Source organism: Anabrus simplex, chromosome 1, assembly GCF_040414725.1.
Source record: "Anabrus simplex isolate iqAnaSimp1 chromosome 1, ASM4041472v1, whole genome shotgun sequence".
Taxonomy (NCBI): Eukaryota; Metazoa; Arthropoda; class Insecta; order Orthoptera; family Tettigoniidae; genus Anabrus; species Anabrus simplex.
In genome coordinates, this window is record NC_090265.1 from 1,361,949,295 (window position 1) to 1,362,236,703 (window position 287,409).

At 39.3% G+C, this 287,409-nt stretch overlaps 1 protein-coding gene across 2 annotated transcripts; it reads left to right on the plus strand.

The window, feature by feature from the left end:
- The first annotated feature begins 61,443 nt into the window (after positions 1-61,443).
- LOC136858345 (histone H4 transcription factor) lies at positions 61,444-243,421 on the plus strand. 2 transcript variants are annotated; one of them, XM_067137818.2, is made up of 8 exons: positions 61,444-62,424; positions 83,466-83,605; positions 111,121-111,319; positions 159,083-159,235; positions 162,154-162,352; positions 196,996-197,125; positions 224,526-224,659; positions 242,856-243,421. In XM_067137818.2, exons 1-8 carry the CDS (start codon positions 61,971-61,973, stop codon positions 243,214-243,216), a joined length of 1,770 nt encoding a protein of 589 aa, XP_066993919.2. In that variant the 5' UTR covers positions 61,444-61,970; the 3' UTR covers positions 243,217-243,421. The 2 variants fall into 2 exon arrangements, with proteins under 2 accessions (XP_066993919.2, XP_066993920.2); XM_067137819.2 differs by having other exon boundaries at positions 111,136-111,319; positions 242,856-243,420.
- The last annotated feature ends 43,988 nt before the right edge of the window (positions 243,422-287,409 follow it).

Sequence of the window (287,409 nt, forward strand, 5' to 3'; positions counted from 1 at the left end):
TCATTCTATTCGGTCGGTTTCCTTCATTATTTTTTAACTGAAAGGTATTCATGCACAGATTTGTCATCAGGCACTATAAATCACTTAACTACCGCCTTCCTTAAATTATTTGATTTTTTCAATTTTTTGTATCATTGGAGGAATAATGACCTTGGTTTTAATTGAGGTACGGAGTTCGTTTTGGTCTAACAACAATCAGTGGATCAAGCTCTTTCATTTCTTCTCTTAACTAATCAAATTGGTTGATTCTGAGGAAAGTTATGAGTGCACATTCAATTTGACGTCTCATTTCATCAACATTTTTTCTCATTAAAGCAATCATATCTTTCGTTCTAATTGAAGTATGCAGTTCGTTTTGATCTAAAACACTCAGTGGGTCAAGTTCTTCGGAGCGTAGTGTTGTTCCGAGGAACGTTTAATTCAATTACTTCGTGTGATGTATTTTCGTTGACGTAATGTTACATCCTATCACCACAGCAGATCATTTGCTTTATTTCATTAACTCGAAACTTTGCAAATACATCTGTGAGGATAGTAACGATCAACACCGTACTTTGTACATTGAGGGCGGAACCAGTGCGAAATTGCTAGTTATATGTAAAAGATCCTTCAGTGGAATAGTAGAAGTATCCTCCCCTAAACATGAATTACACTTACTAATACAAGAATTTATTCCACATATCATCATCGTACAAGAACATGGTTTCACCATACATCTTATTTTCATCTCAATGACTATAATATTGAACGACTCGATGGCAATGACTATGATGGAGTATCCACTTTGATAGCCTCCAATTTGTCATATCAGCTCGTTTCAGTCCAGCATAATATCCCCAATGTTTATGTCCTCGCTGTCACCATTTTCAATATGCGCTTAGTCAATATATACTGTCCACCTGACCTTTACCACACCAGGCTGCAGTGAAATACACGTCTTAATCAATTTGGAGATTATCCATCCTTAATCATCGCAGAGATCTAAATTCGCACCATACCTCCTGGGGTTGTGACGTTGACTCCTCTAAATGTAACAACTTCCTTAATGCTGCCTACAACCACCAACTATCAATATTGAATGATGGGTCACCCACAAGGTTAACTGCTCCTGGAGCTCCTACAAGTACAGTAGACTTATCTTTGTGTCGTATATCATTAGCTCATAACATAACCTGGAAAACCATCAAGGATAGCCACCTGAGTGATCATTGTCCCCATCCTACTCACAGTTGGAGTCAGTAAATCAAACCGTATTCAGGTGTGTCAAACCATATAAATCCTATCATCGTTCTCTCAAAAATTTTAGTCCCAATACTTTTCATAAATATATTTTGACCCACATGCAACATCATGGGACTGTCCCCACTAACATATCTCCAATTCATGGCCCTCATCAAACAATACTTAGATCTGTATCATCCTGTATTAGTGTCTATACCAAAATTTGTGCATACCGCAACAAAATACATTGGTGGGATAATCAATGCCATCAATTACTTACGATAAGAAAGCATCTTTATAAAGTCTATCGTCGTGCCTTAACAGCGCAAAATTATTTCACTCTTAAGATGCATACTGCCTCCATGCGACAATTATTATTAAAAAATAAGGCTTGGAAATCCTTCATTTCCAATTTAACATTGGCTACATATTCCAAGATTATATGGCAGGCCATAAGATCCTTGTCTCATGTTCATCATAACAATGGAACAGCAATTCTGGATCAAGAAACCCTTCAGGAGTTCTATCATCAGTTAACGCCAGATACAGTTCTTCCTATCTCCTCAGTAATTCCTCAGAAGTTTAGTTCACAATTTAGCCCATTACTGATGCCCATTTCCTTACTGGAATTGGAATTTTGTATTAATAAGAAATATCTACATCCCCTCGTCCCGATTACATCACTTACTCTATGATACACTCCTTGCCTCCACAAGCTAAACAAATTCTTGTCAACTATTTCAATCATATTCTGGTTACAACTCGGACCCCTCCAGAATGGAATAATTTTTCTTATTCCCCATACAAAAAACAAATATACATCCCATGAATCCACGCAATTATAGGGGAATTGTTTAGGGTTCTTGTCTTCGAAAGGTGTTTTTGAAAATACTATTAAATCGTCTATTATGGTGCCTGGATTATTACAATCTGTTACCTAAATATCAATTTGCCTTCATACCAGGACGAAGTACACAGGATGCCCATAATATTTTTATTACGGATATTCTGCTTGCAAAGGTTAGAAAAAATACTTTGATCGCAACGTTTTTAGACATAAAAGGAGCATATGATAATGTTCTGATTGATCTTCTCTTACGAAAACTCCATTCTCAACACGTATCCCATAACTTCCTCACTCTAGTGCGCAATTTATTGGTTGGTCGCCGATTATTCTCAAAGCATCCAGCCATCCAATGCAAACTGGGTCTACTTCGCAGGCCCTGCCTCAGGGGGATACATAAAGTGGTCTACTTTTTGCATTGTACTTACCGGACTTGGAACATTTGGTTATCAAGTCAGCTAGAATCATCACCTTCGCAGATGATATACTAATTTCCGCCAGCCACACTGTACTGGTTACGACCTGTACATGCATATTTTTTGAGAGTTGATCGTATTTTATCACCACGCGTAATACTCCGTGCAAGCCTTTTTTACATTCAGCAAGACGAGCGAGCAAGCTGAGAACAGCTGTATGCGTGACGTAGCCGCAGGGGCCAGTTAGATCACCCGCCTATCATGCCACGTGCAGCTAGCCTGAACTCGTATGTTCCAGATTCAAGCGTCACACCTTCCGGAACATTCGATGGAAAAAAAAAAATTAAAACTCCTATAATAATTGGGGTAGCGACTTGATCAACATGTCATCTCAAAGGGAATTACATAAACGCCGCAGTGCTTGAATTTCAAGAAAATCCGTCGAGGGATTCAGGAGATAACCAGCTTCACGGCATATGTGACGTAATGTCCCCAAACCAAATATAAGGAGGGCTCAATATAGCCCGATATCTCAGCCAGTCAGTGACAGTCGAGTAGTCAACGGGCCCTACTCGCTGCCATTATCGTCGGAAGCTATCTTCGTGTGGTTATAGTATCACTGAGGAACTCTGAATTCTTCTAAGTCTTTATAAATGGGACTTGCAATATTTACGAGTGTTGAGGACTCTAATTTTTCTCCAGTAAGCCTTGTAATATTTACGAGTGTTGAATTCATAAATCTTCGCCAATAAGACTTGTAATATTTACCAGTGTTGGACTCTAACTTTTCGCCAAGTGATTACCCAAAGACTTGTAATATTTACCAGTGTTGGACTTTAACTTTTCGCCAGTGATTATTCAAAGACTTGTCATATTTACCAGTGTTGGACTTTAACTTTTCGCCAGTGATTATTTAAAGACTTGTGATATTTACCAGTGTTGGACTCTAAATTTTTGCCAGTGATTATTTAAAGACTTGTCATATTTAACAGTGATGGACTTTAACTTTTCGCCAGTGATTATTCAAAGACTTGTCATATTTAGCAGTGATGGACTCTAACTCTTCGCCAGTGATTATTCAAAGACTTGTAATATTCACGAGTGATGAACTCTAAATTTATTCGAAGTTTCCGTGAGCCTAGACTTGTGATCTTTGCCAGTGATTACTTAAAGACTTGTAATTTTTTTCATTGATGAACTACAACATCATTGGAAGTCTTCATGACCACGGACTTGTCACTTCCATGAGTGTTAAAGAGTGGATTCTTGAAAGTCTTTATGAACATTGTGTCATGATTTTTATTAGTGGTTAGAAAACTCATTACTCAAGGTTTTCATGAAATTTGATTTATTCTGCGAGTGACGAAGAGCACATTTTCGGAGTTTGCATGGATTCTACCAACCTCATTGTACTTGGGTAATGTGACTACCCTCAACATCATCTGGAACCAGCGGAGGTCATCACGAGCATCGGGAACTTGAGGCGTATTCCGTGCAAGCAACCTGGATGGTCCGTCCGCATCTTGACGGAGTACTTGGGCATCTTCTGGAACGTGTTCCAGCCGGTGCGGCCTGGTGAGCTGGAGACCCGGACCATTTAAAGGACAATGTGGAAGACAACCCCTATCTACCATGAGGTGATGTGCAATTTAACATGCATTACATGAATAAACTCTTATCAAATCAGGTTCAAATTTTTCTTGTAGTTAGGACCCTGCCTACTGTACAAGCCCTAGCTATTATTCATCCAGTTTAGTCCTAAGAACTATTCCATGCTTGCATTGAAAATAAATCTTAAAGTCGGGCTCTTTTACTGGTACAATTCAAACATAGACACATGTAGGCACAATTTAATGGGTACCCTCCGAGACGTTAATGTCTGGCTTTTGGATAATGGTTTTCAGCGTTCCCCTACTAAATGTTCCGCCTTGGTCTTTACACATCATAGACAGTATGAAATCTCTCCTATCATGAAGGATAACATAGACATTAGTATTCGCACCTTTCATCGTTATTTAGGCATACTTATTGATCATAATTTATCTTGGAAATCTCTATTTCAGGAACTAAAACACCAAACAAATAATTATGTCAATATTCTTAAATCAGTCCTTAGGCGGCAATGGGGAATAGACGCAGTAGTTGCTCTTTCCTTCTATAAAGCTACAATCCGATCGCGATTGGATTATGGTGCTTATCTTTTTGACACTTCTCCTGCGACGAAACTACAAACCTTAGATCGCATCAAATATAGTGTCCTCCACCTTTGCGTAGGAGCCTTAAAACCACTCCAACTAATGCGTTACTAGTAGAAGCTGGAGAGCAATCTTTGCGTATACAAAGATTATTACTAGCCGAAAAGTATCTACGAGTACTAAAGAAAATGTCCATGACACGCAATATTATCCTCCCCAAAATCCAACGCTGATATGAACTTCTCCAACGTCATATCCAGCGAACTATGTCCCAGCCCGCCTTAGTGACGTCATACACACAAAATTTGCCACGTAGAAATTCGCTTTTTCAGTGTTCCACCCTGCCCCATTGAGCTTTTCAACTTGATATATATTACAAACCACAAAACATTCTCCCCTCTATAAATTCTCTCCTTTTTACGCTTCAGCCTGCCTTGGTAACTATCAAGCGCCTTAGATCATCCAATGTGGATATATGGCTTGATACTGATACGGACGGATCTAAAAAATAAGACAGGAGTAGGAGCTGCCATTTACATACCCCAACTTGCAATCTCTCAAAAAGTGTCCTTGCCATCGACGCTATTTTCACAGCAGAAATGTTTGCTATCCGGCAGGGTCTCTTATTTCTTAAGAATTCCCCTCACTAAAAGAGTACCATTTATACAGACTCAAGAGCACCCTCCAGTCGATAACCTCTTTCAAAACATCTCCCAATTGGTATGATTACAATGTTAAAAAAGTAATTTATGACATTAGTTTGGATACCGGGACATAAAGGTGTTATTGGTAATACCATGGTTGACTAATTGGCAAAAAGGCGGCCTCCAATATAGGTATAATAATGGACATAGCCCAACCTTACAGTGATTTACTAACCTCCATTAAACTTGACAGCAATAAGCAGTGCAATGAGATTTGGCGCGAAATTTCCAAATATAAGTGAACTTAAATCCTCTGTCTGCACTCAACCTTGGTATTGCATAGAGCATTATTCCCGTCGCCATATAACAAATATTATCCGTCTACGATTTAATCACGCACTTATACCACAATATAAACAAAGACTCCATCTCCAACCATCTGCTATGTGTTTATGCGGTGAGGTAGCGATTGATACAAATGATAATTTTTAATTGCAAATGTCTTGATATCCCTCGAATTCTTTTGCAGAAGGTTTTACAATTACGCATTCCGTTTCCAACTACTATATCATGTTTGTTACATCAACCTTCTACGTCCATCATTAATGTAATTAAACACTTTCTTGACCAAGTTCAGCTCATCGTTTAGTTAGGTATTACCAATATGAAGACAACAAATAAATAAATAAATAAATAAATAAATAAATAAATAGGGTGCTTTTCGTCATAGCGTTTTTATAAAGATCCTTTGTAGGCGGTGTCTTTGCCGTTTTGTTTTATATTTCCAGATTAGGTCCTCGAACATCTCTCACTGGTTTTGGTAGAAACCGGTCATATATTGCACGTTAGTTAAATCTTTCGTCGTCACTCCGCCATTCTCATTGTATTGGTAAATCTTCAGCATCTACCACCCTTCATTCCCCTTTTTTATATCCTTTATATTTCGATCCGGTCCTGTTTGTTAAGTAGGAAGACGCCGAGACGGATCATTCTGGAGTGAAGATTTGTACCTTTGTTTTTCTGTGTTACCTTCGTGTATCCCCCTTTATATTTTGTCTTATTCTCATCCTGAATTGTGCAAACGACAATACAAATATGGTCTACCCCTGTGAATATTGATTGTAAATAGTCCGTGTTTATTGAGTATTTATCCTTATAGTCTTGTCCATCAAGCAGAGCATCAGAGTACCAAGACTACCATTATTATATTACAACTATACTGGAAGGTGATCTACTCTAATTTGTGTGCATGGCCTAGAGGAAGAAGAAGAAAAAGTGCTTACATTTTTAGTGAACTCATAATGTGATACTACCCTCCTGAGCACTTGACTTACAGTCGTTATAGGTCATATACTACAGTTTATCCCGTTATCCAAGCTAACTTAATGGACAAAATATATTAAGCCCAATCAACATCATCAAGAGAGAAGATGAAGTTATAGGGAGCTGCACACGGCAGTTAACCTAGTCACCACACTATAGGCCCCATTCACAATGCAAACGTAACCGTAAACTTAACGACGTAACCTAACCATAAAATTAACGTAAAATTTGTGCTATTCACATTGGGGGAACGTAACATGAACGTAAAGAGTAGGCCTACATGGCATCCAATCAAACCCTGCCAGGTTATTTAGCAGAGAAGTAGGGTTTTAGGCTATCTCGCAGTTTTATATTTTAATACCTCGATGGAATAAAAAAATGTGGTAGCGGAATTTGTATTACTTCAAACATCTCTTGATTTGCTCCTGGGAGCTGTGTACATGAAAAGACGAACTAAACAACGATGCAGAAAAAGGGGTCACCCCTTTATTCAAAGAAGGTTATCTCAGGGCTATTTCGCTAATCTGCCTGGTAACAAATGACCCTTATCAATACGTTTTGTGTATGTGGATGAAACCTAAACTGTTTGACATTATCTTAAGATTGATTCCCCTTTCCTAATAAAAAGAATTGTAAGGTCTCCTTTTACCGACATCTATGCACCTAGTTATCACGCTCCGATGAGATGTTTGGATGATATCGTTTTCGTAAACTAGTAGTCTGTCATAATGTTAAGAAATATACAGGGTCACTGTTTTATCTATGACAGGGATTGTATCTAGCCCGGTCGCAAGCGCTGCGAGCTTGTCTCCCACCATTTACCGTCAAATATCATTGCTACAGCATATTTCTGTCCACGTATTCTCTATCGTCACAACGATTATTTTTAAAGATAATTACAAGTGTTTCGTAGAAAGAAGTCATTATATCACGCAAAAAAATACGTCTGCTCTGATCTGACTGCTTCTTAAACCTAACGCAAAATTAACCGCAAGAGCTTGGAGTTTGCAATCCCTTGATTTTACGGACACGCAGTTAAGTTTACGTCGGCGCATTGTGAATGGTTCCATCAGATTATATTGTCGCATACTTCTAAGTTAACGTTAATTTTAAATTTGCGTTACGTTACGTTTCTTTTCCATTGCGAGTGGGGCTTAAGGCTTTAAGACTGACAGCTGACTAGTTTAATTAATTATAAGACACATCGATAAGACATAAAAGTTAGCAGAGTCTGCGAAAATAATCATATTTTCTAGGCTTGTACTACAACATATTTAATTGTATTTCAGTTGCTCATTGCCAGTCGCGAATGAAATGCCTGAGAGAGTGATACTGTAAAGATAAATAATTACTAGATATGAAGACAAGGAGTGGGGCAGCCAAATCCTTCAAAGAACCGTGGCCTCTAATGGAGGCGATATCTTTTTCGGACGACCACGTAAAGCCCCGAATAATCTACAGTGACCTTCCAGACTTGGAAAATAACAATAAAAGTAGTGAACATTCCCAGTCAGATCCCAGCTGCTCTGCGATTGAACATTGCGTTGTTGAGTACGATGGGTACGTATTCTGACAGTATGCTTCTCATCAAATGACGAAGTATTGATTTATTCTGATGTACAACACATGGGGCCTGTTTCACAAACGAACTTTGCAACTTTTCAAATTTGCACTTTTCAACTTTTCAAATTTGCACTTTTCACTATTCAATTCTTACGAAGTACAAATTCTTCCTATTCCACCATGATCTAGGTTGCACAGTTCAATTTCTTCGCAAGGTGAAAAGTCTTTTGCAAATGAGTGATCCGATAACAGTTTGTTCCATTGGAAAACTGTATTGGCCTAATACTCTATGATTTTAATGCTTTATTTTTCGCGGCAAACTTGACAGTATAATTGTGATACGGTTAATTTTAGTTTCCATCATGGGAAAAAAGGTTATTACAAGAAGCTGTCTGTGCTGGAAGTTGTCAAGGAGAAACGGGACATCCTTTTTTGGCAACTCTAAAAATAACCTCTCAGATAATGACACGCATCAATTTTAACGAGAGTACCGTCAACACATCCGCACATAGAAGGAAATTCACCCTGCATTAGAAATCTCGTCGTTATATTACGTGGATTATCAGGCCAACGTACTGTGTTAGGAAAATAATACAAATACAAATCACTCGCGAAATACGTCGAAGTGAAGTTATGAAAATTAATCCTGTCTTTGTACGTTCTCTTGTTGGGTTCTTCATCACTGTCCTAATCTGAAACTAACAAAAGCTCTCGTCGTAACGTTTTTATATCACTAAACCAAATTCTACGCCGAGAAATTAGTGTACATAATTGTTAATTAACATATGAAAACATTTGCAAGATTTCTGAAACTTTTCACTTCATTTCTTTGCACTTTGCATTTCTGTTACCAATGAAGGAACATAACATAACATTTCACTTCGCAAGCTAAATCTGAAAAGCGAAGATGGAATAAATTCTGAACTGAAAAGTGCGAAGTGAGACATATGCAGGTGCAGCCAGAAGCCCACAAAAATCTAGAGAACCCCAGAAAACAGTTGGAATACAGGAACCAATAGAAGGAGAACTTAGACAGGCCCTCGATATGCATGGCTGTACATTAGGAAACTACACCGTAAAGCCACAAAAGAAAAAAAATTGAAAGGCATTAACAAAAACAAGGCGTTACCGAAATGAAAGAGTGGGTGGAGCTGTCAACAGTTGGCCATCTAATGGCCTTTCGCGTAGTAATACCAATAGAAGATCTAGAAAATGCGACCGACGCAAACTTACGGCCAAGAGTATTTACGGTCAGATGTTTTCGTTTTCGTCGTTCCACAGGAGCGAGACTTGACTAGAAAGACCCCAACCCAAACGAACCCACGAAACAACACTCTAAAACTACTTCTATGGAACCTAGAAGGCCTAAAGTATATGATAGCAGCATCATCTACCTATTTTGGAACAATTTCGACGCAGTAATAGCCACTGAATTTTCCTCTCAAAGCCCAACGACGAACCCCTCTTCTACAGTACACATGCACTGGCAAAAACAAAAGAACGCGGTAGACCAGGAGGAGGCGTAACCTTCATGTATAAGATGACCATAGGAAACTCAAAGCAAAACACACAGAAGAAAACACAGTCATCATAAAAGCTGACAGACTAACTATCATAGGACTCTACACAAGTCCAGAGCAAACAGTCGACGATACAGTAGAATAGATCATTAATGCAATCTCAGTGACAAGGTAAGAAGAAAATGTGCTTCTGGGACTAGACCTAAACTGCAGACTGGACAAGCCTGACCAAAAAAACAGCTCTGGTTTTGTAATTACTACAGGAAAAAAGGTTCACACTGGTCAATAAAAAGGAAGAAAAGACATACCTTGCGCCTAACGGATCCAGTACAATAGACCTGGTCTTCTACAGAGGAAAACACATTAAAATAATATCACAAGAAATGCTGGGACGATCAAAAGTCGCCCCACTAAAATAACACCTACCAGTCTGCACCACATTTGCCATATCAGGAGCGTCCGCATGCCGAAATCCTCACATACACAGAAGATCTCAAGGAAACTGAACAATGACGCATTCGAAAAGAGAAAGGAACTCCAAGGAAATGTTCCAAGCCTAAAGAAGGACTACTCCAATCTGCACTGGACTCCATTCTGTTATATATACATCTTGCACAATTGCTTATGAAAACAAGATTAGCGGCCTGGTTTGACGCAGAATGCTACCGCACCTGAGAAAATCCCTACACCTCCTCCACAGAGAGAAACACACAAATACACCAGACAACCTGAAAGCATATGCACAAAATAGAAAAGAATGTAAGAAGCTAAACCTGCTCAAAATAGCAAATCACACGGAAGCAGATGCACAAAGACAAGCAGAAGAAGACCTAAAGGACCATTTATCGCAATCAAGAAAAGCAGAGCAGGAGTGGCAGGAATCACGATGAATATTTGGGAACAGTACTTCATTCAGCTTTACAACAAGAACTTAGAAAAAGCATACGAAACTGAAGAGACATACACCGTAGAATCTGAGCCAATAACCGAAGACGAAGTAAGACAAGCCATCCTAGCACATAAAAAAGTAAAAGCAGCAGGACCAGACGAGGTGTTCGACGAAAACCTCATAGAAACTCTTGAACAACTCGCCCAGCTGTGGACGATGTTGTTCAACAAATGCCTCACATCAGGAAAAAGGAAAGGATTGGAGGAAGTAGAACATCATCTTGTTATACAAGGGCAAATGCGACATAGAATACCTCAACGTATACAGAGGAATTGCACTTGAGAACAACATCTTAAAGCTATTCTCCAAAATCTTGACGAACAGACTCTACTCACTAACAGACGACTTAATGCCGGAAACACAGTTGGGATCCAGGAAGGGAAGAGGAAACCTTCACGCAGTTGCTAACCTCCTAGAAGATATACATGACACATTAAGGGGACACTATCGTGAAATTTCATGGATTTTGAGGAAAATAACAAAATTGGGTTTAGGACTCTAAAAAATACCCTGTTGCGTGTTCTTTCGAAACATGGTATTATTTTATAAATGCCGCCATTTTTAAAGCCCACAGAGCCTCCTTTAAATGGCGCTGCGCTAGCATTTAACTGTCCCATGCTTTACTGGACACGCCCCTCCAGTTGCTGCTTTGTCTTTCTTACGTCTCTCATTTGAATTTCAAATGTAATCTAAGTATTGAGTAGCAAATGTGGTATTCTGTATGATGTATTTTTAGAAATAATGCCAAAATATCACAGACTTGCATCAGATGCACTTATACAAAGGTGCACAAAAGGGAAGACACAAAATCCAAATGAGAGCCTTCACAGTGTTGTTTGGAATAAATGTCCAAAAGAAGTATTTGTTACTAGGAATAAACTTCAGGTCGGTATTGTGATTGATGTAAGTGAGTTCAATATTGGGTGTGTTAGAACACTTGAAGTCCTTCCGTCCATCAGAAGGAAGCCAGTACCAACTTCTGCTGTGAACATCAGTCACCAGCGAGACCAAAGGCGCATACATCAAAGCAGGAAAAGGAGCTCAGGTGAAAGCAAAGAGCTAAGGAAAAACAATAAGGTGATGAAAATATCACCGGAGGAAAGAAGAAAGATGTATGAAGAGCATACTTATTGTGCAGGACAGTTCTAAAGTGAGTGAATTTACATAAATTTTTATTTTGCATTTTATGGCTTAACAAAATCTTCATGATTTCTTTCAGAAAAAATCCCTTATCATGCAATTTTTGTCTGATGTAGGTGAAATTTTACACAGTAGTAGTTAGATAGTTGGTGCATAACTATCAGTGTGCATTTTGATGTTTAAGGTGATTCACTTCTTCTTTCCTGACCTACCATATGTTGTGTGTACACATATTTAAAAAATTTAAACATTACAATAAAAAATTCTACAGGCCAATATATTTATCAAACAACAAAGTTTGATACTGAAGTTTGTTGTCATAACTATACAGCATATTTGTGCAAAGTTTAGTGCCAAATAGAGAAATATTGTGAAGCAAGGGACTTTTTTTACAATGTTGGTAAAAGGAAAGTAAAACAATTCCTACTCAAAAAGTTGTATAGGTACAATATTGAAAGTTGGTTGCATTACTATATCTGAGGAGTTACACCCCAGAAACAAATTTCGTAAAAATTCATTGACAAATATAGAAGTAAGAAATTTCACTATAGTCACCCCTTAAGACACTCGTCGAGGAAATTCTACACAGTCTTCGTAGATTTCACAAAAGCCTTTGACCTGATGAACAGACAATTACTCATGAAAAAACTCGAAAGTATGACAGGAAAGGATAACCCAACAACAGCTGCTATCAAAACCCTGCTCACGTACAACAAAACCATAATAGAAGGTGGCGTGACGACCTCAGAAAACATGGTACAGACCAACGGCGTTTTACAAGGAAACATGATTAGCCCAACATTATTCAACATCGTCATGTCAGACGTCAGAGTCATCCTACAAAAGGACTCGGTAAAAATGTACCTCTACGCAGATGACATCGCATTATGCTCGCACGACAGGGAGGCCCTGCAAGACACTGTAGACCGGCTCCAGGAATGGGTCGAAAACAATCAACTCCAGCTGAATACCAACCAGACAGTGCAAATAATCTTCAGGAGGGGAGGAAGAACCCCTGCACAGGACAAGATATACTACGGGGCGGAAGAGTTAAAGATCGTAAACTCCTTCAAGTACCTAGGCATCACCCTACAACCATCGGGATCATCCGACAAAATTCACATACGGGAGAGGGCAACCGCCGCCGTAAAAGCCATTTACGACGTTAAAAATCTGAGAAGACTAACACTAGACACCACATTAACACTTTTCTATGCAAAGATAATGCCTATTCTGACTTATGGCATTGAGCTCATATGGAACAACCTGACAACTAGAGACCTATCGACCCTTGAGTGTGTGAAAGCAAGATACCTAAAGAGAACTTCGGGACTATCAAAATACGTCCCTTCGAGACAGGCCTACGAACTTGCAAAAACGTGCTTCCTCATAGAAAATTTGAGGTTCAGACAACAGCTGCCAGCGACGGAACAAGAGTCGGATCTACTTCGGGACAGACAAAACAAGTGATCGGACATCTGGTCCGAATTCTACGCAACAGATGCGAAGCTAGATCGGAACTGGACGGGACCAAACAAGAATTTACGAAGCGCCGTAATTAGGCTCACGGCGCACGGTTTCCAACACAAGCTATATACAAGATACAGCTTCCACGAACCCTCACCAGAGTGGTATGCAGCCTCTGCGGGAAGGCCTGTAAGCGCTACCACTTCGGCGAGTGCCACAAACGCACTAAATCACTAATGGAATAGAGCAAAAAACAATGAACTTTAACTCTCTGCACGCTTGTGCGCTTTTCTTATTAATAATAATGTGCAAAGGGAAAAGTTGCAAAGATCGTTCGTGGAACAGGCTCCTTTCCTCTCTTTTATCGACGTGACACGTGTGCGGTGACTATGACGAGCGAGGTCTTATTTGTTCTTTTGGGGCGCCGAAATGTTGTTGATTGAGAGGAGACAGACCAACCTGGTACGAAAAATAAATAAATAAACCATGCACCCTAACAGCTGACTCCCACCTAATAAATGGAAGGGTAATGTAAAATATCACCAGGGAGAGCTTACAGCGCGATCTACCGTAAATGCAAAAGCATGTGTCAATGTGAAACTGTGTCATACAGTGATAATGAAGTCGTATCTAAATTACAACATTAAAAATTATACCTACTTTTACGACGACTTACGTGTGAAGTTAGCGCTAATTAAATCAGATGACTATACAAGAATTCAGTATCTGAATTGGACCTGCATATCCGATGACTAGTGGGGGAAGGTGCTCTGCTTAAACGGAGCAGTACATGCACTCATTCTCATTCTGATTTAGAACGTTGCTGCGAACTCTCACTTCGATTTCCCCCTGTGGGTGGGGGCGGTAGAATAACACGCACGGTATCCCCTACCTGTCGTAAGAGGCGACTAAAAGGGGCCCCAGGGGCTCTGAAGTTTGGAGCGTGGCATTGCTTCCACTTACTTGTGCCAGGCTCCAAACTTTCATCTATCCTATCCGACCTCCCTTGGTCAACTCTTGTTCTTTTCCAAACCCGACGCTATTAGGTTTGCAAGGGCTAGGGAGTCTTTCATTTTCACGCACTTCGTGGCCCTTGTTTTTCTTTGGCCGATACCTTCATTTTTCGAAGTGTCGGATCTTTTCCATTTTCCCTCTGATTAGTGTTATATAGAGGATGGTTGCCTAGTTGTACTTCCTCTTAAAACAATAATCACCACCACCACTCTCACTTCGATTCAGAACGTCATTACGAGTTCTCATTCCGACCCTTACCGCCACAGTGGACAGTAAGGCGTCCTATTCGATGCCAGACGGAAGCGTATAGAAGTGTTCTTGCTTCTACGATTTAAAAATAGAGCTACTTAACTAACAGACTTCGAATGTTAATAATCAATTGTCAGAAAGTACGTATCATTTAATAATATTGAATGGAACTGTGCCCAGGATTATTTCTAATAGTTTTACACAAGTTTCAGTGAATTACTACAGAACCTTGGACTTGAAGGAAACCTCTACAATCAGCAAAACACATGAACGGATTTCATAGCCGTGTTCAACGTGTATTCAACTATGAGCTGCTAAATCATCAGACCGTCGCCAACGGAGAAGAATGCAGGGACATTCACCTTAAACCTGTCAATTAAGGACGACTTCTCATCACTCAACATGAAGTCTACAGTCTAAGTTAAGTCGATTACATCTTATACTAGATATCTGTTCGATGTAGTTGTCTATCTCTTAGTTACCTACTCTTGTGGTGTGGTCTTGTAGCGTATCATTTTCTCTATTTCCTAGATTTCATCTCTTAATTATTCTCCAGATGAAATGTGTTGAAATGAGGATTTCAGTTTGGATATTTAAGTCATATGGAATTGCAGGTTTTTCTAACCACATGTTACGCATTCATAACAGTGGTGAATCATTGATAGCTTTTCCGTGCGTCATCGTGACCATCATTAAACATTTAAAGAATATTATGATATTTATTAACTGGCAAGTATGACACGAATCTAATGTGGTAATATTTTCCATTTCGATCAATATTTCGGTTATATTTGGAGCTTACATTCATACCTCGTGGTGATTGAACTTAGCGTAATTGGCATATTCATTCAGAGATCAGGTAATCATTTAATTTTGGAGTACTTGAGTAAAAGTACGAGCCCCATCCGGAAAGTAGTACCCGTTAGCGCCGCATGAAGCGCTGACGACTCGGGTAGCCACTGGGCAAGGTCGGACCGCGTCAGTGGCTTGTCTGCCTGCTCTGTGCGAGGTTGTGTGACGCTAGCATTGCCTGTGTTGTGTCTGTGATCGTTTAAAATGTTTAAACAAATTGAGAACCCCGCCAGTTGTGAAGTGAGGGCCGTGATTAAATTTCTTAATGCACGAAACATTTGACCTTGTGATATTCATCGCCAATTAGCGGAGGTGTATGGAGACAATGTGATGGCGAGTCGTCTGTTCGGCGCTGGTGTCGCAACTTCGACCTGGGGAGGGGGTATACACACGACGAGGAGGGTTCAGGGAGACCATCTGCCATTACAGACAAACTGCTGAGCGCAGTAGACGAATGCGTGAGGAACGATCGGCGCGTCACAATTGATGAACTCTGTGAACATTTTCCTAATGTGTTTTGAACAATTGTTCATGAAATTGTCAAAGACCATCTGCATTATTCAAAAATCTGTGCAAGGTGCGTCCCTCGCATGCTTACAAATGAGCACAAAACCAAGCGTATGGCTACAGCACTGATGTGTCCGGGACGTTATTCCGTTATTTCCTGACTGGCATCATTAATGGGGACGAAACATGTGTTTGTTATGCATCATCTGAGAGTAAACGACAGTCAATGGAGTGGCATCATGCTCATTCACCAACCAAACCAAAAAAATCAAGACAGTTCTGTACACCAGGAAACTCATGGAAACCGTTTTCTGGGATCGACGAGGTGTAGTGCTCTTTGATTTTATGGCCTGTGGAGCCACAATTGATGCTAATGAGTATTGTGAAATATTAAAGAAATTACGGCGGGCAATACAAAATCGCCGGCGAAGTATATTGTCTACAGGTGTCAGTCTCCTACATGACAATGCCAGGCCTCATGCAGCTGTGATAACACAACACCTTTTGCAGCAATTCGACCATCCCCCGTATAGCCCGGACTTGGTCCTTTCGTATTTTCATCTTTTTACGAAGCTTAAAGACTTTCTGGCGGGAAAACGATTTGACAGCGATGAAAATTTTAAACGAGCCGTGACTACGTATCTCAATATGCTGGCGGCGGAGGACTATGACGCTGGAATACAAAAATTCGTCCCACGTTAAGACAAATGCCTAAATTTGCTTGGAGATTATGTGGAGTAGTGTAAAGTATGCTGTTTCTAATAAAATGTGTATATTTGTTAATATTTACTCCTGTGTCTTTATTTCGCAAACGGGTACCACTTTCCGGATTTCCTTCGTATATGGTTACGAGTGGTAGATTTGCTCTTCGAGATCGATTTCAACAAATTTAATCTTATTTCTTGTGTGATACTTTGTTATTTTACGTGAAATACTGTAATGGATTACCGTGGTCAATATTGTGAGTCTTTTGAGTGGACTTATGAATGAATGGATTATAACTGGATGTGATAATAGTTCTCAGATAATTGAATTCTGACGTGTGTTTAGCGACGTTGTGATATTATTTGATTATTCGACATTTGAATGTCAGAGGTGATAAATAGTAGTGTCTTCGTGTACCTATACGTGATCGTGGTCGCATTAGCAAAGCCTTTTAATAGTAATAAGTCTTGCAGTTGTACGGTACTCATAAATCCAGAATTCGTTACTGTGAAAATGAATTTATCCTGAAGTGAATGTGTTAAGAGGTGTCAAAATTTACCAGTGTATATGTTTCCACTAGCTGATGTACCCGTGCTTCGCTAGGGAATTGTAAATTTTGTACAGAATTCAAGGTTAGGTAGTGTAAACGTTGTGAGCAAGAGTGTATTATGTTGCATAGCTCTTAACGTTGCCCTAGAAACACGACGGGAAAGTCACCGACGTCTTTTCTCATGTGAAGACTGGGTTGTAATGGTGGGCCAGCTAGCCTATAGTCAGTCACATTCAGGTTGGGGAGTTTTCATTATAATGGCAGACACTCACTCTCCGCCTGCCTTTATAGATTCTCAGGAAGACTCTCTTAGTGGTTTTTCCAACTGAAATGAACATGGGTCATTACAATGACGTCAGTAGGAATGGCGTGATTAAAAGCAATGCTTTCATATGAAATACTCGATCAAATGAAAAACCACACATTTTCTCACTTTTAAAGAAAAGTACTACGCTGCTGAGCGAACAGTCCAAAGTTAGAGAGCTGGAATAACCAAGACACAGATATCCGTGATCCGTGGACTGCCTTCGTCCTATTTTTCGCCGGGGAAGGGTGTCCATTAGTGGATAGTACCAGGGCAAAAACTAAAGCCCGTTTACTTATCTGTTTTCTGGGAGTACCCGATGAGTCGGAAAATCTCAAAACACTGCACTTGCGGGGGAAGAACTATCTGACGTGGAGGCAATTTTACCTCCAAGCCAGAGAAGAAACAATATCTTCGCTGCTAATTTGGAATAAAATTAATGTAGATTTAATAAAAGTGAAGAGGAAGAAGCTTTTCTTAAGTAACGGCTCTTTTCAGGGTCGAATTTTGAGTTATGTAGTAAATTGTGGTACTATAATTTGGAATAGGCCTAAATTGTAATTCTAGACCAGTTCATACAACTACTACTAACTGAGTCTCTGACTTAAGTGCGCACACTGCACCCATATTCTCCGGAATCTTCATCAGCCAATCACAATCCTTTACCTGGCCATTCATTTCCTTATAAGCATATCCCGATGGCAATATAATTTATCCGGAGAATTAACTTCAGATGGTGTTAAGAAATTGTGAAGTCACACAGTTGCTTTTACTATATTGTCCACGCTTTCCGGCTTTGCGTTGATATTCTGATGGAAAATATGCCAGCGAGGAACCAAAATACCGAAAGTATTTTCATTAACGCGTCGAGTGCTAGAGAGGCGTTAGTTACATACTTTCGTCTTTAAGCTAGTTAAAGAAGCCTTTGAAAATGGTCTCATTAAATTTGTTTTAAGATGGAATGTCTTATCGCCAAAAAAGTAATATGGCATCGGGTTTGTCGAATTCGGAGAGGTATCAGAGTTAGGGATTGGGAGCAAACCATCGTAATGTCTACGTCCAAAATGCGATTGACTAATCCATCAGACTGTCAGACATAAGCTCCAATGTCAGCATAATTAAAACAGTAATTGGCATCGCACACTGCCACTAAAACTGTACTGAATGTATTTTTATAATATTGAAACATTGTTAGCCTATGTTACGTGGAGTTTGAATTACAAGGTGTTTGCCATCTATATCTCCAATGCAATTTGGCACTGTGTGTAGAAGTCTTCCGCAATATTCCGGAAAGCTGTAGGCAACGGTAGACACGTCTCATGAAGTACGTCCCAGATAGCACGAATGGTTTCATTTATCGCCTGGCATGCCGCGGATTTTCCAATCCTGTAGCTCTCTTCTATATGGAGTCTGGTTACTATGGAGTGACAGTTGCCATTATGCTTTGTTACTGTTCTGAAGACGATCCTGGTCGCAGGTTTGGAACGCGTCAGCTGGTATTCAACTTTACACGATCTAATATACACAAATAATTATCTTTATTATTATTCTTTATTATTATTATTATTTCTCTCTAGATCACAGTAAACAAATACCCAATCGATCAGTTGAATGAGAAAAATTACAGTGTTCATCCAAAGCCACACACACAAACTACTAGGACTTTAAAACAAACAGACATAGTTAATATACATAAAAAGAAAGAAAAGAACACCACAGTTTATAAACAAAAACAAAAGGAAAAGAACACCACATAATAACCTACCGTCCGGCCGAGTCATCACCCCTGGTGAGAAGAAGGCCACCCTCCCAATGATGACACCGGCCGGCCCTTCCCGTGGAGACATCCCGAAGACCCCAAGATCTAACCAGATGACAATGTTTTCCTTCTCACCATTCCAGACCTAATCGTACTCCTTGGACATGCCATGAAGTCCGTCGGATACTCCGGATATGTGACCCCCTCAGATAGGGCCACCCAGTAGCCATCCTCAGTGTCTTCATGTCATGTCCAGCATAAGTATATTACTCTTGGGCCCTTCCCACCCCGACTTCTTACGGGTGAGTCCATCTCAACCTTTCCCGGCTTTCCTTGCCATCTACACCATCATTTCTCCATACTTCTCCCTCACCACCTTTCAACATACATAATAAACGACATATATACTTAAAAATAAACATAGAATACCACCTATGCAATCCCGGAGCAAGACTAAACCTTGCACCCAACTGTCCTTGTCGACACAGCACATTCCATCACCGCCATTGTTTTTCTGCTTGACCTACTCCGGATTGCTGAGTCCAGACAACCTTACCTCACCAGCCGTGTCTGTGTTTACATTATTCCTCTCCTGTTGCAATTTCATCCTTGCTTCATCCTTGCTTAACCATGCTTGATCTAATTGAATACCAAGCCATTACTCTACATTAAATTTGCCATCTCGTCCACAAAACCACAATTTGCCAACTCTCACAAACACATATAGACCCCTATGTTCTACTTCTCTAAAATACAATATAGTTAAAAGATATACCTCTACCATCATTTCTCCAACTCCACATTATAGCAATGAATACAACACACACCCCTCCATCTCCACAATTCCGCCACAAATAGATTTACATATTACAACAATACATACACCATCACTTCACCCTACTTCTCTAACACCCCATTTCATCATACCACACACACTTCATAATTTTTACCTCTACCATCACCTCTCAGCCAATACTTTAACTTCATTCTTTAATCATATACAAATAATTATCATAATGTAATTTAGTGGTCGTGAAAGTCTACGTATTAAAATAACACGTTATTATTTAAAGACTGAAATTACAAGTTGTGTGAGAAAAGCAATGAGACTGATTTTATACTAACTAAGGATTTTATTTTTCGGACAACAATGTTATCACCTTCATTGTCCTTGGGCAGCTATACACCGGCGGATTCGTTGTTCCCACTATTGGTAGCAGCGCTGGAAGTCTTCCACTGGTATGCCTTTTGATGAGTCGGTCACAGTCTTTTGAATGCTCTCCAGAGTTCCAAAATGATGTCCTTTTAGGCAATGTTTCAATTTCGGGAAAAAGAAAAGTCACAAGGACTCAAATCAGGTGAATAGGGGGTGGACGAAGAACAGTGATGCCTTTGGAGGTCAGAAATTCACTGATAGAAATGGCCGTGTGACACAGGGCATTGTCGTGGTGAAGCATCCACTTGTCAGCAATGTTCAAATCGTCTGTCAACATTTGATATACGGTGAAAGTGTTAGTATTTAATCGTTCAGCATAAGTACATGCTGTATCATAGTACTGTTGACAACAGATAAAAATCAACCAAATAAACAACAAACAAATAACTTAGTACGTAATAATACAAGGCAAAATAATTACTTACTAATGACTTGATTTGAAGTCGACCTCCTGTAGGCCCTTCTGTAACTATGCAGGATAGCAACGTTTTGTAATAAAAAGTACTGGAAAGGATACACACACGCATTTAAAAGTAAGCAATTGTTCACAAACACAAAGTGATTTTCCAGCTTATCGTTTCTAGTTAGTTAGTACTTTATGTAACACACGTTATACTGAATACTTCATTAAGGAGTAAATTGGCAGTTGATTTAAAGAAGCACTGAGCAATAGCACACGGGTAACAATTTGTACACTCTTACTTTTGTTATAACCGAACACTCACTGATCATCTTCATATACTTCTCTTGGCGAAAGTAAAGTATATTCAGCAAGCATACTTTTAATCCAGCGTGGGAATGTTGATCCTTTTCCAAGGGCGAAGAACACAGCACCAGGCACGTTTTGTAGTTTCTTGAAGAACGTCTTGGCTTGCGTTGTAATCACGTGTTCCAAAGTGTCTAACTGAAGTTCACGATGTAATTGTTTGTTCATAACGTACCAAGGAGCGTTGGTGATGACACGGAGAACTTTGTTTTGGAATGATTGCAATCGTCCGATAGTGGTTCGAGCCACCCCTCCCCAGACTGTGCAGGCGTAGGTGAATAAAAATCTTAGGCAATCTTAGTGCATTATTGTCTACTCCTTCAAGTTTTTAAGGTCACATTCTTCACTCTTCTGCCAATATACAGCCCAAGTTGCTGAATATATCCACAATGACATGTGCATGAGGCCAGATTGATTTCACAGTAGCGTGAAAATCATTGTATACACTGGTAAAGTTTAACTATAGTGTACATTGCTGCTATGACATGGTATTGACAGACTATGTAATTCAAACATTTATTTATTTATTTATTTATTTATTTATTTATATATTTATTTAATTATTTATTTATTTATTTATTTATTTATTTATTTATTTATTATCCATGAAAAAGCCCTACTTTGTCTAGGATATTAGGGCTGTAGGTTATAACTAGTTACCTTAAATATTACAAACATATAATACAACATTTTTGAAGGGAGTGATTACACACACAATTTATTAAACTGGGAGAAAAGTAAAACTATCCTTAACTTTTTCTAAAATAAACTGCATAAACTTAAAAAAATTCTTTCAATCAACAGATCTTGTGAAATATCCTAAAAATAGGTTTGACTAACATTACTGTACAACAATTTAACAATTTTTCAGGAAACATACTCCACTTAATCTATAGTCTCTGTAAGATCGCAGAATTCAAGTTAGGACATTTGGATTTTTTACAGAAATCAGCAATTGATAATAGAACTCTCCATTGTTTACTCATCAGTACCTAAGTTTTCCTCTTCATAATAAATAGCATTTTCTCCAAAATTCGCCTTGGTGGAATAGCTTGCATTTTTGCCGATGATTCAAATGTATTAAGTGTAGGAAGAAATAAATTGACTACTCAATCGTTACTTCAAAGATCATTTGAATTTTCAATAATTGGCTGAAGTTAGAAACCAAATGCAATGCAAGACCCTGAGTTGTACATGGACAATCATAAAATTTGAAAAGTATCACCTATACATTCTTAGGAGTTTTGCTCGATAATACGTTACGTAGGATACTGAAAACTTTAAATATGATTGCTTATTGAGACTAAACACTGATCTGAGGGTCAGACCACCAAGTGATTATGAACACGTACAGAGATATTATTAAGCCTAGATTAGACTACGGCAGCATTGAATAAGTTAGCGCAATAGTTCCTTCACTCAAAATCCTTTATTACATCCAGTCTGGAGCCCTTGGAATTGCTCTAGGCGCCTTCCACAAGTCCAATATCCAGTACTCAAATAGAAGCAAATGAACTACCATTCAAAATTAGACTAGACAACTAAGTTTGACTTATGGTAACAGCGTAGCAGCTATGGCTGAATCACACATTGAGTTGTATGTGTTTCTTATTAAACACCAAGGTATAAACATTCGATCAGGATCAAATCCACCGATTTTCAATGTCAAAATATCTATTCCCTCCAAGAATTAAATATAAATATCCCTCCAGTACTCCTCTCAGACCATTTTCCTAATGTCCCACCATGGACAATTACCCTTCCAACAAATAACTTTGAACTGAATAACAGTTGAACACGTGAATATTTGCCCAATCTGTCCTCTTGAATCCCAACTTGATCTTCATTGACAGATCTCAATTCCAACAAATATTTCTTAACATTTCTAATAGATACACAAGGTACAGTGCAATCTGCATTGATGGATCAAATGAGAGGAAACATGGTTTTCGGATTACATATCCTGAACATTCCAAACTATACCGATTGCGTAAAGAAATAGTCTCCAATCGGCTCAACATGCAAGAGCGTGCTGACTGTGAAACACATCATTACATAATATTTACATTACAGCCAATGGCACCAGTCCTACGGTATATTTAAGAAGATTAAAGAGGCTCACTCGTTTCATTCACTGTGCAATCACATAATTAAGTTTTCAAAGACACTGGAATGTATAAAACATTACCTGTTCAATTTAAAATACCAAAATATATTATATTACTCTTCTTCTCATTCTTCACTCACAACCCCTATTGTTGCAGTAATTTAATGTAAAATATAGAATTGGAAGCCGTGTTAAGTACTTAGGGTTAAAGGGAATATAAGCCGACTTAATAAAAACGTCAAAATTTCAACAAAGACTGTGGTATGAAATCTGGAGAGATAGGATAGGAATGGTGGGAGGGGGAGTGTTCATTCTGGTGAAAAAAGAATTTGGAAGTCACAAAAAAGGTAAAGATGAGGAACATGAAATTCTAGGTGTAAGGCTCATTTCTAAATATAATAGGCAATTTGGTGTCTTTGGAGTGTACAGACCGGGAAAGGGTAGCGCTGACGCGGAATCAGAATTATTTAATAAGATAATCAGCTATGTGAGAAACGACATGGAAAGGAATATGATAGAAGTGGGAGATCAGAATTTACCAGGTGTCAATTGGGAAGGAAATGCGAACGACAGGAAGCATTACCAACAAATGGCAAATAAGCTAATATGGGAAGGACAGCAGATTCAGAAAGTAATGGAACCAACTAGAGGGAAAAATATCCTGGATGTGGTGCTGGTAAAACCAGATGAGCTCTATAGAGAAACAGAAGTAATATATGGTAATAGTGATCATGAAGCTGTTATTGTCGCAGTTAGAAATAAATGTGTTAGAAGGGAAGGTCTTAAAAGTAGGACTATTAGGCAGTACCATATTGCTGATGAAGCAGTCATGAGGCATTTAAAAAAATAACTATTAGCGGTGGGAAACGGTAAATAAAAAATGTAAACAGAATCTGGGATGGCTTTAAAGCAATTGTTGAGGAATGTGAAAACAGGTTTGTACCTTCAAAGGTGGTAAGAAATGGTAATGACCCTCCTTATCATAACAGAGAAATAAAGAGACTAGGAAGGAGGTGCATATTGGAAAGAAATAAGAATTAGAACTGGCTGTGGAAGTAAGGAGAATGTGAAGGAACTTAATAGGAAATTGAATATAGCAAAGAAGGCAACTAAGAATAACATGATGGCAAGCATAATTGGCAGTCATACAAATTTTATTAGTAAATGGAAGGGTATGTATAGGTATTCTAAGGCAGAAACAGGTTCCAAGAAGGACATTCCAGAAATCATTAACGAACAAGGGGAGTGTGTACGTGAGGATCTTCAAAAGGCAGAAGTATTCAGTCAGCAGTATGCATTGTTGGTTACAAGTATAATGTCCAAATAGAGGCGGAGACTAATGGTAAAGAAGGATTAAAATTTACATATGATAACAATGACATTTACATTAAGATACAATAGTTTAAAACGAGAAAAGCGGTTGGAATTGATAAGATTTCTGCGGATATATTAAAGACAATGGGTTGGGATATATTACCATAACTGAAGTACTTCTTTGATTATTGTTTGGTCGAAGGAGCTATACCAAATGAATGGCGAGTTGCTATAGTAGCACCTGTGTATAAAGGAAAGGGTGATAGACATAAAGCTGAAAATTACATGCCAGTATGTTTGACATGCGTTGCATATAAGCTTTGGGGAGGAATTCTTTCTGATTATATTAGACATGCTTGTGAAATTAATCACTGGCTCGATAGAAGGCAGTTCGGTTTTACGAAAGGTTATTCCACCGAAGCTCAACTTGTAGGATTCCAGCAAGATATCTTGGATTCAGATGGCCAAATGGACTGTTTTGCGATTGACCTGTCAAAGCATCTGATAGGGTGGATCATGGGACACTAATTGCAAAAAAAGTGCAACTGGACTAGACAAAATAGTGACTGAAGGGATTGCTAAATTTCTAGAACATAGATCTCGGGGAATTAGAGTAGACGAAGCTTTATCTGACCCTGTAATAATTAAGAGAGGAATTCCTCAGGGCAGTATTATTGGACCTTTATGTTTTCTAATATATATAAGTGATATGAGTAAAGAAGTGGAATCGGAGGTAAGGATTTTTGGAGATGATATTATTCTGTATAGAATAATAAATCAATTACAAAATTGTGAGCAACTGCAACGTGACCTCGATAATATCGTGAGATAGACAGCAGGCAATGTTAGGTTGATAAACGGGGTTAAAAGTCAGGTTATGAGTTTCACAAATAGGAAAAGTTTAATTACTGTGTTGATGGGGTGAGCATTCCTTTTGGGGATTATTGTAAGTATCTAGGCGTTAATATAAGGAAAGATCTTCATTTGGTTAATCACATAAATGGGATTGTAAATAAAGGGTTCAGATCTCTGCACATGGTTATGACGGCGTTTAGGGGTTGTAGTAAGGATGTAAAGGAGAGAGCATATAAGTCTCAGGTAAGACCCCAAATAGAGTATGGTTACAGTGTATGGGATATTCACCAGGATTACCTGTTTCAAGAACTGGAAACATCCAAATAAAAGCAGCTCGATTTGTTCTGGGTGATTTGCGACAAAAGAGTAGCGTTACAAAAATGTTGCAAAGTTTGGGCTGGAAAGAATTCGGAGAAAGGAGGCGAGCTGCTCGACTATCTGTTATGTTCCGAGCTGTCAGCGAAGAGTTGTCGTGGAATGAAATTATTAGGCGAATAAGTTTGAGAGGCGTCTTTAAAAAGTGGGAAAGATCACAATATGAAAATAAAGTTGGAATTTATCGAGTACTTTCGAAGAGGTATAACACAATAGTATTTGCACAACCAGGGGCAAAAAGGAAAAGGATATAAATAAATGTAATACACGTACCAAGGTATTCCCAAGAGATGGTCGTAGCAATGCGTGGAATTTACTTGAGCCCACCAAGGTCAGGTGGATTAAAGAATAAATAAATTACTACTAAGTAAAAATAAGTTTCAACTGAATAAAAGTAAGTTACTACTGTCTAAAATTAAAACAACGGTTTGAAGGAAATTAGGAATTTCATACGAAATGAAAATTTTAAAATACTTCACTAGCGTAATTATTCTGGATTGATAAATTAAGGAAACAACAATTGCAGGAACTAGCAATGTGCGAGATTTCATTAAAATAAAAGAAAACCCTTTTTCATACCTTGGGATCCCAGAACTTAACTAAGGAAATTACAGTAAGTTAGTGAATCAGGAAATAAAACTTGACTGTAACACAAGTGGAGAAAACGGTTTCTTAAAGACTATCTCTGGTTACTTAAAGAGATAACTCCACACAATATTTCACCAGAACAAGTTCCATAAATGATAATGCCGAGAAATTAAATAAATTCACAAATTAAGAACCAGCAACGAGCTAAAATAACATAGAGAGGCGGAAGCGCTGCCTGGGTGAACCTAATAGAACGAACGTCCGCCATGTTTCCTGTTGTCACACAAGCAAGGGGGCATGGCCTTTAAATGACGAAAAGTGTAGAAAATGCGCATTTTAGAATCGCTGGGGGAGAATTAAAGTCCGTTGCCGAAAGCTTGAAGCATGAAAGCGAATACCGCCACTTCATCATATTGCGGCACGAGGCCAACATCACGATCAGTTGATTGTAGGGTAGTTCGAAATCATCGCACACTTACATACGGATACCGGTAGGCTTCGAAATCGGAACAAGAGCGTTACCCTGTTTGGCTGTTGTGGTTAAGCGTAAATTAGAATAAAAACGACGGGCATAAATATTTATGACAGGAAACCTTAAAATCATAGGGACCTATAATAGGTTACAACCTCATTCTGTTAATATTTTTAAAATTATTGCATCCTCATGAGTACTGTGTTTCTTTCTTAATCTGTTTACCCTCCCGGGTTGGTTTTTCCCACGGACTCAGCGACGGATCCCACCTCTACCACCTCAAGAACAGTGTTCTGGAGCGTGAGACATTGGATCGGGGGATACAATTGTGAGGGAGGGCTGCACCTGATATGTTGAACAGGGGCCTTGTGGGGGGAGAAGGAAGCGGCCGTGGCCTTAAGTTAGGTACCATCCCGGCATTTGCCTGGAGGAGAAGTGGGAAACCACGGAAAATCACTTCGAGGATGGCTGAGGTGGGAGTCGAACCCACTTCTACTCAGTTGACCTCCCCAGGCTGCTAGAATACCGTTACAGCCCTCGTGCCCCTTTTCAAATTTCGTAGCGGAGCTGGGAATCGAAGCCGGGCTTCCAGGGGTGGCAGCTGCTCACGCTAACCAGTGCACCACAGAGGCGGCACATGAATACTTTACCACAATAATCGTTTAGTGTAATTATTTATTATAATATATGGGGGATATCATGTTTCTCCCATTACCATATCATACTGGGATTACTAGCTTGAAAGTTGTCCATTATGAAGTGTGGCGTAGTTTTAAAAACCAAGGCAACAGACATCTACAATAAAGGCTGTATATGTTTCAAAAATAGCAGTAAAATGCTGTATTTATCATACTTGGTGTTGGTTTGAACGAAATATGTGATTTTTCGTGGTTACGTTTTCTTGGTGGTGGGCGTTCCATTTCCTTTATTTGTAAATGTGAATGAAAATAAGATTGGGCTGGAAATGTACAGAGCATAAGCAGCTGAATTGAGTGGGATACCATTTATCTCTTTTCGCCCTCACAGCGCATTGTTCAGTTAATTCCTTTTTCTTTAAACGAAATCTGAAACAAAATTCGACAAAAAATTACCGTGGCTATCCGTACTTTCGCTAAGTAAACAAAAAGATGGATTTAATTACAAACAGAAATTACAAAAAGGAATCTCGGCTATAATTCAGTAATACTTACTTAAAGTACGATATATCCTTGGTTTTATTACTCCGATTATTATAACAATACGCTGAGCTTACGGCTGGCATTCTTGAAAGCGAGAATCTATCTTTTCACTTCTTAAAACTTAGGGAATTAAATTGGCATGCACGATCTCCCTGTCACCTCAACATATGCTCTCGCGCCAATTCGTTTTGTTTTGACAACCGTTAACATGGCTGCCCCTTATCAACTTGCTTCAAGCAGGGAGCGCTGATGTCAGGTATACAGCCCCTCTATGTTATTCTAGCTCGTTGAGAACCAGCAACAACGAAACTTCCAAGGAAATAAACTTAAAATCCTCAACACAAAACTCTCGGTTGACCCAACACTTCATCCCATCCACATAACAAATCAACATCATATCCTTGACAACCACATTTACCACTCAGAACACAGAGAACGCCCCTCAGCTGTCAGCTGATAACAGAGAGCTCGCATCACAGAAATGTTTACAAGTTGCAGTCATGGCAACGGGATCACATTACCCGAGAAAGAAAATGGCTGCGCATAAACAACCGAGTTATTCAAGAAACCGCATTCAACTCACTAACTAACAATTGGCTTGGATGAACCTTAGCCACACTTAAAAATCATAAAGACATTAAGAATTAAACCCATCCAAAATATAATGAATGAAAATGCCTTTTAGATGCCACAGTGAATGAATAACTTCGGTTTTTAAAATTATATCGAAACTGAATTTTAACATGGAAAGCACAACATTACGTGTTTGGAATTAATTAATAGGCGTAAACATTGCCAAAACTTTACAAGAAGGAAACCCAATAACTTAAATCATGATGTTATTACGAAGTGATAATCTGTAAAATGATGTCGAAACATATTCAAACGTAAATCGTTTAATTCGAGAAAGATCAAATATCATGCACAATTAATTTAGAATAATGTTTCCGCTTCGAACAATCAAAGAAGAGTTCCACTTTCAGTTAGCATGCATTTCTTCAAGTTAATCCAGTACCGAGATCAAAATTTAGGGTTACCGGTATTAACAGTCTCGCTGAGCATAGATTAAGAGGAGAAAAGAGAAAGCCAAAGTATTTTGGCTCTCGCCGGTTGGCGAGTAATTAATCCGGTGTCGAAGACCATGGCCCTTACACCTTCTTCACTCAATTTTCAATAAAATATTCAACATGAGCGACGAGGACGAATCTTTTCATGCTCACAACCTTCGACAAGCACAATAATCAAAACAAAAACCGGTCGGCGTATATTTATATGCACGGAGATCACAAGAACAAGTTGAGTGCTGTGAATGGCGCTAGATGATAGTCCAATGCAGATAGCGAAACTACTAGGAGCTTGTGGGTAAATGCAATACCTTAAGTGTCGTTCCCATATAATCAACGGAGTATGACATTGTTGGATAGTTGACCTTGATTAGATGTGTCAATCGCCAGGCACTCAGATACCTTTAAACTCTTCAAATACTAACACGGGGATGGGCGTAAAAACTGCTGAGTAACGCAAAAAATCTTCTTTCCAACTTTTAATAAAATGAAATATTCTTACCTTGACTTGCAGGAAGGGTTAAGTATCAGGTCATAATAAGACCCTTGAGATTTCACGGTAGACAAGTAGCACCAACTGTTTACCAGTGAATTAATATACATCTGGGTCCAGAACCAACATTTGTAGAACACTAACAAACAAATTCGAAAGTCTTCTTTCCATAAAATAATACCGAATTCCACATTAAATATCGTTCTATTCGAAGAAAAATAGGTCACATTTCATTCTAACATTTCTAAGAAAATAATACTGATAAATGCATACGTTAATTAAAATTTCGGGTTTTCTACTATAGAGAAAGGCATGATTCTCTTATAATTTCTAACTAATTTTTCCAAATATATTTATTCAGTAATGAATAGGAACAACGAATTAATTATTCACTGCACGGAAATGTTAAATACCAAAACCTCAGAAACATAAACAGTGATTAAGGAAAATAGAGTATCTGGTTCATTTCAAGATAAACTCTAAACATAAAAAGAATTACGCCAGAAATTCATACATAGAACAGAGACAGGTCTCAAACAAATTCAATTAAATCGAAGACTAAAGAAAATTAAAATATCCCTTGAACAATGTAGCATCAGCACTACTAATCAGTGAGATAAACAATCAATATTTCAAAATCTGTGTTGTACAACCAAAACTACAGAACCGTTTCAAAAACTTAGATCAACATCTCAGGAGTGCAATACATCACCGACAGGAAGAGGAAAGAGAATAGGACTCACCTCTACCAACAGAAGGAAAACATAGATAGCACAGAATTACAATCAATGCCAAATCCATAACTATAAGATAAACAACTTTCAAAGCAAGAGAATTGTTGACTGGACCGGTTGGAAACCTTTTCGAATTAAGGATGGTAGGTTTGCGCGTAGTCCGTCGTCGACAACAGATCAGCCAAGCAACGCCAAACAGGAATATTTTACAGATCAACACCTAACGTTCGTCAGAGCATAATAAATAACATGGAATTAACAGGACAGAATTCGTGCCTTAAAAAAATTAGGAGGGAATACATTCCGGAATCAAATAACCAACCTATTACACGGCATCACTAAATAATTCATTCCACTATGGCACATTCAATCAAATCAAAAGACAAGGAGAAAGACATCAGATTAGATAACAAAGAAGGAAGATAAAGAGCGATGACCTACACAACGTACACTACCGGTTGTCCGTTACAGAACTTCGGCAATTATCCGGTCTAGTAATAAGTGATATTCAAATTACACTGTCACGCCACATCTAAACAGGCACCTTTTTCTGGTCAGCAGGAAAACAGGCAAATAAACTATAAGTGTCAGGAAATGAGGCAAGTCCAGAGAAAATTTCAAAGAAGCATGAATGAGGTGGTAACATTGCTAATCCATTCCATAATATATCAGAAGAAAGACTCTAGCACCGACTATGGAGTACCAATTAGCCCCACACCTAACAAGCAAACCTGCAGAACGGTAAGGTAATTAATCCACAATGTCAACAGACACTAAGAGAACCACTGAGGAAAAGAAACCGCCACAGAGTGGCAGATAACATTAACTAACCTTATAGCTAAATAAAGTAAATACAATATTACTTCGGATTACTTGGTAACGCAGAGAATCATTACACGAAGCAACCAAGACACAGGAAACCAAGAAGACATTAGTAACAAGACAAGATAATTCACTATGAATTGCAGATACACCCCATAATTCCTTCCAAAATCTATTGAGACACGGAGATACAATTAAAAGTAACACACGCCCATACCAAGGTGCCATAGCTACTCAATGCTTGACACGATAACCCACAGGAACACGTACTGACAAGACACACGGGTTAACTCATTAGAAATTAAAATAGAAACATATTCCACACCATGATCTTCAGCCATTATTCCATCACGATAAACACTAAATTGTAATTACTCCACCAAACCTGACCATAAATCTATGTTCCCAACCATACCGATTACGTGCAAGAAGGTACATGCTTCGGGAAAATGATCCCATTAGTAAAAGCAAAACAACACTAATAACAAGTAGATTAGGTAAATTACATTACACCAGCGATCTTCAACTCAATAATGAAACCCAAATCCTAGATACTACTAAGGTTGAGAGTTAAAGACATTCAAGAACAATGTTCAAGTAGTGCACAACCCATTTCCATTACACCAAGAAAAGATAATAAGATTCCCATATAGTTTCCACTCACGTAAGCAATGCTAATACATTTACCAGATAAATGATTTTAGGGATAGTATCACACGTAGAACAAAACACCTGAAGCAGCTGCCAAGGGTAACCAAGCAGAGAACACACGGTCATTGAGCAATCGATAAGTACAGTGTTACAGTAGTCAGGAAATGAAGGTTGATTAAGACACAGAGTACATTCACTAGGCGAACGAACTACTATCTCCACCACTAACTAACCATACAACATCATAAGCAATAACCACTCCAAAAATAAACAACACAGAACGTAACTCGAATCATTACCAAGCCTACACACACTCACACAAATGAAAAGATGACTGATGGAAATCTTTCTCGCAGCAAACGCACTCCATTCATATCAGCACAATTAGTCTTTAGGGTAGCAATGATCAAGTCACTTCGTGATAAATTAATCCGGTGTTCAACATTCTACCCAGAAACAACCAGGACATGATTTGTTAGGTTAAATTACGCACTTAGTAGGTAGAAACTATCCGCAAAGTACAATTAGCAAGATAAACAAGATGAAGTACTAAAATGGTCATTCAGTTGTACATCACACACGCATCAGTTTTCGAATAAACAATGATGATAATATGGGAAATAACACAAGAACATTAAAACAGATAAGATTGCAGGAAATTCATAGGTTACAAGTTATCAATCAGAAAATCATCCAAGAGGTTCCCAAATTAACCATCCACAAATACTTAGCACAAGGGAAACAATAGATACCCTTACCAATCAGTAGTATGCGTACCAATTTCATTTAAAGGTATTAATTCTCCACCACGTTACACTTAACGAAAATGTTTCAAGAAAACAAATCACCAATTAACCAGCTTTAATTTGGGAAAGGTGAACACGCCTAATACGTTTAACAATCGTATCACTGACTAATATAGATACCGGAGTTAGAAACTGTAATAAGGTACAGCGACCTTGATACCTGGGGGCAATTTTTGGAGAAAACTTACGGACAGCTTTGCTGATGGGATAACACTTTACATAGACCTGATCGCCAAATTTCAATTCTGATGAATTTCTGCCATTATCATATTTATTTTTAAACTTTTCATGGGACTCAGAAAAATGTTTCTTCGCTTCATCCCCAATTTTTGAACATCTTTAGGTTTAGACAATTCACGTAACAGATCTTCAATAGAAAACAGATTAGACATAGGAGAATATGGAGTATAACGGAACATAAGGTCCATAGGTCTCTTTCCATGAGATTCATGAGTAGCACAGTCAAAACCGTGGGCTAGCCAATGCAAACATATATCCCATTTTCATTTTTTTGTCGTGATGATATACAATCAGAGCAGACCTTAGATTTCTATTCAACCTTTCAGCATCAGAATGATTCGGATAATACGGGGTGGTAGTAAGGTGGGAGACGCACAATTCAAATAGATATTTCCTGAATGAATTACTAGAGAAGGAACTATCGTTGTCAGAAACCAGGAACTTGGGAGGACCGAAGGATGAGAAGATGGATTTTAGGCAGTTAATGGAAGTACGGTAGTTGGTGGACCTGGTGGGAAATATCAATCAAAATCTAGAAAAGGCAACAATACATACAAAGATATGGGTGTTTCCTAGAGAAGAGCGGGGAAAAGGTCCCACGTAGTCTATAAATCACCTCTCCATGGGGCGAGAGGCTTGGGACGATGACAAATATCCAATTCTGTTGTTCAAGTTAGGCTTACTAATGCTGCTAGATTGGCAAGATTTTATCATTCTAATGCCATGATCCATTTTCTTTCACGTGAAAAACAGTCGAATCTTTTATCTGGTTTTGTAAGTACCTAGGTAGTCACAAATGGGCGAAGTGTGGCAATATTTAAATATGATTGGTTCAAGAACTTTTGGAACAACGATTTTGAGGTTACAGTCCTTCCGACCCTTACAACAAAGGGCACCTTTAGACAGGGAATAGGGTTTTACTTCAGTACCATCATTAATTGTGTCTATGATCTTCTTCAATTCAGGATCCGACTTCTGATGATCTCCAAACTCATTATACAATAGAAGAAAGTCTGAAAGGATTGCACCAACACCAACAGCATTGACCTCAAGTTCTCCCACATTAGGATTCAGTTCAGACTCGTCATTCCCTTCGAACATCCTACTTAAACTATACAACTGCATTCTCAGAACCTCTAATATGTCGAACATTGAACTTCAAAGAAGAAATACGGAGTACCCACCTTCCTTCCGGTTCTTTTGGGCCTATTTAGTACCCAAGAAAGAGCCTGATTGTCTGTTTTCAACTCGAAGTTCACATGTTCAATGAATGTTCTAAAAGTTCACGAGCGAACAAGACTGCAAGACATTCCAGTTCGTAGACTAAGTACTTGCTTTCCAAACTGTTAAGAGTTCTAGATACGTAGGCAATTGGTCTATGCCCATCATCATTCTCCTGTAAGAGTACCCCAGCAATTGCTTTACTGGAAGCATCTGGTTGCACAACGAATCGCTTGTTAAAATCAGACACTGCAAATACCGGAGCATTGGTCAACGGAGCTTTCAGTGAATCGAAGGCTACTTGTTGGGGCGTTACCCCCACGTGAACTTCAGATCCCTGCGTCTAAGGCAATTCAAGGGAGCAGCAATTTCGGCGAAATTTGGAATGAACTTCCGGAACACGTTTACCATACCGATGACCCGGGCAACACCTTCAACGTCCCTAGAAGGTTTGAAGTACCTGATACCCTGAATTATAGATTGATCGATGGAAACACAATCTGAGGAAACCACGTGCCCCAGGAAAGACATGCTAGGCTTTGCGAATGACACCATTGATAGCTTGACAGTAAAGCCAGCCTTCTTCAGGCGTAAGGAAACTTCCCTGATGTGTTCCAGGTGTTCGTCGAAGGTGTTTGAAAAAGTTACAGATCGTCCATGTAGTTAAACACAAACTTGAACTTTACGTCCAACGGAATGGAATTTAACAGTCTCGCTAACACTGCAGCGCCACGGGATAAACCAAACGGGGGACTCAGAAACTCATACAGGTTCCTATCTGTTATGAAAGCAGTAAGGGGAATGTATTTCATAGATAAAAGCACTTTGTAGTATATTTGGTTCAAATCAAGTACGGTGAAAAACTTCACCACAGAAAACCATCGGAAACAAGTGTGGAGATCCGACCAAGAGATAGACTGTAGTACTATCTTACTGCTCAAAGTCTCGGTAGCCTATAACAGCACCAAAACCACCGGAGGTCTTAGGTACTAAGAATACCGGAGAAGCATTTGGAGAGATGGAAGGCCTGATAACACCATCTTTTCCATCTGCTACACGATCTTCTTCAATTCCAACATACGTGGTGTAGACAGACGATACAGAGGAGATCTAACCGGTTGATGGTCTAGCAACTGAATGTAATATTCTGGAACATCAGTCAATCCTAATTTACCTGTTAAGACTTCTGGAAATGTTTTACAGAGGTTATGCTATTGATTAGCTTCAATTTCCCCTAAATGACCAAGAACAAGGCAATTCAGATCACTATCCTCATCAGGAGGAGGGTATTCTACGCACGAAACAATAGGCATCTTCAATGGAGCATCAAGCAAAGCAAACTTAATGTCGGGTGAAAATTAAAAAAAAGAAATTCCTTATCTGTAAGTCTAACACTAGACCTACACTAGACAGAAAATTTGTGCCAAGAATTACATTACAAGACAAGTTAAGTGTTACCAAACATTTGATCTTCCAGGTAAATCCACCAAACCAAGATTTTCGAAAACAGGGAATTAGCAGTGACGCATTTAACATTAAGTAGATTCCAGTTCCGACAATTTACATGAAGATTTCATTATATAGTACCATGTCGAATTAATTAGGCACACCACACTTCCGGTATCAAGTAAGGCATTTACCGGTTCAACATTGATTTCCACGGGACTACAAGTACTTTGGGAGGGGACATGAACAGAAATCTTGTTACATGGGTCTGGACAAATAATTTTTTCAGAAGTCCAAAAATGTTCAACTCTAGGACTGTTACATTCCAACTTGTTGCCCTCTAGTCACTGACTACTTTTCTGAACTGACAATGGGCAGCTTTTCTTGACATGTTGTTTGGGACTTCAAGGATAGCAACCACCAGAATAACTTTTAAATACTGGAACGTGCTTCTCAAATGACCCCTAGACCAACAGTTGAAACATTTGCGAACATTTCCATCTTTAGAGATTGAAGAAAAAGTAGGATTCCCCGGTCGAACAGGAGGACGAATGTTGACAGGTCTGGTAGAGCCACCATGATTAACATCCTCATCGAATGAGCATGCCACTTCCCGTTCATGAAATCGGTGGGACATCGGGTCACCGAGAGGTAGGAAAGGTACGAGGGTGGTATTTTTTTAAAATCCTAGCTCTTATCTCACCTTGCTGAACAGACATCATGAATACCTTGCAGTAAAATCTTAAGTCCAAAACATAAGTTAACAAATTCTCATGTAGAGTTCTGAAACAGTGCTGAGAAATTAAGCTCTGGAGAGCAAGAGATGGAATGAACTTCCCTAGTACCAGCTCATGTAAAGCATTGATGGATAGTTTACGTGATATAGCTTCCGAGATCTCTCGTTTTAAAATCCCTTCACAATGAGAAAAAAGAATACGAAAAGTACCCAAATGTCCACTGAATAAACATTAGCAGACTCCGTCTACTCCACAAGGAATATTAGTATTCTGATGCTTTCTTAAATAGAGCTAACTGAATTTTTTTACTCCTTTAAAAATCTCCTATAAACAATTAGGAGATGAAGCAGAATTAACCCGGGTTAACAAGTTTTCTAGAACAGAAGTTGTGATACCACAGTTACATTTGTTATGAAGAGAGGATACCATAGAAGTTGGAGAAGGTTCAGACGTAGTCGTGATGGAACTAACTTTCTCGGAAGTTCCCATATTACTAAAACCTTTCTTGATCAACAAAAGGTCATGTTCGGCTGAAATGCCCGAAACAACAGTTATTAACTTAATACATTCTGATACAATTTCGTCATCAGGTTTAATTGCAAGTATGTCCTGAATGCGCCCAAGATAGTGATGAGCTCTGGCCTTTAACCTCCCTTGAGCTCTTGAGGGAGGTAATTCAGAAAATTCTTCCCTAATAACTTATTTCTTGCAACGAGTCCTATATCACACTTAAAAATTCCCATATTTACTTCGATCAATAATAGACAGATCAATAGGAACATGAACATTTAGTGTCAGTAAGGCAGCACACTCCCCTATGGTACGAGGTACATCTAAATTAAGGATCAATAGTTCATATATCAACTCAGCTTTTCGAAGCTAATAGAGAAAGGTCACCATACGAGACATAGTTGTGGGTATTGAACGATCAAACTACGATTACACCCAATACACACTTCCTTCGCTAAACTTATTTCCAACTAGAGAACAGGAGGATCAACACCAAAAGGAAAGGTTACGAGTAACCCATAAGAGCCTTTAGACACCCAGAAGTCCACTAGAGATCCAGTTATTCTTACTTCGCAGTTAATTTGGGTAGACCAAACCCGTAGAATCATCAAACACCAGGCAGAAATACACAGATACACACAAATACAAATGACAGTGTGAGATGTTTTCACTTTTCTTCATGTGAATAAAATTCTTAGTTACAGGACTGAGAAGTCATTAAAAGAATAGCAAATAAAATAATTCACCGGTTGGTAGGCTTACTATTAGCTCAAATCAAATTTCCAGCAGCAAGCAACAAGTTAGCATACAAAGCTGACAAGCCAAAGAGTTAGGAATTTATAACCCTCAGATACCTCACACTGCAGCAATGGGGTCCCGCGAGATGATGAAATGAACATGGAACACAAATATAAGTTACAATATTATAGATTCAAGCCGAAATTTGCCTTCCCCTTGACAACTGAGTACTCTTACAATGCACTTCGTTATTATTTATCTTAGTCTGTAGTAGCAACACAAATGTAAAACAACGACAATAATAATAATAATAATAATAATAATAATAATAATAATAATAATAATAATAATAATAATAATAAAACAACGCGAACTAATATCAAACACACCATCTCGTACTTTTGAAGAGGTATAACACAATAGTATTTGCACGACCAGTAAGGACAAGGATATAAATGTAATACACATACCAAGAAATTCCCAATAGATGGTCGTAGCAATGCGTGGAAGTTACTTGAGCCCACCAAGGTCAGGTGGATTAAAGAATAAATAAATTACTACTAAGTAAAAATAAGTTACTACTAAGTAAAGGTAAGTTACTACTGACTAAAATTAAAACAACGATTCTGAAGGAAACTAGGAATTTAATAGGAAATGAAAATTTTAAAACACCTTCACTAGCGTAATTATTTTCGATTAATAAATTAAGGAAACAATAATTGAAGGAACTTAAAATGTGCGAGATTTCATTCAGAAAAAAGAAAACCCTTTTTCATACCTTGGGATCCCAGAACTTAACTAAGGAAATTACAGTAAGTTAGTGAATCAGGAAATAAAACTTGACTGTAGCACAAGTGGAGAAAACGGTTTCTTAAAGACTATCACTGGTTACTTAAAGAGATAACTCCACACAATATTTCACCAGAACAAGTTCCATAAATGATAATACCCAGAAATTAAATAAATTCAGAAATTAAGAACCAGCAACAACGAAACTTTCAAGGAAATGAACTTTAAATCCTCAACACAAAGCTCTCGGTTGACCCAACAGTTCATCTCATCAACATAACAAATCAACATCATATCCTTGACAACCACACTTAACACTCACAACACAGAGAACGCCCGTCATCTGTCAGCTCATAATAGAGAGCTCGCATCACAGAAAAGTTACAAGTTGCAGTCATGGCAACGGGATCACATTACCCGAGAAAGAAAATGGCTGCGCATAAACAACCGAGTTATTCAAGAAACCGCGTTCAACTCACTAACTAACAATTGGCTTGGATGAACCTTTGACACATTTAAAAAATCATAAAGACATTAAGAATTAAACCCACCCAAAATACAATGATTGAGAATGCCTTTTAGATGCCACAGTGAATGAATAACTTCGGTTTTAACAATTATATCGAATCTGAATTTTAACATGTAATGCACAACATTACGTGTTTGGAATGAATAGGCGCAAACATTGCCGAAATTTTACACGGAAAAACCCAATAACTTAAATCATGATGTTATTACGAAGTGATAATCTGTAAAACGATGTCGAAACATATTGAAATGTAAATCGTTTGATTCGAGAAAGATCAAATAGCATTCACAATATAATTTAGTATAATGTTTTCGCTTCGAACGATCAAAGAACAGTTCCACTTTCAGTTAGCATACATTTTTCTTTCGTCAGACTGCACAAGTCAAAGGTAACTTCTATTATCACTTACAACCAACACTTTTAGTTAAACCTTGGTTTATACGAGGATCTTATACTAGACGACATATTATTAACATCATTCGGTTACGGTTTAATCATGCCCTTACACCACAATATCGATCACGTTTCCATTTAACGCAGGATACAAACTGTTTGTGTGGTACAGATATCCGTAATGGCGACTCTAACCACATTTTCTTTGAATGTTCTGTATATGCTAACCCCCGTAAAAAACTTCTAAATAACCTCAAGCGACTCAAGCAGGTTTTTCCTACCAGTGTTTCTTGTTTGCTCTGTACTCCTACAGTCGAGATTATTCGAGTGTTAAATTTGTTTCTAGATGAAGCCAATATCGTGTTATAATTCTGTCTGTAATGTAGGGTGAGAACGACTCTTGCTTTTCAAGGTTCCATTTGAGTGATTCCTCACATCCTTAGTGTATTACTTGTGAGTGCTATTTTGGATTTTTCGTGTGGGTGAAGCTTTAGACGCAGTGTGTTTGCAAGATTGGAAGTGTCCCGTATGACAACAGGCTACTATAGCAAAATGGGGTTGTTATGTGATATAGTGAAGTTCAGTGTTTTGTGTTTTTCTACTTGCCAGCGCATGCATCAATTATTGAACTGACAGTTTTCTTTTATACTAGTGTGTTTGCATGAGTAAGTGAGTATTGACTGGGTGAAATGTCGTAGACACAGCCCATAAGCATCAGCAAGCAAGCAAGCAAGCATACATTTCTTCAAGTTAATCCAGGACCCAGATCAAAATTTAGGGTTACCGGTATTTACAGTCTCGCTGAGCATAGATTAAGAGGAGAAAAGAGAAAACCAAAGTATTTTGGCTCTCGCCGGTTGGCGAGTAATTAATCCGGTTTCGAAGACCATGTCTCTTACTCCTTCTTCACTCAATTTTCAATAAAATTTTCAACAGCAGCGATGAGGACGTATCTTTTCATGCTGACGACCTTCGACAATCACAATAATCAAAATAAAATCGGTCGGCGTATGCACGGAGATCACAAGAACAAGTTGAGTGCTGTGAATGCCGCTAGATGGCAGTCCAATGTTGTTAGCGTGTTTCGCACAAGACTAGGAGCTCGCGTGAATCCTGCAAACTTCTAGGAGCTTGTAGGTCAATGCAATACCTTAAGTGACGTTCCCATACAATCAGTGGAGTATAACGTTGTTGGATAGTTGACCTTGATTAGATGCAAATAGAGTACAGTCAATACGCGACATTTCCGGATTTAGCCTTGTTAAAATAGGAGTCGGTCGAAGCCTACTAACAGAAAGAAAATCTATAAATTTAGCCTAAAACACTTTCAAACGTTCCCTATAAGCAATACTTGCTATAATGCCATTACATTAGGGTAAAGCAAATTTGCATTAATCATATTGTTTCAAAAAAATACGTACATTTCTTAAATCACCCATATTATCTTCAGTGCTTGACAATGCATTACGGCATTCCAAATGGCATAACTTGGAACACAACCAGTCACACTCACATGCATATGTATTTTCCTGAATTAAATCGAACCCACAGATCACACCTACAACAACACATCGCTATTGAACGTTAATTGCTGCACTATACAATAAAATATGCGTATTATATCTTAAGCCAGTTAAAATAGGGGTCGAGGAGGTCAGAAGATTATGAAGTACTATAAAATTCTCTTTGTCACTGGAAGAATATATATGAAACACATTATTACTTACATTTTCTTGTCACGAGGGCAATGGAAGAAAGACCGCGCATTCTTCTCTACTTCATAGTTACTGCTGCCAAATATAGCACATACCTTTCCCCTCATGTTGAGAGGAGATATCAAGGAATGGCTCAGGCTACTATTTAATTATGTCAACTCACTGAACACGCATAAATAAGATCAAAAACTTCGTACACGAATACACGTGCTCTTATAACACAATCAGTAGTTTTCAGGTATACTCGCTAGATATAGCTCTAATAGCTGTCCCTCGATATCTCGCTGAGTGTCGCGTATTGTCTCTACTGTATTTGTTAGATGTGTCAGTCGCCAGGTACTCAGATACTTTTAAACTCTTCAAATGCTGTCAGAAATTGGACAAATTGGGGCAAATATTCATTTATAGGTAGGGGAGTTGGGGATTGGAATAACCTACCAAGGGAGATGTTCAATAAATTTCCAGTTTCTTTGAAATCATTTAAGAAAAGGCTAGGAAAACAACAGATATGGAATCTGCCTCGTGGGCGACTGCCCTAAATGCAGATAAGTATTGACTGATTGATTGATTGATTGATTGATTGATTGATTGATTGATTGATTGATTGATTGATTGATTGATTGATTGATTGATTGATTGATTGATTGATTGATTGATTGATTGATTGATTGATTGATTGCGCCGATCATCACACAGGAAAAGTAATCACCTATTCAATATTTTGAACATCGCTAACAAACCGTGATTTGCATTTCTAAAGTACACACGTCGTCATATTTCTACGAGTATACATATCCATTTAAACCAAGCATGCACACAAGAACATCATTTTCACCTAAATATGTTATAAATTAGGTATTCAATCAAATCAGATCAATCATCAATGAACTGCATTGACGGCGGTCGCCCGGGTGGCAGATTCCCTATCAATTATTTACCTCACAGTTTATGTGTCTATAACTGTTTACTTAACTTTTCTTAAATATTTTCAACGATCTTGGAAATTTATCAACATTTCCCTTGATAATTTATTCCAATCCTTTACTACTTATCCTCTAAATGAATATTTGCCTCAATCTGTTATCTTGAATTCCAACTTTATCATCATATGGTGAACTTTCCTACTTTTAAAAGCTCCATTCAATGTTATTCTTGTACTTATGTCATTCCACGCCAACTCACGACTAACAGCTAGAAACATACCACATAGTCGAGCATCTCGTTTCCATATTCCTAAGTCTTCACAGCCCAAAGTTTGCACCATTTTACTAACACTAATCTTTTGTCGAAAATCACCCAAAAAATCGTGCTGCTCTCCTTTGGATTTTTCCAGTTCTCGGATCAAGTATTTCTGGTGTGGGTCCCATGCGCTGGAGCCATGCTCTAACTGCGGTCTTACCAGGGACTTAAACGCCCTCTCCTTTACGTCCTTATAAAGATGCCTGCATACTCTCGTACCCATGAGAAGAGTTCGGTACCCTTCCTTAAAATCTGGTAAATATGATTATCCCAATTAAGGCCATTCCTTATATTAACACCTAGGTAGTTAAAAGGTTCCCTATTAGGTACTAACACCCCATCATTATAATAATTAAAACTCAGAAGTCTTTTTCTCTTGATGAAGCATACAACATAACTTTTCATCCCAATTACATGGATACCGTTGTATGCTGTCCATCTCATAACATTATTTTAGTCCCCCTTCAGTCGCTCACATTCCTGCACCTATTTTGCTCCTCAGAAATCCTTATCTGTGATTTCAGTGTTTTACTAATGTCATTTATATATACATAAGAGATCATAAAGGTCCAATAATACTGTCCTCGTTTCCCACTTCTTAATTATTACAGGGTCAGATAACGCTTCACCTACTCTAATTCTCTGAGTTTTGTTTTCTAGAAATGTGGCTACCCATTCTACCAATATTTTGTCTTTTCCAATTGCCCTAATTTTCGTCACTATTTCCGCTTTATCTACCCTATCAAAAGCCTTAGATAAGTCACTAGCGATACAACCCATTTGATCTCCTAAACCTACAATGTCTGCTATATCTTGCTGGAATTTTGCAAGCTGAGCTTCATCGGAATAACATTTCCTAAACCTGAACTGCCTTCAATCAAACCAGTTAGTAATTTCGCAGACGTGTCTAGAATAATCAAAAAGTATTCTTTCCCAGGGCCTACAAACTACACATGTCAAGCTGACTATCCTGTAATATTCCGCTTTATGTTTGTCACTCTTTCCCTTATAATATGCGGCTACTATTGAAAATCTCCATTTATCTGGTATAACTCCTTCATGCAAACAGTAATCAAATATTTCAGATATGGCACTATATCCCAACCCATTGCCTTCGGTATCACAATGAATCTTACCAATCCCAACTGCCTGTCTAGCTTTCAACTTTTGTATATTTTTATAATTATCTTTATGATCATAGGCAAATTTCAGTATTTTTGCCAGTATTAGTCGACCTCTCTATCAGGATTTCACCACAGTGTCTGCGGACTAAAAATTTTAAGCCACTCATTTCTCATTAATGAAATATAAGTCCCCTATAAATAGCAATCAACCTATATATAATTCTGACTGAATACTTCTGCCTTCTTTAAGTCCTCGCATATACACTCTCCTTGTTAATTAATGACCCCGGAATGCGCTTCCTGGAACCAGATTCTGCCATAAAGTACCTATACATGTCCTTCAATTTCTCCACAAAATCCCTGTGGCTCTCAATGATGTTTGCCAACATGTTATCCTTAGCTGAAGCTTTTTTTGAATGCAATTTCCTAATTAGCTCCTTACTCCCGCAACCATTCCTAACTCTATTTCTTTCTAATCAGCACCTCCTTCTTTATCTCTTTATTTCCTTGTTATAATACAGGGACATTATTTATGCTTGGCAGGGACTTTCTCGCTCGATCTTGGCCGCCAGTGACTGTTCAATCGCCGGCTACCGCGCGTGCGTATGTAAGGCAGAATACGGTGCTCAAAATCATTATCATGCATTTTACTCACCATGTTTACAGTTTATGCTCAAAATCAATATCATGCATTGTCGTGCATTTATCATGCATTTTACTCACCATTTTTATCGTTTATGCTGAAAATGTTCCCCATGCGCTGCCAAACATAATCGGCATCTCCTAATGTTTTCGGTTACTCTACCAAGTTCTTAAGCACTGATGGATACAATTGCAGCTCTTATATTGTCTTTAAGTTCATCTAGTGTGTGAGGCTTTTTCCCATAAACTACGTTTTTTAACATTCCCCACAAATAAAAATCACATGCCGTTAAATCTTGGCTACGAGGGGCCCACAGATTTAATAAGTTATTGCGATTCTCGTACGATTTTTATGATACGTGTAGGCTAAGTAATAATACCCCCTAAATAATTACGTAAAGACGGCTAGGATTTCACCACAGTGTCTGCGAACTAAAAATTTTAAGCTACTTATTTCTCATTAATGAAATATAAGTCCCCCATGATTAAATCGAAAGTGTAGTCTGGTTATACTCGAGTTATTCGATTCTGAACTTATAAGCGTTTCTACGTTAGATTAGGCCTGTTGATGGACTCATGATTATCTGTTGCTATAATGTACATTTATTTCTGTGTGTTTGTGTTTGGTCCTTTTCAATGAGTTCGATCATTTTGTGGTTTCATGTCTGTGTGTTTGAATAAAGTTAGTAACCTATTTAACCGATTGTCGTCCATTATTTAAGTAGATAGCTTCACCCAATATTAATGCCGGTCTGTCGAATTATATGTTCCCCAAAATCTGTACCAGCGGGAAAATGTTAGATTTGCTTAGAGAGTTACGACCAGACACGCCTGAGTGACTGGCTTGTTGGAGCACCACCAGATTTTGTTGGGAATATGGGGACAATATCTGTTTTTACACTCCTCAACAGTTGCTTTAATTCCATCCCATAAGCTGTTTACATTTTTATTTGCCATTTTTCATTGATCATAATTGCTGTTAAAAATTACGCTATTCCCCTCTTATCAGCCATAATACCCACTTCTAGCCCATTCATTTTTAACTCTGACAAAGACAGGTTCGTGATCGATATCATTTATCACTGCAGTTTCCCTATAGAGCTCATCTGGGTTTATCAGTACCACATCTAGAATACTTCCCCCCCCCCCCTGTTTTGTTCCATCACTTTCTGATTCAGCTGTCCTTCCCGTAATAACTAATTCACCATTTGTTGGTCATAATTTCTGTCATTCGCATTCCCTTCTCAGTTAATATTTGGCAAGTTTGGATTACCTGTCTCAACAAGGTTCCTCTCTGTAATGTACACACACATATAGTAGAAAATTGGTAATGTAACCATATCCTATTCCAACGCATGTAATATGAACAACAGCTCGTTGGTTTATAACCAAACTACTAGACTCAGGCTACTAACTTCCGTTAGATGTTTCGTTACCATACACGAACTTTTTCACTGAATGTAAAATCAAAATATAAGATCATTGAAACAAGTTAGGTAATGTAAAATTATATCTTTTTTATGTATTATCCTGTATAATTGCGGATCATCTGACCATGATATTCCGTTCTAATTCGTTAGTATACCGTATAGGAAGTCACTGTGACGGATTACACAGGCGTGAAGACTTATAATAATGAGTCCCTGTGTTATGTAGACAAAAGGAAACTAATGGAAACATATCGAATGAGTAAATTACTAATGTAGTGTATTCCAACGTGAATTATTCCCAATAACAAGTTTGCCTGTACTTTAAATCATTCACATCTTATTCATGTTGGTGTATACAATAGAATATTAATTAACCCGCAAGCCACTGATTGAATGCATTTTTTACAACGAGGTACAAAAACTAAGAAGCGGAATATGAAGACTTGACGTTGCGTTAAGAAACAAAAATTCGTAGCGTAGTCAGGATGTCATGGCGTAGTCTAAGCTAGAGCGCACACTTCTTGGACATGCGACATGGGACAGGGGACACGGCTGAAGTAACTTGTCCTTTCCCGTGTCCAATGGGCCACGTACATGCACATCTGTGGGTCATTAGTTAAGATGTCCGCTAGTGATGTGGAAAGCTTGTTGTTGCGTCGGATATTACGAAGAAAACGGGTGACTAGAAGAAAAACGAGATATCGAGTCAACCCATATAATGTAGACTGCCAAGAGAATGGTGCTTTCGTGTTGGCTAAGAAACTTACCGGTAATGAAGATCCTTCATAATTTCATATATTTTATAGAATGAACGTTTCAAGAGTTACTGCATATGGTAAAACCACTAATTGAGAAAAATATACCAAATTCACGGTTCTTATTCTACCAGCTTAAAGATTATTGATAACGCGGATTGATTTTGAATGGCATGAATACATTAAGAAGATCTATACACGTTTGTTCAGCATAAGTAGGTGTAGTATGTTGCTGCTTGCGGTAAAGTCGAAATGAATAGGACACTGGTAAATATTACATTTTAGGCAAACCACATTTTCGATCACTTATTCATATTATTCCACATAATGCACGATGGTTCAGGCCGAGAAGTCCCGTCACCTTCATTCGGTGATACTATTATCACATTTTGAGATGTCTGAGACTGAGGCGTCTGTAAATTCCATATTTCACTCACGAGGGCACACATACATATGTTTCACTCGGATTCGGTTGAAATTTGTTAGGAATATTCGTGGGAGGCAGTAAAATGCTAAGGTGAAAACTGCATGTCCCCAGCGCAAGTTTAAACGCCAAAATAGAACAAATAAATAATCGTAAAATTAGAAGTGCCGCGGGAGTATCTGGGAGTGGCGGAGAGGAAGGGAGGAGCGAAGCAGCGGACGTGAGCAGCATATAGTCGGGCTGCTCGCTCGAGTCGAATGAATGACAACCCACCTCCACCCTCCCGGCCACTCTTCTTTACTACACCGCACTTCGTACATACCTCGTATCTTCCCGATTAGAAACATCAAAGCAGATCAAGAGATGCACATTGATTAGTCGTCCGATGAGACAACGTTCTTACAATGACAGGTAAAATCTGACGTCCTTATAGTCATTTTTATGAATGGTGACTGTATATTTACTTTAACCATGTATGGTAATAATTGATTTTTACACCTAAATACAAAAAACGTCCACTACAGAAGTCATTCAATCCGTGGAATGTAGTAGTGTGCCTTCAGAATTGTTTTGCAGAGTGAGACAAAAATGACACCCCATTTTCTGAAGATGAAAGGAATTTGGAATTGGAATTATATCGTAAGTAGATCAATGTATTTATATATATTTACTTTTACAAGAAAAGCGTTCACAGGAATTGCGTTCTTGTCTCCGTTTTACAGGTCTAATTGCCGACAGGGTTTTGGATACCGATATGACAGTGGAACTGGATGGCACATTGGATATGCCAGATGATGACTTTGATTTCGAGGAAGACAATGTTGAAACACCGTTATTTGACCTCGCCTCCAAAAATGTTGCTCCTAATCCTGCGTCCACAGCAACGGCTGAACGATGCCTAATCCCGATAACTTATAAGAAGAAAGTCGTCGAATATTGGCGAAACAAGGGTGGGAAACAGAGGAGCTTCGCATCAGTGAAACACAGGTTTTGTAAATTAAAGTTCCGGCAAGAGCTTTACAGGTGGGAGCAACAATTGGAAAACGGCGGCACAATGGGAGAAAAAATAAATTTGTTACGAGGAAGACTTATCAAAGTTCAAAGAAAGTAGACAACGAAACAAAATTGTTCACGATATAAATATTAAAAAATGGACCTTAAAGTACTCTCGTCTAGTTAACTACGACACGTTTCGAGCGTCTCATTCCTAGGTAATGAGTTTTAAAATGAAATTCAAAATTGGATCAAGAAAAATTTGCAAATTCGTATCTAAAATGTACCAATTTGTACAAGAAGATACTAATTGTAACGCGACACTGTTTGTTGAAGAAGTGTCGCAATTAATAGAAAGTCACGGCCCAGAGTGCGTGTTTAATACTGATCAGTCTGGTTTTCATGAAGAGTTCCATTCTGGCAGGACCCATAATGAGCGAGGAGAAAAAGTCGTATTAGAGGAAGCACAATCTATGAATTCACTAACTCATAGCTACACAATACAGCCAATAATTTCGGCACATGGACAACTCCTGCCGAAGATGCTAGTGGTGTTGAAGGAAAAAATGGCAATATAGAAAAAACTATTTACCGCTCCAAATGTGTACACTTTGCCTTCAAAGTCTGGAAAACTGACCAAAGAACTTGTACAGAAATGGTTACGGGATGTTTTATGAGCTAGCAGCAGAGTACAGTGTTTTAGTTCTCAATTCCTGGAACGGACAGAAAGAAGAAAATAGTTTAAATGCTAAAATTGGGAGTAAGAAAATCATTAATGTTCAAACAATTCCGAAAGGAGCCACTGGACTTGTCCAGCCGTTAGATGTTTTAGGCTTCCGCATTTGGAAGCAATTTATACGTATTTTTTTACGATTTAATTTTGTTAAACTCGTTAGACATCAGGGTACATTTAAGGAAGAACATTTTAAAAGTGCAATCTTTGGCGCTCAACCAGTTCTCCTCTCCACGTTTTCGAAGCATATGGCAGTACATTTGGTACAAATGTGGCTATGTTGACAAGAAACCTTCACAATTTGTAAATCCAGTCGATTATTGTTTCAAAGAAGAGCCCCTCTATAATCAATGTAATACTTGTGAAAGCGACAGCGCTGTAAGATGTGCATGGTGCACACAGTATCTTTGCCTTGTACACTTTTTTTGTAAACGATCACTATTGCACTAATTACAACGAGTAAGAAAAACTCGGGCGTGAATTCTTCAAACTTTATTGGCTTCGTTGTTCGAACATCGTCCTTTGTACACTTGTTTCATGAGCTGTTTTCATATTTACGTTTTGCGCATCTGATCGGGAAGTTAAAGGGAATACGCTAACTATACGCTGCCTGGCTGCTGGCGCAGCTCGACACAGCCCGATTGGCTCACGTCCGCTGCTTCGCTTCTTCCTACCTCTCAGCCAAACCCCGATACTCCCGAGGCACTTCTAATTTTACGCCTATTTATTTGTTCTATTTTGGCGTTTAAACTTGCGCTGGGGACATGCAGTTTTCACCTTAGCATTCTACTGCCTCCCACCAATATTCCTGCCAAATTTCAACCGAATCCGAGTGAAACACATGTATGTGTTCCCTCGTCAGAGAATTTAAAACTGAACTTTTGAACAACAATTATTTTGCCGTATTAAGGTTTTTTACCATTGGTAAAAGTGATTTAAAAAACAGCGAGTCGGGATACAAATCGTCTGCCTGGAGTTTAGGCCTCTTTTCTTTAACATTACATAGATTTATTAAACACACTGTGTACGTTTAACAAAGAACGGTTATAAGGTCCCTTGAAAGTTATCATCGTTTTGCATAGAAATTCAGGGAATTTGTCCTCTCCTCACAATCAATCAAGTGGTACTGTGGGCAATACAACACGCAGAGCGTACAGGAACACTGGGTTTAAGCTTGATGGTAGCCTCGTTGGTGACAAATTCTGCGGTGAAAACCATGCGCTGCAGTCCGCGTGAAGACATGTCGGAGTTTAAATTTGGACTCTTTCCATACATCCCTGTGTTCATTGCAGGAGTTTCATAGAAGTCTGGATCTATTGCTGTAAGCTTTTACTGCCTTTCTTCGATTTGGGCTTCACATGCTGGGGTGGATTCTAGATTTATTGCTTATCATTATCTCCCTTATGAAAAAGTCCGTGTCTACCGTGTCCGAACTGTTCTATGTAGCCGTGATGCTCTTTTCAAGTAGGTGGCTTTCACAGCTTCCAGTCTCCCCAGGTTGGCCATAGTGAGGTGCGTCCATATTTTGCTGATGGCATAGCATGTTATTGGAGCTATCTTAATGTTAAAGAGAATGAGGGCGATTATCTAGAGATAAATACCAGCAAAACGAAAGTCATGAAATTTAGGCGAGGAGGAAATATCTCTACAGAAGATCATTAGGTCATCTAGATCATTTCTCAGAGACCATTCGTTTAGCTTATTGAGTTCTTGCTGCAGGGATTTTCTGTTTTTGATAGCAATATTATGTCATCAGCGTGCAGGAACATTGCAATATCTTCCGAGTCCAGAACGCAGATGTGACGACAATGATGATGCATTGTTTTTCCGAAGCCCTTTTCTTTATGTAAGCCAAATGCCGCAACATTTGAAACTGCGGTTCAGAAATAGGGTTCAGCAATTAGTTGACGAGTTCGTTTACCCGAGTACTCAGCATATTTCACACATTCCCAGCCCTAATTCCAGTCATGGTGGTACTTCATACTCAAATGTACAGACCTTTCAGACCGCACTTCATGGTGATGCATTTGAGACATTACGCACTGCGTCAAACGAAACTGTTGGGTGAATTTGTGTTTCATTTTAGTTTACGTTCAAAAGTGTAATGCTAAACATTTTCATTAATATTTACTTTGTATTCTTTCTCTAATAAAATTAGTTTTGAAAAAGTGTACTTTTAACGCTTCCGCCATCAATTTATCGTTGAAGTTAAATGTTTTATATCTATTGTTATAAAATCTTGTTCAAAATTAGGGATAAAATTAGTTTGTGATAATATGAAGGAGGTGGGAATTATAGGAACATACAGGCCTGGAAGAGAGGAAAGACATGGAAATCTTTGAGAAAATAATAGATCATACTCATAAAAACAATAATAATGATATCCCACCTTTTGGTTTTCTTTATTCCCCTGTTAACCGAAAAACCAAAATGAACCAATAAAACAATCTGACAGTCATTTCACCTTCACAGTTTAACAAGACAAGAACTTATCACAAAGCTTAAGTCCTATATCGTGCAGGGAGTTTCACCAAACGTCCACTTTTCGTTTTCACTTCATCTTTTACAGCAGAAATAACACTTTCTTGCTCATTATCTCCATCATCTTCCACGTGTAAGGCATCCTGCGATGAAGTAATCTCCAGTGGGTACAAACGTTGAATGGGTCTGATGATGTCCCGTCCAGCAGTCTGCACTCGAACCACTCTTGTGTTACCATCTTTACCAGGAAACATCTCAATCACTTTACCCAAAGGCCAATCGAGTCTTTTCCTTTGATCAGAGCCTACTAACCCAATGTCACCAATCTTTAGCATTCTTCGACACTTTCCTTTAACTTGCGGATGTACTAAAAGGCTCAGGTAATCATCACGGAACCTTTTCCTCAATTCCTCCCGTAAACGCTGCAGGTACTTGGCCCGTCTTCTGAGATCAGTCTTGTCAAGGCAATCCAGATCAGGGACTCCAATCGACCGGTTGTCCTGCAGGAACATTGCAGGAGTCAGTGGCACTAAGTCGCTTGGATCCTCAGACAGGTACGTCAAAGGCCTAGAATTTACCACAGACTCCACATCGCATAAGACAGTCAAAGCCTCTTCGTAGGTGAGAGAGTCTCTTCCCAATGTCCTCTTCAACAACTTCTTGACCATTTGAATGATCCTCTCCCACCATCCACCCCACCAAGCAGCCGTGGGTGGAATGAATTTCCACTGGATCCTCCTTGAAGATGTTTCCTCTTCTATCTTATGCCAGTCCAAAGAGTCAAAGGAATTCACAGCTCCTGTGAAGTTGGTCCCATTGTCACTGTATATAACTCTGGGTCGTCCCCGCCTTGCAATAAATCGTCTAAGTCCTTGAAGAAATGCTTCTGTGGAAAGGTTTAACACCAGATCAATATGTACAGCTCGATACACAGCACAAGTAAACAACAAAATCCAAGCTTTCTCTCCACCCCTTAAAATCAGCGGCCCAGCAAGATCAACCCCACTGACCTCGAAGACGGACGAATCTTTCACTCTATCTTCTGGCAATGGAGCAGGTTCTACATCAATTTTCTTTGACTCAAATCGTCGACATTTCACACATTTTGTGATCACCCTTCGTACAGTCTTCCGACCTCTTAAGATCCAGTATTCTTCCCTTAATATTCTAAGTAACACCCCAACACCCGCATGAAGCCAATCCTGAAACACAACATTGTATTCCTGATACTTGTTGCTACTCAACAGTTTGTTAGTTGTCGTCCTTGCACCTCTTCTCAGCAATTTCCAAATTGTCGCGGAGCTCCTCAGATACCTCATTCCATGGTAGATGGACTTCGTAACGGCCTTCCTCGTCGATTGAGGCAGTCTTCTTAAAATGATCCAAGGTAGCCATTTCTATTTCTTTCTTCGATGTCTTCTCAGCAGGATCCCTAATTCCCAGGGTGTCCAACTTCCATAAATCAGTGATTGCAGTGTTCAAAGTCAACATCGACGATACCACCATACTGGATGAGTCTGAGAGACTGTTCAGAGATAGCCTCCCCATAACAACCCACCCAAGTCGAGTCTCAACAGCCACTGGTCCACATTCCATGTTTTTTATTCTTCCAGTGAGAAGTGTTCCATAGGTGTCCGCTCCTAAAAGAAGTTCAATTTCAGGCGTCCCTTCTCCAGAATCAGAGAGAAAGATTCTATTTTTTTCGAGTTCTTTCATCCAAGGACCACTTTGGATTCTAGCGACAGTACCACAAATAATCGGTTGATCCAATACAGGGATCTTACATGTGTACCCGCCATCTAAACTGCTCAACTGTATTTGATAATTAAAATGTAGTTACTCTTTTGATTCAGTTCCTCCAAACAGAGCATGAATCATGTTTTCAGATCCCGACGGTTCCAGTCCGATGGTATCTACCAGTTTCTTTAATATGTATGATCGTTGTGATCCACTATCTATGAGTGCTCTTACTACCCGATCCCCTTTTCTTCCTGTGACCTTCACCAACAAGGTCTGCAGAAGAACATCCTGACTACAGTTTTGGTTACCCAAGGTAGCACTGGCACCTTCCTTTTCGTCTTGTGTTTCTTCCACATTTTCCTTGGAAATATTTGAAGGTAATGTTGGGCACATTAGAATAACATGTTTCTTTCCACAGAAGTGACACAGTACATTACCCTTACAGATCTTGGCAACATGACCAGGTTTCAAGCACTGAAAACAATACCCTGCTTTCATCAAAATATTCTTTCTTTCCACTAGAGTCATCTTCTGTGCCCTGAAGCACTCTTTGCTCTCATGAGATTTTCTGCAGAATACACATACATTTCCAAGATCTCTAATGTCTCCTGTGAACAGACTACTAGCAGTGGCCATGTTATAGGTTTCTGCTTTGTAGGCTTCTGATTTGCTGTATTAAATCCTCCTTGGGCAAGTGCTACCCTCTGTTCACCTTCCACTTCATTCTTGAGGAATACAATCAGTTGCGAGAGTTTGTCACAGTATAAATCATCGGTAGAGTCACTAACAGGGTGATGGACAGAATTTCTAAGCCATATCCTCAGCAGGTCTTCTGGTAGAGATGACTCAACTAACGGAAACAAGAATGCTGCGTACTTGTCAGCAGTCATGCCCAGAGATTCATGGGATCGAAGTTGGGATTCTAAGCGATCATAGAGCTTTAGGAGAGTTAGTCTTTGTGTTGAAGAAACATTTTGAATCACAAGTCCAAGTAGTTCACGAACATAAAATTCTACGAGTAATTCTTCTTTTCCAAATCTACTTTTAAGGCACTGAACTGCACTATCATAATTTTTAGCTGTTGGAGGGAAACTAGTTACCACCTCCCTAGCTCTACTTCCTTCAACAGTACATTGGATCAAATATTGAAATTTATCTTCCTTTTCTATGTCTGAGTCGTCATGAATTCGACGAAACTGACTCAAAAACCCTAACCAGTCCCTAACCTCTCCGGAAAATTTTCGAAGTTCGATTTTCGGCAGTTTGAGCTTTTTCTGTGAGAAACCTACGAAACCATCACTCGATATTTGATTTCCTTCATTTGTACGTTGTGTTAATACAACACACTCCATTCTCTGACGAGCTTCATCTACTTTATCACGATATTCATTCACTTTGTTGTATTCATTTGTGTATCGTTCTTCGTCACTGTCGTCGAGAAGCACTTCTAATATTTTCTCATCGGCATCGTTGAGTTCATTTTCTAGTCGTTCTAGTTTAGTAAAATGCAATCTTACCTTGTTGGGGTCTGTTTCCGCCATCACCGCATCGTATGTTTTCGTGAACATCGCACGTATTGGTTTTCACGATTTAGTCAACTTATCCATTTCAAATTACTGCTTTGTTCACGTCCAGTCACGGTCGCCACTAATGTTACGTCGAACCCGAAAATCTACCCGATATAACGGAATTTGTCAGATAGTTACACAGGTGATGACTTTTATTATTTTCCACAAACTTACAACTTTATTTTCATCGTTATTTCTCGTACAAAACAAAAAACTGTTCTCAAAACCAAAGAGTACAAAATCCGGTGGGTGCATTCCATTTAGTCTCTGGATGTAACAACTATGTCATAAATAATAGTGTAATACCAAAGGAATGGAAGGAATCTATAATAATACCAATTTATAAAGGAAAGGGTGCTAAAAGGAAACCAGAGAACTACAGGCCAATCAGCGTGACCAGTATAGTTTGTAAAATACTGGAGAGTTTGATATCGAAGTTCATCAGAGGGATATGTGATGATAAAAATTGGTTCATGAGGATCCAGTATGGATTTAGAAAGAAATGTTCTTGTGAGGCACAACTGGTGGGATTTCAGCAGGACATATCAGATCAATTGGATTCAGGAGGTCAGTTAGATTGCATAGCCATAGTTCTTTCCAAAGCCTTTGATAGAGTGGAACATGGAATATTATTAAAGAAATCGGAGGGAATAGGATTGGACGTAAGGGTTACACGTTGGTTAAAAACATTTCTAAATTCAATGGTTCAGAAAGTCAAAGTAGGAAATAATGTATCTCAGGAAGAGAAAGTTTGGAAGGGAATTGCACAGGGTAGTATAATCGGTCCGTTACTTTTCTTAATATACGCAAATGATTTAGGGAACAATATAACATCAAAAATAAGATTGTATGCAGAAGACATAATTGTTCATAGGGAAATAAACAACATTGATGATTGTTCAGAATTACAAAGGGACCTTGAAAGTATCCAACAATGGGTTGAAGAAAATAATATGAAGGTTAATGGAGGCAAATCAACTGTTACAACTTTTACAAACAGGAGCTTTAAAACTGAATTTGAATATACTTTGGATGAGGTAGTTATCCCAAAAGATGGCAAGTGCAAATACTTAGGTGTGAGATTTGAAAGTAATTTGCACTGGAAGGGTCATGTTGATGACATTGTTGGGAAAGCATACATATCGTTACATGTCATAATGAGGCTACTTAAAGGATGCAACAAAGAATTAAAAGAAAAAAGTTACTTGAGTATGGTTCGTCCATTATTGGTATATGCAAACAGTGTTTGGGATCCTCACCAAGAATACCTAATAAAAGAACTAGATGGTGTGCAGAGGAAAGCAGCAAGGTTTGTAACAGGGGATTTCAGGAGAAAGAGTAGTGTATCAGAAATGCTAAAGGAACTTGGTTGGGAACCTTTAAGTAAGAGAAGGGAGAAAACTAGACTTATAGGATTATATAGAGCCTATACAGGTGAAGAAGCATGGAGAGATATCCGTGAGAGGCTTCAGTTGGAAAATAATTATATTGGTAGAACTGACCACAAGTACAAAATTAGAAGGAATTTTAGCAGAAGCGATTGGGGTAAATTTTCATTCATTGGGAAGGGCGTGAAGGAGTGGAACAGTTTACCAGGGGTAGTGTTTGATCCTTTTCCAAAATCTGTACAGATATTCAAGAGGAGAATAAACAACAACAGAGAAAATAAATTAAATGTTAGAGGGCATTCGACCAGTGCAGGATATTGTAAATAAAAAATTGTGTGTGATTAAAATAATTCCATCCCCTGGTCTATGGAGTTTGGACAGCCCAAGTAGGGGACTGCCTGTAGGGGTGAAGTACAGTGGGGACTTCGAGGGCCCTGGGACCGCTACGGTAGCTGTGAAGGCCCTTCAGGAACTCTGAAAAGTGGTGGCAAAAGGGGCTCTGGTTAAGACGCAGCAGATCGTTATACTACTTAGTTTCCAGAACGGGTAAAAAAAGTAAATAAGTAAATAAATGCAATGTAAATATTAATCTTATACCAGTTGTATAGTATCATTTTAAGTAATTCCACGTACTGTATGTCAGTTGACTATATTTGTAAGTAGTACAGGAGATATTATAAGTAGAATTTTGTAAACAATATAAATTTGTTAAGGATGAGCTGTGTGTTTAATAGAAAACATTGTTAGCGTAAATTGTATAATATTGTATTATAGGAAATTTTTCTTCTCTTGTTAATTTAATATTTAGTGCTTGACAATAATGTATTTTAGTGTACCATTTGCCACCGAGGTAGACAGCTCATTTGCAAATAAAGAGATTTTGATAAAGTACTTTGATTTACTTAACAGTTATATAGGAATGCACTGTGTTACATAAAACAAATTTCTTTTGTAGAAATTTAAATGGTCACATAGTATGTTCCGCAACCAGATTCTTATTTTTATGTACTTGTTATGTCTCTACTTTTCATTCTATTCATACATAACTCTAACGATATTTTTCGAAATATTGTGCAAATGTAGCCCTGATGTTTTCGTCTTGAATAGCAGGTCTCCCTCTTCTCTCCCAGCTGACCTCGTGGCCTGTGGTATGAACGTCTGAGAGGTTTCTTTGCATTCCTTCTCTGTCCTTTACTAGTTGTGCAAAACACAAATGCATTTCACAATTTTGTCAGTGAGATACACTGAAGTTTCTATTGACTTTGAAAGTATACGCCTCTTGGTGTAGGTTATCCAGTATGCACATTCTACGGTCTTTCTGGCACGTGATCAGCGTTCATTAAACATTCGCTTCGTTTCAGTCAGACCTTCCCGTTTGTATGGTTTCATGAGGTGTGGAAGCAAAGGGCATGCCTCATCTGCAAGCATAACTAATGGATCTTCTATTTGGCTGTGTGACAGCATGTTGGGTGCAGGAAACATTATGAGCTCCTGTTCAATGAAGTTGAATAGATCAGAAGCTAAATACGTTCCTCCGTCGCTCTGTTTCCCATATCCTCCCACATCAACAAACATTGTACTTGTAGTTAGCATCGACAAGGTCCTGAATAACCAGGGAAAAATGCTGTTTATAAAACATGGAACCAGAATTTGCAGGACGAATCAAACGAACGTGCTTCCCGTCAAGACAGCCAACCACATGTGGAAAATTCCAAATATTGTAAAAGTCAGTCGCATTTTTCTTTAGCGATTCAGTAGATGGAATTGGCATGTGCAACGGATATAGTTCATTCCATATAACTTCCACTGTTTCCTTGACGATGTTAGCTACAGTTGACTTCCCCATCCGGAAAGTGAAGGCCAATGCTCTGAACGATAATCCAGTCGATAGGTACCTGAAATGAAAGGAGATTGAATTTAATATATTATTAAAAGGGAATGTCCTGACTGATTGTCAATCAATGCCCAAACAAAACTACTGGACGTAAATAAATTAAATGTTGAGGGTGCATTTCTATTACGGTGTATGTGTTCACTAAACAAAGGTTTCAAAAAATTCCACTCCTAAGGGGATGAAGCGGAGATAAATCTGTGAAAACTAAAACATTCATTCCTCCGAAACCGTTCATCTGCCAAGGTTCCACTTTTACACAATGATTGTTTAGTTTAGTTTAGGTTTTAAAATTTTATACCAGATTTATTCATTGCGATCTCTATACCAAGTTTATTCCTAAGTGGTACAACTCTATGGAAATAAGGGACATTCGATTCTTAACTCGGCCATTACAAATCTTTGAAAGTATTTCACAGCAACGAAGACTGCAGGGGAAAATGGAAAGGACAGCTGATTTTCTGTATGACCTATGCTTGAATTAGTCACTCCCGGTTACTGAGGAATGAGTTGTGAAAGACTTGATTCCAATTTCATACTCTATATGAATGGGTCAGTGAAAGGTAAATGATGTCATAATTGATTAGGCGAATGCTTGCGCTTGCAACGTTGACATTCTAGCGATATTACATTGGGACGTTTGGCACTTTTAGCGTTAAAACAAATACACGTCTAAAGGATTTTGACAGGAAAGTGAGACCTGATGGCATAAAAACGGTTTAACTTGTAGTTGTTGTTTGTGTCATCAGTCCACCGACTGGTTTGAGGCTGCTCTACATGCCACCCTATCCTGTGCTAAATTCGTTATTTCTATGTAACTACTGCATCTACTCTAATGGCATATTCATACCTCTTGTCTACCCACGCCGTTGTTACCGCCTACACTTCCCTCAAAAACCAATTGAGCAAGTCCTGAATATCTTAAGGTGTGTCCTATCATTCTATCTCTGCTTCTGGTCATATCTCTCTAAATCGTTCTCCTCTCACCAATTCGATTCAGCACCTCTTTATTCGTAATTCGATCTATCCACCTTCAGCATTCATCTGTAACACCACATTTCAAAAGCTTCTAGTCTCCTTTCTCAACTAGTCATTGTGCATGTTTCACTTCCATATAATGCCGCGCTCCAGACTTTCTAGCACAAGCAGGGAAGAAATTTACTCACTTCGAGCACTTGTTTAGGAATTAGAAAGATGTTTTAGAAGACCGTTTGATTTACGAAGCTTAAATTTCAATTTATATCATAGGATTTAAATGACAGAAGGTGTTTAGGTTGGGGTTGACTAGGAATATCACAATATACATTCTTTCGAAAACGTTTCATGTACAAAGTAGAAATTTCACAGGCTTGTCCTACATCGTAGATATGGTTTTAAAACATTCCATTTCTGTGGGGGTAAATAATGTTTTGATCCGAAAATAAATAAGCCATTCCTCCAAACCTGCTTGATGTTCGAACTACGCATGTATTTTATATTCAGCAGACAATGGGCGCTCCAACATTTAAAACTGTGCAGGATAATTTTCATTTTGAACAGTACCAAAGCACGGGTATCTTGCTAGTGTATATATAAGTAAAACTAAATACATGGAATTAGAATAGAATGAATGGAAAAACAAAATGCGCATGACGCGCTTGAAAATATTTCGATAAACTAATAATTCTGTTTGTTTTCTCAGATGGGGTTCTGCGGAAAAAGTGGAAGTATCTGAGAGACCAATTCGCCATAGAAATGGGAAAGTTCCCTCCCTGTCGTTCAGGTGATGCTGGCGGTCATCGAGAATCCAAGTGGCCATATTATCACTGACGTTTTTAGAGGGCATCGTCAAGCCAAAAACTACATCGAGCAACTTGAAAAACAGTAAAACTCCAGCTCATCAGGACAATGAGCATTCTGAAATGGTTGCTCATACTGCTGCTGGGTGTGGAATTGAACTTATGGAGGGTGTTCAGGAAGTGGAAACACAACACACAGCTCAGGAAACACAGCAGGATGAAACCGTAGGCTTGCCAAGAAAAAGGAAGCGAGACGAACTGAATATAAAGTATAACCACAAAATGATACTGATTGAGGAAAAAAAGGCTTCTTTGTTGGAACGCGTCCTACAAGAACGCAGATGTGACGACAATGATGATGCATTGTTTTTTCGAAGCCCTTTGCTTTATGTAAGCCAAATGCCGCAACATTTGAAACTGCGGTTCAGAAATAGGGTTCAGCAATTAGTTGACGAGTTCGTTTACCCGAGTACTCAGCATATTTCACACATTCCCAGCCCTAATTCCAGTCATGGTGGTACTTCATACTCAAATGTACAGACCTTTCAGACCGCACTTCATGGTGATGCATTTGAGACATTACGCACTGCGTCAGACGAAACTGTTGGGTGAATTTGTGTTTCATTTTAGTTTACGTTCAAAAGTGTAATGCTAAACATTTTCATTAATATTTACTTTGTATTCTTTCTCTAATAAAATTAGTTTTGAAAAAGTGTACTTTTAACGCTTCCGTCATCAATTTATCGTTGAAGTTAAATGTTTTATATCTATTGTTATAAAATCCTGTTCAAAATTGTCACACCATCTCATTTTCTCTTTTGTATAAATAAAACAATCAAAGCTAATAATTCAAAACTACTTACCTCAAAGTCACCATAAGACGTTCTTCAGGAAGAATTTTCTGTTGATGAAAGTTACACCGTCCTTTTCTTATCCGGTATTAGGTTTTGTTCAAGATGTAGTCGAATGTCTGTTCATTAATTCGGAAATATTCGTAAAATTTCTCGGGGTGAGCTTTCAGTTGAGGTAACAAAGTATGATATTCCCCTACTTTAAGGCGAGTTCTGTTCATCTCGTGGACGTTTGTAATTCTTTCTTGTTTAATTTTATGATAAATACTATCTGTTCTCAACAACATACACATTAGATCTTCGCGTGACAGCTCCATGTTGCCTACTGACAGATGCTTCCGCCTTCCGCGAGCGGTGCACCATAACCACCACCAGCTAGAATCGTGCGAGTTCACCTCGCTGCTTGCACCTGGCGCGCGTACAGCGACAAAGCGAGAAGCGGGAAGCGGTGCACTATGGACGTACCCTTATACTGCAGTTCGCTTCTAACGCGTCCGCCATTAACTTTTTGCATCAAGGTAGTCGGCAAAGGCTTTTTCACTTGTTTTTTCTTCTGATGATGAATATTTACCTTTCATTTTTTTATTTTCGGTATTACCTAAAATCACCGACTCATTTCTGCTACTAGATGATCCGTCTTCATCGATAGTATTGTAACTACATTCTCCCGAAAGACCACTTGGAGCCGGATGCTCCTGTGTTACACCCTGATTGCCTAGGGTCACATATTTATTGATTTACTTAAAAATTCCGTAGTCTATTCAAAATGTACAGTCAATCAACACTTGAATTATTTACAGAATGTGGGCTCCTTATACTTGACAACACGTACCCCCTGGATCTTCTGTATGGCTCCTGAAATTGCAAATACTCGGCAAGATAGTAGGCTTTTTTTTTTTTTTTTCATCTTCAGAACCACTTGTCGGTAGTTGCCTTAAATGTCGTAAGAATGCATGCCGAATGTTCTTCCATTTATCCTTAGCTTCACGCGCTATAAGAAAAATAGTCTCCATCAGAATTATTATTAATATTATTATTACCGGTAAGTGTGCGCTCCGCTTAATAAATATCTTGTAGATATATTTGTAGTATAATATCTTCTGTAAAGAAGCTTTCTCTCAATAGAATGTATGTTAACCTGGATGGTACTATCTTCATGAAACGGGTCTTGACTTTTTCTAAAGTTGATAAATCTCCAACTGTAATAGTATCCCAAGTCACAGTTTATTAATACAAATACTACACGACATTTGGGATGTCATCTTCATTACGGATGCTGTCATAAAAGAAGAATGGAAAGAAGCCAACTACCAACTGCGACACACGCTTGCAGTACACGGCTTTCACACAAGACGTGTGCCACCAAAAGATTTAAACATCCAAGTCAGTTTTGCAATGATCAATGTAGTCGATATCATGGTAGTGAATGCAGGGAAAGACAAATATCACTAACTAAACTTTATACTGAATAACTTAGAGTCTATTCTAACATAACTAATTTTTATTGCTGTTTGCTGCAATAAATATTCATTCAATAAAGATATTGTTAGTTCTGTATGTTGGCTGAATTGCTGAAACAGAAGATAGTAAGGATATGAGTCGCCGGCAGTTTTCATTAGCGATGGATGTACATTTATGAGAGGAAATGGTTTTTGACGAATATTTTGCTCATTTACCGCAGTATGACGGCAAACTGCGATAAAGTTTGGCAACCTTAATATTTATATTTTTAGTTCCTGCCTACAGCTTTTGTATTTAACACCTGTAGTAAGCATAATGTGTGAATTATTATGGAGTTCTCTGTTGTGCTCCCTCTGTATTTACACATGCCTTGAGTTTATGATGGAGATGTGGATTCGTGACTTGGTTATTTAAGATTAATTTCTGGATATTTCAATTAGTAGTGAAGTATTCTGTTGGTATATAGTGGGTGGAATTCATTGATTGAAACCATGTCCCAATTATCAGAACAAGAGATATACAGTGGTGATGACCCGCACTCTTCCACCAGTACAGTTACCCGGAATTATTCCAGTTTGAATCCTCTTGAAAATGTTGGTAATTGGGTGAAACAGTCTCAGGAGATACATCAGAAACAACATGATGCCAATGTTTTGGTTGTGAAGGGAGGAAAAAAACGCAAGAGAGAAAATTCCACTAACGTCATGGAGAGCATTGATTGTAATTCCTTTGATGAAGACGATCCAGATGGTGAATTGGATAGTGTAACGTCATCGTGTGGAAGTAGAAGTAAGCCGAAATTGGTGAAGGCTAAAGATGAAAAATTACACCTGCAATGTGAATGGTTGGATTGCCAGTTCAAAACTAGTCACCTCCTTGACTTTGTTAAGCATGTCAGCTACCATATTCCTGAGTTGGAAGTAAGAGTTAATGAAAAAGGAAAAGGTAAGTTTTGCTTAATATATACATAGTATTATGTTTAAATTTAAAAGGGATATTAGTATAGGCTAAATTTGTAAATGTATCAGTCAGTGGGTGTCAGTTTGAAGGGCTACTGATTTTTTTTTTTTTTTTTGTACAATCTGCTTCACATCACACTGACACATATAGGTCCTATGACGACGATGGGATAGGAAAGGGCTAGGTGTTGGAAGGAAGCGGCCATGGCCTTAATTAAGGTACAGCCCCAGCTACTACTAATTAAGGGAAAATACATAGTAGAGTATGGTACTTAAAGTTATAAGTATTGATCTGTTTTACTGTAATTATCTAACCTATTCTGAACAAAGCAACGCATAGTGGGTTACAGTTTGTTTAGGTGTGTGTGAGTAAGGGACTATTGGTCTGCTTTCAGGCGTTTGTAAAACTTCGCTATCCGGTTTGCTAAGTATAGGTTATAGGCTAGATCCAACATGATGGTGGCTCCAAAGAGTTCACAAGTGCTCACAGGCTTGCCAGTGTTGGTATTAGAAAATATTGGTCTGGATAGGTTAAGTCCAGCTAATGACAACACCATTGGGCTGGATTGGTTAGGATCAATACTTGCTCCCTCGTCACAAGACTTTCGCCATAGGCACGTACGCGCGGAATGACTGTCCTTTGCTTACTTCTCGTGGCTTTTCCCTCAGAGGACATTGTCGGGCGGTGCACAAGGCTGCCAACCTGTCTACTTAGGAACTAAGTTGTGGTGGTGGTGATTATTCTTTTAATAGGAACTAGGGTCGGGCCTGGACAAGTCTCTTGCCATGCAGACGGTTAGGATAGGGCGTGGACAAGACCAGTGATATGAGGACACTCCCCCAGTTTAGAGCCGCGAAGCGGCCTTAGGCCTCTAGTTTCCTGTGGAAACACCATTGGTCTGGACTAGTTAGATTAGGGCCTGGATAAGACCATTGGTCATCCTTTGCATGTTCCATTCACTTGTGCGTTTACTAGCTGATGTACCTGTGCTTCACTATGGAATTCTACATTGTATACATAATTCTAGGTTAGGTAGTGTACACGTTGTGAGCAAGATTGTATTAAATTTCATAGCTTTTAACGTTACCCTAGAAATGCGACGTGAAGTCACCAAATGTCTTTTCTCATATGAAGACTGGGTTAGGGAATTTTCATTGTATTAGGACCAACAGTCACAATCAGGTCGGGGAGTTTTCATTATAATGGCAGACACTCACTCTCCACCTGCCTTTTTACATCCTCAGAAAGACTGTCTTATTGGTTTTCCTAAGTGAAATGAACATAGGTCATTACAATGATATCAGTAGGAATGCTGCGATTAAAAGCAATGCTTTCGTATGAAATAATCAAATGAAAAACCACACATTTTCACTCTTTAACGAACAGTATTACACTGCCGATCTAACAGTCGAAAGTTCCAGAACTGGAATGACCAAGCCAGCCTTGATCCGTGAACACTGTCTTTTTTTCGGTGGGGGGGAGGAGGTCTAATAGTGGGGAGTCCTAGAGCAAAAATGATGCCTTTTTTTAAAAATTTTTTTTTTACTAATCTGTTTCATAGGAGTACTCAATGAGTTGGAAAATCTAAATTCACTACACTGGCAGAGAAAAAATCCTCAGACTTGGAAGCAAATTCTTCCTCCAAGCCGGAGGAGAAACCCCCTCTTCACTGCTAATTTGAAATAAATTGATTGTAGAATTTAATAAAAGTGAAGAGGAAGAAGCTTTTCTTAAGAAACTTCTCTTTTCAGGATTGATTTTTGAGTTATTTAGTGAATTGTGGGTCTGTAATTTGGAATAGGCTAGCTTCCTCTGTGGATCAGTGATAGTGTCGGCCTTCGGATCCCAAGATAGCGGGTTCAAACCCGGCAGAGGTAGTCGGATTTTTGAAGGGCAGAAAAAAGTCCATTCGACACATGTCGTATGATATCGGCATGTATAAGATCTCTGGTGACACATTTGGTGTTTACCCGACAAAATTAATTAAATCTCAGCCATAGATGCCCAAGAGAGTTTCGGTTTACTCAGTCTGCCATCTAGTGGGCCTAGAGTGAAACAGAACGTCGAAATTGACTAGCAGACAGCCAGATGGCATCAAATTGAAATGTCTGCACACGGTAGCTGAGGCCATACGATTATTAATTCATTTATTTGGAATAGGCTTAAATGGAAATTCTAGACCAGGTCATACTACTACTACTACTACTACTACTACTACTACTACTACTACTACTACTACTGAGTTTCTGCCTTAAGTATGCACACTGCTCATTCAAAACAGCACGTCAGAGTAGGGATCGAATAGCTGGAATGAATACTATGATGAACCAGTGTGTTACATACCAGCAGTATCAGAAAATGTATGGAGCAGAGAAATGGCATGCGAAAGAAAGTTTTCTTACTCCCCAGCTATTTCCCGCCAATATTCAGTCAGGCTGTTCTACTTGGTATGCAGCAGTATGGTAACCCCATCTATCAGAGTTGAGTGGTAACATAAGAGACAAAGAACATTACAACAAACAATGGTCAGTGTAATGTTATTGTTGATGAATGTTATGCGCTTTCGATATTGTAGGCCTTCGCATTTAGTTTTCTTCCAACTCTGAAATACCATTATCATAGTCGGTAGGCTACAGCAAAACTGAATAAACCATAAATGATCGGAAAGTGTTTTCTCTATAACTTTTGTTATGTGTACCTACTTTTCGTTAGGGCCAATATCATAGGTATTTAAAAATTAAATTTTAGGTGCCTTCCCCTAAACTACAATTTCATCCAGGGTGAATATAATGATTTATAGCTTAGACTGTAGTTCTTTATTCCCCGATTCTATATACCGATTTTCATTCAATTCTGTTAACGCATTTTCTTGTGGCTCAGTGTTGATATGGACTTAGCAACAAAAATACAAATTCATGAATATCTGTGATATCATAGCCGATACAGTAAAAATGTATAAGACATAAATGATTGGAAATTTAATTCTGTGTAACTTTATTTATGTAATGTTTATTGATAGGACCTCTAATAATATAAATATTTGAAAATTAAATTTTAGGGCTTCCACTAAACTACCATTTCACTCAGCGTGAATGAAATGATTTATATCCTAGATTGTAGTGGCTCATGCCCAGACCTTACACACCAATTTTCATTAAATTATCTTCAGCCATTTTCTTGTGACGTGTACATACATACATACATACAGACAGATGGAAATTACGGAAAAGTAAAAAGTGCATTTCCTTGTTACTGTGGACATGACTGACACAGAAATACCATTATTTTCAAGGTCTGAGCAATGTACAGACAAAACTCTTATTTTATATATACAGATTGTGCCGGATTTGGTAACGGAATATCAAAATTGACGGGAATGACGTCACATGCTACTTTACGTTGGCTAGTAGGAATGCAAATAGCTACTGCAGCAACGGAAAGTGGCGTGTAATGCTCTTCATTAGGTTATAAAAGTAAATGTACTTCTGGGGGTGGGATAGTGGGTTCCTGGATATCACAATGAACACATCTCTCCTCTGACACTCATTCCTTGTAAAATTTTATTAATTTCTACTTACTTATTTATAATGTTACATCTTGTGACGAGGTGTCAGTTTTTACTACGCACGCTTTAATGATCAGTGACTTACCTTTATTAGCGCGGGGGATACAAGGTAGCGGCTGTGGTTGGAAAATGGTGCATCCGTTCTTCCCAAGGGTGGCAGTATGTGATTAAATGTTCTTTCAAGTAGCTGATGAAGTGGTCCTTCTTCCACCCTGATATGGGTGAAGATTCCGAAATGTTCTGCCTCTCCCTCTCAGTTGTGTTGATGTGCACTGCAAGATCCTCTCCCATAAGTTTCTAGAGGAAATTATAAGATTTCCAACAGTCCGATATTATTGTTGTCCCAGCCAGAATATATTTCTTAATAATATTCAGCAAGGTTATAATGTTGTGAGATTTAACTAGCACGAGAAAGACCTTGTTGTCTTGTTCAACACTGCCAAAAACCCATGATCTTCCACTCTTTGGCCGTGGTTATTCTTTCTTTTCCCAAATTTTGTCTTGTCTATTTCGACTGTAATATCCACTCCTCCAATAGGTGTCGAATTATGTTCGGCCAAATTCTCGCAAACTTCTTTGTGGACCAGTTGGGCACTGTTTCAGAACCAATTTTCAGTAGGTTACAAAACATTATTTTCACAGGCAAGAGGTGAGTCTCCAAAAACTGTTCCTGTCTCTGCTGACTGAAATTGCATGCACCTTTTGGGCATATGAACAATAGTTTCGTTCCAGATACTTTGAGTTTTATATGTTCACCATACACTCCACAAGGAATAAATCTATTACTGAGTAGGGAGTCGCTGAATTTCTCTTTCTCAATAGTCAAAACACTCGTATTGAATATTGTGCAATTGCACCCACTACATGCCATGTTTATTTCAAATGCTGCTCTTTTCTGATTTTTACCGAATGTGGTAACCTTGTGGCCCCACATCATGCAAGCTCTTCGGGGACAACATGAACATTGTCTTCATCAAGCTGATCTTAGCTGATTGATAGGATGAAAGAAAATGGTGGCAATGTGTTGTTGAGGTTGTCACAGTTTTAATTCTTAATATATAAGAATATTTTTAGGACGGGCGAGTAGCAGGAATAGCAAGTGGTGGTGGTGATTAAGTGTTTTAAGAGGAAGTACAGCTATGCAACCATCCTCTTGTGAAATCAACAGGTGTACTTATTTGGTAAATACTGTGGATATATCAGGAAGTCCACACACATTAGAATACCTGGCAGAGTAATGTGCAAGCAAATGCTATCTTAACGAATCATATGATTCTAGGTCAGAAAATAGAGTGATATTATTTTTGTGAAATAAAGCAAGAAGGTCAGTTTAAAACAAAATTTACTTGTTTTAAGTGTGAAACCCCTGCAAATTTCAGAGAAATATCCATTCTTTGTGGCAAATTGGTTAGCAGAAATGGAAAATACCAGCTTTTTTAGCAAGATAAAATCCCAAGCAGCATTTGTTTTTTTAAAACTGTTGTGTTTATTGCAGACATTATCTTGGAATCATTATTACCATCTGGCTCTATGGCCAGATGAGGGCTAGATGGTTAGCATTGCTGGCCTTTGGTCCAGAGGGTCCCAGGTTCGATTCGTGGTCGGGTCGGGGATTTAACCTTCATTGGTTAATTCTGTTGGCTCGGGGGCCATGCCATCTTCATCATTAGAATTCATCATAGGTTGGGCTCCATCCTCATAGACGTGCAGGTTGCCTATATCCCATCAGCTCACAATAGAGTACGATTAAGTAGTATTGTAGTGTAGTAGTATATTAATTACGTTATTGTTGTGTGATCTTTGTGTACTATCCTCGACAGTATTTCTTTCCTTTCATTTTTTTGCACATAAGTTATTTTATTTTTACTTTTCTTTTCATTTTTTCCATAAAGAATGGCTAAGGAATGCAAGTGTAGGAACTGTGGGTGTGGCGAGGCATTGAGGGGTATGAGGGAGGATTTGGAGAGTTTGAGGGAAATAATTAGGATTCTCATAGAAGACAGGAAGGAAAATAGGCCTCCCTCAAAAAATGTTGAGGTTACGGTAGGTGTTCAAGAGGGAAGGGAAGGAAAGGGAGGGGGGTTGTAGAAGACAGGTGGTCTAATGTTCTAAAGGGAAAGAGATTGCAGTCTAAGGGCTCTATTCAGGATCAGAATTCAGGACAGGTGTCTGAGAAATCGGTACGACTCATTCCAGGTAGAACAACAGAGTGAAGATGAGGAACAGGGAACTGGTGCTGAGATGTGTGGAAGTAGGAGGAAGGGAAAAGGTAGGAAAGGGAAATGTAGAGTAGAGGATAGGAAAAGACAGGTGGAACAGGCTCATGGGAAGGAGAAAAAGGAGGAGGAGCTTTTGCAGCTATCAGGAAAGCTAGGGCTGACCAGGAGGGGAGGAGATCAAATGAGGTTGGTAGGGTTGAGGCTCTGGTCATGGGGGATTCCATCGTTAGACGTGTGGGGAAAGTGTGTGGAGGAAAGGGAACCAGGGTGAGTGTTATTCAGGAATTAGGTTGAGCCAGATGTTGAGGAAAAAAGAAGAGGAGGAGGAGGGGAAGGAGAAGGTGGTAGTGTTTCACGTTGGTACCAACAACGTAAGGCAAGCTGATATAAGTACCAACATAGTTGGTGATGTTTGGGATCTGGTAAATGCAGCACGGATGAAGTTTACGAAAACGGAGATTGTTATCAGCGGAATACTGTGTAGGAGGGATACTGACTGGACGGTGATTGGGGATTTAAATGCGACTATGGAGTGGGTATGTAGGAAACAGGGAGTGAGATTTCTATATCGTAATGGGTGGGTAGGAGAAAGGGATCTGTGCTCAGATGACCTTCATTTAAAAAGCATTGGTACGTATAAGTTACAAAATTTGCTTAAGAGGGTTATAGGGAGGTACATTCTGGTAAACAGAGTGGTCAAGGGAGCAGCGATAAGGATACAGGGATCTGAAAGTCAAGTAGGGATGACATAAAAATGTTAGTGTTGAACTGTAGTTAGTACTGTAAAGAAAGGAATATAATTGAGTACTTTATTACATATATATACTTACCAGATATTGTAACAGGAGTTGAATCATCGCTGAGAAATGATATAATTGATGCTGAAATTTTCTGATGGAACTGGAGTGTGTATCGTAGAGATAGGATAGGAATGGTAGGAGAGGAAGTATTCATTCTGCTGAAAGAAGAATTTGTAAGCTACGAAAAAGTGTAAGTTGACAGACATGAAATTCTAGGTGTAAGGCTCATCTCTAAAGATAATAGGCAACTTGATATATTTGGAATGTACAGACCGGGAAAGGATAGCATTGACGCTTACTTGGAATTATTTGATAAGATAATCAGCCATGTGGGAAACCATATGGAAAGGAACGTGATTGTAGCGAGTGATCTCAATTTACCAGATGTCAATTTGTAGGGTAATGCGAACGACAGGAAGCACGACTAACAAATGGCAAATAAACTAATATGGGAAGGACAGCTGATTTAGAAAGTGATGGAACCAACTAGAGGGAAGAATACCCTGGATGTGGTGCTGGTAAAACCAGATGAACTCTATAGAGAAACCGAAGTAATAGATTGTATTGGTGATCATGAAGCTGTTTTTGTGGTAGTTAAAAATAAATGTGATAGAAAGGAAGGTCTTAAAGGTAGGACTATTAGGCAATACCATATGGCTGATAAATCAGGCATGGGGATCGGTGGAAAACTGTAAATAAAAATGTAAACAGGCTCTGGGATGGGTTTACAGCAATTGTTGAGGAATGTGAAAACAGGTTTGTACCTTCAAAGGTGGTAAGAAATGGTAAAGACCCTCCTTATTATAATAGAGAAATAAAGAGACTAAGAAGGAGGTGCAGATTGGAAAGAAATAGTTAGAAATGGCTGTGGAAGTAAGGAAAATTGAAGGAACTTACTAGAAAATTGAATATAGCAAAGAAGTCAGCTAAGGATAACATATCCCCACGAACCTGCTACGCTGGCGTAGCAGGGGGAGAGGTGATACTCCCTCGTGGTGCGTCCCAGGTGGCGGATAGGGGGGTCCTAACCGGCTTGCCGGTGGACTTGAGGGAAATAAAATACCTCTCGCGGACCAAACACACAACCCCCTGTGGGTGGGGGAGGCCGACGAAGAATACACCCACGGTATCCCCTGCCTGTCATAAGGGGCGACCAAGGGATGATTGTCTTGGAACCATGAAACTACTTGTGATTAGTAGCACCACACGGAGAGCATTATGGGTCGCTTTTACTTGCGCGTAGTACCACTATATTAGGTACCAAATAGGTTTGTGATTAGTAGCACACAGGAGCACCGTGCGGTCGGCTTTTGCAGTACTTGTGATTAGTACCACCATATGAGCAGGACCGTGGGATGATAGCTACCATGGTTCTGCCTTGCCTGTGATTAGTACCCACTATATGAGGAACACCACGGGATAGGGGAAGGTCCCTGTAGTTAGTACTCTTATGTGATGAACACCATAGGTTTGCGTTGCCTGTAAATAGCACCGCAAAGTGAGAAAAACATAGGTCTGTATTATATCGAATTTCATAACCTCCGGGTAGTACAATAATGTGTGGAATACCGTAAGTCTCTGCTACTTTTGATTAGTACCGCAACAGGACAAATACCACGGTTCTACTTTCCTAGTGATCAGTACCGTTATGAGGGGCCGATAACTTAGATTTTGGACCCCCTTTACACTGCAAGCATCATCGTTTCAGTGTTATGTTATAGCGGCAGTCCCTTGGTCAGTAATACTATTCTTTTACGTCAGTTTGTGTGAATGTAAGGCATTGCGGGTTGCATCCACTGATTGTTTTAAATTCATGTCCATCCATTCATTCTTCATCAGTGTTGCCAACTTATATTTTCAAGATCCGCTAAATACTACTTAAAATCCGCTAAAATTCCGCCAAGAAATCCGATATCAAATAATGAGCAATACAATGAGCAGTAATAATAATAATAATAATAATAATAATAATAATAATAATAATAATAATAATAAAACTAAATGTCTGCACTCACCTGATCTGTGAGTTTCACTGGGATTAACCCCCTGTCTGCGAGCCGGCGAGCTAAAACTTGTAGGCGTTTTAGTGCCGGGTGCAAACTTTTTTTTTTGCTAGTTGCTTTACGTCGCACCGACACAGATAGGTCTTAGGCGACGATGGGACAGGGAAGGGCTAGGAGTGGGAAGGAAGTGGCTGTGGCCTTAATTAAGGTACAGCCCCAGCATTTGCCTGGTGTGAAAATGGGAAACCACGGAAAACCATTTTCAGGGCTGCCGACAGTGGGGTTCGAGCCTACTATCTCCTGAATACTGGATACTGGCCGCACTTCAGCAACTGCAGCTATCGAGCTCGGTAAGGGGTGCAAACTAGGTGAATCCCCTACCTCAAGGGCCACACACAAAACAGGCCAGTTTATTAAACGGTCTTCCTTCATAGCATGAATATAAATGCTACTCTCTCACAGTTTCATTATCTGTCATTCGTCAAGTAAGAGATAAGTACCCTTTCCCCACGCATTAGAAGTTTGACACCATGATCTCATAACATCAAATCCAAATAACATGTTTTCCTCATGTGACTGCTAGCTCCTGACAAGAAATACAGAATAGCTCGGAGACAGACTGGAGTACAAATTAAAAAGAACATAAAACACTAAATTCCACTATAATAAATCTAGAATTCCGCCAAATATTCCACTGTCTGCTAAATGATATATTTCTCTGCCGACAGTCTTCTAATTCCGCCAAATTTAGTGGAAAATCTGCTAAGTTGGCAACACTTCTTCGTTCTCACACTTTGAATTCTGGTCAGTGGAGAATTTTAGACTTTTAATTTGTCATTTCATTTCGTCTCATTTCGTACCATTAGAGGCCGATGACCTCTATGTTAGGCCCCTTTAAACAACAATCATCATCATCATCATCATCATCATCAAGGATAACATGATAGCAAGCATAATTGGCAGTCGTACAAATTTTAGTGAAAAATGGAAGGGTATGTATGGGTACTTTAAGGCATAAATGGTTCCAAGAAGGACATTCCTGGAATCATTCATGAACAAGGGGAGTGTGTACGTGAGGATCTTCAGAAAGCAGAAGTATTCAGTCAGCAGTATGTATTGTTGGTTACAATGATAAAGTCCAGATAGAGGAGATGACTAATGCTATACCTCTAATAACTAAAGTTGGCGTCTTGACACCTAGGGTTGGAGGGAGGAGCATTGCACGTGCCATTTCACGATGTTGCCACATTCCAGCATTCCTTTCTCTTACCCCTTGCTTCCGGCTCACTTGTTCCCTTGTTCATTCTGACCGCTGTGATCTGTTGTAGACTACCTGGCCAGGTGGTGTAATCCCATTTGCGATCACTCTTATCAGTGACATACAAAGAGTCAGGTTGCTGTGAGGGAATTCCTTACTGAAGGACTGGTACAGGAACACATCCCGCAAGTAACTGGCGAAACTGGAATTCTTACGAATCGTATGTTGAAACTCATTAAATTACTTATATTTACCATTTGAGACTGATGCGTTTATATCAGGACTGTGAGAATAAACAGGACTCAAATAAACCTTTTATTTAGAGTTACCAGATGGTTGTGGGTGTAAAGGCAGTTAAATGAGTTTTAAGAAGTGGGACAAAAGATGGGCGTATTGAAACCGTTGAATTTTACACTTTCCAATTTCAAAACGAAGGATTTTGCTGTAACACTTAACTTCTTCGACAGTGCTACCCTTTTTGAAGCAATTGTAGCTCATCTCATACTTAACAGTTATTATTATACAATAGGAGACAATGTTAAATTAATGCTTACATAATGCTCAAACTGTTCAAATATTCATACTGAGACGTTAAGTAAGCAGCTGCTCAAAATATAATTAGCCTGCTTTCCTCTGTCTGTATGTATGTCTACCCCTCAGTCTCATTTCTTGGTACCGGGTTGGGATGAGATGAGATTAATTTATAGAGCATGTTTCTACGGCTGGATGCCCTTCCTGGCACCAACCTCAGTTGAGGAGCTAATGAAGACGAAATGTGTTATGGTGAATGAAATTGGGTAAGGGGTGCAAGGACTCAGCTCTGGCCTATGGATAGGAACTGTACCGGCATTTGCCTGGAACTGAAAATATTAAACCACAGAAAACTATTCTGAATACAGCCGACAGTGGGATTCGAACCCATGCAGAGTTTGGCTCCATAGCTGTAGCGCTATAAAATGCGCGGCCACTCAGCCTATTTTCACCTATAAAATTATAATTTTTGTCTGTATGCTCGGATTAGATGTACTAGATTCCAGAACATAATGTTAAGAAAATGTTTAGATTAAAATAAGTTGAAAAAATGTTAATTCTATAATGATAGCGCAAAAAGATTATATTGCATTAGGAAAATAGTGGGTGAGCTTGCATCCGGGAGGTAGTGGGTTCGAATCCCATTGTCGGTAGCCCTGAAGGTGGTTTTCCTTGGTTTCCTATTTTCACAACAAGCAAATGCTGGGGCTGTACCTTAATTAAGGCCACGGCCGTTTCCTTCCCACTCCACGCCCTTTCCTATCCCATTGTAGCCATAAGACCTATCTGTGTCGCTGCAACGTAATTCCAGCGGTAAAACAAACCCATGTCACCAAACAACCCTGACTTTTCCATAAATTTCTGTAAGAGTATCCATTATATAAAGCACAATGCTTGCCTTTCTTCATCTCATTGACCTGCATGTCGTAAGTGAGCACGCAGGTAGCATAACAACGAAAGCTACGTCAGTGATGGATGTCTACAGCTTGAATAATTACAGTATGTTAAAAAGTATAGATTAATATTACCTCAAAAAACATCTGTGAGAGAGGGTACGAGTTGGAAGAATCCTTATCACACAGTTGTGTGGAGTATGCCCTAATTAGCAGTCCCCTTGCTGCATTGACGTTGGAAACCCTGACAGGCTGCTGATAATTTTACAGTGATCGCAAATAGAATGCCACTCACACTGAACTGCTTGCGACAAGATCTAACTCAGAAGTGAAGTGACAGGTTTGGCAACTCCCAACAAGACGAGCTGGCCAGAAGAATTATCTCCATGGCAACTGCAGTCGCCCCACCCTCGTTTCCATGACAACCATACCCCCACTCCGTTTATCCCGCCGCAGCAGGCAGTAAATGGACCTCCCTCTAAGAAATGTCAGACTCCAACTTTCGTTCTTAGAGGTATAAAGAAGTATTAGGGCCGATTGCAGAAATGGTGTTTAGATGTTGTCTACGGTTAAACAATGCCTTAGTATGGTTGCCGCATTCCAGACATGTTATTTATCACTTAGGCACTGTCTAAAACCGATGTTCAACCGGCCATGTTTAAACACTGCCGACAACACTGTTTAACCTCAAATAAGAGGTGTTAATCACAATCGGAGGTTATTTACCATGAAACATGTAATTTGTATTATCATGTTGAGACGATTCCGGGAAGAAAGATTAGTGGGTCACCCGCTGCGAAATTGCAGCAATTCATTTGAAATGTACGGGGAGGTAGAGCTTAAAATAAAATTTCGTTTTTCAAGAGAGTTTCTTGAGACTGAAAAAGGAACAGTATGCTAACTATCAACTTGAATACAATTCTTGGCAAACAATATATTTTATTATACATGGGGTAATTTCCATGGATTTTTAGGTCACTTTGACTACATACATGTCAGAATTACTTGTCTCGATCGTCAGAGGGCTGTCACATACTTCAACCGGGAGGGATTCACTTATATTTACTGCCAAGTAAGCACACACAATAGTGAAAACTAAAAAGGTTGTATGCGGTTTTTATATGTATAATCATTGTGCCAATTCAGATAAGTTTTCGGCAAGTATGAGATAGGAAAATGCAAGTGGTGATGGTGTTGATTATTGTTTAAATAGGAGGACTGGGGAAGAACAGCCATAGTATTTGCCTGATGTAAAAATAGGGAAACTACGGAAATCAATCTTCAGGCTGCTGATGATGTGTTTTGAACCTAGGATCTCCAGAATGCAAGCTACATCTATATGGTCCGTACAACATATTCGGTTACACATTACTATTTTTCACCTTCTCTTTGTCAAAGCTATTTACAAGTAGATTAGTCACCACAACAACGCTATAATCAAAGCTACACTTCCCCGTATGGTGGCGTGTCGCTTTAGTGTCAATAATATTGAAAATCCACAGCCTATTTCCAGTCATTTGACTGGGTCGCTTTAGTGTCGATAATATTGAAAATCCACAGCCTATGAATGAAGCCTTCACTAGCGGCGAGGATAGGAATTGTGCGACTGCCGAAGCCTGTCGCACTCCTCTGGGGCAATGATTAATGAATGACAGATGAAATGATATGATATTGGAGACTGTTGCTGGAATGAAATATGACAGGGATAACCGGAGTACCCAGAGATAAACCTGTCCTGCCTCCGCTTTGTTCAGCACAAATCTCACATGGAGTGACCGGGATTTAAACCACGGAACCCAGTGATGAGAGGCGGCCTGAGTCACGGAGGCTCTTCTGTCGATAATATTAAGAGTAGATACGAGAATTACAGGCACTAGAGCAGGTAAAATAGGCAGGCATATAGGCTCTTAAACTAGCCAAAATAGGCATTTAAATAGGCACTAACGTGTAAAATAGGCTACAAAATAGGCATGAAAAAAATACTTATAATTTCATAACGCACTCAATTACTATAAAAGGACTTAACAAGCAATGTTTTCCAGTAACAATCTTTTTCTCCTCTCATGCATAATGTTTTTGTACTGAGAGAAAGATCTCTCAACATCACATGAAGTGATTGGACAAAACTTCAATGAAGTCACTTCATCCGGTTTTATTTCGCTGACAACGGCTGCCATCCGAGAGGTTCGGTCAAAACTTCCCCTGACTTCTTCCAAAACCCTAAATGACTTCACCAAGGGCATGCCACACTTCTCCAACTTGGTGATTGCTCCCTGCAGCTTGTTGAAATTTGAAGATGCTCCAGTTTATGCAGGGGCATATTAGCTCCCAGCATAGGTCTGAAGATGGTTGTTGATCGCTGTCCAAAGTGGATTGGTAGAAAGGCTGCGTTGATACAGATTTCTGTACTCGTATCAGATGCATCGCAATATTTCTAAGTTGATCTATGTGTTATTTTTCTCACATTTGACCTGAAAAATAATAAAATTGACATAAATTACATTTTCCCTATATCTTCAATTTCTACAGTTGTGCTAATTGGCAGCATTTGTCTCACAAAAAAAGAATATTAGAGATGTTTCTAAAAGTACAAAACTTTAAAGTAGGAACAAAGGAATTAGTAATTTACATGAAAATATGTCCTCAAGGATTTTCAGTTATAATTTGGCAGTATTGTGTCAAGTTCACTGGGTGAAAATATAATTAAAAGACGTGAAACGATTCCGTAGTACGTAAAGGAGAGATCCGTCCTTTTTGCTTGCCAAGGACCCACCAAGCTGGCCCTAGCAGTATTCTTACTTATAGAGAAGAATGAAAGCGAAACTTACACACTACAGCACAGTGGTAAAGCCAGAGGGTCGCTACGCTTCAGAGAGCCTGACAATGAATAAAAAGGGTGAGCTTCAAGATCTTGAGAAAAGGAGAGGAGAATCTTAAAGAAAATTTTAGGACCACGAAAAAGTCTGATGGGGAGCAGAGGAATAGAAAAAATGATGATCTCTACAAATACACCGAAAAAATCACCATGCGAAAGTGAAGGCTAAAATTCTATGAGCATCTAGAAAGAATGGATGAGAAACAGCTAACTAAGAAAATATTCAAGTACATCACGGACCGAAAGCTTCAACGAAGTGGGTAGAAGATGTAAAAAGAGATGCAGTAGAAAGTGGACTTACAGTGAATATGATTCACAACAGAAAAGAATTTAGAAGCCAAGTGGACCGCATCAAAACATTCCAGGAGAAACCACCAAAATGTAGACCCAAATTAGTCAGATCTGAGAAAGAAAGGAAGATTAGAAGTGAAAGGATGAAGAGGCTCTGGAAGAAGAAGAAGCAAAATGCGGTCCATAGATTGCCAAATTTGGAAAGAAGAAGAAGAATGAAAACGGAGGCACTATAAATCTCAGATTTGTGAACATTTTGTTTCTATTCACCGGCTTTGGTCAGTCGGGTCAGCTGTCATGAAGACTATTTTCTGTTGCCTGCAATAGATCCTGCATCATGTGTGTCCACAAGGCCGAAACCCTCGATGAAAATTAAAAACCGCGTAACATGAAATTGTCATGAAATGCGCCCATAACTTTATTTTTGACACAATTTAGCAAGACTCTTAAGAGGGGATGCTAGAGGCTTGTTAACCTAGGAGCTTACGCCCCTCAGACTCTCTTCCGCAACCCCCCCCAACCAAGCCCAACCGTTACTTACTGGACCTCACCAATCCAGACCAATGGTCTTTTCGCTGGCCTGGTGTTGTAAAGGTAGCTTTGGCAACCTCATAAAACACGCTGTGGCATCATCCTAGCCAGGCTACATTGGATCTGCAACCTGTGTTTCGCGAAGGCTTAGCGGAAGTATAATAGAATTCACAATTTTTTAAAGGGAGTTTTAAAAATTGCATTTCAGTTGTAAATCTCTATTTTCACAAGAAATGAATCACAGTTCAAAATACGAATTTAACTTTCATCCATTCTGTGACAATAGACCACCGGCGTTCCAACTCCTCGTTCAGTAATTTAATGATTATTTACATTTTAGCAATATAAATTATTGAAAGTTCACGATTAATGCAGCATTGCAACAAAACAACTTGCCACAATACACAAATTAATAGGCCTATATATGCTACAATGAAATGCGATCATAGTTCTCAATCACCAAAAAAAGATAAAAGGAACAAACGAACTTACCTCCTTACAGCAAGCTTGACAGATCCATAGTGAAATTGGGATCCCCTGTGATCCAATGCTTCAGCCTGTAGGAATTAGACGATTTTTCTTTGGACATTGCTGCAAACACTCTTCTTCTTCACAATAAATCACAATACGTTCTGAGCATAAAGTGTACACGTACAACAGTTCGCATCAAAAGGGAGGTACAGGGCATATGGGTTGTGCAACATAGTTTTCCTAGAATTATTTCTGGTGACTTCTGAGAATTCTAATTTTTGTTCATGAGGTAAACAGATATTGAGAAAAGAGAAGATAATTCTGTCAAGCACACTAGCTACAATATAATGCACCGGAAGAAAATTGTCTGTTTTGAAGTACAGTCAAAAGGCATCAAATAGGCACAAACCCCTGAAATAGGCATTTATAGGAACAATAAAACCAATAAAATATAGCTAAAAAGACCCTAAAATGGATTTATATCTCGAAGGCCTACGTTTCTGAAATGAAATAAGAAAATAGGGATTTGCTTTTATGATGAAAACGTGTGTCTTTACAAGGTAACGTAGTGCAGGCTATAAATATGCCAAGTTCACGTTCAACAACCCTAACTTATATACAGTAACGAATTTGTTCAGAAAATATAACTATAAGATTGCATATTCAACCAGTAATAATACAGAGCAAAAGTTCTTTAATTATAATAATGTTAATTCCCTAGGGAAAAACAAACATTCAGAATCAGGAGTTTACAAATTGAAATGTCATCAATGTGAAAAAAACTTATGTTGGGCAAACAGGGTGCAGTTTTACAGTAAAATACTTAGAACATGTCAATGCTGAAAGGCACTAAAAAATTTCCGCGATGGCCCAACACATGAGTACAACCGGACATAAGTTCACAACTATAGAGCAGGATTTAACTATATTGCGTAAAATAAACAAAGGAGCACTTCTGAATACATTAGAAAATTTATATATTTATTTAGAACAAAAATGTAATCAGGACAATAACCTGAATGATATAATTGACAATAGGAACCCTTTATTCAAAGGGATATTATCAAATCTTGAAACTTTAGGCAAAACAAAACGACATAGACAATAAAAGGATGAACAAGAACGAGCCTCCGCCATTTTGCACATCCACTCCCCGCACCCCATCTAAAGACGAAGCCGTGGCAGTAAGCGACACGCCTCCTCCCTTCTCCACAGCCTTGCCCTCCCAGAAGGTGGAGCAAACATCAGAACACATACATCATTATTATACAAGACACAAAGCAGCTTCAAACGTAGCTCCTCCAAGGCCGCGGTAAGATTGGATTTTAACAACAGTAAGGTATGGAACCATTTTATACACTAAGTTACCTTGTAAAGACACACGTTTTCATCATAAAAGCAAATCCCTATTTTCTTATTTCATTTCAGAAATTGTGACGAAGCTCCCTTTATAATTAACGAACGGCAATCAGTTTCAAGGTTCTGCATTATACTCAATTTAAGAAATATTAAGTAAGCTCAAAACAAACACAGCCAACTTGGAAGGAGAGAAAGAAGTGAACATTCAACAATATTTAGAACAGTGACAAAGAGTGATACATTTTAACAAAACCTTTTTAACAGGAAGACAAGTGGAATAATTTAAGTGTACCAGAGTTTGAAACTTTTTAACAACAACTATCCAAATGAATAGATATAGTTTTTAAGCAGGCTAACTATTTATCCATCCCATCTCATTTCACCCATTTAACCACCACATAGATTTAATTTCAATTCAATTTATATTCAAATAGTTTTTAAGAGGAACAAAGTACCTGAAAATATTGTACTTAAAAACTCAGTAATTCACCTAAGCTAAACAACAGCTGAAGATGTTCTCAAATAAGAACGAAACATGTACTGTTTATAATTAATTAATTTGTTAAAAAGCAAATAAAAAGTATCAAAAAGGTGGATAATTTTCAATTATTGTAAGCCTCTGTGATTAGAATTTGATACGGAAAATGAAGCTGATTTCTTGAGACCTATCTGTGTCGGTGCGACGTAAAGCTACTAGCAAAAAAAGGAAAAAAAAGATATCTGTATTGAATTAAACATAATCTGCACTATAGCTGTAAGTAATGGTTTCAATCTCCACTAAACAGCCTCGTTAAAAAAAAAAAAAAAAAAAAAACATAAACATAAATCTAAATCCAGTCTCATCAGAGAATGAAACCCGCAACCAAAGTTTGCTACTTTCACTTTCAATAACAGTATTCATCACATTACTAATCCTTGTAAGAAATATAACATTCATGTAGCATTTAGAAGCATTAACAATTTCCTTTTTTTTCCACATTTTCAATTCCATAAATACATCCAATAATTTGGAAATTCAGGCATATATAGACTAAAATATTCTGACTGCAAAACCACCTATGTAGGTCAGACTGGGAGGAATTTTAATGTACGTTATCTCAAACACGTCAGTGCAATACAACATAATAAATTTTCTGCTATGGGTCAACATGTCAAAGATTTTAAAAATCATTTCACCAACATTCAACAGGATTTAGATAAAATTAGCTTCAATCAGAAAGGCCCCCTCCTTAACATTGCTAAAGAGTGCTTCATATCTCTCATTGACCTCTTTATGAATCCTACCTTTAATATTAATGAAATCTGAATCTGTCTTATCCTTGGCTTTGACCGTATGAAAGTGACTGAGGTATGAGTGTTGCTAGTAATGCCATTCCTTCTGCAGCCAGTCCCTGCTATGAATGGTGTGAAAATGTTGCTCATAGGGTCGGTTTGTGCATGGATTTCAGTGGGCTTGGCAGACTGATATGTAATAGCAACTTCTGGCTCATTGAGCAAAGCAATGGGAAACTACCTCACTCCTCATTTCCCTAGTACACCTCTTCAGTGATGCCTAGGTCATCTATGACAGCTGATGGCAGAGCTGTTGAGGGTCCAACCAGCCTTAGGGCTGAAGACTGAACATACATACATCTGAAAATAACAATACTCTTTTTGAGTCTATAATTCCCATAATTGCCAACTATTATGATAAGAAATTCAAGAAGCATCACATTAATAATCGTCCACACTCGTCTTGCAAATTCCCAATAATGCATTGCATGCACTCCCCCGGGAGCCAGGCTGAGTGGCTCAGACTGTTGAGGCTCTGGTCTTCTAGCCCCAACTTGGCAGGTATGATCCTGGCTCAGTCCAGTGGTATTTGAAGGTGCTCAAATATGTCAGCCTCCTGTCGGTAGATTTACTGGCACATAAAAGAACTCTGCGTGATTAAATTCCGGCACCTCGGCATCTCCGAAAACCGTAAAAGTAGTTAGTGGGACATAAAGCAAATAACATTATTATTTCTCCCACGGGAACATCAAGAGTTAAGCCAATTACACTAATTTTTTTCTATATTTCAATCTTTCTCTCTTCTTTTCTAAGTCCCATTTATTTTGTCTCTTTCTAGATATTATACCTCATTCAGCTTGCTGATCAGTATGACTATCTTTCCACATAACAACTGGGATATACCTTTAAGACTTAATTTTTCTCACTCAGCATTAAATTGGTCGTCACCACAACCTTGGATAAAAATAGCAGTACACAGCTATACACAGAACCTCCATAATCAAACTGGTGTCAATCAGACACACAAATGTTACATGCCTAAGCACATTTTATACTTTGATACGTTCATTCAGAAATAACAATCTAGATGTTCAGTGTGGTATTTTAAGCTGAAATGGCAGTCACTTTATTTTAATTTTAGACATCAAGATTTTAAGCCAATATATTGCTAATAATATTATGAACTATATACTTAACTTTTAGAATCAATAACTCCATTGATTGTACATATTGTCTTGCTCATTGTGTTCTTTTCTTATAGGATTTTCACAGTCCCTTTCGACTTGTTTACATGAACAATTCACTTTCATGTATTAGATATCTATGTACTCATTTCTTGGTTGTGTTTTTTATCTTGTTAATTGATTCGTTAGTGGAAGATGATCATTGCACTGATCAAAATTAGTACTAGGACGAAAACCTTTGAATGAGTTAAGTATAATTAATGAATATAGAATTTTCACGACCGCATTGTAATCGAAACCAACTTTCAACCCATTAGGTTGTGTTATGTACATTCAGTATGTGTTGAAGAGATGTTAAGTACAGAACAAAAATGGCCAACCAGACACCAGTGGGACCCGAACCCACAACCCACACCAGACACCAGTGGGTCTGGTTGGCCATTTTTGTTCTTTACTTAACATCTCTTCAACACGTACTGAATGTACGTAACATGACCTAATAGGTTGAAAATTGGTTTCGATTACAATGCGGTCGTGAAAATTCAGTATTCATTGACTTGGGCCTCAACGGGCGACTTAAACGCACTCTACGGTGTGATGGCAGTTGTGCCAGACCTGTAGCTTAGATCCTTTCCAACAGAACAAAGATGGCCTAGGTCACCATAGATCAATTGATAGAGCAACCGACGCGAAATCGGGAGGTTGTGGGTTCGGGTCCCACTGGTGTCTGATTGGCCATTTTTGTTCTGTACTTAACATCTCTTCAACACGTACTGAATGTACGTAACACGACCTAATAGGTTGGAAATTGGTTTCGATTAAGTATAATTATCTCAAATCTAATGTATTGATTAGGTAGATCTAAATTTCTATTGTTTGTAAATAAAGTCATATCCATCAATACTAGCTTTAACATGAAAATGATTGCTTATCCTAACGTGTACTGCAATACCTTGGCTTTATGCCATAATGAAAATCGCCTTTCCACAGTCGAGACACCATCAAGCGGTATTCATAAACGGGAGAAATTCAGTAACCAGAAGTTTTCGCATCACCTGCTCATCCAAGAAACTGTGTTCAATGCACCAGCCCTTTGCCTCAAGTCAAGGAAACCATTCTGGACCATTAGCCAGCACTAGGGATTTAAGATCGATGATGTGTGGTGGGAGGCAACGTGGAAGAGCAACTCAAACTTCAACCACCATTAGCTTGATGACCCCACATGTATACCAGGACATGAGATACCGTACTTATAAGAACTTGGTGCTGATTGAACCTTTTTAGGACTAGTCCTGCTTGAACTAAGGCAGTAGTGCACAATTGGGGAATCACCAACTCCCCAATGTGTGACTGGATTTTCACAACTGACTGTGACCAACATTGTTGATGAATACTGCAGGAGACATTTTGAAGGTAACTGGGATGAACTGATGGATGTTTTATTAGGAACAATAGTGTGGATCAAGTTACTTTAGGCTGCTCGGAGATAAATGTAAATAATACCTGTACTTTTTGTAAATAACTGTAATTTATTTGTTCAGTGCATTGTAAATAGCTCTCTTTGTTCCATACGATTAATAATAATAGATTAAAGTTAATATGGTTTCTTTAATAATTATTTGTTAACTGTTGTGTGTTTCTTACGGTATATTTTGCATGTATATATTCCTAAATGTCATATTGTTATTCTAATGTAAATCTTATCAGGTCTAGTATTCTTTTGTTGAGAACTGCAAACATACATGACTAAAATAATGTTTCTCTCTTTTTGCAGATGTATATGCATGTTTGTGGAGTGCTTGTGAATTTCAGACTCCGGAAACTAAAGAAATAATTAGACATGTTAATTTTCACTCCTTTCACACAAAAGTGAAATGCATTGGGTCAAACATGATGAAGCGCTCAAATATTCCTGTAAGTTGCTTCTTTAATGCATTTTTTGTTTCATCTGAAACAGTAGGAATTGCTGATCAAAGTATACTATTTAAGTCTCTCCTATTTCTCTTGCATTTGCTCACTCAGTGGAGGAGACTATAAAATGAAGTATATTTATGTGATTGTAGTGTCAGTCTGCTGATTCTTATTTTTTGCCTTTCTTCCCGGATTGCTTGAGCAGGTAAAATTGTTTGATCTGTTAAGCTTTCTTCAGTTCAACACATTTCTCATATTCAACTACTTTACAAATACTAATTAGTTGAACTTACTGTTGGCAAAACGATGCAATGGTAGGCTTGGTCTTTACATTGCTGTTGAAGGCAAATCTCCATATAAATAGATTCCCAGGATGGTGTCCGTGATCATTAAGGTGTAAAGTCTTTAATGGGTGAAACCATAGTTAGCTAGTTCGAGTCTCATTAGCAGAAAGCATTTTCACCATCAGAGTGTTGGCCAGCAGGGTAGGAGAGATGGTGGTACACAGTTTCTAATCAGTAGATTGCATGCCAAAAAAGCTGGGATTCGATTTCAAACCTCTCCTCAGTATTCACATGGAGCGAGGGCATATGACGCAGTTGATGGGGATTTTTCTGCCAGGTGGAGACGTTAAGCATTGAGCAGGCCCCTTGGTGGTATTTGACAGGAGTAGGCTATGTGCCGACACCAGGTTTCACCCTCTCATCGTCATCATTTCACACCCAGATGTGCAGGTCATCCACGGGTGTCAAGCTGAACATGTCCTCGGACACCTTCGGCTCTAAAAGCCATACACTAAATAAATATATAAACTACTTTAACACTTGAGCACACCCACCAAATTTTAGAATGTCAAAGACGTGTACAGTGTGCATTACACCCCAGATATGTGCTTATAAAATCAAATATATTATTTAGGTGTTTTAGGTTGCTTGAAATAATAATAATAAATCTTTGTGTCAGCCTGTAATTGAGTCATATGCTCTGAAATGTTTCTACAATCATATTTATAGATTTTATTTATTAAGTTTTTTTTTATATATTAGAGAAAATGTTTTGCTTCTCATGTATTATCATAAATGTTTTTTTTAAAGCTTATTTATTATATCGCCATATGTCCGGCTCCATGGCTAAATGGTTAGCAACCAGGCGAGTTGGCCGTGCAGTTAGGGGCGCTTAGCTGTGAGCTTGCATCCGGGAGATAGTGGGTTCGAGTCCCACTGTCGGCAGCCCTGAAGATGGTTTTCCGTGGTTTCCCATTTTCATACCAGGCAAGGCTGTACCTTAATTAAGGCCATGGCCGCTTCCTTCCCATTCCTAGGCCTTTCCTGTCCCATCGTCGCCATAAGACCTATCTGTGTCGGTGCGATGTAAAGCAAATAGCAAAAAAAAAAAAAAGTTAGCGTGCTGGCCTTTGGTCCAGAGGGTCCTGGGTTTGATTCCCGACCATTCAGAGATTTTAACCTTAAATGGTTAATTCCCTTGGCTCGGGGACTGGGTGTTTGTGCTGTCCCTAACATCCCTGCAACTCTCACAGCACACACAACACTATCCTCCACCACAATAACAAACAGTTACCTACACATAACGGGTGCCACCCACCCTAATCGGAGGGTCTGCCTTACAAAGGCTGCACCTGGCTAGAAATAGCCACACAAAATTTTTATTATTGTTATTATTATACTGCAGTATTGATAAGCAGGTATAGCAATGGTCAGATCAAGTTCAACAAAAGTTCTCTGAAAAGAGAGAAGGCATTCAAAATCTGGGTTGCACACACGATGACTGAGAACAGGGGAAGATACTGTACCGGGAAATGATTATGGGGCCAGAGCATGGGAAGGATCTCAGGTTGTATGCGGTTACTATTGGAGAAGGTACAGAGAAGGATAATTTCGCAGGGTGAATACTAGATGTAATTAAAATTTTTGACAATATTTATTGATATTCTCAAGTAAATCACCCTGCTGTTGATTTATCAAAATTAAATTTTCAATCAGTCTTTTCAGAATGCAAAAATGAAATATATGTGCTGTTATATTCTGAGACATCCACTTGATGTTAAAAATGTCCATAATGAATACCAATTTTCTGAGATCTCAAACACCCTGTAGTTCATCTAGGATCTCTTATATAGACTCAAATTCAAAATAACACTTTGTACATAGAACTTCATTTAACCACTTGTTGATTTACCAAATTTCTAGATTGCATAGAAAATAAGTCCATCACTTGTGATGCGAACCTAAAGTTTTTCTAAGATTATTTAACATAACATTAACTCACACTTCCTTTAACAATCTGATAGTTCAAATAAATATTTTCAATCACTTGCTGAAAACTCCTACAGTTCAGCTAAACCAATTATATAAGACGGTAAAATAGTGCACTTGTTTTATGGCAAGCCCTATAGTTCATCTACGTGAAATGACTTCAATTTACACAAACTTTGAAGAGAAACCTGCAGTTCAAAATAAGACCTGAAGTCTTCTTGAATAACCTCCTACAATTATTATAAACAGTAGGATTAGAATCCACACAAAGCACTTTTCCTTTGACGAATGTAGCACTGTGAATGATTAAGTGCTTTATTAAAAAGTCAATTAGTGTCTAAGTGTAATTACTCACTTAAAAATATATGAAATACACTTATATCACCTGTAATCTGCTCATAAGGATAGATGAAGTACTGTCCTGCAGCTTGGTGACTGGAACTTTCTGCAACGTGCAGCCCGAACTTGAACTCGGCACCAGCAGCGTAACACGTTCCATCCCATGGAGACACCACGTTATCATCCCTTGAAGAAACCACGATTAATCCCTCGCTGGATATCACGAATATCTCACGAAGAAACCACAATTAATCTCACGCTGGAGATGACATTCTACGTAGTGTAATATCACGACACTTCGCCAAGATTTCCGATGTTCTTTTACAGAGAAATGTTGAAACACGGAAGGTTCAATTAGCACAATATAACGGGCTGTAGGACTCTTAATTATCATTAATGAGTTGTATTTTACACTGACATAAGTCTTAATGCACAGTTTGTACTCACACTTTTGTTCTACGATATTAAATATGTGACTCAGAATATCACAGTCTATGCTACAGTTTGAACCATAAGTCAAGTTAATGCAGTAATGACCTGAGGTCGTTTTCATAATCGAAAGCAGTGTTTCACTCACAGTTTATAAAGCATGAATTGAACACTATCACAGTTCATAATAATCACTGATTATATCTTAAATTCAATGTAGAATAACTATCACGGTCCATGAAACACTCGAGAAAATGCAATTAATATCACTCCTATAACAGTCTCTTGAATACCAATGTTCACAGCTTAAGAGGTGTTTATGAATGAGTTTGCATGACACGAGTTCGTATGACCTAATATTGCCATAAAATGTCCTTAACATTCAGTTTGTATCTTATGGTAATAATCGAAAGTTTGAGAAAATACGTGAAAAATAGTCGCATTTAATCTTATTAATTATTGAATATTCGAGTGGAATGGTATTTCAAACAGTTCACAATCGTAATTGTATACGAGAAATGCGTCTCAAAGTTAATGAAGTTGTCATAAATTGAAAGGTCAGTTTATCATGCACAATTTCCTAGTAGGCTGTCACTATCAATGATCACGACAAAGTTCAAAAATATGAGAGATAAACGAAGTCCAAAATACCATTGAATGGTAAATTAAACACTGGTATTCTCAATTATACTTCAATGCAGAGTATCGTAAAATCACTTAGTTAAGTATACGACAAAAAGTCAGTTTGAGAAAACTTTACATCATCTCACACGTCACAACGCGGTTGAAACTTCACTTACTACGACCTCGCACAAATTCAAAGTTCTAGAATGTAACTTTTATATCTCTCATGAAGCACGACTGAGCATAACAACATCTAGTCATGATTGAGTCGTAGAGTTCAAGACGCACACACAAACACACACACACACACACACACACTGACTATACCCTCGGGTCGTCGACCTATTTATATCTGGCTGAAAGCAAGCTCTCTTGAGTTAGGCGACAGAGGGGTGGTTATACATTCCAAAATTCAATTCGTCATATCTTTTAAACCACTAGGCGGATTAATCTCAAATTTGCAACATCGTACATTTAAAATGTGAGCTACAAGTTGGTGTTGGTCTCATATTTATCGGTCAAATCGTTGAGAAGTATAAGAATTATTTTGAGACGTTTCTATGGGGAGGTGAGATACATGTGGTGCTGACGTTACTCGACCTTGCCCCCTCTCATGCTGTCTTCCTCACACAGAGCAGTAGAGATGAGAACGTTCTCTTGTACAGCTGTTCGGACATCATAACTCAGCCGTTCTTTCATGACTAAAGATTTTATAACACATATGTGTCAGGGCCTATGCCTTCCTGGTACAATACGTAACAACTAAACCAGAGGCCAAGAAAGTTGTTACAGAAGCAAGATCTGATCACTACAATGACCTCTACGTGGCACCAGACACCAAAAAAGGCGAGGAAAAAATCTATCGACTTGCTAAAACTCTAACTAGATCAGCACGGGATATCGAACACTGGCAACAACATTTTGATGAGATATCTAACAGTGAGTTCCCGTCTTCCTGAAGACATGCCCGCAGCAGGCCCAATCCCAAAAATCACATCCAAGGAAGTCACCAATGCTATTAATTGTGTGAAGAACCAAACGGCGCTAGGATTGGATGAACTGCCCGCTGACTTCTGAAAATTTAGGGAAATAAAAGACACTGCGATTAATTGGTTGGCCAGTTTTTCAGTGCAGTAGTAACCTTTGGCTGTATTCCTGTCGAATGGGCCACGAGCATCACAGTGCCAGTCTTCAAGAACAAACAAGACCCGGCAGACTGCTCTAACGACCGCCTAATCTGTCTCCTGTTGCATGCCATGAAAATATTTGAGAGAATCCTCGACCATTGCCTGTGCAGAATCACCAAAATTAGAATAAACCAGTGCAGCTTCATTTCGGGAGCTGGGACAACCGGCGCTATTGTTGCACCTCGAATTCTCATAGAGCGACATCAAGATAAAAGACTGCCACTTCATATTGCCTTTCTTTTTTGACCATGTTCTGCATCAGTTGATCTAGTTGCACGAAATGCGCTAAGAAGCTGAATATTTTGAAGTTTCCTTGCGGCACTACGTGGGGGGGGGGGCAGACCGCACAGTGCTCCTACGATTTCATAGGCACATATTTTATCCATATTAAACTATGGCAGTGCCGCATATGGATTAGCACGGCAAAGCGTCCACCACGGCGGAGTTAGGTTGGCAACAGGTGCTTTTCATACAAGCCCCATTGCTAGCCTTCTCGCTGACTCTGGTGTGCCATCTTTACACCTGCGGTGCCAGCAAGTGCTTCTTTCCTATGCTGCAAATTTGTGACAGATGTCTCTTCACTCTAGCTATCCCTGAGTATTCTACAATGGAAATCATTGGCTGTGCGCTGCTTATCCTCGAGCAGCACGGCCGGTTGGAATGCACGTGGATAGCAGTCACAGATTGTTTGATGTACTTTCGGTTCCTTGTCTTGTCAGACGACAAAGTAGGGTACCTCCATGGATAATACGACAAGCTGAAGTAATCCTGGATCTGCACACCGGCCCAAAGGAGAACAGGGACCCCTCCATTATTGGAGGTTCTTCCTATCTGTTGTTGGCCGGTAGTTGTTTACATGGATGGATCGAGGGCAGAAGCGAAAGTACGCCGTGCGTTCGTTGTCAACAATAAGAGATTTCTTTTTCCTCTACCGGAAGCCTGTTGTGTGTACACAGCGGAGCTCTATGCTGTTTTCGAAGCTCTGGCGTACATGGTGTCCAATGATCGCCGGCACTTTCTGCTGTGTACGGACTCCTTGAGCTCGCTACAATCTATTGATAACATGTTTCCCTCAGCACCCTCTGGTGCAGTGGATCCAGGACCTGGTTGCCTAGTTGTACTTCCTCTTAAAACAATAATCACCACCACCACCAACCACCTGCTGGCCGGGTGTTGGGATGCTGGCACCAGAATCATGTTTTTGTGGCTCCCAAGTCACATGGTTGTAGAGGTAAATGAGTTAGCTGACAAGGCTGCCAAGGAGACTGTTACATTCCCCCCGTTGCCTTATAAGGTTCCAATCAGTGATATTTGTTCTCAGTTGAGACATTTGGTTATGTCCCAAATAAGCTGAGAGTGAAAAAAGAAACTACAAATGTAGGGAGTACTTCCTTTCGGCTTCTCAAAGGGAAACTGTGGTATTATGTCTTCTTCAGATCGGTCACGGCATAGCAACGCACTCCTACCTACTGAAGGGTGAATGCCCCCCTCCCTCCAGTGTGTACTTGCAGCAGTCATCTAACCGTGGTACACATCCTTATGGAGTATGTGGACCTAGCCGATCTGCACTGTAGTCTAAAACTCCTGAGTGCCATTTCCCTCATCTTACGAGATGACGAGCAGTCAGCAGACCGCATCATCTGTTTTATAACGGATAGTGGCCTTTTTTTATCATGTATAAAAGTGCATTTTCTATTAGTGTATTTTTGTTAACTATGCTTTTATACCATTGACTCTATTTTAGTTCGTGTTTGTGTATTTTAATGTGTTATTTCAATTTCTAACTTGAAAGAAATATATTACTGTACTTCAAGGCAATGCCTTATTTCATTGTAATCTATATTTTCTATAATTTTATCAGAAAATAAGGCATTACAAATTAGATCCACTGATTATTTTAATTTCATAATAATTTTTCATCATTTGTTTTAAATTCTAGTCAGTGGATATATTTTAAAATTTTAATTATGTCTTTTCGTTCCATCTTGGTCCAATAGGGGCTGATGACCGAGATGTTAGGCCCCTTTAAACAAGCATCATCATGATGGTATGCACTTCGCAGCCATGACATTCCGGAGCAGCTCATCAGCTGAGTTGGAATTTTATATATGAACACCAGCAGTCGGGTACGCTGTACTGTCGGCACCTCAGACAGCTTTCCCTTTATAGTTGGTGTCCACCAGGACTCGGCTCCGTAACCACAGCTCTTCATTATCGTCAGGGACACCATCACTCAGGACTTGCAACGGAGTGTTCCTTGGGCTCTACTATACGCCGACGATAACACGCTCACAAGCACCTCCCAAGCACAATACAATCTCAAGTTGAAGAATGTTGCAACTGTATGATTTCCGTCTGAACATTTGAAGACTGGTTTCATGGAAAGTGATCCAAGTGATGGCACCGTCGATGTCAGGGGTGAGAGCTTAGCTAAATCAGATAACTTCAAATACCTTGGAATTCACTTGCAGAGTGACTGTGGAATTAATAACGAAGTGCAAGCTCGGATAAATGTAACTTGGATGCGGTTGAGGGATGTAACTGGTATACTTGGTGACAAAAGAATTCTTTTTCGTCTAAAGTCAAAGATGTGCCGAACCGTGATATGTCCAGTTGCGCTGTATTCGATAGTATGCCAGCCTTCCAGCCAAAGCTCTGAATGCCTATTTCATGCCATGGAGATGAGAATGCTCCACTAGGAGATGGGCATCTCCTTAATCTACCTCATCAGGAATAACACAATTAGTCATATAATGGGCATCATGCCAGTTATGGAGAAAATTCAGGAATGGTGCCTCTGATGATATAGTCATGTTCTAATGTGCAACACCTGGCACAGTTGGCAACCTCGCCTTCCACTTTGACGTCAATGGTGTACGCTCACCTGGACGACCAAAAATGTGCTGGCAAGATACTATCCAAGTGGATATGAGGGTCGTTGGGTTGAGGCCAAAACGACATCCATGACTGTGCAAAATGGCGTTTAAGGACTCTAAGAGTGGACGCTGTATTTACGGGACAACTGTAGGTGGTAGAAGAAGAAGAAGAAGATTGAAGGAATCTTCTTTTTCAAGTGCCATATCTAGTGCCACTACATTGGCAATCACCCTGGAGAGAGCACGCCCCTTTTTTTATTTTTAGCTATCCTGAAGAGTTGTTCGGTGTTGCTGATACCAGTCCAATCTTTGATGTTTTAGAGCCATGGCATCTGTGTTCTACCAGCTCCTTGCTTGCCTTCTATCTTTACCTTGTAATCTCAGGTGTAGTAGCCTATACTTTATACCTCACACAACATGGCCTAAATAAGCTGTTTTCCTGGCTTTGATGTTTTCCAGCTCTCACTCCTCTAACTCTCCTTAATGCTTCATTCTTTTTTACAAAATCTGTCCAGGTATTCTGAGCATCCTCCTATGCAACCAATTTCAAAGGTCTCTATTCTGTTCATGGAGGAAGCTTTGACAGTCCAGGTCCGTACTCACATAATGCAGTGTTGACCAGATGTAACATGAATAAAGCAAATTACAGCATTTCAGATACTGGTATATTTGTTAATTATAGAAAATCGTAAGATTAAGTACTTTAACATTTAAGAATTATATGGTAATAACATTTTAAAACATGAAAAATTGTATCACTAAATTATAAATTCAAAAAATCTATGCTACATACTGATCATGCATGCTTTACTCCAGCACATGTGGGAAGAGGATGGCACGGTTATGCAATCACATGTTTTGTTGCCTGACCCTGACCTTTGTTTTGGGTGCGCGCGCATCCCTGGTAGGTGATCTTGTACACATGTCTGATGTTGCAGTCATATTTGAGCTGTTCCCAAGTGTGTATGTGTGGTTTGTTCTTATCTTAATTGTGCAGTTAGTCATAAAGGGTATAAAGGTACCTATAGATGACACCGTTAAGAGAAGAAAATGGCAAAATGAGAACTGTGCTCACACATAATGCTATTTTATGGAACAAGAAACTACCTTAAAGTGCCCTGTACTATCCCCTGCTGGAATATGGGTTTAGTTTTCCATTTTCTTCATTCGACTATTGATAATTAAATTTATCCTCACGTTCAGCATTAGTCTCTATAGGTGACACCCCTCAAGTCATGAGTCCCAATAGATGACATACGTCTTGGCCTAATAGATGACATCTTTTAAAACACACAAAAACATTTAATCTAGATCAATGTTACGAGGAAGAACATTTCTAATAGTGCTAATCAAGAAAAACAGTTGCTAGTACACAAGAACCTTGTTTATCTGGATTAAGTGGATTATCAAAAACCCGGATAATCCGAAAAACTAAAAAACAAATACAGTACATATTATATAATCTAATAACATAACTGTAAAGTAATACCTTTTATCAGTTGTACAAACAAATATAAGAACACTTTTCTTATATTTACGACTCTGTTTTGAGCACTAAAATAATGTGAGAGTTTTTCTGTTTTACATTTGTATAGTGTTTGTGCGCAGCACAGTCACAAAAACGTTTTACTAACAACAGTTCTGCTGTTGTGGTTTCAGTCAAGGCTTCTAAATAGGCCATCAGTTTGTCCAGCTGTGTTGTTGCTTCTCCATGAGTCATTGTTTCTTCTGATGGTGCTCCGGTTTCATTTTCAAATTCACCATCAGTAAATTAATAGTGCATAGTGCATTGCATTCAGAAGAGTGTGGGTTCAAATCCCACCTCGGCTGTTTTGGGAATGGTTTTCCACGATTTTCCATTCTCAATTCCAGGCGAACGTTGGGACGGTACCTTTCATAGACCGTGGCCGAATTACTTTCAATTTCTGTCCTTAAATATCTTTGGCGGAAAAGACATTCCAGAAGAGTCGACACTGTAAAAGAAATACTGTATAAGTAAAAATAAATTATTATTTTCGATCCGGATAAACCGGAGATCTGGATTAATGAGGGCCGGATAAACAAGGTTCTTGTGTACTTAAAAAATATAAAAAGTCAGTCCCAAAAGTAAAACTAAATGAATGAAATCGGACTTTAAAGTAAAAAATGGCGATGGAATCAGTCTTCAAAGTTTTAAAAATTCAAGCCACACAAACAATGAAATCAATTGACTTTATACATTGTTGTCATCTTAGGAACTCCCTTGGCCACTACCATCATAAAACTCTCATTTCTCACTTCTATTGCATCAATATTGATTTTTTATTTTTATTTTTACAATCTGAATCTAGGAATAAAAAAAGAGAAAAGAAATTGTAAAACGAATCAATGAGTCAATGCCTGACACCTTGGACACCAGTGGCTGACATCCCCTGTCAACTACTGGTTCTGGGAGTCAATTTATAATGAAATTAACATTGTTCACCATGTATGTTAAAAAATAACTCTCTTAACATAGCCAAACTCCCTTGCAGAACGAAATCCAAATGCCTGATGGCCCTGTCAACCATTGAGCAAATGGGGTTCAGTAAGACCAATAGATGACACCCATAATAACGTGTGCAATAAAGATTAATCTTTTCAACTAAAGCAAATAAATAGATCCTAGAACCCTGCAACCCATTATACAATAAGAAACTTCACGTTCCTACATAAAACAAGCTGTGTAAGACAAACTTCCAACTTACCTCTTAAGGAATGTGTTTGGAAGAAGGGAAAAATTGAGTCATACATATACAAGTCTTTCAAAGATCCGTTTCACATGAAGACAAACACACGACTGATCCTGGGGATAGGTTCAGTTAGTCAAGTAAGGGTCACCAGTGTTGCCAGTACTTGCACTACTCCCTGGGAATGTGGAAATTCCTTATTGTTTATGACATTTAGATGGAGAATATATAGGAAAATATTTAAAATTTATTTCCACCTATTCAATACAATATAAGATGTTGACATTTAAGTCAAAACATTTTTCAAATGTGAGACATGTTTCGCCTCTTACTGAGAGGCATCTTCAGTCACTAATCAAAACCTTATTACTTTTGTCAGACAACATTTCAAACATTCTACAGCTATTATAAAAATGTTCATAAAACAACTAAGAATCTAATATAATGATTGATTAATAATGATTAATAATTGATGAATAGGACGACATTAGATGGTACAGTAGTACAGATGATGGCTTGAAGCCTTGGTCAATATTAAGTTTTAAATACATACTGGAAAGCATATAAAATCATTTCAATGAAGATATACAGTACATTTAAATGATATTAAAATAGCAGGTTCTTAGATGGTACACTTAAAAATGGAGGTATCATAAGTGACAGTTGATGGCTTAAAGCCGTAGTCAGAGTTTGAAGTATAGGTAAAATAACATGTTAATATACACATTTGAAAAAGATTACATTAATGAACATAAAATGTAAAGGAAAAACATTCCAAATGTTGGGCAATTGTTATTGACGCCAGCGTATATTTGCCCGTAATGTTTAATGGTCAACAGTTCATAAGTTATTTATAGATGGGTTCAGCGAGATTGTGCTGACAAGTAGTTTATAGTTGGCTTAAATTTATTTTGATTCATCTGAGAAAGTTTGTAGAGATGATGATGAGCTGTTATTCTCTATGTTGGTAAGATTTTAACACGAAGGTTGAATGGCTGTTGTTTTCTTAACAGATTGACAATATATTTTCAAAATGTTGATATTGGAAATTTTTATATTATTGACGAATGTTGTGGGAGTTTAATGGGGCTGTTGAAATAATGTTGTTGATTGGTTGGTTCTGTGGCGTTGCTGGCCCGTGATACTAATCTAGTATCTTGACAACGATTCACGTAACAAGTCAAACGGGCCAGCAACGCCATAGAACCAACCATTCAACAACATTATTTCAACAGCCCCATTAAACTCCCACAACATTAGTCAATAATATAAAAATTTCCAATATCGACATTTTGAAAATACAGTACAAGTCCGTTATAGCGATAATTCGTAACAGAGCGAAAAATCCACTCGCTATAACGGATTGTCGTTATATCCGATTTTGTATAAAAGTCGGGAAACCCTTCATGCACATTAAAATGTATGAAACGGTAATCAGTTTGTTCAAAACTTGCGTTTACGCAGATGATATCCACACTACGGCTTACTTGTTTGTTATTTTTTGTAATCCGATACTACGTGAAAGTGTGTGTTTAATTTCATTCTGAAAAAAAATATAGTACCGTATTTCTCCGAATCCTTCAAAAATTTATATCAGGCTCAAAAAGAAGTTTGTAAAATCATATGAATGCCTTGTACAGTAGGCCTACGCATTTTTAGACGCCAAACATTGTCTTTCGTCACGCCGTATTTCTTTTTTTGCGGCTGCACAATTATTCTTTATTTCCGCGGGTTTGAGGACCATTAACTTAACATTGGCATCATAATACCGAAAAGAACTCGTTGAAAATGTTCCGGTAATACCTATGCCATGCGTCTCCACAATACAACGATCCATCAGGAAATTATTCCTGCTGTCTATAAAAGTGTTACTTCTATTACGCAGCGTCAGATATAACCGGCTACCGCTACACGCACGTCTCGCTTATCGGGTTCGGCCAAATTCAGCGGCTACCGATGTATAGGCCTAATCGCGAACGTTGAAAGTCAACGAACGAGTTTATTGCGCCACGGTATGGCAATTCCGCCCTTGCGTTTTTCGTGCACATACCTCACAATTTCATCTTCTTTAAAGCACCCTTGTTGCTGACCACTGAATGCAGTTTTTGTACAGTACGCATTTTTTTTTAGCTCTTTGTCTTCACGCTAACGCCAAATATTGGCTTTAGTTAGGCCTATGCCGTATTTTCTTGCGGCTGCACAATTATTCTACATTTCCGAGTGTTTAATAAACATTAACTTAAAATTGCCATCATAATATCGACTAGAACCCGTTGAAAAATTGCCGGCAATAACTTTTCCACGTATCTTTACAATACGACTATCTATCACGAAAATATTCCTGCTGTCTATAAACCTTAATTTTACTAAGCGTCATGTACAATAAACGCGTTGTGACACTGTCACTGAGTAGCCATGGCTTTTCTAAGAATTCGTAGGGTTGCATGTTTTGATGCCATTCTGCAGATTTGAGAAACACACAGGCACTGTACAAGCGGTTGTCGCGGCTAGCGATGTGTAGTAAAGAGGCGGTAGTTTATTGTCAACGAGCTCTGTGCGCGTGTGAAAAGAGCAGCGTGGTTACCGCGGTAGTTGCCAGTGGTATTCATTAACTGACTGTTAGGCCGCGATTGCAACAACCCTTGAGTTTTCGCATGAGATTCTGAGAAAAGAAAAAAAAAGTCTTGGATTCGGAGAAATCACTCCAGAGATTTCTGTGGCAAACACCGTATATGTAGCCTATCATGAAAACACATTTGAAACGAGTGTAGAGAAATAACCTCCTCGCGAAAAATTTACATGTAAATAGCCGTAACTAGACGCCAGAAGATATGAAATATCCTCTGAAATCAGTGATGTACTCTGCCATATCTTGAGGTGTATCACATTCTTACTTAATTCCCGTATATAACATTAAAATTAAGATATCGTTTATTTCAGTCTTTAATTTTAGCGAGTTAACAACTGCTATCGGCCACGTTATTTACGCACTTATTATGAAAACGTGTTATCCTGTTTCATTTCGAATTTTCTTTAGAGAACAGCAGTCGATGGGTATTACTAATCAACTCCAACATCGCCTTTGAATGTCAACGAGAGAGCTCGCAAATGCGCAAAGTGAGAAAACTGTACTGTACCCAAATACAGTAGAGACTGTATTTGCTGTACCGAAGATGATCGATCGCATTTTGTTGCAAACGTTTCAGTTTTCTTATTCAAACAGCGTCACGTATCCTAACTTAACCGTACTATACGTATGATGAAAATTAAGTGCCAATAGAGAAAGTATAACTTTTTCGCTAAACATTTTCTTAATAGCCTTTCCGTAATTTAACCAGACGCGACAAAATAAACTAACCTCTGAAATCAATTAAGCACTCTGCCATATCTCGAGGTGTATCCCATTCTTAATTGCAGTATTTAGCCCCAAAATTAAGCGGTAGTTCAGTCGGCCTTAATTTTTAACGAGTTAACAGCCGTTATCGGACACGTTATTTACGCATTTATTACGAAAATATGTTCTTCATTTCGAATTTTCTTTACGGAACAGCTGTCGACGGGAATTCCTAATCGACTCCGACATCGCCTTCGAATGTCGACGAGAGAAATCGCTAGTGCACATAGCGAGAAAACGATGCAGAAGGTAATCGATCACATGCAGTATCATCGCTGGGTGCATAAATATCGGTAACGGAAAAAAGCGCGCGCGCTTAATCGCTCGTAATAACGGATGCGCTAGTGATAGGGTTCTCGCTGTGACCCAAGGACAATACACAGTTTAATATATGAATTTTGAAGGGACAGAAAAAAGTCGTCGATAAAACGGAGTTCTCGTTATAAGCCGTACTCACTATATCGGACTTCTACTGTATATTGTTAATCTGTTAAGAAAACAACAGCCATTCAACCTTCGTGTTAAAATCTTACCAACGTAGAGAATAACAGCTCATCATCCCTACAAACTTTCTCAGATGAATCAAAATAAATTTAAGCCAACTATAAACTACTTGTCAGCACAATCTCGCTGAACCCATCTATAAATAACTTATGAACTGTTGACCATTAAACATTACGGGCAAATATACGCTGGCGTCAATAACAATTGCCCAACATTTTATGTTCATTAATGTAATCTTTTTCATATGTGTATATTAACATGTTATTTTACCTATACTTCAAACTCTGACTACGGCTTTAAGCCATCAACTGTCACTTATGTTACCTCCATTTTTAAGTGTACCATCTAAGAACCTACTATTTTAATATCATTTAAATGTACTGTATATCTTCATTGAAATTATTTTATATGCTTTCCACTATGTATTTAAAACTTAATGTTGACTAAGGCTTCAAGTCATCATCTGTACCACTGTACCATCTAATGTCGTCCTATTCATCAAATGTACTACACATTGTTCATCATTATATTAGATTCTTAGTTGTTTTATGAACATTTTTATAATAGCTGTAGAATGTTTGAAATGTTGTCTGACAAAAGTAATAAGGTTTTGATTAGTGACTGAAGATGCCTCTCAGTAAGAGGCGAAACATGCCTCACATTTGAAAAATGTTTTGACTTAAATGTCAACATCTTATATTGTATTGAATAGGTGGAAATAAATTTTAAATATTTTCCTATATATTTTACGAAACTTTCAATACGGACAAAGAATGATTTTCATCACTTTTTTAGATGGAGTGTCACCTGTTGGTATTGTCAGGCAAGGGTGTCATCTATTGGTACATTTTACCTTATGGCTTGTGCGTGTCTTTATGTACGATATATATGTCGCACCTTCACAAGAATAATGGCACAACTAAAAAAAAAAAAAAAAAAAAAGAGGACGTTTTTGAGAAAAAAAGTTTAAAACACCCTATCAAATCAAGGATATTATTTTATCACAGTATTTTTACATAATAAAATTTAGCATATATTACATCACATTTTCAGAGTTTCAATGTAATAACTCACAACTAAGAAGTGTCAATATTCTTGACTGACAACGTTCAGTATGCTGAAGTGGTTATTAGTGAATTTTTGGAAGAAAGAAAGGAGTTACACTTATGACAGTTTTGTAGATCAAAAGAGTGATTATTTTTGCATATGGTGCATGTCTTAACTAAAAGGTGACAATTTTTGAGCTGGGCCACTATTCCTGTGGGTGCGTGACATGTTAACTCATCAGCTTGTGAAATTCAAAGAAGGTTTCAAGAAAGATTCCCGGGTGTAGACATTCCAAGTCGTAAAACAGTCCATACCTTTAAAATAAATTTCCGGAAACTGGAAGTATCCAGCCTAAGAAACAAAAAAAGCAGCGTAAGGTTCTTACCAAAGAAAAGTTACGTTACATTGGTCATCGTTTGGAAAATTTCCTTAAAAAGTCATGTCTTCGTCTTGTACAATAAATGGGAATTTCATATGGATCTGTGCAAAAGGCTGCTAAGTTATTGCAGTTGAAGTTGTATAAAATAACTCTGGCACATCCTCTTCAACCACATGACCCTGTATGATTATTTTGTGAGTGAAGTCTGGAAAATGTGTGCAATGGCAGCTGGACCTACATTTAATGTTCTTCTTGGACGAGGCCTGGTTCCAACTCCGTGGTTGTGTGTTTTCACAAAAGAAATGTTTACTGGAGTGCTGTTAAACCTGACTTTGTACATTAAGTGCCCCTGTATGATGCAAAAATCAGTAGTGTGCCATCAGTTGTGAAAGAATCATACGACCAATTTTGTTTGTTTGTTTGTTTCTTGAGAATATGGTTGATTTTGCGACTTGTGTGAATACTATTCTAATCCCCGTTTTCAGAGAATTAACCAACAGGAAGCGTGATTTTGCATTTTTTCAACAGCACTGCCACTGCTCACTCTGTGAATAGTTCCATGAGAGAAATTTGCTGTTTCCACAGAAGAGAGTTATTAGTAGAGATTATCTGGGGGGTAAATGAAAAACTGTCATGTGCAAGATGATCTGGCACACCATACAAGAACCGAAGCATAATTATCATAAAGAAATTGCCAGGATTTCTCAATGTGAAGTGATGAATAAATCCCTAACAAGGTGCCAAAAATAATTTAGCAAGTAATGAACTCCTTAAAATTGCTTGTATTACAGTACTGTTGTAGGGCCTACTACTGACCTCAACTTGCATGCAACAAATGATAGCACGCTCGCCCATGCTTAAAACGCTGTGCACCGGGCGAGTTGGTCGTGCGTGTAGAGGCGCGCGGCTGTGAGCTTGCATCCGGGAGATAGTAGGTTCGAATCCCACTATCGGCAGCCCTGAAAATGGTTTTCCGTGGTTTCCCATTTTCACACAAGGCAAAAGCTGGGGCTGTACCTTAATTAAGGCTACGGCCACTTCCAACTCCTAGGCCTTTCCTATCCCATCGTCGCCATAAGACCTATCTGTGTCGGTGCGACGTAAAGCCCCTAGCGAAAAAAAAAAAAACCGTTGTGCAATAGAGTAAAGCATATCTGCTCATCCTGTAATAGACCATAAGTTACTCATTAAAGTCTTATTTTTTTATGTATGTATGTAATCCATTTGTTGGCTGGGATGTTGGGAAAATTCTCACTCAAGAACACATTCTTTGCATTACACATGACTGTCCTTTTTGCCTGCAGCATATTGATGTTTTTCTGTCTTTCTTCCTGGGGAACACATCACAGCAACCAGAGAGACATTTGTTTTGCAGTCAAATGTTCTTCAACACTACTGATGCGCTTCACAGCATTTAGATTCGGCATCCATATGGAGCTTTTGGTCCAGCATCTTTTTGGAAAATCTGCAGACCATCCTCCCTGAATAGATAGGAAACTCAGGATGTCTTGGGGAGCTGCAAACCTAGCTCTTTGAGAAATATTCTAATATCGTGATTAGCTGGTTCGAGTCTTGTTGATGGAGGGGGGAATCAACAGAAATGCAGGCCAGCAGGGTAGAAGAGGTGGTGGTATACAATTCCTAATCACTAGATTGTGTGCCAAAAGCCTGGGTTCATTTACAGACCTTTCTGCACTGTTCATATGGAGCGAGGGCATATGATGCTATTGATGGTGATTCTTCTGTCTGATGGAGACGTTAAGCCTTGATGTCATTTGACAGGGGTAGGCTATGTGCCAAAACCAGGTTTTATCCTCCCCCAGCATCACCTATGCACACGCACGCACACACACACACAATGCAGGCTGCCCATGGGCATCAATAGAACCACACGACATCATGAGTACAAATAGCAATTACATCAATCATCATCATCAGTGATGGATGATTAGGCATCCGATGGAGTTTTGGCCTCTTTGGCTGCCATTTTCTGTTAGATGGGTTGTAATAATATTTTCTGTCCTAATTATGACATTTTTTGGTGGAGGATCTTTATACATACTATCTTTACCTGTATGCATTTGGGCCCACTTTATCTTCTCATTTTCTAATCTATCTGTATCATGTTCAGTTTCATTCAAAATGTCATCTTCTAAGTCACTGGAATTGTTCATAATACATTCCTCATCATTCGATGGAATCAAACAAGTTCCTTATATAAGTAATGAATGTAAGTTTTCGTGGCTCATAGTATTAACGTAAATAAATAAATGATTACTGGATTAAATCCAGTAATCATTTATTTATTTACGTTAAGTTCCTTATATCTTCTTTCACTTGTAAAGTTGTCTATGTTATACAGTATAAGTTTTGATTTCAAGCGTGGAAGTGTAGTTCATTAGTAAAGAAGACATACAGGTGTGGCAGAAATATCTGACAAATTCAAACATAAATAACTTGGCAACACAATAAGCTATTCACAAATTTATTGCGCAGTTTAAAAGAGTAGTGTTTGCCATTTATGTCACATACACACTAGGTTTTGAAAATAATGTCATCAAAATGCCGACCGTCCTTTCCGATGCGCCCCTGAAGCCTCTCTCTGAAGTTCCGCATGACGCGCTTGAGCGTGTCTTGTGGTATTGCCTCGATTTCTTGACGGATGGCAGCTTTCAGGTTGTGTAGTGTTCGCGCTTATGTTGGAAGACTCAATCTTTCAGGTGTCCCTGGAGAAAGGAATCGCAACGGGCGAGATCAGGGGAACAGACTGGCCACGGAACATTTCTCTGAGGAGACCCATCGATGCCCTGGCTGTGTCCGCAGTGGCTCCATCTTGTTGTAACCACACAGCAGGATTCCCTAAGTCATTGAGTGTCAGCTGCAGGAAGTTGTGTATCAGCTGTACATAACAATCAGATGTTACTGTCACAGTTCTGTCCTCCTCTTCAAAAAAGTAAGTGTTTACAATTCCAAAATCAGCAACAGCGCACCAAACAGTAACACATTCGCTGTGGATAAGTCGCTCATGGATCTGTCGAGGATTTGTTGCGGACCAGTACCAAAAATTTTGTTTATTAACGTAGCCTGACAAATGAAAGTGTGCTTTATCTCTTGCCAGGACACTTGTGTCAGCTGCCACAGCTTCCAGGATAGTCTCACAACACGCTCTACGGTTGGTCTAATCACATTGACTTTCTGAACACCCATTATTTTTTACGGATGGAACTTATCTCTGCGTGTAAAATCTTCCTTACGGTGTGATCCGGGAGTCCCATAGCTCTTGCATGCCAATGGACCGAACATTGAGGAGATTGCATAACGACATGTCTTACTGCACGGACAGTCTCTGGTGTTCGGATGCTATGAGGCCTACCAGGTGGCTTCGTTTTAACACTCAAACCACTTCTCAAACTATTCACCCATAACAGAAGGGTATTCCTGCTCGGAACTTTCACATGCCAACCTAACCCAAAGTCTATGAAATAAACTCTGTGTTGTGGTAACAGTCAGCATTTTTGAAATAAGTCTCAATCACAAAATCTTAATGCTCACCACTGCACGCCATGCTAGCTACTGACTGACTGACTGACTGACTGACTGACTGACTGACTGACTGACTGACTGACTAACATGGACGAAACGATGCATGTGCCTGTGTTCTCCAAGGCCAAGGCTGCTTGTGTGCATGCAGCGACAATAACCTCTGCTTAAGAGCTGTGGCCAATATGGGTGTTAGTTCGCTTCAGTCTACTGCATGTGACATAAATGGCAAATTCTACTGTTTTAAACTGCACAATACATTTGTGAATGGCTTGTTGTGTTCCAGAGCTATTTTGGTTTGAAAGCTGTCAGCTATTTCTGCCGCACCCTGTGTATACTTCCATTTATTAAGGAACAACATCATTTATTTACAGGCTGCCATTAAATAAAGGCAATACATATAAAATTTTATCCATAACTAGCCAAAACCCGTCAAAACATGACGGTTAATGGGCTAAATATTTTTTGAAGGATTTTCATGAGACATTTTTTGTACAATTACTTTTTAGTAGTATTGCAACTTAGGACATCAAAAGTTTGCACTCTTAAAATTTCAATGTGTGCCATGGCTGAAAACTGACTGATGTAAATTGAAAACTGCACATTCCAGTGTTGCCACTTGAGCTTTATTAACTGTGATACAAAATGCCAAGTGAATTGGAAATTGGTGCCACTTAAAATAAAATAGAAGCATCTGATGGAGTTAAATCATCATCATTCCGTGTCCGGTCATCATTTCCAAAATGTAGCAACTACGATGGCCTTGTTGTTCGCCTCGATCAGGTCCTGTGTAGTGCAGGGATGTTCTAGTAGATGACAGATGAGCTGGTGGTTCGGATCGTGTGTTACACCACACTCGCAGGATGCATCTCCATCACCTGGAAGTATGGCCCATTTTTGCATGTTGGTCTTGCACAGAGGTACGCCCACCCTAAGATGATTAAGTGATCTCCAAATAGGGTAGGGCAAGTCATTTCCTGGAGCTAGCTCTTCCTTTGCAGCAGTATCAGACGGCAGCATGCTCTTCCACCTGGTGATGCGGTTAGACTCTGATGTTCCTACCAGTGGTTGAGTCCTGGTGATGAAGCTCTTTCTCGACTTCAGTCGACAGACTACAGCCTGGTGATCATGCAGTGGGTGGCGAGAATCATTAGTCTACTTCGTCCCTTCTGCATCAGCAGCAACAGCCCTTCTAATAGTGGGGGGAGCTATTCCAACAATCGGGTAGAGTTTCTCAACTGGAGTTGGCTTCAGACATCCCGACAAGATTTGTATGGTCTCGTTGATTGCAATGTCAACCTGCTTGGTGTGAGTGGATGCACTCCACACAGGTGAAGCATACTCTGCAACGGACACACACAAAGCAAAAGCAGAGGTTCTCAGGACGCGAGGGCTTGCTCCCCAGGTGGTGGCTGTGAGCTTTCTCAAAATATTGTTCCTTGAACTAACTTTCAGCTTGGTGTTGTGGCAATGTTTCTTGAAGGACAGTGTTTGGTCAAGAGTAACACCTAGATACATAAGTGTTGGACATGAATGAATGAATGAATACTGATCTGCATTTAGGGCAGTCGCCCAGGTGGCAGATTCCCAATGTTCTAGTCGTTTGCCTTGTCATGTAATGTCCAGTTCCCGGCGAGCTTCTCTATTCCTTAAGTGAAATGTGCACACCTGAGTCTTGTTGGGATTTGGCTATAGATGATTGCCTTCATAGTAAGAGCCAAGAGTATCTAGTGCAGAAGTCAACTTTCCCTCCACCTCTTCAAATGTCTTTCCTTGGGCAGCCACTGCAGTATCGTCGGCATAGATGAAAAGCCTGGTATGTTCCGTTATGGGCTGATCATTAGTGTAAAAGTTAAAGAGCACAGGGGCTAGCACACTGCCTTGAGGTAAACCGTTCTTTTGTACACGCCATCTACTGTTCTTACCATGGAGAGAGACTTGGAATCTTCTATTCTGCAGGAGAATGCCAATAAGAGATGTTAGTTGATAATCATTAGTGAGCTGGTAAATTTTCCTCAGCAACTTCCTGTGGTTGATGGTGTCGTAGGCAGCTTTTAAGTCAACAAAGGCAAGTCCTGTTACCTTATGCTGTTCAAAACCATCGTCGATGTGTTGAGTAAGGTTCAATATTTGACTGCAGCATGACTTTCCAGGTTGAAAACCAGCTTGTTGAGGAATGAACTTTTCTTCGAGGATACCACTAATTCGGTTAAGGATAAGGTGCTTGAAAATCATGAAACAATAACATAACAATGATACTGGGCGAAAGTTTTTAGGATCGTTTGGCTCCTTACCAGGCTTAAGTAGTGCAACCACTCGAGCTTTCCTCCAGAGCTTGGGAATATAAAGCTTAGATACACACTCATTAATCATTGTACGCAGCCATTGCAGAGTGGTCCGGCCGAACTTCTTGATCTGTTCTACTCTGATATCATCGATGCCAGCAGCCTTATTTAATTTCAAGGTGGAGATGGCAGACTCTAGTTCATTCAAGGTGAAGGGTTCTCAGAAATTATGGTTCTCACTTCCTGGGGTTCGTTTCAGTTGCTCACATGTACTCCGACCTTTAATCTCCCCGTTCATGAGTAATTGGGTTGCAATCTAGTCTGCTGTAATTGTGGTGAAGTTTCTAGATTTTGTTGGGTCACTGCTGAGGTTTTTCAGGAGATTCCAGGCTTGCCCACTGTTTAACTTCATGTCTAGATTCTCTACCACTGAGGTCCACTTAACTTTGCGATTTGCTGAGATAGTTTGCAGCAATTCCTCACCAACCTGGATAGTTTCATCAGCAAATGGGTCAGCCTTAAAAAGATCTTTGTAATGGTTCATCAGCTTTGCTGTCATCAGTCATTCCTGGTATGTAACTTGTTCTACAACCTCTTGGAATGGTCCTTCTAGAGGCTGTCTGGACGCATTTGACAAATGCCTCGTACATCTCAGGTTGCGGTGGGATCTTGGCAACTTCTGTATCAAGCTCGTTGGTGAATCTTTCCCATTTGGCCTTCTGAAAATTAAACCTTCGCTTGAAAGGTACCTCCTCTGGCACTACCATGGCATTCACTTTGCAGATTACAGGTCTATGTTTGGTAGATGGGATGGGCTTACCCATCATCTTCACACAACTCCCAGCAACTTTTGATGACACGAAAATATTGTCAGGGTTGTAGCCTGTCTTCCACCAACCACTACTGAAGGATGCTGGTAGCTTTGGATCATGAATTAGATGAAGATCATGATTCTCTGCCCAGGTTTCCAGTTTATCTCCATTGGTATCTGAATCTGAGTATCCCCAAGATGTGCTTCGGTAGTTGTAATCTCCAAGGATGAAATTTACGCCCTGGTACTTAAAGTTAGTAGATTCTTCAAATGTGAAGTCAGCATTAGGAGGCTTGTATACAGAAGTAACGCTGAAGTGTGGCGTACATACAGAAAGAATCTCGATGTTATCCCTTTCATTTAGTGAGGTTGATGTGATATTTAGGTTTGGTCTGGTCTGGTAAAATGGCACTACCGTATTTCTTTCCAGAACAAGCTCCATGCCTGCGATTTTGGGTCGATGGCTGTTGTAGCCCCAGTGAGTCTCTTGCACTAGAAGGATGTCACATTTACATTCCTTACACAAATCAGCTAATAGGGAGTTAAATAATCTTGAGGGATTATAGCTCTCTGCCTGCTTTGAATGTACAATGCACTGATCGACCGTTGAGAAGCGAAACTGTGGCTATTCCTGTCCATGCTACTAATTTTACTCGAAGCCCTAAATTGAAGCACTTTTGTATTAAGGATATGTACATATACAGTATGTTTTTCAGTGCGCACGGGACCATCAATGATAAATGTATTCTTGACAGTTGTGTTGTTTTGTTGAGGCATGTCAAGAATTTCATTAATATACACTCGTTTTCATAAAAACTAGAACACTTTGAAAGACTAGAGATAGGAATTTCATATTCACAGAAATGTGCATTAGAGTATTCAGAAAAAATGATTAGCTTTTGAACCATGTCAGCCCTCAGGTTCAAGGTCCACGTCAATATCTCAGCGCACCACCACCGACTGGTAAAATGTGCCTGTGGCTCTCGTCACTATAAACCGAAGGTAATGGATCGGTGTGATTTGACCAGACATGCAGGATGCCTCGCAGACGTATGCGAGAACCGTACCTTCAGACGAGTAAGTTTGAAAGAGGGCGCATTATTGGTACGAGAGAACATGATGCATCCATCCGGGAAATAGTTGCTCGTGTGGGACGAAGTGTGTCGGCAGTGCAGCGGGTGTGTACAGAATGGTTCACAGAAGGCCGTAGAACGTGACGATATGGGTCTGGTCACAAATGGCATTGCAGGACAGATCTGCGTCGTCCTCGGCTCTGGCGCAACACTGTAACACATCATACACTATTAGGGGTGACAGTCCGTCGCCTTTTATTATGGTCTGGGTTACCGGGGCATAGTCCACTTCTCCACCTACCTTTGACTAATGTGCATAAACATGCTAGACTGCAATGGTGTATGGAATGACGTCGCTGGGGACATTAATGGCACCATATAGAGTTTTCGGATGAATTCAGGTTCTGTTTGTTTGAAAATGATAGCCGCATTTTGGTTCGCCACAGACAGGGAGGGAGGTATCACATTGACTGCATTTACACAGACATACAGCGCCAACTCAAGGCCTTATGGTGTGGGGTGCTATTGGGTACAACCACAAATCACAGTTGCTGCGTGTCCAGGGCACTCTGACCGGTTTGACCTACGTGAATGACGTCCCCTGTGACCCGTGGCCATACCCTTTCTGCACACACCCCAGGTACCATATTTCAGCAGGACAATGCGCGACCACATGTTGCTGCACGAACGCGTACCTTCTTGTTGTCACAGGATGTCAGACTGTTGCCCTGGTGTGCCTGATCACCGGATTTGTCGCCAATCGAAAATGTGTGGGATAGGGTGAAACGATGGGTGTGGCGCTGTGACTCAATGCCAACCACCGAAGATGAACTGTGGAACCAGGTGAATGCAGCATGGATGGCTATACCCCAGGACGCCATTCATGCCTTATACACGTCAATGCCATCACACATGGAACAAGTTATCAGTGCTCATGGAGGACCCATCTAGGCAACAGGACACATGCTGGACTGAAATGCTAATTGTTTCTGCAGAACATACTAATGAACATGTCCTGTGAATATTAACTCACTATCTGTAGTCTTTCAAGGTGTTCTGTTTTTTGTGAACAGGAGGGTAACTGAAAGTTGCTCCTGGTTTGCTATGAACACAATGTCGGCCAAATCATAATTGAAAATTGGCACATTAGCAGTTTGCTCATAGTAAAGGTACAATCTTTCGGGTTTCCATGACAGTAAATTATGACACGAAAGATCGACTCACTTTCCTAACTACCGGAGTGGAAGAGTGGAAAAAGTTCACAGCCTTAGTGTTAAAATTATGACATGGAGAAAAGGACTTTTACATATCTCCGACATCACTTCAAGTTCATCATAAGTTATAAATATCATTATGGTCCGTATTGACAATCTATCACTATCACTACCATTGAATAGGTGGACCCTTCTCTACCCTTTGATAATGAACACTTCAAGCTAGCAGGTATAGGGAGAGCTACAAAGAGACAGCAACATTGTGCTGAATAGCTTGTTCTGAACTAAGCGACTCTCTGCCACCCAACACAGACTGGAACAGCTGACCAGGAAGTTGTCCAACTGTGCATGCGTGCTTGTCCTCTTCCACCGCCCCTCTTACATTGCATCTCATCTAAGCGCTCCTACAATCCAGGTGTCCTTTAAGTGCTGACGAGAACTTTAGCCATTCAGAATGCTACATTTATCTTTAGTAATTTAAACATAAAAATATACAGCATGAAATGTTTATGCCTGTAAAGACACACTGCAAATCTACAGGTCAAGAGCTTTCATCAAAATGCTTTACGATGTAAATCGGTTCAGCCGCTCTCTCAAACTTGCTGTAACAAAAATCACCCTAGTGTTTTAAATATATGGAAATCTCTAAAATATAATGAAGGTATGGTAAAACGGTATAATTAGCGTGGCATGTCTGTGTTGTAGAAGTGGTGTATCAGGATCTTGATTGAGCCGTGGAGGATGAGAGTCATGATTTCGGGGGCGAGTTTCATTGGAAGCACTTTCATATGGCGGCAGAGTGACAATGTATGGTTCCACAAGCTCTGATCATTATCCCTATTACTTCGATTTCCTGAAGGTTGTACTTAGATTTGTAGTAAGGTACAGTGGGTTCATATTTTTTCATCTTTTTTAAATTGATCTCCTCTGGTTGACCGCTATGGTTTCAAACCTGACAGTCTGATCTAAAATGTATCACTGAGAACAATTTCCTTTAAAGGTTATGATTTCACTTTCACTAAGAGTGTAAACAGGTGTTTTTAATATTGGACGATGTAAAGAGATGGTAATCCATAAAAAACAAACCAATGGATTCTGTTTTCTTGGGTCACCCATAACCGGTTTCTGTCTGGGCTGTTAATGGGAACAGCAGAAGAAAATACCATTGGAGGACATCGTTTATGGTGAATCTCTGCTTGCCAGAAAGTAATTCTTACACTGTGATTTTGGTGCTGTTCACCATGACACATTTGGAATGAGACAAGCAGTATCAAACAACAGATTGCTGTGAACTTCAGAGAATTTGAATTGTACCTTGATAGCCTGTCTCTCTGCCTATCTTCTGTTTATTCATGTATTGGGAGCTGGAACAGGCTAGTGTCAGTGTCATACTTTCATAACGTGTGTACACCTGTTATGTGACCCCCCTCCTAAACAGATTCTGATGGTCCCGCCAGCTTCCACTTCGAATGCTAGCGCATACCATGTACGGTGAGCTATCTGGTGATGAATGAACGTACCACTTACACTTCTATTACTAACGTCTAAATTCAAATTTTAATTCTTGGAGAAGTCTTCCTCGTGAGCAGTCGAGATTTTCTTCTGAAGACGCGGAGCAAAGTTCTCTGCGAAATGTAAAGAATTTCACCTTAACCCTTCAAGCCGGTATTAAAAGTTGGCCAAGCTTTACCCTACAGTGGTAATAGTCAATTTTACATGCTTTCACAAACATTGCTATAACTTCTGAACGACCTGTCTGATTTTGTTCAAAATAAGTGGATATGCAGTTCAAATCATGCAGAAGTTGTATCTACATACGGAAAGGTTGTATGCAAAGTATTAAAATGCCGAATGACCTTCTTGTTGGAACATAATTCGAATCAACAGGTATCCATGACCACTCGGGTGAGCATTCACTTATATTACTATCATTATGTACATCACACGTAATTTCATTCTGTGAATAATCATCACTAACACTTTCATTATCACTCAGATTATTTTCATCACTACTTTCACCTAATATGCGCTCAAGAACTGCATTAGATAAATACAGACCATGCGAGGACGCCGCCATGTTTTTTACAATGATCGACGTTGATGAAAAAATTCTTTTTGCGCCAACACGATGCCACATTATGGTAGAAGATACTCCTCTGCATAGAATGATACCCTGTGCTGTGAGCCGTGCTAAAAGTTCACGTTGACAACCAGCAGATGGCATGCAGGTGTTCATCTAAATCATCGCTGTCCTAATCCGTACAGGTATATGTCGAACCGCTCCTGGCTTATGTTTTGTAGGTCCATACACGTACACGTTGAACCGGCTTGAGCGGTTAATTTCTTGATATGGCATAAGCCCAAAAAGCCGATATCATATCAATAAGTACGGGCCGCGAAAGCTACAATGGTAACAAGAATATCCAATTTTAAAAATATATATAAATACAGTGGGTGTATACTGCAGACACAGACATTGTATACTCGTATATGAAAAAACTTTAATACAACAGCGTTTCCTTAATTCAAAGTTGTGAATAGTTGAACTTACTCGAACATCCCATTACAATTCAAAATATTGAGGTTTGATTAAGTCTCTGTTTGCTACTCATTCACTATACTAGTTTGTTGGTCACTTCATTAATGATCTGGTAAATTTTTTAATTTTTCATAATGGTGTACTCTGAAATAAAAGAGAGTTTATTACATTCTTGCTTTTGTAACTTGTTTTGCTTTTACTTTTCAGGTTGAAAGTGTTTTATGTATTCTGTTACTTTTGTTTTATATCATCTTATTTAAAATCCCCATTGAGGAGTTAAATTTAATGTGATACAGATTCTTGCTTTTCAGAAATGTACATACAATCCAGATGGAAGGAATATTTTCCCAGATTTTCCAGAAGAATTTGCCTGTTGTTGGGATGATTGTGATCTGAAATTCAATAATTCTCAGCTTTTTTTCTACCATGTGCATTCTCATGTAATGTGCAATCCACGAGGAAAAGCTGTAGGAGGCATTTCCTGTTGTTGGCGAGGTGAGAATTATCTTGCAGAATTCTCTATTTATAGAAGTAATGGAGAGAGAACAAACAAGTATTGGAATATTAGTCATTTAAATTATGAAACTAGAAAGGAGTGTTGGAACATACACAAAGTTAAACAGTGAGAGTCTAGTGGGCACAGAAGGAAAAATAAGGACAAATATGAAAACACAACAGGACAAGAACAAACTCCAAATCTTCACACACTAACGTCTTCATAAGTGGGCTCCTTCATCATCCCCGTGTGGGTGAGGGCAGTAGAATAACATCCATGGTATCCCCTGCCTTTTGTAAGAGGCAACTAAGAGGCTTCAGGGGCTCTCAACTTGGGAGCGTGAGTTGGTGACCATGGACCCCTTAGATGAGTCTTTGCATTGCTTCCCCGTACTTGTGCTAAGCTCCTCACTATCATCTATCTTATCTCCAACCTGTGTTGGTCAACTCTTGTTCTTTTCTGACCCTGATGGTATTACATTTGCAAATCATAGGTAGTCTTTCATTTTCATGCCCTCTGTGGTCCTTGTCTGTTTTTGGCTGTTTTGACCCCTTCCATTTTTCCCCCCTGTTAAGTGTTAATAGAAGATGGTGTGTACAGTTGCACTTCCTCTTAACCTTCAGATAGGCACATGTATGCAGCAGATACGGTAAATATTTTTTCATAACCTGTCCCCCCTCCCTGAGACCTAAAGCAGTGGAAGTTTCCATGCTTCGCTATTCAACTCTTGCCCCTGGACGAGTACACTTTCAAACTTTCAAGTCTCTAGTGAACACATTGTTGGCGCTATAACCTCTACTGTATGTGGTAGATACGCGCAACCGTTCTAGTAAGTTTTTCAAACTTTTGATTTCGTTTCGATGTAACATAAAATACATTCCTCGTACATCAAAAGTTTTTTGGTGTGTTTGGTTTATCAATGGTTTCTATAAAACAGCTTTGAAAACAGGTATCGAATGAATACATCATATGTACGAGATATACCAAGAAACTTACAAATATTCGTGGAATATGGACTTTTCTTTTCTCTATGTGTATGATCCAACAGATCATAGACCACACAAGCAAATATGTGTGCTCCATTCGCAGCAATTACGTTCAGTTGCTAGACACACGGGAAACGGATGGCATTGAGATGAAGGCACTTTTCAGTTTGCTTTATTTAGCTGGAGTTATCTGCTTCTTATAGTAATAATGATTTTCCCCTTTGAAAATATTATGTAGCACTTTTAAAACATTAAATGCATTGTTGTGTATAAACATGTAGTTTGACATCTTAGCCCTCCCATTTTTATGGCTGGCAGTGAGATAAATCTAGGAGAGTGTATCTCTTATATACATGCGACCATTCGTGAACTTTTAGAGGGCGTGCTTATCGGAAGGTTAAAACAATAATCACCACCACATCCCTTCTTGTCAATCCCTCTTTTTCCAGATCTGTTTCATCTGTCTTGACTCATTTCTCCCACCCATTTCCATCGAGGGGATATCAGCACTGATTGAAGGGGGCACTCTTGCGTTTCATTCTTGACATTGGAAATGTAGAGTGAGGAGTATGTCACATAAAGACAAGGGCGAGAGAGAAAAGGAGAACACATTTGTACAGATGATTCATTCTGATGTTAAGATTGAAGATCTCAAGAATGTCCTACTCATTCAGTGTGGATACCCACCCCTGAAATAGAAATGACCATGCCTGGGATTGAGATGAAATAGATCAGAAAAAATAAACTAAGACTGACAAAAACACAGCCCATTTATTAAGATAACAGTGTGCAGAGAGATGAAGTTACTCCTTATCCTTTTGTGTTTTAATATTTATCTTTGTCCCTCCTTTTTAATACTCCTGGCCACATAACCTGTTAGAATGTTTATCCTTTACTTTTATTACAGTCATCCATTCTAGCTTCTATATATGTGAAAGGCAATGAATGTTATTACTGCTGCCACTTCATGTAAGGGACTTGGGATATCATGGTCATCTGGTCCATTATATGACAATATAATGTTATTGACTTTACATCCTACTAACTATTTTAATGGTTTTTGGAGTGTTATATGACACCTGTGAAGTTTCTTTTATAACATGTTTAATTATTGTGTCTATTCTGGTGTATGATTTGTAATTGACTAGAGTTAGGATTGGAAAGGACGTGATTCTGGTCTCTTATGTTAAGTCCTTTCATCACTATCATCAAATAATAGGATAAACACAATATCAGGTCAGTATCAGAAGAGGTAGCAACAGAGAGAGAATACAAGGACAAACATGAAAACACAAAAGGCAAAAAAGTTAAAATCTCCACATCTTGAATAGGCTCTCTCGTCATCAATCCGGGCTCTTTTTTTACACACACACTCTCTCTGTCTCTGTCTCTCACAGTCACACACTCACTCTCTCTCCAGACCTGCATTCATCTCCACAGCCCTCATCCACCCCTTCCCTTTCGTCCCTACCACCTTCAACGGGACTTGTGTTGCAAGAGCAGCTCAGCTCAGTAGCCACCCGCAGTCATTACTGTTGCCATCTAAATGGCCGGTCATTATTAGCTCATCAGGAAGAGGTGCAGGCTATTTTTGAAGCGAACAATGTAGATATTATTGGAATCTGTGAAAGCTGGACGTGTAAAGACATGCAGTCATTGGCAGCCGTATTGACAAAGGATTTACTCCTTGCTCTGCTGTTCTCCCATGTGCGCATACGACTCTCCCTCTGTTGTGTGCGTAGAACAACTGGTATATTTAGCGCTTTTCAATTCTAATTATCCTAGTCGTTGATTCGAAAAGAAGTGATGGTTTTGTAAAATGAAGTGGAACAATTGTCAAATTACGTCGTCTTCTAAGAAAACAGCAGTGTTACAGAAATATCGAGACGGTTACACAAAGGAATGGCCATGCCTATTGCTTCATGTGTTAGTGAAAACCACATGTTCTGCAGTGTGTGTTCGTGTGATTTCTCTGTGGCTCACAGTGGACGAGATGATTGCAGAAGACACATAGAATCAAAGAAACGTCACACATACAGTGAATTAAAATTACAAAACCAGTCTGTTTCATCGTTCTTCGTAAAAAGTAATGAAATTGCGGTGACAGATGCTGAATTGCTGTTCATATAATTTCTTTTGGAGTCTAATATTCCATTATCAGTTTCAGACCATGCTGGAAATGTATTTGGATCAATGTTCCCCGACTCTAAAATATCTCAGAAATATGGTTGTGCAAGAACTAAAACCTGTGCTTCAGTTCAGTCTGAGGCAAAAAAGGAAATAAGAACTTTTGCAAATAATGCCTTTTTCTTTGGCTAGTGATGGTAGTACAGATTCAAATGCAGTTAAACTTTATCCAATTGTTGTCTCTTTCTTTAATGCTCAGAGAGGCCAAATATCAACTCTTCTATTGTTATTGTTAGAGAGTACCGACAATACAGGTGAGGGAATTTTCTCTGTTATTAATAGTGAATTGTCTTCTTTAGCCATTCCATGGGAAAATTGTATTTCTTTTTCATCTGACAATGCATACACAATGATAGGGGCAAATAAAGGTGTTGCCAAATTTGTGAAGGACAGGCATTCTTCTGTTTATGTCCCGGGTTGTTCATGTCATCTCATACACATCTGTGCACAAAATGCAGCAGCCCAATTACCAATCAATGTACAGAATTTTTCGATTCAGTTTTATTACTATCTTGATAAGAGTTCTAGAAGGCAAAACACACGGGAAGTGTATCAGGCTGTTTGTGGCACAGAGGGTCACAAGATTTTGAAATACCGTCAAACGGGGTGATTTCGGACGGTTTTGAGGTTATTTTCGTCTTAACTCACGAATGGAATCTTAAATTGTATTGTTTATCATCCTAATAATGAGGGATATATCCAATTAATGCAATACCCTACAAATGAAAAATATACGCCAACGCAGGTTTTCCTGAGAAAACAAAAAGTAGTGTCCGAATTCACCCCGTACTTCGGGGTGATTTCGGACGCACATGCATTTTAAACCGTTGTCCGAAGTTTCAAAGCGTATTAGGTGATTTCGGACATAAATAGTCCTTTATTTCAATTCTTCGTTCTTTTTGCTTTAGTTTTGTGATATTTAAAGTGTTCTGAGGGTGTCCAAAATATGACTAGCTGGTTAAAATCATTGTAATGATAAACGTAATGTGTTACTGATCGATCTTTTTTTCTGACTAGGTAAATGTAAAGTTTTCCGGTCTAAATTGAAATATTAATAGTTATAAACTGTACAGAGATCCTACTGAGAAATCTTAATAAATTTTCTTACAAACGATACAAATCTCAGAGCAAAAAACGGTCGATACAGTGAACATGTAGTTGTCACGGCCTATAAATCTAAAATACGTTTCTTTGAAAATGAACATTCCTCTCTTCTCAACTTGGACTGAAAGTATTTTCGAAATTTGTTCTTTAGCTATTGTATCCTCAGCAGGGATGTTAGGGAACCCAAATACTTTTTCTGCTGTTTTGATACGGGCGGAAGTATTTGACATCCACATCCCTTGAACGAATATTTCAGGCCAGGCCAAAATACTGCCTGTGTGCTCTTTGTTCCTCAACTTGTATTTATAATCTGCAACAAGGAAAGCCTCTTCTTGTAACACCAGAACGTAATTACATTCATTGTGTACTTCATCGCATTCATTTTCAATGCTACTGCCATCGCCATCTCTTGTTTCTGCACTGCTTTCATCTCGACGGAAGTCACGGCCAAAAATCGACTTCCCAGGAAGAACATTTTATTTGCGGTGACGGCGAGAAGTAGCAGGTTGTTGGGTTGGAGCATGGCCGGTGGGTGACGAGCTTCCTTGAGCATTTTCTTCATTTAGCCTTGGTCGTCTTCTCATTTTTTTGGATGTACATTCCGCACGTTATTTTGTAGGGTGGACCAAGGCATACCATAGAAATCAAATGCTTTCCTATAAGACAACTTGCCACTTTTAATATCACGTACGGCTTTTTCTGATAATTCTGTTTCGTAGTTACCCCTCGAAGCAGCTTCTTTCTGCCTCTCATAATTTCTAGGCATTGTCCGAAATCACCCAGAATGCTTTCAATTTTCAGTAAAATGTGCATAAAACACTATTTTTCACTAAATCACACCAAAATTCCACAGCAATCGTTTATAAACACTTCAGTCAGTTGATCTCACTAAGAACCATAGTTATAATGCATTCCTTCCGACCGCGACAATCGAAAGTATCCGCTTACCGTGGAGTGGGGTGACATTGATCCTAAGGGGTGAGATTGATCAAAACATTTCACTTTAAATTTCATTCTGTGCAGCCTAAGTGATTTTAGGGAGTTTTCTTATTTTTATGTTAGCAAAGAGTTCAGATTTTGAAGTTGGTGAACTATAAAAACAGGGTGTGTACAACATAGTGGAATGTGTTTGGAAGCATGTGAAAATATTTCCTGATAATCACCTATTTCTGTACTATAAATAATAAGAAAGTTCAGTCTTAAAGTTATAGAAACACAGCATTACCATCATAGTTATCTGTTACTGCTATTCATGGGCTATTAGTTAATGAAATTTTTTTCTTAAATATTCATTCCTGAGGGTGATATTAACCTTCAAACTTGATGGGGTGACATTGATCACTTTTAACCTTAACTGTTTTCTACCCGTTTTAAAAATAGTTTGTTTAATTCCTTAATAATTAAGATTTTTTTAAAATACTAGGCATCACAATGGGAAGGGTATATAAAAAGAAGCCTGGCAGTAGAACATATGGCAATTTCTCTGAAGGACAGATCAGTGCTGCCCTACAAGATGTAATAGACAATGTGTCTCTGAGAAAAGCTGCTGAGAAGCATAAACTCAGTTATGGCACTCTCAATAATAAGAAACATGGCAGACAAACTGTGTTTAGGTTAGAGGAAGAAAAACTAACAAAAGCCGTCATAAGCTGTGCAGATTGGGGTTTTCCACTTGATTCATTCAATATGAGAATGTTTTTCCAATATTATTCAAATAAGAATGATAGACAGGCCTCAAAATTTAAAAACAATCTTCAAGGACCAGACTGGGGCGGGGGTTTGCTCAGCAGACACAAGGACAAAGCAGGCAAAAGACTTGCAACAAACATCTAGGCAAATCGTGCATAAGGCTTTACAGTACTTGGGTGGGAAATTGACCAAGAGGCCAACCGTGTTGTGATGCACCATGCTGTTTTAGAGGAGCAAGATACAACAGGACATTCTGTGACTGGTCTGATACAATTTTTCTGCCTCATGCAAAGTGTTTGCCAGGGAAGAAACTGCTTCTGGGAGATAACCCATCTTCCCACTTTTCTCCAGAAGTTCTGCAGTCATGCAATGACACCATCTTCTTTGTTTGCTTACCACCTAATTCCAAAAATATATGCCAGCTTTTAGATGTGGCTTTCTTTTGGCTCATGAAACTAGCGTGGCATAAGACACCAACAGTATGAAAGCCTAGGAACAGAGATTAGACCGGGCTTCCTAAGCCACAGTTTCCACAGCTTCTAAGGGAAACTCTTGAGAAAATGGATAGTGTCCATCAAAAGAATGATGATGAATGCCAGTCAGCAATAAAGAAGAACCTACAGGCTCGTTTTAGGGCAACAGGTGTGTACCCATTAGATGCTGAGAAGGTAGCAAACTCCCTTACAGTACTGACCCTAACATGGAAGAGAATATCAATAATTCATTGACAGAGTTTTTGAAAGAACAGCGATATAAGGAAAATAATACCCTGCGCAGAAACAGGCAGCTGAAAATGATTCCTGGAAGGAGTATCACCTGCTTAGGACAATCAGATGAGTCTGAGGATGAAGAAGAAATCCCATCCAATCGGGCTAGTAGTTTAAATGGCGATAATAATAAAGATGATTAAGAGAATCTAATTTGATCAATCTCAACCCATCGATCAATCTCACCCCCTTAAATTCAACAAACCATTGCTAGAAAACTACTTGGTAGAATTGGCTAGGGGTGAAATTGGTCATATATGAAAGCCTCTTCTCCACATCAATGCTATTCATGGAAGCTGATCAATCTGACACCACACTATGGGTGAAATTGATCACTGACAATTTTTTATTTTTTACAGTCGTAAAAATATCATGAAAAATTATGCACTACATATGATGTTCTACTATCTGAGCTTAGTACGAGAGTATTTTATTGACTGTATTATCTCCATTAATATAGAAGTAACGGGTAATAACAGATTGAGAATGATCAATTTCACCCCACTCCACGGTAATGATAATGCATGAACTTTCAACAGTGCCATTGCACACCGGAAATTTTCCAAAATATGAAGTCGATTCGTAATAAAAAGCGCAGAACGCGGGAAACATAACCTTAAGGTCAAACTAAAACGCGCGCAGAAGTGCAAAGCACCGGCGGCTCGTCGCTATGCGACTAAATACGGCAAATCTACCATACTGTCCGAAACCACCTCCGTGTCCGAAATCGTCCCGTTTGACGGTATGTCATTACCCGTTGGCTCTCGCTTCTTCAGTCTATTAATAGAGTTCTTGAGCAGTGGGAAGCTTTGACATTCATGTTTTGTAGTGTGCCCCACCATAAAAATGAGAGCACCAAGCAGTTTTAAACTGTAAAATCTTTCATACAAGATCCACACACAAAACTGTTTTGCTACTTTTTTCAGAGTACACTACCTGCCTTTAACTCGGTGAATATATTTCTGCAACATATGCTCCAGCCATACATCTTCTTAGGAAGAAACTTACTGGTCTTTTAACTGACCTATTGGTCAGATTTGTTCAGCCATGTTCTATTCAGTTAGAATCTACCTCCCTTTTGAGTGTTGAATTCAAGAGGAGGAGATACCAGAAAGCCAATGAGGACTTGGTAATTGGAGCAAAAGCCAGGGCATACTTGAAAGATAATGATTGTGATGAGGTCATGTTTTATAATTCTGTAAGAGAGTTTTATATGGCAGCTTGCAGTTACATTATCAGGAAATTTCCCCTTGATGATGATTTTCTTCATCATGCCGAAGTTGTAGACATCTCTCTCTGAATGAAGGTTTCATATTCATCTCTTGAATATTTTGTTCGAAGATTCCCAAGTTTGGTCAAGGAAAGTGAACATGACAAACTTGAAGAGGAATTTGCAGTTTACCAGTGTGATACTTTCCCTGAATATATTGTACCTAACATTGATGTGAACTGGGACAACATTGCAGAGCTTAAAAATCAAAACTTGGACAAATTAAGTATAAAATCTTAAGTATTGTTGTATTTACTGTACTAAGTGTACCTCACAGTAACTCTCCCACAGAAAGAGTTTTCATTGTTGTTAGGAAAGTCAGACGGAATTCAGACCTACATTAAGTACATCTACACTGGAATCGCTTATGGTTCTGAAGACAAAAATGTCATCTCAGGGGGAAGTATGTTTCAAGAAAACTTACACTGAAAAGCAGCTGCAGGGTGCGAAACAAGCTACAAAGAATATCTTATCCCAGAACTAACAGGTAATGAGTACATTTTATTGTGTAATATGATACACTTTAGAATAGATTGCTGTAGGAAAGGGCAAACGGGATGCTGTGGATTTGACTCCTAAACGTTTTGAGAGGTGGGGGGGAGTTAAAAATGCGATTACTGATAACTTACTTCAAAGGTTGGCACCTCTGCCTAAAATGTAAGATAATTTCCACTTCTGACCTAAGACTTATACTGTGACTGGAATTTATGTTTGTAGAATTAGACTGCAATAAAAAGATATTAATAGGGATTGTATGCTAGCCACCTAAAATAAGACATACTGATGATTTTGAAGAGGCATTAGTAAATCTTATCGTGGCATATGACGACATAATCATGGGTGACTTTAACACTGACCTTTTAAAACAGACTAGTGAAGCGAACAACCTACTGGATTTATTTCTCGCCACAAATATGACGATTGTATCCCTCAGCGCTACTAATCATGTTCATTAGTCTGACTGCACAATTCATACTTTTGTCATGGTGATTGGGGGCGTAATAAAACAATTATAAAAGGAAAAACATTAGAAACATTAAATAAAATTTAGAATCATTATAACCATATCATAAAATCAAAATTAAACAAGGTAAAAAAAGCACATGACAACTACAGGCAGGATGTGGGCCCTACGAGGTTATGGATCGAAGGACTTTTGTGGCTGAAACTTTGACGAAAGAATAATTTAGTTAATACCTATTTACTATAAAAACATTAAAGAAAAAGAAATAAGGAACACTACTGGTAGCATAAAACAAAAGGAAATACAAACGCTGATGAAATGAAGTTGCATCAAAGAAAATTTCAAGTTAAAAATTTGAAGCGACCACCTTCAACAAAGAAATAAAATACAGGTCATAGGAATAGGTGGAAAACTTTTATGTTTATAATTTACATGTACCATCATAATTTACAATTGATTTTTGATAGATAGATTAACAGGTAAACTCCTCAGACAAATTAAAACTTGAAATGAAATAAAATGAAGTTGCCTTACAAAATTTAAGATTTGCTTGAAATTAAATAAAATAAAGTTACATTACAAAATTTAAGATTTGCTTACCCTAAGAGAAGGCAGAGCTCCCGGACAACATGTCCGCTCTATATGATGCCGGCGACCGTATTCAACCACCCTGGTTCAAAAGGAAATGGCACAGCAAAATTAATGATCAATGACTGCACAGGAGTTACCTTTCGATTAATTTAAACCAATCAAAATTAAATTTTTACTTTGACACTTGTTGTCTTGTCCTTGGAAACTTCTCAAAACTTGTATCTTGTGCCAGTCCCAGAAAAATCGACACGTGTGGTACAGGATGTCTCACAAATTTTGATGAAAAAATTGAATATAATTTTAAAAGATCCAAAATTTACTTGGAGGCCAAATATATAAACTCTTGCAGCACACGTCATACCTCAATTTATTTTCTTGTGGCCAATCAACCTTGGAAAGTAATATTTTTCTTTCTTTTTACAAGTTGCTTTACGTCGCACCGACACAGATAGGTCTTACGGCGACGATGGGACAGCAAGGGACTAGGAGTGGGAAGGAAGCGGCCGTGGCCTTAATTAAGGTACAGCCCCAACATTTGCCTCGTGTGAAAATGGGAAACCACGGAAAACCGCCCGGTACAGACCTCCCCCCACCCCCCCAAATGTCCTTCCAAGGGATGATACAGAAGAAGTTTTTTGTGTTTGATCAAAAATTAATCAAAAATTTCTGATTCCTTGTCAATAGATTTGTTAAAGATTCATGGAAGAGGTATTAATGGTTGAAATTGATTTGCAGAAGAATTTTGAAGACGTTACCAAAAGGAAAATTTTCACAGTTTTTTTGAAGTAGATTTGTGGAAATTGTTTAAGCACCAGCTTTAGAGTTTCTTTGTTGCCGTAACCAGCAAGGTACATGTTGATATATCTGACGGCCAGACCAGCCGCCTCTGTCGATGTCCAGTAGAGGTCGCCCGGACCCCTCAAGTACCCTGAGATACCTCTCTCCCGCACTATGAGAGGGGTAGTCGTGGTGAAGCACGCCGCAGGTGCGAAGTTGTTTACAGTCCTTGGATAAGCTGGCGGTTGGTGCGCCGCACATCAGCCTTTGCCGGGAGATGGACTCCGGCGCGCCGTACGCAGGTTGACATCACTGGAGTGGAGTTGGCCCGTACCTCACCTCGGTGGCGGTACGGCGCCGCACGGCTGCGGGGACACTGAAACAATAAGATCTCAGTGGCAGAATTTTGTTGACATATGATTTTAGGGTACTATCTTGTCGGTGAGGCAGAAGGGCCAGCGGCGGGATTTTTGTTAAAGCTACTGGTATGGCTTAGCAGGAGACAGGAGCTTGGTAATGGCCGTAAGGGAAATGCCAGCAGAGTAACCGGAGAGGAAGGTCGCACAGCAACAACTTAGTTCTATGCCAACTAAAATAAATTGGGGCAGAAGGCCTCTGGAAAAAGAACAAAATATAACCTTTACACCATTGCAAGGCATTGATGGCTAAGTTAACCAGGATATTACACAGGTTTAATCTGTGAAATATGGACCCTAAAGATCCTCTCGGTGGCTGGATTGCTCACTAACAATGTAACCGGCGTAAGAAAATCTAAAATAATGCACGGCCCATGGAATCTGGGGGCAAGCTTGCCCGCGGGAACAAAGTTCTTGACCATCACTCAGTCTCCTATTTTTAAATTGGTGGGCCTCCGTCCACGATCATATCTTTCCCTAACCTTTTCATGAGATACTTTAAGATTGGCCTTAGCCTTCTTCCAAAGATCTCTAATATTATCTGGATCTATTGTGTCAGGTAAAATATCACTAAGAGACCAAAGGTTAGAGAGCGGAGTGTTGGGTACGAACGTAAACATCAGTGAAGCTGGAGTGAACTTATGAGATTCATGAACCGCCGTATTTAAAGCGAAGGCCAACCGATGCAGGGATGTATCCCACCTAGAGTGATCGTCATGATGATAGGCAATAAGAGCCAATCTCAGATTACGATTGACCCGTTCAGCCAGAGAAGGTTGAGGATAGTATGCAGAGGTAGTTACATGTGAGATGGATAAATCAAAACAGAATTTACGGAAGAGATTGGAGGTGAAAAAGCTTAAGCATTGTCAGGAACAATATATTGACACGGACCAAAGGAAGCAAAGATGGAATTTAAACACGAAATGGTGGACTGAGTGGTAGCCAACTTAGTTGGAAATAGCCAGGAAAATCTTGTAAAACCATCTACACACACAAGGATAAATTTATTGGCATTCCCCTTTGATTGGGGGAAGGGTCCTACGTAGTCGATGTACAGATGTTCCATGGGGCGCGACGCCTGGTGAGAAGAAAATAAGCCTAGCTTAGTGGACATGGTGGGTTTACTAAGCCAACAAGATTTACAAGCCTTTACCAATTCACGGATTTCTCCGTCCATACCCTTCCAAATGAACATCTCTCTGATCTATTCTCGAGTTTTGAAGATGCCTAAATGCCCCCCTAATGGGGTCTCATGATAGTACTTGAAGATCATAGGCACAAGAACAGCTGGAACCACTACTTTCATCATCTTATCATGCCCCGACGGACAACATAAAACACCATTCCTCAATACATAAGGGATGACATGTTCCCCAGGAGAAAGGGTTTCCATAGTAGGGGCCAACGTCGGATCTCCACCTTTTTTTTTTCAATATCCCTAAAGAACATGAGGGCATTAATTAAAATGGCATTAACCTCAAGAAGTATAGACTCGGGAAGTGAAGAACAGTAAGCCTGTTCAGGGGTCTCTACATCATTGGCAAACATACGGCTTAGTCCATCTGCCACAACATTTTCAGTTCCTCTAATGTGCCTAACATCAAACTGGAAGGCAGAAATTCTGATGGCCCAACGGGCTATACGACCAGTACGACACGGCCTAGCTAAGTCGAACTTAACATGTTCCAGATAGAGGCAGAACTTTTCTAGAGCAAATAAGACCGCCAAACCTTCAAGTTCATAAATTGAATACTTGGCTTCTTGAGCCGATAAAGTTCTAGACGCATAGGCGATGGGTTGCCTCCCTAGTTCAGTCTCTTGAAGAAGGACTGCAGCCACCGCCGCCGACGACGCGTTGGTTTGGACGATGAATTTCTTCAAAAAATCAGGCATGGCAAGAACAGAGGCATTACACAGAGCTAATTTGAGATCTTCGAAAGCAGCTTGTTGAGAAGGCCCCCACTCAAATTTGACGCCTTTCCTATGCAGTAAGTTCAAGGGCGCCGCTCTATTAGCGAAGTTAGGAATAAATTTCCTGAAGAAATTCACCATACCAATGAATCTGGCAATTCCTTTGATGTCCTTAGGAGGTTTGAAATCACGGATGGCCTGCGTTCTAGAATGATCTACAGCGACACCATCAGGCGACACAATATGCCCTAGAAATTACATAGAAGGTTTAGCGAAAGCAACTTCGGACAGCTTAACTGTTAACCCTGCCTTACGAAGGCGATTAAGGACCTCTTTCAGATGATCAAGATGTTCTTCAAAGGTCTCAGAAAATACGACGACATCATCAAGATAATGGTATAGATACTCAAATTTGATGTCGGAGAAAACCCTGTCTAGCAGTCTTGTAAGCACAGCTGCTCCCGTGGGGAGCCCGAAAGGCACGCGGTTGTATTCGTACAAGTTCCAATCCGTGGCAAACGCTGTCAGATGTTTAGATTCTTCAGCCAGAGGTATCTGATTATAAGCCTGATTGAGGTCTAAGATGGTGAAGAATTTAGCTTTCCGAAACCATGAAAAACAAGAGTGAAGGTCGGGAAGGGGCACAGATTGTAACACCAGCTTCCGATTTAAAGCCCTATAGTCAATCACAGGCCTGAAGCCACCTTTTGGTTTTGGAACAAGAAAAAATAGGTGACTTAGAGGGTCGAATAATACCAACTTTTAACATTTGATCTATGATCTCTTTCAGAGCCTTCATTTTAGGTGGAGATAGCCTATAAGGTGGAAACCTAACAGGGATCGAATCCGTAACCTCAATCTTGTATTCGATGAGGTCAGTATCACCAAGAGTATCAGAGAAAACATCTGGAAACAACTGACACAACCTTCGAATACTCTCAGCCTGCTCCTCAGGTAGATGTCTAAGGTCTAACATCTCATCCTGGGTAGGCGAAACAGATGAACATGATACAGAACTACATTTTAACAAAGGGATAGTATACTTACTAGCAAATTTGAAAGTGCACGACTTGCTTAGGATGTCGATCACAAGATCGGAATGAGACATGAAGTCCGCTCCCAATATAATGGGACAAGACAAGTGCTTAGCCACAAGCAGTTTCATTTTCCAAGTAAATTTAGCAATTTTAATTCTGGCATACAGAAAACCTAAAATTTCTAATGGAGATGAGTTAGCCGAAACATATTGAACCGAAATCGAACAAAAATCAGGAAGTTTACAAACAGATTTTAATTTAGAAAACCATTCAGCCGAAATGATTGAACACACACTCCCAGAATCTAATAGAGCTGTTACAGGTTCATAATTCAATTCAGTTTTGAGAAATGGTACCGGTGCGGGGGTATCCGCCGCAATCTTAAGACATTCTTTGGGGCTTTCAAATGATAAGTTAGAAGACTGATTTTTCCCTGAGATTTGGTCGGATTTAACCGGGGCCGAGTCTGAAGAAGTTGGGCACGCCGGCTCAGCCGATGCCACTAGTCACTTTTGATTGTTGGTGGAAGTTGCACCCGAAGTTGAGCAGGAGGGAGTGCTATTAGAATTCGGGCAATTCTTGGCAATATGGGAAAAAGCGCCGCATTTAAAACAGCCTCGAGGTGACCCTGCTCCATTCTTTGCCCCGTTGGATTTGATCAAAGGGCACTTGTTGCGGAGATGGTCTGCAGATCCACAAGCATAACATTTGCGGGTTACGATGGTTCGGCGAGGTGAAGGCCGAAGATTACTTAACGAAGGAGGGGGCTCCCTCACCACACGTAGTGTGTCAGCATATCTAACTCCCTCGGCAGAGACAGCCTTAGCTTCTAATTCGGCAAAAGATTGCGGACGCGACGCAAAACACTAGTATGACATGTAAGATGGTGAAATTCCTTCCACAATGGCCTGTACAATTTGATCTTCCGGGAAATGTAAAGCAAATACCCTAGTGTAAAATTTAATATCTTGGATGAAGTCGGCAAGATTTTCATCCAGTCGCTGTACTCTATAATAGTACTTCTTTATTAGAGATGACCTTGCCCTAGCTGGAATGAAGTTTGCTAATAGATGCACGTGGAAATCTTCAATATAGGACTGATCAGCAATGGCTCTTACTATTTTGTCAGAGAGAACACCAATGGAATAGGGATAAATAATCTGCAAAATTTGACATGGAGAAAGAGAAAATACAAGAGCGTGATCTTGGAACTCAACTAAAAACCTTAGGAATGAAATAACATCATTGGTGGAGTTAACAGAAAACTTAGAAATACCCCTGAGCAACATTGCTAATGGATGAGGCAAACTACTGAACCCAGGTGACATAGTAGGTAAAGGCCTAAGGGGCGGGTTTCAGAGGGTGCATTATTCAACACAAAGGATGGAATGGATGTGCGACGACCGGACTCAGTTTCTAATGGGACAGACGTTTGTTGGACTCCTACAGATTTCCTACTTTCTTCCCCCGTGGGAGAATGCTCCTCACTAACTACGTTTACCAGAGTGGGTTGGTCGGTTTTGGGGGGTACTGCTCCGGTTAACAATAGGCTAACCTTACTGGACAATTTAGAAAGGTTTTCGAGAACCGCACTAGCCTCCTTCCCTTGAATGTCATTTAACTTCAGACACAATAGATCAGTAACCCTATTGTAAAAATGGAACAATCTTGCTTGTACACGTTTAAGTTGATTAGGTGATGGATCACCCCCTTCAAAAAAACTAACTACTGATGCTAGCTCAGTAGCATTATCCGTGATCGTGGAGAGAGCGTCATCAATATCTTTTTCCCCCAAGATGGGTATACTAATCGGCAAATCAAGCGAATCTTTAAGCTTGGTGGTATCGGCCGCAACCGTGCCTCCAGATTGAACATTTCTAATAGTTAATTCATAAATTAATTCCTCCTTGCGCAAATAGCCAGGATGGAGGACATCGCGAGGGCTGGACATGATGACAAAAGATTGACGAATTTAGAAAATAAGAAAGAAAATTCCAGCGACGGAGAAAATTGTTTGAGTTCAAAACAAAGTAATGTTTAGCCGTCAAAAGGGGTTAGATTGAGACCCATTCAAGCACGCTCTGCTACTACTTGTTCCGAGGTTTTGTTGGATCAGCAGAGGTGAAAGAAGGTGCAGGCTGGAATGGGTCTAATTACAAAGCTGAAAGATGTATTAAAATTTCACTAAAGGTTATATTTTCACAAAATACCAAAACTTAACAAGATTTAAGAAGGAGTTTTAGACTTCAACCAATAACAACAAGTCAACCAATAACCAACACTACAGTCCAAGACCAGGAAGGTCAGGATTTAGAAGCAATTTAACATATTTTCACTAGGTGAAATAACAATAAAACAAAAAATCAGGTACAAGTATGATTTTCCACAAACACAAGTTCACGGATCTTTACACGTTCTGGGCTTCAAGCCCCAGTTTTACATTCCTTGAGCTATTATACTGAGAGTCAACTCAAGACCTTAGCGGTCCCTTTGATGTTAGTCAGACTTCTGGTCGGTGAAAAGGCTTCCGCAGTGCCAAATAGTTCCCTAGGTTTCTTACTTGTTCCTGAAGTCAGGAGCTTTCTTCAGTTTGGTTAGATATTCTGGTGAACTGACTTGATGAATTAAAGTTTTTGCCCTGTATAAATATGGAAAATATATCAAAGGTTGTATGTTATTCGGGTTCGTTACCAACTCTTATATTTCATACGTAGATGGCTATGAATAGTTATTGTTCTCAGTGGTGTATGTAGCAAAATAATAATTATTTAATATTGATATTGATATCTTATTGCACTGTGTACTTAGTAAATATGTTCGAGTTCATTCCAATGCTGGTAAGTTCGCATAATATGTGCGACGTTGAAGATGGATCCAAGAAAACTGTTGGCAATACTAGCTGCAACAGCGTGTTTTATTCATAATGGCTGCCAGCTGTGAGCAAGACGTGTGTGATGCTGTGACGCTTGAGTCCCCTGTGAAATACTTTAAAGCTAACAACAGTGGAGAAAAATAAAGTAGAAAATCTAAACCAAATTATTTTAAACGTTTACAGTAGCCTACGAAGTTAGAATCCACTGTGGACTGTGGAAGACGTAAAAAAGACTGCGCAGCTGACCGGCGTTTCTGTGTACAGTGTTTACGCCACGGAAAATCAAGTCTCCATCGAAAGATCGATGTGTCAGCTCAGCACTCGCCGTAGATAAAACAGGAAGGGCCTTGACACGGTATGGGAATAGGATCCTTGGCTCATTCGATGATGATGATACTACTACAACAACTACTACTACTACTACTACTAATAATAATAATAATAATAATAATAATAATAATAATAGTAATAATAATAATAATAATGTGTACTTTACTTTATATTTGTAACCGCCCTCTACCTGCAGAAATGTTGTCATGAGAGGATCATGAGTTCGTTTTTACCTTCCGAATGATGAGACTACAATATTTATAACATTCCTGGAAGCGTTCTATTTTGCAATCCCACTCACGGGTGGGTTTTTGAGCTTTTTTAACTGTGAGAAACTGCCACTGACAGTCGTTGCACGAGAGCGGAATCGTATACTTATGTTGTAAGTCTCCATGTGCCTCACACAAATTTCATTATGAAATAAAAATAAACCTTGCTTCTCTTGCCTCGATATTCGTCAGTAATCTGTAGGTTTTACATGGTCAATAAAGGAATAAATAGTATGGTACGTAATCAAAGTACAGCTATGGGAAAGGATGTGATTTCGTTTGATGCTTCACTATTTCAGAATGAAGTACTGTACTTCTCAGATGGACGCACGGCATTAATGATAAGCTGGTTGTGGCGGAGATGGAGAACGGCGACGAGACGGGAAGGGGGAACAGGGGACGTGCTCACATGCGGAAGGATACTTTTCCTAAGCTCTTGACTTGAATTTCAGTATAGCTCCACTTTACCACGGTACACATTTGATCAAAAGGGCAGAAAACCCCTTCACACAAGGAGCACTTGTTCCCACCTAACACAATCAGGCATTCTAGAGGCACTTATCAAAATACAAGAAGGAGCCGACCCGCTCTCAATTTTTCAAGCCTATCAAAAGGCCATAAAACGGACTTTACTACAAACTGCCCTCAAGGCACACTTACAAAGAAACAGGGGTATCTTGTACCCATTCTACCGGGCCTTAGTGGACAAATACTAGGTTAATTTAAATGGCCCAAAACGCAAAAGGAATGGAGGCGTGAATTAGCACTCCTAAATACACATTTTAAAACCTAAGAGGCACTAGGCCTATTGCACAGGGGCTAATCCCAATCTATGGAGGTGACTTGTATACAAAATAAATTTAACACATTAAGAAGGGAGAGAGAAACGGTTACGAAAACGTAGTCACCTCAAATTCAAAATGAAGTGGAGTTCGAGAGGGTAAAGCACTCTCTATCCCCGAATTATAGTTGAAGATAAATGAAGTTTTACAAGATAGGAAAAGGTTTACATGTTTTAAGTTATAGGTTACATATTAAAGGTTTCGAACCTGCCCCGTGGGTTAAACTGCTGAGCTAGGAAGGAAAAAAGAAAGATGTTAAACAGCCATTACCTTGTTGGAGAGCTGCTGCCCGAAGGAAGAGGCGCTTCCCGCCCCCTGCTATACTTGCATACACTAAGCTAGATGTTGTTGAAGTGGCCAAGAGCCGAGAAAATCAGCAGTTTTTAAAACTTTGTGGAAGATTCGAGACCTTTCATGAATAATAAAGATACACCCACTCAACTTTATTGGGTAGCTAAGAGTTACACATGGAAATTCGAAGAAGAAACCTCTGATAGGTGGAAAATTAATTACAGAAATTACTGATTGGCTAAGTTCAAAACAGGCGGAAAGAAAGCTTAATATTGCCAACCCACAAATGAAAGAACAAAATTTAGTAAAGACCAAAACTTATAAATAAAAAATTTCTTCAACAAAAGTTCCTTCACTTCGCACCAGGGTGCATGATCATAGTTTTTTGGGTAGAGTCATCTGTTAGCGAATGTCCCCACTTCTTGATCCATAGAAAACAAAACACGTTGAAATCCACACAGTATAGACAACTTTTTAATCCCAAAATTTATAGTAGAGACCTCTTCTGAGAAAACTCATGAATTCATACAGTTCTAAAAGTTCACAGTTTCTCCGGTAGAGGAGGATTTATTGGCGGAAGATTTAAATTTGCGGCATAGAGGTGTACCTCCCGGTACAATTATTATTATTATTATTATTATTATTATTATTATTATTATTATTATTATTATTGCGAAACACTACATATTTCAGACAAAACGTAATGTTAGTCCATTTAAAACCATGTATAAATTCAATGTTATAAGATTACAATAATATGGCAATGTATCGTAAGTTAATTGTAGTAAAGTCCGTTTATGGCCTTTTGATAGGCTTGAAAAATTTGAGAAGTTTTAGTGCATTAATTAATAAACATTACTGATCATGATAATCACAACACCAATACTGCTGTTTCCTGCCTTTTGACAAGAATAACCACAAACAGCTGTCTTAGGTTTATATCTGTGAATTCTTATGCCACTTATTTTTATGTACATTACGGCTTGTCTACAACTGTTAGTCTTACTCCTAAGTCAGGTCATAAAGGCTCTTTCACCTGAAAATGCAGCAAGGGCTGTAGCATTAGTGGAGGATGGGTACAGTATTCGCCATGTATTAGATGTTATAGGCATCTCTTGTTCTAACATGTACAGAACTCTTAAAATGTACATAGAGGACAATATCTACACCAGGAGGCCCGGTTCTGGTCGTAACAGAAGCATTACTGAGCGCGATGATCGCTTTCTCGTAATGCAAGTTCTTTGTGATCGATACACAACAGCTGTGGAGGCCAGACATCGTTTGCAGCAAGTACGGGGCATGAACATCAGCGAAAAAACAGAATGGAGGAGGTTGTATGAAGCAGATTTAAAGTCCAAGAGGCTCGCCACAGGACCTCTGCTTACATGTGAGCACTGCGCCTCTCAGATGTAATTTGCCAACACCCATCGAACCCTGGACTGTTGAGCAGTGGAGCTCAGTGCTCTCTACGGATGAATCGAGATTCTATTTGAGGGCATTGGGTGGGAGAGAGTGTGGAGAAGGTCCGGGGAACGTTATTCACCCTTGAATGGAGGCTCTGTAATGGTCTAGGCGGGGATCACCACTGATGCGCACATGGAGCTTGTGTTCATTGAGAATGGAAGTCTGACAGCCCACCAATACATTGAGGAAATTTTAGTGGATCACGGGTGCCTTTAGCACCTGTCATAGGTGAGAACTTTATCCCGATGCATGACAGTGCTCGCCCATACAGTGCTCTTTGTGTGGCCTGCTCATAGTCCCAACCTAAACCCTATAGAGCATGTCTGGGATATGCTTGGGAGATGTACTAGGAGCCATTCCCCCGATGCACTGGCTTAACTTCGGGCTGCGCTCTAGGCAGAATGGGAACTCATACCACAAGAGAACATTCGAGATTACATCCTGAGCATGTCTAATTGAATCACAGCTGTAACTGTGGCTAGAGGTGGTAATACCTGTTACTGAGGCAATGGAAATGTATTCTAAATATGTGGACAAATGGACTGCATATGGAAATCTGCAGAGCTCCAGGTTTTAACATTTCTAAATTCGTGTTGGTGGACTGTAGTGATTGCCACGACCAACATTCTTTCTCAATTATTGCGCTAAAACTTCTCAAATGGGCCAATTAACTTATGATACGTTGTCATATTGTTGTAATATTATAGTATTTGATTTTTACCATGTTTCAAATGGACTAATATTAAATTTTATCTGAAATACGTAGTGCTTCGCATTTTTTGCCAGTGAATGTATTATTATTATTATTGCTATTAATATTATTTGTGTTTGTAATTATAATATATGCATATATTTAGTGGATCACGGGTGCCTTTTGCACCTGTCATCGGCAAGAACTTTATTCTATGAGGGACTATGAGCAGGCCACACAAACAGCGTGTGGGCGAGCACTGTCATGCATCAGGATAAAGTGGTTAAGTGTAAGAGAGGACCTTGAGCCCTAACTTTGCCACCAGTAACAGTATTATCTAACTAACATGCTTGTTTCTACTTAACGGCTTTCAGTCAGTCATCAACAATCTCCATTTAGGGCTGTTGACCAAGTGGCAGATTTTCCATCAGTTGTTTACCTAATTTTTCTTAAATGTTTTCAGAGAACTTAGAAATTTATCAAACACTAGCAAGATACCCGTGTTTTGCTACGGTTTTAAACTGAAAGTTATTATTCAAAGTTTTACATTTTGGAGAGTCCACTGTTAGCTGAGCCTGTAAAATACGCCCTCAGTTCGTACGTCAAATTGTTTTGGGGGAATGATTATTTATTTTCTGATCTAATACTCATTCAAACCCCATAGGGAAGAATTTGAATGTTTTAAACCAATCATTGAATTTTTGATTTTGTATGCCGAACAGTAATGGATGAATGAATACATTTTTAAGGGGTGAATGTTTTAAATGTTTATTAACATCTAGGATATAGAAGACCACCCTTCATTAAAAAAAAAGTTTATGTCTGAAACGGTTTTGTAAAAATGGATATTGTGTTTTTGAGAGTCAGCCACCATCTAAACCCCTTAGGGGAGAAATATTTTGAAGTATACGATATTTTACACCTAGGGCATTAAAGATGACCCCTCTTGTAAAATTACAACTTTGAACTTCGAACGGTTTTGGAGGTATGAATAATTTTGTTGACGGAGTTAATCTCATTTAACACTTTAGGGGTGGAACGTTTAAAAAAAAAAATTCCTATTTCACACCTAGAATTTAAAATATATACCGCTATTTAGAATTTTGTCTTTGTGCATTAAACTGTTTCGAAGGAAGGAATGAATATTTTTTTTTTTTTTAATTTTTTTTTATCTTAACCCCCATTTAATTCTTGGAGTGGTTAAATTGGTTTGAAACCTTCTGTTATTTAACGCCTAGGATATCATTTGAAATTTTAACTTTGTATTTCAAACGGTTTCTTTTAAATGCATATTTTTGTCATCATTCCCAACCACCCAGTCAACCCCCTTAGAGGTGTATTGTTTAAAGTCCACTTCTTGTTTGTATCCTCATAAAAAAGAATTTAATTCCTTTTACATCCCTCTTAAGTTGACTTCATTGATTACCATAGAGTATTTTAGTATTAAAGGGAGATTTATGTATATTGTGATTATGTTTAAATGGTTTAATATAAAATGTTGGTTTGTGATTCCAATGATGTAGGTGACTACATAATTTAATTGCCTCAGCAAAAGGCTGTGGCAATCCAATAAATCCTACTTTGTTAGGTCCTTTACGAATTTGAATATAAAATACTAAAATCAAGATAACTCAAATTATATTTATTACCATTGTTTTAGTAGTTTAATGAAAACATTGGTCTTGTAAACCAGTATTAAGATATCTCTAATTTTTATACAAGCTAATCATCCTCTTGACATAACCCTTATTATCATTGTACAAACATGTATTATTTCTATAACCGGCCACAAAATAATGTATCTTTATTTTTAAAGCATATTCTAAATATCAATTTTATCGACTGTAACATCCTTCGTTTTCAAGATATAAGTATCCTCAAACAAAGAATTCAACTCATTTTTCAATTAATTTATCCCTCCCCCCCTTAATTAGATGTTCCAAAAACAAAGGAATACGTGTTTCTTTACTTTTAAAGGAGATTCCAAATTCAAATTTCATGCAGCTGTAACATCTTCAGTTTTTGAGATATAAGTATCCTTATAAAAAGAATTCAGCCCCTTTTTCAGTCCTTTTTACAAGTGTACTTTATTTTTAAAAGAGATTAAAAATCCCAATTTTCACGTCTGTGGGCTAATATGTTAAGTTTTTGAGATATACCGTAGATATGTTCATTTTAAAAATTCACTCCCTTTAACACTCCCATAAGTGGATTTTCAGAAAACAAATAATGCATTTTCCTTTACTTTTACCGGAGATTCCAAATACCAATTTTCACGTCTTTAAACTCTTAAGTTTTTGAGATATAGATACACTCATTTCAAAAATTCACTCCTCTTTTCACCCCTTAGCGGTGGAATATCCAAAAATCCTCCCTTAGTGAGCACCTACATTGTAATATAAATGTATCCTCAAAATTTCATTTCTTTATGTCTAGTAGTTTTGGCTCAGTGATGTTGAATCAGTCAGACAGACAGTCAGTCAGGACATGTTATTTTATATGTATAGATTTCTCTTGATAAATTATTATAATCCCTTATTCCTTATGATATAAATGAATATTTACCCCAATTTGTCCTCTCAAATTCCAACTTTATCTTCCAAGAACAAATTGTCCTGCTTTCCCTGGATCTTTCCCAGTTCTCCTATCAAATAATTCTGGTATGGGTCTCATACACTGCAACCATACTCTAATTGGGGTCTTACCAGAGCCTCACACGCCCTCTCCTTTACGTCCTTATTACACAAAGAAATTTTGTGTGTCATCAATGCTAAACGAGAAGCCCATCCATCCCTTCTTCAAGATCCATCTTCAGACAAGCTTAAGCGGAAATGTAGGGGCAAGTAAGAGAGAGAACAACTGGTGTGAGCAGAAAGCTCAGGAATTGTGAAGTACGTCTGATGCCCGAGAGCTGCAAAACTTCTATATATGGCCCAACCTGCTCTTATTGAAAGCTGCTGATAATATTACTGATAGTCAAGAAATCCTGGAGCGTTGGAAAGAACATTCTCCATTTTCAAATACTGCTGAAAACTTTCTCAATGATGCTCTACATCCCTGCCAATCATGGATGGCTTGCCGGCCAAAATGTAAGGAATTCAATGCTGCTCTCGTCTACTATAACCTGGCAAGGCTCGTGGCCCAAACAACATTCCTCTGGAATTGATGCAACGTTGAGGCCTACTTCTAAGGATCAGACTCTTATCCTCTTATTATAATTATATAATTTTATTAAACACATTGTGTACAAGGTATTAATTAATTAAACGAAGCATGATTTGCATAGTGTGACAAAGTCAATGTCCTGTCTTTGCACTCAATGATATGATACATGTTGCATGGTCCTCCACATATGGTGCACTGACATCTGTCGGTGGGGCTGTGGTATCCCTTGGTTGAACATATTCGGTGATGTAGTCCGTGGGCTGCCACTCTCGTATATAAATGGCGCAGTTGGTAGTTGGCCTTTCTCCATTTGTTGCTTGTCATCGCTGGGGTGGTGAGGAGTCAGGGATTGATGTCCCTCGCTTTCTGTCGCCTGTCTTCTAGAAATCTGGTGCTTTGTGGTGTTGATATCAGATTATGAGCTTTCATCAGGTCTTCTATAAAGAAGGTTGTGTCTGCCAGGATAGGCAAAACCTGCAAAGTACCTGGTGACCTAAAAAAATGTCACTATCATTATTCTATTCAAGAAAGGCGATCGAAGTGTTTATGGCAACTGTTGTGGTATATCACAGCTATCTATAGCAGGTAAAATTCTTGTTAGAATTTTGCCCAGTCACCTGCAAATTATTTTCGAGATGGTTCTACGTGAGTCGCAGTGCAGTTTTTGAACCTCCAGAAGCATGACAGATATGATCTGTGCAAGGCAAATCCATAAAAAATGCAGAGAGTAACCTAATGCTCTATAACCTAGAAAAGGCTTTTGACTCAGTCCCAAGACCAGTTCTGTGGACAGTGCTAAAAGCACCTTTTGCCCGCTGCATTTTGTACATCAGGTTAAGGTTCTTCATGATAACATGTCTGGGCAAATCATTCATCAAAATATTATCTGTGATCCATTTCCTGTCACCCATGGATTGAAACAAGGATGTAAGGATGTGTGCTTGCTGCAACACTGTTGGCTCTTTACCTGGCTGCCATGTTATATGGAACATCTGCAGATAACCAAGTTGTAAAGGTCAGAAATTGCTTCGATGGGGGACGTTCAATCTGGCTAGACTTCGCTCCCAAATGCTCACTAAGATTACCCCCCGTTATGGAATTGTAATATGCAGATGACGCTGCAGCACCTGCTCTCACCCCTGAGGAGCTACAACAGTCAGTAAGGTGTTTCAAGAGTGCTTGCGATCGTTTAGGTCTCTCCATGAATGTTCAGAAAACAAAAGTTCTTGTGCAGCGTGCACCTGAGTCGAACCTCCCAGCTTTTAATATCTCCATTATGGATGCTACACTGGAGCAAGTAGACCTCTTTTTATATGTAGGAAGTATCCTCTCATCAAATGCTAACTGCTCACAAGATGTGGATAGGAGAAGTGGTGCTGACCACTCAGCAATTGGAAGTTTGTCCCATTGTGTTTTCATGAATATGGACCATACAGTGCATACCAAGATCATGGTTTACCACGTTATTGTCATATCGACACTGTTTTACGGTTGTGAAACTTGGACCTTCTAACGTTGAAATATCAAACAGCTTGACTGCTTCCATCTGCAAAAACTTAGATCCATATTGAACATCAAATGGGAAGACCGTGTCACCAACCTTGTGGTTCAAGAGAAAGTGCATGCTATCAGCATTGAGGCTACCATCTTTGGCCATCTTCTGAGATGGGTAGGGCACATTCATTGCACGAATGATACTAGGCTTCCTCGTTAACTCCTTGATGATGAATTCTGCTCTGGCACAAGACTTCATGGACCCTCTTTGAGGCGTTTCAAGAACTGGCTAAAGCATACTATGAAGATGGCTGGAATCAACACTGAAGCCTGGAATACACTTGCTGAGAATTGTACAATTTATATTCCTTTTTTAAACTCTTAGGTTCTTCAGCCTGCCAAAACTAATTTTGAGCAATAAATTTATAAACTACCTGAAAAAGAAACAACTTCAAGTTGTTCAAAAATTAACTGAATCGAAAGTGAAAAGAGATGGTTTCAGATATTACAGTTGTACATTTTGGCTCTACACTGTTTCTACATCAGTTACTGTGTTCGATGAGGAATGACATAGACATGAAGGAGCTAAACATCAAGCACGGATGCTCTGTCAAGCTCAGCCCCACCCTCCCCCAGCCATTTCATGTGATTTGTGTGGACGTATGTTTCGTGCCAAGTTTGGGCTACTCATATGATATATTCAAAAAAGCATTGTGAGTGTGAAAATGTAAATTGCTGAAGAATATGTATGTATACTCGGATGCGAGTTGCAGCCAACAGCGTCAACCCTTAAATACCCTTGTAACCATGTGAAGAGATCTGTATCCTTTCTTTACAAACTCGTTAATGTGAGTACCCCAGTGAAGATCATTCCTTATATTAATACCTAGATATTTTCAGTAATCACCCCACCAACACTAATTAAAACTGAGAGGGCTTTTTCTCTAGGTGAAACTTACAACGTGACTTTTCATACCATTGTCTGCTGTCCTCCTCCCAATATTGTGAAGGTTTTTTTGTAGTCGCTCACAAACCTATACCTATAACTTGTTTACTACTCCATACAGTATAACATTTATATACAGAAGAAAACATATACAACTATAATAATACCACCCTGTGAGACTCCACACTTAATCAGTGCAGGATCAGATAATGCTTCACCTACCCTAATTTTCTACGTTCCGTTTTCTAGAAATTTAGCCACCCATTCAACCACTCTTGTCTAGAATACAATAATTGAAATTAATTAATAGGGGTCCTATTCAATACACAATCATTTATTAATGTGAATCAATCACATGTCGTTTACATGAGGTACTAGTTTCGGCACTAAACGGAGTTATTGTCATTTTAAAAGGATTTTATACTGAAGTGCAATATTATCATGTACCATATTTTATTTAATATTAATCTATGTAGGTGTTACATTGTGTTTTAAAGTTGTTTCTAGTTTTGCCTGATTTGACTTGGTGGCTGATGATGGAACAAGTTTAGTGCCAAAACTAGTACCTCATGTGAATGACATGTGATTGATTCACATTAATAAATGTTTGTGTATTGAATAGGAGGACCCCTAGTAATCAATTTCAATTATTGTAATCCCACTTCAATATGGATCATGAAATTTCTAAATATCAATGAAACGGCCTACTAGGCAAAGAGAAAGGCCTATCAATATATGGGTTTCAAAATTAAAGTCACCAAATTAGGCAAAGATATTAACTTCTTGAAACAATGCATTATTCACAATTTAATACCTAACTTTCTGAAAGGAACCATCAAAAAACATCGTTCCATGCCGCATTCCGTCTGAACACAACAAAAACCGAACAAAATTTGGTTGAAAAATGAACTTTGTTTTTTATATAAAAAATCGTTTTTAAATAATAAACTTTACGAGACTCACCTTGAAACAGCCAGTCTGCTTCCTAGCATTCAATGGAATTTATTTCTAAATCAGATTAATAATAAACTTTTTGACATACTCTCACAAAAACAGCTTACTTTAGAGAAGAAATTAGCCGCATTAAAAATGAAAAGAACTGCATCAAAAAATCAGCCCAAAGAGACCAGTTTACAAAGAAACTTAATTGAGAATTTCCACCCTCCAGTCGTCAATCTTTCAAACGTAATTTTAACCAAGAAACCACCATCTTAGTGAAAGGCCCAAAGCATAATTGGCCCAATATGAATAAAATAAACATTGCCACTAACTTGATTATTGAGTCGGAAGCTACAATCAATAAAATGCCGCTAGAAGATCAAGATGAAATTAGATTTGAAGTAAAAAGAAAATTAGATAAGATATTCAATTGTAATAACGTAAATAAAAGACCCTCCCCCTAACAATTCTAGTGTCAATAGTTTTACCTTTGAACATAAACAAATCGCAGAACTCAAAAAGAAAATTAAAAATAATGATCTAATTATCACAAAAGCGGATAAAGGAAATACTACAGTTATCATGGACAAAACTAATTACGTATCAAAAACCAAAGAATTCTTTAACAATAGCATGTTTACAATAATCAATAAAGATCCTACACAGAAAATACAGCGACAATTAAAACGAACATTAAGGAATATATCCTTTCATTTTACGGATCAAGAAAAATCTAAATGATTAAATATGAACCCTGGCTTACCCACAGTTAAAGAAAACCAAAACCCAAACCAAACCCCATGGCACTACAGCCCTTGAAGGGCCTTGGCCTACCAAGCGACCGCTGCTCAGCCCGAAGGCCTGCAGATTACGAGGGGTCGTGTGGTCAGCACGACGAATCCTCTCGGCCGTTATTCTTGGCTTTCTAGACCGGGGCCGCCATCTCACCGTCAGATAGCTCCTCAATTCTAATCACGTAGGCTGAGTGGACCTCGAACCAGCCCTCAGGTACAGGTAAAAATCCCTGTCCTGGACGGGAATCGAACCCGGGGCCTCCTGGTAAGAGGCAGGCACGCTACCCCTACACCATGGGGCCGGCACCCACAGTTAAAGCCCTCCCTAAAATACATAAAGTTAACATTCCTATTCAGCCCATTATTAACTACAAACCTAGCCCTCTGTATAAAGTTTCTCAATTTATTCAACGTTTTTTAACTAAGAACTATCAATTTATCTTTAAAAAAAATCCATCAAAAACACCACCAAACTAATTGAAAAAATTGCAGCTCAACCATACCCTTCATTCTTTCGACATAGTGAATATGTATCCAAGCATACCCATAACCAAATTCTCCTCCATTATTGAAAATAACTTAAACAAACAGAGTTCTCTGAGAAAATTAGAAATATAGGATTTTATTTCTCTTCTGAAACTGGTCATCAACAATAATTTCTTTAACTCTTTCCGGTCTAACTGCGATCTATGCTCGCAACGGCCAAAATTACGTTCAGGCCGCGCTGAGGGCATAGCCCGTAGTAACGTTTGACAATTCACTAAAAATCGAGAACGAGCTATGCACGCATTCTGGTGGTCACATCGTGTTTCTTCATGTATTAGTTACGAGAGTATTTAAACAGATGGCAGTATTATATGTCTAAGTCAGAGAAGTTATGATATTTTTGATCAGCATGCATCAGTAGATGTTATCACTCAGTGAGCTCTAAGACATGACTTCTCACGGCAAACATGTGCTTGACGAAAGTGATATTTTCGATATTTTATGATATAAGTCTACGCGCAAATGAACATGTTGACATATGAATTCGAAACAACTTCTTGCGTGTTCCCGCGTATTTCATATTTGCATGAATACGTAAGATTGTCTACATATTAGTGAAGTTGTCTATTTAGAAGACTGTATTTTCTCTTTCTCAGAAGTCTTCTGAGGTAAATGGAACAATAATTTTACATTTGAGTAATTTTTGACAAAATTTATCCATTAAAATAAAATTTCATAAGAGCTCCCATTTTCATTATTGTAATTATTACTATTACTATTGAAAAATTATTTTTATATCTTACCCATTATTTTTGTTGTTTTGTAGTTGCAGTGCACATAGGGTAAATATAAAAGTATTTCAGTAAACCATACTTGCTTAGTTATCCGTCAGACCTTTCCTCCATTCGCAAAACATAGTGTAATATATAAACAATTTTAAAATCTCAAGTGATAGTTGACATGATACAAACGGCGTTTTTCAAAATTAGATGCTCAAACTAGCGCAAAGAAAAAGGAATCATTCAAATATCTCCTACAGGTACAGGGATATAATGTTTTAAAAATCCTTAAAAATGCCCAGTCCAGAATGTTTGTTAGGGATATGAAGGCCCAGACTGGAATGGGTAAAGTTTGATGAAACCAGTTATCAACAAAATGGACTGGCCATGGGATCACCCACATCGGTAATTCTAGCGGACATTTACTTAGACTTTCTAGAATGTACAAAAATAAATAACACTTTTCGAAACATCCTCATTTGGGCCAGGTATATTGATGACACATTTGTTATAATGAATGAAGAAATCAAGAATGCGACCTCTACCCTGCAAGAACTAAACAACATCGACCCCCACATCAAATTTACGCTTGAGTCCGAAAATAATAAAGTAATAATTAATTTTCTGGATTTAACTATTCTCAGAAACCCTTTTGCTCTTTCAGATAGAATATTCAGAAAACCGACCCAAACTGCCAATACTATTCGCCAAGATTCCATACACCCCCAAACACACAAACGTGCAGCGTACAATAGCATGGTTCATTGTGCATTCACGATACCTATGACTAAGAAAGACCTCAATAACGAACTAAACACTATAAGGGCAATCGCCATATTTAACTGTTACAATAGGTCATTTATGGAACAGATAATCAATAAATTCAGACACTGCCCTAAGACTACTCTCACAAAAGAAAAACCTAAAACTACCATTTCATCTACTTTTACATTCAATGACGATGTCCATCATATCACCAATCTCTTTCGAAAACATAACGCAAACATTTTCTTCAGAACTAATAACAGGACTTCAAAAATTATACACAATTCAGCATCTGTCAATACCTCTAACAGATTTTCTAAATCCGGAATCTATAGATTCAAGTGTTATGACTGCAGCGCCTCTTACGTGGGACAAACAGGACGCAGCTTCACTACCAGATATTCAGAGCACGTCAGCGCAGTAAGATATAACAAGTTTTCTGCTATAGGCCAACACATTCACGACGCTAATCATAAGTTCACTGACATAGCACATGACTTCGAGATACTTCAAATAGCAGACAAAGGGCCGATTATGAATATTGTCAAAAATTGTTTCATTCATTGCGATCAGTGTTACAACCCTAACTATAATTTAAATGAAATTTCCAAGAAATCTAATATTCTTTTTGATCTCTTAATTAAATGTTTAAAAAATATTAGACCGCCTATCAACAACTCTATATTTAAAACCATACGTAATGTACATCCTCATCAGTTACCCCCACTACCACATCCCTACGCTCCACCTTAGCTCTGTCAGTTGCTCCGCCTCTACCCCTCCTCTCCGTCTTTGCCCTTAACCTCATGATTTCATCCTTTAGTCCAGCTCCGTCCGCCGATCAAACAGGCTGCTCAGTGTGAGTTCGTTTCTCATCATTTCTAGATTTTTCTTTTTAGTCTTTCGTTCTTTTTTTTTTTTAGTCTTTCCTTTCTATCTCTTGCCTAATTCGGCTTTTAATTTCTTCTCCAGGTTCCAAAACCCCATATTGAAGTGAGAATTAATTCTTTGGGTCTAACCAAGTTCATCATATGCACGTGTATTTTCGGAACCAAACCACAGATCAAACGAAGTGTTAACATATGACTTTAAACTCTGCAGCATAATTTCAACAAGATCAAAGAACTAAAGACATATACATGCTGGACAAACCACCATATGTACAAAACCACGGAGTCATAGTCGTTTTAAAAGGATTTTATACTGAAGTGCAATATTATCATGTACCATATTTTATTTAATATTAATCTATGTAGGTGTTACAGTTTGTTTTAAAGTTGTTTCTAGTTATTGTGTTTGGCTGATGATGGCAGAAGTTTAGTGCCGAAACTAGTACCTTATGTGAACGACATGTTATTGATGTTTGTGTATTGAATAGGAGGACCCCTATTAATTAATTTCAATTATTGTAATCCCACTTCAATACGGATCATGAAATTTCTAAATATCAACTCTTGTCTAGTCCAATAGCCCTCATTATCATCAGTAGTGTCCCATGTTTTACCCTATCAAAAGCCTTGGGATAGGTCAATAGTGATAACAGTCCATTTGACCTCAGTCTAATATATATGTGCTATTATCCCCGTATGTGTACCACATCGGTAATGCACCAAGCTACTCAACGGATCCCAAGGCATGCTCAGTCCGTGGCATAACATTACACCAAAATTGGTTTATACCTTGTTGATGGGGGACATATATACTAAATTTTTGGACAAGGCAAGGACACTAATACTATAAATGGTGATGAGCAGACCTCGATGCAAGATGAATTAAAATGTTTATTAAACTGTGCAAGTGGCTGTGCAGTTTGGGTCATGTAGCTATCGACTTGCGTTCAGGAGGTAATGGGTTTGAACCCCGCAGTTGGCAGCCATGAAGATGGTTTACTGTGGTTTCCCATTTTCATACCAGGCAAATGCTGGGACTGTACCTTAACTAAGGCCATGTTCGCTTCAATCCCACTCCCAGCCCTTTCCTATCCCATCATCATCATCATCATCATCATCATCATCATCATAAGATCTATCTATGTTGGAGTGATGTAAAGCAACTAGTAAAAAAATAAAATCTAAGACATATAATAAAAATTGATCAGAACAAACAAATGTATACATGAAAAAAGACCTTCAAAAGTATTTCTCTTGATGGAGTTCATCTTGATGCAAATTCAGTACGCCGGCACACACATTTAAACTAATAAGTTCGGCTTGTATTGTAACACATCACTGTTACAGCTTGTAACTATTTACATTATTTAAGCATTTGAATGAATACTCAATCATACTATAAATACTATGCCTGCACATAACATTGCAGTGGAATGCTATCCTTACCTAAGTAATAGTTTAGGGAAATTCCTAGTAGTAACGAAACCCAATAACGTAAGTGGGTTAATGAGTACAATAATGCACAACTCCTGCTGGAGTAAACAAACAAATATAAATCACTTGTGGACTGGGACTACATACAACAAAATACACATCAAAGAAACATAATAATAATTGCACACACGTCAAATTTTTCTTAACTCAATAATGCATGCAAATTTATTGCCAACGATCTCGACTTTCCATTAAAGGAAATAGACTAAAATTTAATCACTGTCAATGTTGTTTCCTGAAATAAATGACATGACACACAAAATAAATATAACATGCTGTTGACTTACATATAACTTACTCCTAATTTCAACATTGTTTCATGAAATAAATGACATGGCACTTGGTATCTCATTTCTACACTTGAATCCTAACTGAATTGGGACAAATAAAAATCATAAAGAACAGACTCATGAATCATCAAATCCAACAACTTCTAGAAACATGGGTGAAATATAACAATAGACCACATTAATTAAAACTCTCCTTAGTAGTCAAATATTACCCTCGCCAGATTATCCCGTGGCAGAATAAAACAACACAGAGGTAAAAGCTCCTAATGCAGCTAAGTAATATTCTGGGATTCCAATTCCCAAATAAATAAATAAATAAATAAATAAATAAATAAATAAATGGCACACTGGTCTCCAACCAGTCCAGGCTGAATTGATGATGCTGCAAATTTAAATACTGCCCAAGGCAAGCCTATCACAAATATACATGCACATTACGCTGGCCTTTAACTGAAGAACAATTCCCCTATATCACTGAATCAACCCTAAAGTCCTAAATTTCGTTTATATCCCTTTCAGACCTGAAAGAAAACTGACGGTGTGAATTTTTGTTTGTACGTCAAAAACTGACTAAAATGCTCTTAAATACATATATTTTAAGTTTATTCTACAAAATAAAAATTAACATCTGAAAGAAAGCACCCGCACAATTGTGCGTGTCAGGACTTAATTCACTACTTACAAAAAAGAAAAATTACCTCAATGCATGTGAATATACATATGTACATGATCAAATGTTCTATTTTACAGTGGGGAATAATTTAAAACAATTAAATCTTCGTTCAAACACAAGTAAACGTTATATTTTCTACATTGAGGAAGAGTTTTGCTTTTGGCAGCAGCAACTTGTCATCAGACCTGAAAGAAATGTGGAGGTGTCAAAACATCAAAAACTTACTAAAATGCTCTCAAATACATGTTTTTACAGTTTATTTTACAAAATTAGAACTATTGGCTGAAAAACAGAACCCACACAATTGTGTGTGTCAGGACTTCATTCACTACTCACAAAAAATAAAAAATAAAAAATTCAACTCAGTACATGTGAATATGCACATGTACATGATCAAATGTTCTACTTTACTGTATGGAACGATTTTAAGCAATTAAAATCTTATACATTAGGGGAGACCGGGGCAAGTTGACGATGCTAAGCTTTGGGAGGTCGTATGTTAAACAAGATTATTCAAAATCATTTTTATTCACACTTAATGCATACATTACACTATACTCTGTTATATTATGACCTTATAATTACACTCTTGAAAGATGTTCCAAAGTAATTAAATAAAATTCATAACTTCAGCAAATTCTCCATCTTGCCCCAGTGGCGGGGCAAGTTGACGAACCTGTCGGGGTAAGATAACGAAAAATCCAAACCTATTCTAACCTACACCAAACTTTGTAATATAGCTTGAAATGGTATTTAGTATACACACATGGACAATGTCACTATAAACATCACTTTCATAGTTATATATTTCTGTAGTTCGGCACTTCAATATCAAAGTTTTAAGATCTCCTTTGATTGTAGAGAATTTAACAATAATCACACACAAAAACTCCTTCATAACTAGAACACTTCTCATGCCACCATTCACTACATCTACTACACTGAATCCAACACACAAAAACTCCTTCATAACTAGAACACTTCTCATGCCACCATTCACTACATCTACTACACTGAATCCAGTCTTCTTCCGGGGGATCTACATAAGTTACACTGCACACAGGGCACTCAAATCTGTTCTTGTCCTTAGGAAGCAATGTAGATGTGAAAAGAGGGCCCTTTTCTGCCAGTTTCTTCTTCTTTCTTTCCATTTCCTTAGTTTCTTTGCTTCTCTTTTCTTCTTCTCTTCGTAATAATATGTCTTTTGTAGGGGTAGTTGTTATGACTGAAGCTGATCCAGCTTGCCTTTTCCTGGTCGTTGATCTCTGAGCTTTTGGCAAAGGCATCAGGTCATAGATGGAAGTGCTCGTAGAGGACTTCAATTGATTTTCTTCGTCCTGCCGAGAAGAAGGTCCTGGTTGCGGTGTAGGCAATGCTGCTTCTTGCTTTAAGTTGTCATGTTCTGTTGAGATTGTAAGATCTGGCGAGTGAGTGGATGGATCAGACTCTGTGGAAGGCACTGGTTCTTCTGGTAAATCTCTGTCTGTCGTAGCTGCGGGAGCATAGTCGCCTTCATCAAATACTTGTGGGTTGAATGGCTCTATTCCAGTTCCTTCGAAACCTTTTATGGCATTGCTTACAGTCGCTGCTTTTGTGTATGCTCCAGAAAAAACTCGTGCAATGTTTCGATAATTTATCTGATGTCCAGGATGAGACACCAGATAATTGTCACAAGCCTGCGAGTACGCCGTCTTCAGGGGTCCAAAGAACGACACATCAAGTGGCTGCAGTCTGTGGGACGTATGTGGTGGCAATCCAATCATGACGATTCCTTTTTCCCGACAAAAATTGACTGCCTGTAAAGAAATGTGTGAACTATGGTTGTCCACAATCAGTAAAACAGGATCACTTTTACTGGGCTTTATGTGATTCACAAAATGTTGTAAGTAAACAACAAACAGATCACTATTCATCCATCCTGTTTCATTTGCGTGTCCAACAGATCCAGGAGGAAGACCACTCAGTAGCTCTGGTTTCATCCTTTTTCTTGGAAAAATAAAAAATGGTGGGACATACTGTCCACTGGCACTCATGGCACAAACTAGAGTGATATTTCTGCCCCTGTCTGCGGACGTAATTTTAGCTACACGTCTAGTACCTTTTGGAGAGATCACTTTTGGTTGTCTATTGGGCACAGTGGAAAGACCTGATTCATCCGCATTGAATATCGCTTGTGGCGCAAAACCATACTTTAGGCGAATTTCTCTTAATATTGAATAAAATTTGTGCACTGCAGCCTTATTGAAACCCATCATACGCCCTATAGAGGTTGCTTCAGGAGTTCTCATCGTAAAGTTGAAGTTCTTCAAGAAGTTAGTGAGCCAAGCTTCTCCGGCCATTCTTGTTACGTTGTTGAACGGATGAGCAATGTTGTTCGTCTCAGCGAAATCATACACTAATCTCCTGCACTGTATTTTGGTCATTCCAAAAAGTCTCTGATTTATTTCTGTAAGATATCTTTGTAATTCTAAAAGCTGTTCATGTGAAAATGTGTTGCGAAACCTTCCCCCATGCACCGGCAAATCTTTGTCAGCTGTATTTCTGTAACGTCTCAGTGTAGCTTCCGGAATGCCATGTAAAGATGCAGGGGCGTTACATGACATTCCTTCTCTTACTGCTCGGAGGGCTGCAGTCATATTTTCTTCACTCCAGCTCCTCCTTTCCGTTTTGCGTTTATAATTTCTATGCATGTCTAAAAATATGAATAAAATCATACCTAAATATCTGCTATTACTGTAATAATAATGCTAATAATAATAATAATAATAATAATAATAATAAATTAAAACAATGATCAGGGAAATTCAGCTATTAAAATGCCATTCATTTTCACAGTCGATAGACGTGGGGCAAGATGACGAATTCGTCAACTTGCCCCCGCCATCTTGCCCCAGGTGTTCTTTCTTATGTATAGTATTTTTCCACTGAACAAGGGATTAAATTCTATAAGATCCTCCACAAACCAAAAAAGTCAGTACATGTACTAACAAAATACTATCGTAACAATTTGCGTAGCTCACACTATATAATCCCGAAACCTTGCTGAACTTACCTTGAATATTATAACACTGACGCACGAAACATACCTTCACCCTCAATGACCACTCTCAGACTGAATGGAAAGTTCCGTTGCAAATAGCTTATAGCGGGCTAGGGTGGCACTCAAGGACACAGGGTAGCCAACAATTTCGGTAGGTAACTAAAGGAGTTATTTGCCATTAGTCATCTTGCCCCGTTCGTCAATTTGCCCTGGTCTCCCCTACATTTCTCATGTAGAGTACGAGTTTTGCTTTCACAGTCGTTTTTGTGACAGCACCCAGCACTCCTGCATGCATTGCCTGTAAGGAAACCTAGCTCGCACATATGTGCGTATCAACATTGAAAACCTCATGGTATTTAGTACGATGTTGTAAGTTCACAATTTACGTTTGTTACACAATTTACACACTTCATTGATTATATTCTGATATTCAGTAAAGCTTCTAGATTAATATGAATGCAACAAATAAATACTTACTTTAGGCATTACTGCTTCCCGCCATCTTGCTAATGAACTGTATTTTTAAACTCTTCTTCTTGCCCCCTGGTGGTCAAGTTCTAAATTAAAAACAGCTGAAGTACATGCTACATGTCCCTTACAAGCACTGCAGTCCAGTCTAGCTCCAAGAAAACGTCAAATAAGCTCAGAAATAAATAGAATACGAACCCACACAATTGTGCGTACACGGTCTGAAAGGGATATGATGACCAATTGATGACAACTCAAACCATCTGATTCTTCCTAGAACATCTTTGAATGTATCATGAACATCCTAATCACATGTACTGGAAATTATATCATCTTGTCAATTAAATTTTCATTGATTTAAATTTAATCTTGATGACTGAAACAGCCATTGTCAACCTGATGTAATAAATGAAGAATATTAAACTACATCTGTAACATAATGAGCATTTCCAAATAAATAAACATTCAAATGATGACTGGAAATCTAATAAACACATTAATAATTAATGACTTTGAAATAGAGATTCTGCCAGTTCATAAATGAATCATCCTCTCGAAATCATGACAACACTAACAATTCAACATTGCAAAACACATATTTACTCATTGGAAAATGGGCAAAGACACTATCAGTCTGTGCAGAGCTTGAATCTCCACGAAAATAGACATGTACATCCGTACAAACTATTTACATAGCTCTTGTTGACCCTAACCTGGCATCAGATGTGAGATCCATCCAAATCTACCACAATCACATTCATTCGCATGCATGATGGAATCTGACTGCATGTTTGTCCTTATAGATTCTCATAATAACTTTACTGAAGTTAATATAGATCATGTGTCTTGGCATTATTGCCATGACATCTACTTTAAACCCTGAGGTGTACATAGCATCTCCACAAGAAAAAAGGATAAAAAAATAGCAAAGAAAACAAATCCAAATAATTAAATAAATATCAAGTTAACCCACTTGGTATGAAAGAAAAATACAAACAATATGACCTCATGAACAGGTCATTATTTACTTCACAGTATTTACAATTAATTAGAAAATGATTCTACATTTGAATGAAAATTTAGAAAATTATCCTATTCCCAGGGCAATTATGTAGGTGTTCATTATAAAATAATATGAAATTGAGTATTCATCCCCAATTGTCAACTTCACCTCCAGCCAGGTTACCCCATGGTTTTAGTGACCAAAAATCACTACAGTATCATCCGCAATAAGATAAAAAATCTCCACCACGGCTCCGTATCTGCAAGTCCAGTCTGCAACACTTTTACTGATGGCTTCTTTCTTGCGTCTGGTGCCCACTCGTAAATACATGCAGTTATTTCCTGGAGCTGCCTAGATTATGGTACACTGATAGGTAATTGCCTGCATTCCACAACCCATAAGATATAATAACATAGTTGAATAGTTGCTATTCATTATCTCTTGACCTACTGACTATGTTCCTTCTTATCTCTCCAAACAAGTTTCTCATTTACGTAATATGTGTCTGGCAGTTGAATTCCTATCTCCCAAGTCCAGGACTAATTTGTGTAGCATTTCTAACTGATGTGCCATGTCACCTTAATATTTACAAAGTTAGAATCTGTTGTAAAAGTTCTCGACTGATGAATATATCTGCTCTCCTTAAAACATGCCAAATAACGTTCTGACTGTTTATTCATTACTAAGTATCTGCCTCTTATGAATTTGTACATTAACTGTACTGTAGTTTGATGAAAACAAGGCCATAGTTCTTTCACTCAAAATCCCATGTTAATTGTTCAGTCATTCCCATGATAATAATGTTCTCACATGGTAAAGTTCTCAATCATATGGACCAGTTCAAAGACTTCTCTTCACATTTTCGCTTTAAGTATAAGATGAAAACACTCCTCACTAAGACTTTTTGGATCAAAGAATATGACTCTTGATCATAAGAATAAGATTTTCTCTTTCCTCGTGCTAGTGCTTTTATTAATTTAGATACTCTCGTCATATCACGCTCGATAGGACCATCAAGCACGTCCTGGTCCAATACTTTTAAAATATTTGTACGATGCTTTCCAATAGTTTTAATTTAGCGCATCCCTCCAGTTTCTTTGAAATGTAGTCACTCCACTGTCTGCTGTAATCACCTGAAGTTCCGCCCACAGTTATCCTCAGGCCAGGTGTCAGGCGTGCGGCCGTTAACAGGTGATGCATTTGTTTCATTGTCATCCCAGTCTTCTTTCGCTTCAAATATAGCATTCTCGAGGTCACGCTGGCTTCAACAACGAACGGTTCCCAAGGACTTTTCTCTTGTGACTGATATACTTTCACCTTATCCTTTTGCTAGACAATTGGCGCTGTTGACATCCTGTCAACTTACACCATTTGCCCAGAATTAAATATAAAATTATGAGGGCTATTATTTTAATGTATTTGTAATTTATCGCCCAATTTTGCCATATTAGTTGCCATGAGCACTGAATAAGGGCTGAATATCTTGCTGGAATCCTACAAGTTGAACCTCACTGGAATAACCTTTCCTAAACGTGAACTGCCTCCTATCAATCCAGTTAATAATTGAAGCGATGCGCCAAAAAGGGATCTAACCAACAATTTTTCCTAAAGTGAGGTTTCATCAGAATAAGGATCTATATGGACGATCCTGCATAGTGGCGTAGTCATGTGGAAGAATTTGGAACTCGTTGCTGTGCTAGAGGATGGAGAACTTCTGTCTCGTGAGGAAAAGGGGTCTAACTCTAGTCCAAGATGGCGTTTTTTGTAATTAACTCATAATAGAGATTTTGGTGGTTAGACCCCTATTCGGCACATCACTTCAATTTTGTAAGCACGTCTAATATAATCTGGTAGAATGCTTTCCCAGAGCTTACAAACAGCACATTAAGCTGACTGGTCTGTAATTATTTGCTTTATGTTAACACCCTCTCCTTTGTACACTGGGGCTACTATGGCAACTTTCCATTCATTTGGTATCACTCCTTCATGCAAACAGTAATCATGTAAGTATTTCAGATATAACACTACATCCTACATCATTGTATTTAGTATATCCCCAGAAATCTTGTCAATGCCAGCTACTCTTCTAATTTTCAACTTTTGTATCTTTTTGTAACTGTCTTTAATATCGTAGGCAAATTTAAGTAATTTGCCAGTATTTCTTTACATACTGCTGACTGAATACGTTTGCCGGGTGTAAATCCTCACATACACACTCTCCTTGTTCACTAATGATCCCTGGAATGTCCTTCCTGGAACCTGTTTCTGCTGTAATGTTTCCCTACACATCCTTCCATTGTTCCTTAAATTTCATATGGGTGCCAATTTAATTTGCGATCTTCTTCTTTTTGTCGTTTAGGCCTACTGAGGACCACGGGGCTCGTATCTACTCTTCGGTAAAGTTGTTACTTTCTTCTTCTTCCAATACTCCTTCATTTGCTGACTATGAGCCAGCTTTCCCTCCTCTGTCCACTTAGTTCCTGTAATCTTCTTACTTGTAAGGGACGTTGGGAAAACAGATGGCTTGACGGAACAGTATTTGGTTATGAGTTTGTCCCAGTGGGATACCTAGTTGTTCCATATCCGACTTAACTGACGTGATCCATTTGTTCTTAGAAGCCTTGCCTCTTCCTGTTACTATGATTATCCTGTTGGTGAGTCTTTCAGAATCCAGACGGGCCAAGTGTCCATAAAAGGTCAGGCACCTTTTCCTTATACATGTGACGATGTCCTCCTGGTGTTCATACAGTTCATCATTATGGCGGATTCTGTAAATGCCTCCTTCCTCTCTGATTGGTCCTAATATCCTCCTCAGGATCTTCCTCTCTTTTAACTCCAGCTTTCTGAGTGGGTCCTTCCTGGCCATTACAAGGCACTCGGAAGCACACACAACAGATGGTTTGACGACCGAATTGTAGTGTCTGAGTTTGAGGTTCTTGGAGAGGCACTTAGATGCATAGATACTACGACACGAGTGATAAGCCCTTTCATACTTGGTACATCTGGCATCTATGGCTAGATTCTCGCTCGATTCGCAGAGATCCATTCTCCCAAGTACTTAAATGCAGGTACTTTTCGTATGGTAGCGCCTGTGAGAGGAACTGTAGAAGGGGCCTCTTTGATATTGGTCATAAATTCAGTCTTCTGGATGCTGATCTTCAGACCAGTCTTAACTGGTACACTATAAAGACTGTAAGTTTTAGGTAGCCTCCTCCATATTGTTTGCCAGTAGAATGAGGTCATCGGCAAAGGTTAGGCACGGGACAATGAGGAGGTCTCTCTTGTACCCAAGCTTCATTCCAGTTCCCGGTGGTAGCATTGTTCTCCATTCCCTAATGATCTTTTCCAGGACACAGTTAAAGAGAATGCAGGAGAGGCCATCATCCTGTCTAACTCCTTTTCTGATTGGAAAGCTTTCAGATAGTTCACCTCTGTATCTGACCTTGGACGTCGTGTTCCTCAGAGTGGCTTGGACTAATCATAGGGTGTTCCCATCCAGATCAAGTTACCATAGTATGGAGAAAAGGGTGTCTCTGTCCACATAGTCATAAGCTCTCTGAAAATCTACTAGTACCACCATCCAGGGATGTCCACCTCGGCTTTTGTAATTGAGAACTCTCTTAAGATTGTGTATCTGTTCTGAACAAGATCTAGTCTTACGGAAACCAGCTTGGTATTCACCTAAGTGTGAATCTAGCTGTGTGGTAACTCTATTGAGCAGGGCTACAGAGAGGATCTTGTAGGTAATTTGTAACAAGGAAATACCTCTATAATTGTTGAGGTCTGTCTTCCCATCTTGTGGAGGGGATGAATCACGGCAGACGTCCATCCTTTCGGGTAGGGACTCTGTTGTCCATATGTCCTTTATGATTTGATGGATGCTCTGCAAAGACTGGTCATATGCATGTTTCCACATTTTGGCAACTATGCCGTCTTCACCTGAAGCCTTGTTGTTCTTGAGACCACCGATGATGTCCATTATTTCTTCTCTCGTAGGTGGTTGAGAATCAGGGTTCCTATGTGAAGGCTCATGGAAAATAAGCTTTCCTTCAAGTTCCTCCGTGTTTAGTAGCTTCTGGAAATAACTGCAAGAGTTTTAGTGCAGTCTTTATTGTTCAGTTGAAGTTTTCCATCTGGCCCGTGGAGGATGAGGGTAGGAGCTGTGTACTGGGTCCTTTGCTTCTTAAGTCCTTTGTACAGGTCTCTTGAGTTGTTTCTCTGAAAATTATTCCCAGCCTGTTGCATTAGGTTCTTGAGGTAATTTCTCTTGGCACTGCGGATGGTGTTAGCTGTAGCTTCAATTTTATGTTGGTTCCACCTAGTCCAGGCTTTACGCCTTTCTTCTATAACCTCATCACACTTTGTACTCCACCATGGGTGTCTGCCTTTGGTTGATGATGCAGGGATAGTTTCTTGAGCAGCATCCAGCAAGGCCTTTTGTAAGGCAGGCCATCCTTCTTTCTCTGTATTCTTCATGAGGGTATCCTGAAAATCACAGTCCTCATCGCGCAGTCACAGAGTGTTGAACCTGGGTATCTTATGACTACTTTGGAGATTTGGTGTTTTCCTAAAGGGTTGCATATTAATCTTGACAAGTGAAAGGTAGTGATCAGAGTCTGTTGGTTCCTCGTAATACCTTGACATTCTGTATGTCCATTTGATGTTGCTGTGCTATAGCAACATGGTCTAACTGGAATTCACCTAGCATAGGATTTGTACTCTTCCAGGTTTTGGCCTTTCTAGGTAGACGTTTGAAGGCTGTTGATTTCAGGACTAAGTTGTACTTGTCACAGAGTTCAATGAGACGTTCTCCATTTCTGTTTGTTCTCTTATGGGCTGGATAATGGCCTACTATCTTCCGGTACTTCCACTCCTTACTGACTTGTGCATTGAGTTTCCCATGAGTATGATGGAATGGTGGGAAGAGATCTTATCTAGAGTTTCTTCTAAGGTGGCCCAGCATTGTTCTACATTTTCCAGGTTTGAACGGTTTGTGTCATTCGTGGGCGAGTGGAAATTTACGATTGTGTATGCTCTATTACGAGACCTGAAGGATACCGAGGAGGTCCTTCCGTTAGGTGAAGTGAAATCTAAAATATGGTCAACCATCTTGTGGTGTACCGCAAATCCAGTACCTAATTTCTTGATAACTCTTTCACCAGGTTTCCCTTTGTAGATTTTGTACCTTCCAGACTCTGTTGTATCCTCATCGGTAAACCGAGTCTCTTGTAGCGCAGCTATCATAACCTTGTACTTTTCCAGCACATCAAGCATTTGTTTGAGCTTACCTACCTTCAGTAGGGAAATAATGTTTATTGTAGCAAATTACTCTATGTTTCTCTTTGGTTGTCATTTAGCAGAATTAAATAGAAGTGGGAAGCATGAAGGTGCAGGTTCCCCAGAATCCGATGACCTGCTTGCCGCAGACTGTGAGGGAGTGGATTGTTTACCACCTGGGGTACATTTCTGAATATTCATTGTCTCCATGTTTTGAGTATTACGAGAGTTGTAATGGTGGTTACCTAAAAGGTAACGGGTTTTTAGCTATCATAGGTTGTAAGCCTTGAAGCCACCAGCACTGATCGGCTCACCGACCCAGTTTCCTGCTGGGATTGCTTACCCAACCTTCCGCTGGGTTGCTGGGTTAATTTGCCATCATGTTATCCTGTGCTGATTTTTTTGTTGCTAAATTCAATTCCCTAGTAAGTTTCTTCAATTTCTCCTTACTCCTGCAACTATTCAAAACTATATTTCTTTCTGATAAGTTCCTCCTTCTTAATCTCTTATTTCTCTACTATAATATAATGGGTCCTTTCATTGGATTCGATCTACCCAGAAGGGCGTGGAGTAGGTTGAACAGAATTCGGACTAGCCTTGGTGTTTACGCTGAAGCATTATTCAAGTGGAGGAAGTTAGCATCTCTCATGTGTGATTCTGGTACAGAGAGACAGACTTTCGCTCACATTTATTTTACATGAATGTTCTTTGACAGCTTACCATGGCAACCTAATAGTCTGACTTTTACAACCTGTCTTTCTATCACATTTATTTTTAACTGTGAGGAAAACAGCTTCATGATCACTGATAACATCTGTCATTTCAGTTTCTCTATAGAGCTCATCTGGTTTTATCAGCACCATGTCTAGAATATTTTTCCCTCCAGTTGGTTCATTCACTTTCTGATTCAAATGTCCTTCCCATATTAACCTTTTCACCATTTGTTAGTCATGCTTTCTCTCATTCACATTCCTTTCCCATTGAACAGCTAGTAAATTCAAATCGGCATTACAATATCATACCTTTCGGTGCCGTTCCCCACATAGCTGGATATCTTGCTAAATAATTCTGCATCAGCACCAGCCTTGCCAGATATGTACACCCCAAAAACATCAAGTTCCCTGTTAACTTTAGAGACAAATCTTACACTTCAAATTTCATATTTCTCATCCTTAACTTTTTTTTTTTAGCTTACAAATTTTTATTTTGCCAGTATGAATACTGCTCCTCCTATCTTTCCTCACCCAGGGATTATTAACTTGGGATTTTGGGTCAGTGACCATGGGCCTCTTAGCTGAGTCCTAGTATTGCTTCCACTTACCTGTGGCAGGCTGCTTACTTTAGTCTATCCTATCCGACCTCCCTTTGTCATCTCTTGTTATTTTCTGACCCCGACTATTAGAGCAACCAAGACCTAGGGAGTCTTTCATTTACATGTTATTCATGGCATGTGTCTTTCTTTGGCTGATACCTTCATGTTTCGAAGTGTTAGACCCCTTCCTTTTCCCCTCTGATTGTATTAATGGAGGATGGTCGCCCATTTGTACTTTCTCTTAAAACAATAATCATCACCACCACCACCACCTAACCCATCTCTACAATAAACAATGTTCAGTGAGAAAATTTCTGCAACCACAATATCACTACTCAGCCATGATACAGTTCCTATTACAATATTTGGTAAATATATATCTATTAAATTACTTCATTCTGTTTCTTGTTTACAATACTTCTACAGTTTAACACTAACAATTTAATATCATCTCAACTTGACTTCCAGCTCCCTGTACTCTTGTCTCCACTCCCTCATCTACCCTTTTTCCCTGAATGTACCTCTCTATTACCCTTTTAAACAAACTCCCTAGATTATATGTACCATTGCGGTTCAAGTGAAGGCCATCTGAACATAGATCCCTATCTCTTCCACCTATAAGGATGTACAAATCACCGGGCGAGTTGGCCGTGCGGTTAGGGGCGCGCAGCTGTGAGCTCACATCCGGGAGATAGTGGGTTTCAATCCCACTGTCGGCAGCCCTGAAGATGGTTTCCCATGGTTTCCCATTTTCACACCTTGCTTAAGGCCACGGCCGCTCCCTTCCTATCCCCAGGCCTTTCCTGTTTGAGCGTCGCCATAAGACCTATCTGTGTCAGGGCAATGCAAAAAAAAAAAAAGGATGTACAAATCTCACTCTGAAATTTCCACATACCCACTCCATAATCTTATTTATATCCCAAATCACCCTCCATTCAGTATTCCTACTTTATTAGGAGGGTGGGCTCTTGATGTAGGGAGAGAGGGTGGAAAAATATGAGACATAAATATAAAGATGAATGATGAAAAGTCAAAATCTACAGCCTGTTTCCAGTCATTCGACCAGGTCAGGAATGGAATGAATGAAGCCCCAATTTAGCGGTGAGTCTGTCGCAGTTCTTTGGAGCAATGATTAATGACTGACAGGTGAAATGAAATGATAAATAAATAAATAAATAAATAAATAAATGGCGTATGGCTTTTAGTGCCAGTAGTGTCCGAGGACATGTTCGGCTCGCCAGATGCAGGTCTTTTTATTTGACGACTATAGGTGACCTGCACATCGTGATGAAGATGAAATGATGATGAAGAGGACACATACATCCAGCCCTCGTGCCAGTGAAATTAACCAATGATGGTTAAAATTCCCGACCCTACCGGGAATCCAACCCGGGACCATTGTGACCAAAGGCCAGCACGCTAACCATTTCGCTGTGGAGCCAGACAAATGAAATGATATTGGGGAGTGTTGCTGGAATGAAAGATGACAGGAGAAAACTGTAGTATCCGGAGAAAAACCTGTCCTGTCTCTGCTTTTTCCGCACAAATCTCGCATGGAGTGACCGGGATTTGAACTACAGAATACAGCGGTGAGAGGCTGGCACGCTGCCACCTGAGCCATGGAGGCTGCTGTGAAGATTAATACATGTAGTATAAGATTAGGAACATAGAACAATCATAGCAGGATGAAAGGAACTCCACAGGTCTGTATACATAATAGAAAGGAACAAACAAGTGACAAATCAAGTTATAGATAGGAACATGAAGAGGAATACATTCTAGAGAAAATGTGGTGAGAAATAAATGATAAAAGAGGAGGTAAAGACAAGCAGTTACATATTCTGAACCTGAATATACTGTACCTTGTTCCTCTCCCTCAAAGCTGCCTTCAGCCAAGCAGAGTCAGAAATAGAACCCAGTCTAGTTAAGCATTATATTATAGCAGTTATGCTAATTCATTGATCTCAGTAGTGAACTAAACAGTTCATCATTGTTAGCTCTTGATACTTTCGTGGCCCAAATTAATAGACACATATTTTTGGTTCATGTTGTGAGGAAGAGACGAACCGCAGGAAAATGATGGAAGTTTTTAATTCAGTTGACCCTTGCTTTCTTGATTAAATGGCACTCTCGTTTGTTGCCGGATAGCTCACTGTATGGTATTTTATTCTGAAAAAGAAAAGTCATGCCACCATTTTTCTTTGAGTCTGATATTTTCACGGCTGTGAGTTAGGAAATAGAAAATAACAAGGTCATTAGACCGATAACAGGCAGAAGAAATGTTCATGAAAATTGAAATCCAGATATGAAAGAGAGATAAGGTTGACAGAAAAGAATAGAATCAAGATGGGGATGAAGAGAGATCTAAGAGCAAAATGGTGACAGAAAGTAAAGTAAAAGGAAAAATCAAATGACAAATCATGTCATACATAGATAGGTTTAAAGTTAATTTTTTTTTTCTTTTCACAATTGTTTCTTCACGTCAACTGTTCTAAGTATTCTATAGGAGCACAATTACTTATTCAATTATATTGAATTGTATTATATTTATCTATATAATTACTTTCTCGTGACCGAGGAAAATTACTGGATCTTCAAGCTATTCTCCCTTTTACTTTGGCGTTTGAAACCACAGTGCCTAATGTTGAATGTGTCGCGCTGATCACCGGGAACTGGCAAGTTGCTTCAATGGATCTATTTGTCTTCAACTCCTGCACGATTATGGATCTTCGTATGTGTTTGATTGTGATGTGACTTTGTGCCTGACAGTGTTTAAAAACTGGCTCATTTAACCGCTCTCCGCTATTCGTAAACATTGTGGGACTTTGCCTAGCGCTGCGTGTTCCATGCTGCCGCTCAGAGAATTGCGCACTGTTTTCTTTTGAGTGACTTGCATTTTACTTCTGAGTTTTACAGTGTCTACCCCCGTTCATTTTTATATCGCCTCTTCTACTGATCCGGAGTGTACTTGATCTTTCATTTCCTTTTCCTGTGCATTGTTTTTCATGTTTTAATTGCCTGATGATGACCTGGACTAGGGTCGAAACCGGTACCATTTCTACTTCTTATTATATGGGAATGTAATTTACTACATTTCTTATTCTTTTGTATTGAATAGGTTGAATCTCTTTATCAATTATTTCAATTTTAACTGTACATAGATAGGATCATAAAATGGAACATGTAATAAGTTAAACACAATGACAGGTCAGTGTGAGAAGAGAGTGTAATAGAAAGAGGGGACAAGGCCAAACATTAAAGCACAAAAGGATGGGGACAATCTCCACATCTTCATTAACTGCTGTTTTCAGATAGATTGGCTCTCTCCTAATCAATTTCAGGTCTTCCACATCCATTTCTTCTCAGTCCCAGATAAGCTTGTTTCAACTTCCCCGATTGTTGAAGATAATCCTTTTGTCAACATATTATTGTCCTTGATTGTACATTATGCCGTTATTTATTCTCATGTCCTTATATCTTTTGAAGGTTGCAAAGGAGTGTATCGCAATGTTTACAAGTTGGCAGAACATGTGAGAACACATACTCAGGAGAAATTGGTAGGATGCCCATACTGCGGTGGTCTTTTTGCATCAAAGACAAAGTTTTTTGATCATTGCAAGCGACAAGTTCCTATAGAACGTAAGTATGAGTTATGTTATAAATGGCCAGGAAAGAGGAAGGTGACTTCTCATGACACTCACTAGTAAGAAGAGCAGGAAAGAAAATATTTGGCAAGCATTTTTTTTTTTTTTTTTCTGTTCGATCAATATTTGCTGTATAATCTTTCCCCTACTTGCTGATTTAGTTAATCTGTTTTTTATGGCCTAAGTAAGGTGAACTGGTGTTGGTATAACAATTAATGGGAATGTACTTCTTATTACATTGATAATAAGTAGAAAAGGAGATCCATTTTAATTATTTTCCATTCTTGGGAGGTGTTTCAGCACTGCTTACAAACAAGATAGTGTGTTTTCTATGCAGGGATTATTGCTTTTTAACTTGCCAAGGGTAGCCATACATGTTCATTTTACTACCTGCTTTGATAATCTCTGGTATTATAAAAAAATTGTATTCTGTGAATGAAGAAAATAATGATTGTTATAAGTAAAAAAAAGGGTAAGTCAAGATTCTAAGTTAGTTAGTTCATTTGCTATTCACTATTATTTAGCAATTGAAGGTGAAGAGTACTTTCGTGATCAAGTAGAGTTTGGTGATTTAAATGTCCAGTGATGATAGCGATGACAACCAGGAGCCAAGTACAGACTCGTTGGTGAGTAATTTGTGTTTGGCCTTACTATTACTATAAAAGCAGCACTCCTTGCCTGCTACCTGGAGGCGTTCATCGGCTGTTGGAGAGAGGGGAACATCTTTGTGCTATGCTACTGTAAAAGGTTTCACCTCATTATGGGATTATAATTTGACCATGAGGTATTGTAAACTTCTCATTTTTAAACTTTCATTTTTAAACTTCCTATGACTTTTGTTTTCGAGTAGTTACACTCGATCATAATCGATAGGAGAGAAGTGGATCTCTGATTCCTATTAACGTATACGTTGTTGGAATTCATGTGAAGATGAACATTATTTTGTCAATAAGTTCGAAAACCTTTCATACTCTGTGCTTTAAATATTTTTCTGCTTTGAAGATCTCTTATACTCAACCTCTGGACTGGTAACTTCATTTTATGGGGCTTAAATGTATCTCTGTTGTATCGAGTGTTTTCTAGAACTTGTCATTTGCCATCACGCACTATTCTCTATTCAGGTTAAGTCTTATCCTATGCCTGGACTAAAGTAATTTAAAATATTGTTGTTTGGTTTACACTCCTATTTCCCTAATGTTTCTTATTATTCGTTGTACAGTTGGTTGGGAAACATCAGTGTTGTTTCATGTACCTGTTGGTTTATTTTATTCGGATAAAATCCAAGTCACATTATGTAACCGACATCTCTGCTTGTTGCATATTTTCTTGCTGTGCTACTTTTTTAAATTTGTGGTTTGTTTGAATACATCTGTTTTGTTCATCTGAAGTTGGCAATTCTTGTTTATCTGCTAGTTGCCTTGTATTTTCCTAATTACTCGTACTTATTGTTATTTTAAATCTTCCCCCTTTGTACCATCCACGGGTAACCTCTCGTTGCCCAGCACACTGTGAACATGTCTCTTCACCAGGCGAGTTGGCCATGCAGTTAGGGACGCGTGGCTGTGAGCTTGCATCCGGGAGATAGTGGGTTCGAATCCCATTGTCGGCAGCCCAGAAGATGGTTTTCCGTGGTTTCCCATTTTCAGACCAGGCCTTAATTAAGGCCACGGCCACTTCCTTCCAACTCCTAGATCTTTTCTATCTCATCGTCGCCATAAGACCTACATGTGTCAGTGCGATGTAAAGCCACTAGCAAAGAAAAAAAAAAGGTCTCTTCCACGGTCACCTTTAATTTAAACAATAACAATTATTATTATTATATAACCATTAACCTGTAACGTCAGTGAGGAGAAGAGCAAAACTGGTGATGATAAGATGAGAAAGAAAAGGAATCGTTAGTATCAGTGGACAAAACCTCAAAGTTGATGAGTGCTTCAGATATTTGGGAAGTGAAATAATGCAAGATGCAAGGTTGGATAAGGAGATCAGCAGAAGGGTAAAAGTAGGAAATTACGTTCTACCAGAGTGTAAGGAACTTGGTGTAGAACAGAGAAGTTTCTATGAGATGTAAAGAGATAATGTACAAGATGTGCTATACATCTATATTAATGTATGCATCAGAAAGTTGGACTTTGACAGCAAGAAATGAGAGTAAAATTCAGGCCAGTGAGATGAAGTTCTCGAGGAGTATGGTAGGGAAGACAAGGAGAGACAGAGTAAGAAATGTTGCAGTCAGAAAAGAGAGAGGGGGTAGAAAAACTGAGTGGTAGGATGGAGAAGAATGGAGATGGTTTGGACATGTTATGAGGATGGAAATATACCAAAACAAGTGTTGGAGGTTAAGATAGAGGGGAAGAGGGAGGCCCAGAGCAAGATGGATGACTCTGTCAAGAACAGTATAAGAAAAAAAAATGACTGAACTGGAATATAATTACTGAAGAGGAGTGGTGGAAGGAGAGGCAACGATGGAGAAGTACCATCAACACCCCAACGTGGCAGGAGCTGGACGAAGGGAAATGAAAATTATGGTTGTTCAAATAATAATAATTATTATTCATAATTTTGTTTTATAAACAGTACTACTTGACTAATATAACTTCCTCTTGTTTATTCAAGAGTTAAACCATTCTTATTATGTTTCAGGTTTATAATTTATTAAAAATTGAAATTTGATGAGTTTAATTAATTAATTCAATTACTTGATTTTTATGACAATTCTTATATTTATACCCATGTGGTTGAACACTTCATGTAGCTAAAAAGTCTGAAATTATTTATTTTTGACAGAAAGTACCTTTCCTCTTACTGTCATATTAGTTACTTTTATTGTATGTTAATGCATTATTCAAAGGTTGTAAATAATGTTTTTGGCACATTAGTATTTTGTTATCTTGATTTCATCTTTCTTCTTAGTACAGGACTACCAATGCTCCCATTGTTCAAAATACTATGCATCAGAGCGATTGCTGCGTGATCACATGCGACATCATGTGAATCATTACAAATGTCGATTCTGCGATATGACATGTCCTACTCCATCATCTCTGAGTGTGCATATCAGATACAGGCATTTGGACAGCAAACCTTTCAAGTGTGGTTATTGTGAATTCATGTGAGTTAATATTGTTAGCTATATTTCTGACTAGTTTCTAGACTTAATGTGATTTCTGTCTTATAGTAGTGCTGGGAAATAATCATTAACTGCAATTTTTTATTATCTCTAGAAAGACAGTGCACAATGATTTTCTCATAAATTTTTCGAAGAAAAGACAATCTGAGTCATGGCCCACCTTGTGCTCAGGCGGCTAGGACTGTATAACCCACCAGTGGTCCATAACCCGTTAGAGGAGAGATCCTCACTTGGACTATGTGCAAGTAGGGTAGCATCTTGCTTCATGAATTTACCGAGCTCAGAACATTTTAAACAAGCCTCAGACCTATGGGAGTAACGGAGTCCCACTCCCATTTGACAGGGGAGGGACTCCTTGGAAACAACTTGGCAAACAAAATGGAATTCAATAGGGAGCTATCAATATTAACGGGGCTTATGGAAGAAAGAAAGTAGAACTGGCTGAGTCAGCAAAGAGGATGCATTTGGATGTGCTAGGAGTAAGTGATATTCGGGTAAGGGGAGATAACGAGGAAGAGATAAGAGATTATAAAGTGTACTTGACGGGTGTTCGAAAGGGAGGGCAGAGTTTTGGGGTAGGGCTGTTTATCAGGAATATTATTGCACGCAACAAAGTTTCTGTTAGGCACGTAAATGAGAGAATGATGTGGGTAGATTTGGCAGTTGGAGAAATGAGGACAAGAATTGTCTCAGTGTATTCGCCATGTGAGGGTGCAGATGAGGATGAGGTTGGCAAGTTTTATGAAGCATTGAGTGACATCGTGGTCAGGGTCAACAGCAAGGATAGGATAATGATAATGGGCAATTTCAATGCAAGAGTTTGAAATAGAACTGAAGGATACGAAAGGGTGATTGGTAAATGTGGGGAAGATATGGAAGCTAATGGGAATGGGAAGCATTTGCTGGACTTACGTGCTAGTATGGGTTTAGCAGTTATGAATACATTCTTCAAGCATAAGGTTATTCACCGCTACACATGGGAGGCTATGGGTACCAGATCCATAATAGACTATATCTTAACCGACTTTGAATTCAGAAAATCTGTTAGGAATATACGAGTTTTTTGGGGATTTTTCAGTGATACAGACCACTATCTGATCTGTAGTGAACTAAGTATCTGCAGGCCTAGGATAGAGAAAGTTGTAGGCACAACATCGTAGCTGGTGTAAAACCTTCAATTATTATGGTTAATATATTTTATTTATATTTTATTAAATGCTAAATTACCTTTTATTAAATGACAAATATGACTAATACATGGTTTCCCTATAATTATGTATTATAAATTTATTTAACCTCAACATTTATATAGTCGAAAGCGGTAGAAAACTCTATAATGTTCGTATTTTTAGATTTATATTAGGTTTATTATCCAGATACATGTAGAGACATTAGGAATGTTGGAGAAATATCCATGTGTATTGGTAAACATAAAGGAAAGTTCTAGCTCTATCCATTACTGGAGTACTCCATTCGACTAGCTGCTCGATCGATGTTTCGAGTGTGTTCCATTAGAGTGTTGTAAGAACCCTTCCAGAAATCAATAATTCTAGATGGTTGATCGAACAGTATATATATCGAGCCATCAGTCAGTGAGGCGGTGAGTTCAAGAGAGTGTATGTTATAGTGCGTGAGTCAGTGTTGTTGATATCTGTACTTGTCAGAATCGACTTCAGGGTACTCCACTATTAAGTGTTGTAGTGTCACTTGCTAGTGTGTATAATTGTGTGTTGTGACTTACAGTGAAAATAAAGTAATTTATATAAGGAAGTGAACGAGTTCTCGTGTGATATTTATTTCTGTCAAATAAAATCGCATTTGAGAACGATAAAGTGAAATCTGTCTGCAAACGAATAAGAGTAGAAAATCTCCAGGACGAGGAAATTAGAAATACATGGATAAGATTAGTGAAAAGTTTCGAACAGTAGACAGTAAGTAGGTTCAGGATTTAGAAAGAGAATGGGTGGCATACAGGGATGCTGTAGTAGAAACAGCAACGGAATGCCTAGGAACAACTGTGTGTAAAGATGGGAAAAGCCTAATATCTTGGTGGAATGATGAAGTGAGAGCCGCTTGTAAACATAAAAAGAAGGCTTATCAGAAATGGCTCCAAACAAGGGCCGAGACAGACAGGGAGTTGTACGTAGATGAAGGAAACAGAGCGAAACAAATAGTTGTTGAGCCCAAAAAGAAGTTGTGGGAAGATTTAGGTAATAATCTGGAAAGGCTACGTCAAGCAGCAGGGAAACCTTTCTGGACAGTAATAAAGAATCTTAAGAAGGGAGGGAAAAAGGAAATGAACAGTGTTTTGAGTAATTCAGGTGAACTTATAGATCCCAGGGAATCACTGGAGAGGTGGAGGGAATATTTTGAACATCATCTCAGCATAAAAGGAAATCTTCCCGGTGGTGTTGCGAACAGTAAAGCTCATGGGCAGGAGGAAAATGATCAGTGGCGTATGCTAGGATCAAGACGTGGGCTACCACTAGACTTAGGTTACCCCTTTTCGATGGTTGGTTTATTGAATGTCAAGCCTTCAGCGTTCTGAGCTGCAGCCAATAGCCAACGGAGAAACCTGCTGTGTTATCAAGGCTGCTTCACAAGCTAGTGCCCTGGCCTTTGCCACTATTACTACTCAACACCTGATCAGTGGAGATGGTAGCCTAAGGTTTAGCAAATTAAAGTCCAGTTTTGTGGCTAAATGGATAGAATGCTTGCCTTTGGTCGGATGGTTCCAGTTCAATTTTCATAATCAACCCCGTCATACTGTTAATTCACCTGGCTTAGGGACTGGTTGTTTATGATGTTTTTGCCATTCATTTTATTCTCATTAGGTCACCACCAAGCCTATACAGATGCCATGCACTATTATTATTATTATTATTATTATTATTATTATTATTATTATTATTATTATTATTATTATTATTATTATTATTATTATTATTATTCCGGGGATTCCGTGAAGCAGAAAGAGGTGAAAGAAGGTGCTGGTGTTGAATGGGTCTAACTACGATATCAAAAATTAATTTAAAACTTTAAATAAAGGTTATATTTCTTTTAGAATCTCAAACTTAACAAACAATATTTTCAGGTGCTGGTAGTCAGGTACAAAATAGCAATAGAGATACAAAAATTGGAAAACCCAACAATAGGTAATTTACAAATTTTGAGCTTCAGGCTCCAGATTTACACGTTTTGAGCTTAAGGCTCCAAATTTACAAGTTTCACAAATGTTGTGTTAGTCAGGTAAGGAGAGATATCTCCCACTACACAGTGTTCACGGGCACTTGGCTCCAACAGTAACAATTTACAGCTTTCCAAAGGCACCCGTCAATATTACAGTAAACTTAGAAAAGAGCTTTCATGCTGTCCAACATTAACCAATTTCTTACAGCCCGCTTGAGGCAACGTTACACAATTTACAATTTAAAATTTTTTTTTTTCACAGGGTCTCAATTACCCAAACTACTGGGCCTTTGTGGAAAGAAGAACAGGTTAAATTACTGGCCCAAACACAAAATGAACAGACACACTTGCACTCCTAGAAAATTATAACCCTAATTGTGATCTCGGCCCGATGATACAGGGGCTAATCCCAAGCTACTGAGGTGACTCGAATGAAGGTTAATTTAATGTATTACAGGAAAGAAAAACGGTTACAAAATCGTAGTCACCTCAAACCAAGTTGAAGGGGAACTCGAGAGGGTAACACACTCTCTATCCCCTATTTACAGTTAAAGACTTTATGAAATTTTACATTAGCCGAAAGAAAATTTACATTTTAGAAAAGGTTGGTTACATAAGAAATTCGAACCTTCCCCTCGGCTAAGTTTGCGGAGACAGCTAGAAACATAGAATATTGGTGGCCATTACCTGGGCTGTTGTTCTGCCTGCTGAAGAATGAGGCGCCCCGCCCCCTGTCTTAACGCACACACTCAGAAAGACAATGATCAATGAGACAAGGTAACCTGAAAAGCCTCAGCATAAATATCCGAGGGGATTGTTCGAGAGGATTCTGGACTAATCCAGACACACCCTCTCAATTTTATTGGCAAATTCAAAATGAACACGAAATGTGTGATTGGTTGAAAATTAATTGCAGAAAATCCCTGTTTGGCCAGATTCAAAACTGGTGGGATGAGAGGAAGTGTTGCAAACCTTGAAATAACAAAATAAATGAAAGTTAATTTAGTTGAGAAAACATAGTAACACAAAACTTCTTTAAACCATTAATTCTTTCGTCTTACACCAGAGTGCATGACCACAGTTTTGTTAAGACTTCAAACTTCTTGAAGTAAACAAACACAAAGCAAATAAATCCAGTCAGTTTAGGCAACTTCACAATAACACAAGTACTCTGTACTTCCATGGTGACATCTTCAGGTCAATGTCCCAACTTCATGCCGTAGGTGTTTCACGTTTTGTTAGAGAGATAACGCTGCTTTTGAATGTGCGGAGTTGAGATGTACCTCCCGGTACAATTATTATTATTTTTATTATTATTATTATTATTATTATTATTATTATTAAATAAATTTTTGAATTTTACAGCGGTCGTACCCTTAGTTCACTGGTTAATTAGCTTCCTCGGGAGATCAGTGGTGATGTCCCACCCATGATCACGGTATAGCAGATCTTCCTATAAAAAGAAAAATATATTACTCCTATAACAGCAGCTCTGCAGTGTCTTCCTACAAGCACATAGAAGTAAACGGGAGTGAAATACCAGCACTTTGTTATCTATAGTATATAATTAAGTCAGAATTATGAGGTGGGGAAGTATATACTATGAGTAACACATGGTTGATAGATAGCAGTGGTGATCTGACGGACCAAATCCTAGTACACATATCCCCCCCGGTCCGATCTCCTATCTGATGTACAGAGCAAGCCCATGTGTGGCGAGTCGAGGGGAGATGGAGGAGAGTCTGGGCTACAATATCAGTCTCCGATGCCTTGCTCTCGGAAATATGTACAACGTTTTTTATAATTTCTTTCAAGTTTTGTAAATGGAACAATGGGTCAGACACATAATAGTGTGCTTAAGATTTCCATCCTTCGCATTTGAGGTTTGGGCTTCACCGATAGCCTTGGTAGCCCACAGTATACACCACTGAAAATGATGTTGGTGAAATTATACTTCAGGAAGTGGAAAGGATGGTAAATAAACTCCATTGTCATAAAGCAGCAGGAATAGATTAAATTAGACCTGAAATGGTGAACTGTAGTGGGAAGGCAGGGATGAAATGGCTACATAGAGTAGTAAGATTAGCATGGAGTGTTGGTAAGGTACCTTCAGATTGGCCAAAAACAGTAATTGCACCTATCTATAAGCAAGGGAACGGGAAGGATTGCAACAACTATCAAGGTATCTCATTGATCAGTATACCAGGCAAAAAATTCACTGGCATCTTGGAAGGGAGGGTGCAATCAGTGGTGGAGAAGAAGTTGGATAAAAACCATTGTAGTTTTCAGACCACAGAGGGGCTGTCAGGATTAAATTTTCAGTATGCGCCAGTTAATTGAAAAATGTTACGAGAGGAATAGACAGCTGTGTTTATGTTTTGTGCATCTAGAGAAAGCATATGACATGGTACTGAGGGAAAAGATGTTCGCCATACTGGGGGACTACGGAATTAAAGGTAGATTAATAAAAATCAATCGAAGGCATTTATGTTGACAACTGGGCTTCAGTGAGAATTGATGGTAGAATGAGTTCCCTTTGCTGTTGGTAGTTGACATGGATCATCCCCTGAAAGGTATAAAGTGGCAGGGAGGGATTCAGTTAGGTGGAAATGTAGTAAGCATTCTGGCCTATGCTGACGACTTGATCTTAATGGCAGATTGTGCTGAAAGCCTGCAGTGTAATATTTTGAAACTTGAAAATAGGTGCAATGTGTAGAAAATAAGCTGTTTGAAGACTATAAATTGATGTTAGTAGGTAAGAAATTTAACAGAATTGAATGTCAGATTGGTGATACAAAGCTGGAACAGGTAGATAATTTCGAGTATTTAGGTTGTGTGTTCTCCCAGGATGGTAATATAGTATGTGAGACTGAATCAAGGTGTAGTAAAACTAATGTAGTGATCTCACAGTTGCGATCAACAGTATTCTGTAAGAAGGAAGTCAGCTCCCAGACAAAACTATCTTTACATCGGTCTGTTTTCAGACCAACTTTGCTTTATGGGAGCGAAAGCTGGGTGCACTCAGGATATCTTATTCATAAGTTAGAAGTAACAGATATGAAAGTAGCGAGAAGGATTGCTGGTACAAACAGGTGGGAACAATGGCAGGAGGTTACTCGGAATGAGGAGATAAAGGCTAATTTAGGAATGAACTCTATGGATGAAGCTGTACGCATAAACCGGCTTCGGTGTTGGGGTCATGTGGGGCGAATGGATGAGGATAGGTTACCTAGGCGAATAATGGACTGTGTTATGGAGGGTAAGAGAAGTAGAGGGAAACCAAGACGGCAATGGTTAGACTCAGTTTCTAGCGATTTAAAGATAAGATCTATAGAACTAAATGAGGCCACAGCCTTAGTTGCAAATAGAGGATTATCGCAACGTTTAGTAAATTCACAGAGGCTTGCAGACTGAACGCTGAAATGCATAACGGTCTATAATAATGTATGTATTTATTTATTTATTTATTTATTTATTTATTTATTTATTTATTTATTTATTTATTCAGTCAGTCATTTATTTATTTATTTATTTATTTATTTATTTATTTATTTATTTATTTATTTATTTATTTATTTATTTATTTATTTACCCAATTAAAATGAACTGTGACAGACTAATTTCTACTACATAACATATAGAGAAATAATAATATCAATAATAATTTTAATGATATTAATGATAATAATACAAACTATTATAAGAATACATTCCTTAACACTTGATAGCAAGAAATTTTGAAACAACTTCATAGAAAGATATTCATGCTGTTTTCTCTTTTTCATCCGTTGTGTTTATATATACAGGGTGAACAAAGAGTGCCACACTTGGATTTCGGCATGCGATTCCTCATCGCATTGCAAGACAAAAGTTTCTATAGCCAAATCTGATCTAATGCTGTTGGAAAACAAGTTGAAAACGAGAAGCTGGCAACACTATCATATCCTGCAGCACATCGGAATGTAATAGAGAAATGTGCATCATCCCGCTCTACCGTACCTGCCATCCCAGCTCACTGAGTAGACTGCTGGGTTATCAAACCCACATGCACCATGGAGCTACAGCTCAAATCTACGTCAGGTTTTCTTTTTTCTTTTGTGTGTTTGACGTCAGGTCCCTAGTTTCCGTCATCTAACTGCGTTTGTAAGCGTGACATCCTGTTGTCACATGACAATAGTCGAACACATAACAGTGTGATCCATTCAACTGAATGCATGAGTTGACTAACCATACAGTGTACAACCATAACTGCTCCTGTCAAGTGCATGTAAGGTGCCTTCCTGATGGAGTACACAAACTGCGAATACGTCGATATGCTTTTAGTGTTAGGTGCATCTGATAACCAAGCTTCTGCTGCTGGTGGTGAGTATGCAGCACGGTACCCTCAAAGGCGCCATCCCGATAAGAATGTTTTTCGTTGCCTTGAGTAACACCTGCGGGAAAACGGTAATCTTCGTCCACAAGTACTGGACAGAGGTCGTCCAAGGACTAGACGTACTCCGGAAACAGAGGACAACATTCTTGAAGCCGTTCACCAGTCACCTCGGCGAAGTACCCGCGATATTGCAAGGCGGTTCCAGGTATCTCAAACACTGGTTGTTGACGTGTTGCACGAGGAAAAACTGCATCCATATGATTACATTTTAACTCAACACCAGCGGCCAGAAGACCGCATTCAACGAGTACAGTTCTGTCAATGGCTTTTGCAACAAGTTGAAGATAACGAACATTTTATAAAGAATGTGATATGGAGTGACGAATGTAGCTTTGCTCGGTAAGGAATTTTCAACCATCACAACAGCCATTATTGGTCTGACCACAACCCACGTCACCCGTGAACATGGCTTTTAGGCACGCTTTGGCATAAACCTGTGGGCTGGAATCTTGGGAGGAGTGCTTTTAGGCCCTTACCTATTGCCGGACAAGTTGAATGCGCCCCGCTATCGTACGTTTCTGGGCAATACTTTGTCTGACACTTTAGAAAACGTTCCACTTGGTGTAGTTTCAGCATGATGGTGCACCGCCACTCTTTGGAATGACTGTGTGTAACTGGTTAAATGAAGCGTTTCCAGGGAAATGGATTGGTCGTGGAGGTTCAATGTTCTGGCCTTCATGTTCCCCGGACCTTAATCCACTAGATTTTTATTTGTGCGGACACTTAAGGGTACATGTTTAAAGTACTCCACCCATGGATGTACAAGACCTAATAGATCGCATGCATGCTGCATCGGCAATGGTGGATGCGACTCGAACATCGGGGCGTCCGCACAACTGGCATTTATAGCATTACCTCGTCTCACTGAGCTAATGAGACAGCTCCGGCAGAGCACCGAGTTCACGCGACCTATGCTTGGCCATGCTGCACGCCGTTACAGCATTGCCAGAGCCTCATTTATTAACTTGCATGTCTATTAAACCTATTGGTGGGACTAGGTTTTGCAAGATAAACTTTTGTTGTGAATTTCGATGAGGAACCGCATGCCGACCTCCACGTGCAGCATTTTTTGTTCACCCTGTATATATAGACCTACCCATATTATTTACAGAAGTATGAATATTAGCCATAATAGTAATAATAAAGAATAATAATGATAAATAATAATGTGAATAATTATTATCTGATAACACTAGCATGCAAAATTCAACTTTGTGTTTGTTGCCTGAAGTAAATAATGTGGCTTTATATAGTTTCGATGTGCTGAATCTGAATTTTCTATCTATTTACTTCCATGACATAAGGTTTTTTGTGAAATCAAATTAAATGTATTGTTACGTGTTGGCGGGGTAAATAAATGAATAAATGAGTACAGAACCTGGTAGCAACTGATTTCTAAGATTTATTAACTTAGCACTACAATTACAGATTTACACACACACAGACGATAGCCGAGATTACAAGTTACACAAGTACACGGTTACACACTTACACGATTCGCGCTCTCTCTCTCTTAGTTTCTCATGTCCCATCTACAATGACACATACACACAGAGTCCCCGATTATTTACACTACACTCACTCGGTCACACTCGTTAGCGATGTCACGGTCCACAGCCTACACGTCAGTCTCGCAGGTCGGGATAGTATCCGCTGTTCACTCAATCCGTCGAACCCCGTTCAGTCTACACACGGCACTCAGTGTTCCCTTCTTCGCCGCTCCAGAACACCCAAGGTTCTTCTCCAGCAGCCAGCCACAAGGGACGCACACACACACGACGTCAGGGGAACAGGAACGAGTCCTCGGCTCCAACAGGCAGATAATCCATCAGGGTGCACTCTCCCAGGCCATCACTGACTGCGCTCCAGCGAACTCAATCTCGCTCTCACTCACTCTTACTCACTAACTCTGTCTAACTCGCACTATCACTCCAAGTTACTCTTCTCCTTATATACCTGCTCTGGGCCTTCCAGAACAGTCCGGATGCTAGATGTATCCAAGAACCTCGCGAGATGGAACACTCCAGATTAATAGTCGAGTAATTTCCATCGTCCCATGCGGCGCGACCACGGATAGAAGAGAGAAGGGCCGGCCCAGCACTTAAATGTTGCTCACAATTGGTGCGGTCGAGCGTAAGGGGGGTGGGGCGATGGGTGACGAGCTCGGCCCACTGCCAGTTAGCATGGCGGACACTATAACCATTACAGTATTATATAATTACATAAATTTCTTCACAAACCTTTCCATTTCACTTTTATCTTTCAAATTCAAAAACTATATTTAAAAAGCTTAGCTTGCTGGAATTGTGTATGATTGTTTATACATGTTACTAGAGTGTTTTTGCTTTGTTTTGTCTTATTTACTTCGCTGTTGGATGTATAAATGAGCAAAATATATCAAAAGAAATTACACCACTTGCTTCTTAGTTGAGAAAGTTGTCCTGCTCCTCTTTCTTTTTCACGAACCTACTACGCAGGCGTAGCAGGGGGAGAGGTGATACTCCCACGTGGCACATCCCAGGTGGCGGATAGGGGGGTCCTAACCGGCTTGCCGGCGGACTTGAGGGAAATAAAATACCTCTCGCGGACCAAACGCACTACCCCCTTTCGGGTGGGGGACGCATATGTCGAATACACCCACGGTATCCCCTGCCTGTCGTAAGAGGCGACTAAAAGGGGCGACCAAGGGATGCTGGTATTAGAACCATGAAACTACTATTGATTAGTACCATCACGCGGGGAACACCATGGGTCGCCTTTACTTACGAGTAGTACCACTATATTTGGTACACAATAGGTTTGTGATTAGTAGCAGCAGAGAGTGGTTCCCCTGTGGGTTTCCAGTACCCGTGATTAGTACCATTGTGAGAAACACCGCGGGTCTGGGCGTTGCCTGTGAGTTGTACCACTATATGAGCGACACCGTGGGTCTGTGTTGCCTGTGATTAGTACCCACTATGTGAGGAACACCACGGGGCCCGTGGGACCGGCACCCGTGCCTAGTACACCTAGGTGAGGAAACTCATTGGTTTGCGTTGGCTATGAGTGGCGCCATTGTGTGAGAAACACCATAGGTCTGCATTACCTGTATGAAGTACAATACTTGTGATTAGTACCATCTTGTGTGGAACACTGTGAGTCTTCGCTACTTTTGATTAGTATCCCAACATGACAAATAGCATGGTTCTACTTTACTCGCGACATGTACCATTCTGTGGGGCCTTAGACGTGGATTTTGCACCCCTTTAGACATCAAGCATCCTCGATTCAGGATTCTGCTTTATGAGTGGTCCCTTAGTAATAAATTATATTTGATCCTTTTTTTGAGTTGAATCCACTAATTTTTTTGTTTGCTCGTTTTTTTGTTGGTTTTTTTTTTTTTTTTTTTTTTGCTTCACGTCCATCCATTCCTTCTTCATGACGATTTTTTTCTTTTGGTCAATGGATGATTTTGAAATTTTTGTTGTCATTTCATTTCATACCATTAGGGGCCAATGACCTCGATGTTAGGTATCATCATCATCATCCTCTTTCTTTTATGTTTGTTTTCAGGTATTTCACACTTTAACATTCAACAATAAACAGCAAGCGTACTGATGCTTCAGCATCCCTAGTACCTCCGTCCACTCCTGCAGATCCTTGTGAAATCGTTTGCCTTGCTCTTCACTCATAAATCTGAGATTTTCAGGAAAATGATCTAGAGAGAAAGAAAAATAACCACCGATTTTTGATATCATGTTACAACCAAATTCCTTGTATGCTTCAAGCATGTTAGCCACATTGTTTTGGTAATTAGGATCCTTGTTGTTACCAAGAAATTTTGAAACAACTTCATAGAAAGATATTTATGCTGTTTTCTCTTTTTCATCCATAGTGTTTATAAATGCTGTATCGGACATCAGTTTTCTTATCTCAGGACTATTAGATATAGGTTCTTTTAATTTTGCTTCAGATAGTAATGGAAGTTTTTCACAGACACTGACACAGGGGTACAATTCAAAAAATAGAAAGCAAACAGTGTATCCAGTTGTTTGGTTAGCCATTTTACCTGTGTTCCATGGGCCAGATGTGTGACCAGGGAAACTTGAACAATTTTGCCCCAAGTCTCATGTAAAAGTGAGGGAAACTGAAATGAGTGAAAATGAAAAGTGAAAAGTGACGAAGTTCTTCAAGCATACTCTATGTATGCCCAAAATCGACATGATATGACTTTTTCACAAAGTATGTAATATTACATCTCTGCTTAGGCAATGTGTACTTCCCACATATATAACAAAAGTAGTCTGTATTCATTTTTCACATCATCGTTGATCATCTTCGGAGGAAAAGGATTGAAAACCTATTTTGCATTGTTCCTTGGCATAGCAGATTTTTTCCCTGAAGTCTAGAACCTAACAATTCAGCAAACTCTGTAGGGAGGGCAAGATCCCTCACTAAGTTGTTTAATTCACTCTGGTTAAAACACCCACATTTTGCTGCACCTGATTGTGGTAGATAGTCATTTTCACTCATTTCAGTTTCCCTCACTTTTACATGAGACTCAGGGGAAAACTGTTCAAGTTCAAAGAATTAGTACATCTGGCCCATGGGGCACAGGTAAAATGGCTGACCAAACAACTGCATACAATGTTTGCTTTTTATTTTTAGAATTGTACCCCTTCACATGACACGAACAGAAGTAGCCGTCATTACTATGGTTTGACTGCTCTCTCCAAACCTTAGGTACTCCAAAAGATAGCGACGGTTGTCTGCCATTGATCCAGTGACGAAGTTCTTCAATACATACTCTACATATGCCCTAAATAGACATGTTATGCGTCTTCCGGAACGTGCAGGGGTACCTTTCCGCACTTTCACTCACTTTCGTGTGTCTACAGTGTGTTTTATAGTTGCTAAGTTTGAGTGAAATCTTAATTCTTTTGTATTCACCATTTTAAAGAATGCCGCCGTATCACAGAGAAGGAGAATACATGAACCATGGCGATGCAGACAGTTGGAGAAAAAGCATGGCTCATAATTATAGTCACTTCGTACGCACCGAACAACATTGTCAGTGCCTATGAAACTGCATTTTTTTAATGCCAAGCCTAAATGGATTTATGTTTTAAATGAAATGGGGTCGGTCACTGTACCGTGTTGCAATGCAGGCCAAAGTGTGTGATGCATACAGAAGCGAAAGACTTCCTCCCCTCATCCTAGATAAGTTTGATAAGTCACGATGTTTTAAACGCGTGTCCGACACTTTCTCTGCAAGTATTAGGCATCTAAAGTGCATACTGTACAGTAATCAATGAATAAAGTACTTGCACAAGGGAGTCAGCATAGATTTCTCCTTGTCTTTGAATCATGTTTGTCTTTTTTTTTTTTTTGCATGAGGTTATGTTTCAGTGAGTTATCCAAGTGCTTTATTTGAATACTGTAAATGCGCCTTATTGGATACATTTTGGAAATAGTTTTTTTTCATGGTATTTGAAAAGGTTTAAACTGTGAATCAATGTTAATTGGATGCAGCAACGGGTCTTAAATATTTTGAGACGCGGCAAGAGTTGACAGTTCTGAATTATGTGTTGATGGTTAATTCGAAATCACGTAAATCGAAGTCTATTTTTGCGACCCAGCGATTTTGAATTACCAAGGTTTTACTGTATTGCTAAACTAGTATCAGAGGTCGCTGGTGTCTCTCTTGCACGAAAAGAATTATCCACCACCGGTCGTAGTAGTATCAGAGTAAAACGAGACCGCGCGTGAGAAGTGATTTAGACATAGAGTGTGATGAATTTGTAAGTAATTTAGGAGAGGATTCTAGTGATGCAAGAGACAATGAATCTTCCGATCTACAGGGAATGGAGCCTATCGCAAGTTCATATTAAAGAAATACCTGTCACATAAGTAGGCCTACTTGCTCATTTTCATGGCAGATATATTCGATAGCAGTAATGTATTTTTATCATCTCATACATGTTCAGGCAAAGCAGTTATATCCATTAATTTACACGTTCATATTATGCGTAAAGACCTCGTGGACCTCGCAGAGTGATGTGAAATATTTTATTTTTATGCCTACACTATTCTTTCGATGGAAGGAGTTTTGGTTCATTTAATTTTTTTCAAAATGAACCTCCCCAAAATTTGGGTGTGTGGATTATTTGCATAAATACGGTACTTTCTTACTGAACTAAAAACTCTCAACATTCTGCTCCACAATAAAGCCTCAGACTGATTTTGTTTCATTTCCAGTTGAAAGAGAGACTACAGTGGTCTCAGAGAAAAGAAGCTACTTGTTACCTCTGTTATGAAATCTGAGAGGTACTTAACTAGACAGGATGAGTAAGTGCTTACGAAGATAAGATAAGATGCGTCTCTCACCAAGGAGTGGCTGGCATTTCTATCATCCATGATTAATGATGATGTCAAGGCTGCGCGTTATTTCATTCTAACTTCCTTATGCACTTGCACTCCCCATCCGTTATGAAACATTGAGTCTTCAGTTTTTATTATAAACATCTTAAAAATATTTCAAATACAATTGGTTTTCATATGCTACCATACTAAAACTACATATGTTAAAGTATTACAGTTTAAATAATTATCCTTGTAATATATAAGAAACTTAAAATAACAAATAAATGGTATGTGATAGGAACTTTCTGGCTTTGAATTTGATTTTAGCATGCTAAAGATATTCTATAAACATTCAAACTTTGAACGCAATAATTTCATCACAAACTAATGTAATTAGCAATGAAGCAAAAAATTAATGAAATATACAAAGCGACCAAAGTAAATTAAAGAAACTGATACATTATTGATCGTCGGGTTTTAAGTTAGCAGTACGTGTCGGTGTCCTTAGAAGACATATCTTGTTTAGTTTATTTGTGCAGTCATGTCCAACCTATCCTGATACTGTCAATTATTTTTGAAAATAATCTTTTAAGTGAATGGGGCAACAGACCTACTAAGGCAGTAATTTCCTCATGTATTAGATCCCCTTGCTTATTAGATGCCTGGCTTTCTGAGAGAAAGAAAATGAATGCAATGAAAACGCACCAGAATCATGTGGGTGTCTGTATTTTATTGTTAAGAAATGTTGACCTCCGTTGTGTACTGCAGCTCTGATGACCTCGCACAAATAGGTGAATAGTTTCATATGTCCGACTCATGCATTGCAGGCATGCATCAGTCATGTGATATGTCTATGTTTTGTAGTTAAAAATGTCTGGCAGCATAATGGTTAGCACAATTAGCTGCTGTTCTCGGGGGGCTGAGTTAGATTTCCGGTACTGCCGGAGATTTAGAATTGGCAGGAAGTTTGATATGCGGTAAAATGGTACATGCAGCTCACCTCCATTGGGAGCGTGTCAAAAAAGAATTGCACCACCTTGGGATGAGGACACGGGTTTACTTTAGTTAAGAAATATTTACGGTTGTTGCTATTAAAATAGCAGGTGCGATCATTAACAAAGTGATTGTTTAATATCTCGTAATTCAGGCCAATATAGGTAATTTTTAGAGAGAAGTAGGTTCAAGACTTGATAAGAACAATCCAATCATAACGATTGTTTTACTTGTCAACGTACCTAACAAATAATAATAATTACGATTTTCGGAGATGCCAAACGGAACATGTTATGCATTAATTAAACAAATGGAGATAATAACCATACAAAGTTTAAAATTATGATAATAAAACGCATTACCTCCACACCTTTAGATATCCATAAATGCGGTAAGCTTTCCTGTTTTTTTGTTGTTTGTCATGGGGCTTCTGACACTATCCGGACACTTGATAGCATACCTAAACAATGCGATCTCTCTTAACTAAATTACAGCTGTTTAGGTAAATCCTGATATGATAAATGTAGAAAACAAGCATGAAAAATATTTAAAAATAATGCTCTGGTTTTCAACAGCCACAGTTATCCAAAAAATGCTTCCAGTCACTATGTATTACTTTCGGAAGTACAACTTGTAACATATGTTAGTGATCAGTTTGTGGGTTGGCACGCTTTCTACAGCACGGCTATATTTGGAAGGGGTGGCTTCTGCTACACATACAGTACAACTGGGAATAACAGAGACCCTCTCCAGAAACCTTTTGTGAATAGATTCTCACTGTTTGAACTATATAGTTTTGAATGAAACTATTCTTAAAAGTTTCAAAAAGATGGGATCCTGTGTGGTAGGCCTACTGCTCATCTGACTGAGACAAATGACAGGCTGTTAAGTTCTTTTGTATTAATATTGCATCATACGATAAATAAAACTGTATGCCCATCCCTTATCCTTTTTCTGTATGGGTCGAGTGTGAAGTGAGACGAATCTTTGTAGCAAGTTTCTACGGCCGGATGTGCCTTTCCTGACGTTAGCTTCATCAGAGGAGTTAATGAGATGAAATGAATGATGTGTTAAAAGAGTAACTAAAACTAAATGTACTTTATGTGGTCATAAATGTCACGTGTTCACCACTTATTGTTGTCTTTATTTTTAAAATTTAGAAATGCTGCCTTCCGACAAAGGTAGCCAGTAAGACTCAGAATACAATCACAAATTTTGTTAAAGAGTAGTGTAGAATAAATACATATACAGTTTATAGTTCTTTATACCCAGAAGTCACCAAACAAAATGTGAGGCTGTCGCATATTGGACTCCGTCTTACTTTTTGTGGCTGTACAAGCGGGAAAGGAGGGGGTCTAATAAGAAAAATGAAAGATAAAGAGACCCCCATGATGAAACGAGAGGGTAAAGGAAGCAGTGAAAAATAATAAGTATGCAAAGTAGGCAATAGGGATATCACAGAAGAAAGTATTAGGAAATGAAAAGAAAATGCAAGAAAGTAGTAAGTGAAGAAAAGCTAGGAAGGATTTACACGAGAGTTGGAACAGGATGTGTATTGCGGTAAAAGGATGCTGTGTGGATTTGTAAGAAGGAAGAGAAAAGAAAGAGTTCCACCAGGCTGGGTGGCTCAGATGGTTGAGGTGCTGGCTTTCTGAACCCAACTTAGCAGGTTTGATCCTGGCTCAGTCCAGTGGTATTTGAAGGTGCTCAGATACATCAGCCACGTGTCGGTAAATTCACTGACACGTAAAAGAACTCCTGCAGGACTAAGTTCCGGCACCTCGGCGTCTCTGAAAACCGTAAAAATAGTTAGTGGGACATAAAGCCAATAACATTATTATTGTTATTATTATTATTATTATTATTATTATTAGAAAGATTTCACATAAAGTAGATGAAAAAGAAAGGGAGAGATAACGCAACCAGAGGAGATAAGGTAAAGATGGAAGGATTATTTCGATGAACTCCTGGATGTGATAAGGGATGTAGATGAGATGATAAGAGGTAGAGTGGAGGAGGCAGAATCCGAAAGAGGATAAAACTTCTGTCAAATGGATGAAAGTGGGAAAAGCAACGGGATTCGTTGAATTGTGTGTGGAAATGATGATAGAAGCAGGACTTGTCTACAATGGCTGTATAGGCTATTTAGATGTATTTAGAAAGCAAAATTGGTACCAAATGACTGGAATAATGGAATAATCATCATCATCATTGTACAGTTCCAGTTTCTTTGGTACTGTGAATGAGCCTCTTCCATTTCTTCCTGTCCATATACAACTTGTCATGGAAAACATCATCCACTATCCATCCTCTGGTAACTAGATCAACCTTGAAGATGTCCATCCATCAGGTTTTAGCTCTTCCTGCAGGTCTTTTCCTCTCCATCCACCTGCCTTTCCATACTTATTCTGACTGTTCTTGTAGGCTCCTTCCTCACCATATGCCCGTACCACCGTAGTCTGGATGTGCTGATTCGGTCTAATAGGGATGTCTTTATTCCGGCTTCCTTACTTCCTTCCTTCCTTCCTTCCTTCCTTCCTTCCTTCCTTCCTTCTTAACTTGTCCATCTTGGTCTTCTGGATGGTGGATCTAAGAAATTTCATCTCTGTTGCTTGCAGTCTTGATGAATCTCTTTTTATGAGAGTGCACGCTTCAATACCATAGGTCCATGTCGGTATGAAATAGCTGTTAAACATCACCAGTTTGGCCGGTTTTGGAATCATGTCATCCCATAAAAGTGTTCTTACTTGTTGGTAGAATTCTGGTCCCATTTGCACTCTGTAATTTCCTTTCTGACCAAATTATCACTGGAGATTACACTTCCAAGGTAAGGAAAACTATCCACTAGCTGGTGGTCTCCTAGTTTTACACTTGCTAGACGCCCTTCTCTGTTGACTGCCATCACCACTGTTTTGGTCTCTCTGATGTTGAGGTTATATTCCTGGAACTGGGGTTTCCATACGTTGAGTCTGGTCTGTACTTCCTCTTCTGTTTCACACCAAATTATATCAGCAAAGGCCACTGCATTCAGTTCACCTAACTTTTCCTTGACATTCTTCATTATATTGTCCATAACAGTGACAAACAGTAGTGGGGGCAGTGCACTTCCTTGATGAACTCCACTCCACCATGATTATCGACCTACTCCAATTTGTACACAGCTAGTACAGTCTTTGTACAACATCTGAATTTTCCTTACCAGTCTTTCAGGCACATTTCTTTTCCTCAAGCACTTGCAGATCTGATCTCTTGTAACACTATCATAGGCCTTTTCTATATCTAGGAAGACAATGACTAGGTTCTTGCCTTTCTCCCAATATTTTTCCATCAGCATGCAGGTGCTAAAAATTAGATCCATTGTTGATCCGTTACTTCTGAATCCATATTGCTCCTCCTCTAACTGTGGTTCAGTGATGGTTCTCAATCTCCTTTCTATGATCTTCTCTAGAATTTTTAGCCCACGAGACAGCAGGGTTATTCCTCCATAGTTGCCTTTCTTAAACAGGGAAATTATAACGTCCATGCCCCAATCTGCAGATATTTTGTTGTCTGTCTATACGGCATTTAGTACTCTGTGCAGCCATTGCATGCCCTGGATGCCTGCTGCTTTTATCATGTCCACATTCACTTCATCTGCACCTGAAGATTTTCCTTTAGGCATAGATTTTAAGGCTGTCTCAGTTTCTCTCCAGGTGATGGGAGGTTCCTCATTGTAGGCTTGGATTTCCGGTTCTGTATTTTGTTTTTGAACTGGTCTATTCAGTAGGTGGTCGAAATGGTTCTTTAGGACTTCTCTCATGTCACTTTCTGTCCTAACCAAATTTCCATTTTCATCTTCAAGTGCCTTTATGGTATTCATTGGTTTCCTTTTACCTCTGATAACACTATACAGTAGTTTCTTATTGCCTCTGCTGTCTTCCTCCAGTTTCTGAGTGAATATATTCTATGTCTTGGTCTTTTCTTCTGTAACTGTTCTTTTAACGTCCAGTTTCTTGTTTTGGTATAATTGTTCGGGGTTTCATATCTTTGCCTCGTCTCTATTAAGATCCGGTTTATTTTTTACCTGATCCCTTTCCACAAGAGATTTCTTTACCTGATTGCTGCTCACTCTTTCATTCCACCAAGGTGTTTCCTTCTCCCTTCTTTTCATACTTGTCTTTCCACAAACTTCAGTTTCTTCCTTAACTAATGTGTCCCTTAGTCTGGTCCATTCTGCCTCTCCATTTTTCCTTTCATCTCTTGGTAACAGGGTTTTTATCTGGTTCTGACACTCAGTTCTCTTATCTGTTTTCTGGAGTTCCCATACTTTGAATTTTGGCATTTTCCTGTTCTGTTCTTTTGGCACACAGAAGTTTCTCAGGTCCGCTACAAATAGATGGTGGTCACTGTGAAGAATCTCGCTGGGTATTACTCTGACATCTGCTACCATTCTGCTCCTTTCTTCATCTGAGGACATAATCAATTACAGTCTTTAGTAGTCCATCCCTACTGTATCGTGTTATCTCATGGCTCTGTCTCTTCTTGAACCAATTATTTTTCACCACCAACCCATTCCTCATACAGAAGTCAAGGAGATATTCACCTTCTACATTTCTTCCACCATATCCAGGTCCCATTACGTTCTCATCTTGTTCTATCTGTCCCAATCTGTGCATTCAGATCTCCTATAATGATTACTCTCTCTTTACTAATATTGGAATAAAGGAATAGTAATACCTATATTTAAAAAAGGGAACAAGATATTTGATCATTGTTGAGGAATCACACATATGTTGGGTAGTAAAAACATTTGAAAGGTACTAGGAAAGAGAATGAGAAGAAAGGTGAAAGGAGAATTACAAAAAGAGCTGTATGGCTTTTGAAATGGGAGGTCAACACTAGACCCTGTTTTCACTATGAGGCAGTTAATGGAAAAATATTGGGAATACGGAAGAGATATGGTGATGACATTCTTTGATTTACGAAAGGTTTATGATAGTGTACCCAGAGTAAAGGTATGGAAAGTAATGCTACAGAACAGATTTGGAAGATAAATGATAGAATGTGTGCAAGCAATGGAAAAAAAAATTGTTGCAGCCGTGTTCAGACACCTGTGAAGAGGACAGAGTAGTTTTGTGATGAAACTAGACTACAACAAGGAAGTGTGCGGGTCACCACTGTTACTCATGATCAGTGTTCTCCCCAGAACTTTTCTTCAGCTGGGTGGCAGGAATGAGTAGCCGGGCGGGGAATACTACGTCAAAAATTAATATGATAAAAATTTTATTTATTCCCCTCAGGGCATTAACAGTAATATTAGACAGGTAAACATAAACTGCAAAATTGAACTATTTTAGTGTTATCACAAAGAAGACATAACAAAACATTTTGCACTTCTAGTGTTCTACTGCTTGTTCACAATCATTTGGTTGCTGTGGAGTTCCAGGTGTGTTTGTGACGTCCCACGGAATCGAGTGCTCGCATGTGATTCCACACTAATCCAGACACCGCTCGCGCACAACACTACGTGACAAGCTAAACATCTAAACTCCGATGTAACTTGTGCAACTATGTTGACAACAATGAAGATATTTTCATTTAAATAAACAGTTTTACAGTTTTTACATTTTACTTTGGAACACACAATGACTCAAATATGTATTAATATTTCGTAAACCGGGCGAGTTGTACGTAGGAGTGTGCAGCTGTGAGCTTGCGTTCAGCAGATACTAGGTTCGAACTCCATGGTTAGCTGCCCTGAAGATGGTTTTCTGTGGTTTCCCATTTTCACGCCAGGTAAATGCTGGGGCTGTAGCTTAGTTAAGGCTATGTCTGTTTCCTTCACACTTCTAGCCTTTTCCTATCCCATCGTCGCCATAAGACTTGTGTCGGTGTGACGTAAAGCAACTTGAAATATTATGTACCTAGCATATATCTAGGTTATAATAGCTGGGCGATCAGTGAAAACTGCTGGGAGGTGTGCCCATTAGAAAGGTCCTAGGGAGAACACTGATAATGGTTATGGACAAAGTTGTGTAGGGACAATGGACAAAGTTGTGAAGGGACAAGGGTAAAATATGGGGACAGGGAGCTGAAGGTAATGCTGTTTGCAGATGATATTGCGGTGTGGGGAGCAAACAGATAGGAAGTACAAGGGCAACTCGACATGTTGAGCGAGATTATTGGAAATTATGGAATGAAAATCAGCATTGAAAAGAGTAAGGCAGTGGTGTTGAATAGAGGAGAAATGGAAAGATTAGGAATTATAGAAAATAAAGGGACAGAATCTTGAAATTGGGGATAGCTTCAAGTACTTGGGAAGCAAACTGATGCAAGATGTAGTGCTGGACATGATCAGGAAAAGGATTCAACAAGGAAATATATTTGTGAGATGAACTGATGATGTTTCAGGTCACACATGTCAACTGGAGTACAGTGTATGAAACAAGGGGAGAGAAGGGGTACATATTGTTCTAGAAAGATAGGAACATCAGTGGAAACATGTAATAGGATAAACACATAATTGGTCATTGTGAAAAGGGGGAACAACCTAAAAAGTAGACAAGGATGAATGAAAATAGAAAAGGATAATCTCTGCATCTTGACATTGATGGGTATCTCCTCTGATAAGAGACAGAAGACCCAGTCACAAAAACCAAACAAAGTGGATGCTGATGTCCACATTCTGACCACATGACTCCAATATCTGCTGGCCATCAGTAGTTGTGTCGGCAAGCCAGGGCCCATAATGTGTTGTATGTACCACATGTTTTTTATAGTATTATTCGGTATTATTATATATATACACACAGCGTGATTCAGCCACCCCTTCCAATGTAGTTTTATGCAACCCACAATATTCATTCCATCCTGAAAACATCTGCCCTGCTGGTATGTTCAGACAACACAACCGGATATCTTGGTATTTACCGCCTCGCCATGATAAGGCATCGTAATGTTATACTCGTATTAAACACTGGAAGACATGTGTCTGCCTTCTAGATCATATGAACCTGACATGCTAACAAAACACTAAATTGATATTGTGACCGCAGTAAACCTAATACTTGCTATAAGCTGCCCAGTGTGCCGTACAGAACCGTAGTGCAGTTGGTAAAGGCGTGGCGAAGCGGGCTTGCATGTTAGGTGGGAGGTTCGAGTCCAGAGCGATGATTACAAAATTTTGAAATATTTAATACGTACTGCACAATGCAAGTTCAAACCTGCTTTCATGCAAATTGTGTGTGAGTGAATGTGTTTGTGGCCGTAGGAAGCAGGCCAGGCACATACATCATCATCATCATCATCATCATCAAGTTTCCACTCCAGTTTCCCGGGTGTGGTTTACGAGCGCTCTCCATTTTAGTCTATTCATATACCACTGCTCCTTCAAGACTTCATCCCAGTTGATTCCTTTGGATGTGATATCTTCCTTCACTTGATCCAGCCATCTCCTAGGTCTTCCAACAGGTCTCTTTCCAGTAATCTCAGTATGCAACCATTGTTTTATATTTCTTCTTTCTGTCATACGTTTGACGTGTTCAAACCATCGCAAACGTGCCCTAGTTATGGTCTCCTTCAGGGACTGATTTATTCCAGCTTGTTCTCTAATCTTCTCATTTCTTACATTGTCTTTCTTAGTCTTTTGAAGCGTGCTTCTTAGAAACTTCATTTCTGAAGCCTGAAGTCTACTGTCATATTTTTTGGTAGTTGTGCATGTTTCCAACCCATAAGTCAATATAGGGCCAATGTATGTTCGAAACAGAGTTTGTTTTTATCTTAGTGGCACTTGTTTATTCCAGAGCAGATATCGAACTTGCTGATAGAATTGACTGGATTTCTGAATACAGTTTTTAAATTCAAGCTGTATTCTGTTGTCACTTGATATACATCCAAGGTACTAATACTGGTTTACTGTTTCCAATTGTACACCCTCCAGCATTATATTATCTTTACTTCTCTGTCTATTAACAGACATTGCAGCAGTTTTTGTAGCACTTTCATGATCATTCCAGACATTCAGCCTTTCCTGGACTTCCATCTTACTATTTCCCCAGATAACTATACCATCTGCAAAAGCAAATGCTTTAAAATCCATGTTGGTGTTCTGCTTCACTTCTTTTATGATTTCATCCATGATGGTGATGAATAGTAATGCTGAAAGGTCACTGCCTTGTTGCACTCCTCTAGATGTCTGGAACCAATCTGAATATCCATTTCATATTTGAACACAGCTGTAGCAGTCATCATAAAGCATTTTTATTCTCGGAATGAGTTCCATAGATACATTCTTCTTTTTAAGGCACTCCCATATAGTTGTTCTAGAGACACTATTGAATGCTTTTTCGATGTCTAGAAACACAAATGTCAATATCTTTCTCCCAGTGCTTTTCTAATATCATTTTCAGTGTGAATATGAGGTCTATAGTTGATCTATCTTTCCTAAACCCATATTGTTCTTCTTGAAGTTGGGGTTCAATAATTTTCCTTAATCTGTTCCCAATCTTCTCAAATATTTTTAAACCATGGAATAGTAAGGTAATCACTCTATAGTTGCTGCACTTTTTTCAACTTCCTTTCTTGAACAGGGGAACTATAACTCCCTTTTTCCAGTCATCTGGTATTATTTTATCCTTCCATATTGCCTTTATCACCCTGTATAGCGATTGAATTCCTTTTGGGCCAGCAGCTTTAATCATATCTGCACTTAGTTCATCAAAGCCAGTAGCTTGTTCATAAGGGCTGATTCTACTTCACTCCAAGTTGGTGGCATTTCTTCAGATATATCATCACTGCAGATTGACTGAATCTGTGCATTAGGCCTGGAGTCCTTCTTTATACCATTGTGTAAATTCTCAAAGTACAATTACATAATCTCTCTTATTTCTGTGTCTTCCCTAATGATGCTCCCATCTGGTTTCTGTAAAGCTGTTATTTGCTCATAATTACTCCTGGTAATTCTAATAACACTGTACAGCAATTTGGAATTTGCTGTACTATCTTCTTCCAATTTATTTGTAAAATCACTCCAAGACTTTTGTTTTTCTTCTGCTACTATTTGTTTCACTTGCAGTCTACAATCTCTGTAAGTCTGTTGTAATTCACTAATTTTTAATTCATCTTTTTCATCTCGTTTCTGAATTTCTTTATCTTGAGCGTTTCTTGCTTCATTTTTCTTCTGAACTGCACTCTTTACTTCATCATTCCACCAACCTGTTTTTCTTTCCTTTACTCTACTACTAGTTTTGCCACATATTTCTACACCAGTTCCAGCAAGACATTCTTTGAACCTGTTCCACTCTGTGTTTCCTCCTTGCATTCTGTCTGCAGGTATTTTGGAGGCCACCTTTTTTGTGTACATCATTTTTTTGTACTTTCTTCAGTTCCCAGGTTTTAATTTTTGGTTTTTTGGTTTTCCTTAGTGTGTGGATTTTTACATTTTTGATTATTGCAAGAAGCAGTCTGTGGTCACTATCTAAGCTCTCACTTAGTACAAGCTTAACATCACAAATAGTTTGACCAGCTTTTCCGTCAGATATTATGTAATCTGTTAAGGATTTGGATTGTCCATCCCAACTATACCTTGTTATTTTGTGAGATAATTGTTTTTGAAACCAGGTGTTATCTATTTTTAAGTCATTTCTCACACAAAAATCTGGAAGTTGTTCACCTTCCTGGTTCCTGGTACCAAAACCATGCAGGCCCAACACATTTTCATACCCAAGTCTGTTCCCACTTGTGCATTCAGATCACCCATCACTAATACATTTTCCACTCCTTCAGTAGCTTCCTCCAGGTCAGATCAAAATTGCTCCTATTCTTCTTCATCACATCCAGACTGTGGGGCATATACCTGTATGACTGTTAACACCTCCTTATTGAAGGAGACATCCAGTTTGATGATTCTGTCATTCACATTTATATCATTTCACTTACAGTATCTATATCTTCTCTCAATACAAATCCGACACTATTCTTAGCTTCGGTTTTGTTACCCATCCAGTGAAGTTTATATCCTTTCCTCAGTTGTTTTACTCCTGTGCCTTTCCATTTTGTCTCACTTATGCCAAGGATGCAAAGTTTCCTCCTCTCCATCAAAGCCACCAATTCTTCACATTTATTTGTCAATGTAAGGATGTTTAGTGTTCCAATCCTGTGTTTGATTTTCTTGATTTGGGATTTCTTCGTTTAACATTGTAAAAGATCATCAGATGTTTGAGAAGAGTTGTCAGTCCGGTATTTGTTTTTCTTTCCAAGGCTCATTTTAGTTTTGAAAGCAATCCAAATTACTCTTCAGCTGGCTTGCTAAGCCTAACACTGGAAAGGAGTTTCTGTTAGGGTTTTCTCCCTTAGCCTTTGGCAGTCCCCCGCCACTTCTACAAGGCAGCAGCATTGGTATCCTCTTGTAATTAACACCAGAGAGGATGGGTTGCCACATACGCTATCCTTGTCATTCTGAAGGTTGACTTTTCTGCTAAAGGTGCCGTTATGGACTTCACCCGTAACCCTGGGCAAGGGCTGCCTCGTCCGCAATCTCCACCGTTCTGAAGTCCATCTCCTCCACTGAAGATTCCATTGAGGTCTTCACTCATAACCCTGAGCTCAGACCCTTCCAGATGTTACACACATGGACCAGTGTGCTCTGGGACTCACACAGGCAGGGACGCCACTCCCTGGGCAGGGCTGCCTCCAAAGAGGGTCCCTACCTGCTACCGGACACATACAGACCGGAAATAATAGGAATACAACTGCCCTGACAATGTTTTATCGCAGGAAATGCTCGATGTGATGACTGTTTTGGTTTATGCACATTCAGGCCCAGTGTCCAATAGATCGTCTTGTGCCCTGAAGCATTTCAGGTGTAATTGCTCGGTAGGTGTCCGTGATGAGTTGCCGGAGCTGGTCGGGCTTTTCCGGCGCTTGAGTGTAAACGACGTTCTTCAAATGTTCCCACAAGAAGAAGTCTAATGGCGTTAAATCCGGTGATCTGGCGGGCCAAGAAACGGCCTCCTTGTCCTATCAATTTCCCTGGCAGTTCCTCGTTCAGGTGGTTACGAACGGGCAAAGTCGAATGTGGTGGAGCTCCATCCTGTTGCAACCACATCGTCAAACGATCATGTAAGGGCATATCCTCCAACAGCAGTGGGAGTTCCTGATGCTGAAAGTGCAGGTAGTGTGGGCCCATCCAATGGCCCTCAAAGAAATAAGGTCCAATCAGGCGATTCCCCAAGATTCCACACCAAACATTCACTCCCCTTCGTACTTGATGGGCTGTCTGTCGCACCCAATGAGGATTGTCCGGACTCCAATAATGCATGTTATGCGATTGACGTTCTCATTATTGTGGAAACGCGATTCATCCGAGAACAAGATATGTAGTACAAATGCTGCATCATTGTCCAGCCTGGCTAATAGCCACCGACAGAACTCCATTCGAGCTTCGAAATCCCGCCCATGGAGCTTTTCATAGGATATAAATTTCATGGTTTTGATTTGTATTAATTGAATTAATGTCATAATGGTCCACCTTTTCAATAATATAATATGCAATATTCTTGAATTGCATTACAAAACTAGTCCCGCGTCTTTCAACACAGCGGAATGTCGTAGCAGCTGGCTGTCGCCTGCCGGGATACCGTTCCTGGTATAGACATAGTGCCTCGCACGCGTTTTGTCTTGCTTCCCTATAAATGAGGAGCATGTCAACGTATTCCTCTGTGGAAAACATGCCAAAACTAGTCCTTAGTTTAGTAATGTAATTCAAGAATATTGCATATTATAGTATTGAAAAGGTGGACCATTACGACATTAATTTAATGATAATTATTATCATGGAGCTCTTGGTGTAGCTCAAGATAGTATGGGTGAATTTTATGTTAGTGCAGTATTCGCCGGACGGCTGGCTGGTGTTCACCTGTCGTGCAGTCTCCCTTGTACTGATGTGTAGATTATTACGAGCTGCCTCTAGAACGACCTCGTCTGTTTCACCCGATGTAACGGGCCTATTGTGGCTGGTTGCTGGTTGAAAATCACGCCTGTTGTCCTTAGGCGTCTTTCAACACAGCGGAATGTCGTAGCAGCCGGTTGTCACCTGTCGGGATACCGTTCCTGGTAGACGTAGTGTCTCGCACGTGTTTTGTCTTGCTTCCCCATAAATGAGGAGCATGTCAACGTATCCCTCTGTGGAAAACATACCGAATGACAGACAGCAGATTTTACAGTACATTCAGGCACAATATGAACAACAGCGTCATTCTACTGTTTGAATGTGGCAAACGTGGGCCTGTGTTTACGTATTCACCGGGTGAGTTGGCCGTGAGGTAAGGGCCGCGTAGCTGTGAGCTTCCATCCAGGAGACTGTGGGATCAAACCCCACTGTTGGCAGCCCTGAAGATGGTTTTCCATGGTTTCCCATTTTCACACCAGGCAAATGCTGGGGTTGTACGTTAATTAAGGCCACACCCGCTTCCTTCCCATTCTTAGGTCTTTCCTATCCCATCGTCGCCATAGGACCTCTCAGTGTCAGTGCGACGTAAAGCAAATAGTTAAAGAAAAAGTTTACATATTCAAACATTATACTGATGCAAAAATAATTGAACAAGGCTGGATTTGAAACGCCGATTGCTAGGCGAACACCTAACCACATCCGCTACACTACACTGCTGGAAACATGCTGATAGTACGATGAGAGCAGAGTACATACACCATCCAGTTCGGTGTTTAAGACATGAATTACTGCACTGTTACCTTGTTTTATGCATTGATTCCCCTCTTCATTACACCCGAGGCATGACACATTAACTTAGTTACATGGTAAAAGGACTTTGCTACATGATTTCAAGGGGTCAAGTTTTGCGAATGAATGATATAACATTTCGCTAAGGTTCAGAATCGTGTGCAAAATGTGCTCACTGAATATTAGTACCATACAGTATGCCTGCAGGGGGATAGCACCCCTATAACCATGTGCACATTAGTTAGGCTGCAGCAAACTATGTTGAAAGGGGCTGCTGAATCACACTGTATGGAGAGTTGCTATAGTAGCCTCTGTGTATAAAGGGAAGGGTGATAGATAGATAGATAGATAGATAGATAGATAAAGAATGGGTGAACCCTGCCTTCGCAGGGCTCCACACGTAGGTCTGTGAAGACCCTTTGTGTCCCTTTAACGGGTTTGCCTAGTCCAGCCGTAGTGCTCCTATAAAGGATACCAGTGTCCGGATGTTGGCATTCCTGATGTCTTCCAGGATCACAAAATGTGAGCCAAGGTATCGATGGCTAGTGCTTGCAAGAGCCTCGCACTGACATATCACATGCGCGGAGGTCTCCTCCTCCCTATCGCATCTTCTACACATCGGATCCTGACTGATTTTCATGATGTGTAGGTGTCTCTGTAAGGTATTGTGGCCTGTCAACAGTCCAACTACCATTCGCATTCTGGTCCTATTCAAATTTATCAGGACCTTTTTATAACTTTGGCTAGGCCCTTTGATAAGTTCACGTGCCTGCCTTGCTGTAGTTAACCTCTTCCAAATGTCTAAGTGAGACTGGTTTGTCCACTGGGATATTACCAGTTTCACGCTTCGGAGTGACACTCCCAGGAAGGGCTCTGGTCCTATGATAGGACCTTTTGAGCCTTGTTTCGCTAGTTTGTCAGCTTCTTCATTTCCACTGATACCTGTGTGCCCAGGGACCTATAATAGGGTAACTGAGCTAAGTTCACACAGCTGATCTAACATCCTTTGGCATTCCCATACCATTTTTGATGTTGTTTTAACTGCACATAGTGCTTTTAACGCTGCCTGGCTATCGCTGCAAATAGTGATGCATCTTCTGTGTCCAGGCATGTTCCATATATATACAGAACAGGCCAGTATTGCATATACTTCGGCCTGGAAAACAGTAGCGTATTTACCCATAGGTAGGGAGAACCTTGTCTTAGGCCCCAGACCCCGGCGCCTGTGCCCATCTCTGTCCGCGAGCCATCTGTGTACCATGTACAGCCCCCAGACCTAAGACGGGCCCCAGTATCTGCGGCCCACTCCTCCCTTGTGGGTATCACCACTGTGAATTTATAATTCAAATTAAAACTAGGCTTCATCAGGTCCCCGATCATCATTGTCGTAGGGCAGGTCTGGTGAAGCCTTGTGAGAATAGAGGCATGACCTCTATTTGGATTCTTGAAGGACCATCCTCCGAGTGACCAGAGGCGGTAGGCACTCATTCCCGCTATTTCCTTAACATATAAATGTAAGGGGGGAAGACCTAGGATGGCCTCCATTGCACATAATGGTGTAGTATCCAGTGCCCCTGTTATTCCTAGACACGCAAGTCTTTGGACACTGTTTAACTTGGTGGTCACAGTTTTACTCTCCGAACCTGGCCACCAGACTAAAGATGCGTAGGGGATCGTGGGCCGTACGATAGAAATATAGAGCCACTGGACCACCTTAGGTCCTAGGCCCCAAGTCTTTCCGACGGCCCTGCGACAGGCCCACATAATCTTGCAAGCCTTATCCACCTTATGGTCTATGTGTTTCTTCCAACTCAGTCTTGCCTCAAGGATTATCCCTAGGTACTTAACTGAGGTTGTCTTAACTAATTTTTTCCCAAATAGGAAAGGCTCTGACAGTCCGTCTAGCCTCCTCCTCCTGGTAAATACCACGAGCTCTGTCTTGTCGGGATTAACCGACAAGTCCGTGTCGTGGCACCATCTTTCCACCCTACGTAGGGAGCTCTGTACGAGCTCTGAAACCATACTGGGGAAATTTCCCACCGCCATCAAGGTAATGTCATCTGCATAGCCTTGGGCGTAAATTCCTCCAACATTTAACCTGGTAAGTAGTTCATCCACTACCAGACACCATAATGTTGGTGATAATACTCCTGTCTGTGGACACCCCCTGTCTATATTAGCTCTCAACATAACTGCGTTGAGGGTAAACAGAACTTGACGGCCCTGCAGTGAGGCCATAATCCATTTTATGAGCATCCTACTCACTCCTCTTCTCTCTAGACTAAGTTCTATGGAGCCCAAAGATGTGTAGTTAAAGGCCCCTTCTATATCTAGGAATACAACCATAGCAAGTTGTTGCTGATCCAAGGCATTCTCCAGCCTAGAAACTAGCTGGTGTAGTGCCGTCTCAACCGACTTCCCTGGTTGATATGCATGTTGATGAGAATGCAGGGGACAGTCTCTTAATACTTTCTCCCTGATATGTCTATCCACTAGTCTTTACAAGGTCTTAAAGACGTTAGACTGATGGGTCTATAATCCTTAGGTCTAGTATATGAAGACCTTCCGGATTTGGGTATATATACTACCTTCGCCTGACGCCACAAGGAGTACACGTACCCCATAGTGAGACAGGCTCTAAAAATTCTGACCAGGTATGGTATAAGGACCCCACCCGCTTCCTGAAGAAGCGCCGGGAAGATCCCATCCATTCCTGGGCTTTTGTAAGGGGCAAAAGGTTCTGATGCCCACTTCACCCTTCTGGGGGTAACAATCTCTGAGGCTTCCTTCCAGCCACTTGTATCGGGTCTGAAGGATCCGCTCGATTCTGCTTCACTATTCGTGACTGCTGAACCTGGAAAGTGGGCATCAACCAGTAAGTTCAGGGTCTCCCTCTCTGTGGATGTATATTCACCCGAAGGTGACTCCAGTGAGCCCAGCGTTGCCCTTCCATCCAAGGTTAGAATTTTATGAAGCCTTGCCGCTTCATGTTAAAGGGAAGGGTGATAGACATAAAGCTGAAAATTACAGGCCAGTCAGTTTGGCATGTATTGCATGTAAGCTTTGGGAAAGCATTCTTTCTGATTATATTAGACATGTTTGCGAAATTAATAACTGGTTTGATAGAAGGCAGTTTGGGTTTAGGAAAGGTTATTCCACTGAAGCTCAACTTGTAGGATTCCAGCAAGATATGCAGATATCCTGGATTCAGGAGGTCAGTTGTATTGTATCACGATTGACCTATCTAAGGCATTTGATAGGGTAGATCATGGGAGACTATTGACAAAAACGAGTGCAATTGGACTTGACAAAAGAGTGACTGAATGGGTGGCTGTTTCTAGAAAATAGAACTCGGAGAATTAGAGTAGGTGAAGCTTTATCTGTCCCTGTAATAATTAAGAGGGGAATTCCTCAAGGCAGTATTATTGGACCTTTATGTTTTCTTATATATATAAATGATATGTGTAAAGAAGTGGAATCAGAGATAAGGCTTTTTGCAGATTATGGTATTATGTTGGGGATCATTGTAAGTACCTAGGCCTTAATATAAGGAAAGATCCTCATTGGATTAATCACATAAATATGATGGTAAATAAAGGGTACAGATCTCTGCACATGGTTATGAGGGCATTTAGGGGTTGTAGTAAAGATGTAAAGGAGAGGGCATACAAGTCTCTGGTAAGACCCCATGTAATGTATGGTTCCAGTGTATGGGACCCTCACCAGGATTACTTGATTCAAGATCTGGAAAAAATCCAAAGAAAAGCAGCTCGATTTGGTCTGGGTGCTTTCCGACAAAAGAATAGTGTCACAAAAATGTTGCAAAGTTTGGACTGGGAAGACTTGGGGGAAAAGAGACGAACTGCTCGACTAAATGGTATGTTTTTTTTCATACGAATTACTACCAACAAGTTGCATTTTACCGTTTACTATTAATAAATTACAGAAGCATGCCTCAAACCAATACATGATGTAGAATTTTCCAACCTCTTTGACAAGCATAATAAGACTTTTAAGCTTGAGATACTATTGAGTTTTAACAGGATTTATGAGTCTAATGTATACAATATAATAAGCCAACTGACAATTGTTTAAAAAAAATAAAGAACTTGGGGAATTTTAGCCAAATCTCAATACTGTGAGGATATTACTGTGTTTTGGACGTCTTTGTTATTAAAATCAATGTCTATCCCAATTTTAGCACTGTCATTTTAAATTGTTAAACTGTCCTTTGTGTATACAAATGCCTATGTTCACATATTTTACCACTTAGTTTTTAGAATCATAATTAAGTACAAATTAGTTATAAGCAAATTAACAATCACAGGTCTTAACCTTGAGATAAGTTACAAGGCTGAGGATGCTCGGAAACCGAGCGAGACATGTCCCTTTTAATGTAGTGTTGTAGTAAAATGAATTTCTGAAAACACAAAATCAATTGTATTGAATAGTTGGAATAGAAAAATAAAAAATAAAAAAAATTGTATGCAGATTATAGCAAATTTCAATACGGGTCTAAACATGAGAATAGTTACATGTAATATAATAAGTGGTATGTTCCGAGCTGTCAGTGGAGAGATGGTGTGGAATGACATCAGTAGACTAATATGTTTGAGTGATGTCTTTAAAAGTAGGAAAGATCACAATATGAAGATAAAGTTGGAATTCAAGAGGACAAATTGGGGCAAATATTTGTTTATAGGAAGGGGAGTTAGGGATTGGAATAACTTACCAAGGGAAATGTTCAATAAATTTCCAATTTCTTTGCAATCATTTAAGAAAAGGCTAGGAAAACAACAGATAGGGAATCTGCCATCTGGGCGACTGCCCTAAATGCAGATCAGTAGTGTTTGAATTGATATACAGATCTGTTCAAATGATTAGACTCAACAGGCAGATCAAGCACTTTTTTAATTCTCCTAAAATCATGTTGAAAAACATATTTATATTAACAAAACTAGTATTTTAGCATAACATCAGTCCCTTGCATAAGTTGTTTGATGTTTGGAGGTATCTCCAGTTAATCTAGCCCACTTTTGTCATTCATCACACCAACTTCTTAACTTCATACGTAAAACTTAATCTACCTGCAAAATTACTACTACATCATTACAGTTAAATCCCTGAATACAACTGAGCAGTTGAGTACTTTGTGTGGTACCCTTTGTATTGAATGACACTCTTTAGCCGTTTTGGCAGGCTTTTCTCAAGATTAAGGCACATATCCTTCAGTTCCACATATGTATACCACAGATTGTTTATTTCTGCAATCAGCTGATGTTTGTTGGTTATGTTCTTTTTTATCATCTTGTGTTTCATGAAGGTCCATACATTTTCTATTGGATTCATGTCCAGACTGTGGCCCGGCCATGGAGGAACGCTGATATCCTTCTCCTTAAAAATGTTGTGACACTTTTGACCTTATGACAGGGTGCACTATCATGCATGAATATGAAAGAACCATCGTCAAACCATTCTTCGGCCTGAGGAAGGAGTTGTTCTTCAAGAACCCGTTTGTAATTGTCCTGTTTCATTGTCCCCTCCAAAATTTGAATTCGTCCAGGCCCACAGATGGACATCACACCCCACACCATCGTTGCAGTTGGGTGTTTCACAGTCTGTTGTATGCACTCCAACTTGTATTCCTCTCCATGTCGACGACATATATATTTTGAACATTCTTCAGAAATGCTGAAATACGACTCGTCACTAAAATACACTTTCTCCCATTCATCAGACCAGTGCTGAAGTTCGTTTGCCCATTCCAAACGTGAATGTGCCATTGATGGGGTGCCCTACGCTTCCTTCCTTGGTCTGCACGATTTAATGCCCTCACTACACAAGATCCTCCGGACACTTCCAGGAGGAACAACTGCTCCATAACCTGCCATTTTAATGCTCAAGTCCTTAGAAGTGCATTTTCTATTGAGAAGAGCCACATTTTTTAATGTTCTAATGCCACGTGGAGAAAGATTTGATTTCTGCCTACACTTTCCCACTCTATTTTGATGATAAGTTGTATTCTGCCTCAATTCTGCACTAATTCTACTCACTGATTTTTGACTGAAAGACACTTTATGTGCAATTTGCCTCTGTGAATACCTTCCTTCACTCAGCAGAGTATTGACAACTGCAATTTTACGTAAATGTCTTTGCCTTTCCCCATTATCAGAAAACAATCCGATTATACGGTACACAGCACTAGAAGTTGGAAAGAAACAACTGACTGAATAAAACTGCATGAGATCACTTTAAAATTAATGGTTAGGGATAGCTACACTGCCCTAGCAACAGTACAGTCCACCAAAAATGGCCATAACTACACTTTTTCACTGTTGTCGGAAACAAGAATCCAACTGCTACTTGCAGTCACAGAGCAGGCAATGACTCTCCCTCCAAAACAAAACTGCTGAAGGTCAAAACAGAGCTGCCAACAGCTTGATGCATTCATAAACTGTGTGGGAATTGATGTTGCACATGTTCACCAACAATCTGACAAGAAAAGTCTCTTTTATGGAGAGGTATCTGAAATGTATTTCAAAATAGCATGAATTTATCTGTCGATTCTAATAATTTGAACAGATCTGTATATTCATTGTACCATCAGTGTCCAAAAGATTTTTCTGGATGCTGCTGGACAAAATTTCAATACTTCGGCATCTCTGAAAGCAGTGTATATAGTTCATCAGACATAAAACCAATACCATTATAATATTTTGATTATTCCCAGCTGCTCCATTTTTTATACGTATGGTTTCCTCACCTCAATCAGCTGTAGCTTTAAATTGAACAAAATTATATTCTACTTCTCCTTCAGTTATCCAAGTATTACTTTCTCCGTTTTGTCTTTTCTGGAACTGTCTAATTATAGTGTGTATTGCATTTTATATAAATGAACATTCTGTGTGGCTTTATTGCAAAACATTAACAAGTTTTTTTTGTTTTTTTAAGGGCCAAAACACAGTATGATATGAAGCAGCATCTCAATACTCATATAGCAGAACCTCTTTACCATTGCAATGCTGAAGATTGCGACTATTCTTGTCGCAGCCTGTATGGAATTAGCAAACATTTTCGCAGGGTAAGTGGACTTGTAATTTTACGCTTATTACAGTCGTGGACTGTGACTGATGTTTCAGGTTACACATATCATCTGGATTACAATGTATGAAATAAGGGGAGAGAAAAGACACATGTGTTTCTAGAAAGTTAAGAACACCCGTCGAAACATATAATAGTATAAACACATGACTGGCCATCGTGGGAAGGGTCAGCATCCGACAGAGGTACAAGGACGAATGAAAATAGAAAACTATAATATCTGCATCTGCACATAGATGGCTATCTCCTTTTCAATCCCAGTCCTTCGACCTCCTTTTCTTCTCAGCCCTCAATAAGCTTATTTCTGTTTCCCAGTTTTATCATAAGGGCAGGCATCAACACTCACTGAGGGGCTATTTTGACAGATCTTTAGGCTCAGGCTACATAGAAAGCGTTTTGAAGCAGCAAGCATTAACAAGCGGTCCTGAGCAGTTGAGCGCGTAGAATCAAGCCAACAGTTGAACATGAGCGTGGCCAGGCGAAGAGCAAATCCGGCCGACTCTACTGTTCACACGCTTACTGCTCCAGGCCGCTTTAAGTCAGATCAGTTTGTTTCTTGCTGCTCAGCTGTAAGCATGTTGTTCCAAGCTCACCAGGTCTTTTGGAACAGAGGAGTTGATTTCATCAGTTTTTAAATGACTGGTGCTGTGGGATGTATCTCACAAATATTTTTAAGACAGGAACATTACCTCGGAAGTGTAGAAAGAAGTCTATTCGGAACTGAAGACAAATGGTGTTACACTCACATGAATGTATATATCTTTCTTTCTATCAATTTATATTAATAGTAGTCCCAGAATTAAGCACCCAGCATCATTTGCATCATGAGTTCTTTGGTACTACGATGACAAAATATACTTAAATGTGAATTTACAACGTATTTTACAGCAAATTTTACTTGGAAAATTTGTCTATTGCTTAATGTAGCAACATGGAGGCTGGCATGTTTGCAGAACCTTCCATGTAACATTCAGCCGTGCGTGGTAGCCAGGTGAATCACCCCGAATTTATGCTTGCGTTGCTATCTTCAGTCAGAATTTCTCATACTATATTCAGTTAAAAATGGTTACATTATTATCTTTATCATATTTCCACTTAATTAGACAAAGCTGATCAGAGTAACAAAAGCCAACAAGAGCAGTATGTTGCAAATGATGTTTCACTCGCAAGTAAGGAAATTAAGATTTCTGAGAAGTCTTGCGAAACTGGCCAAGGAAAAAGGTTAAAAGCCCGCAAAAGAAGCCATGGCAACGAATTCAGGGAGATGTTTTTGGAAAATGAAAGGAAGAAAATTAATCTTTTGGAGTGAGCCTCACAAGATGACATGATGCTTTTGCAAAGTTACTGCCAGACATAAAATCTCTTCCCAAAACAGAAAAATGACGAATAGCGATGGACATGCAAAAGCTAGTTTATGAGGCTGTTTTATGGCATACTGCACATTACACTCCACCTCCATGTAGCTGGGACAGAATATATGCTTCCTCTTCTACAGTTCTAAATCTCTCATGGCAACAGCTTTCTATAATGATGAATCTAGTATGTATAGCAACCATACTGACGTTAATGATATTAAGGACAATGGACAATAATGGATTTACTACCTTTATATGAAATTAGCTTCTTGCATAATCAAAAAATAATTTCTGTAGTGATGTAATGTTATTTTCTTATGGACTTAGTTTCTTGCATTAATAGCTTAATGTTTAATGTCCTTGCTTTATACAAATTTCCTTGCATAAATGATTTAATATTACCATTTTTTACTTTTGTACTAAACTGTAATTCTTTCAGTTAATCAATAAAATATTATTTAAAATACAATAGAATTAGTGTTAGCATTTTACTTGCCTCAAGGTAACAACAAGCCTCTCCTCTGCCATGATGCTTTCTCAGTAATTTAACTCCTATTCTCTGCAACCTGGGTTTCAGTTTGTGTAATAATTTATCAAATGTCTCTGCAGAGATTCGCAAGTATTTAAAAAATCGTTCACTTCAGTTCCATAGCTCTTTATGCAAGTTTTTGCCAAGTTTTTCCCGTCGTAAATTGATTTAATGAGTCCACTGTCTCTGACTGTCAATCAGATCAATCCACACTGGAGAAACCTCGGTAGCAATAACGATCTCGCAATTCATGACAGCACTGGCGGCATGTTGTCTCTACAGCTGCTGTTGCAACACTGCTTTCTGTCTGGCCAACATAGCAGCGCAGCTCAGCACTGCTTTTCTGCTAGCTCTCGCTTGGTACTGCTCCATGCTTAAACCTACTCTCTGTTTGGTCTTAGTCTTGATGTGGGGAGTGTAGAATCAGGAAAAAGGAAGAGACAAAAAGATGAACACAAATGGTAAACATTCAGGTGAAAAGGATTCCAACAGGTGTATGTAGGTAATGAAAAGGAACAAACTAGTGACAAATCATGTTGTGTTTAGAAAAATAGGAACATGTAATAAGACAAAATGAGAGGTCAGTGTGAGTAGAGTGAGCAACACAAAGAGCAGCCACTCTTTGAAAGCCTTTGTTTTAACCGGCCAATAAATAATATTTTCAACTATCCTTCTTGATATAACATTATTTAATAATCTGTCAGTCACCACTGATTTGCATTTAGGGCCATCATCCAGGTGCAGACTCCCTGTCAGTTGTTTATCTACTCTTTACTTAAATGATTTCAAAGAAGTTTGGAAGTTTATTGAACATCTTGTTTGGTAAATTATTCCAATCCATAATTCCTCTTCCTATGAACAAATAATTGCATCAACTTGTCCTCTCAAATTAAAACTTCATTTTCATACCTTTTATGTTCCTACTTCTAAAATGTCAATGCAAGCTTATTCATTTACAAATGCCAATCCATGACAGCTTGGAACATACCATTAATCGAGCAGCTTGCCTTCTTACTCTCAAGTCTACCCAAGTCTGCCCAGCCCAAAGTTTGCAACATTTTCATAACACTACTGATATGCAGGAAATTACTCAAACAAATCTTACTGCTATCCTTTGGATCTTTCCCAGTTCTTGAATCAAGTAATCCTGGTGGGGGTCCCATACACTTGGAACCATACTCTAATTGAAGTCTTACTACAGTCCCTAAATACCCTCATGACCATGTAGAGAGATCTGTAACTGTTATTCACAACCTTTATCGTTTCCATAAGACCTATCTGTGTCAGCACAACGTGAAGCAACTTGCAAATATATATATATATTTACAACCTCGTTAATAGAGACAAGAATTATAGGCACTAAAAACAGTTAAAATAGGCAGGCATATAGGCTCTTAAGTTAGCCAAAATAGGCATGTAATTAGGCACTAACGTGTAAAATAGACAACAAAATAGGCATGAAAAATTACTTATAATTTCATAACACATCAATTACTATAAAAGGAATTTACAACAAGCAACTTTTCAATGTTTTCCGGTAACAGTCTTGTTCTCTTGTCATGCAGAATGTTTTGAACTGAGAGAAAGATCTCTCAACATCATATGGAATGCCCGGACAAAACTTCAATGAAGCCACTTCATCTGGCCTTAGTTCCATTGTTTCATTTACCTCACTTGTAGCACCCTGGTTACTTTTACCATGGCTTTCCATCCTGGATTCTGCTGCAGGACCGTATCGAAATTTTCGCTGACAGTGGTTACCTTCCTGGAGGTTCAGTCGAAACTTCCCCTGATTTCTTCCAAAATCCTAAATGACTCCACCTGGGGCATGGCCACTCTTCTCCAACTCGGCGATTGCTCCCGGCAGCTTGTTGAAGTTTGAAGATGCTCCAGTTTATGCTCGCACCATTGCAGTGCATAGGTCTGAAGAAAATTGTTTTAGGTTGCTTTTCACAGTGGTCTGGTAGAAAGGCTGTGTCGATACAGCATTTTTTACTCGTGTCAGATGCATCGCAGTATTTCTATGTTGATCTATATGGTACTTTTTTCACATTTGATATGAAAAATAATAAAATTGACTTAAATGACATTATTCCTATATCTTACATTTGTACAGTTGGGCTAATTGGCAATAATGCTTAGTATTTATATTATGCATTTGTTTCATTAAAAAAACTATTAGAGATGATGTTTCCAGAAGTGACTTGACTTACTTGACTTATTTCCTGTTGCTCCTCCTGGAGCATAGGGCTTCCGTGAAACACTTCCATCTGTTCCTATTGTTGGCTAACCTCTTCACTTCGTTCCAAGTTTTCCCCACTGTTAGACATTCGTCTTCAATCGTCTTTTTCCAGGTCTTCTTCGGACGTCCGCACTTTCTAGCGCCTTGGGGGTTCCAGTTGAGCGCTGTCTTTTCAATGGCTCCAGCGGGCCTCCTTAAAGTATGTCCTATCCAATGCCATTTTCTCTCCCTTATCTGCATTTCAATTGGCTGCTCATTAGTTTCTTCCCATAGAACTTCATTTGAAATAACATCCGGCCATCTTCTGTTGATGATACGTCTTAAGACAGCGATTCACGAAGACTTGTAGTTGTTTAGTCGTCTTCTGGGTAACTTTCCACGTTTCACAGCTGTAAAGCAGAATGGACTTAACATTTGTGTTAAAAAGTTGTAGCTTAGTTTTTCTAGAAATGTTCTTGTTTCTCCATATAGGATACAACTGAACAAAAGCACCATTTGCTTTCCTGATACGACTCTTAATGTCTTCTTCTGCTCCTCCAGTCGTAGTTACCATACTCCCAAGATATATGAAGGAGTCTACTTGTTCTATCTCTTTATCGTCTATAGACAATTTAGCAATCAATCTTGGAATTGACCCTCATCTCCTTGGTCTTATTTATTTTAAGTCCAGCATCCTCTGCCTCCTCCTTCAACCGCTTAATCTTCTCTTCCATATCTCCGAACCGTTGAGCCAGTAGGCAGATGTCATCTGCAAAAGCAAGGTCTTCTCACCTATCTTGTAAGCCCCACTGGATGCCCCTTTTCCAACCTCGATACACTCTCCTCAGCACACTATCTAACACAAGTAGGAAAAGCGTAGGAAAAAGAATACAGCCCTGTCCAACTCCCGAGGTCACATCTATTGGTTCAGTAAGATCTCCCATATGCAGAACCAGACATTTATAACCCTCGTACATATCCTTTATAATATTCAGAATATTTTATGGTATACCATATTCTTCAAGTGTTTGCCACATAACTCTTCTATTTACAGAGTCGAAGGCCATCTCACATTCAATGAAAGTCAAGTAGAGGGTGTTCTGCCATTCTGCACTTTGTTCCAAGATGATTCTCAGAGTGTTTATAAGATTGACACAGCTACGGTGTTTATGAAAACCAGCCTGTTCCCTTCTAAGGCGCAATTCCACAACATCCTTCACCCGCTCTAAAATGATCCTTGAAAGCACCTTACTTGGTACCAACAACAATGTAATTTCCCTCCAGTTATCACACTTAGTAATATCTCCTTTCTTTGGTATCTTAACAATCAGGCCTTTCTTCCATTCAGCTGGTAGCTTTTCTTCATTCCAGATTCTTTCCAACAGGGGGTGCAATAATTTTGCCGAGGTCTTAATATCTGCTTTAAGTATTTCTGGCGCGATATTATCCATACCTGGTGCTTTTCCAGTTCTTATCTGTTTCAAGGCCTTCTCTATTTCTGAACAGGTTGGAGGATGTAAATTTATTCTTGGGTCACTATGTACTGGTTCCATTTGTCGGTTACCATCCTGTTCTATATCTCTATTGAGCATCTCTGAGAAATGTTCCTTCCATCTCTGTAGCTGTTCTTCCCCGATGGTCAGTAGTTCACCTCTCTTGGTTTTAATGGGTTTATTCCTGATAAATCCTCTCCTTGACAGTTTCTTTGTGATACTATACAATTCCTTAGCATCTCCCTTTGCTGATGCCTCTATCAGCTTGTGCTTGTTCATCTACCCACTGTATATGATCTTTTCTTACGCTTTCTTCACACTCTTATCAGCTTCCACATATTCTTTTTGTGCTGCGGCTTTCTGTTGTCTTGTTTTACACATATTAATCTTTGCCTCAACTAGCTTTCTAGCCTCTATTTTTTTCCAAGTATCATCAGACATCCATTCCTTCTTGAGATAATTATGAAATCCACGCACCTTCTAACTTCTAAATATGTGTCCTTGACATTCTTCCATGATAATTCAGCATCCACTATAAGCAAGAGCTTCAAAGCGGTTTCTTAATTCCATCTGGAATTCTTTCCTTTTAGTTTCATCTTGCAATTTACCTGAATCAAATTTCTTGTTTCGCCTTTCAAATTTCCTTTCACTTACCACAATTTTCATTCTAAACTCTGCAACTACCAGGTGATGATCACTTCCAATATCTGCCTCTCTTTTATTTCTAACATCAGTCATTGATCTTCTAAACTTTCTACTTATCGCAATGTGGTCTGTCTGGTTTTCTGTAACCTGATCTGGTGACGCCCATGTAATCTTATGACATTTATGAGGGAATAAAGTGCCACCCACTACCAAGTCATGGCTAGCACAGAAATCAATGAAAAGCTCCCCATTTTCGTTACAGTCACCAACTACATGCACTCCCATAATTTGTTCCAGCCCCTCATTGTTAGAACCAACCTTTGCATTTAAATCCCCTATCACAATAATAATATCCCTCTTTCCCACTATATGAATAGTCTCATTTAGCTGGCAGTAGAATTCTTCCTTTTTTTTTCAATCTCTGACATTTCTGTGGGAGCATAATACTGGATCACAGTAACATTGCGAACCTGGGTCTTGAATCGAGCTGTCATCAGTCTTTCTGAGATGGGTTTCAAATCAAGGAGGCTCCTCTCTGCAGTTTCATTCAATAGCAATCCTACACCTTCTCTATGCTCTGCATCATCCCCCATTTGCCCAGAATACAAGAATGTGCACCTATTAAGAGTCTGTATTTCTCCGAAGGCTGGCCACCGTACTTCACTTAATCCAAGGATATCCAGCCTGTATTCCTCCATCACTTTAGCCACTTGCTTCAATTTACTACTCTCTCTCAAGGTTTTGACATTCCAAAAACCTATTCTTGTTTTCCGTTTCATGCCAAAAGTCGTCAACTTATTAGCCATCCAGTTGTGTTTCACTTCAGTTTCTTTAATAGTTCATATTTAAGGCTGTGTGAGTTATTAGCCCACAGCAACCCGAGCGTGGTGGTGGGACTGCCACCTGTGCCTCCAAGCCTGCTGTTTTCTGTAGGGATTGTCTCCCTTAGCCTTTGAAGATCCCTCTTCACCACAAGGGAGTGGTTTCCCTTGTTTCTTTAAATCCCACGGGAAGAGGGTTGCCTCGTCTGCCAGATTTGCCGTTCCAAAAGTCTTTTTCCGCCACATATGCCATTGAGGACTTCACCAGATCCCCGTTATCCGTCACTTTTCAGGGTTCCTGTAGGGCCTTCACAACTACCGTAGCGGTCATGGGGCACACACAGTCCCCGCTGTACATCACCCCTGGAGGCAATCCCTTACTTCATGCTGTTGCCCACCTCCCACGACGTGGACGAGGGGTTGGACTTATGGGAGGCGTTTCCAGAAGTACAAAACTTTAAAGTGGGAACAAGGGAATTCGTAATTTACTTAGAAATATGTCCTCAAAGTTTTTTCAGTTATAATTTGGCAGTATCGTGTCGAGTTCACAGAGTGGAAAAAAAAAAAAAGACGCAAAACGGTACCTGAGTAGCATAGAGAAGAGCTCCCTCCTTTATGCTTGCTAGGGACCCATCAATCTACCCCTAGCAGTATTCTTACTTACATAGAAAAATTAAAACGAAGGAGTATAAATCTCAGATTTGTGAACATTTTATTTGTTGCTATTTGCTGGCTTCGGTCAGCTGGGTTAGCTGTCATGAAGGCTATTTTCTGTTGCCTGCAATAGATCCTGCATCATGTGTGCCCTAATTGAAAATTAGAAAACCGTGTAATTTGAAATTGTCGTGGCATGTGCCCATAACCTTACTTTTTACAATTTAGCAAGACTCTAGAGAGGACGCTAGAGGCTCGTTGGCCGCTTCGCGGCTTTTACCTGGGAGCTTACGCCACCCAGATTGTCTTTGCTTGCTCCCCAGCACAACAGTTACTAACCGGACCTCACCAATCCAGACCAACGGTCTTTTCACTGGCCTGGTCTTGTAAAAATAAGTGTTGGCAGCCTTGTAAAACACACTGTGACATTGTCCGAGCCGTGCCATGTTGTATGTCTAGCCTCTGTGACTCGTCCTAGCCACGCCACATTGGATCTATAACCTATGTTTCACGAAGGCTTAGCGGAAGCGTAATAGGGTTCACTATAGCCTACACATAGCGCTGGTGAAAGTTACAGTTACTCACGATTTTTTTTTATAAAATTGCATTTCAGTTGTAAATCTCTATTTTCACAGGAATTAAATCAGAGTTCAAAATACCGATTTTTAATCTTCATCCACTCTGTGACAAGAGACCACCGACGTTGTAACTCCTCGTTCTGTCGTGACCTACCTGTCCTGAGAGATGTTCTCGTAGGTTGGTCACCAGGCCGTTGGATGTTGAGTATTACCTGACCTGCCGAGCGGATTGTAGGGAGGTAAATTGTAGGTATGACTCGTCCCGCAACTCCCGAAATAAAAGATGAAATTATTTACCTGTCCTTTATTACTGAGGACAACTAAAACTACTATGTACAGTATATTTACAAGTCTGAATGTAATGATCTGTAGAGAGAGCGAGCTTGTTCCACGCGCCTACTGTTCTACTACGCGTCTATCTGAATCTTGCCCTACGGCACTTGGGCTATGCTCGAAAAGAATATCGTTCTGACAAGTACGAACTACTAGCTGGAAGAAGGCCCCGCACCATCTTGGCCAGGGGTTATATCTCCGCTCCTGAACTCAAAGTTCTATCCCTACCTCCTACCAAGGGGTTGGGTCTTATGGGCATTGCCAAACTGATCATCCAGTCTGTGGCACCTTCAAGTGGCTATTCTCAATAGTTGTTACAGTAAGTGCTGCTACCTAGGCACTACTGTCTTCTGTCTTACTTTGTCCTCATCTTTCCTTGTTTCCTAAAGTGCATCTGTACTGACCCTGAATGGCTGTGTACTCGGCTTTGTTCCTTTGTCGGTTTCGGGCGGGCCGCCTGGCTCGCTGGCATACTAGCTCTGTTTGTCGATACACAGTAAATAACTTGTTGTGATCAACAAGTCCCCGCTCTTAGTCAACACTTGTGTAAGCGCACTTCGCAAGCTCTCTCCACTACATGTAACTTCTTGAAATATTTCCCTTTTCTTACAGTAACTAAATCTGACTATAATTATTATTCAATTTACCTTAATGCTACAAGGTGTCCCCTGTCCTTGATCATCATTCTAACACTAATTAATCTCCTCTGACACCTTGAGCTCAAGACTCGGCTGCGAACCCCGGCTGCCTTCCACCTGGCAGTCCGCCGGTTCGAGTCCGTGGGAGGTCGGTACGCGACATCTCCCCCCTTAGGGAAGAAATGGATGCAACCATACGTTGCGTCCATTTCTGTCCCACACTATTTATACTCTGATGTTACTTGTGCGTAACGATCGGCGACCCTGTGGTGAAGGGGAAGGTTGTTCTCTACTCTGATTATCACTTGCATCCATTTTTGCTTCTTCTATAGATCTCTCAGGCGTACTAGGGCGTCCCCCAGCAGGCCTGGAGTGTAATTCCATGATCTCCTCAGACATCTCCGGGCGTCCCCGGATCCGCCTGGGACGTTGGAATATAGTTAAATCCTCATCTGAAGTCTTAACCGTATCTCCCTTCGTGATTACCGTTTGTTTTATACATATATTAGGGCAATGAGCCCGTGCGTCTTCAAACCATCTTTTTGCTGGAAACCCTAGTTTCGGACAGCAACAATTACAACAATAACAAATTAAAATTAAACTTGTGATACCAACAACTATCCACACAATATATCTGTACACATTAATATGCTGATAGACCATTTGTCTTTGCAGTTCTTCTTCTTTTTGTCTCACCATATCTTCCACTTCTTGTGTCTTATGGGTAGCCCATTGTAAATCGTTAATGTGATTTAGCAAATTATTTAATGACAACTTATTCATTTCGGGTATCTGTTTTAACTTGATTTCACTACCTATTTGTTCACAACAGTCATAATCAAGTGTGACATCTGGTACAAAGTCTTTACTTTGTGTAGTGTTCACTTCACCTACACCTTGTATTTTACTATGTGGCCCAAATACTGTGCAACCTGCACTTAAAACAAGAATACCAGTGCCTGTTAACCTGATATCACTGGTGATATCCTTACACATACATGTTACTTTAACTTCTTCTGGGGATACGTATATATATCTGTTAGCTCTGATAGGTATCCACATGAGCTGTTGAACGGGAAGCACTCTTTTATCACAATTATCTGGAATCTGACTAACTCCTAAAATAAGCTGGACAGCACAACTCTTTTGAGTGTACACTGTATTAATAGGGAATTTAACATGACATAGTTTCCAACTGGGTGTTACTACCTTACATTGATTTACTTGATCTTTGTCTAATTGAACATAAGTTTGTTTCTCTTTGTCCATAAGGATATAGTCCTTGGTCTCTTGAAAATAAACAAAATGGTGTGGATTACTCTTCATATACGTGGGGAATGGAATCATGCGATACATTGTATAAGTTACTCTATCTGTAAGGGGTGTCTTGATGACGTACACTAGATAATTTTTGTTAGCGAACACTTCCACTGTGGCTACTTTGTAAATCAAGTAGCCATAAGCTGATTTTAAATCAAATGGCAAGGACAATCCTTTAGGGAAATCTCCTTGAGCTTTCTTATAACCTTTAATAATATCATCTGGTGAAATTATTTGCACCTGAATGACTCCTACCTGAGCATTCATTATACCTGATAATACAACACTGTAATGCTCATACAGTTGTATGAGAAGGCCTTCAATCTCAATTAAATGCCTATTCACTGAGTTTTCTAATTCTACTTGCTTAATTGCTTCTGTAATCTGAAGCGTGCTATTGGCAAGATAGGATCTAATTTCGGCAATATTTTGAGTTAATCTCTGCTCATTGGCTGTGACATCGTAAATGGTGCTGTTCATAGATTGCAATGTTGATTTTACTACTATCATTTGGTCTTTTGCAATTTTCATAATTGAAAGCTGTTCCTGCTCTAACTCACTAATTTTTGACTCATTTTTATCGGCATCCTCTTGACTTAATGTTCCAAATAACGCCTTTGCTATGGAACCTACTGCGTTAATTAGGCCTCGTTTTTGCCTAGTATTATCCGTTTCCCCTATTGGTTTAGTAATCCTCGTAATTAATTCCCTCGATTCCTTAATTCTATCTAATTGTGCACTTAGCATTTTAACATCCTGTTGACATGTTAGGTTAGTACTTCTTTCTAACTGTGTACATATTAATTGAGTCCAGTGTATGTGTCTCTTGACATTTGAAAATACATCACTTAATTTATTCAGGTTTACATAGGTAACTAGTGTCCATTCCGTATGGTATAACTGTATCTCACCCTGATTGTCGAAGTATGCCCCTGGAGTACTCTCATATGGTGTCACCTTGACATCCAGTACTTCTCCGGCTATTCTGTAGCGGTGTGACATCACGACTATCACTGCTACTACAATGGACAACAATCCTAGCATTCGCGCCATATCTGCTGTCTACCTGCAAGGTAAAGACAGGATATGTGTTACCCTTCTATCTGTGAATACCTTTTACTTCCCAGTTCTCACTTCACTTATCTACAAATACAATTTCAATCGGTTTTTATGTACTTTAACCCTTTTTCCTTTCTTGTTCATCTGTAGGGTGCAATTCACCCCTGAAACATCTACTATCTCGTACGGACCTTCGAATGGTGGGCTTAGCTTTCTGGATTTTCCTCTTCGCAATGCGTCATTGCGCAAGAGAACCTTATCACCTACCTGAAAGGTGACCTCATTTTGCTTTTTGTCGTAGTGTTCTTTCTCTAATTCCTTTCGCTCTATTAGGGTCTTTCTGGCGGCCTCGTGATTTCGCCTAAGCTGTGCCGTCAGTTCCTCCACCACGTTCTGGTGTTCATTGTAATTCATTTCAGGTGGCTTTTGCAGCACACCTGGGATATTTGCCTTCCTTCCAAAAATTAATTCGTAGGGTGTGAACCCTGTACTTGTGCTCTTTGTGGTATTATACACAAAGCTAGCTGTAGGCAAATACTTGTCCCAGTCATTCTGCTCCCCTGAGCAGACATAATGCCTTAGGTACTCCGTGAGCACCTTATGGGATTTTTCTATGCTACCGTTCGATTGTGGCCTGAAGGCCGTAGTGTGTGTTTTCCGAATGCGCAGCGTTTTACACAGCGTCTTAAACACATCACTCATGAAATTACTACCCTGGTCAGTGAGAATCTGCTCTGGTATCCCGTAGATACTTATTACGTTATTGATTAGCGTCCGTGCCACGGTTTCTGCCTCCTGATTAGGCATGGCACTCGCTACTAGGTACTTTGACAGCTGATCTTGGCATGTCAGTATGTACCTGTTTCCTGCCTCTGTCAACGGAAGAGGTCCAACTACGTCTAGGGATATTTTCTCAAAGACTGTGTTCGGGGTATCCGTAATTCTCATGGGAGCCCTGACGTCTGGTCTGGTCCCTTTATTCTTTTGGCAAGAGGGACATGTGCGTACATAGCGCTCAATGTCCCCTTTCATGCCCTTCCACTGAATTCGTTCACGTACCCTGGCGTACATGCGCGCTATTCCTTGGTGGCCTCCCACCAAAGAATCATGACATTCTTTCAAAATAGCTAGCTTTTCAGCCTCGCCTAATTCGTTCTCTTCCTCAGATAAGCTACCTTCGGGCGAAATCTCCTCTGCGTTAGCGTCCTCGGAGACCTCGCTACCGTCCGCTTCAATTCCCTCTGCCGTAGCGTCCTCGGATTTTGAAGACAGTACCTCCTCTCTATTCTCGTCTGAGGCCTGAGTTTCAACTGTTGTCTCTGAGTGAGACCTGTGCTGAGCCGAGTTAACCACTCGCGCTTGGCACTTGGGTTCAGTGGGATTTCTACTCAGGGCATCTGCATTGCAGTTCTGTTTGCCCTGCTTATATACGACGTCGAAGTCGTATTCCGCTAGCTTCAGCCTGAACTTTAGCAGGCGTGAAGACGGATCTTGCACGTTGAAGACCCACTTCAACGGCTTATGGTCGGTCACAACCGTGAATTTTCTGCCGAACAAATATGGTCTAAAATACTTTACTGCCCACACTATTGCCAACAATTCTTTCTCAGTTACGCTGTAATTCATTTCTGCTTTATTAAGCGTTCTGCTTGCATAGGTAATTGGAAGGTCTTTTCCGATAGGTCCTTGTGACAATACTGCCCCAACCGCTTCGTTGCTCGCATCAGTGGTAACAACGAATGGTTTTTCAAAGTCCGGATACTGCAGTATAGGTTCTTCAATTAGCTTTTGCTTTAGTGTCTGGAACGCTTGTTCCTGATCGTCTCCCCATACAAAGGGAACGTCCTTCTTCACTAACTGATACAGCGGTTTCGCGATTTTGCTGTAGTTAGGTATGAACTTCCTATAGTACCCACTCAGTCCGCAGAACTGCTTGATCTGGCGGCTAGTGGTCGGCCTCGGAAAGTCCTTAACGGCCTGTACTTTACGTGGGTCTGGTAAGATACCTTCGTCAGTGATTACATGTCCTAGGAACGCTACTTCGGTTCTTAGGAATTCACACTTATCTGGCTGGAGTTTCAGCGTGTTCTCTCTCAGCCTTTGAAATACGTCCCTTAGCTTCGCGTTGTGCTCCTGGATTGAACTCCCGTACACAATGACGTCATCCAGGTAACACAGACATTTAATACCTGTTAACCCTGTGAGCACGTTGTTCATCAGCCTCGTAAACGTGGCTGGCGCGGCCATCAAACCCATGGGCATTTTCCTGAATTCGTACTTGCGTCCTAGCGCAGAGAATGCTGTCTTTGGCCTGTCTTCAGGCTTCAACAACACCTGGTGATAGCCACTCGCGAGATCTAAAGTTGAAAAGTATCTCGCCTTGCCAAGGGCGTCTAACAGTTCTGAAATTAATGGCAGGGGATAACTGGTTCCTATCGTTATCTCATTCAATTTCCTAAAGTCGATCACGACCCTCCATTTTTGTTTCCCTGAGGCGTCTAATTTCTTCGGAATTAAAAGTAATGGCGCATTCCAGGCTGATGTGCTAGGTGTGATAATTTCATCATTCAGCATCTTATCTATCTGAGCTTGTATCTCCCCCTTCTGTGCTTCGGGAAGTCTATATGGTCGTACATTAATTGGAGGTTGATCTTGGGGTGTAGGGATCTCATGCTGTAGTACATCAGTGTGAGTTAGTTTGTCTCCCTCAAGATGGAAGATATCATTGTACTCAGCACAGATGGCGTATATCCCTTCTTTATCTACCTGTGTGAGGTGATCAACTCGCAAACAATCTATCACCCGCTGTGATCGGGGCTTCTGGGTGGCCGGTTCTCCGTTTGCCACTCTACTGTTCTGCTCTACCTTTCGCACTTGTGCTAGGCAGGTCTTATCTACCTCCTGTATGTGCACTCGTGGACTGTGTAAAGTCACTGCCTTTTCAGTGGTATTCATCATGCTAACCACTGCTTCGTGGCGCTCTGATTTGGTTAGGCACCCTGCGAGGTACACCCCTGGTATCACCTCTTCCTTCTCAATAATTCCTAAAGGTAGATTTCGATCTACTTCTATAACAACGACCTTCTGGGTCCTTGGTTCGAGACGGATCACCTTCTTCTCTCGCGCCCCCATAGGGTATTGTCGCCCTCTTATGGTGACATGACCTTCCTTGTAATCGATCACGCTATCTGTCAGGATGTCTCGCCCAACTATACCATCCTGTGTTAATTGGAAATCACTCCCTACCACATGAAATGTGTGACTTGTGTTTCCAATGGCAAAATGTACAGTACCTTGTGTGTAAATTATTCCCTTACTTACACCTGCTAATTCAATTGATTTGCTCCCGTCAATCAGGCATTCCTTAGGTACCGATTGCCTCTTTACTAGGCTGATATCGGACCCAGTATCTACTAAAAATCTCAACGGTCTTCCTTGGTTTGCGACCTGAATCAGCACCGTGCCTTCTATGTCAGAATTCTTGGGACCTTCTGGTGTGCGGACCTCCGTAACTGTCCCCTTGCTACGGGCCCGTTCTAGTTTGCCGCCTGAGCCGCGGAGGCTTTCGTGGCTTGCGTACTGCCGCCCTTCTTTTTGAACCAACAGTCTTGGGTTCGATGTGACCACCTATCACAATGTTCGCATTGGGCTCGGTATCTTACCGCCTTGCCCCCTATGCGATCACTCTGAGTTTGGCCTTTCATGGCCCTGTTGCCCGTGGACTTGCCTTGGGCTTTTCGACAATTTCTCTGAACGTGGCCCTGTTGGCCACACGAATAGCACCTACGGCTATCCATTCGCATCACCGGAGTATGTGCACCTTGAGTGTGTGCACCTTGTGTGCGTACACCTTGTCGACAATTCACCTGTATGTGCCCTTTTTGGCCGCAACGATAACAAGTTCTGTTTTCCTTTGTCACTGGGTTTGGTTGTGTACGTACTATGCGCACTGTCTCTCGTACCTCTGTTTCCTTATCCCTTTGTTCCTTTCTACAGTCACGTTCAATGTGCCCTGTCTTCCCACAATAGCAACATTTTAATTTACTGAATGTACCCCCTGTAGCTGTATTAGAACTAGCGGTCTGTGTGGTGTGAGCCCCCTGCGTTCCTGTGTCCTTACAGTTCTTTGCTATGTGGCCTTCCTGGTTACAATTGTAACAGACCACCCTAACACTAGCATGTGTTGGCTTAGTATGCCACTTTGGTGCCGCACTGCTCTCCTGTTCTGATTTGCGCTTGCTAAACCCTGAACTGTGTTTGTGTTGTAGGCCCTCTCGTGCCTTCTTTGACATTATTACGGTTTCTTCCTGTTGAGCAAGTGCAACTGCCCTCTCAAAAGTAATGCCCTTTTCTGACTGTACCCTAGCTTGTATTCGAGGGTTGGCTAACCCTTGTATGAAACTAGCAACACATATTTTTCTTGTTATTTGCAGTTGTGCATCGCGATCTTCCTCTAATTCGCCTTCAAGTATTGCCTCTCTAAAAGAAGCTGACAATGTTTCTATTTTGTGTGCCCAAAGTGCGACTGATTCTCGCGGGTCCTGCGCTGTTTGGAACATTTGACAAATGTACAAATCTAATGTGCCTTGCTGGTCATAATATTCTGTTAATGCCCGCTTGGCTTTCTCCCATTTATGTATATCACGTCTGTACAATAATTTATCTCGGGCTCTGCCCGTAACCTTAGTTAAAATGTACTTGAAAAACAACTCTTGATCCTCATCCTTAATCATACGAACAGCAGCATCTACGTTAGCTATGAACTCATGCAATCTATCTGGTTGACTGCCATCAAACTCTCGTCCAATGAGACGATGTCCTTCTACTACTGTAACAAAAGGCCCACTCATACTTACTGATTCCATCTCGTCCTCGAGCATCTCAGTGCCTCGGCCTGCTGGTACTGAAGTATTCTGTCGTGCCATTTGAAATAATATTCAGCTTACCTTAATCTTCAATGGTGCTTCACTGCTGGGCTGGATGAGTAGTCGGCTGTAGTGCTGCGGCTCCACCGGATGGCGTTGTCTGCTACTGGACTGCTACCCCTCTGCTGGGCTGGCTTAGTAGGCTACGGTAGTGATGCTCCTCTTCTGCGATGCGCGGCACATGAACGAAACTACGCGGTAGCGCGGTTCGGACAATCTTCTGCGAAGTCGCGATTTTCTCACACGGAAATCTTCTGCGAAGTCGCGGTTCTCTTACGGACAATCTTCTACGAAGTCGCGGTTCTCTCACGTTATTTCGGTGAGTTGACACTGTTCGAGGATCGATCTCGGGACCCTGCACTACCTGACACCAAATTTTTATACATGCCTGTCGTGACCTACCTGTCCTGAGAAACGTTCTCGTAGGTTGGTCACCAGGCCGTTGGATGTTGAGTATTACCTGACCTGCCGAGCGGAATGTAGGGAGGTAAATTGTAGGTATGACTCGTCCCGCAACTCCCGAAATAAAAGATGAAATTATTTACCTGTCCTTTATTACTGAGGACAACTAAAACTACTATGTACAGTATATTTACAAGTCTGAATGTAATGATCTGTAGAGAGAGCGAGCTTGTTCCACGCGCCTACTGTTATACTACGTGTCTATCTGAATCTTGCCCTACGGCACTTGGGCTATGCTCGAAAAGAATATCGTTCTGACAAGTACGAACTACTAGCTGGAAGAAGGCCCCGCGCCATCTTGGCCAGGGGTTATATCTCCGCTCCTGAACTCAAAGTTCTATCCCTACCTCCTACCAAGGGGTTGGGTCTTATGGGCATTGCCAAACTGATCATCCAGTCTGTGGCGCCTTCAAGTGGCTATTCTCAATAGTTGTTACAGTAAGTGCTGCTACCTAGGCACTACTGTCTTCTGTCTTACTTTGTCCTCATCTTTCCTTGTTTCCTAAAGTGCATCTGTACTGACCCTGAATGGCTGTGTACTCGGCTTTGTTCCTTTGTCGGTTTCGGGCGGGCCGCCTGGCTCGCTGGCATACTAGCTCTGTTTGTCGATACACAGTAAATAACTTGTTGTGATCAACAAGTCCCCGCTCTTAGTCAACACTTGTGTAAGCGCACTTCGCAAGCTCTCTCCACTACATGTAACTTCTTGAAATATTTCCCTTTTCTTACAGTAACTAAATCTGACTATAATTATTATTCAATTTACCTTAATGCTACAAGGTGTCCCCTGTCCTTGATCATCATTCTAACACTAATTAATCTCCTCTGACACCTTGAGCTCAAGACTCGGCTGCGAACCCCGGCTGCCTTCCACCTGGCAGTCCGCCGGTTCGAGTCCGTGGGAGGTCGGTACACGACAGTTCAGTAACGAAATGATTGTTTGCATTTTAGCAATAAAAATATTGAAAGTTCACAACTAATACAGCATTGCAACAAAACAATTTGCCACAGTACGTAAATTAATAGGCCTATAAATGCTACAATGAAATGTGATCACAGTTCTCAATCACAGAAAAGATAAAAGGAAAAGAAAAGGAACAAACAAACCTACCTCCTAACAGCAAGCTTGGCGGAAGGCTACCCCTCCATCCGTAGTGAAAATGGGATCCCCCGTGATCCACTGCTTCAGCCAGTAGGACTTCAACGATTTTTCTTGGGGCATTGCCACAGACACCCTTATTCTTATTATTATTATTCACAATAAACCACAACACGTTCTGAAGATATCGCATATGCGTACAACAGTTTGCATTCATAGGGAGGTATAGGTGTTAATGGGATGTGCAACATAGTTCGATGTTGATTGGTTCTTGCATATGTCTCAGGAGGTGGGAGGGGCTGAAGGCTCGATATTAAATTGTTCCTTGTTTCTCCTAATGGAAATTTCCCACCCACTATTCCTGGTGATTTCCGAGAATTCCCATTTTTGTTCATGGGGAAAACAGATGTTGAGAAATGAGGTAATGCTGTCAAGCACACCAGCTACAATATAATGCACTGGAATAAAATTGGCTTATTCAAAATACACTCAAAAGGCATCAAATAGGCAATTGTACCCCAAATAGGCATAACCCCTGAAATAGGCATTTATAGGCACAATAAAACCAACAAAATCTAGCTAAAAAAGACCCTAAAACGGATTTATATCTCAAAAGCCTACGTTTCTGAACACAGGAATGAAATAGGCAAATTCCCGTCTCTACTCGTTATTTATTTTATTTAGCATATGGCTAGGGATACAGCGTCTATTATTGTAAGATCTACACTATATACGTATGTCCAAGTTGTTTATATAGTCTATAGCCTCTGGAGTCGCAAAAGCAAAGTCACTAGCACTGCCATTGTATTTTCTATTCCTGTATTCTTTGATGATGTGCTTCACTGTCTCTTGTGGAGCGCCACAGTCACACTCAGGCGTTGGGATTCTGTTCCACTTGTAGTGGAAAGCTGCATAGTTCCTGTGATTTGTTCGGATTCTGTTTAGTGCAGACCATTGCCTACGAGGGAGGTTGACACCAGGTGGCGGCATCTTCTTCACAGAAGGCATTGTCGGGCATTATTTGTCGTTGAGTCTCTTCTGCCATTCAGCGGAAGTTTGGTAGTTGCTGTTCCACAAGTTCATGCAATCTCTAGTTGGTGGTTTTCTCGAACGCAGACGATTAATATTCGCATCGCCGATGTCATTACATATCGGGAGTTCTGGGTTATTCACTATTTTACTGAATTCTCTTAGGAGAGTATCTTTACGTCTGAGATCTGGAGGAGGGATATGACAACACTGGTAGCCACTGTGTGGGAGTAGATTTGATTGTGCCAGTGATGAGATGCATTGTAGTGTTCAGCTGGGTATCTATGATGTTTGTGTGGGCACTATTTAGCCAAACAGCAGAACAGTATTCAGCAGTCAAGTACACCAGCCCTAAAGCTGAACGTCTCAGAGTTGCAGCTGTAGATCCCCAAGTTGTTCCACACAGCTTATGAATTATATTGTGGCGAGTTCTTACTTTGGCAGAGACGTTCAGGAGATGTTGTTTGTATGACAGTGTTCTATCCAGTGTGACTCCTAGATATTTAGGGTACCTATTATGTCTCAATTTCTGGTTGTCCATGTACACATTTAACTCCCTGTTAGACATTTTATTGTTTAGGTGGAAGCAACAAACTTCACTTTTGCTGATGTTTGGTTGGAGTCCCCATGGTTTAAAGTAGTGTGCCAGTGTCTTGAGGTCTTCAGTCAGGATCTCTTCTGTTTTCTCAACTGTTTTGTCCCTGATAGCAAGTGCCCAGTCATCTGTATATCTGAATTTCCTTGAAAGTATCTTCGGCATGTCTGCAATATATAAACTAAACAGCAAAGGAGCGAGAACTGACCCCTGTGGCAGACCGTTGTTCAGCGATCTTTGGCTACTTACAGCTGTCCCATTGTACACACGAAATTGTCTTTGACTCAACATGTTGTTCAGGAGTCGTGCAGTTATCCTACATGGGACCACTTTCAGGAACTTGTAGAGTAATCCATCTTTCCAGACGGTGTCATAGGCTGCTGTCAAGTCTATGAATGCCACTGAAGTCTTGAGTTTTCTTTGGAAGCCTGCTTCTATGTAGGTTGTAAGAGACATAACTTGATCTGTCGTACTTCTCTGTGGTCTAAAGCCCGCCTGTTCCACTGGAATTTTCTTCAATATCTCGGGACCAATTCTGTTGAGCAGAAGTCTTTCTAGTAGTTTATAGGCAACGCTGAGCAAGGCAATAGGGTGGTAGCTCTCCGGTTTTTCACTCGGTTTACCTTTCTTAAGCAAGGCGATAATCTTTGTCTGTCTGAATAGTTTTGGTATCTTGCCTCTTTCAAGGATTTAAAGTTTAAAACTTCATGATCGTTCCGTATTGAATTACTACGGCAAGTTGTTTCGAGTTGAACCTCACATTGCAATTTTCTTTTATTATTTCTTCCTATTTTTAATATATTTTTATTTGGCTTTATTCTTTTTAATGTTTTAAATTATTCTCAAACGTATATATCTACTTTGAATTTGATGAAATTAAATCCTACACTGTTTTCCTAAGACTTCAATTACGTCACCTTTTACTCTTCAGTCTGAGAAACAAATGCCTACAAGACCTGTCTAGCAATGACTCTACATAAGTGCATACTTGACCTGCTTGTGAACTTCAACTATATTTGTTTTCGGCGCAAGACAATGATGTTCTGTTTACTCTCTTGACTACGATCATTGTGTTTTGGACATTAACTGAATTGCCACGATATGAATCAATGTTAATTTTTTGCCTGTGTTCAGTGTATTAGTTGTTTTAAGATCTTTATATCTTGCCCTACTTTACTATTTGGCTGATGATGACACTTGTAATGTGTCGAAACCGGTCCCAATAAACAAGTTGTGACTTCTTTTTAGTTCAACTTACAACGAAGTATTGAAAGGTGGATCCTTCTAATATTGTACATCTTCTTCTTTCAAGGATATCAGTGTAGAATTTAGCCAGCCAGGCACGGGCCTTTTCTCCACAGTGAGCAAAGAACTCTGGGTATATACCATCCTCACCAGGGGCTTTACCTGATTTAGTGTCACTGATAGCTATGCTTATTTCTTCCACGCTAAATGTTTTGGAGTGTGCCACCGGGGAACTACTTTTCAGGAGTTTCAGTTCTTTCTTTTTCTTAGTAAGTTTCTTGTTTCTTTTGCTTTTGGGAGTCATGACCAGATGAGAGGCGATCTTGTTTGGATGGATTTCTGACGTCGTCCATCCAGTTGCTTTTTCGTCTCCAAGCTTCTTTAGGAGAGACCATGCTTGTCGACTTGATTTAGGGAAGTCTAGGGAGCTAACTTTATCTTCCCATTTTTGCCTCCTGGCTGCATCTAAGCTGTGTAGAAGCTGATCTGCAATTTCACGGTCGTTGCTCTCAATAAATAGTTGGTAAAGGTTTTTGCTTTCCTCGTTCCATCCAGGGATGTATTCCCTCCGAAAACCTCTAGGGATATGTTTCTTTGCAGCTGACACCACTGCTCCTACGAATCCTTCATAAGCGTCATGTGTAGGTGGTATCCGACCTACGCATTTATTAAGTTCTTCTGCGAAGCCAAGCCAATCAGCCTTATTGAAATTCCAGCGTCGTCGAAGGCTAGATGTGATCAGAGGGATTTGGATGCCAATTTCTTATAATACAGGCTTGTGCTGGCTATGAGGGAAGTCATTAAGCACTTTTCAAGTAGTTGGTAGAGTCAAGAAGTATAATTAAAGAACTACCTAATCGGTACTTTATTTTTTGCCCAACGCAAAAAAAAGTATCGATTAGGTGGTTCTTTAATTATACTTGTTGATTATATTCATCGATACGGTCATGAAGTGGACAACTTGCAATAGTTGGTAGAGGTTTGTTTTTTTTGTCTCTGGACACAAAGCACAGATCAGGACAATACCCCCGTTTCCAGGCTGCTGATTTGAGCATGTCCCGGTCTTTGGCATCAAAGACATGAAAGAGGTTGTTTCTATCCTCCATTCCAGTACTGCTTCCCCATTATCGTCATTAGTTCTGTATTTCCAGTCCTGGTGGTGACTGTTGAAATCACCAATGTAGACTGCTGGATGTGATCGAATGTCTACAACATGGTTGGGCCACTTAGAATTCGGAGGTTTGTAGATTAGTAGATAGAAAAAGGCATTATCTACAGTGTTTCACACGTATGTAGCATTACCATAGGCATGATGATAGGTTGCTCCCAGAAGATCGTAACCCGGAATTTTCCCTCTAGCTTGCAGCTGCTGCTCATCAGTGCAATGTGTTTCCTGTATGACTGCCAGGTCTACTTCATGAGAAAGTAGCAGTTTGGACAAGGCTTCACTTTTAGCACGACTAATACCTTCAATGTTTAGTTGACATGCACGAAGGACAGGTCCCAGGTTCCTAGTGGTTGTCTGGCCGTTAGAAGGGCCTTTGAAAAATTCATTCGTGTTCATCGTAATTATGTGCTGTATCTAGACCAGGAGGTAAAACTTTACATCTGGTCGCCTGTTCGCCGTTGCTCCCTTAGCACCACCCAGGGGTCACGTGTAGGGTACTTTCAGGTTAAACCTACAGATGTGAGCAACGTTGGACCTCCGTCTCTACTCATTAATGTGATTACGCAAATGAAAATATTTCCTTATATTAACACGTAATTGCAGCAGGTCAGAATATATTCTGCTACCATATGCGACTGTCTGGCCGAGGGTCTGGCGGCCAACACCAAACCAGGCAAACTAAAGGAAAACCAATAGCTGCGAGCAGAGGAGTTTTCCCTGAGAAGATTGGATAAGTTGAGACCTTTGTGTGGGAAATAACACATAAATTCATCAGCTGCTGTCTTGCAGTGAGGCAAGGGACTGCCAAAGGCTAAGGGAGACCACCCTGAAAGAAAATCCTCTAGTACGTTAGACCTAGCAAGTCAGTACAGGAGTACAGTGTAGTTGCTTTCAAAACAAAAACGAGCCTCGAAAAGAAACATATTCTGAATGTCGACAATACTTCAAGTGCTCTTGGAACTAATGACGACGTCATGTCCGATGTTCATTCAAGATGCACGAGAAGAACCAATTATAGAAACAAGCTTCAGATTGGTACCTTAAACATTATGACTCTAATAGGAAAGTGCAACAAAATCACGGATTTAATGAACCGTAGACATATTCACATCCTAGGGCTAAGTGAAACCAAATGGAAAGGTTGCAACACAAGAATGTTAGAGGACAGATATAAATTATACTGGAGTGGTAATCCTGCAGTGGCGAGGCATGGAGTTGGTTTTATACTTCATAAAGACATTGGCAGTGTAACAGATGTCTCATTCATCAATGAGAGATTAATCAAAGCTAAAATATGCCTAAATGGAGAAACTCAAACTGTGATCCAAGTTTATGCTCCCCAGCAGGGTTGTAGTGATGACCAAAAAGCAAGCTTCCTAGAAAAACTAGAGGACATCATTGATGAAGAGAACATTAAAATTGGGGATTTTAATGCCCAGGTAGAAACTGATAGGTCAGGTTGTGAAGGAATTATTGGTCCATATGGATTTGGTAATAGAAATGAGGAGGGTGAACTTCTGCTTGATCTATGTACATGAAACTAACTTCTGGTGAAGAACTCGTAGTTTCAGAAATGGGATCACCACAAGATAACGAGATACAGCTGGGATGGTCAGTATAGATCAGTGATAGACCTTATCATCAAGATAGGTGAAGTGGAGAAAAGGTGCATGAGGTAAAAGTGATACCTAGTGAGATCCTTGATAGTGACCATAGACTCCTCATCGCAGACCTAAGAGTCACCAAACACGCAACAGTACTCGACGTGCTGCCGTATAATACACACCCAGTGTCAACAGCTATGTAAGTACACGCACACCCATTTTACTTCAAATACTAATCCAGCAGACGCAACATCTCTCACACTTTATTTTCTACTTACAGATAATACATTTCCACAACAAAGTGAAGAGGAGCTTTTACGCTAAAACATGACATGTCCAGAACACAATGACACTTGAAGAATCAGTAATATTAATTAAAGGAAGCACGTCACTGTAAACAACTTCCACTTTCACAACCCGCATCTCGCCATCAACTCAATCTTAGCATAAATTAGAAGTTTTATGCATATACATCACGAAGTCTCTCATCGAAAACTATCTAATTTTATATAATATTCATGTCACTTCAGACCATTACACCACCAATAAATGAACACGGTGATCACACAACATAGTGTATATATAATATGCCACAAGAACTAACTTGCACCAAAATGTTTTATCTATTTTAGTTAAAAGTTTTAATGTAGAAAAATAGATACTTCAAACATATTGTACATCCAATAATACTACTAAGTTTTAAATTTTATATTGATTGGAAACATTTGTAAAATGATCACGTCTTCCCATATTATGACATATCTATAATCCAAAAATGTACTTTTAACATATGTTAAGTTTTTAAACTATATCAATCACTATAGACGGTTTGTCAAAACCAATAACAATGTAATGACTATGTAACATTCCTATCTGATGTTTTTAAACTGCATGTTGTGATCGTCAGCTGAGGATGACCCTCAGAGGGTCGAAACTGGTACTGTGAGTGATAGTGTGTAATAAATGTATTGATAAGGTGGAGACTCTTAGACTTTATATTGTGAATAAAATCAATACGGAGATGAAACTTATAGATTATAAATCTCCCTTAGTAGGTTTGATGAAGCCTTTGTGTAGGAAATGACACATAAATTCATCAAGTTCAGGGCACTCTCTTGCCTTTGGGGTGGAAAACTTCCCCTAAAGGCGTATGAACCATATTTGGTCAACGGCATAGGAAGTCCTCAACAGTGGACCAGACGTAAGGACAGTAAGTCCCTCCTCAGCTGGATTGGCAGACGAAGGCTGCAGTGACTAGGAACCCTTCAATCGGCTTGTCATTAAAAACCGTTCTTAAGTCATCAAGTTCAGTGCGTTTTTGAAGTGCAACAACACTCTCGCTCTAAAAGAATCTCACGCACAGTAGTCTTCCAACAACAGATTGACTCTTCCAGAAGTCCTGCGGTGATCAGGAAGTTGTGAGAGGGGCAGGATTGTGATGTCTGGAAACCTCTAGTGATAACTTGGCTCGTAGGCGGTAGATGTGTGATCGGTCATCTTGCTTAGGATTGTGGCTGTAGAGCAATTCAGTTGCTGCATCTACGACTGAGCAGTCCTATTTAGGGTCCACTCTGCTCACCTCACATGGGGAAGGGGCTAGAAAAAGTGCCCTAAACATAGTCAGCCACTTCTAGTACCGATTGGATAGCAGCGTCCAATGGTATCACCTCAGTGCGGTCGAACAAGAAAGAAATTATATTTTGCTACATGGAACGTAAGAACACTTAATGATGACCCTTCAAATGAGAGACCCGAAAGTAGAACAGCCCTTGTGGGTAGAGAGTTACGAAAATACAGTATCGACATAGCAGCACTCCAGGAGACCCGTCTTGCTGAAGAAGGTCAGTTGAATGAAAACGGAGCAGGATACACATTCTTCTGGAAGGGTAAACCTACCAGCAAATACCAAACACATGGAGTAGGCTTTGCTATCAAAGACCTGCTGGAGCTTCCAACAGGACGTAATGAACGTATCATAACATTAAGACTTCGATTAAATGGCGACTAGCATGCCACAGTAATTTGCACATATGCCCCCGCATTAGACTCTGATGATGACATCAAAGAAACATTCTATTCAGATCTGGATGACATCCTATCAAACATCAGTCGCCTAGACAAAACATCTTGCTTGGTGATTTTAATGTCAGAGTGGGAAAAGACCATTTTACCACTTAAACAACCTTACCATTATTTTACAGGGACCAGAAAAATTGGTACATGAACTGCATGGTGCTCTATGACTCTTTCGAGCTAACTTAGTTCTCTTTATTCAAGACCTGAAGAAGGAAAAGAATTAATTTTCCCAAACTTAATCCAATTTCTTGTAATGAAGAATTTGATAAAGGATTCACATAGTTCAGTAAATTGGAAGACATTTTTCACCTGTGATAAAATTGGTCCTTGAGGAGAATGGTGTACCAAAGCAACTGAATTGTGGAACTTTGACAAGGCAGAATTATAGATGGAAATGCTACAGTTGCAGATGACAGCAGGAAAGGCAGAGAAAGTTGATATGACATTTCAGCTTTCACTTAATAGAGTTTCATGTTCTAACTTGCGCAAGTTTTTGAAATATGTGCTGACCTTACAGGTTTGAATGTATGATTTCTAACATGAATTTTGTGAAAAACCTTCTCAGATCCAGAATAACTAATGAATAATTGAGGGACTACTTAACCACTGCTAGAACTTTGTGCACTCCAGACTTCGAAAACATTTCTCAAAACGAGATATGCCATTTCCCTCGCTGATGAGGTTAGGTAGTGAATTGTATATTTTAAACATGCATATTGTCACTGAATTTAAAATATCATTGATCTGAAATTTTGTTCCTATGTGAATGTATTGTATGTAAACACTCTACTGGTTGAAATGTTAAAAAATGTGTGGAAGTACAGTGCTAATTGATGCTAATATACCCTATATATTTTATGACATACGTCCTCTCATGCAGCAACAACGTATACTTTTACTTTCATTTTTAGAAGAGAAATATATATATACTTGGGAAATTTTGATGGTAACCTAATTGTAACAATGATTTTTTAGAATTGTCAATGAACCCCTTTAGGCTATGATGGCAACCTCCACTAACGTTGTAACTGGCAGAGACATCTGCTTCCAAACATTGGGAGCAAAAAACAGGAATTGTTCCCCTCGCTCCAATCATCAGAACCACTATGTCGATTTCCTCTAGTTGGTATTTCTCCTTGTAGTAAGGAACTGTTGGTAGGTAAATGTTCCCTTTCTCGAGGTTGACATCTGTGGGCTGCGACTTATGGCTTTCCTGTAATTGTAAATTGGAGTAACTAATCACCATAACCAAGACCAGTACATGTCTTATTTAAATAAATATTTTTACTCAAGAGCCCTTTTTATTGCAGTATTACCATCAATTTAGACCCCAGGAAAAAATAATATCTGGACCCCTGGTATAGAACAAGGAAATTTTGTAGAAATTGAATTACTCTGTGATCTAATTTTATTACTTTAATACTCAATTTGTGTTAAACATGCTTCACTCTGCATTTTAATAAATTTGTTCAATATTAATGTGTTATTTGATGAAAATATACAGTTTTGAAAATTAATCCTTTCATTCCAGGTGCACGAAGGCAATGATGAACCATTGTATTGCTGCCATATATGTGATGAACGTTTTGAAAGAGGAGCTAAATTAACCAACCACCTGTTTGAGTGTCACAGTTTCCGTTGGCCCTCTGGCCATGTCCGGTTCAGGTCAGTCTTGCACATTAAGATTATTTCCTTGTAAATTTTTATTGTTGATAGGGCGAATTAAATATAGGCTAATTTTTAGAAATGATTGGAACAGAGAGAGAAAGCATTTATTAGGATAATGCACTGCATGTTTAACTTCAAGTAACCAGAAGACACAGCATACGAATCAATCATAAGTGACAATATTTTAAAATTAAACTTAAATTAAACAACTAAATGCAGATCAGTGGTGACTGATTGAACTTATGTGCTGTAGGTCGTGAACATGTGATGCCGAACAATAGCCACTACTAGCTTATAGAGTTATTGATAGTTTATCAAATACTCTTGAACTTCCTGTACAATTATCTTGCCTGTGTTGACCTCAATGCACATTCTTCAGTCTTTTTTTTAATATCTGTGTATAATATATGATTCTGTGGATTTAACTTCTCTGTAGTGTTGAATTTTAAGATAATATAGTATTCTGTGATTTAACTTCTCTGTATTGTTGAATTTTAAATTTTCTATCAAGGTGAAAATTGTTCGTCTTTAAACTTCAGAGCCTTGTTGTTTTATTCATTTCAACATATACTTATTAAAATAGGACATGTTTTGTCCACATTTGGGACATTATCAGCTAATTAGCAAAAGAGAAATTGATTGGAACTAGGATAATATAAAACACTTGATGAATAAAGGGTGATTCAACTGGCGAATCAGTCAATGGTAATTAGGTTAAAATACGATACTATGTCAAAAGTTAACATACAGATGAGTTTAAAATATGTACAGTGAATACTGAATCCACATCAAAAACATGTTTAGAGCTTGAAGACTAATTGCACACATTAAAAGTTTTAAATGATGTGATATGTGATATTGCCATTCAGCAAGATTCTTAGTGTGTTGATCTCGAAGTCTTTTATGGTTGAAGGTTGATCCTGTTACATGGTGAGTTGTAGGAGGAACTTTCTTTGAAAGTTGCACTGGACTGGGTACCATGTTTTGCCAACAGATGTAAAAATAAGCCTAAATGGAATAATTACACACAAATCGTATACATGACTCACAATTTCTCTGACAATCTAATTTCTCACTACAGGAACAAATACAAATACCAATTATTGTTAAGTTTATCAACATGAATTTTATTCGCACTATAACATGTTTGAACACACACGCACGTCTTGCAGGAACAGAGGGCCCAGTTGCTTCTTAATATTTTTTAAATTGTTTTTCATGGAAAGCACTGGACAAATCCTGTGTATTTCAAGGTATTTTTACCTCTTAGCTCTTCGAATTTAGTCCAACCTGAGCTTTAAACTGATTTCCCTTTTTATTTTTTACTGCAAACTCTCCTGATTTAATTTTAATATCAGCACATAATTTTGACGTTGTGTCCTGCATCAGCAAAAACAGTGTCCGAGCTTTTAATAATAATATAATTTATTGCAGCTAATTGCCATATACAAAAAATAAACAAAATCATTCAATGCAGTACTTAATTAGAGGAATTTTCCTTCCTTCACACTTTAGGACGTGATGGCGATCACAGTGCTTCCCGCACAAAGCACACGTGCATCCATCACTATTTTGCGAGTGATACTTCGTCGTGGAGCATAGTTTGAAATGAAAACCATGCACAGCAAGCCTTGTTGATACGTGCCGTAACTCGTAGTTGGCTTCCTTCCATTTGTCATTCATCGCTTTCGTACTGTACCAGTCCAAGCAGATTTCCGATTTCTTTCTCTGATGTTCACAAAATAAACTTTGGTATGCTGGAGTTGATGGGAGAGAGAATTTGTCTGTATTTCAACAAACATAGGGCTCTCTTTAAAAATGTTGCTTTTATCTTCTCCACATCCTTTAAGTTTCTTGCTGACAGATGCTGCCAGATACTGGAGATGCCGTAGGTTATTACAGGTGCTATTTTCACTCTGAATAACTTCAACCCTGTCTAAAGGTATATTTAATATAAATATTTGATGTCATTGATAGATACCACTGCTGCTGTTAATCTTTGTTTGATATGCGCTGTGAAATTGGTTCCTTGTATATGCAGTGTTATTCCGAGGTATTTAAATTTATTCACACTGGTTAATGGTTCTCCATCCAAATATATCACATCACTTGCTGCATGTCTGCCTCCTTTCCTAAAGGTCATAGTCATGGTTTTACTTTTGTTAACATGAAGGTCATTTGTTTTAGCCCACTCTATGAGTCGATCAAATGCCAACTGCAGAGCAGGTATTGATCTGGGCACTAAAACCATGTCATCTGCATACATATAGATGTTTGTGCCTGCTGTCTTCGTTGCCTGAATGACATCGTGTTGCGACGTTAAAAAGGAGAAGGCTTAAAGGATCACCCTGTAGTACACTTGTAGTCTGGTCTATTGGATCGGATATTATGATCGAATCGTCTATTTGCACCTCGTTCTTTGCCAGGATGTTTTTTACTAGTTGCAATATGGGATTATTTTTTCCTGTGAGATCCTCAATCTTTGATATGACTTATGTTCGACTAATTGTATCAAAGGCTTTCGAATAATCCATGAATATCACATGTAGCTTCCCCTTCGTGAATCTAAAGGCTTCATGAATATCATTCTGAAGGCATTCTATAGCCTTTATTGTGGACCGGTTTTTCCTAAATCCAAATTGCTCTTCTGGAAGATACTGATCTATTAAAGCATTCAGCTTTTGCGTTAATAGTTTGGTCAATATCTTCAATAATGTGCATTCTAGTGCTACTCCTCGATATGAATGAGGGTCGCTTAAGTCTCCCTTCCCTTTATAAAGGGTCTTTATCCACCATTGATCTGGTATTCTTCCCTGTTGAACACATTCATTGAATAGGCTAGTAAGGGGTTCAATGAGAACGGGAGCCAAACTCTTCAAATGTTCATTATAGATCATGTCTGGCCCTTGAGCTTTGTTATTTTTCAAATTTAAGAGTACCTCCTGTATCTCCTGTGCACTGAACATATATCTATTGGTCCATCATTTTCGGTGCTATCTTAATTATACGTGGTCTTGTGTCCTTAAATGTCAAAACCTGTGTGTAATGAGCCGTTCACGTGCTCATGGGAATATTCCCAGGAAACGTTGGTCGTTTCGACTTGATAACCATGTAAGGGTTGTTTTCTGCCTCTTGTATCCGTCTTAGTGCCGTGTCTTCATAGTATTACGCTTTAGTTTCTCTTATTAGCTTTTTTTATTCCCTTCTTTTCCAGGCATACATTATTAGTGCTTCTAGCGTGTCTGCAGCAGGAGTTTGGTTGTTTCATATCTAGCCTGGTAACAGGACCCGTTGAACCATGGTTTTGCTCTTTTCTCGGTTTGACTATATTTTATAGCGGAATTTAGGATAATGTTTTGTAGTTTCAATACTGCACTATCAATATCACCATCTCACACATGTAGGGACACCCTATCTATTACCGCATTAGACTGATATTACCCACATGTTTATTTTCTGCGATACTTCCGTAATTTCAGTGACGGCTCTGGTTCTCTCTCCCAGCATCAGTGTTGTTGCCACTGGTAAGTGCTTCCTGGTTGCTGTGCGTAGAACTGTTTGGGAAATCATTTCGACATCCTTCATATTGGAAAGTAAGAAATCTATTGTGCTACTTCCATTATGGCATATATATGTCTTTTCACTTGGTTCGTTAATCAGGCTTAACCCTTCTGTCTGAGGTATTCCAGAAGTACCTCTGTTTTAGAGTTGCGAATATCTATCCTACAATTCAAGTCTCCCGTGAGTATTACTAGATCCTGTGGTTGTATTCTATGAAGCCCAGCACTAATAATATCCACAGTGTCTTCTGCCTTGTATCGTGGTGGGAAGTATACGCCTATCACTGTGCACAGTTTTGTTTTGACTATTATCATCTCCGGTATTTCGTAGAGCAATTTAAAGGGGGCCATTTTGGGTTTGAGAAGGCATGAGATTCCTCCCATTGGTCTACCCATTTGTCCTTGAGTGGCAAAAACATGCATTGTTTGAAAAGTAGGAATATTCCACTCTGTAGTTAGAAAAGTTTCTGTTAAAATGATCAAATCAAAGTCTGCTAAATCATCGTTTGGTAACATATCGAATGCATTTACTGCACCTTCAGCGTTCCATGTCATCACTTTCAATGTGTTACTTGTTTCCTGCCTATAGCCATATGCTTTCTCTTTGGTGTCCTCGAAAAAGAAATCGCCTTACTAACACACCTTTCGGCCAGAGGTGTGGTTGTTCTACTAACTCTCTCGGTTTGAACGGTATTCCTACTCTGAATGACTTATTGTTACCGAGTGCTTTTAGCTGAGCACACTCAATCTTCCCGGCAATACCATTATTTTTTAAGTACAGTGGAACCTCGATTCTCCGATTTTGGAGGGACCACAAAAAAAAAAAAACACGGGAAAACAGAATATCCGGGAACGAATGAACCATCAACAATTTGGCTGAACATCACAAAAATGAAATATGTATACTTATAATCTTACAAGCGCCCTTAAACCAAACCAAACTACAGCCCCAATGGGCCTTCCGCCTACCAAGCGACCACCCTTGGTCCGAAGGCCTGCAGATTACGAAGTGGTCAGTGTGACGAATCCTCTCGGCCGTTATTCCTGGCTCTATAGACCGCGGTCACCATATCACCATTAAATAGCTCCTCAATTAAAGGTAATCGTAGAATGACTGAACCTGGAACCAGCCCTCATATCCAGGTAAAAATGCTTGACCTGGCCAGTAATCGAACCCGGCCCCTCCGGGTGAGAGGCAGGCAAGTTAGACCATGGGGCTGGCTTCAGACGTTAATTATGAGTACGCAGCTTAAAACTCTTGAAACTTTGCATTAAGTTTTACCAAACAAAAGTCGACCACAAGTAGTTTTTCATTCTCTAATCTAATAAAATAAAGCACATTAGATACAAAAGCGTCCAACATGATGGCAAAATCTTTTTTTTAAATCTTCCATTGTAATTTGGTCACCGGTATACTGTTCCTAGTCAGTTCATGGAAATCTTGTACCGCGTAAATTAGGCCTACATCAACTTTTAAAGGTTACGTTGTACTCGAGAATATGGTTTCGAAAGTATCAATCCTCAAGTTCTCGAATTCATTATATTTAATTCTGCCCGTCACTAATCACAATCAAATTGGAAAGAGAAAATATGTCATTAACACTTCCGAAATTATGATTAATCGCGACCTTAAGTTCAGCTGGAAAGCTCGCCCACTGTACAAGTCGGTACAAGTGCGAAATGATACAAAGTTTTTAAATGTAACGTGCACAAATAAAACGACTGCGGCTTTTATAACATTTTAACACAAAAACGTGAAATTCCCAGTCTTATATTAGGACGAAAACAGTAATAGGCAATTCCAAATCCACCCACGGCTTTATGTATGTAAGGTGCAACATCTGTTCTGGTCTCGACAACATAATCGTATACGATAATATTAAAATACTAAATTTGTGTTACATTGGTGTTACTTAAGAAGGAGCAGTTTCGATTCTTGCCTGAAAGTCCAGTGCCTTGAGGGCAATGCCGAAAACCTGTTCGGCGATACACTCGAAAAAGTAAGAAAATAAACATCTAACCCTGAACATAATGTAGACGTTTTGCAAGTACTATCATTTAACGAAACTCGTTCCGTCTTCAAATAGAGCTGTCGGAATATGCTTTGTCTTCTTCCAATTGTAGTAGGCACTCTGTTTTATGATTTCCGAGGATTCTGTAAACAATAATACCCGAATGCTATGCTAAGATGATCCCTTATGCAAGTTCACCGCCGATCACTTTTCCAGTACAGTACTTCTTCAAATTACTACAATGATGGGACGTCAGCACCATGATCCGTAGGCTAAGTATTCCGTAGCCATCCTTTCGTAAGATACAGTTTCATGGAAAACGTGTGATCGAGGATTTAGCGTTGATGGGACTGAAATTTCTGGACTGTTGATCCGGGAAGTCGTTTCTTCGAGGAACGGATAATGCGGGATTTTACAACGTGGTTTAATTAGGGTGCTCGCGGGACCACATAATTTGGACGAATAATACAGGGAAACGTTTCTGGGAACGTATAATCGAGGTTCTACTGTACGCTACAAGATCTGCATCTTTGACCGTTTCGTGTATTCGGCCGACATATAACCAAGCTGATTTATCTCCTGCTCTTAGTTGATTGTTTTCAGGTGTCCTGTTTCCAATTTTAAATTGTGATTTCTTGTATTTCTTCTTATCTACTACTCTCCATCTTCATCTGCTCTTCATCGCTGTCTGTACCTTGTCATCCAACAGTATGCATATCGGGTAATATTTCGTGATCCTTTCGTTTTGGATCTGTTCTGTTTCTATAATAGGGTATCTTCTCCCGTATGGAGGATTCCTTTCCCCCATTGGGGTCTACCTGCCAGTAGATTTCCTGCCAGTGCTGTTTTCCTTGACTGGCCACCTCTTTGAAGTTCGTGGAATTGGTTGGGCCTGTTGGGCCTGTTGATTTCTCACTATGTTGTTCGGAATTTCTTCCCCTGTGTTTCGTTTTGTTCGTATCCGGAGTTATTATGTCACCTATACCTACTGTAGGGGTTCTGGTATGCTGTCTGACGACGGTTGGTGTGATATCTGCTAATTCCTTCTTTGTTTCTTCCACCGTTTCCTTTATCATCTTTTTGTTGGTATTTGGAGTTATATTTCCTATACCTACTGTGGGTGTTCTGGTATGTTGTCCGGCAACAGTTAGTCTGATATCTGCTAATTCCTTCTTTGTTTCTTCCGTTTCCGTGATCATCGTCAGGATGCGATCAGTCAGAAACTCTATGAGAAAATTCAACTTCTGACCTGTTTCGTTTATTTTCCGGTCTGTGTCGTCATTCCATTTTAGCGCGTGGGGTTTGCAGCTACTGCATAACCAAGTCAGCTTGCAGTTCTTTCTTTTCTTCATATCATATTCACCCCTAATCATGCCGGTACTGGTGCTGCCATCTGTTGCAACTCTCACATTCAATGGCGTGGTCTTAATCTCCCACTTGTTTCCTACAGATGTCACACTGCATCTCAGTCATTACCTGCTCCGCTCCTGACTCTGTATTCTCCTTGCTGCTTGTCATTGTCAAGACGTCAAAATGGCAACTTATTGCTATCCGCAAAGTAAAGTTCAATATCACTCTCAATCCACAATCCAATGTCCACTCCCCTAGATAATATATCTGTAAGTAATACACCAGTTAGTTGGATATTCCTTGGTCTGGGGTACTTTTAGTATGGAAAAGATCTCGTATCCTTGACGCTACGCTTTATGGCTGATAGACGTCGTTAGTTGTCATGGGTAATTATGAACTCTTAAGATAGTCAACGGAGTTTTATATCTTACGATTATTCCTTGGCAAATACTTCTTGGCCATATATTAAAATGGTGGGTCCAACACAAATCCGAAGATATCCAAATGTTTCAATTCACCATACGAATAGCAAACCAGACCTGGATAACACACTCTCATGTAGGAAAACATTTGCACATTTGCAACATTTCGCCTATATTGATTTTCAAAACAACATTTATCACACGTAAATGCTAACCCTGCACTATTTCTGTGCAATTAACATGCAATCTTTTTTTTTACTTGAGGTCAACAGTGATCTTGACGCTTAATTATTACAGGCTCACTGGTTAGAGCACAGTTTACCTTCTCTTACAATAGTACGAGAGAAGCATTCTACCAATACCAATTGCTCTCCTATGACACAAGAGCTCTACTATGTTCCGAGCACTCGTTAGTGACTTCAATTCGTGATTCATCGGAAACCTTCCGTAACTCTCGCGATAATCACGATCCGCCTTCTCCGTGCATTCATTCATGGAGAGAGTACAATATGTTACGCTCGCTCTTTTGCAGCTCACTACTAAAAATGACATTGGCACAGGAACACCACCATTGACCTCTCAAAGCGTAGAGAAAGATGGCCTTGACAAATGATTCATCTTACCAGTTTGTATATGCATAACCAAGCATTCGAGACAATGGATTCTCTTGTCACCAAGGTACATTTCAGACGGGAGATGGTTGTGTCATCGTATTGTACCGTTCTCCGTCCAGTTACAGCCTAGCTCAGAGAGGGTTACCTGCTTTTAGCCACTCCGTAGTTTTGTCCTGGTCTACAGAGAATTCGTGAAATGATAGTGTCTCTTTGCTTTTTTTTTTTTTTTTTTTTTTTTTTCCTGTTGCGCATGGTACGTCTGAATAAAGTGGGTTGAAAAATATGTCTAAAATATACCATAAACTAATTGGACAGGCTCTGAGTACATCTTCGTGAATGAAACTCGACAAGTAGTGGGTAAAATTTGGGTTTATTTACTATAACATAAAAGTCAAAGAGAACAAAAAGTAAAATAAATATCCTTTAAAAGAGTCGCAACTGAATTTATATGCACTGATAATTACAAACTTGACTCCATCAGTCATTTAAAATATATCGGGACACTTACTGTTAGTAAAAATAATTTAAATAAACCTGGAACATGAATAAATCTACATCGGTGTGGCAGAGATCCCAATGAATTTTACTGAATCGTTAGCCCACAGGCTTCGATTAGATACTGTCTTTAGACATGTGAAAAGGTAACAATTAATTTGAATTACAGGAACCTAATTTCTTTTAACTCTCCTGATTTCTTTAACCGTTAATCGTCTAGCATTGTTTAGTTCTTCTCTAAAGCCTTCTGTTTTTTGTTGTTGATCATTCAACCAGGCTTTATGCCGGTGTAGTATTGCTGTATCACACTCGTCATTCCACCAAGCATGTTTTTTTTTTTTTTCATTATTTAATGGGAGCAACGTCCTCTACTATGGCTTTTAGTTTGTTAATAGTGGTTCCCAAGCTATCACTTAAAGGTGTGGATTTCTCAAAGTATGTTAGATTATTAATGACTGTACTAGGATCATGCAATCTTTCCCTATTAAGGTTATGTGGTTTATTTTTCCTTTTAAGAGTTAATTTAAATTTAATTTTGGAGATGTAATGATCTGAATCAACATCGACACCAGAAGGAAACATTAAAATCTATTGATGAAGCTTTCAATCGAAATAAAACAAGAGATTATTATAGGACATTTAAACAATACCTAAAAAATTATACTCCCTCTACTCTTCGAATGAAAGATAACAACGGAAAGATGGCCCATAATGATTATGACGATGCAATAATTTTGGCTGAATAGTTCAAAACATTACTTAATAGTGATGAACCTGAAAAATATTTTGAATTTAATCCATTTCCCAGAAATTAAAACACCTTTGGAGAAGGTCATACCACCAGTTTACAATGAAGTGCAGTGCAGCTATTGATTCACTGAAAAATTTTAAAGCAGCGGGAGAACATCAACTAGTAGCAGAACTCTGGAAGAATGTGAATATACAGACTATTCAGAATCTACATACACATCTCGTTGACATTTGCAATACAGAAAAATTGCCTAAAGAATGGAATGTTGCAGTTATACACCCAATCCATAAAAAAGGTGATATATCAGATCCTAGTAACTATCGGGGAATTTCTTTGCTAGGTATCACCTATACAATTTTCTCTAAGATCCTATATTCCAGAATCCATGAACAGCTTGATAGTGAATTGTGTGAATATCAGGGTGGTTTTCGTCGAGGACGAAGTTCTCCAGATCAAATCATCAGTCTCAAATGGATTGTTGATTTTCAAAAGGCATATGATACTATCAGTTGTGAATCCTTGTTACATATCCGTACTGAATTTGGACTACATCGGAAACTTGTTAGCCTTATTGCGGTCACTCTGAGAAACACAAAGTGTAAAGTTAAGTTCAGAAATGAAATCTCTGAACCATTTGAAATTCATACTGGTCTTTGACAGGGAGATGAATTATCCCCATTGATGTTTGTGTTCTGGAAAAAAAAATATGAGTGAATGGAGTAAGGTATGTCCTCCGCCTGTTAAGATTGGATGAAATATTTGACTAAATTGTCTTGAATTTGCTGATGATCTGGTGCTATTAGCAAATAGTATAGAAACAAAATTTCAAGTAGAGGAACTAGAGCATCGAAGGTTGGGTTGAAAATATCTTCTGAGAAAACAAAACTGATGCGATCCTTTAAAATTGACACTCCACAAATTACTCAGAAAATTAAAGTTGTAAATAAATTTCAATAACTTGATGAAATTGTCACTTGGAATGCTAATGAAAAAGCATCCTTAGATAATAGAACTCTAAAATTTAGATGAACACAACAAATTACATGGCCGAGTTACAAAAAGCAGTCTCTCTTCAAGTAATGCTAAATTTTGCCATTATAACTCTGTCATCAAATCAGAAGCAACGTATGCAAGTGAAACATTATTCGAACTAAATACCCAAGCAACAACAGACGATCGCTTAAGTGTGGCCAGTATCCAGTATTCGGGAGATAGTAGGTTCGAACCCCACTGTCGGCAGCCCTGAAGATGGTTTTCCGTGGTTTCCCATTTTCACACCAGGCAAATGCTGGGGCTGTACCTTAATTAAGGCCACGGCCGCTTCCTTCCAAGTCCTAGCCCTTTCCTGTCCCATCGTCGCCATAAGACATATCTGTGTCGGTGCGACGTAAAGCCAATAGCAAAAAAAAAAAAAAAAAAAAAAAAAAACAGACGAACCGCAGCAAGTGGATAGAAGAATTCTCCAGACAATTATTAACCTCTTAAGCAGGGAACTCGGTACACACCGGCTCACTCCCAGGTGGGGAGTAATTTCCTTGATTGAAGAAAATATTTAATTACTCGCTTAAAAACAATCTTAGACTAAAATGAAGTATAGAATGGCCCTAAGAGAAATATTTACTTGAATGTAGTGTGTTTAATTGTTGAAAAATCCTATTATTTTAAGTTTTCAATATTTTGTGCAAGAACGTACTACGTGCTTTCACACTGTGATACCGAGCTTGTTTCTTCTTAATAGCATAAATCTGGTTTTTGTTTGTACAGTAGCTTGTACCTCAATATTTTAGGCAGTTTACTAACAACGCAGTGGCCTCCACGGTATGCACTAGCCAGCGTCTTGGTAGGTGTGCTAGGTACCAACTGATGAGCAAAACCTAGCACATGAGGGCAAAACGCTGGCAACCAGGAATGAGTTAGCTGGAAAATTTATAATGTCCAATAACGGACCCTTTATATTGGTATTATAAATTTACTCATTCGGGACAAATATTTCAGATTCCCTATGGGAATCAACATCTATATCATCTGATAGCCAAGCAGGCATCAATTTTTGGTAAAGAGACAAAGTCCCTCATAGTGCGTTGGCACTGCTGGTGGCTCCAAGTAGCCTACGCAGTGGCCTCCACGCTATGCACTAGCCAGCGTCTTGGTAGGTGTGCTAGGTACCAACTGATGAGGCCAACCTAGCACACGAGGGCGAAATGCTGGCAACCAGGAATGAGTTAGCTGGTAAATTTATAATGTCCAATAACAGACCATTTATATTGGTATTATAAATTTACTCATTCGGGACAAATATTTCAGATTCCCTATGGGAATCGACATCTACATCATTCTAGGAACAGGACAAAAAAATCCTGAAAATTGATTAACGCTTCATTGCACTCCCATTAGGCAAAAATCTAGGAATAGGAGGACAGCAAAATCTTGCAGATCAGTTTGGCAAAATCACAATGAACAATCAGCGTTCAGTATTTTTTCCTGATGTAAATTGGCAGTAAGTTTCAATGTTCAGTTAATTTTCGTATTTCATCTCAGGCCGGTTAGTCTCTTGTTGAATTATTTAAAGTGTCTCAAGTGTTCTTCATATACAGTGTTCTATCGTGCCAAAATTTGTAGTTCTGTTAAGTAGTAAACTACACAGGTGTTGATTATGTCTGCAAATTCAGTTCTGCCACACTTTCTACTGATGGTGGTGTTCTCTCCTGCAAAATATGTGAAGAATATATTCTTTTTTTTTAAACATATTTTTTGGACCATAAGACTCACCTTGATATTTTGATGATAATTTAAGGAAAAACATAATTTCACTGTACTTTCAAACAACATTTTACAAAAATAAATTTGTGTGCAAACACAAATTAGCAGTAGGTAGAGCAATCACAAGTAGGTATTGCTTTTTTGCTGCCCTATTACCATGTAATTTTGTGTATTCCATAACTTTTAATTTGAATGCTAAGTCGTAAAGAAACTTCTCTGCACAACTGACATTGTGTACATTAAATTATCACTACTAGAACTTGTCACTACTAGAATTTGCTACTGATTCCAAAGTAAAAGATTTTCTTTCTACCCTTCCTTGAAGGTTACCTATAATGGTACTCAAGGTGTTTACCTGATACGATAAAGAGGCGGACATGGAAGGAGTTACGAGCCGTTGTATTTGGAATTCCCTGGCAACTCATGTTTCTGTCAGACAAATGCAGGTATATCATAGTCACTCTTTCTCAACTGCTGAGCGTATTGTAAGGAATATTTTGAACATTGGTGGAGCAAATCATGTATACTCAGTGTCTATGTATGATAGACCATTGGACCATAAGATGCATTCTTGTTTTAGGCAATGTTTTTTGTATCAAAAAGTGTGTCTTATAGTCCGAAAAATACAGTACTTTATAAATCAACATCTTGCAACATCCAAACTTAAATCTGAGATTCTTAAAATGCCCGGACAGAAGAATATGTTTGTAATTTCAACAGCAGTTGCAATATCCAGCTGGCAAACAGAGTTTTCTCTAGGCCTATGCAAAGGTTTCATGGAATCGGGAATTAATTTCTGGATTTTGGAAAACCAGTCCCTCGGAACATTTCTGGAGAAGTATACTAGGAAGAGGTTCCATTGGACTCCACACTAAGGAAAACATATTTGATTGTTTGAAGAAGTTCTGAAGAATATTTGTATTCTAGTTGCAGGGAAGAAAATTTGGAAATCCATTGACAAAACAACAGATGCAGTGAGACACTACATGGCCAACATCATTGTTGGAACTATGGAGGCAACACACATCAATTCCACAATATTTCTTTTAACGACAGAAGAAATGGAGAAAGCAAATTGTTCCACAGCGACACAGTTATTTATGAATATTTTATCACTGCTTTGGCCTGACAGAATGACATGATGTCCTGCTTTTCATCACAGATGGGGTGTACTTGAAGAAAGCCAGTAAGTCTTTGAAAGTACCCTTCCTGAATATGCTCCATATTACATATCCAGACCATAGGGTGCATAAAATTGCAGAAGAAGTAAGAAATTTGTATCTGTATGTGAATTACTGTAGTTGATTTCAAACACACACACACACAAAAGATAAAGCTTTCCTGAAGTCTCTTTCTTGAATCTGAATTTTTAAGTATGTAGCAGCAGAGCTTGCATTACCTCCACAACCAATTTTGACAAGATGGGGAACCTTCTTCTATACTGTTGCATATCACACCATTAATATGAACAAGATATACATGAGATAATAAACACTATGTCAGAAGACGAAGCTGCTTCAGTTCAGGAGGTGAGGAAAGTTCTGTGCCAACAAGAAATCTGCCATGATCTGGCATTTATAGCAGCAGATTATGATGTTCTACCAGAAGCACTGGTGTCTTCCTTGGCAATTGTCAAAGATACTGTGTGTCATTTTGTGAAGCACCCGCAATGATAGTAATGGCTGTTAATAAGAAGTGTAAAGATGTGCTGAGTGCTAATGGGGATCTAGAAAGAAATGTATTCATGATGTTCTGAAAGTTCTGTTGCTACTGATGTGAGTCCATCCACAATAGAATGTTTGAAGTATGCTCCAATCATTTCAGTGGAAATAGAATGATCCTTTTCCATGAAGAAGAATGCTCTCTCTGACAGGAGGCTGGTTATGACAGTTGAGAACTTGTAGCATGTAACAAAAGAAAACAAAAAACAAAAAAGTACAGATGTGTATCAAGTAGCCTACCTTAAACCATTGTAAATATTTTACCAGTTTCCCTCCTTTTTTAAAAGCATATTTTCATTATTTTACTGTCCGACTCGTTGGCTGAATGGTCAGCGTACTGGCCTTCGGTTCAGAGGGTCCCGGGTTCGATTCCCGGCTGGGTCGGGGATTTTAACCTTCATTGGTTAATTCCAATGGCCCGGGGGCTGGATGTTTGTGCTGTCCCCAACATCCCTGCAACTCACACACCACACATAACACTAAGCTCCACCACAATAACACGCAGTTACCTATACACGGCAGATGCCGCCCACCCTCATCGGAGGGTCTGCCTTACAAGGGCTGCAGTCGGCTAGAAATAGCCACACGAAATTATTATATTATTATTTTACTGCCTACTTCTTGAAATTCAAGTGCATATTTCCCTGCCTATTTTAGCCAAAATAAATGCCTGACATTTTAGGCTCTATTTATTACACATGTAATGATATTTTACTGTTCTTGTGTTTCATCTAGATCATGGCTAGATGGTTTAGTGTGCTAGCCTTTGGTCCAGGAGGTCCTGGGTTCAATTCCCGGCCGGGTTGGGGATTTTAACCTTCCTTGTTAATTCTGATGGCTTGGGGGCTGGTTGTGTGTGCCATCTTCATCATTAGAATTCATCATAGGTAGGACCCCATCCTCATAGATGCGCAGGTCACCTATGTGGCGTCAACTAGAAAGACCTGCATCAGGCCTCTTCGTAGGCCACATGTCATTATTAATATTATAAAGCAAAGTAAACATGTGTTCTAACCTAGTTCTTTGAAAACAATATAATTATTAAATTAATGTAGTAATGGTCCACCTTTCAATACTATAATATGTAATATTCTAAATTACATTAATTAGGGACTAGTATCAGCTGGGGCTGGCCATCTTCAGCCTTAATGTAAAACACCTAATAACTAAACAAATGTACATGCACACAATTGACATAAAACAATGAAAACAAATATATACAAAGTGACATTAAAAACTGGGATGGATTTATGAATAAATTTGAAAATAAACTAGGTTTTAACATCTTGAGTATGTTCATCATTGAGAATAATTTCAAGTATTAATTTATATACACAGAACTGTTAGTTCTAATACTGCTGATCATTAATATTTCAATAGTAAATGGGAATTGGTAAATGTTGATCCTGTAGTTTGTCATCAAATCTATTTGTGTGGTGTTAGCTATATGTATTCCATTGGACACTGCTTTAAATACCACTAGCTGATGGGAAACTGTTAGATGTTGTTTCATCCTCAATCAAAGCAATAAATGAGATGCTCTCATAATGCTTGTTAAATCTTGCTGAAATGTTGTTGGACATTGTCAGGACAGCACATGAAGATGTGGTTAACACAGATACATTGTGTCTGGTATAAAATTTTTGCATTTCATTGCGGTGCCCATGAAGTTAACCTGATAAATTAGATAAAATTAAATTGATGAATTGAATGAGAAAATGTGTTAGTTAGATGGCATAGGTTATATGAGACTTACCTCTCAATACAGCATGAGGTGTGTGGTCTATTGTTGAGTGTGCTTCAGACTAACTGTTGTGAGATTCAAATTACTAAAACCCAAACTAGAACAAATAAGATTTGGCTGAGAGACGAGATCAAATTTTTATACAAGAAAAAGTCCTTCCTTAACCATAGATTATACGAGACTCACCTCGAAACCACAACTTTACTTTCGAATGCTCACTGGAACCTATTTCAAGCCCAAGTTGACAATAGATTATCTATTGAATTATCAAAGAAACAACATACCCTAGAGAAAAAGCTGCATAAGTTAATGAACTCTAAACTCAACAACAACCATGCTAAAGAAACAAAAAAAAACACCAGGCCTAACATGCCCAAACAGTCTCACCCTCCGATCATAAATTTGTCCAAAGTGCCACTGACTGAAGCCGAAAATTCCATTTTAGCCAAGGGCCCTAAACACAATTGGCCTAATTTTAACACTCTGAACACAGCCATCACTACAACAGTGGAAGCAGAATTAGCCATTCGTAAATTACCAGCAGATAAACAAGACGAAGTAAGATCTGAAGTAAGAAGAAAATTAAATTCCGTTCTCAACCCAGATAACAGTAACTCCCATAATTCACCCCTTACTCATGGCAACAATAGCTACAAAGATTCTATCATCGCACAAAAGCAAATATGTGCTTTAAAAAAGAAAATCAATGATAATAATCTCATAATTACGAAAGCAGATAAAGGCAACACTACCGTCATAATGGACAAGAACGAATATGTAAGCAAAACAAATCAATTTTTTTTTAAATAGCTCATTCTCTACAATAAGGAAAGACCCTACTGCAAGAATCCAACATCAACTTAAGCAGATCCTCAAGAATACTTCATATCTTTTAACAGATCAAGAAAAAACTAAATTAATTAATATGAACCCAGGTTTACCCACCGCCAAAGCCCTCCCCAAAATACACAAAACCGGCATCCCCATTCGCCCGATCATTAACTATAGACCAAGTTCCTTATACAAGGCATCACAATTCATTCAAAGATTTTTAAGAAGAAACTATCATTTCTTATCGAACAAATCCGTCAAAAACACTAAAGAACTGATCGATAAATTGAAAAAATTTAACATTCAATCCAATCATTCGATATTGTAAACATGTATCCTAGCATACAAACCTCCAAAATATACCCCATCATTCAAAACAATTTAAGCAAATACAGCAGCTTAAGTATACTAGAAATACAGGATTTCATGTCTATGCTTAAGTTAGTTATTAGCAACAACTATTTCACTTTCGATAATGTTATTTATCAATAAGAAGGATTGGCTATGGGATCACCGGCCTCGGGTATCTGAGCTGAGATCTACCTGGATTTTTTAGAACACACTAAAATTGATGATAATAATAACTTTAACATCATCATTTTCTGGGCAAGATTCGGAGATGACACCATAGTAATTATGAATAATGAGAACATTACAAACGCAGCTACCACTCTCATTAATCTAAATAACATTGACCCACATATAAAATTCACACTTGAATCCGAAATTGAACAGAAAATAAATTTTCTAGACCTAACTATTACCAGACACCCAAGTTACTTAAGATATAAGATTTTCAGAAAACCCACCCAAACAGTCACCACAATCCGTCAAGATTCTTCACAGCCCCAAATTCACAAACGAGCAGCATACAACAGCATGGTATACCGAGCCTTCATTGTTCCAATGTCTAAAAGAGACCTCAAAAATGAGTTGAACACTATTCTTCATATAGCTAAATCCAATGGATACAGCAGTTTCTTTATAGAAAAAATAATCACTAAATATAAATACCGCCCTTCTACCACCTTGAAAAGAGATAAGAAAAACAACTCCTCTCTTTCTATCTTGACCTTCAACGAACAAATCTACCAAGTCACCAACATCTTTAAAAAGCACGATGTAAAAGTAGCTTTCAAAACAAACAATAGGAATGCACAAATCTTACATAATGCCACATCCATAAACAAGTTCAATAGTTATTCAAAATCAGGAGTATACAGGATCACTTGCAACAGTTGTAATTCTTCTTACGTCGGACAGACCGGGAGAAATTTTAAGATAAGGCACTCAGAACACATCAATGCCCTGAAATACAATAAATTTTCAGCTGTAGGACAGCATATGCATCACTATAAGCACAAATTCACAGACATAAAACAAGATATGGAAATTCTCAAAATCATCAGGACCACACAAATAGATTTGATGACAAACTACAGGATCAACATTTACCAATTCCCATTTACTATTGAAATATTAATGATCAGCAGTATTAGAACTAACAGTTCTGTGTATATAAATTAATACTTGAAATTATTCTCAATGATGAACATTACTCAAGATGTTAGAACCTAGTTCATTTTCAAATTTATTCATAATTCCATCCCAGTTTTTAATGTCACTTTGTATATATTTGTTTTCAGTGTTTTATGTCAATTGTGTGCATGTACATTTGTTTAGTTATTAGGTGTTTTACATTAAGGCTGAAGATGGCCAGCCCCGGCCGAAACTACCGGTAGTCCCTAATTAATGTAATTTAGAATATTACATATTGTAGTATTGAAAGGTGGACCATTACTACATTAATTTAATAATTATATTGTACTTACAATTCAATACGGATCAGAACCATGAAGTTTATAACCTATGATATAGTTCTTTGAAATGTACTTAATTTTGTATTATTTATTTGTGTTCCTTTCTGTTCCAGGTATAAACATGATGAAGATGGGTATTATCGATTACAAACAATTCGTTATGAGAGTTTGGAAGTAACACAGGAGATGCTGAGAGCAGAACTTGTTCCTGAACCTTCTACCCAGAGATTGCAAGGTGGTCGTTACAATTTACGGCAGCTTCGATCCAGAAGTCAAGACAGTCAGGTTGTGTTTGCCGTGGAAGAGGAGAAGTGCGACCCGGGGAATAATATTCTTATCACAATTGAAGAACTGGATCACAGCGGTAATGTTGTGCGAAGTCAGGTTGTGGAAACTGGGGAAGTACATTCTGTACCTGATGGAAATGTGACACTGTATCCGGGTGGTTCTGATGATACTCTGGACTATGGTTGAATATGTAGTTGGTAAAAGTATTTCAGATTAGTGAGAGAGTGTGCTGATTTCTTAAATTTTTACATGTTTTTTTAGACAGTAAGTTGGGTGAAAGCTGCCCAAAGATCTCTTAATGAAATGAATGTTATTTCACATAGCCATTTCCATGTTAATGCCTTTTTGTTATTAAAGTGGAATATAATGAATTCCGTTGTTGTTGTTGTTGTTGTTGTTGTTGTTGTCCCGAAACTAACTCATCTGAAGTCACCATTGTTATTTTTTTGTCTCTCTCCATCATATTCATACATACCTTAAACTAGGGATCAAATACACGGCCCATAAGCCAAATGTGGCCCCCGCCCCGGTTTTAAATTTCATAAATAACTGTACCTTTAATGTGTACAAAATATAAAATACATAATGCTTGGACTACAATTTTGAATAACAAGGAAACTCGTAAAATGTTTGCGCACATACGACTCTGAGAATAATGTAAAAACGTATTTGTATATTTGCGAAGGACAAAAGTACTGCACATGTTAAAACTTTTAAATGCTGGTCTGGGACTTGTTTCTCTCAACCTACCTTCACTTTGCACCTGCTACTTACAATGGGTCTGCCTTACTTTCATGCTTTTTTACCATCTGATTATAGCTGGAGCCCCCTGTCTACTAGACTTTGCTTCAGTAGCTACCAGTACTATGAAAGTGGTGTTTCTACCTTTTCTGTGGCCAGTGAACACTACTCATTTGTACCATACCAGTTGTGTTACCATTCATGGTCACAGCTATTGGAGTGTATAATACTGATATTTTTTGCAATATTTACAATTTTAATTTTTTACAATAGATGTTTTCAAAAGGACAACATCATTCTCCAAACTTAAATAGTAGCTAACAGGTGCAAGTGAGCACCATGATTTACAAGAAAGGTGTGAACTTACTTCTACTGTGAAAGCAGAGGTAAAATTATGAGTTTGATTTGCAACCAAATTGTAAGTGCCCCAAAGGAATATAATTTAAGACGCCACTATGAAACGCATTGCCAAATACATGATCATGTGTCTGTTAGGTCATCAGCCCAGAGGTTGGTTGGATCCTCAAATAGCACCAACCAAAGATTATGCGGTTATAAGGAAACAGCAAAAACGAATGGCAGCACCAAAATGAGGCGTACTAGGCAAGACGAGGAGTGAGGTAGTTTGCCATTGCTTTCCTCACTGGGTCAGAAAGTGCTATTGCAGCACGACCGACCCTATGAGCAACACCTTTCGTAACACTCAGATGCACTAGTCGTGCTCTGAATGTCATTACTCAGCACCACTCATACCCCAGCAGCTTCCATATTGTCACAGCCATGGATGAGACTGGAACTTCGGTGGAAGCTACACTTTACTCTGGCCTGTGCCAAGAGATGGATACAAAAGTCCTGTATCCATCAGGACTTTTGTATCCATACAAAGACAAATCAAGAGCGGATAAATTACAGGACTTACAAGGGTGCACGTGGTAACCAATGGTCTGTGTTCAAAAATTTAAAAGGAGACAGCGAAGCCACTGTTAAAGCGAGCTATGTGATAGCAGGGTTGATAGCAAAAACTTCCAAATGTTTAAGAGACAGTGAATTTCTAAAGCATTGTCTTGTGAAAACTGCCAGAATTGTGTGTCCCGATAAAATTCAAACTTTTTAAAACTTTTCTTTTGCTATTGGCTTTACGTCGCGCCGACACAGATCGGTCTTACGGCGACGATGGAACAGGAAAGGGCTAGGAGTTGGAAGGAAGCGGTTATGAATTATTTCCGTGCTGGAATAAAACTGAAACTTTAGAATGTTATGCTCAAAGGCCTGTGTAGTTAATTGACAAGGTTTAACGCAGACAATAGAAATGTAAGACTCAATTTTTAAAATGTACGGTATTTATTTATTTTCTATAGTTTATCATATTAAGTAATTCTTACACATTTGAGTGAGTGTGATGTATGTGCACCGATGAGCCATTGCATTATGACCAACCTGACCCGGAAATATTTTGAGCGTGTAGCGGGGGGAGTAACACATGACAAGCTTTCAACACTATTTCAATCAGCTCCCTGGGATATGTCCGCTGCCTGATCTCTGCTGTGACTACTGGAGGAAAGATTCAAGTTCTTCCCCCAATAGCAGCGCGAACGCTGCCATAGTTCCTTCCACTCGAGGCCATACCACAACTCCGGTCGTCCAGAAAAACGCTTACTATGAAGATGGACTATACTTACCCCCAGCTTATCAGTGAATTCTTTGCAAAATTCATGTATTTGTTGAGCTCGTTCGGTTATCAAATGATTGAACTCACTTTTCCTCAGCATTTTGATCGTGAGCATCAATAGAACAAAGGTATTTGGCAAAACAAGGTAGATAACTAATCAAAGGAAGAGTATAGCTAGGACAAAATAAAGGACAAGCAATGGTTATGATCATCAAGGATTAACCCTACATGAACAGCGAAATGATAACCAAGAATGATATGAGATAAGCCTTTAGCTACAATAAAATTAAACTTCCATGTGAAACGTTTGATACGAACTTTGACCTTAACAGAACCCTCAATATTCAAAGTATAGAATCATTAAGGCTATAAAATACATTGGGCACAGGTACAATCTCAGGAAGGTTACAAAATGATGTGCATTTAGAAAACCAAGACCAACTAATAGCAGAGGTATCACTGCCGGAATCCACCAGCTCAAATGCGGGTCCATTACTGATTTCTACAGGAATAATGGTAATTTTGGTATGCACATTTCCCAAAATACCCTTACAGTCACCAAGATAAAATACATGGTCATCATTGAAATAATTATTGTCTCGTTTAATCAAACTATTCACACACTGGTCTCTATCATTAGTAGATCCTACTAGTCAGATGCGTTGATTAGTGTTACTCTGATTGAAGTTCGTTGAGGGAGGAGGGCAATTAGGAACAGGGTAAACACCAGACTGAAATTGAGGATTAGGGTTGTTATCACAAGAACTTATTTTCTTCACCAATGGGCATTTGTTTCTTAAGTAGTCCTTAGACCCTCAAGCCATGACCCATTATTATTATTATTATTATTATTATTATTATTATTATTATTATTATTATTATTATTATTATTAAATACGAATGCTGAATTTTACAGCAGTCATATCCATCATTCACTGGTTAATTATATTCCTCGGGAGATCAGTGGTTATATCCGACCCATGATCACGGGTTCATATCCAACCAACAAAGGAAAATACGAAACCTGAAAGATGGCATTTCATTTTAGCAAACCTGCCAATAAAAATAAAATTATATTGCTCTTCTAACAGCACCCCTGCAGTCTCTTCGTACAAAGATGTAGAAGTAAACGAGAATGAAATACCAGCACTCTCTTATCTATATCATTAAGTGAGAAGTATGAGGTGAGGAAGTTTTTACGATGAGCAACGCATGGTTGATAGTTACAAGTGGCGATCTGACGGACCGAAGCCTAGCACACCTATCCTCCGCCGTCCCCGCTCCTATCCGATATCCAGCAGCAAGCCACTTGTGGTGAGTCGAGGGGAGAAGGGCGAGAGTCTGGGCTGCAATATCAGTCTCCGATGCCTTGCTCTCACAAATATGTGCGACATTTTTCTCACTGCTTTCAAGTTTTGTAAATGGAACAATATTTCAGATGCTTACATTATAATGTGCTTTAGTCTTCCATCATTCTCAGTTGAGATTTGGGCTTCACTGATAGCCTTGGTAGCCCTCAGTATACGCCACTGGTGGACAACAGGGTGAGAATAGAATTGTTTAGGGAAGCAGCTGTGGACATAGGCAGAGAAGAGGAAAGGCAGAGAAGTGAAGACAGTGAAGGAATGGACGTGCAGAGTGGAAACGAAAGGTCAGTTGAGAACTGCGAGAGAATAGAGCTGTTTATGAAGAAAGGGAGGAGCAGGAGTTTAAGGGATCTGTGGGTAATGAAAAAAATTATGAGGGCATAGTAACAAGTAAATTTAGTAAGGGAATAGTGGATGAAGACATGGTGGTAATATAAGGAAAGATGTTTCCGTTGGTTAATAATGAGGAAGTTATAGTGGCTGTGAGGATTTGAAATGCAGAGTGAATTGGATTTGAAGTGTATAGTGAATTTAGTTGTAAAGTGTGATTTTGTTAGGAGTGATTATAGTCAAGTAGATTTAAGGATTAAGCTGGAAGGATAGTGGAGTTGACGGGGTGATATTTAGAGTGATTGTAAATAGGGAAATATGGTCTGGTTTGTTAAGAGTATTTAGAAATAGTAGGTGGTGGAGTGTGATCGTTAATGGGATTTGAAATGCATAGTGAACTTGGTGTTTAAGTATGATAGGTGTGATTATAGTTAAGTAGATTTCAATTATAAATGAAAGTGTGATTTTGAGAGACGGTTCCTAAGAGGGTTGGTATATTGAATGTTTGTTAATCAAGTTAAAGTTGGAAGGCGATGGATTGGGATTGTTAATAGTATAAGAGGATGATTTGGTGGTATGAGTTGGTATTTTGAGTGATTGTTGCTAAGAGTGGGTATGGTCAAAGATGGATGGATAATTTAATGCGAGTATAAATAACGGAAGATGGTCAGGTTTGATAATTGAATTGTACGCGGTAGATATGTAGAGTCTGGTCTGACGAAGGAGAGGAGGATTAAGCTGGAAAGTGAGTGGAGTAAATTGTGAATCGAGGGATTATTATTAATAGAGTGTGTTCGTAATTAAATTAAGTTGGCAGATGATAACGCAAGGTGATCAGGTTTAATAATTGAATTGTATTGAATTGTAAGTGGTGGTATAATGTGAGAGAAGGGATTTGTGCGTGGTTGTTTATGGATGGGAATTATGAAGCGGTATTGGCTTGGTGGAGTTTGGCTTGATTCATTTGTTTACAATTAGAATAGAAGGTATAGTATGATTAAGCGTGATGGTGATTATAATGGTTTTAAAGAGTGTAATATTAGATTGTATTTGTTGATTTAGCTTGTAATTATTTAATTGGCAAGTAGTTAGATAATGATGTCATAGTGAGTAATGGAAGTAAACAATGTACTAGGTAGATACATGAGAAAAATAGAGGACACCGACTGAGCAGATGTTTCAACGTTGGTCTGGCTCAGCAAGTTGTAATGGGTCGCGTGCTGACATGTAGGAGTGGAATGTGACTTGCTGTGTCAGTCAGGAGGGGAATGGGAAGACATTACCCCTCCATATGGATGGACAAGCGCCATGTGCCATGCTGCCGTTTATTTTATTTTACCTTATTCTATTCCATGTATGCCATTTGTTTTGTGTTCACACAGTTGTAGTCCCACGGATAACGTATCTCGGAAAAGGAGTTGACCGTGGGCCTTTTGAGGGTGTCTGTCGAAAATTTCATGGAAATATATTTTGGTTTGTTTCTTTCTTTCTTTCTTTCTTTTCTTCTTTCTTTCTTTCTTTTTCAGCAAATGCAAATTGATTGAACGTAACTTGATAAGGTTAGACATTGTTATTTTTCTCCATTATTGATCATTAATGTCGTACTGTAGATCAGGAGGAAATAAATATTATCTATCTAAAATCAGATTTTCTAGCAACTTTCTTAGTGTACCTAAATGTTCTTCAAATGTATCAGGAGCCAGAAAAAGATCATCTACATATCTAATACAAAATTTCTTTACCTCTGCCGTCAAATTACGATCAAGTGCTCTTATCAGTGCTGGACCAGCCGTTTTAATTACAAACGGTAACCAACTGAAAACCTACATGTGATTGTCAAACTTGAAGCCGGTTAGTAGTCTTGATTTCGACTCAAACGATATGGTGAAAAGACGATGTGAAATCCATGCTGGTCAAGTATTTGTTCCCACTAAACATTCTAGTGATTTCCTTGATACTTGGAACTTGATCATTTTCAGGTGTCAATCTTTCGTTTTACGCCCTCGCGTCCAAACGTATCCTTAATTAACCATTGGGTTTTCTTACCACGACAAGTGTGTTGACAAATGGAGTAGGTAATTAGGATATTATTTCGTTACCTTCCATTTCTTTAATCATTTTACTTACCTCGCTGAAATATTTATTAGGTATTGGATAAGCCTTTCCCGTAAATGGATACCAAACAGTTACTTTTAATTTTTATTTATAATATGGTATTCGTCCCGGTCTAGTGCCAAATATGTTTTGATAATGACTTAATAACTTCCATAATTGCATCTTTTCTTCCTGGGAACATATTGCATTTTCTATTTTCTCCATTGTATCTGCAGAGGCATTTTCATTCACGTTAAAATCTCCCGTTTCTCCTATGGTGCGCATAATTTCTTTATATTCCGAGGGTTCCTCCATAAATTCACGCAGCAAATATTTCGAAGATTCATTTTATTCACCATTACAATTACACTTTTCCATATACTTTTCATCATTCAGCGGGGCGTCCAAAAACGTTTCTCATATCTCCATGTTTTCATTCCCACGGAGAAATCTGACTTTTCCTTCTCTAAATCAATAATACCTCCATTTGCTCTCACAAAATCGGCTCCCGTCATTATATTGTACAGGATTCATGACGAAATATATATGTGAGTAAATGGTATCTATTATTATTATTATTATATCCAAATAAGTTTGAATTTTACAGTACACGTCATACTTCGATGCCGAATAATACATTTAACCTTTATATTTGGCATTGGAATGGCCGGTACATTTGGTTTTTTATCTCCTGAAATAAGGCACGCGATTCTACTGATATGGTAGCTCCGGTATTCAAAAGACAGTTGAATCCTTACATCAGCAATTCTTGCTCAAATTACCAGTAACTTATGTGTCACAATTTCTTTTGACGGCTTCCTCCAATAATTCATCTGGACATATTTCCCATGACTCAATGTTGGTTACAATCCAACCGGATTTAACATCATCATACCATTTATCGTCATTATTTTTAATGTTGCGTTGAAGTTTTTCTGCTTCTCGTATTTTCATTTGGTTTATAACTCGAGGTCTTCGGATCAAGTCTTCTTTCCTCTTCATGACGATACGCCTGGTAAGCCAGGCTTTCATCTCCTGTACAATTGGGATCCACATCCTGCTTTCGGAAAGCACGGTCCCATTTATTCCTTTCCTCCTAGTCTCGTTTTAATTCTTCCATGCATCCTCGTCAATCTGTTTCTCTACTTGGCATATCCCTTTTATCTTGATAGGAAAATTGTTCTCTCGAACGTTGATAACGTCAGGGTTCTCGACGATAATATGGTTCACCTCTTTCCCTTGAGAAATATCTGTTATTATTATTTACCCGACGTTCGTGGAATTGTGCTCTTTTCTCATGATGATAATCCTGTGCTCTCCTACCATTCCAAAGTTCAAATCGTTGTTGCCTTTCTTCTCGCGTACGATAGTTATTTCGTCCTTCTCCTGAATTATGAATCGGAGTCAGTGTGTTTACGGCTATATCCGTTCTTGAATTGCGAGTAGTAGTATGAGCTGTGGTACTTTCAAATTGTCTTAATAAATCTTCAGCATATACAGCAGTATGTACATTTGCCACAGTGAGTAATCGTTGTACGCTGGGTGGAAACTGTTTTTGTATGGCACGTATGAGCTCTGATTCGGGAGGTGGAGTATCCAATTCTCGTAGTTTATGGAACTGGTAAGTGAAATATTCAGCATATCTGCTTGGTCCTGTACCTGCGTATCTTTTCGAATACATTTCTAAACGTAAGTTCTGCTGAGTACCCAAGTTCCAAAATGGTTGATAAGAAAACTTTACGAAATTCTTCGTAATCAATAAAAGTATGCCTAAACGCTTTCAGCCATATAAGGGGATGGCCTTCGAGATATTTCTCCACGATCCTAAGTTGACGTTCGGGTACAATTTTCATATCTTTAAAGTAATTTCTATCTCGCGTAAAAAATGATTTAGGTGTTAAACAGTTGCCTAAATTAAATTTCTTGGGTTTGTCCTCATGTGCTCTCACAATATGTGGTTGATTGCTAAGTGTTACAGTAGCGAGATCTCCCATGACTTCACTATTTTCAGGGAATGAGCCCATTTGATTTGTATGGTCCCTGGATGTAGGTAACTCTAAGTCTTGAATTCTATTTATTTCGATGGGAAGGTGAGATTTTGTAATATCTTCCGCAACTTTAAAATTTTTGGGTTCGTTCTCCAAGTGTGTAATATTTTCGGTTAAATCTCCGACCCTGCTACCTACATGATCTTTATATTCTTGTTGTCCGTGGGTGAGGATTATTAATGTGTTGCCTAATTGTTCTTTAGTGTTGTTCAATTCTAATTTGGTTACTAGGTCCATCGACGTCAATTCATCAGTTAAACTTTGCAATTGGGTTTGACTCTCTTCCTTGTCACGGTTTAATTTTTCTTTTAAACATTTAACTTCGTTTTTTGATTCCCTCTTCATCAATGTTCACTCGACCCTGAAATTCTACAATCTTCTGTCAGATTTAACCATCTGAAGATATCCCTGCATATCCTGACTGGCTGTAATTGAATCATTTACTTCCGATCTCGAAGTCTTCATGTCTTCTTGAACTTGAGCTAGACTTACACCAATTACGTTTACTTCTTCCTTTATCGATCGTACCTCTTGTTTGATTGTCTGCGCGGCTTCTCTCAACTCTTCTCCAGATTTTCTATTAACCTTTTACGTGCAATTTCTTGGGATTCCTTTAATTCTTTTCGGAACGTCTTTTGTGCATCTGCTGTATCTCTGCGCGCAGTTTCTTTACCTTCCATCATCTGCTTACTCTCGGTAATTTCTTCTCTGATAAGTTTCATGTCTGACTGAAGAGCTTTTGTCGTTTCATTTATGTCCGAGTCAACAGGTTCTCTCATCTCTTTCTTACTATCAGTAATTTCTTCTCTAATAAATCTCATGCCTGATTGAACAGCTTCTTTCATTTCATACTTGCTTTCATTAATTTCTTCCCTACTGGACTTAATATCTTTGCCTAATTCTTCCCTTAACACTTCAAACAAAGCTTTTACCTCTTTAATAGTGCTCATGTTTGCTATTTTGGATAAATTTACTCTTAATATCTATACGATAACTTAGACTTAAGTTCTAAATATGATACGTCAACAATGAAATAATAATATTCCAAATTATAAGTGAGTCCCTCACGCAGCAATCTTGTGGACATTCCGAGGAGAACTATGTTTGATGAAAGCAAATCTGAATTTAAGTACCACACTGTGTTCGTTTGAAATATCACTCAATACATTGTTAACAGCTATTTACAATACCACTGCCTTACCTTGTGTTCCTATGCCATGCCTTCCAGAATAATCTCATATTTATCCTATCTTTATCCAATGAAATTGATGTATAACCTGACTCTGTTATTATTTTAACATAGTCATATCACATAGCATTCTTCGAGAGTTGTGTGGTATCTAAGTCTATTTGTCGCTTATAAATGTTGTAAATTATATTTGTTTGTTGTATCTATGTCTTCCTATTCGGATCCACAAATAACTTCTGTTATTTCGTGGTAGTCATCCATTCACGCTTGCCATCACATACATCTTTATCATCTCGTGGTAATCAAGCTTTCGCGTTGTGCGTCAAATTTATCCTTTATCGTCTTGAGATAATCTTGGCTTCATCTCGTAGTATTCGAGCCTTCACGTTTGTCGCCACATTCTTCTTACTCTATGCATCCGTACAGTCGGTGTCATGGAGCTCCGCACTCGGGATCTTTCACAGGATCTTCTTACTTGCGCGATAATGAAATGTCGTATGGATTTTTAGTGCCGGGATATCCCAGGACGGGTTCGGCTCGCCAGGTGCACATCTTTTAATTTGACACCCGTAGGTGACCTGCGTGTCGTGATGAGGATGAACTGATGATGAAGACAACACATACACCCAGTCCCCGGGCCAGGGAAATTAACCAATGATGGTTAAAATTCCCGAACCTGCCGAGAATCGAACCCGGGACCCCTGTAACCAAAGGCCAGCACGCTAACCATTTAGCCATAGAGCCGGACACTAGCGCGATGAAATTGAGATATTTGGACGCCACAACTAGCTAGGGGGCCACATTGTTAAATGTGGTTACGTATATCACCGAATTGGTTGACATCTAAAAATGACGATGAAATCGATTTCCACTAGGAATCCTATGGGGCGATAAAAGTTCCAGATTGAGAATTTGGTTTATCAGGTCATTCAAATGAGTTTATATACCATGACTGATTTTAAGTTTAAAGCTATACCATTAGACATGCTATATGATTATGATAATCGTTTCCAGATTGTCTAGGCTCACGATATTAATGATACATTAAATATTGATGGGCATACTATCGTTGTATGCAATCACGGATGGTTGAACATATATATATATTACTTTGAACAACAACTGAGATATTCTGGATGGTGACGTATTTATTCAATAAAATCCCTAAGCTATATTCAGACGAAACCGAAGATGAATATTAGGTCAAAATATTAGAAAAGGAAAACGATAAAATTGAAATAATTAACTTAAGTCTATAATAACGTAATGCAGTGGAAATCTACTCTAATTGCTCGTGAAACACTGGTTTACAGTTAACATTTAGATTATTCTGTTCTTTCAATCAGTATTAATGCGATATACTATCTTAGTTGAAATTTATAAATCTGGATGTAATAATCCTATTATATGACATAGATTCATCAATATTCACGAACATTTTGTCGCGTGTATCGCAATTATTAAATTACATAAAATTTTCTTGTTCAGATTTGCTTTCGAGACAAAGTCATACCTAATAATGTTCTTCTGCAATGTAAATCAAATGAAAATGAACCTAAACTAACCTATTATACATGAAAAACTGGCCGCTCGTTTGCACTCATGAAAGATAAAACACACAATAATGTGCACAAATATCTCCTAGGATCTATCTTACCAATAATAGAATAAATGGCATAATGAATGAAATGGCATGAAACAAGAACAAGAAAATAAAATCATATTCACCAAATGAAAATACACTGACTGACAGAGCAAATGCAACACCAAGAACGAGTGGTCAGAACTTTATGCCTTGCAGGGTAGACTGACGTCACTGAGGTATGCTCATGATGTGAAATGCGCCGCTGTGCTGCGCACGTACCGAACGATAAATGGGACACGGCGTTGGCGAATGGCCCACTTAGTACCGTGATTTCTCAGCCGACAGTCATTGTAGAACGTGTTGTCGTGTGCCACAGGACACGTGTATAGCTAAGAATGCCAGGCCGCCGTCAACGGAGGCATTTCCAGCAGACAGACGACTTTACGAGGGGTATGGTGATCGGGCTGAGAAGGGCAGGTTGGTCGCTTCGTCAAATCGCAGCCGATACCCATAGGGATGTGTCCACGGTGCAGCGCCTGTGGCGAAGATGGTTGGCGCAGGGACATGTGGCACGTGCGAGGGGTCCAGGCGCAGCCCGAGTGACGTCAGCACGCGAGGATCGGCGCATCCGCCGCCAAGCGGTGGCAGCCCCGCACGCCACGTCAACCGCCATTCTTCAGCATGTGTAAGACACCCTGGCTGTTCCAATATCGATCAGAACAATTTCCCGTCGATTGGTTGAAGGAGGCCTGCACTCCCGGCGTACGCTCAGAAGACTACCATTGACTCCACAGCATAGACGTGCACGCCTGGCATGGTGCCGGGCTAGAGCGACTTGGATGAGGGAATGGCGGAACGTCGTGTTCTCCGATGAGTCACGCTTCTGTTCTGTCAGTGATAGTCACCGCAGACGAGTGTGGCGTCGGCGTGGAGAAAGGTCAAATCCGGCAGTAACTGTGGAGCGCCCTACCGCTAGACAACGCGGCATCATGGTTTGGGGCGCTATTGCGTATGATTCCACGTCACCTCTAGTGCGTATTCAAGGCACGTTAAATGCCCACCGCTACGTGCAGCATGTGCTGCGGCCGGTGGCACTCCCGTACCTTCAGGGGCTGCCCAATGCTCTGTTTCAGCAGGATAATGCCCGCCCACACACTGCTCGTATCTCCCAATAGGCTCTACGAGGTGTACAGATGCTTCCGTGGCCAGCGTACTCTCCGGATCTCTCACCAATCGAACACGTGTGGGATCTCATTGGACGCCGTTTGCAAACTCTGCCCCAGCCTCGTACGGACGACCAACTGTGGCAAATGGTTGACAGAGAATGGAAAACCATCCGTCAGGACACCATCCGCACTCTTATTGACTCTGTACCTCGACGTGTTTCTGCGTGCATCGCCGCTCGCGGTGGTCCTACATCCTACTGAGTCGATGCCGTGCGCATTGTGTAACCTGCATATCGGTTTGAAATAAACATCAATTATTCTTCCGTGCCGACTCTGTTTTTTCCCCAACTTTTATCCCTTTCGAACCACTCCTCCTTGGTGTTGCATTTGCTCTGTCAGTCAGTGTAAATAACACAACATTCAATCTACGAATCATACTATAACTTACTCATAAGTAACTACAATTTGATTATCTATACTAATATTATAAAGAGGAAAAATGTGTTTGTAACGAATTGACCCAAAAACTACTGAACCGATTTTAAAAATTACTTCACCTATAGAAAGCTACATTGCCAGTGAGTAACATGGGCTGTATTTTATTTTCAAAACAATTCGAGGTGGGAGCACGGGGGGGAGATATAAAATAATAGGCTAATTTAGGCAAAATATCGAATTTGTCGTATAAGGACGAGACAAAGCTCAATTTAATCCTCTTGACGCAAAGAACAAAACTCGGTAAGCCCTACGGGCCCGAAAACCATGTCTTAAGGCCCTAAAACCAACCGTTACGGAGATATTGGCTCAACACTACCCGTGTTCAAGGAATCGGATAAAGTAATGAACTGCCGTAACCATGCCAACGTTAGCTCCAGGATTCTACAGCAGCGAAATTATCTGCAATATATCACAAAAACCTAACATGTTACAGACATGAAAATTGATATTTGGAATTCCCTTTTAAAATAAAAGAACACAAATATTAGTTTTCAGAAAATCCACTTAATGTGGGGGTGGAAAGAAGTGAGCAAAGAGTTGAATTATTTATATGAGGATACATATATCTCAAAAAATGAAGATGTTACAGACTTTAAAATTGGTACTTGGAATCCCCTTTAAAAATGAACACTCTTTTTGAAAAATCCACTTACGGGGGTTAAAAGAATAAAAAGCGGGTGAATTTTAAAAATGAGTATCCTCTTCTTCTATCGCTTTACCCACACCTGTGGGGTTTGTGGTGTGAACTGTGTCGCACATGTGGATTTGACCCTCTTTTACGGCTGGATGCCCTTCCTGACGGCAACCGTATGTGTAGAGATGTAATCAATACTTCTATACTATTATTATAAAGAGGAAAAATTTGTATATTTGTTTGTAACGGACAGACTCAAAAACTACTGAACCGATTTTAAAAATTACTTCACCTATAGAAAGCTACAATGCCAGTGAACATGGGCTGTATTTTATTTTCAAAACAATTCGACGGGGGAGATACAAAAATATTAAAATAATAGACGAAATCGAATTTGTCGTACAAGGACGAGATAAAGCTCATTTTAAGCCCCTTGGCGCATGTTTTAACGCCCTAAAACCAACCGTTATGGAGATATTGGAACCACACTACCCCTGGTCTAGGAATCGGATAAAGAAACGAACGGCCATAACCATGGCAACATCAGCTTCAGGAGTCTACAGCAGCTAGATTATGCATCTACGTTTGGTCATAGCTGCCAACCAAAATTGATACACATATGACTTACTATCTGGAAAAAATAAACTGTTGTGTAAGACTCTCATAGCACTCCTTTGGGCGAATAGTCCCGGAGATCTCCGTAGTACAGCGACCAGCGGTTGCCGACGGGCCTCCGTTTTTACGTACTGGCTTAAGGTTTCAGCATTATGCGGAGTCTGTTACTGTGCCATTTCACCGTTCTATATTTGTATCAGTAGGAACAAAAATGGCGTTCAAGCCATTAAAAGGTCAATGTGAAAGCAACTAACATCGGTACGAACCGAAATGATAATCCTTTCAACCGGTAGTCACCGAAAGAACCATACTTAGAAGGCTGTGAGAAAAGAATGACAGAAGCGGATTATTTAAACCAATTATTAAGAAAAAAGAGACTTCCATTAGAACATTCTACACAATTCAGCACTACGGCAAGTAAGACGGAGTCGAGCAAAGAAAGAAGCCAGCTTATCAGGTTTTAAGATCAAATATTAACGGAGAATAAAAATCCGCGGCAGCCCGCTCAACGTCAACTTCATAGATTAAGTAACTGCGTGAAATTTAAAGACCAGCAAAAGGAGTTAGTAAGTCTGGTACAACGAATACGTTTTATATTTGTCTGATACTGCACATCGTAAACAGCAGTCCAACCAGCTGTCAAGTGCATTTCTAATAAGCACGGAGAAATCGCATTCGCTCGGCAAGCGAGAGAGTTTTTACAAATAGTAGCACAGTTAGAACTACTATATCGAAAGTAGTCGTCCCAGAGCACATTTTACTCTGATATCATAGGCATTACGAAACGAAGATAAATTGCAAGATGACAACATTAACTAATACATTGTATTATTCTGTTCCTAACGTACCAGAGACCACTATGATGTTGTAAAGGACCAAGGCAGAGACTACTCCGACTATGGTGGCGCTTTACGAGGTTGATGACCCAGGAGGATTGAAAGTCAGCTGAGAAGACGAGATGGACCCGATTACCTAAAGCAGAACCATGGAGCGAGGCCTACCATTCCCGAAGACCAGCAGCGAGATGGCAAACAGGGTCCAATAAGCAAAGTTAAGTCCCCTATGAGTCGTTTTTCGTAAGTAGAAACCTTTATTTTTGGCTATGTGTTGATATGTTTTGTGACATTGTGCGTGCGTATAATATATTGAAGTGTAATTACATGGGTGTAGGTATTCATCTGATGTTACTATCAATCCCACATATAGGCGTAATATACCAGTGAAAGCCGTTCGCAAATTTATCAATGTGGTGTGAGAGAAAGTAATAGATGTTTTTAATCGTTATCAGTGAAGTGTTGAAGTGTAATATGAATGTCAGTATACATGTGTGATGGCTTTATCGGAATAGTAAGCTTAGAGATCGTATTTAGGGAATGTTTACGACGAAATATAGTAGTACAGCTTAGTATTATGATACACTTTTCTTTGACACTATGACGGTAAGGATAATGTTTTTATATGTGAAGCTTATGGCACATATGCATCGTATTTAATGAGATGGGTGCTTGAAATGCATTGATATGGATATTACGTGATATTTGAAATGGTAAATGGTGAATGAAGTGATAATATAAGCGGATGTTAAGTTGTGATGGTGATATTTACTTTTTATTTGAGAGGTTGGTCATAGTAGTCTTCTGTGAGATGATAGTACGTGCAAATTATGCATGCTAAGATATATATTGAAACGTACTGCTTTCAATTGCTGTTTTTCTTCCCAGATACACAAAGTAGGTTAGGATACGATCTCAATGCATCAACCCAGTGTTGTTTGAGTATGTAGGATCATCAGATGAGCCAAGAGGCTAATAACGATAATATTTAGGCCTTCACTGAGTTATTTATGACCATTTTCAAGTACTCTCACACATGGTAACCTAATTCCTGATTTTATGTGAGTATGTTGACACATCACTGGTGGCTTAGTCAGTCATGTACGGATTTTTAGATGAAGGTAGAGTCTTCTAACATGCCAATTTTTCCACTTGTGGTATAATTTGTTAGAAAGTTAATTAAATACACTTGGCAATGCTACATTCAGCCAGACACGCACTTAAATTGAATTTTAACCATGGATTAAGATAATAATTATGTGAATTAACCACATAAGCCATATGAAAGTATTCATTTGAAATCAATCACGACTTAGAGCGGACCTGAATTTGATTATATGGAGGTCAGATCTTATGAAACATGAAAAACAAAGTGAACTTCCAAGCATATTAGTTAACTGAAGTCCTCAGAAAACAGATATTGCTTTCCCATATGATTTTCTACTGTTTATGGACACAGATATTAGGTTTAGCACAAAGTGATATTTCACTAGTCATATTTGAGTTAAAGGTTAAATGACAGAACTTTAAGTGACTTTGAGGAGCAATTCAGCTCAGCGAGAAGAGATTCCAGATCTTAATGAATTATTTATTTGGCTATTTTCACTGCGTTCTACATTCTGTTTTGAAACTATAATCTGAAATGATGTATATAGTAATGAGTATAATTTTCTTTTCGTTTCTAACCAATTGGATGCATCTAATTCTTACAACTCTATTTAGTATGTTTTATTTGATTAATATGTTTTAATTTTTCAATTGATTCTTCGAACATTATTTATCTATGACTTAGATTTTCAACAGGCCAGGGTTAATGAATCGATAGCTAGGGCCTAGTTTTCAACTACTTATTGCGAGTTTTTCAAAACTTATTTGTCTTTATCTCAACTTAACTGTAACTGATTGAGATATTTATAATATTACGAAGCTATCTACGTTGTGTGAGGCATTTCTAATGATATGTTAGGTAACATTTCCTTAATATTTGGACTGAATAGTCAATATAAGTTGAATAGTGAAACTCCATAATTCTTTTAATGCCTACTTAGTATAAGAACTAGATGTAAGACTGTAATAACTCATTTTTTGATTGCGATTTCGTTGGCGACACATGCGAATCAGTTGAAATATCGTAGTAACCTGAAATTTGCGATTAATTTTGGCGACGTGCAAGTATGGTATCCGACTGATAGCGTGTTGGAGACGTCCTTCTGCGTAGGTTGAGATTTACCATAGGCCATCGGCGTACTTTCTCAAGCGGAACCCACAACCCAGCAACATTAATCAGATAGAATCATTTATCAAGAGCTAGTCTGGATCTCATGTATCCTCACCTGGACGCGGGAACGGTTCAGTTACCTATAGGTTAAACTATTTTCTATCAAATCATGGAATAGTAGGATCACTGATGTTATTAGTGCTGATATTTTGGTCCACTTTTACGATCATATAACCGTGAAAACAACCTATATACTGTACACAATTGTCAAGATGGTGCGCCCATGACTTGAAACAATTTCTCAACATTTATACTCAGAATCATTATATGATGTGCGACATGAGAGACAGCGCTGAGAATTATAATTCTCGATAATTATAGTAGTTTATTTTATGCATCGCGTATTTCCTTGATCATTTGTAATAGTTACGAAATGTTGGATCAAACAAATACATTCAGTAATATTTATATTTCTGGTACTATCTAGCGGAAATGTACTTACACTAAACCTGCAGCTTTGTGAATGGAGCATATATATCTAGGTGGGAATGAAGGAAAAACATGGTAGCAAAAGATCTTAGAGGTCCACTCTAATAAGGAACTAATATTTAGAGGCCACCATGAAGAAAAGAAGGAGAAAATACACTATAATTCCAAACATGCCAAATAATTTCTACGTACTTAAGTAAATACACCAGTGAAGTCAGTCACACCGATAGTATGAGTAACTAATGCAATTTCTGATAACCCGTACGAAGAAAGGGTACTTCTGCTAGTAATTAAATAAAAGTGTAGACATCCTTGCAGCTATGTGTGTTAACTACTTAAATAATGACGATGTCACACGCATCCCATATTGATATTAAGCATTATGATACGATTATAGCGGTGATGATCATTCACATAAAATATCTGGAATTAGCAGGCAAACGACCCCACAGTAAAATCGGCGGTAGCTTACGAGTGGAAGTTGACATCCGATTCATGGATGTTCTCTTAAACATGTACAGAAATTGGGAATACACACGCTTATTACCTCTATCATGCATGACACGAATATAACATATGGATACGAACGAACGATGATCAATGACTACCCAGGATTAGTAAGAATCTGACATAAATTCGAAGAACTTCACTCGTGATCCATGTCTTATTAATGTGTGTACACAAGTCAAATTCAAATATACTATACGCCTGTGATACATTTCGAAGAACAGGTCAATATCAGTAAACCGCCATCTGTATCGACACTATCATTCGTCAACACATTATTACCATTAACATAACCCATCAACCAAGGCCATCAATTATAAATATTCACGTTGAATACAAATCATAAACTCAACATTACCTATACAACTTACCAGTGTAATATATATTGAATAACACATGGTACATAACACACAATATATTTGCAACATAACTAGCCATAACCTGTGCAATATTAAAACATTACACTCAAGAATCAAATTCCTAGCATTCGCAGGAGATAATGCACGCCATTAAACGTGCTGACATTTCCTCCCATGTTATCAACATTAAATAAGACCGATATAAATATTTACTCGAATTTTCCTACTGTAGATTATGTACTTTATTGCTTTATTTTGTACTTCTTTTCGAAATTTTTGTTGAAAAAATAATTTTGTTTTTTAATTTCTTTTCCACTTAATTTGTTCAGAGAGGTAGAGACAGTAACGTAGCTAGGACTCAATGACATCATCCACTATTTAAACTACCGAGATCAGAATATCATGATAAAATAATCCCGCACACGCTAATTAAAATGTTAAATTCATAACACCAGACTCAGATAAGTACGTATCGCAATACCTCAATTACTAACATCACTCGCAATAATGTATTATGTGTTTGCTTCCCTCATCGATTAAACTACTTCAGGACATCTAAAACTTGATATAAATCACATACTACCTCTACCAAGATAAAAGAAAGACTACATGAAGAACATTATTTTACAAATATAATATCATAGGTTACTGACTTGAAAACCAGGGTCCAGGTTGCTCATGGCTTTATGCCTCCTCACAAGGAATGACCGGGATTTGATCGACGGAACCCAGCGGTGAGAGGCCGGCTCACTGCCACCTGAGTCACAGGGGCACTCACATAACCCTTTTAAAATCTTGGGCAAAATATATTTAAAAGCTACAATTTAGAAACCGAGTGGAATTAGGTAATTAATTTAATTATAATGTTAAAATGTAGCAATAGATAAACAAATAGTAATAAAGAATATACGTAGCAAAGCACGTTTGGGATTACAATAAATACCGAGCAAGTGGCCGTGAGGTTAGGTTCGCGCAGCTGTGAGCTTGCATTCGGGAGATAGTGGGTTCGAAACCTGAAGAGGGGCTGAGGCTGTACCTTAATTAAGGCCACTGTTGCTTCTTTCTCACTCCCAGGCTTTTCCTATCCCATCGTCAACACAAAACCTATCTGTGTTGGTGCGACGTAAAGCAAAAAGGAAAGGATTACATTAAATGATTACTCCCTGCCCAGTTTCAAGTTACCCGAAACTGTTGAGATATCAGTTGTTTACTCTGAACGTAGAGAGAGTAACGCAGCCAGGATCGTTCGATACGTGGGTTATAGTTACTAAATGATGATAGAACATAATGAAGGTACTTGTGCGTGTGGTGCGTGCAAGCATGATGGTAATTATAGGGACATTTTATAAGTAAATTATGTTGATATTCAGATTGTAGTACTGGTACACTTCAAAATCTTACATCAAAATACCGGACGAAAGCAATATGATCAAGGTGAATAGTTTTTCGGTTTAATAGTTTATAATGTTTCAATTACAGGAGGCTTTCTCATTGCCTAGACATTCCCATTTTACTAGAATTTTTCTCCTGTAGATTATGTACTTTATTTTGTACTTCTTTTCGAAATTCCTGTTTTGAAAAAATAATTTTTGTTTTTAAATTTATTTTCCACTTAATTTGTTCAGAGAGGATGATTACCTAGTTGTACTTCCTCTTAAAACAAAAATCACCACTACCACCACTAAGTAGTGCACCTTTTATTACTGAAAATAGTAACATTCATATACAATTGAATTGCATATTCTCGTAGTAGGGCAATTGCTATGAACTGACAAGTTTGTGAATTGCGAAATTTCTCAAATAGTGTGAAAATTAAAATGCCAAGGTCTAATTTCTAATATTGAGTTAATTTTTTGCAGTTTTCTTTAAAATAAAATCCACTTACATACTCCTCGGCGCTACAGCCCTTGTAGGGCCTTGGCCTCTCTGACGATTCTAGCCCAATCTTCACGATCTTCTGCACGCCTCCTCTATCTTCTTATTCCCATCTTTCTTAAATCCTCCTCCACCTCATCCAGCCATCTTTTCCGGGGTCTTCCTTTCCATCTTCTACCACCTGGATTTCCTTTGTAGATCTTCTTGACAGCCCTATTATCCGGCATTCTCTCCACGTGTCGCAACCACCTTAATCTGTTGCTTTTTATTTCGGTTACGATACTTGGATGTCCATAGAGTTCTTCCAATTCCTTGTTTTTCCTTATTCTCCAAAATTCCCCTTCCTTCACTGGGCCAAAAATCTTTCTCAGTCGTAATACTGTTCGGTAGACTGTCAACTTTAATCTTCTACCAAGGCTGCGTGATCTAAACACTTTCAGTAAAGCTAAGTAAGCCCTATTGCCTGCAGCAATCCTCGCTTTTATTTCCTCTTTCATGTCAGTATCTTTTGTCACCAGCACTCCTAAATACTTAAACTTTTCACATCTCTCGTAGTTAATCCCATTCAATTGTATGCACTTGTCTTCCCTAACTATGGTCCTCCTAGATGCAAACAGGTAATGAGTTTTGGTATTAATCACTCTTAGGCCCATTTCTCCTCCTTCCTTTTCTAATCTATTCAGTCCTTCCTCTTGGCCTTTCAATCTGCTAGAAAGCATATCAACATCATCGGCATACGCCAGATTCTGTATTACACGGTTGAACAGCGTACGCCTGGATTACTGACGTCCACCTTTCTCATCACACGCTCCAAAACCACATTGAAGAGCAGGGTAGACAACACATCCCCTTGCCGCAAAACTTGGTTTACTTCAAACACCTTAGTATGATTTCCTTCTATTTTAACCGTGCATTTAGTGCCTCTTAGGGTCATTTGTACCAGTCTTATCAATTTAATTGGGAATTCCATGTCCATCATTGTTTGATACAGTTTCCTCCTTTTCACACTATCATAAGCCTGCCAAAAATCCACAAACAGCTGATGCACATCAACATTATATTAATAGCATTTCTCCATTATTTCCCTGACAGTGAAGATGTGATCTGTTGTTGATCTACCCTGTCGAAAGCCACTTTGGTAGTCTCCTAGAATCTGCTCAACCAGTGGAGTGAGTCTCATAGACATAACCTTGGCTAAGACCTTATAGACCACACTAAGCAAAGATATACCTCTATAATTTTCACAATTTGCTTTATTTTTCTTCTTATGAATTGGGCAAATAATTGCTAAGCTCCAGTGCTCTGGCATTTGTTCTATTTCCCAAACTTCCACAATTAGTTGGTGAACAAGTTGCGTCAACTGTTCACCCCCGTATTTAATCATCTCAGCTGAGATGTCATCACTTCCTGGAGCCTTATTATTCTTCAAGTACTTAATTGCCGTCCTCACTTCTTCTATAGATAGTACAGCCACTGGTTTTAAATCTAGGCTAGGATCTTGCCAAGGCTGCCCATCCTCTTCTTCCAATCCTACCGTCTACGCAGCAATATTCAACAGTTCACTAAAGTATTCCGCCCATCTGTCAAGAATCCGGTCTCTTCCCCCAATCATGTTTCCTTCTTTATCCCTACAGAATACAGCATGTGGTTGAAAACCTTTCTGTAAGTCCTTTATTTTCCCATAGAACTTCCGTACTTCTTGCATATCATATTGTTCCTCCAAATCTGTAATCCATTTCCTCTCTGTCTCTCTCTTCTTTCTCCTATAAATTCTGTCTGCCTCTTTCCTCTTCTTCCTAAATTCTTCTACATATGTTCTTGTTTTCCTGCTAAACATTTTCTTCCTTGCTTCATTTCTCTCCTCAATTGCTCTTCTGCAATCGTCATCAAACCATCCTTGCCTTTCAGTCTTTGCTTCCACTCCTAGTATTTCATCCGTAGTTTCCCTCAATAAAGTCCACTTTCCTGGATGTTTTCCACTGCCCAGCTTTGTTGTTTAGCCTCCAGTTTCTTCTCCATCTTGGATTCATATAGCTGCGCAGTTTCGTTATCTTTCAATTTTGAGACCATATATCTCCTTGGAGCTTTCCCTTTCTTAGTAGATCTGTAAGTTGCAATACGTTGCCTGTATTTTACCCGTACCAAGTAATGGTCCGAATCACAATCAGCTCCCCTACAACTGTCAACTTCTAGTATTTTAGATGCATGTCTCCTATCGATTACTACGTGGTGACACCATCTGGTGAACACGAAGTGGCTTTCCGTATATTCTTTTTCTGAAACAATGTACTCTTCACCACCATCGAGTTTTCCATGGCAAATCAATTAGCCTGTGTCCATTATCATTTGACTCATCATGCAAACTTTCCTTCCCAACTGTTTCCCTATAGGCTTCTTCTTTACCCAGTTTAGCGTTGAAATCTCCAAGTATTTTTTACATCTTGTCTTGGGATGCATTCTATTTCTTGTTCCAATTGTCCATAGAACATATCTTTCTCTTCATCCTCAGCCTCTTCTGTAGGTGCATACACGCACACAAAGGTGATATTGAAAAAATGGGGCCTTCATCCTTAGCATGCATATTCTTTTATTTACAGGTTTAAAATTCAAAACTGCTGACTTATATCTGTCATCCACTAGGAAGCCTGTGCCACCTATTGTACCCCTGGCTCCACCACTATGCAGCACTGTATATCTACCACTTCTAAAACACCATTTCCTTTCAATCTGACTTCCTGAATTGCTGCTATTCCAATATTATATTTTTCCATTTCTTGTGTCAGACTGTTTAGGGCTCCTGGTTTATTCAGTTTTCGTACATTCCAGGTTGCTATATACATATCATATTTCCGTTTGCATCTTCCATTTCCTCGCGTGGGTCGTTTACCATTATCATCAGTCCGGCTATACTTGTCTATGAGTTTCGTAGCGAGTTGATTTTTCCGATATAGGGTTGTTAGCCCCATGATCAACCCCCATCCTGGAGGACCAGGGTATCCCTCTTAGTCTGGCCTATCACCTTTGACCTTTCCGGTTTGGGTGGCCCTACCAGGAGCTTATGCTGCCGCCGGTATAGCTCTCAGGACCACTTAGGCACGCAAGCTCCCACATCGCGACAAGATGAAGATACCAGCGTGGGAGACAAATAATAATTAAAGAAGTATAATATCCACTTTGTTCATGTGGGTGTAAATCCTCTCAACGACAAACAAATTACCACCTACCTCAGACTGACTATGCAGCATAACAGAATATGCGATTACACTAATGAACTGCACAAGAACAATAAATAACGGATTTGTTTGTCAGCAGTAGTCAGAGCAATGGTAATTGAAAACGAGATCTTGGCAATTCTGAAACAAACCGTTATCTGTACAAAATCAGGGCAAGAAGCCCAGAAACAGGGCTGCTACGCCTAATCTGGGACTTTTTATCTATACTTATCAAAATACTGAATACGTACCGAAGATGCCAGCCTGACATGATCTCGTCATCTCGTTCAATCACTACCTACGACACTGATGGGAAGAGAATATGTTTCTCGGTGCACAGACATGAAATACATCATATGAAAGCAAATTTCTTTTTTACAGTTTGCTTTATGTCACACCGACACTGATAGTTCTTATGGCTACCATGCGATAGAAATGGTTTAGGAGTGGGAAGGAATTGGACGTGGCCTTAATTAAGGTACATCCCTAGCATTTACATGGTGTAGAAATGGTAAATCTTGGAAAACCATCACCAGGGCTGCCGACAGTGGGGGTCGAACGTGGCCGAATCTGAAATACAAATATTTTGCAGAGCTAGAGATCGTTAAATCGATATACCTGGAACTTTTTTTTTGCTAGGGGCTTTACGTCGCACCGACACAGATAGGTCTTACGGCGACGATGGGGTAGGAAAGGCCTAGGAGTTGGAAGGAAGCGGCCGTGGCCTTAATTAAGGTACAGCCCCAGCATTTGCCTGGTGTGAAAATGGGAAACCACGGAAAACCATCTTCAGGGCTGCCGATAGTGGGATTCAAACCTACTATCTCCCGGATGCAAGCTCACAGCCGCGCGCCTCTACGCACACGGCCAACTCGCCCGGTATACCTGGAACTATTTCTTTGCCTATCAAAATTCGTGGTTTAACGCCTAGCCTATGACTTAACGCGAGAGCTCCCTTTCGGCCAGGACTTGGGACTCCAGCTGCTCCCATCTACACCAGGGCATGATGAAATAATGACCTTTAAAAGCAAAGATCTCACAGAAATGTAAAGGCATCGAAAGACTTACGAAATGTGTTGACCTGATAGCAAAGTTTTTCCTTGTACAGTTATCCCTCATTATAGTGCCATCGTTCTATCCAAGCATGAAAACTGCAAGTTAAATGACTTAAGCATATACATAGTGATATACTGTAAAGGGATTTTCTAGAATAGTATTGATCAACATTTAATTATAAAATGTCTACATTTTTCATGCGAACAATCCTGTGACAAGTGGAAAATACTCCAAAACTTTCCCATCTTATGGTTTTCCCCCACAACAATGAAAAATGATTTGCAATCTGATGACTAACAAAACGATACTGATACAAAAGCTGGAAGCTAGAGTAAGTGAAGCGTTATCTGATCTTGTAATGGTAAAGTTTTCTAGCGATATATTAAAGGCTATGGGTTGGGATAAAGTGCCATATTTGAAATACTTATTCGATTGCTGTTTGCATGAAGGAGCAATACCAAATGCATGGAGAGTTGCAATAATATCCACAGTGTACAAGAGAAAGTGTGACAAACATAAGACAGATAATTACAGGCCATTCGGCTTGTTATGTGATGTTTGTAAGCTTTGGGCAAACATTCTTTCTGATTATACCAGTCACGTTTGCGAAATTACTAACTGGTTAGATAGAACGCAGTTTCGGTTTTGGAAAGGTTATTCCACTTGTAGGATTCCAGCAAGGTATAGCAGGTATTGTTGTAAATACTTCGTTGATACTCTTTGGATTTGTCATCTCTATGAACTGTTGATTGAGAGTTCCTAGGAGTAAGCATTCATCATCGGGTAATATGCTAATAATATGGTTGTTGTTCTTGTTTTTCTTTATAAAACATTGCAGAAGGTGAATCTCAATATAGTTTACATGAGAGAAAATAAAGCATGTTTTCAAATAAATATGGAGTCAGATAAGAAATTTCTAACATTTGGTGACCCCCCGACGTGATCGGAGACGTATATAAATTACTGTGAATATTCCTGCCCAAGGCGGGAGAGGAATATATGTTGTGAGTAATCGTGAATAATTATTCCTATCCAAGAAGAGAAGGAAGCAACATGGAACGGCTAAAGAAAGGTAGGACGCCTATTAGGCAATGTGTAACAAAGAAGTTTCAATGTATCAAAGAGTTTCTTGTAACAAAAATTACCTCACAGAACCGTGACTTGTTGCAATCAAATTTTAACCGTTTAGAAAATTTAATGGAGGAACTTCATGAAATTGACGTGAAAATAATGGATCATTTATTAGACAGTCATGCAGAGGATAATGTAATTTTAGCTGAAAGTGAAAGTACTGAGAAATATAGTGACGAATTTGAGGTTATTAAGGTTCAAGTAAACAATACACTTTTGCTCGCAGGAAAGATTAGTCCACCACCTAGCGAGATGTTCGGAAATGAGGTAGGCAATCATAACATTAAAAGAAGGTCCTTTAAGTTACCCAAAATTCAACTGAAGACATTTAATGGAGATCTTAAGGAATGGTTAGGGTTTTGGTCTCAGTTCCGAAAGATACACGAAAATGATACTTTGCACAACAGTGACAAGTTTCAGTATTTATTACAGGCAATAAAACCTGGCACAGAACCAGAGGCAATTGTTCTTAGTTACCCCCAAACAGCAGAAAATTATCCAAAAGTCATAGAAGCGTTAAAAGAACGATTCGGTAGGGATGACCTGATGCAAGTCTATGTAAGAGAACTGTTGAAACTAGTAATTTCAAATGCTACTCAAAATGATAAACTTCCCCTTTCAACTTTATCAATTAAATTAGAATCGCATTTACGGTCACTCGGCACCTTAAACCTGACCGGCACAGATCCAGGTACATGGTTATTTCCCTTGGTTGAGTCGAGTTTGCCAGAAGAAACGTTACGGGCATGGCAGAGAAGTCCATTTTCTAAACAGAGTGTAAATGAAATGGAACCTAGGATGTCTCGACTTGATTGTTTAATGGAGTTTGTCAAGAGTGAAGTCCGAAATGAGCAGCAAATACTGTTAGCACAGTCAGGTTTCGGTAGTACAGAAGCGAAAGGAAAGACTGAAAGGAAGGGATCATTTTCGAAAGTAGATAGGAAGCACATTAAAGATAATATGAGTATACCTACGTTGGCTGTACTTAGCAATACTTCAGAAGACTTATGTATCTTCTGTGAAAAGGCCCATGATAGCGAGAAGTGTTTCAAAACAACAAACATGACAGTTGAGGAAAGAAGATCGAAGGTTAGAGAAAAAAAAGCGTTGTTTCACGTGCTTGCGACCTAATCATTTGTCAAAGAACTGTAAATCAAATATTAGGTGCTTGGTTTGTTGTAAGAAGCATGTCACAGTTATGTGTCCTGATCTTTTTCAGAAAGATAAGGATGAATCGAAGAAAGAAGAGAAAGCCAGTCAGCTTCACACAACTTCAAATATGGCTTGTCATACATCTGTTCGTCAAGTAATACTACAAACACTGATGGTTACTGTCCACGGAAATGGCAGAAGAAAAACTGTGAGAGGTTTCTTGGATTGTGGCTCTCAACGATCCTACATCTTGCAGAAAACAGCTGAAGAACTCGGATTGAAATCACACGCTGAGGGATTGGTTTCCCATGTTCTGTTCGGTGGAAGCAAGACCTCGGAAATAAATCACAAGAAGTACACAATCAAGCTCCAAAAACCAGGCGGTAAAGTTGATTGTGAGGTCGAAGTCAGGGACCAGCCACGTATTTGCCAGTCAGTCCCACGAGTTCCAGCGTGCTCTACGTTATTGCAAGAACTTAGAATGAAGAAAATATGGATCAGCGATGTGGGTGATAACTGTCCAGAAATTCAGCTTCTTATCGGAATGGATGTCTATGCTAAAATTCTAACTGGAAATATTGTTCGACTTAAGAATGGTCTTACAGCCATTGAAACAAAGCTAGGATGGACTTTGGGAGGAGAACTAACTGACAACTCTCCTGAAGTGAATATGGCAAATACAACAATCACGATGACTTACAAAGATGGTTCAATCACGGACTTGTGGAATCTTGAAACGATAGGTCTTCAGGATCCAGTAGAAATAAAATCAGCTGAAGAACAAAATGAGAAGCGGGCTCGTCAGCAGTTAACTCAGCTACAGGCTCGCTTTTATGAACTGGAGACATCTGCCGAGAGCAGTAGGCGACAGTGCAAGAGGCTTGTACAGGAGAACGACGACTTACTACAACATCTCGATGAAGTGGAGACGGAAGTCAGGCTGCTCCGCACTCGCTCTGGACTTACAGTTGACCGATCCAAGATGACGTCTCTGGAGAATGAGCTTTCTGTCTTCCAGGAAGAGCTGCATGGTATCTCGGATGAAAAATAGAAGAAGAATGAACACATGAAATTGCTCAATGAACAGTTCCTCCATGAGATGGCTAAGATGGAAGGAAAGTACCGTGAAGATCTGCGCATTAGGAACGAAGCCATGGATAATGCAGCCCGCGAACTTGGTAAGGCCATCGAGTGTTTAGAGACAGCCTCTGTGGTTGCTAAAAAGGAAAGGGAAGAGCTTGAGATACAATTGAAGACTGTGAAGGAAACCGTGGAGACCGTTACTAATGAAAACAAGGAACTGTCGGAACGCTTGCGAGCCGTAACAGAAGTGGCTGAGAGTGACAAACAGATGTTAACTGAACGTCTGGCACAGTTGGCTGTGAAGAAGTTGGAAGACTGTTCAGCTAATGCAGAGAACTTGAAAAATATCATGAAGATCTTACACGCTGAGAAAGACTTCCAAGAGAAAGAAAAGCTGAAACATAAAAATGATGTTCTAAACGAACAATTGAAATCGCTGTCCAAAGAAAATGAGTCTATCTTGAAGGATAGTGAGAGTATTAAGAAGAATAACAATGAACTAAGCAGTTGATTCAGAATATTGAAACATCAAATGAAGCATTATTGAAGGACAATTCCAGAATTGAGGGAGAGAAACATAAACTTAGAGAAGTCTTTGCTGGAGTTTGTAAAGTGCGAGATGCTCTCGTCATTGAGAACAGTAAATACAAGTCTGACCGAAATAAGCTTAATGAACGTTTGGAATCAGTTGTGCGAAAGAAGAATATTATTATACAAGAACATAACATCCTGAAGTCGGAGAATCGTAAATTGACTGTATGTTTAGAATTTATCAGCAAAGAGAAACATATCCTTGCTGAAGAAAACAATTTCTTGAAATCTGAGAAACAGAAGTCGAATGAATATCTTGAGGCTGTAGTTACTGGGAAAAATGCCTTATACGAGGAGAAGGAGAAACTTGCTAGTATAATAGAATTATTAAATACAGAGAAGAATGTCATTTTCAATGAAAATATGTGTTTAAAGGATGAAAAGGAGAAATTAAATCAGGACTTGCAAGCTGTTAGCATTGAAACTAGTGCTCTGCGTTCAGAAATCAAAGATGCTGAACGACGTTTGCAGAGTATAGTACAACAGACTACAGTTGTTTTACAACAGATTGGGTCCACCGTGCTGCAGGATACGAAAGATGATTCGTCAACTTCTTATTCCTTGTCTGCAGCAATCACAGTTCTGGATGAGAACTTGGAGAAAATCATATCTCTCTCTAAAGGAAACGAAAATTCAGTAAGCGTGACTGAGTCTTCCAGTGACAGTCAAGGAAAAGATGGTCTGGATCGCACTCCTGAGACAGTCGCGGAATTACCTCCGCCACCGGAGGAGATTGAAGGGACCTTAGAAGGTCGTGGGAAAGAAGAGGTGGCCAGATTATACTCAGAGTTGGAACATTTGAACGTTGTCATTTCGAACCTTGAAAACCACAGCGAGAATCAACAGACTGAAAATATGAAGCTCAGGGAAGAAATTAAAATGCTTCAGTCGAGAGAGCAGAATGTGGTAAAAGGTAAAGATAAATTGTCCCACGTTAATAGTGCTGTCAGCCAAAAACAAGGCAAGAAACTGAAAAGGGTAGAATGGCCTTTAGCAACAATTTTAACGCTCTTCCCTGGTCGCGATGGTGCAGCGCGTGTGGCTAAAGTGAAAACGAAAGATGGAGTTTTGATTCGTCCAATTGAGAGACTTTACCCTCTGGAGGTAGACAGTGACCAAACAACTTTTAAAAGAAAACTGAACTTAGGGGCGACATCAGGACAGAGTTCGTATACGACAAAAAGTGGCCGTGTAGTGATAGCTAACACCAAGTACTGTGACTGAGGTGGGGTGAGTTGGAGGACCCCATAGAAGAGTACAGTTTTGAAATTGTTCCCACAATTCCAAGGTGGGAGGATGTTGTAAATACTTCGTTGATACTCTTTGAATTTGTCATCTCTATGAACTGTTGATTGAGAGTTCCTAGGAGTAAGCATTCATCATCGGGTAATATGCTAATAATATGGTTGTTGTTCTTGTTTTTCTTTATAAAACATTGCAGAAGGTGAATCTCAATATAGTTTGCATGAGAGAAAATAAAGCATGTTTTCAAATAAATATGGAGTCAGATAAGAAATTTCTAACAGGTATTTTGGATTCAGACTGTATTGTTTTTGATAGTATAGATCGTGGGAGATTACTGGCGAATATGAGGGCTATAGGATTAGATAGAAGAGTGGTTGGATTGGTGGCCACATCCCTAGAAAGTAGAACTCAGAGAATTAGAGTAGATGAAGCGTTATCTAATCTTGTAATAGTTAAGAGGGGAATTCCGCCGGGCAGTATTATTGAAACTAAATGTTTTCTTATGTACACAGGCGAGGAAAACATGCATCAGCTTTAAGGACTGAGTTCAGTGGCACCAGGATATAATATGTGCATACTGGGGGTCGTTGTGTTAGTGATTAATTTGTCACGTTCAACGGCGCTCAGTTGGCGGTAAGGAGGCCTGTCCGTGTGCACTCTGTTTTGACTCTGCAGACAGTAATTGTGCTGAGGTTAGAGGTGAAAGTGATTTGCAACATTCATTCTAGGGTACAACCATGCCCCGCCGACGAGTACGTGCTCATGCGAACAAATGCTGCCATTTGAACAGAGTGGCATTGTGGACCTGCGGGAAGCTGGATGGACGTATAAGCGGTTTGTTGCACATGTTGGGTACAATGTACAGGTAGTAATCACTGCCTTCAGCAGTGGTCTGTGGAGCATTTTCACGCACGTAGACCAGGCTCCGGACGTGTGCGTTGTACAGACGCACGTGAAGGGGCAGCGATGGCCGACCGAACATCATCCAGGAACGTAATCTGGTAACATGTTCCACCTGCTGTATCATTAAGGATCATTGGGAACCGCCTGCTTGCAGCAGGACTATGATCACGTGTGCCTCGGGCTAGGCTACCACTGACACCACGACACCACCAAGCACGGTTACTCTGGTGTCATGAAAGTGTCGCCTGGATAGGAGAATGGCGCTCTGTTATCTTCAGTAACGAGAGTTTTTCTGTCCGAATGCAAGTGATGGACGCATACGTATTTGGCGTAGATCTGGTGAGCAGCCTATTCCAGAGTGCATTAGCCAACAACGCAGATCTCACCACAGGCTCCATGGTATGGGGGCTATCAGTTACAACTCACGGTCACAGTTTGTGTTTCTGCAGGATAACTTAACCAGTGTCCACTTCAATGGACAGGTTGTTGTCCTCGTACTACTCCCGTTTCTTCGACAGGAAACAGGGGCGTCTCGTCTTAAGGATCACACGAGCACGTGAACACCCTGGTAATCCCAAAACTCTTGAAATGTACACGATATTGTATGATGAGAACAATATTTCTGTAAGTTGAGAACGTATTTGCGAAACTGAAAGTGCCGATTCAGTTTCCGTTTGCATTTGAATCAAGCGTCACGCCAGCCGATCACAACCCCGTTTTGAACTACAAACTCTGGCATACTGCATAGCTAGAGCTTGAAGGGGCAATGCTGTGGTTATGGTGAATATGATCTCAATTTACTGTGTGATTACGGCACTGCCTACTCGATATGCCTCATATGACTGCTTCATCAAATCAAATAAAAATCTCTTTATTTGCAAATGTGGTGTCTACCTCGGTGGCAAATGGTACACTAAAATACGTTATTGTCAAGCACTAAATATTAAATTAACAAGAGAAGAAAATTTTCCTATAATACAATATTATACAATTTACGCTAACAATTTTTTCTATTAAACACACAGCTCATCCTTAATAAATTTATATTGTTTACAAAATTCTACTTATAATATCTCCTGTACTACTTACAAATATAGTCAACTGATATACAGTATGTGGAATTACTTCAAATGATACTGTACAACTGGTATAAGATTAAAATTTACATTTCATTTATTTACTTATTTTCTTACCCATTCTGGAACCTAAGTAGCATAACGACCTGCTGCGTCTTAACCAGAGCCCCTTTTGCCACCACTTTTCAGAGTTCCTGAAGGGCCTTCACAGCTACCGTAGCGGTCCCAGGGACCTAGAAGTACCCACTGTACTTCACCCCTACAGGAGGTCCCCTACTTTGGCTGTCCAACTCCTTAGACCAGGGGATAGAATTAATTTATTCACACACATTTTTTATTTATATTAACCTGCACTGGTCGAATGCCCTCTAACATTTCATTTATTTTCTCTGTTGCAGTTTATTCTCTTCTTGAATATCTGTACAGATTTTGGAAAAGGATCAAACACTACCCCTGGTAAACTGTTCAACTCCTTCACACCCTTCCCAATGAATGAAAATTTACCCCAATCGCTTCTGCTAAAATTCCTTCTAATTTTATATTTGTGGTCAGTCCTGCCGATATAATTATTTTCCAACTGAAGCCTCTCAAGGATATCTCCTCATGCTGCTTCTCCTGTATAGGCTCTATATAATCCTATAAGTCTAGTTTTCTCCCTTCTCTTACTTAAAGTTTCCCACCCTAGTTCCTTTAACATTTCTGATACACTACTCTTTCTCCTGAAATCCCCAGTTACAAATCCTGCTGCTTTCCTCTGCACACTATCTATTTCTTTTATTAGGTATTCTTGGTGAGGATCCCAAAAACTGTTTGCATATTCCAATAATGGACGAACCATACTTAGGTAACTTTTCTCTTTTAATTCTTTGTTGCATCCTTTAAGTAGCCTCATTATGACATGTAACGATCTGTATGCTTTCCCAACAATGTCATCCACATGACCCTTCCAGTGCAAATTACTTTCAAATCTCACACCTAAGTATTTGCACTTGCCATCTTTTGGGATAACTGCCCCATACAAAGTATATTCAAATTCAGTTTTAAAACTCCTGTTTGTAAATGTTGTAACAGTTGATTTGCCTCCATTAACCTTCATATTATTCTCTTCAACCCATTGTGGGATACTCTCAAGGTTCCTTTGTAATTCTGAACAATCCTCACCCGGAAAATAAATTAAATAATCCTCAATGGTATTTATTTCCATATAAACAATTATGCCATCTGCATACAATCTTATTTTTGATGTTATATTATTCCCTAAATCATTTACGTATATTAAGAAGAGTAACGGACCGATTATACTACCCTGTGCATTCCCTTCCAAACTTTCTCTTCCTGCGATACGTTATTTCCTACTTTGACTTTCTGAACCATTGAATTTAGAAATGTTTATACCCAACGTGTAACCCTTACGACCAATCCTATTCCCTCCAGTTTCTTTAATAATATTCCATGTTCCACTCTATCAAAGGCTTTGGAAAGATCTATGGCTATGCAATCTAACTGGCCTCCTGAATCCAATTGGTCTGATATGTCCTGCTGAAATCCTTGTGCCTCACAAGAAAATTTCTTTCTAAATCCATACTGGCTCCTCATGAACCAATTTTTATCATCACATATCCCTCTGATGTACTTTGATATGAAACTCTCCAGTATTTTACAAACTATACTGATCAGGCAGATTGGTCTGTAGTTCTCTGGTTTCCTTTTATCACCCTTTCCTTTATAAATTGGTATTATTATAGATTCCTTCCATTCCTTTGGTATTACACTATTATTTATGACATAGTCAAAGAGAAATTTTAAATAAGGCACTATGTACCACCCCATTGCCTTTAACACCTCCCCAGTAATTTGATCACTTCCTGCTGCTTTTCCTTGCTGGAGCAGTTGGATTTCTCTGAAAATATCTTCATTTGTGAACGAGAAGCTTCTTGTTTCCCTCTGTGTCTCTCCCTATGTATCTTCTGTTTCGGTTTCCAACTCCTGACAATCATGTACTGAATCTCAGAATTCCCTACCTTCTTTCTCAGTATCTGTTAAATAGTGTTCACCCCCTTCTCCCACCATTGTAGGAATTTGGATTCCTTTTCCTTTTTGATTCCTGATATATGAATACAGCTTTTTCCATTTCCCTTTGTGGTCATTATGCTGTTGAAGAATGCCATTCACATAATTCTCTTTTGCTTTTTCACTCTATTCAGTTCCCTCATTAGCTGTTTTCTACTTTCTCTACTCTCCCTACCTTCTTTGATTTTGCTGTTTACTATTCTACATTTTCTTTTTAATTTTCTTATTTCCCTTGTATAATAAACAGGGTCTGAGGTCATTTTACCCTTCTTAACAGGTACAAATCTCTTCTCTCCTTCCCAAATGATTCCTTTGAATTTAGCCCAAAGTGTATCCACATTACTCCCTTCACTTATCCAACAACTGAATTGTGATTTAAGGTAAGTCCCAAATTCATCAACTTCAGTTTTTCTGTACAATTTCGTGTCTTGTGTGACCCTCTTATTAAGCCTTTTTGGTACCAGTCCCACATCCATTATTACAGCCTTATGGTCTCCTATTCCTTCAATTACCTCAGTTTTATCAACAATTTCCCATGGTTTAACCAAGAATACATCTAGTAAGTTATTGAGACGAGTTAGTTCTTGTACTACTTGTGTAAATCCTCCCTCCCAAATTAACTTATTTGCCAGTTTCTGTTCATGGGCTTTACTTGCAGCTCCATTCCATTCAGCTTCAGGCAAGTTTAGATCTCCCCCAATTATTACCACATCATTATTATTGTTTTTATGAGTATAATCTATTATTTTCTCAAATATTTCCATGTCTCTTTCCTCTCTTCCAAGGCCTGTATGTTCCTATAATTCACACCTCCTTCATATTATCACAAATTAATTTTATCCCTAATATTTCATCCCTTTCATTGGTAAACCGTTCATGTGAACAATAAGTTTCGTTCACCAGAATAAACACCCCCGCTCCCTTTTTATCTTCTCGGTCTCTACGATAGACTGTGTACCGTTCTGGAAATACTTCTCTATTACCCACCCCTTCTCTCAACCACGATTCCACTCCTATCACCACATCAGTCTCATAAGATTCCATCAATGTGCCGAATTTTAATTGTTTATTTACTACAATCTGACAGTTTACCAAGGGCAATCTCAGACCCTCTTCCTCCTTAAAACTTGACTGTTGCAATTGTGTAACTTGAAATTCCTTACTTTCCTGAGTTTCATTTTCTAGTTTGCTGAGCCAGCTTGAAGTACACCTGGCTCTTTCTACTAGTTTTCCTGGTCAGTATTATAACTCAAGGGAGTTGCCTTTTTTACAGTACATTTCTTAAGATTAATAAAATCTAGAACAATATTTGCTATCTTTCGTTTACCTGAATTGTTTAGATGAAGGCCATGCTTTGTGTAACTGTGTCTCTCGAAACTGCTGCTATCAATTACCTGTGTATTACGAAAATGCTTACAAATTTTAACTATATCTGTATTAACTTTGTCCACTTCAATGTTGACACACGAGTCTCTAATCAAATCATGCCTGTGGGGCACGTTCACTACAAAGATGTTAGTGTGAGTCAGCTTATCTAGTGTACATTTAAGTTTAGAAATGACATTCTTAGCGTCGTTGTGAGCTACGTCGTTCGTCCCGCCGATGATCACTACTGCATCACGACTTCCGAGATTTCTTGCCGCCTGCTCCGTGTTTTCCAATACCTTCTTAATTGGGGCCCCAGGATAGACGACAGCCGATGCTGCAATATCTTTATTGTTCATTTTCTCCGCAATTCTCCTCGCCTGGCTATCACCAAATATAAGAATGTTCGACACTTTCGCCGGTGCACTGTGTGGGATTTTCGGCCTAACTTTGCCGCTTTTCGTTACAGATTTTGCGCTATACGTTTGACTGCTTCACGTACGGATACCTTGCGTATCACTTACTTCCCTCGAGCAGGCAGTGGATTACGAACCGCTTACCCGCTTCCAATGCCATCTCTAAAGTTATTTTCAAACCCCAAAGATGGCAGCACGTATCGCGTAGTACGTATCAGTGGTTAATGCACAGAGCTGTTACTCCGGAGTGGCTAACTGAACTAACCGCATGGCATTGTTGACAGTCGCACGTGTAACATAATATTGCTTAATGAACCAAAGATGTGACGTAATAATTATAAGCTAACTGAGCTTCTGTTAATGTATTGACAGACTGAGGAGCAACTTAGTCCTATATATCGGATTTCTTTAATCTACTTTCGGTCCTGTGTGAACACATAGAGTTAGTAAATTATACACTAGAGGTAGCATTGGCGCCACCGTCTACGAGAGAATCGCTGTAGCCAGCGGAGCATGTTGAAATCTCAGCTGTTTGGCAAAAAGCTCACTCCGCTATACTCATCAATGTAAATAAAGGACTTTTAAAACTGTGTGGATACAGATATGGTTTAAAATTCTTACATGTAAACATTCTCAGATATTACAGTATACTTGCGATGCTTCTCTCCAGTAAGAAAGAAAGCCCTAAAAGCATAAATACAAGAGAAATGCGTGATAAAAGAGCACGGTGTTCAGGTGCAGTTAAGAAACACAAAATCAATATACTGTTCATATTAAGTCTTCTAACAACATAGATTTAGAAGGAGGGCACGTATATTTCGCTATCTTTTGTGTAAATGACCAGGACTTTGGTATAGTTCTGCTCAACGGTCGAAAATGCCCTCTCTTGTACGAAGCGGATGAGCGAGTTTTTAGGCCTAAAAGCGTTGGCGAGATTTTGGGGTAAAGTAGGCAAAATATTGTTATCACTGGTTTAGACGCTGGCTTTCTAAACCCAAGTTGGCAGGTTTGAGCCTGGCTCAGCTCGATGATACTTGAAGATGCTCAAATATGTCAGCCTCTTGCAGATAAATTTACTGGCACATGAAAGAACTCCCGTGGGAAAAAATCTGACAGCTCAGCGTCTCCGAAAACCGTGTAAGTAGGTAGTGGGACGTAAAGCCATTATTATTATTATTATTATTATTATTATTATTATTATTATTATTATTATTCGTTTTGGCCTACTAGGGACCACGGAGCTCATCTTAACTCTTAGTTAAGGTCTTCTGCTTTTTCTTGGCCCAGTATGATTTCATTTTATTATTATTATTATTATTATTATTATTATTATTATTGTACCGGGCGGTACACCTCCACGCCGCTAATTTAAAAATTGCGCCAGGTGAAACTCCTCTGCTGGAGGAAGTCTGAACTTTATCTACGCTGTTAATTCTTTACCTTCTCAGAAGATGTCACCACGTGGAAAATTTTGAGTTTTTGAACTGTGTCATTTTTGATGTGTTTTTGTTTCGCTTGAAGTAAGAAGTGTAAACTTTCTCTCCTAGAGGACACTACTGAAGATCAACAATAGTGCACCCTAGTGCGGAGTCAAAGAACTATTTTGTTGGAGAAATTTTTATTTCAAATGTTTGTTTCTTGTTAAATTTCCTTCTGTTATTGTTTAAGTTGGCTGTATACCCCTCTTTTTCCCCTTGTTTTAGGTTTATCCAATCCCGAATTTCTTTTAGTAATTTCCGACCAATCCGATGTATTTTCCCCCAACTTGGATATGTTTCTGTACCCTAGCCAATAAAATTATTGTGGGCGGGTGTTTTCATTCCCCTAACGCCTAGAACCTTCCGCGAGAGGATATAAACTGCTGATTTTTGGGTCTCTGCGCCACTTCTGTTCCATCTTTCAGTGTGTTAAGTACATAGCAGGGGGCGGGAAGCGCCTCTTTCTTCGGCAGCGGTCAACAACAAGGTAATGGCCGATTAATAACTTCTTTCTTTGCTAGCTCAGCAGTTTAACTTTCGGGGCGGGTTCTAAGCGTTCAACCATGTAACCTTTTCCTAAAATGTAACTACTCTTTTCATATATTCTATTTTAAAACGACATATCGGGATAGAGAGTGCTTAACCCTCTCGAGCTCCCACTCACATCGTCTTGAGGTGAACTTATTTTTCTCAACCAATTCTTCCGTAATGTAATGTAAATTGCTATTAAGTCACCTCTGTATTATGGGATTAGCCCTTGTATTAACGGCCTAGTGCCAAGTAGGTCTTAAGCAAAGTGTATTAGGAGTGCAAATTCGCCTCCTCTCAAATTGTATTTTAGAGGTCATGTATTAACTTTCTTGTCATTTAACAGACCTCAGTAGGTTGGGTATTTTACCCCTGTGTATACGTCCTTGGAGGACAGCTTAAAAGTGGAGTTCGGAGTGGCCTATGATAGGCTTGTATTTTAAGGGGAAGTTGCCCTTTATTGAAAATTGTGTCTCTGCCTCAAGGAGGCTTTTGGGTGTAATTGGAAGCAAATGTTTCTGGCATGTTGGGGGGTTTTCGGCCCCTTTGTTGTATGGTGTTCATTGTAAGGTTGGGCTCATTGCTCAAGAATTATGTTTCTGACTTTTGAAGCCCCAAATGGGGTACCTATGTAAATGTATTTTTCAATCGTGTTTCGGCTACTAAGTACCTGTTCTATTTGTTGTTACCTAATTTTGAAAAGAAAATATAACCTTGTTAAATTTTAAAATTAATTTCACTTTAGTAGCTTGAGACCTATTCACCACCCAGCACCTTCTTTCATGCATAACTACCACCAAAACACGGTAACAAGTGGTAGCAGAGCGTGGTTGAATGGGTCTCAATTTAGCCCCTTTTGACGGCTAAATATTGTTTGTTCCGAACTCTAACTATTTTCCCAGTTGCTGGAATTTTTTGACTTTTTCAAAATTGTTCTGTCATCATGCCAGGCCCTCGCGATGTTCTCCATCTTAATTATTTGCGCAAAGAGGAGTTGATCTATGAATTAACTATCAGAAATGTGCAATCTGGAGGCACGGTTGCAGTAGACACTAACAAGCTTAGAGAGTCCCTAGATTTGCCCATTTCCATCCCCAATTTGGGAGAGAAAGAAATTGACGACTCTCTTTCCACGATCACGGAGAATATTACTGGGCTAGCTTCTGTAGTTAGCTTTTTTGATGAAAATGATCCTTCTCCCAATCAAATTAAGCGTGTGCAAGGCAGGCTATATCATTTTTCGAATAGGGTTAACGATCTGTTGTCTCTAAAACTGAATGACGTTCAGAGGAAGGAAGCTAGTACGCTCCTGGAAAATATTTCCGAATTATCTAGTAAGGTCACTCTATTGTTGACTGGGGAAGTTCCTCCCAAATCTGATCAACCCACCATAGTGAATACTGGTAGTGAGGAAGCGCCTCCCAAGGGAGAAGTTAATAGAGTAACCGTTGCTGCTCAAACTATCCCTGCCCCATTGGACAACGAATCTGAACGTCGCGCATCATTGAGTAACATCCGTTCTGAATTAACTTCCTTGCCATTGAAACCTTTACCTACTATGTCACCCGGGTTTAGCAGCTTGCCTCATCCATTGGCAATGTTGCTCAGAGGTATCTCTAAGTTTTCCGTTAATACCACCAGTGATGTAATTTCATTTTTAAGATTTCTGGTTGAATTTCAGGATCATGCCCTTGTGTTTTCTCTTTCTCCATGTCAAATTTTGCAAATTATCTATCCGTATGCTATTGGTATTCTCTCTGATAAAATCGTAAGGGCCATTGCCGAGCAATCATCTATTGAGGATTTCCATGCCCATTTGCTAGCTAATTTCATCCCGGCTAGGGCCAGGTCCTCCCTTATTCAGAAGTACTATTACCGTGTACAGTGCTTGGATGAAAACTTGGCAGACTTCATCCAAGATATTAAGTTTTATACTAGGGTGTTTGCCCTTCATTTTCCTGAAGATCAGATTGTACAGGCTATTGTGGAAGGCATTTCACCATCTTATAGGTCATACTTGTGTTTCGCGGCGTGCCCGCAAACTTTCTCTGAACTTGAAGCGTTGGCCGTCTCAGCGGAAGGAGTTAGATACGCCGATTCTTTGCGTGTAGCGAAAGAACCCCCGCCTTCCTTTAGTAACACTCGGCCTCCACCTCGCCGACCAGTCACACCCCGTAAATGTTATGCTTGCGGGTCGCCTGACCATCTTCGCAATAAATGTCCATTGGTCAAAACTAGTAGGGCAAATAATGGAGCTGGTTCAGCACAAGGCTGTTTTAAATGTGGGGCTTTCTCACATATCGCCAATAATTGCCCAAACTCGAATAGCACCCCCTCCTGCTCAACTTCTGGTGCAAATTCTACCTATGCCAATAATAAAAAGTGACTAGTGGCTTCGGCTGAGTCAACTAATCCATCTTCCCGAGACTCAGCCCCTGGTAAACAGGTTGTAAATTTAGAGAACGAGCAATTTTCAAATTTATCTATTGAATGCCCTAAAGAATGTCTTAGGATTGCGGCGGATACCCCCGCACCTGTTCCTTTTCTTAAGATTGAGTTAAATAACGAGCCTATAACAGCTCTCTTAGATTCAGGCAGTGTTTGTTCGATTATTTCGGCTGAATGGTATTCTAAATTGAAATCGGTTTGTAAACTTCCTGACTATGTCTCTTCTCCTGTTCAGTACGTTTCGGCTAATTCATCTCCATTAGAAATTCTAGGTTCCTTATTGGTCAAAATTCGTATTTTTAAATTCACTTGGAAAATTAAATTGTTTGTGGCCAAACAATTGTCTTGCCCCATTATATTGGGAGCTGACTTTATTTCTCACACTGGTCTTGTGCTCGATCTCCAGTCTAGGTCGTGCACATTCAAATTTGCTTCTAGTTGTAAAATACCACTATTAAAGTGTAATTCTGTGTCATGTTCTTCTATTTCGCCTACCCAGGATGAGATGTTGTTAGACCTTAGACATCTACCTGAGGAGCAGGCTGATAGTATTCGCAAACTGTGTCAGTCGTTTCCCGAGGTGTTCTCTGATACTCTTGGTGTTACTGACCTTATTGAATACAAAATTGAGGTCACGGATTCGATTCCTGTCCGTTTTCCACCTTATAGGCTATCTCCACCTAAAATGAAGGCTCTGAAAGAAATCATCGATCAGATGTTGAAGGACGGTATTATTAGGCCCTCTAAGTCAGCGTATTCTTCGCCTATTTTTTTGGTCCCGAAACCCCAAGGAGGCTTCAGGCCTGTCATTGATTACAGGGCTCTCAATCGGAAGGTGGTGTTGCAATCTGTGCCCCTTCCTGACCTTCATTCTTGTTTTTCATGGTTTCGTAAGGCCAAGTTCTTTACTATCTTGGACTTAAATCAGGCCTACAATCAAATTCCCCTTGCCGAAGAGTCTAAACACCTTACAGCGTTTGCCACGGACTGGAATTTATATGAATACAACCGCGTGCCTTTCGGGCTCCCCACCGGAGCAGCTGTGCTCACTAGGCTACTAGATAGGGTCTTCTCCGACATCAAATTCGAATACTTATATCACTATTTAGATGATGTCGTCGTATTTTCAGAGACTTTTGAAGAACATCTAGATCATTTGCGAGAAGTTCTCGATCGCCTTCGTAAGGCTGGGTTAACTGTTAAGTTGTCCAAGGTTGCCTTTGCTAAGCCCTCTATGTCATTCCTAGGGCATATTGTGTCACCCGATGGTGTATCAGTCGATCATTCTAGAACACAGGCCATCCGTGATTTTAAACCTCCCAAGGACATTAAAGGTATCGCCAGGTTCATTGGTATGGTGAATTTCTTCAGAAAGTTCATTCCTAACTTTGCTAATAGAGCGGCGCCCTTAAACCTTCTTCGTAGGAAAGGCATCAAATTCGAGTGGGGACCTTCTCAACAAGCCGCTTTTGAAGACCTTAAATTAGCACTTTGTAATGCCCCTGTACTTGCTATGCCTGATTTCTCGAAGAAATTCATCGTCCAAACCGACGCGTCGTCGTCAGCGGTAGCTGCAGTCCTTCTTCAAGAGACTGAACTAGGGAGGCGCCCCATCGCCTATGCGTCTAGGACATTGTCGGCTCAAGAAGCCAAGTATTCCATCTATGAGCTCGAAGGTTTGGCAGTCTTATTCGCCTTAGAGAAGTTCCGCCTCTATCTGGAGCATGTCAAATTCGACCTGGAGACAGATAATCAAGCCCTAAGCTGGGTCTTAGGTAGGCCGCGTCGTACAGGTCGTATAGCCCGTTGGGCCATCCGTATTTCTGCCTTCCAATTTGATGTCAGGCATATCAGAGGTACCGAAAATGTTGTTGCTGATGGACTCAGCCGTATGTTTCATAACGACGTCGAGACCCACGAACCGGTCGACAGTTCATCACCTTCCGAGTCCATACTATCTGGTGTTAATGCCATCTTAACAGATGCTCCCATGCTTTTTAGGGATATTGAGAAATACCAACGGGAAGATCCGACGCTGGCTCCGATAATGGAAACCCTTGCTTCTGGGGAACATGTCGTCCCTTATGTTCTGAGGAATGGTGTTCTATGTTGCCCTTCGAGGCATGATAAGATGATGAAGGTTGTTGTTCCAGCGGTTCTTGTACCTATGATCTTCAAGTATTATCATGAGACCCCATTAGGAGGGCATCTTGGTATCTTTAAAACTCGTGAAAAGATTCGGGAAATGTTCATCTGGAAAGGTATGGACGGTGAAATCCGTGAACTAGTAAAGGCTTGTAAATCCTGTTTGATTAGTAAACCAACCATGTCCACCAAGGTAGGCCTCTTGTCTTCGCATCAAGCATCGCGCCCCATGGAACGCCTGTATATTGATTATGTAGGACCCTTCCCCCAGTCGAAGGGAAATGCCAACAAATTCATCTTTGTATGTGTAGATGGTTTTACCAGATTTTCCTGGTTATTTCCGACTAAGCTGGCTACCGCTCAGTCCACCATTACTTGCCTAAATTCTATTTTTGCTTCGTTTGGTCCGTGCCAATATATTGTATCTGATAATGCTAAGGCTTTTACATCTAATTTATTTCGTAAATTCTGTTTTGACTTATCCATCTCTCATGTAACTACTTCTGCTTATTACCCTCAACCATCTCTGGCTGAACGGGTTAATCGTAATCTCAGGTCCGCACTTATTGCCTATCATCATGAAGATCATTCCAGGTGGGACACGTCCCTGCATTGGTTAGCTTTTGCTTTGAATTCGGCGGTTCATGAATCTCATAAGTTCACTCCAGCTTCCTTGATGTTCAAGTTTATTCCCAACACGCCGCTCTCTAACCTTTGGTCTCTGAGCGACATTCTACCCGAGACAATAGATCCGGATAATATTAAAGATCTTTGGAAGAAGGCTAAAGCTAATCTTAAAGTATCTCATGAAAAGGTTAGGGAAAGGTATGATCGTGGACGGAGACCCACCCCTTTAAAGGTAGGTGACCAAGTAATGGTCAAAAATTTTGTTCCCGCGGGCAAGCTTGCCCCCAGATTTCATGGGCCTTGTATAATTCTCGATTTTCTTACGCCAGTTACGTTGTTAGTAAGCAATCCAGCCACCGAGAGGATATTTAGGGTTCACCTGTCACAGGTGAAACCAGTGTAAATTTTGTGTCAACTTTCTTCATATAATTTGAAAGGAATATGAAGGTTATATTTTTTTTGAGTTCAACTTTTAAGGCTTTCTGCCCCTTCTATAATATTTTGTCTTATATGTAAGCCTCTTGTAAAACCTTCCCCGATCCGTTAAACTGCCATTCTGTCCTTGCCTCGGCCATTACCACGCTCCCGTCTCCTGCTTCAATACACACTGTGGCTTGATTTGAGTAAATGCCATGGATATCTGCACGCCGCTGACCCCTCAACCTCCTCACCAAGCCTGTGCCCTTAAAAAAAAGATGATTGTCCAACACAATTCTGCCGCCTAGCTTTAATGTTTCAGTGCCCCCTCAGCCGCGCGGCGCTGTGCCGCGGTTGGGTCCGAGGACGGGCCCCCTCGGCCCCAGCGAGGACGACGTATGCACGGCGAGCCGGAGCTCTCCTCCCGGCCAAGGCTGATGTGCGGCGCACGACCTGCTACTTGCCCGCAGCCTGTATATGTTCACCGCGGGCGCGGCGTGCTTCAACACCTCTGCTCCCCTCATAGTGCGGGCGAGCGGTATCTCAGGGTACTTGAGGGGTCCGAGCGGCCTCCTTTGGACGCAAGCTGCAACGGCCGGTCTGGCCATCCAACTTCATCAACATCAACTACATGGACAGTCACTATAAGAGATGACTACACTTGGGAATTCAACAGCAATATTTGGTGGACATTGCAAAATTTTTCATCACCTTTAAGTATTAAAAGTCTATCTTCGGAATTCTACTTCTACAAACTTAAAAACTTTACTTCATCTGCAACAACAAAATTTTGAAACTAAATCAAACCAAATTAAGAAATCTTATAAAGGCCTCTGCAATCAATCTTCATATCCACAGCATAACTTGGACCTTGTTTCAAACAGATTTCATGTGTCACCCCTGGAGGAACTTTTGGGGGGGGAGGTCTGTACCGGGCGGTACACCTCCACGCCGCTAATTTAAAAATTGCGCCAGGTGAAACTCCTCTGCTGGAGGAAGTCTGAACTTTATCTACGCTGTTAATTCTTTACCTTCTCAGAAGATGTCACCACGTGGAAAATTTTGAGTTTTTGAACTGTGTCATTTTTGATGTGTTTTTGTTTCGCTTGAAGTAAGAAGTGTAAACTTTCTCTCCTAGAGGACACTACTGAAGATCAACAATAGTGCACCCTAGTGCGGAGTCAAAGAACTATTTTGTTGGAGAAATTTTTATTTCAAA

What these genes read in the sequence shown, in the direction of transcription:
- LOC136858345 (XM_067137818.2), top strand. Translation starts at nt 61,971, where the DNA reads ATGTCCCAATTATCAGAACAAGAGATATACAGTGGTGATGACCCGCAC. An exon ending in GCGACAAGTTCCTATAGAAC is followed by an intron (nt 159,236 to 162,153) that starts GTAAGTATGAGT and finishes CTTTCTTCTTAG; the next exon opens with TACAGGACTACCAATGCTCC. An exon ending in TCTGGCCATGTCCGGTTCAG is followed by an intron (nt 224,660 to 242,855) that starts GTCAGTCTTGCA and finishes TTTCTGTTCCAG; the next exon opens with GTATAAACATGATGAAGATG.